This window comes from Biomphalaria glabrata, chromosome 6 (genome assembly GCF_947242115.1).
Source record: "Biomphalaria glabrata chromosome 6, xgBioGlab47.1, whole genome shotgun sequence".
Lineage (NCBI taxonomy): Eukaryota > Metazoa > Mollusca > Gastropoda > Planorbidae > Biomphalaria > Biomphalaria glabrata.
Window position 1 is genome coordinate 2,093,044 of NC_074716.1, and position 240,621 is coordinate 2,333,664.

Here is a 240,621-nt window from a genome sequence, read left to right on the forward strand (position 1 = left end):
AAAAATCGAAAAAATCTTGGAAGACAACGGCCACCCTCTCCATCAGAACTACGCCAGGTCGTCGCGAAGTGGGCGACTGCTGTCAATCAAAAGAAGAACGGAGCGGTACAAAAACTCGTTCGTACCTCACTCGGTCAGACTCTATCACCGCCACTCATTGATCAGGGAACATGAAATGCACCAAGATACCTGTGTGTAGTCGCTGAATGAACTCTTCATGTTGTCTGTTGTATTTATGTGTATGTTTCTGTTGTGTTATCTTTATATGAGAAACGAGTCCTTGTAATCACAACAAATTTCCGTAAGGATCAATAAAGCAGTCTTAGTCTTAGTCTTAGTCTACTAGCCTACCTCTAAGTCTCTACTATGATTTAAGATGCCATACGAAACGCTTCGGGAATCGCGCTATATGAATGTCTTGTTACGATCTTCTCTATCAGGACTTCTGTAAACACTGCTAAACAAAACGCAGCACATCTAATACAAAAACTTGACAACAAGAGCTTCAAGTAACAAAGCGGCGGTTTAATTACAATTACATCGACAGCCAATTCAACGCAATTGGATACAGTAACTTCAAATGCTTTGCTACACAGCAGAACTGCCTAATTAATCACTACAAGGATGGCTGCCTGGTCGTGCGGTTTGCGCGCTGGACTGTCGTTCAGATTTATCGATGGTCCAGGGTTCAAACCCTGCCCGCTCCCATCCCCCGTCGTCCTGCGGGAGGTTTGGACTAGGAAGTAATTATCTTCAACTCTGAAGGAACATCCGAAACATGTAAAACATTTTACAACAGTCTCTCTAGCTAGTACAGCTACATTTTCGAGGACTCACTTTGTGGCACACAGTCCTTACTGCTTGCTGTCCTGGAGTCTACTGTCCTTTTTTTTACACATTGTCTCTCGACCGTAAGGGCTTTTGGTCACATGACCACAGCACGGGTCATACCTGCGTGCACTAGCAGTACTGTTTCTAGTCTATCGACAGCCGTTTACCGGTTGACCTGTGTGATTGGCCTGAGTCGTGTGTATCAATAGGCCGCACACACATTAACCCTTTCAGTCCGCCACTGGAGTTACTACAGTATTTTATTTATTTAGATATAGATGCAAGATGGTTTAAATTCATTGCGTAATTTAATTTTTCGTTCTTTTTTATTTATCTAATTTCATTTGGGGGCTCCTAATTCATTTCACATAGGGCCTCCAATTACCTAAGGCCGGCCCTGGAAATAAACTACCTCTACATCATCTGCACCAAAGATCGCAAGGTCTGTCTGTTCTAAAAATGGTGCTTTACTTTTTACATATTTTAGGTTCTGCACAACTTTTCCAAGTTAGCTCCCTTCAACAACGTTACTGAATGGCGACCGTGCTCAACATATGGCACTGTGTACAGTCCCAGACTATAATTATAGAAAATAAGACTGGATGTGTGTGTGGTGGGGGGGGGGGGGAGGTAGGTTATTATAGAACATTGAAGTTTTTAAGCGTAGAAATGATTTCAGGCTTAAGCTTCTCTTATTTCAGCTGGGTTGTTGCTGGGTTGTCGCTTTACAATGTTGTTGTGTTTTTTGTCAGAGCTTTGATGTAGGCCTATTGTACTAGCGTAAAGAGAATGTAGACTCGGCCACAAAAAAAAAAAAAAGGGTGTGCATTGTCTGATTCTGTTTGTACAACAAATCCCAGTTCACAGATGTTGAAAACAAAAAATGTACAATACTCAAGATGAAATGCCGCAAGATCTTGTGTGTGTGTGCGTGCGTTGCGTGCGTGCGCGCGTGTGTGTGTTCTTCTCAAGTATCAACATCATAAATTGCGAGTTTGTTTTGTGTTCACCATTGCTCTAGAAATTCTGTCTGAAAGCTTGCCAGAACGGCAACAAGAACATAATTAGGGCAATGCTGTTCTATCACCCTCACTCACTCCCTCTCCACACTGCACAGCTTCAACACTATTCCAATTATTTGTTTATATCTTATCAAAACAAATCTTAGTTTTGATAAAGTTTAAATGCTTATAGTAAGTATGAAATTTAAAAAAATCCTTTTTTCGGAACCGGTGTACAAAAAAAAATCCTGTTTTTATTTTGCTATGTATCCTACTAATCTAACTCTATTAAATTCACTAAAATAAATTTTTACAGCATCTTACAACAAGTCAGTGATATATGCATAAATATAAATTAAGCTTTTTTTTTAACTTTTGTGTTAGATGTTGGTCGTTATTCCTTGCAGGCCTTGGAGAAACTGGACAATGGTCAGAGGTGACTGAAGCTCTTCCCCAGGTCATCATCAGACTACATCATCTGCGAAGAGCATGTCTCGAATAAGGATGGTTCTGATTTTGACAAAGCTCACTCTGTCTGTCTGTCTGGTACAAATCTTGTACACGTCAGTTCTCCCACTTCCTATTCATGGATCAAGTTGAAACTTTGCACATTTATTCATTACCGATGACAACACACGAATCAATCAAACAATCAACCAATTTAGTTAATAATTAATTAAATAATTAGTTCGTGTGTGAATGTTGTTCGAATTTTTAATCCATATTGTTTTTGTACAGTAGTTTCGCTGAGCTTGTCAATTGTAGTCAAACTGAATTTCCATTAGATTGGATCAAAAAAAATTATCTTATCTTATCTTATCTTATCTTACCTTACCTTATCTTAATAAGTTAGTTGTAATTAATTAATTTTGTTTTATATATAAAAAGGGAGGGGAATCTTGCAGTGTTGAGAGATTTGGCAATAATTGTGTGGTTCTTTCCTTATATAAGCTTTGTTTTCTAAAATATATATATATATATATAGGCTATATGTTTTAAAAATATTTCGCTTATTAATTGTAATGCAAATAAAGAATAGAAAGTAAAACAACAACAACAAAATATCTTATGAAAATTGGTTCCAGACCATGTTTTTTTTTATTTATCTCTATCTGTGGGGCTCAACCCCTTTCGGCCTTGGGGCCATATAAATTTCTGACACGCCTGTCACGGACTGCTTCATCGTAAAGTATCATGGAGTCCAATGGGACCCTATAGTCTCATTATACACTTTGGGCCAAAATTTCGCGGGGTCTGACAACGCATGCACAAGGGGCCAGATATGGCTTGCGGGCCGTAGTTAAGACATCACTGATCTTTACCACTGATTTTAATATTAGTATGTACGCGAAATAGAGAAAGGGAGATGATTAAAAAAAAACGAAAAAGGATTCGCCACTATGATAGAAAACAAAATGAAGGACACGACAAGCGCTACAATCACACTCGTAAAAAGCATAGTGCAATAAACCCAGAAAAACTCAAAACTTGATTGCCCACAGTTATAATCGTTGGTGCGGGAAAAAGCGATTTCCCCGACCGACAACCGCAGTCTCCGAGGAAGCGGGAAAACATTAAAGGGAGGAAATAAAGATGGCGGTATAAACAGAAATAAAGGAATAATGTTTCCACTTTTTTTTAACGACCATCCGGGTACCGACATCGCCCCCGCGTGCGGCGATATAAAAAATTTCTGGGCGAGAGAAACGGTAGATGTGAATGCTCAGCAGTTCAACTTGATGTCAGGGAGAGGAGGATGATTTGTGTCCCTTTGACTTGGAGTTAACTCCGCCTTTATTCAACCTGTTAAGCAGAAGTGGTCAATACCCAACGCTTAGTAGTTAGATCTAGCCCCAGCATTTACACATTAAGGCCCTTGGGGGTGAGGCAGTACTCGGCTCTCACAGTTTAAAACCGGTTGTTGTTGATGTCGAAAGAGGGGAGGGGGTCATCACACTTCAAGCCCTGTTTGGGGAGTGGGGGGGGGGGGGGGCTAGGATCAGTTTTTCAGTTTGAGGTTGTTCTTTTTTTAACTATGAGATGTGTAGAAATTGCTTTGATTGCACTCCAGTGCGCTAGGGTTGAATATATATATATTTATATATTTATATATATTGCCCGAAACATTTTTTCAGCCTACAATAAATGGAGCTGCATTACAATAAAGTATGCTTTCATCCAGCCCCCCCCCCCCCAAAATCCATTAAAAAAAAACCCCAGCTTTTTCTTTATTTCATCAGGCAGTTGCATCACGGGAATCCTGGGCTTATGCCTCTTTTAATTGCCTCTTTTGTGGGCTTTCTTTGCCTCATTTTTTTTTTCGGTTTCTCCCTCTTTTGGGTTACTCTCTTTTATTCGTGTATGCCTCTTTTCGATTTGGATATTACCTACTGTGTCGGCGGGTATCTTATATAGTATTTGTACATGTGGGGGGCGGGGGGCGATGCTAGTCATTTCACTGTTTTGAATAAGGTAGACTATTTAACCCGTTCCTTTAGTGTTGAACCAACATAAAACCTTTTTAATTGGTTAATAAAATGGACAATACGATATTTTTAAGCATTTCATACAGGAGACAATTTTTTTTAGTCAAACGTAGATCTATATTTGGGTCAGTGTGTACAAGTTGAATCAACTCTTTAACCTAAGGGAAAGTATGTAATTATTTCCCTTGCAATGTTGGACTAGTCATTATGCTAAGATATCATCAGTTGTTTCCCTTTGTTCTTTCCTCTCTACCCTGTGTGTTACGGAGATTAGACAAGCGACAAGTTGGGTGTGGACTGGAAAATGGACGGATCTGCCAAGGGTAAAGGGAGGTAATGCGTAAAAAAAAAAATTAATAAATTCGCTAGCAACTAAAAAAAGATTCTGTATTGAAGATTATCTACTCTATAGTCCAAAGCTCCCGCATGACGATGATGGATGGCAGCGGACAGGGTATAAACCCATGTCCATCAAATCAACCAAACGTCAGACCAGCACGCATCCCGCACGACCAGGCAGCCATCCCAAATGTAAACATGTTAAATGGCGAAATAAGGTTAAAAACTCCCATCAGTTACCGTCCAAAGTTTAAATTTAGTTATGTCTCCTAGTGAGCGCAGTAGGCTGGGGTTCGAATCCACATAGAGTGACATCTTGTCAAGTGATTTTTGTTGTTTGTTGTTGCTGTTGTTTGTTTGTTTGCTGTTGTTTGTTGTTATTGTTGTTGATGTTGTTGCTGTTTGTTTGTTTGCTGCTGTTGTTGTTGTTTGTTTTTGTTTGTTGTTGTTGTTTGTTTTTGTTGTTGATGTTTGTTTGTTTGTTGTTATTGTTGTTATTGATGTTGTTGCTGTTGTTTTTTTTTTTTGTTGTTGTTGATGTTGCTGTTATTGTTTGTTTTTGCTTGCTTGTTGTTATTGTTACTGTTGTTACTGTTGTTGTTGTTACTGTTGTTGTTGTTACGGTTGTTGTTACTGTTGTTGTTACTGTTGTTGTTACTGTTGTTGTTGTTACTGTTGTTGTTACTGTTGTTGTTACTGTTGTTGTTGTTACTGTTGTTGTTGTTACTGTTGTTGTTGTTAGAGTCTAGCGTTGCACACCGCCACTCAGGGTTAGTGCAGAAGGTGCACTCTTAGTTGTGGAACTAGAGATGAATGTTGATAGGACAGAAACAACGGAGTTTGGCCAAAGTCCAGAGACTTACAAAGAAGTTGTGCTCAAGGCAGACATTGTTATGTGTTTGGGAGGACTTGTATCTTATCTTATAAAATACAGACGTTCCTTTAAAAAAGAAGATGATTACTTCCTACGCGTGTTCAATCTAGTCATGCATGTTAAACAATGACTTAAAAATTCGGCCAAGTCATTGGTTTTCCTGGCTGACTCAGGCAACCCATTCCATGCTCTAATGGCACTAGCGATAAAGGTGCATTTGTACAACTTTGTCCTAGCATATGGAACGAGGAATGTGCCTTAGTGAGTTGAGTTGCCTGAGTTGAAAAGTAAGCTCCCATCTCGTAATGTGCCTACGTTATTTGCGGCGCATAGGGCAGCAAGCTCTCTCCACAGAGATCGTGACTTCCTCTTCGAAGCTTGCTGCCTAGCCATTTGAGGTCTTCTAAGAAGGCGTGACGTCATGTTAGGCGTGGATGGGCCTTGTTTTTGATTGCCTCTTTTCGGCTTCCATGTCATAGCTGACTTTGCTAAACGTTTTTCGTCTAAGGATATGCCCCGCGAGTCTCATATGACGTTCAGTCACCATTTCCCTTACGGAGCAGGGCCGGCCATACAGATTGCGGGGCCCTATGCGAAACAGATTGCGCCTAGTATGGGTAGGGATAAGGATAATAAGTGAAAATTAAGATTTTTTGTTAGAAAATAAGTTCGTCTTTGCATTTTATTCATACTTTACTAAGTGCAAAATCACGATCAATTAACTTTACGAGCCATCTACAAAAGGAGGTTGTTTTCTAACAAAAGGCCGATAAACATTCAGATCTGGCTTTTAGATTTACTATCGACTAGCAAAATATCGCTTTTGATTTTTTTTTAAAGAGGTCAAGATCTATATTTATATGTCAGTGACTATTAAAGTAAATAAAGTACTGGAACTTCCTGTTTTGGTCAAAATTCGCGCTATTATTTTTATTAAATGAAAGCTGACTATGTTGTTTTTTTTTTGTTGCTTTTTTTTTTAATCGCAAGTAGGATTGGCGTTTTCCATATTGAATGACACCCCCAAAATGACAAGTTTTCAGGACATTTTTATGAGTCTCAGGATATTTTAATAATGTCAGGAGATTTTCATGACTTTTTTCGTATAGTTTGCAATTTCAGGAGATTTATAGGAGCTCCTGTTAAATTGACAGGAGGCCGCGGGAACCCTGTTATAAGTTAAAATGGTTAAACTTAATAATTTACAACTAGAGTTAGCGCGGGCCCTATGAAAGTGCGGGCCCCACTGCGGCCGCAAAGGTTGCAGTGCCCTAAGGCCGGCCCTGTTAGGGAGGCTACTGCTCGTGAAATGATGATTCTAGAATCCTTCTCAGCCATTGCTGCTGAGCCACGTATATTTTCAACCTTGTGGATGACCTTCACGTCTCGCAAGGGTAGGTGGACGTTGTGGGTGGAGGTGGTAGTATTGTGGAGGCGGACCTTGGTCTGCAGGCTGATTAGTTTGCCCTGTTAGCCCGTAGTTTAAAAAAAAAAAGGCTTCAGCTACGTTTTTCGTTGGATGGCTGCCTGGTCGTGCGGTTTGCGCGCTGGACTGTCGTTCAGATTTATCGATGGTCCCGGGTTCAAACCCTGCCAGCTCCCATCCCCCGTCGTCCTGCGGGAGGTTTGGACTAGGAAGTAAATTATCTTCAACTCTGAAGGAACATCCGAAACATGTAAAACATTTTACAAACAAAACATTCGTCATTAAAACTAAAATAACTACATTAAAATTTCGCGCTTTTCTGTCTAAATATAGATGCAAACTTTAGCTTGACATTGGTTTCCACTCTATGTGTTGGTGGAAAGAAATAGAGAGTTGGGGCCGGGGGGGGGGGGCAGGAGGCCCGAATCTGTGTCATAAAACTCTGTGCAACAAATCCTGCTAGACAAAAGTCTACGCTGCAGAATAATTGGCGCTCGGCAATCGGAACAGACGTTGACCTTTGACCCGGCTGAAAAAAAATGGTTTAGTTCATAATCTTTTGTATCACATTAAAAAGAAATAAAACGTACTTAAAAACAGACAGCAAACATAAAAAAAAAAACAAGTTTTCTTAAATGCTATGCGTCTAGAGCCAAACAGCGCAATTATAGCCAGGACTTAAATTACAAAAGCCTAACCCTAAAAAAAAAAAGGAGTTAGTTTCCATGGAAACATACGCATTCTTAAGTAGTGAAAATAAAAAAAAATAAAAAACTTAAGGTCTGAACCCAATTCTGAACGAAACAATAATTTTTTATTTTTTTTTTTGCTTGCTCAATGTGGCGAGAACTCTGGCGAGTCTAAGCCATATTTATCGTCATTCTCTCCCCCTTCAAGTCGCGAGCGTTAAACGAGGGCGTCTCGGCGATTTACGGCACCCGAGTGAAGCGTCTATGTTAACCCTTTCTCATCCAGCTGCTGATTTATGGCGTCGATAGGGGATGTGCATGTCGTGTTACCGATTTGCGAAATGACGTCGTAAAAATCGTTTTATCGGACTATGAATCTACAATGCATTTTCGTGGAGAGGGGGGGGGGGCGGGATGGGGTAAAAAAAAAAAAAGGGGGGGGGGTATTTTTTTGTTCCTGTGTTGCCGATATATCAGAATTTAGGCAACAGTGGCGTAGCTAAGAATTAGCCATCATTTGGGGGCTTGACCTCTTTGGAGGCCCCTGCATTTTGTGTGATATTTAGTACCTAATGAAAAAAAATTTAGAACACTCATTTGATAGGCCCACCCTCAAGTGGGGGGCCCGGGGGCATTTTCTAATTCTCCCCCCCCCCGCTCCTCCCCTCATCCTAGCTACGCCACTGATGGGCAAATGTAAATAAGTATTTCTTACAAGCAATGCTTTATGGTTTCATTTCTCATGAAATAGGCACTACATGCACATTATATGAAATGTTCAAGTCAGCGGTGCACAGTTCTGGAGATGCTCAAGTCACCATTGCACAGTTCTGGAAATGTTCAAGTCACCGGTGCACAGTTCTGGAAATGTTCAAGTCATCAGTGCACAGTTCTGGAAATGTTCAAGTCGCCAGTGCACAGTTCTGGAAATGTTCAAGTCGCCAGTGCACAGTTCTGGAAATGTTCAAGTCATCAGTGCACAGTTCTGGAAATGTTCAAGTCGCCAGTGCACAGTTCTGGAAATGTTCAAGTCATCAGTGCACAGTTCTGGAAATGTTCAAGTCGCCAGTGCACAGTTCTGGAAATGTTCAAGTCGCCAGTGCACAGTTCTGGAAATGTTCAAGTCGCCAGTGCACAGTTCTGGAAATGTTCAAGTCATCAGTACACAGTTCTGGAAATGTTCAAGTCGCCAGTGCACAGTTCTGGAATTGTTCAAGTCATCAGTGCACAGTTCTGGAAATGTTCAAGTCGCCAGTGCACAGTTCTGGAAATGTTCAAGTCATCAGTGCACAGTTCTGGAAATGTTCAAGTCATCAGTGCACAGTTCTGGAAATGTTCAAGTCGCCAGTGCACAGTTCTGGAAATGGTCTATTTTGTATATGTTCCAGTTTCTTAATGGTTTTCATTGATTAACATGCATGACTAGATTGAAACAAGAAAAAGGACGCAATTATCTTCTTTTTTGACGTAACGTCTGTAATATATAAGATAAGATGTGCACATATTCCGAAATTTTGTCAACCATGTAGGTACTTGAGCTATTCCAAACTTCTACAGCTTGCAACTGATTTTTTGTGCACAGTTCTGGAAACGTTAACCAATGATAAACATGAAGAAACAGGAACAGACACAAAATAGAGCAGCGAGATTCATAACAAACGAATATTCACATTGTCTGCTAAGTCGTTGGTTTTCCTGTCTGATTCAGGAAATCCATTCCAATCTCTAATCTCACTTGGGAAGAAGGAGCACTTGTATTAGTTCTAGCGTATGGAATAAGAAATGTGCATTTATCTTTGCGTCTTTCCGAGTATTTCTTTAGGTTTCGTTTTTCTATTTGTAAATTATGATTTAGTGTTATATGTATTATAGTTACTTTACTTTTGAGTCTTCTGTCCTGAAGTGTCTCTAAGTTTATTGATTTTATTAATGGTGTTACTCTAATCAAATTAGAATATTCGTTTGTTATAAATCTAATATTGGCCTAACTAAAGTTAAATAGCATTTTAGTTTTATGTTTTTGTTTGATTTGTAAATATTTCTTTTAATAAACCCTTATTCCTTTAAACCTTCATGCACACCTCACAGTTGGCAGCTTATCAGCACAGAGCCTTATTCCTTTATTCCTTTAAACCTTCATGCACACCTCACAGTTGGCAACTTATCAGCACAGAGCCTTATTCCTTTATTCCTTTAAACCTTCATGCACACCTCACAGTTGGCAACTTATCAGCACAGAGCCGTATTCCTTTAAACCTTCTTGCACACCTCACAGTTGGCAGCTTATCAGCACAGAGCCTTATTCCTTTCTTCTTTTAAACCTTCATGCACACCTCACAGTTGGCAACTTATCAGCACAGAGCCGTATTCCTTTCTTCCTTTAAACCTTCATGCACACCTCACAGTTGGCAACTTATCAGCACAGAGCCTTATTCCTTTATACTTTCATGCAAACCTCACAGTTGGCAGCTTATCAGCACAGAGCCTTATTCCTTTATTCCTTTAAACCTTCATGCACACCTCACAGTTGGCAACTTATCAGCACAGAGCCTTATTCCTTTATTCCTTTAAACCTTCATGCACACCTCACAGTTGGCAACTTATCAGCACAGAGCCGTATTCCTTTAAACCTTCTTGCACACCTCACAGTTGGCAGCTTATCAGCACAGAGCCTTATTCCTTTCTTCTTTTAAACCTTCATGCACACCTCACAGTTGGCAACTTATCAGCACAGAGCCGTATTCCTTTCTTCCTTTAAACCTTCATGCACACCTCACAGTTGGCAACTTATCAGCACAGAGCCGTATTCCTTTAAACCTTCTTGCACACCTCACAGTTGGCAACTTAGCAGCACAGAGCCTTATTCCTTTCTTCCTTTATACCTTCATTCACACCTCACAGTTGGCAACTTAGCAGCACAGAGCCGTATTCCTTTATTCCTTTAAACCTTCATGCACACCTCACAGTTGGCAACTTATCAGCACAGAGCCGTATTCCTTTATACCTTCTTGCACACCTCACAGTTGGCAACTTATCAGCACAGAGCCTTATTCCTTTATACTTTCATGCAAACCTCACAGTTGGCAGCTTATCAGCACAGAGCCTTATTCCTTTCTTCTTTTAAACCTTCATGCACACCTCACAGTTGGCAACTTAGCAGCACAGAGCCGTATTCCTTTATTCCTTTAAACCTTCATGCACACCTCACAGTTGGCAACTTATCAGCACAGAGCCTTATTCCTTTATTCCTTTAAACCTACATGCACACCTTACAGTTGGCAGCTTATCAGCACAGAGCCTTATTCCTTTATACTTTCATGCAAACCTCACAGTTGGCAGCTTATCAGCACAGAGCCTTATTCCTTTATACCTTCTTGCACACCTCACAGTTGGCAGCTTATCAGCACAGAGCCTTATTCCTTTCTTCCTTTAAACCTTCATGCACACCTCACAGTTGGCAACTTATCAGCACAGAGCCGTATTCCTTTATACCTTCTTGCACACCTCACAGTTGGCAACTTATCAGCACAGAGCCTTATTCCTTTATACTTTCATGCAAACCTCACAGTTGGCAGCTTATCAGCACAGAGCCTTATTCCTTTCTTCCTTTATACCTTCATTCACACCTCACAGTTGGCAGCTTATCAGCACAGAGCCGTATTCCTTTCTTCCTTTATACCTTCATTCATACCTCACAGTTGGCAGCTTATCAGCACAGAGCCTTATTCCTTTAAACCTACATGCACACCTCACAGTTGGCAACTTATCAGCACAGAGCCTTATTCCTTTATACTTTCATGCAAACCTCACAGTTGGCAGCTTATCAGCACAGAGCCTCTATTCCTTTATTCCTTTAAACCTTCATGCACACCTCACAGTTGGCAGCTTATCAGCACAGAGCCTTATTCCTTTATTCCTTTAAACCTTCATGCACACCTCACAATTGGCAGCTTATCAGCACAGAGCCGTATTCCTTTATACCTTCTTGCACACCTCACAGTTGGCAGCTTATCAGCACAGAGCCTTATTCCTTTATTCCTTTAAACCTACATGCACACCTCACAGTTGGCAGCTTATCAGCACAGAGCATGTCACGTAAACTGACTAGTTGCCATGTTTGCTGAGAATGTCCAAGTGATTTATGGAATTGGGCTAGATCTGTACATTTCTATGAGACAATGACACACATTAAACTTTCTTTTTGACTTTCTAAGCTATCACTTTGTTTAAAACTGGCATTCACCCATGATTCCTTTCAATAAGTTATTTCAGCCAATCACGATCCGTCTCGCACCATTATCGTCTGCTCGGCTAATGGGGCCACGCTCTGATTCTTTTACACACACCGTTGAGAATGGAAGAAGGCAATGACCATTTTTAATGGACATAGAGAAAAACAACTGCTGAAGAGAGTCAGTAAGAGTCTACTTGGAGCAGAACACGTTGGTAAATATAAAACTACAAATAAGAGTTTGTGTATTCACACAAACTCAGAAACACGTTAGTAAATATAACAAAATAAACAAAATTAAAAAACTTTGTAAAAAAAACAAAGCTAATATTGACGGAATAGCCGCTACATACTGCCATATATATAAATACTGTAGGATTAAGCTCTTTTTTCCAGATAAAACAAAGTTAATATCATTAATAGATTAACTAATTTTTTTTATTGATTCGTGTATTGTCATCGACTATGAATATTTTTGCAAAACTTCAACTTGATCCGAGATTTGGAAGTGGGAGAAAAACGTCTTCAAAACGTAATAAGGGAAATAACTCCACATATTCAGCCACATATCTTAATACGTAACATTTTTTCTCTTTTTTTTTTTTTAAACCAAACAAAATATTAATTACCGAAAACTAATTAACTTCTTCTATATTTATTTGATTGATTCATGTTTTGTTAGGTACAAGTTATTGTGTAAAGTTTCATCTTGATCCGAGAATTGGTGTGGGAAAAATAAAATGTAAAAAAAAAATTGTACCAGACAGATAGTCAGAGTGAGTTGATATAAGCTTTGTAAAACCATAAAGTCACATAGAAGCCTAATTCATAAAGCGCTGGTAGTGTGTGTGTGTGTGAGTGAGAGTGAGTGAGTGAGTGTGTGTGAGTGAGTGAGTGAGTATGTCTTTTGTTAGTGAATATTCGTATTTGCATCAATATTGTTATTGTTACAGTAGTTACGCTGAGGTGGACAATTGTAGTCAAACTGAATTATCGTTTTGTTTGGACCAATAAAATTATCTTATCTTCTAAGGTTCATTATTACAACTCTCCATTAGGAAAAAAATAAGATTGGATTAGCTGTTTATTGAGAAAAAACAGTCTAACACAGTTGAAGTATCTTATCTTATATAATACAGACGTTACTTCAAAAAAGAAGATGATTACGTCCTGCACAAAGCCAACACGTAGCCAGAAAAGGAAAGAAATAGATTTTAACAAAACAAAGGATAACTCTCATTCCAGTGGCGTAGCTGGGGTGGGGGAGGGGTGGGGAGAATTTTTAAATCCCCCCAGGCACTCACTTGAAGGGGGGGGGGAATCCCAAATGAGTGGGGTTTTTTTTTACATTTAATAATAAACATTAAGCAAAATGCAAGCCCCCATAGAAGTCAATCCCCCGGGCCCCCAAATGATTGAAAATTCCTAGCTGCGCCCTTGTCTCACTCAGCCCGAAGCCCCTAAACACTCGAGTTAATAACAATGCAGACGTTTTGTTGTTATGGGATGTGAATTAAATAATACTAATGATAAGGCTTGTTTTCAAGTCCGAAGATTAATGAAGAGATGCAGTATTTTACGTGGCTACGCAGGCCAAACTGCGACTTATATATTTAGCCACATCCAGCGCAGACATGGCCGATTTTTGGTTCTCTTTTAGCCATCTATCGTCCACAGTGGATTTTCGTTTGAATAAAATAAATGCGTATCACTCTGTGGCATTTTATGTTTTTTTTGTGTGAATAGCTTCCCCTTGCAGCTTCTATTGTGATCAGTAGCCTATAGTTCCATGGTGTGATTCAAGAGGCCAATAAATGATACACAACTGCAGTCATAGGTTGGACACATAGACATATATATATAGACTGGACGATAAAGAACAAATTATTATCGGAAATATTTGGGAAAAGATAAGTTTGTAGATCCACATCACAAACCTATATATATTTGCCTATGTCTATGATTATAAAACAAAGACAAAATATTGGGAATATGGCAGTTTTGCACTTTTCAAAACTAAAGATCAAAGGTATATATTGGCTGAAATGTTAGTCCTAAAATTTATAGCTCAATCGCCGCCATTTTTTTTTTCACATAGATATAGTACATAAAACATATTGACTCCCCCCAAATAAAAATAACTTCCTACTTCCAGTCTATATTTATTTATGTCTATGGTTGGACATCTGCAATTACCGGATGCTGTAGTTTTCTTCTACTTCCGGTGTGTACGCCATTTGCAATCCAAAACCCTTTCTTTCTGTTTGCTCTCCATCTGGAACCATCCAGTGCCTCAATTTCCCAATTACTAAATAAGCAAATAAATAAATAAAATGAAAGACAGACACTGATTGACAGACAGACCTTGGTAAAACTATCATGAAGGACTTGGTAAAACACACACGCACGCACACACACACACATTCGCACAGATAGATTTATCTTCCATGTCAATACAAACATAAAACTCTTATTATCCCTTTTTCGTAATCCTTTAACCCTTAGATACGCTTGTGGTAGATTAGCCTCTAAACATCAGAATTGTAATTCCATTTTGTATGCACTCATTGTAAAACAGCTCAGCACTTTAAGGGTTAATAGAAATGCCGACGTGTTGATGTGTATTTTCTTTGTTTGAGTACTTTTTATAAACCAATGCAACCACTAACGTCAGAATAAATCTCAGAAAAATTATTTTTTAAAGGGACGTAATTCAATAATTAATTCTTCCTAACTTAAAGCCTAGTTATGTACCTTGGACTGCGCAACAACTTAAACAAATTACTTAACAAACGTCTCTCCTTTCTCCCCTCTGTAACGTTTTCCTTCATGACTTGTATTACAAAACAAACATTGACAAGATGACGTGAATGACATCTACTTTTTTATTCGTCTAATACGATATGTTAATGTATTGGTAAACATGTTATTGACGATCTGTTCCTAGAGTTATTAAGGTTTTCAAGTGGACAACTTGAAATTGAATAAGTTTGAGTTGTATAAATTCTTACTTGAAATTGAATAAGTTTGAGATATTTAGATTCTTGGCCCTATTGCTGGTGCTTCACATATTGAAACCAATAAATCATGGCCTAATTTTCGTGTATAATTCGTTCTTTGTATTACTGTAAGTACTTTAAAATATTGGTTATTTTTGACCCAGAGACCCCAGAGGGTTAGAGTAAACAATGTAATATCAAATGCACCATGCAAGTGTAGTAAAAATAGGGGCGCCCCAGGGGGCTATTTGCCATTGTGGTTCGTTTTGTACGCTAATAATTTTCAATCCAATAGTCCTTTTTGCTACTTTACAAAATTCGTTGATGGTGCGGCTTTTCTTGCCCTGCTCTCAGAGAGCTCAGACGTAAATGAGTATTTCAGAGAAATAGTGAACAAATAGATGCTATCTTACTAGATTTTTCCAAGGATTTTGACAAAGTCACCACCATAGTTTGCTTAAAAAATTAAAATATTTCGGCATTAATGGTCCATTGCATCAGTGGATTAAAGATTTTCTGATAGGGAGAGAACAAACTGTAATAATAAATGGCTCTAAATCAACACCGATAACAGTAAACTCAGGTGTACCTCAAGGAACAGTCTTAGGTCCACTACTATTTTTAATTTACATAAATGATTTACCAAATTGCATTACTTCAGAAACAAAAGTCAGATTATTTGCAGACGATTGCATAATATATAGAACAATAAAAACAACACAAGGCACAGATATTTTACAAAGAGAATTAGATGAATTACAGAAATGGGAATCAAATGTCTTTCCACCCAGAAAAATGTCAAATGTTAAGAGTAACAAAAAAACTAAAACAAATTAATTCCACTTATCTCATTCATGGCAAACCAGTAACACAGACTAAAAACGCAAAATACCTAGGTGTTATAATAAATGAAAAACTGTCATGGAATCCACATATTGATGAAACTATAAAAAAAAAATCAAAGCATTAGGGTTTATTAAAAGCAATTTCTATAAATCAAATAAGAACATAAAACTAAAATGTTATTTAACCTTGGTTAGGCCAATAATAGAATATGCATCCTCCATTTGGGACCCCTCAACTCAAGAAAACATTACGAAACTGGAACACACACGAAATAGAGCAGTGAGATTCATAACAAACCAATATTCACATTTGACTAGAATAACACCTTTAGTAAAATCACTAAATTTAGAAAGCCTTCAGGACAGAAGACTCAAAAGTAAAGTAGCAATTATACATAAAACACTGAACCATAATCTTCAAATACAAAAAAAAAAATAAAAAAAAATTAATAAATTACTCTGAAAGACACAAAGATAAAGGCACATTCCTCGTCCCATATGCTAGGACAAATTTGTACAAATACTCCTTCTTCCCTAGTGCTATTAGAGCATGGAATGGGTTGCTTGAACTAGCCAGGAAAACCAGCGACTTGGCAGAGTTTAAGTCATTGGTTAATATGTATGACTAAATGCATGACGCGTAGGACGTAATCATCTCTTTTTTTTTTTTTTTGAAGTAACGTCTGTATTATATAAGATAAGAAGATAATAGAACACATTGAAAAAATACTGTAAAGATAATTTTTAAATATGAAACTAAAAAAAAACCCACCAAAGAAATGATAATCGATTCAACTCTCAAACATAGCAAAGCTCTATATTTCTCTATGTCTGCATGGCTTTCTCTTACGTTTTAACCATGGATTCAAGGTTTAGACTACCAATGTTAGAAGACCTTTTCATGATAAAGTCGAGACGTTATTTCGAGCCTGGTGCATCACGAAAAGGTAGAGAGGGGTCGGCATATTGGCTTCGATTGGAAAGGCTTATGGTCATTTTCAATTAGAAATAAAGAAAAAAACATATTGATTGATTTAGATTTTAGATAAAGATATACATATAGGCCTATGTTTTTAATAAATTGCGTGATTTTATTTTTTCGTTGTTTATAGTTTTAATTATCATTTGGAGGGGGGGGGCAAACAAATTCACTTGGCCTAGGGCCTCCAATTACCTAAGGCCGGCCATGGTGTAGGTGTCTGATAACCTTAGTCATGAATATAAAAAAAAAAAACCCATCTCAGAAAAGTATGTAAACCGAATAAGTCAATTTTACCCCGGCCAATACAATGTCTAGTGAGCTGGTTTGATTTTTACAGTGCGATTATACAATATATATAGGTCTGTGTGCAACAATTTTTGTGTGATGCTGCCAAATTATATGTTTCTTATTGATCTCAATTTATTTAAAACTTTTTATTAAAGGCTTATTTTGATTATGGTTAGATTTGGAGGTTTCTGTAGGGATTTGAATTGCATGTAACATTTTGACTTAATTGAAATGGATCTAAATTGATCAAGATTGTCATTAATAACAATGTTAAGGTGTCATTCAAAAGAAACAGTTGGCAAAATCGAACAAGGGAATTAATCTTGTAATTTGGTTTTTAAATGGAAAAAAATAAATCTAATAACTTAGATCTACGATATGAACTTTTACTAAAACTAATATAGATCTAGATCTAGATAGTCTATTCTAGATCTACAATTTGTGAGTGTCAGACTTCATTCAGGAATAAAAGGTAAAAATTCGGTATTAGTATACGACACTAGAAACGCTAAATTAGGTTTCTCTTATATTTTCAGAATATGCAGAAAAAAATGCAGATTACAAATATGTAATTTGATTTCCTCGGAGATAAATAGTTTTTAAAATATATATTTTTAAGTTTTATTTCTTATTACCATATATTGTCATTGGAAATACGCCATTTTGGTTTTAAGGCTTAGTACTAGACTATCTCCCTTGAATTACTTGCCAACTTTTTTCTGTTGCTGCTTTGTCTTTCTTTCTAGCAGCTATTAGATCTAATATTAAAATTCATTTAAAATGCAAACAATCTTTTGTACTTTGAAAAATAACTAAAAATCGAAATTAAAATCATGTAGTTAAAGTAATAACAACAGACAAAAAAATTAATAGAAAAATAAAAAAATAACTCTAAGCCTAACAAAATATCTTTTATTGGCAAAATAAAAGTAATTAAATAAATAGATACCGGTACCCTGACTTTAAATACATGAAAATAATAGACATTAAATGTTATTTTAGATATTAAAAGCATGCAAGAAAAAATCAAATAGCCAAATAGATCTAATCTGAATAGATTGTAAGATGAAATATTAATCAACACTTTAAAATTTAGGCTAAAGCATCATACTCCGAGCAGTCGATTTGGCAAAAAAACAGTTACATGTGGCCTCTTGTGGTACAACCACATCAAAGTGATTACCATTTGTATGCAATAGTGTTATGTTGCAGCATATATGGTTGTCTGTGAGAGATAGTATGTATGTGTTTGCATCATGAAATAAAGGTTTTAATAATAGCCATGAGTATTTTGTTTTGTTGTGGTTTGGTGAGAATGTATAGGTGTCTCTTTGCAGTAGTGTAGCAGCTGCAAGCATTTCTGCAGTTGTGGCCCATGTTGTATCTTTTTTCATCAGCTCCATATGCTGCTGTTAAAAAAAAATATGGTAGCTATAAGTACAAGTTCTTTATCCTTCTCTTATTATGTACGGTAACTTATAATCATATTGAATGAAAAACAATGCACAATATAAGAACAAGCAATATCTACAACAAGGTAGAGAAAGTAATGATAGGACTGAAGAGTGGAAGGGAACTCCTTTTATAACAGATTCGGGAAATGTTACAATGGCATCACAGTTAGTAACCTTGTGATGGCTCCAAATAGGGATGGGGCGATGAAAATCAAAGGCTTTATCAAATCTCTTTAATGAGATGAAAGAGCTTCAAGATAACAATACTATGTCACTACTTCTGTGGACCAAATAGGGGAGGGGGACTAGAATCTATGACAATCAGAGTGTATTTGTCATACGTAACTACTTCTTGATGTAACTACTTATAGACTGTCGGCCAACACGATATGATCCAACCACGGGAGTTTTTGTCGCCATAACTATCTGTAGAAGCTGGCCGACATTATAGGATACAACCAATAGAGTTTTGATTATGACATCGTTATGTTGCGTCACGTTTCAGTCTTAGTCTCATCCGACTAGACCTCAGTTGAACTGCATGTCGGTGAAACGAACCGACAAAGAAAGCGAAGAAGGATAAATTTTGACCAAGTAAAACACCGTACCTTGCCCTTCTCCCTTTATGAGCATACCAGCGATCCTAGCAGTAGATGACCTAATATGACCACGGCGCCGGCGAAGCTCCGAGCAGGGGAAGGTGATGTTACATCACACCTAGTTCTGCCATAAAGACAAAGATCGCGTGTGACGGCCGGCGCAGCGAGGGTTTAAAGGTACGTAAGAATTAACGGATAAAGAATAAAAATCGCCACCTGTACGGTACGGCGGGAGAGAAAAACTTGCTTTGGACTCCGTAACGGAATGTAATACATGGGCGCTAGTGAATCCATGTGAAGAGAAGGGTTGGTAGGTGGAGTCGCTAACCCCCCCCCCACAACTACACATCTTAAACAAATTTAGTGTAATAGGTGAGGAGTTGTTTTTTTTTTAATGAACTCCGAAAGTAAAGATGCATAAATTATCTAAATAGTAGTGTATATTCTTCTTATCTGTTTCTTTATACATTGGCTTTTGTTCCCCACTCTACGCAAAGTAAATTTCAGATTGTGAAACATGATAGTTTAACAGGTGCTACGTAACGTTTAACAAAGACGTTCGTGATCTAGTTACACTCGACCTATCCTCCCTCCAAGAGAGGTGGAGCCAGAGGTAGTGGTAAGAGTTATAAACACAGACATTAGTCCTATCTGATCATAAAACACACGCCAAACAATTTCTGGTAGACAGTAGACTCCACTCAGAAGACCTCACGGCGAAAGAGAAAGGGACACTGATCTGTGTCAGCTTCGTAAAATTCTTTTTTTACGAAAATAGAGAGCGCTCAAAATTCGTTAGAAATGTATAGATCTAACTGTAGTCTTAATCATCAACAGATAAACATAAAAGTATCATTTCTTATAGTAATAAGTTTCCCGTACTAGATCTATATCATTTATTGTCATTGCTCTAAAAAGATCACTAAGTCATAATGCATAATTTTGTTCAAAAAATAATAATAATTAAACATAACATGTATATCTCGATGCGTGTTTCATTTCATTTAATTCATGCATATTTGTTTTTTATTTTATCATTGTTTCGCTTTGCTGGGTGAGTTAATATATTAATTATAGATCTAATTGTTAACATATATTTTTTAATTAATAATTTCATAAGTAGAAAAATAGAAGAAACAACAAGTTCATCAATTTATTAATAACATTTTATTTAGACCTTCATTTTAGTAAATACACTTAAAAAATCATAAGTTGACAGCATAAGAACAAAAACTCTCTTTAAAAAAAGTTATTGAAAGTTCAATATAGGTAAGGGAGATAAATATGCTTAACAAACAACATGGTGGTCGGCAAAGGTATCTGCGTATCTAAACTATTACCAAAAAATTACATCCTGAATCTAGGAAATTACCCATTCTAGTAAATTCTACATTCTACATGATCTAGAATCCTAGGTCTAGACTCAGATCTAGACTAGACTACATCTGTCTAGAGTCTAGCGCAGTAGTCTGACTGGAGTCTAGCCTCAGACATGTCACACTCACATTTACTTTACTGTCTTTACTGATTTATATTAGTTACACTTACACAGCTAAGTAAAACTAAAACTAGTAAAACCAACCTGGAAATCTCCTCACATCTCAAACAAGACAAAAATAAGAATCTTTAACTCTGACTCTATCACTCTATACTAATGTCAAGGCAGTTCTACTGTATGATTCTGAAACATGGAGTCTCAAAATAAATTGGAGAAGGAGAACAGCTGAAGCAACAACAAAAAAAGCACAGACCTTCATCAACAGTATCTTAAAAATATACTGGTACAAGAAAGTAGAAAACACCAAACTGTGGGAGATGAGTGGGCAGAAAAATATAGAAGTGCAGATCCTAGAGAGGTAGTGGAGATATGTTTTGGTCACACCCTTAGAAAAGATACCAACAACAGAGCTAGGCAGGCCTTAGAGTGGAACCCCCTGGGAACAAGACGTCTACAGAGGAAGACCAAAAAGAACATGGCAACGTACTAGATGAAGCCGAGAGGACAGGAAAGAGCTGGAAAGCCATTAAAAAACTAGCAAGAGACTGTGAAGTGGCATGTTTTTACTGAGGCCCTATGTTCCATGAGGACATTAGAGTTAAAGATTCTTATTTTAGTCTTGTTTGAGATGTGAGGAGAGGAAAGAGACCCTATGTTCCATGAGGACATTAGAGTTAAAGATTCTTATTTTAGTCTTGTTTGAGATGTGAGGAGAGGAAAGATGAGGATGATGATGATATATACTAGATTATATATAAATACTAAACTGGGTACTAGATCTATATCTAGACCTAGATTTAGATCATTCTCTTATATTAGACTTAATCTAGCCCAACCCAAACCTCCTGCAGAATAGCAGGGGATGACATACTGAATAAACAGGGGGCAGGTTTGAACTTAAGACCAATACCAACAAGCAACAATCCAGAATGTATATACACACAACCGGGCTGCCATCATGGATCCTGTTGAATGTGTTTGAGCGAGACCAGTCATCATATTAGGCCTGAACTCAGATCTGTGACTTTGACAACCTGTGGTCAGTGGAGACAATAGTGACATCTTTGCCACTTCAAAAGTCTTCAGGCCTACTATGATGCTTGATCTTGGTTTGAGTTTGAGTGTGTCTTAGTGTACTTGTGGGATAATACTTTAGTCCTTTTCTTTATCAGATTTAATATAACACTGTTAGAGGTTATAGATCTAATAGAAGGTTGTTTTTTTTATTTACTAGTCTTCGTGTAGTTTTAAAGACATGACGAGTAGGGCATAATCATCTTCTTTTTTGAAGTAACTTCTGTATTATATAAGATAAGACAAAATAGATTTCTATATTTAAATCAAGAATTTAATAATCCAAATTTAATGATTTAATAATCCAAATTTAATGATTTAATAATCCAAATTTAATGATTTAATAATCCAATAATAATCTATGGTTTATATTTAAATATAATCATCTCTCTCTCTCTCTCTCTATTATATATATTTTGTATAAATCTAGGTTTATAAGATATACAGATCTATGTTCAATAATGGTAAGATGATTTTATTGGTCCAAACTAAAGGAAATTCTGTTTGATTACTATTGTCCATCTAAGCATTAGTACCATAATACTATGACAATAACAATATATATTTATTATTTATACACAGGTAAATGCAAACGTGAAGAACATTCACACACAAAATATGATGATCAAGATGACATTCTACTAGTCTGGTTTAATCTGCCCCTACCTTGGATTGATTGATCAGAAGAACAACATAAACAATGCCTCTTGTTGAGAAAATTGGGGAAGACAAAGATGTTATTCCTGACCACTTGACATCACTGACTATCAAAGAACTGAAACCTTCCACAAAGCTTTTAGATAGATATTTAAAGGTTAGTGGCAATGCACTATGGGCTGAATTTAGATAAATATTTAAAGGTTAGTGGCAATGCAATATGGGCTGAATTTCACTTTATTTAGTTTAGCTAAAGATAATGTTTCTATCAAACTAAATAAATGTATATTGAACTAGAATGGTTGAAGTAGCCTAGAAAGTTTTAAAATCAATATATAGCTTCTCCTTCCTTCATGATCAAAGATGAGCTTTTTTCCTATCCTATGAAGTTGAAGATGACTGTTAAGTCCAATCATCGCTTTTAAAAGCCGGCCGCATACATGGCATGGATAGATTTGGTCAGTTGCAGATAGGCCCGCTTCTTCTCTCAGCTGGTTCAGCTTTCTTTCAGGTTGGCAACTCTCTAAATCAATGACTGTAGTGTTGAACAGTTCTGTTCATTCTGGATTTTTTTTCTTTTTTAAACTTTTCGGAAGTTTCTTTGCACAGTTCTGTCCTGTATATATATAAGGCTTGTTTTAGATTAAGCATTTAGGAGTAGTGCAGTATTTTATGTGGCTACACCTCTTAGCCTCATATTGTAATGGAGACAAAAAATATCTGCGCGTGGTCAATTCAAGTTTTGTCCTCCAAAGTAGTATAAAAACATAATACGATTAGAACTATTTCTTATTCCATATGCTAGAACAAAGTCATACAAATGCATCCCTAGTGCTATTTGAGAGTGGAATGGGTTGCCTGAATCAGCCATCTATTTCAAAGACCATTTGCTGCCAGATGTTCTTCTCTATGACAGTTAGGCCAGCTGGCACCTGAGCTGCTCTTTAAAATGTTTCCTGGAGGGGGGGGGGGGTTGCACCTCTGCTATGCTGTGCTTCTATGTAGTGTGGGACTTTGAGTAGTATATATGTGCATGATGCAGCCTGAATTGTGCCGATGTGCCGAAAAAACAAACAAACCAATACTATGTGTGTGTAAGAGATATTAGCATTGTACAATATTCAGATAATTCAATATGTAGGTCTTGTAGAGTATATTTTGGTTGTTACTTTCTCATTTTTTTACTTCATACCATTATATGTTTCATGTACTTCAAAATTAGTGAAAAAAATTATTTAGTTAGTAGCTCATCTTATTTTCTTATCCTATAGATTACAGACTTTTATCTGCTTATCTTATAGATTAAAGACTCTTTATCTTCTTATCTTATAGATTACATAGATTACAGACGTTACTTCAAGAAAGCAGATAATTATGTCCTACGCATTTCATGTGTTAATCTTGTCATGCATGTCAATCAGTGACTTAAACTCTGCTAAGTCATTGGTTTTCCTGGCTGATTCAGGCAACCCATTACATTCTCAAATAGCACTTGTACGATTTTGTCATAGCATATGGAATAACATATAGTTCATCTGTTCTTAGCATGCATTTTATAGAAATATTGAGGACAAAACTTTTCAAAATTGTATTCACACTGCGACGATAGTTGTAGTTTGAAAATTAATGCAACAAATTGATATGTTGACTGTAAATAAAATGTATATTTTTTAATAACTTCAGGTTAAAGTCCAACAGAAATGGCAACTTTCTACTAGAGGTCCTGGCTCAATTAAATTAACTCTTGTTGATGGTAAATTTTTAAAAATTGAAATAAATTATTATTAAATTTTAAAAAATGCCTTCTTAATTAATCTTGTGTAGTAGTAAAAAGGCCACTGGTTCATTATATATGTTAATATTATTTTGTTAATAATAATAGTGTCACAATTTCTTGTTCAGGGGATGGCACTGTCATAGATTTTCTCGGAGTGGGGAAAATAGCACACGACTTAGATTCTGTTACCTGTGGGGTAAGTTTTTTTTTTTTAGTTTAATCTCTTGTTGACATGAAATAAAAAAAAAAATATTTTGAAGAGTTTTTATTTCTATTAAATGTTTCAATGACTTGAACTTGACCTGTCAAGGATGAGATGAGATCTACAACACTTATCTCCCTTGCACACACAAAAAAAATGTTTGACCTAATGCTTTCAGCGCCACCTTTCAGTGATGACTGACTAGACCTCTCTCTTCACACAAACTTCTTTGTTGCAACTTGGATCCATTCCTGAAAGACCCTCCCTTCACCTGTCACTTAGTCTGTTAAACTGTTAGGGGCTTCACACAAGATCTGTTGATCGTCTTTCTCCATTTCACTCTGTCTTTTGCCTTGGATAGAATTTCTTGCAATGACAGGCCTGTCCATTTTTCTTGTCTTTTTGTCTTCCCACCACTTTCTCTGACTACCTCTTCTTCTTTTTCCCGGTACTGTTCACTGTAAGAATGTTTTTGCTAGCCCTAAGGATCTTGTTATACGGCCATAGAGCTCAAGTTTTCATTTTGGACATCAGTTAGCAGGTCATCGTGGGATCGGATTGCTGCATTAATCCTGTTCCTAATCTCTTAATTTGTGATTTGGTCTTTGAAACTGATACCTAGTATCTTTCTTTAGCATCTCAGTTCCATTGCTAGGATCCTCCTCTCTAGATTTACAGTCAGCATCCAAGATTCACAAACATATAAGAATGTGGCCTTGACCAGGGGGTGAATCAGTCTGATGTTAGTGTTGAGGGCTATGCCTTTGTCTTTCCAGATTAATTTGAGTTTTGCAAGTGCTGCAGTGGGCTGTGCAATTCGGGACAGTAGTTCAGATTTGGTCCTTAACCAGGTTTAATACATTTCTACCTAGATCCTTCATAGTGGTTCACAGACTTGTTTCTACTTCTTGATTCATTTTATGGTCTGCTTAAGAGTCTTCTGTGCTTCTATTGATTGAGATTGTTAAAAAAATAAGTACTTTTAGATATATTTAGATAATTCAGTATAGTTGGCAGCATGTCTTTGTATGTTTTAAGTTGAAACAAATTTTTAAAAACTTTCTTCCCAAAGGAAACTTTAATTTTAATAAGATTTGTGTGTCAAAGGGCAACATCGGATTACAAAAAGCCATATTTGATCATTGCTGATGACACGAAACTTGAAAAGTCCCTGGTTTGGGTAAGTTTTTATAATTCTAAAATTGTATTTTATTATTGACAGACCTGTTTTTTATTTTGAAAACTTTTTTTTTTCAAATAGTTAATTTCAATAATTAATGGAAACCATAGACAGAAAAAAATGCCTTTAAAAATAAACCCATTTTAATTAATTTATCTTGTACTCAGACTGGAGTGAATTTTTTAAATTTAATTTTTAATATTTAATTAATTTTTTTTGGAAGCTAAGAAATTCTGTGGTTTATTATTGTTTGTTTGGTGAATTTGATAAAGTTGACTAACGAGACTGTTTATTAGATTTTTATCATTTTCTCTACCTTCATAGATTCTAAAGATTAAGGATGAGTGCTGTATTTCACATAACCACACAAATCCAGTTGTGACATTAATATTTTCCCACATTGAATGCATACAAAGTATTGTTCGCCGGAGGTCTATCTAAATTATTCTTTCTTGTTATTATTGTAGAGTTTTATAAGAGTTGACCCGAGCTGTTTGAGTTTTTGTAGAGGTCTATATGAGCTGATTTTAGTTTTTTGATAGAGGACAACAAAGATTTTTTTTTATGGTTTGAAGGATTGATGTTATGTAAAATTGTGGTATAAATATTGCAAAAGTTTTTGTTACTGCATGAAAGTAATTCGGTTTGATGTGAACAACATTTCATTACAGATCTTACTAGACAAATGTGAATCAAGTTATGCGTACACGTTTCAACCATATTAAAGTTTGACATATATTTCATCTTATGTTGATGGCTTAAATTTTCACTTCGTGTTCATCACTATAGTTGATTGGATTCCAATAAAATTAGTATTAATGATAAGTTGGTTGATAAGTATTGATAATGATGGGTTTAAATATAAGTATCTCATAACTGTTTAAAAATTGTAGATTGGTACAACTCAAAGCATTGTCTCATTCCCTGTAATTATGTAAATGGAACAAAACTATCAACATTTTTTTGTGTGCTTATGATGAGAACTGAAACTTTTCTGTTATGAGTTCATTGGGTCATGAATGAGATATCCTAAATAATAGTGAATAGTGAAAAATCATTATAAATTGGATCTCAATTATAGTTCTTTACTTTCCCTTACTGGAATGGGAGCATCTGTCTAAAAAAAAAAAAAAGAGATCTATCAATGCCATGAAGGGATGTTTGCTTAGGCTTAAAATAGCTTTTAGCATCCATTGCATTTTGTCGTTTTTTGTTTTTTTTTGTTGGTTTCATGAATCCCATTTGATTTGATTAAAGTTGTGCCTAATTTGATCACTTTTTTTTTTTTTTTTACATATTTTTTTTTTTTTTTCTACAGATTTGTAAGAGTGGTCCAGCTGTTGTATATAAACAAGGAGATAAACCAGCAGACAGCAAAGTGGCTTTTAAGAATCACTTAGAGGAACCATCTAGTGGTCCGAGGGCAAAAGTGGTTCAAACAAACGGTTCAGTAGCTGGAAAAAAAGAAGTGGATAAACGAACTAGCCGAGCAACTAGAAACAAAGAAGTGGTTCAAAACAATGGCTCACCAGCTAGAAACAAAGAAGTGGTTCAAACAAATGGCTCACCAGCTAGAAACAAAGAAGTGGTTCAAACAAATGGCTCACCAGCTAGAAACAAAGAAGTGGTTCAAACAAATGGCTCACCAGCTAGAAACAAAGAAGTGGTTCAAACAAATGGCTCAGCATCTAGAAAAAAAGAAGTGGATATACAAACTAGCTCAGCAGCTACAAACAAAGAAGTGGTTCAAACAAATGGCTCACCAGCTACAAACAAAGAAGTGGTTGAAACAAGTGGCTCAGCAGCTACAAACAAAGAAGTGGTTGAAACAAGTGGCTCAGCAGCTACAAACAAAGAAGTGGTTGAAACAAGTGGCTCAGCAGCTACAAACAAAGAAGTGGTTGAAACAAGTGGCTCAGTAGTTGGAAACAAAGAAGTGGATAAACCAACTAGCCCAGCATCTAGAAACAAACAGGTGGATAGAATTGAGTATTTGTAGTTCATAGCTTTCAATGCTGACTTTAGGCGAATAATATCTAATATTAGTAACACTAGGACAGAAGCACTTTAATGTTGACCTCTTTCCTCAGCTTCCAAAGAAGTCTCCGCAGTACACGTACAAACTTCTGTCTGACCTGGAAGTCAACACTGTTGTTGATGTCTATGGAGTCGTCAAATTCTCCAGACCTGCCATGAAAACAAGAGGCCAAGGTAGGTAGAGCTCTTAAATCTTTTACATTGTTCTCCTGGATGCTGTATCATTAACACTTCAGTACTAATGGGAAGCTATGTGCTGAAACAATGAATGATGCAGACAAATTGAAAGGCAGGTATCACAATTTTAATGAGAGAAAAATGTGAATTAAATAAAGTATAAAAAAAAAAAATGGGAAGTCCTGGCCAGGGCAAACCATGGACACAGAGACCGCTACATAGCACATAGTCAGTAGTGATAATTGTTTTGCTATAATTGATTTACCATCTTTTGTGTGAAGCTTGGGTGGGGGTAGGGAATTTAGAAATCCCCCCAGGCCCCCATGGGGGGGGGGGGGGCTAATTTAAAAAAAAAAAATTATTTTTTTTTTACATTAAATGTTACGCGAAATGCAGGGGACCCAAAGAGGTCAAGCCACCTGGGCCCCCAAATGATGGCAAATTCCTAGCTGCGCCCCTGTTTCTAATCTTTGTTTGTTTTTTTTTATTTCTAGTTGCTAGTACCCCCCCCCCCCCCTCCCCATCTATCTTGCTTCAGTTTATTCTTTTCTTTACTCTGGTGTGTCAAGGACAAGTATCATTTCTAAGTTCTGTTTCCCTTTGAAAAGTTGATCTCTCTCTCTTTCAGACTATCTCTGTGTCGTTGGATTAGTTGATCCCTCGTTGACAGACCCAGAGAGTAAGCTCCCTTGTAACCTGTTCTGTCGAGATGCTGACAAGTTGCCTGCTCCTGAAACTGGAGATGTTATCAGATTCCACAGGCTCAGGGTGAGATAATTAGATACAAGCAAGGTGGTGTCGTGAAATAATAAAAATTAACTCATTGTCAACGGAATTACTTTTCACGTTCTGACCTAGTTATTTACTTAGCTCATTTGAAGCGTTGGGCCACAGTATGAGGGAACTAGTTATTATCTGATATCATTTTAAGGAAACGCATGCCCTTTTTATATAAAAGAAACCATTTTTTTGCTGTTGCAACATTGTCGCTAAGTCAAAACTCTCCCTTTCTATGAAACAAATAAGTAGTTCCTAATCGTGCCGTAACAACTATAAAATAATAAAAACATGACGAGGATTTTAGGACGAATAGCGAAATGTAAACAGACTACTTTAGACGGCTTTAGAGAGAGGCATTTATATGAACGTAGAGATTTAGCTTGACGACATGCGACAGTTCCCTTCGTTATTATTAAACTTCCAATATTCGCTACCAGCGTCGGCTTGCTTATATTGCTGGCCTTTTGCCTGTGTTATTTGATTTCGTTATTTGAGTGTTACGTCCGTTTCACTTACCTGCATAATACACAACGGAGAAACGTCTAACAGAATAGAGCTTATTTTCTTATCTCATTATCCTAAAAAAAAAAGTATTTTAAAAAATTGCCTCTAACCATTTAATACTCATTAAAAAAAAGAAACAGATCTTGATGTATAACAAAGACAAAGTATTCATCATTAAGTTTAAAGCAGTTTAAGCATTTAGGAAAGACAGAAAATGAAGACAGAAAAATGAAACCAAAAAGTTTTCCAATGGAAAAGAAATGATCAAAGTGTCTACGAGAATATCATTTTGGAGATACTAGGTTATTTAATGATTACTTATATACTATTTATAGGCTGGATACTATGAACAATTTATTATGTATTAAAAATTTAAGTAATGTACCACTTTCAGACCTTGTGTTTTATAGGGCGGATCATCTGTTTTGGGGGCTGATAGCTAATAAGGTAGTCATGTGGCCAGCACCATGACCAACCTCCTTTATTTAAAAAAAATAATTTTGTCTTGCTTTGTATAGCACATTGTACATGCTTATAACATTTGCAAATAATGTCAGGCACCCATTAGAGTTGGGAGAATTCAGAGGCACCCTAAAAAGTCCAAATTAAAAAATCACACAATCTTCACCAAGATTCAAGCCAAGCGTGTTTTGGCTTTGCCACCTTGTCTCCATCATATTGTATTACAGAATAGAAATGCTTTAAATTATAGACGTTATATAAATGTTTAGGTGAGTATAAAAATGCATAATTTGAAGAAATTAAAACTGCTGTTGCCTGAGGGTCATTTCAATTCCTTATTTCCTTATTTGTGCTTTCCTTGACCATAGATTTTCTAATGACCTTTAAGATATGTGCTGTACTTTTAATAAGTATTCTCCACTTTTTTTTTTATTTGGTGCCTGCCTCTATTCATGTGGAAATAAACAAGGCCTGGTCTGGTCTGTGAAGTATTTTGGGAGGGGGTAACTATACTGTTCTCATTTAAATTAAAAAAAAAAATGGTATGCCACCATAATTGATAAAAGCCAACCCTGCACAGCAGTCATACATAATTGTTACAGCTATACATTCCATCAAGATATATATATATATATATGTATGTATAATAGGGGCTACTTCATACAACCATTCTCTTATGATATAAATTATGTGATACCTAATGTTTCATAGATTCAAACCTTCAATGGACGTCTCCAAGGCTCCAACGCACCTGGTTTTCAGTGGCTGTTGTTCCAAGGGTCATGTGACAGGAGAACATCTTCAAGCCCTAATTACACTTTTGAAGAACATGATCAGCAGAAAGTGAGTTTGAAATCTTTGTTTCCCCTTTGGACTGGGTTAAAAAATAAGACTAGACTGGTGCAAGTCTCTAGCTAACTGGTAGCTAAGCTATCTTCCCATTTTCTTTCTCTTTAAGAGAGGTGCTTGGGACCAGTGCTAGACTAAGCTTGTGCAGGTGCAGCTTTAGAGGGAATGATTGTGATGCTATTTCATCAGAATATGTAGTGGGGTATGCAGGAAAGGAAAACTCTGAATCAGATGTCTTAAGGATTAAGTTAAAGCTTTTCATGTAAAGAATTAAAATTAGGGCTGGAAGGAGGGTGCCAAGATCAAATTGATTGAAATTATTTGGGAATGGAATGAACCTCAAATTCCTTAAACCAAGTGAACATTTTGTTCAGTGTCATGACTTGAATGTTTTTTCAGGTGTCGCAACTGATGGACTGGTGGAATGAACTAAATAAACTGACCCTGACACCTCTAGCGGACATGCAGCCAAAGCTGTATTATAACCTTGTGTGTCAGGTGAGACCTATTCTTGGTTTATTTCTAACTCCTACATTCTAGTAGGAAGTAATATTCCTTACCATAAGAAGAACTGGTATTTATAAGATGAAAGAAAAACTTAATGCAAAATTATGTTTAAGGGCCATCTCCAACAAGCTATTGTCAAATGTTTCACATGTTTTGGATGTTCCTTGAGAGTTAAAGATAATCTACTTCCCCTGGGATGGCAGCAGGCAGGGTGTGAACCTGGGACCATTTAGACGACTGATTGACAGTCCAGCATGCATACTGAATGACCAGGCAGCCATTCCAATATCATATTCTTTTAGATTCCATCAAACTGTGTAATATCTTAAGGTCTTTAAGATTCCATCAAACTGTGTAACATCTTAAGGTCTTTAAGATTCTTCAAACTGTGTAACATCTTAAGGTCTTTAAGATTCCATCAAACTGTGTAACATCTTAAGGTCTTTAAGATTCCATCAAACTGTGTAACATCTTAAGGTCTTTAAGATTCCATCAAACTGTGTAACATCTTAAGGTCTTTAAGATTCCATCAAACTGTGTAACATCTTAAGGTCTTTAAAATTCCATCAAACTGTGTAACATCTTAAGGTCTTTAAGATTCCATCAAACTGTGTAACATCTTAAGGTCTTTAAGATTCCATCAAACTGTGTAACATTTTAAGGTCTTTAAGATTCCATCAAACTATGTAACATCTTAAGGTCTTTAAGATTCCATCAAACTGTGTAACATCTTATAGTCTTTAAGATTCCATCAAACTCTTAGTCTTAACATCTTTTAGCCATTTCTTTTTTGTATGGAATAAAAGTACCTGGCATTAGAAAATGAACTATAAAGATATAAATAGTGTGTCTTAATTACCTGCTAAAAATGTTTCTAAAATTTGTTTTTTTTTTTTTTAAATTAATATGATGTTTTCTCTATGTATCAGGTGATCAGAGTTTGTGAGTTGGAGTCTAACTGTGTGCTGCTTCGTGTCTGGGATGGAACACATTTTAATTGGTACTTAACCTTCTCTCTACTTAACATGATTTGGACTTATCACCTACATTTATTCAGTCTTCTTTGTAATCCTTTGTACTCCCAGGGGAGCATAGGGCCGCAACCACACCTCTCCCCCGAACTCAGTTCTGAGCAGCTTTCTTCGTCTGCTCGCATGTCATTCCAGTACCCTCAGCTTCACTGATGACTGACCTCTTCCAGGTTTGCTTGGGTCTGCCCACTTTCCTCTTTCCTTGTGGGTTCCAGTCAAGTGCCTGCCTTGCAACATTGGTAGCTGGTTTTCACAGGGTGCGTCCTATCCAGCTCCATTTTCATTTTGTGATGTCTTGGGCTATGGGCTTTTTGCCTAGTTCTCTCCCACAAATCTATAGTAGTTAACCTACCCCCACAAAAACACACAATCAGTACGTATTGAATCTAATATGATGACTTGTACAAATGTTCCTATCCAATATAATCAATAAATCAAGTAGTTAAGTCAGGAACTCACTTTGTACAACACTAAGATATGTGGCAAAGAAAAAACAACTCATTATGTCTAGTTCTCCGGATTGTAGAATGTGACATTTACTTCTGCCAATGTTTCTCCTCCTGACGCAGGCCTGTGAAAACAACCAAAGAAGAAGAACTGAATGGCTCACTTAAAGAGGACGCTCGTCTTGTCAAAGCTTCTGAAGGATTAGCGTGCGACATTTATGTGTTTGACTGTCATTGTCAAAGTGCAGCCGTTGTTGAGGTAAATCTCCCTGAGTTCAATCTGACATGTCATTATACTGTATAATCTCTCTTTCATCCATCCCAGTGGCACTACAGCCCATGGAAGTCCCTGGCCTGCTTTAGTACATATCTCCATTCTGATCTATCCTGGGCTTTATGACGCTTTCCTAGCTTACTAAAACTTTGTTTAAATTCTAAATTGAAATTGAATTATCTGAACTCTTAAGATGGAACCTCTTCAGATTTTAAAAAAAAAGAAATGTCTCCAATTTGGTAATCTTAATGTAAAGTTCCACTTTCAGACCTTGCTATCCATTTCTTTGGCCAAAGGTTAACTAGCAGGGTGTCATGTGGCCAGCACAATGACCAACCACCTTCACTTTACCAACTGAATCAGGTACTCGTTAGAGTTGGGTGGACTCAGGTGCACCCTAAAAAATCCCAAAATTCTAAATCCCATTCTCCGAGATTCAAAACTAGGATTCCAGGTTCAGAAGTCAAGCACTTAATCACTCAGAAAAGTAGTTTTAATTCTTTAATTACAATAGCCAGTGTTTGCCTACAACTTGACACATTGTTTAAGTGGCTTTTTTCTGTTCTATATTTACTCATACATAAAGTTATTGTAAATTTTTAAATTTATTTTTGTTGTTCTTTTTTAACTTAAAGTAATTAACTTAGATAATGTGATTTTTGTGTTAATACTTGGTCAAGCTGTAAGTAAATTGTGTGTTTATTGAATGATTTTCAGCCTGGTGATTTTGTCCAGTTTGTTAACCTACATGCTGCTGTGTACACAGAACCAGTTGAATTAACTCTTCATGGAAATGTTTCCTTTGGTCGTAAAGTCGCAGTGCTGCCCCCAGATAACTGTGACGTTGTGAAACTAAAAGCTGTTCTTGATCCCTTGGTCGAGCAGAGTGACAGGCCTGTACAAGAAGAAAACGACCCAAATGGAAGGTCCGGAAGAAAAAGGCATCACTCACTCTCCACGCTAAAAGAGGAGATCTCTTCACCCAATAAGAAACAGGCCCGTGACACAAACAGCAATGCCTGCGAGAGTTCTCAGACTTTGTCCAAGTCTCTGCCTGGAACCTCTCCACATTCTTTAACCGAGCCTCGAAATTCTTCCACTGCCTTTGAGAAACAATGTACCATAAAACAAACAACTTCACGCGCAACTACTTCTGAAGAAAGAACTTTGATTTCTTCAGATTCAAATGCCGCCAAGACGAAGACCAATCCAACTAGTCATGTGAGTAAAGAGCATGTCATTGAGGTTTGTTGTGAAGAGATTTTCAAAAACATGCCTGCTAAACAAAGGAAGTGTTTACCTCCCTTCACTGCATCTCAGTTGTCTCCTTCAACTGCGTCTCATCGTGATTTAAGTCAAACAGTGGTTCATCCCAACAACATAGGTCAGTGCTGTCCTAAGCACCAAGAAAAAGATCTAATTAAACTCTCTGCCTCTCCTGTAATGCATCACGAAATAATTCATTCACTAAATCCTGTTGGGAGTGAAAGCGGTACTATTTGTAAAACTTCAAACACCAGGGAAGGATTAACTTTCAGTGACAATTCTGTCAGTGACAGCTTGGACTCACCTTCAAGCTATCATACTGCTCCGAGCCCAGGCGGCTGTGGCATGGAAACAGGCAGCTGTGACATGGAACCAGGCAGCTGTGACATGGAAGCTAGTTCTGATCAAAACTTGCCCAGCCATGACCAGACATCATCCAGACATGACCAAACATCGTCCAGACATGACCAGACATCACCCAACTATAAAATAGTTAAAAAAAAACCTTTGGTTTTAAAAAAGAAGGGGCAAAATCAAGAGGAAAAAAAACCTTCCAGCCTGTTCCCGCGGTGTTTAGAAGGTGAAGGTCACATCATGTGTCATGACACTTACACCATATACTACGTTAGTTCCCAGGATTCTATGCCAGATAGTTCAGAGAAAAGTCAAGACTCTGACATCAGTGACAACTTGTTCAGTGGCTGTACCAAGACAACCGTTGTCAGGGGCCATAAGACTCGTAATTGTAGCCAACCAGCTGTCATTAAAAAGTCACTTAGTCACCTCACCGACCCAACAGTAAGTGACAAGCTAGTCAGCTGTTGTAGCCAGCAATCTGTCAACTGTGATACTTCGTCAGACCGTGGCGCCAAACTAACTGCCGCAGACGCTTCAGGTAGCCAATGCATGAGGCCAAATTCAACTAATGGCAGGATTGTCAGTGGTCAGAAAAAGCTTGTTGTTCACAAGAAGCTTCTGCTGAATCCAGCCGTCAAGAAACAACTCAGGTGTATGCTGAAAACTTCCACAGGTCAGTGTTTCTCTTATTCTAATGCTACATACAAAACTCATTTATAAAAGCTGTGATTCTGTTACAGAACAAATTTATATGGAAAATAGGGGATAAACATCTTGACTACCTATCAAGGGGGCTGGAATTCAAATCTCTTTTTGAGCTGAGTTGTGTAGGCATAATGCCTAAAAGAACTATAAAAACCTGTCAGATACCCCCTACGCCCACATGTCCATGAAAAAGATTGATCGTGGCAGACAGGATATAATACAAAAGTAATGCTGTTATTACAGAAATAACTTTCTATCTTACTGCTACGTATATAAAGTTTGAAGCTTTAATACTGATACCAATGATGACTAAACATGCTAAGAAAATGAACAGCACCAGAGTACAATAGTTTTTGAGAGAAAGAAAAGAAAATATGGAAAAATAAAGATAATCTATGACAAGAACTTGTAAGCTTATCTATATTTCACCATATTTTCTTCACCTTTTTTTTATCAATAATTAGTAGACTCATGTAAAGTAACGTTCCCTTTCAGACCCTGTGATCTTTGGGGCAGATGATGTAAAAGTCATCTGTTTCTGTGGCCCATGGTTAATGAGGGTGTCATGTGGCCAGAAAAACTATCAACCCTTTTATTTTTCCCCAACTAATGTCAGGTACTCAATAGAGCTGGGTGGACTTAGAGGCACCCTAAAGATCTCAAAAGTAAAAATCTCAGCCTTCACTAAGATTCAAATCCGGGATCCCTGGTTTTGAAGCCAAGCGCTTTACCACTCAGCCACCATCCCTCCTAGCATACTCAAATGTTACATGTCATATTTTGTTACTATAGAGAAGTGCCTCCAATGCTATGTGATGATGAGTTATGTAAATAATATCATTCAGTTTGATGTGGGTGACTGAAAAGTAAATTCATAAGTGTCTTGTTGTTTGAACTGTTATGTGTTTCCTTCATAAGTGTCTTGTCATTTGAACTGTGATGTGTTTCCTTCATAAGTGTCTTTGTCATTTGAATTGTGATGTGTTTCCTTCATAAGTGTCTTTGTCATTTGAACAGTGATGTGTTTCCTTCATAAGTGTCTTGTCATTTGAACTGTGATGTGTTTCCTTCATAAGTGTCATGTCATTTGAATTGTGATGTGTTTCCTTCATAAGTATCTTGTCATTTGAACTGTGATGTGTTTCCTTCATAAGTGTCTTGTCATTTGAACTGTGATGTGTTTCCTTCATAAGTGTCATGTCATTTGAATTGTGATGTGTTTCCTTCATAAGTATCTTGTCATTTGAACTGTGATGTGTTTCCTTCATTAGTGTCTTGTCATTTAACTGTGATGTGTTTCCTTCATAAGTGTCATGTCATTTGAATTGTGATGTGTTTCCTTCATAAGTATCTTGTCATTTGAACTGTGATGTGTTTCCTTCATAAGTGTCTTGTCATTTGAACTGTGATGTGTTTCCTTCATAAGTATCTTGTCATTTGAACTGTGATGTGTTTCCTTCATAAGTGTCTTGTCATTTGAACTGTGATGTGTTTCCTTCATAAGTGTCTTGTCATTTCTACAGTAACTGTAGGACATCACCTTGTTCCATTCACCACACTGTCTGAAGTCCTGCAGCACAATGAGCCGTCCAAGTTTAGACTGCAAGTGAGAGTCCAAGACTTTCTGCCCAAGCCTTCTTGCTGCCATGCTTTAGTATTTCTCAGCTGCCGTCATTGTCTCCACAGGTAAATACAGCGCAGTGTCTTCTTAGTAGAAGAGCTGAACTTTGTGTGCAAGTCTGAGAGACTGGTATAAGTTTATAAATAACTGCCTCTGAAATCAATCTTTAGAAGAATGTTTTATCACCACAGAAATATTACTTTGCAAGCATATCTTTGCAAGCACCACAAAACATTATGCTGGTAACAGCACGCAACAGTGACTATTTAAAAAAAAAGTCAACAGATTATTTCTATTGCTTAAACATGAATATGACTAAAACATTATCATTTTCTTCTAAAAAAAAGGTTTTAAAATTGGTTTCTTAGTTTCCTAAATGAATGATGATGTATTGATTGTGTATGTTATAGTCCAGTATTGAAGTGTATGTTATAGTCCATTATTGACGTGTGTATGTTATAGTCCAGTATTGACATGTGTATGTTATAGTCCAGTATTGATGTGTGTATGTTATAGTCCAGTATTGATGTGTATGTTATAGTCCAGTATTGACATGTGTATGTTATAGCCCAGTATTGATGTGTGTATGTTATAGTCCAGTATTGATGTGTATGTTATAGTCCAGTATTGATGTGTATGTTATAGTCCAGTATTGATGTGTATGTTATAGTCCAGTATTGATGTGTATGTTATAGTCCAGTATTGATGTGTGTATGTTATAGTCCAGTATTGATGTGTATGTTATAGTCCAGTATTGATGTGTATGTTATAGTCCAGTATTGATGTGTATGTTATAGTCCAGTATTGATGTGTATGTTATAGTCCAGTATTGATGTATATGTTATAGTCCAGTATTGATGTGTATGTTATAGTCCAGTATTGATGTGTATGTTATAGTCCAGTATTGACATGTGTATGTTATAGTCCAGTATTGATGTGTGTATGTTATAGTCCAGTATTGATGTGTATGTTATAGTCCAGTATTGACATGTGTATGTTATAGTCCAGTATTGACGTGTGTATGTTATAGTCCAGTATTGACGTGTGTATGTTATAGTCCAGTATTGACGTGTGTATGTTATAGTCCAGTATTGATGTGTATGTTATAGCCCAGTATTGATGTGTATGTTATAGCCCAGTATTGATGTGTATGTTATAGTCCAGTATTGATGTGTATGTTATAGTCCAGTATTGATGTGTATGTTATAGTCCAGTATTGATGTGTGTATGTTATAGCCCAGTATTGATGTGTATGGTATAGTCCAGTATTGATGTGTATGTTATAGTCCAGTATTGATGTGTATGTTATAGTCCAGTATTGACGTGTGTATGTTATAGTCCAGTATTGATGTGTATGTTATAGTCCAGTATTGATGTGTATGTTATAGTCCAGTATTGATGTGTATGTTATAGCCCAGTATTGATGTGTATGTTATAGTCCAGTATTGACGTGTGTATGTTATAGTCCAGTATTGATGTGTATGTTATAGTCCAGTATTGATGTGTATGTTATAGTCCAGTATTGATGTGTGTATGTTATAGCCCAGTATTGATGTGTATGTTATAGCCCAGTATTGATGTGTATGTTATAGTCCAGTATTGATGTGTATGTTATAGTCCAGTATTGATGTGTATGTTATAGCCCAGTATTGATGTGTATGTTATAGTCCAGTATTGATGTGTATGTTATAGTCCAGTATTGATGTGTATGTTATAGTCCAGTATTGATGTGTATGTTATAGTCCAGTATTGATGTGTATGTTATAGCCCAGTATTGATGCGTGTATGTTATAGCCCAGTATTGATGTGTGTATGTTATAGTCCAGTATTGATGTGTATGTTATAGTCCAGTATTGATGTGTATGTTATAGCCCAGTATTGATGTGTATGTTATAGCCCAGTATTGATGTGTATGTTATAGTCCAGTATTGATGTGTGTATGTTATAGTCCAGTATTGATGTGTATGTTATAGTCCAGTATTGATGTGTATGTTATAGTCCAGTATTGATGTGTATGTTATAGTCCAGTATTGATGTGTATGTTATAGTCCAGTATTGATGTGTATGTTATAGCCCAGTATTGATGTGTGTATGTTATAGCCCAGTATTGATGTGTGTATGTTATAGTCCAGTATTGATGTGTATGTTATAGCCCAGTATTGATGTGTGTATGTTATAGCCCAGTATTGATGTGTATGTTATAGTCCAGTATTGATGTGTATGTTATAGCCCAGTATTGATGTGTGTATGTTATAGTCCAGTATTGATGTGTGTATGTTATAGCCCAGTATTGATGTGTATGTTATAGTCCAGTATTGATGTGTATGTTATAGTCCAGTATTGATGTGTATGTTATAGTCCAGTATTGATGTGTGTATGTTATAGTCCAGTATTGATGTGTATGTTATAGTCCAGTATTGATGTGTATGTTATAGTCCAGTATTGATGTGTATGTTATAGTCCAGTATTGATGTGTATGTTATAGTCCAGTATTGATGTGTATGTTATAGCCCAGTATTGATGTGTGTATGTTATAGCCCAGTATTGATGTGTGTATGTTATAGTCCAGTATTGATGTGTATGTTATAGTCCAGTATTGATGTGTATGTTATAGGTTTTAAAATTGGTTTCTTAGTTTCCTAAATGAATGATGATGTATTGATTGTGTATGTTATAGTCCAGTATTGAAGTGTATGTTATAGTCCAGTATTGATGTGTATGTTATAGTCCAGTATTGACGTGTGTATGTTATAGTCCAGTATTGATGTGTATGTTATAGTCCAGTATTGATGTGTATGTTATAGTCCATTATTGACGTGTGTATGTTATAGTCCAGTATTGACATGTGTATGTTATAGTCCAGTATTGATGTGTGTATGTTATAGTCCAGTATTGATGTGTATGTTATAGTCCAGTATTGACATGTGTATGTTATAGCCCAGTATTGATGTGTGTATGTTATAGTCCAGTATTGATGTGTATGTTATAGTCCAGTATTGATGTGTATATTATAGTCCAGTATTGATGTTGCTTGTTCTCTGTACTTATACCATGTTTTTTTTTTTTTTTTTATTTCTCTTTTTTTTTCCTACTGCTGTGCCAAGTCAAAGTCATTTCCATCCTATTTCAGTGAAAATTGTCAAGACTTGACTCACACAGAGAACCAGATCTGCTGCCAGTGTAACAACAAAAGCACCTTGTCGCCAACTGTGATGATGACGTTTACTTTGTTTGATAACACAGGCACCATTGTAGCTCATCTAGTGGATAAATATTCTGTAAGTTGGTAACACTTTGCTAATCTTGAAAGGCGTAGTTATAACTTTTCATTTGAGATGGAGGGGGAGCTATAAAATCAGAATACTTTGATTAGCTACAAGTCGATCGTTGATTGTATTAAAAAGCATTAGTCGTTGGGATTAGAACTGAGAGACCTGGACACTGATACAAATAACAGAGAATCTGCTAAATACTTGTAAAGAAAAATTCTGGAGCTATACAAGATGAAACTGGATGGAGAGCACACACTAATCATGTGACGATTCTTCAATAGTGAGAGATTTTTAAACAGAATTATATTGGACAGAATACCTTGTAAGAATGTCAAAGAGCTAAGAAGAAAAAATTTAGTTTTTTTACTAAAGTCAGGTGATCCAAAGGCAGAGCATGGATAAGAGGGCTTGATGATGTAGAGCAGGAATTCTCAACCTGTGGGTCGCGACCCCCTTGGGGGTCGATTGACGATTTGCCATGGGTCGCCTAAGACCATCGAAAATATGGATTGTTATTGTCTATTCTTCTATTGCTGTGTGTGTGTGGGGGGGGGGGAGGGTCGCGGCAGAATGGGGGATTGTAAAAAGGGGTCGCCGATCTTAAAAGGTTGAGAACCGCTGATGTAGAGGCTTCAGGAACGGAGACAAAGAGCTCAGGAGAGATCTAAATAGAAACATTATTGAAGCTGGCCAGGATCCTCCATGTCAAAGTGATTGGTTTGGATAGATATTAGAATTTGAGGCAAGGTCTACTAGCATCATGGGGTCAGGAGTAAGGTTTATGATTCAACATTTTTTTTAGACAGACATTGTGAAATGTTACTAGTGTTAGGGGTTTAGAGCTAGTTGTAAGATTCTCATAACATTTAGGATTTAAAACAGAGCTTGCAATCAGGAAACAATTGAAAAATTAAAATATCAGAAATTGATTTAAAAATAAATAAATTTAACAAACAATTTTCTAATAAAAGCTATTTTTGTATAGCTCCATTTCCTTGGTAATTTCCCTTTTCTTTTCTTATTCTTTGTGTCACATGAGATTATGTTCATGTATTGCTAAGTAATGACCAGTATGTAGCATATTCCACTAATCAAAAGTGTGTAGATTCCAGTTGAGCCAACAGTGCAACACTATGGCTTGTATAGAACATATATTGTAAGTAATAATGGTTGCTGACCCAAAGAAAATTTGACTTGCCTAAATTGTGCTGATGTTCCAAATACCTAAAAATATCCTAGAAACTCTATTGCCTAAGAAGGATTTCCACCAATCAGACTCTTCACTTCTGCTTCTTCTGAAGTTTCTAGATTGGTTGAGATCATGTTGGGGGACACCATACAGCAAGGTTTCTCTGTCACATTTTCTCCTGGGTATATGAGGCTAACTGGGGCAGTGTTGCAGAGTGGTAAAGCACTTGGCTTCTGAAATGAGGAGTCTAGGGTTTGAATCCCAGAGAATTTCAGGATTTTTATGGCTCCTTTGAATCCACCCAACTTTAATGGGTACCTTTCATTAGTTGGGGGGAACTATAAAGTCGGTAGGTGTTGGGCTGGCCGCATGACACCCTCATTAACTATGGGCCACAGAAACAGACGACCTTTACATCGTCTGCCCCATAGATCGTAATGATTGAAATAAGAATTTTACTAATTGCTAAGGCACCAAGCAGTCTAAAATCATTTCTGTGTTGCTTAGACCACAAAACATTTTCTCTTTTCAGCTTCAGTTTTTCCAGTTGAACTCTCCCCTGGAGTTAACTGACAAGCCAACATTTACCAGGGTGGTGCAGTCGCTGAACACGTTGTGCCCTGATGGTTTGTCTCCAGAAGTGTTCCCCCTTATGGAGTGCTGCATTATGGCTTTCAAAGACAATGGCTCTATGAGATATCATATCTTTGATACAATTTTGGTCTAACAGGTCTCTAATCTCTTTCCCTCCAAATGATCTCTGGATAAGAACTGTAGATAGGATGCAATAGAATTCTCAATATGTTATGGATATGTTATGTTATAATTCACTCCACTCTATATTTATTAAGTTCACTATATGAAGAAATCACTATATTATAACCCCACTTGTTACACTGGGGTGAAGTCTCCCTTGCCCGTGTTAATGTGCACAAGTATGAACACATTTCTATTACCATAAAAAAAAAATCTAACTTTTCCTAATTTCATTGACTTGCTTCTAAGCACTACATGGAATGATTAAAAAAAATGTGTATATTTTATCAAATTTTGTTTAGTAGAATTGTGTTCAATCTACATGTCTTCTCAAAACTATGCATTTTTTGTTATTAAAATTTTTTAAAAAACTTACTGTTGAGTAGAATAAGAAAGTTCTAGACTATAAAGGCCTAGACCAGAAAGTTCTAGACTATAAAGGCCTAGACCAGAAAGTTCTAGACTATAAAGGCCTAGACCAGAAAAGTTCTAGACTATAAAGGCCTAGATCAGAAAGTTCTAGACGATAAAGGCCTAGACCAGAAAGTTCTAGACGATAAAGGCCTAGACCAGAATGTTCTAATATATCTTTATTATCCTCAATGATTGTGCATAATACATAACAAAACATTAGAACAAAAGCAAAGGAAGTATATGTTCCTCTCAGTTTCACCCAGACCTCACATCTGCAGGTTGAATTGTAGTCAATGATTTTATTATCAATGGAACAAAAGAGTTCTTGTGCTATGTGTCATTGAAGAGTTTGTTTGATTCTGTTGGTTTGACTTGACACCACTCAATCATTTCAGATTGACCAAATGTTGTGCCTTATTAAAGTAAGTCTCATCATTGGCTATATACTTATATATATATATATATCAGATCATCTATTCAATGTTGATAAACAGAATCTCTTCAAAGTCAATAGATCGTAAAAAGTTTATCAGAGTTACATCTTGTTATAAAGCTTGGTTGTTGTCTTCAAGACAGTTACAATGATTTGACATTAGAATCATTTTGTCTTGATAGTATCTCGAAATAAAAAGTTCACTGACCGCTGACTTCATTTTTAAGTCTCTAGCTGTCCCGGCAATTTTTTTTTGTTTCGCTATTTTGTGAGTTAAATTTTGTTTATGTTGTTGACAATTTATTATTCAAGATAAATGTACTTAGTACAATGTGACTACATAGCTCATTAGCAGAGCAAAAATTATTTCAGTATTTGTTTGTGATAGTGATGACAAAATCACTTAGAAAGCCTCTAATGCAGGCACCAGTGAAGAAGGATTAGTGATTCCTCTTGTTGTTGTATCAGATTGTTTTAAACCACAGCCGTCTATTAGTGACTAGAAGAGGAAGCAGGAAACGGATGTTCAGCCAACACTTCTCTAGACAGCTCTGGAAACATGAAAATTTGAATTTGTTTTACAATTGACTTTTCATTTATAATCTTGAAATAAAAAGTTCACTGACTGCTGACTTCATTTTTAAGTCTCTAGCTGTCCCAGCAATTTTTTTTGTTTCGCTATTTTTGTTAGTTAAATTTTGTTTATGTTGTTGACAATTTATTATTCAAGATAAATGTACTTAGTACAATGTGACTACATAGCTCATTAGCAGAGCAAAAATTATTTCAGTATTTGTTTGTGATAGTGATGACGAAATCACTTAGAAAGCCTCTAATGCAGGCACCAGTGAAGAAGGATTAGTGATTCCTCTTGTTATAGTATGAGATTGTTTTAAACCGTCTATTAGCGACTAGAAGAGGAAGCAGGAGACGGATGTTCAGCCAACACTTCTCTAGACAGCTCTGGAAACATGCAAATTTGAATTTGTTTTACAGTTTACTTTTCATTTTAAAGCATTTTGTTTTTAATTTGTTTGTTATCTCTCAGTCTATCAGAGCAGCAGCTTGTGTTTCTGTTAGAGACACTTACCAGTAAATACTCTGGACTAAATCTGTTGTTTATGTAAGGAAAGAAAGTGACTTTAAGCAACTCTTAAGATTTTTGTAAAATAGTTTACATGTTTCGGATGTTTCTTCAGTTTCTGAAGATAATTACATCCTAGCCCAAACCTTCCGCAGGACAGCAGTAGTGGGCATTGTTCGAATCCAGTATCTTCGAGACCACAGAACAACTGTCCAGAGCACATACCACATGACCAGACAGTCATAAAAATTTATCACATGTCAAATTATTTCCAAAGACGTCACAAGAAGTGACAATTCAGTTATGTTACATTTTGTTGATATTATGTTCATGTATTATTTTTTTTTATCTCTAAATAAAAGTTGAAGTCAAATTTCAGATTTTTAAAATCCTTTATTACTTGTAGTTGGATTGCTTTTTGTTTTTGTTTCTCAGAACAGATGGCTAGGATTTAAGAACTCTTTCTTTACAAGAGTCGTTTAAACATGGAACAGTTGCCTGAATCAGACGAAAACAGGGAGATTGCATAGGACACATTTTTAAAAATAATACCGGGTACCTGAAATATTATCATTCCTTGATAGTTTAGTATTTCATTTAATTGTCAATAATAATACTGGGTACCTGAAATATTATCATTCCTTGATAGTTTAGTATTTCATTTAATTGTCAATAATAATACTGGGTACCTGAAATATTATCATTCCTTGATAGTTTAGTATTTCATTTAATTGTCAATAATAATACTGGGTACCTGTAATATTATCATTCCTTGATAGTTTAGTATTTCATTTAATTGTCAATAATAATACTGGGTACCTGTAATATTATCATTCCTTGATAGTTTAGTATTTCATTTAATTGTCAATAATAACTCCTCAGTAAAATAATCATAACCATCGTAATCATCTTCTTGTTGAGAATGTCTGTATTTTATAAGAAAAAAAAGAGCACATTGACGGAGACGATGAATTGACATGTTCAGATGGAAGGGTAAAGTTCTAGAATGTAAGTCATGATAGAAATAATGAACAAACAATCTAAACAATAACAGTGGATCATAGATGACTGAGTTTATTATTTCTTTTTAGAATCTAACAAGAAATGTTTACCTTTTTATTCCTCTTGGTAAACTGAAAACTAAAAAATAAAGATAACATAAACAGATAGCTTTGCCTCCCCTGATTATTTGACATTTACACGATTGCCTCCCCCGATTCATTCAGAAGCACATAATTTCCTCGACTAGCCACTCCTTTCTCTAGTACCAGTTTAAATATCTAATTAACATGCACCTCTAGATTTACACATGGGAACACCTAGGACGTAATTATCTTCTGCTTTGAAGGGACGTCTGCAATTTATAAGATAAAATAAGAACTTCTAGCGATAATTATTTCCATGTCTTTGATTTTTTTGTAAAACATTGCTTAGAAATTCAAACTTTTTCATTGTTCGTAATGAGCTAGAGGATGGGGGATTTAATCATTGTAGCTTAGTTTTGCTGGGTTTTATTTTGAATTACATTTGTTGGTATGTCGAGTGCCGTCCATTCAACTCTGATTCTATATATAACTGTAGTTCCCCAGGTCAAACACCTGCCAACAAAGCCAGAATTCGTAACGTTGTATTTATCAAGATCAAATCTGAAATTCTCGCCACTGAAAACATCATAGCGCGTCACGTGGAGCAGAATGATTGGCTGATTTGCGAAGGGGGTCGGGAAAGTGATTTGGAAGTCTTCCGCTCGTTCATTTCGGGTCAAGGCTATCGGGAAGTTACGGACATATTGGCCGCACATAAAGTTTCCGGACTGGATTTTGAGCGAGGCCATTGTCAACTGTTGAGAGGCAAGTGTCTTGGCATGTAGTTTCAAATCTAAGTTGGCCATAGCTTGCTGCTTTTCAAACGCCTCTAGCTTGCCTGTCAGAGTTTGTAGGGTTGACTGAAAATTGGTCTGGAAAAAACTCATTTCTTTTAACTTTGTTTCGCATTTCGAGGTAGCAAATTTGACCTCATTTTGAAGCAGGTAAAATAAATTTGTGAAATTCTTAGCTTCTTGGGCTGACGTATCTTGAAATGCTACAACGCTCTTATTTAACTGTGTAAAAGATGTCTGAAGACGCAGTATATCGCTGTTAGCTGCGCTGATATTAGCGCTGACGCCAATCTTTGACTCTAACGATTGTATTGTTTCGTAATACAAATGTGTGAAGTTTTCGATTTTTTCAAAAACTGCGTCCATATCGGTGTTTGACGAACGGACCTGCGCATAGTTGGAAGTGACAACGGGTTTTCCCGATGCATCGATGCCGCTGATCTCACACTGGTAAAATCCGGTTCTTTTGAATGTAGGTCGTGCCACCGTTAGCCTGACGTATGATTTCCCCGTGTTATTTATGGCTCCGGTGACGTTAACTGAGTTGTCAGAAATGGTTTTCAAGGATCCGTCCACGTTTGCCACAGTGGCTATGTAAGTGTAGTTGGCAGCATCTGTGCCTAGGGAATGTAACAGTGACACAGAGAAGAGAGAAGAATTGATCAATCTCGTTTGACAAAGCACTTCTAGACTTTGGGTTCTGCCGATGGTGATCTCCTTTGGTAAAACTTGCAAGTCGATAGAAATATCTGGAACTGTACAATACAATAAGTTATTAATAATAATTTTATTTATAAAGCGCTATTAACAAACAAAATGTAGGCTCCAGGCGCTGTAATAACATTACAAACACAGGCACTACAGCTAAAATGCCAATTAATCTAAAAAAAAAGTTTTAAACAGATAGGTCTTAATGTTCTTAAAAGTGGTGTAGCATGTTGTCTGTCTGAGATCAATGGGGAGTGAGTTTCAAGCCTTTTTTATTACTAGTTCACTTGACAACACGAACACACAGACACACTGTTTATAATACATTGATATATACTTTGTGTAATCAGTAGAGTTGACCAGTTTGCTGATCACTTTATAATCAGTTATGCTGAGCAGTGTTTCTATAATCATTTGTGCTGACCAGTGTGTCTGCAATTAGTTGTGCTGACCAGTGTGTCTGCAACTAGTTGTACTGACCAATGTGTCTGTAATCAGTTGTGCTGACCAGTGTGTCTGCAACTAGTTGTACTGACCAGTGTGTCTGTAATCAGTTGTGCTGACCAATGTGTCTGTAATCAGTTGTGCTGACCAGTGTGTCTGCAACTAGTTGTACTGACCAATGTGTCTGTAATCAGTTGTGCTGACCAGTGTGTCTGCAACTAGTTGTACTGACCAATGTGTCTGTAATCAGTTGTGCTGACCAGTGTGTCTGCAACTAGTTGTACTGACCAGTGTGTCTGCAACTAGTTGTACTGACCAGTGTGTCTGCAACCAGTTGTACTGACCAGTGTGTCTGCAACCAGTTGTACTGACCAGTGTGTCTGCAACTAGTTGTACTGACCAGTGTGTCTGCAACTAGTTGTGCTGACCAGTGTGTCTGCAACTAGTTGTACTGACCAGTGTGTCCGTAATCAGTTGTGCTGTTCAGTGTGTCTGTAATGCATATGATCTGAACACGTCAACTAAAAGCTACGATGCATGAGTTTTTTCAAATAAATTTTTTTTTCACTTCAAAATTTTTTTTTAAAGTAAACAAAATCAATAGCTAAACGATGACTGAAAAAAAAACCCAAAACAAAACAACTAACTAAAATAGAAAAAATAAACCCAGGACAGATTTTTGATTTCGATTTGGTGGGATAAAGGAAGGAAGAGAGACAGGATGTGTTCATCTATCGGACCCCACGATGACCTGCTAACTACTGTCAAAAAAACTCAAACTAAAACTCTATGGCCTTATTACAAGGTTCTCAGGGCTCGCAAATACCTTCCTACAGGGAACAGCACCAGGAAAAAGATGAGACAGACACACAAAAAAAAAGCGATGGGAAGACAACATACAAAAAATGGACGGGACAGACTTTTAAAGAAATTCTATCAAAGACAAAAGAGGAATGGAGAAAGACGGTCAACAGATCGTGTGTGGTGCCTCAACTTTCCAACAGACCAAGGCAGATATGAAGGACAATATCTCATAAATCTTCTTATCTTATATAATACAGACGTTACTTCAAAAAGAAGATGATTACGTCCTACGCGTCATGCATTTATTCTTTTCATATTAACCAATGACTTAAATTCTGCCAAGTCACTGGCATCCCTGGCTAGCTCAGGCAACCCATTTCTTGCTCTAATAGCACTAGGGAAGAAGGAGTATTTGTACAAATTTGTCCTAGCATATGGGACGAGGAATGTGCCTTTATCTTTGTGTCTTTCAGAGTATTTTATCTTATTTAGTAATCTACAGAAGTCCCGTCAAAGTAGAGCCAGTTGATAATGGCGAGAGCTAACGGGATCTGTCAGGTGAAGGCCAGTTACTTAGAAGAGTTGATGAATACATTTTTGATTTGATAAGCTTTTTTTTTTTTAAAGAACCTAAGAAACTTGAAAAACAAACTTGCGTAAGATTGAAACTTTTTTTTTAACTTCTAAACGACAAAATGACTGCAAGTGTAACTTATTGATTGGACTAGACATAATGTAAGTAAGACTTATACTATTGACAGAGTAGGCCTAATAATTGTTTTGTTTTACATGTTTCGGATGTTCCTTCAGAGTTGAAGATAGTTTACTTCCTAGTTCAAACCTTCCTCAGGACGAAGGGGGGATGGGAGCGGGCACGACCAGGCAAAGCGTGAAGGAAACACCAAAGCTCTTAACATTCATTGTAGGGGGTAGGTCTTGAAAGTATGACTGTTCTTAGTGTAATGATTAAAATATTGAGTAAAAAGTGAAAGATGTTTTACTTACCAGTTGAAGCTACAGCCAGAAAATAATACAGACAACAGAATAGAAGTGATGACGCCATTGCTGTGTCTTTGCTGATGTTAGTACACAGTGAGTACACATCTTAGTGTACAGGACAACTACGTACAACAAGACAAGACATTTCTTAGTCAGGGGCGTTACTGAACTCTCATTAGATGTTCAAGAAACAAAGAGAACGGCACATTTCTTAGTCAGGGGCGTTACTGAACTCTCTTCATTAGATGTTCAAGAAACAAAGAGAACGGCACATTTCTTAGTCAGGGGCGTTACTGAACTCTCTTCATTAGATGTTCAAGAAACAAAGAGAACGGCACATTTCTTAGTCAGGGGCGTTACTGAACTCTCTTCATTAGATATTCAAGAAACAAAGAGAAAGGCACATTTCTTAGTCCATAGGCTAGGACAAAGGCGTACAAATGTTCGGTGAGATGTATAACTAATGAATATTCACATTCAGGGCCGGCCTTAGGCCGATTTTACCTATTGCCCCAAACTTGGCTTCGCACTTGACAGGGGCCCCGCAATTTACATTTAGCTGACTGGTCGTGCGCTTTGCGCGCTGGACTGTCGTTCGGATTTATCGACGGTCTAGGGTTCAAACCCTGCCCGCTATCATCCCCCGTCGTCCTGCGGGAGGTTAGGACTAGGAAGTAATTATCTTCAACTCTGAAGGAACATCCGAAACATGTAAAACAAAACAAACATTGTCATGTATATTATGGCTCTTGACACAGGCTTTTAAAGGTGTAGGACTTAAAGGGTTAACATATCTAGTGTATCGTAGTGTGACGAGATGTTAATTAGTTAATATTTGGCTTGTTTATTTATGTCTAGGGGAAATTTTATTAATTTTATCCCGCTCACATATAAGATTTTGTACAGGCACACCGCAACTAACAGTAAGAACAGACCAATATTATACGTTTAAAAATAAAATAATTTAATAAATGAAAGTTTACAGGAGATAAATGATTAAATAAAATTATAATTAAGAAAATAAAAGAAGTAAAGATGCTAATATCTAAAATAACTGTTCATCATGGATTGCTAATTATTGAGTGATTGGAGGAGAAGAATGTTCCTATGTCTGCTACTTATTTTTCTTAGCTGCTAGCCCGTGGGTCGTCTTCTGGCGGTCGAAGGACTGGCACTCAGAAGGATGAGTCATCCGGCTCTGTCTTAGGACGTCGGCTCGGGATGTTCTCTATGCTATAGGCAAGCTGGCTCTAGGGTGAGGCCGCTGCCTGTTTAGCAATAGAGATGGTTGGTGCTGCAGACTAAGTTGTAGTGGGACGATCTCTCAGCTGTGATCTCTAGCTCGTAGAGAGCCGTGCTAACTCAACACCAATTTGTCTTCTGCTGCGAAGGTTGCTCTAATCTGTCGGCATTAGGCAATAACTATTGGGCAGTGGACAGTTTGGGCCGGGTACTGGGCAGATGATACTGGGCAGTATAGGGCACTGTGGACACTGGGCAATATGTTAAGGCCAAGGACAGTAGGCGATGCCTTCTTGCTAACAGGTATGTAATGGGGGGGGTGTATCTGGTGTGGTCTGCCTCGGTTACAGCTTTCTATGGAGATCTGGTAGTTGTAGCAATCGTGCGTAGTAACCAGGGGTAGCAATCAGGGGTAGCAATCAGGGGTAGCAACCAGGGGTAGCAACCAGGCTGGGGATAAGAAAGACAATTAGGAACCTCCTAAAGGTATTGAGCAGGGATTCCCATATGCCTTGCAATCATTCAGATGTAGGCATTGGTATCAATCCCAATAAGGCATTTAAGACAATCATGTATAAAATCTTAAAGCATGCGTATAACTCAATAGCAAACAAAATACAGGTAAGATAACTACAGTAAATGTGTCATCATATAATGTAGGATGATACTAGCTAAGATTCATCCATTAAATGAGATTACGGCAATAAGTAATCAGTTACAGTAAAATGGGGAATGAGCATATTATATACTAAAGGATAAGATGAAAATAAAATATTAGGGATATGGCTACAGTAATAAGTGTTTGATATAGTTAATCAAAATTACATTCATCCAAGGAACTATAAGTTCACAAGGGTGGGAGACATAATAACATGTTTGAGGGATATACAACAGAAATGTGAAATGACTAATTTCACATGGGCTCTGTAAGTTTAGAGCACTGTGATCTAAGTTCTTAGACAGTACTTAGATTCACGAAAGGTTATTGTTTACATCCATCACTAAAATACAGGAATGGAGAAACATAACAAAATCATATATAATAACTATGGTTTCAAATGTAGACAACCATAGCGGCATTAGTATTACTATATGAAGATATAGTATCGACATAAAATAGTACAATGTACATACATAGTAAAGTCATAATGTAATGACGGGGAACGTGGTTGTGTACTAGTGTGTACTCACACATTCCTATGAGATAAAATGAGTATAGTAAAATGTTTACACTTACCCGTTTGTCCCTAATGAAATCTCACAACTAAACTTCCTAACAGAGGAGACTGTAAGAATCCTAGCGGGCCTAACTTGGAATGCTTTGGTCTCTCTATATATAGTTGGGGCATTTTGTTTAACGGGTGGGGAAGATAGCTAGCTGATTTTCTCACATGTATCTATGTACTGGGCATGTCAGGCGTCATGTCCGATTTATGGCCTGTACCGTGAGAGTAGGGACTAAGGTGAATATGCATTTGTCCAGCCCGATTGCAACGCTATTCTTAGAGCGATGCGTATTCTGCGGGGGGGGGGGGGGGAGGGGGGAGAAATAGGTGTGAAAAGTTATTAGTCCGCAGCGCGTAGCGCAGGTGAAGCGAATATTGTGTGTGTGGGTCACCTGTCCAGCGGTCAAAAACTAAAAGTTAGCCCTGGAGAAGCTAGTTAATGTTTTATGTCGAGATTCGTCCCGTGAGAAACGTGCGAGGGGGGATAAATCCTACAAGAAATTAGTTATGGGTGGACAAGAAAATAATTGTTTAAGTTAAAAATTAAGTTTCTCACGGTTTGCTGGGAAAAACTAAAATGAACTTATGTATGCAAGTTTCGTATCGTCACATACCCACCCACTTAAAAAGTATTCGCAGAATACTATTAGTACTTGCATATAAGTTTCATTTGAGCTTTGTCGTTGTCCAGTCTAATTGTCCTAAGGGGAAAAAAAAATGAATCTGAATTCGAGGACCGGTTCGTAAGGGAGATTGGGCGTCCAGGTATCCGTTTTAAGTCTAATTTCGATCCCACCGTGGACTGTTGTGTTTGGGTGGAGAATAACGTGACCTGTGGTTGAGGTCAGGTTTGTTTGGGTACCTGTGCGTCCTACCTGAAGCAGTGGGGGGTGATGGGGAGGAGTTGCAACATGATGGACTGGGCGGGAATCGGTGGTGACTACCACCTTTGTGATTCCATGCAGGTATCATATTTATACGTGGGGGCCAAGATTGTTGACCATACCAACGCCGTCTGACACTGTCAATGCCAGGAATTAGGGGTTTAATTTCCTTAGTTCGGTTGAACTGAGGTGTTGAGTGATGGCGCCCAGTGTTTGACTGATTTGGGCCATCCTTCTGTCTAGTCGTTCTACCGACTGGCAGGGAAAAATATGGCTTCTTGACATTTCCTAATGGTACGTATTGGGAGCCAAGAATAAAGTCGTACACGGGTGACTCCATAACAGCGGCGTTTATGGTCTCGTGCACGTATCGACATTCTACATGAACCCTCGCTATGGGCAAGACCATTGGAGGTGTAGTTTTGTCGACGGTTTGGATCTCTACCGTTTCACCGGTGAGATCTGCCGAATCAATCAGCGCTTCCCTTATTATGGAAGTAAAAGAGCAGGCTGTATCAAACATGATATAAGTTTGAACGCCGTTTATTAGGGCCTGCTCTACACCTGGGGGTGATGTAGAGGGGTGTGGCGGTACACATGGGATTTGAGGGTCTACAGGGTTACCAGTCTTGAGCCGTCGAACGGTCGTCAGGGCCGATACGACGTGTGGGGCATGTTGTTGTTGAGTCCTCCTGTCGTCACGCGTGTTATGTGAGTCACGGTGAGGGGGGTGGTAGGAATTATTCTGGCGTGATTGATGGGGAGGGCGGTTCGACTGGTTGGATGGGTGTTGTGAAGGGACACGTGCCTGGTTGTTTTGATTTTGGTTGTGAGGTGTGGGCTGGGCAGGGGAGGTTTCGCTAGATTGTGGTTCTGTTACGGGTGTCTTAGCTTTCTGGTCTCGTCTGGCAGCTATGTATCGGTCTGCAGCAATTGCAATGTCAGAAGGGTCAGTCGCCTGTTGCTCATTGACATATATTCGAGTTTCCTGCGTTAGGCAGTCTCGAAGCTGCTCAGCCAGAATAAGGTTTCTAAGACCTTCAAATGTTTCGGGCATTTTGCTGAGGGCTAGCCATTTTCCGAGGTATTTGTCCAGCCTGTCGCAAAGATTGACATAAGTTTCTTTGCGCTCAAGGCGGGACCCTCGAAACTTCTTATGGTATGAATCAGAGGTTAGCTCAAATTGAACCAATAGTGCCTCTTTTAGGGCTTCAAAGTCCTCCCGTTGGTATGAGGGGAGCTTTGTGTAAGCCTCGTAAGCTTTGCCTCGAAGGCATTGCGCTAGTCTAAAACACCACCTATCCTTGGGCAAGCTATAATAGCGTGCCACCTCTTCGAATCGTGTTAAGTAAACCTCAACACTTTCGCTCTTCTCATCGAAGGGCTCGAAGGGGATGTTTGGTGAGCTACTTGAGGACCCTTGGCTGGAAGCTGGGCTAGCAGGCTGAGAATCGGCTACTGTGCGAGCCGTCTCATTCTCTTGAGCTATTCTAGCTCTTTCGGTTGCCTGTCTCTCCCGCTCCATGGCTAACTCGTGCTCATGTTTTTCTTTATCTTTGGCTAGCTCGTGCTCATTTTTCTCCCTCTCTATTGCTAACTCGAATTCTCGTCTCTCCCACTCATCCAACTTTTGTCGGATGTAGTCAGAGCGACTTGGACCCTCTAACTCTAACAATGCCGCTGTCTCTGTCAGTTCCTGTATTTTAAGCTTTCTGTCAGAGTCAGTCTTGGATCTAGTATTGCTGGCCATTATTTATGAGAGAAATGAATGGGGGACTAATAAGACTGAAAGGATGGATAGTACTTGAGAAAAAGAAATAGATGATGCCCGTATGAAACAACCACGTTGCCCGTAATAATAATATAATATTAAGCACAGTAATGCTACTTAAAATAACCACAAATAATAATATTATACAAAGTTGATATGTGATAACATCTAAAGTAAGATAGATATAATATAAAGACTCTAGTAACACTCTTCACTCCGTTTGCAATCCGTTACTTTAAGATAATGAAAGTATGTTAAATTTAGGAAAGTTCTACTGCTGTATGCCTGTGCCTGTCTAATATAGGATTCTAGTTTCAGATCCCGGACGGGCCCCCATTTATATGTGACGAGATGTTAATTAGTTAATATTTGGCTTGTTTATTTATGTCTAGGGGAAATTTTATTAATTTTATCCCGCTCACATATAAGATTTTGTACAGGCACACCGCAACTAACAGTAAGAACAGACCAATATTATACGTTTAAAAATAAAATAATTTAATAAATGAAAGTTTACAGGAGATAAATGATTAAATAAAATTATAATTAAGAAAATAAAAGAAGTAAAGATGCTAATATCTAAAATAACTGTTCATCATGGATTGCTAATTATTGAGTGATTGGAGGAGAAGAATGTTCCTATGTCTGCTACTTATTTTTCTTAGCTGCTAGCCCGTGGGTCGTCTTCTGGCGGTCGAAGGACTGGCACTCAGAAGGATGAGTCATCCGGCTCTGTCTTAGGACGTCGGCTCGGGATGTTCTCTATGCTATAGGCAAGCTGGCTCTAGGGTGAGGCCGCTGCCTGTTTAGCAATAGAGATGGTTGGTGCTGCAGACTAAGTTGTAGTGGGACGATCTCTCAGCTGTGATCTCTAGCTCGTAGAGAGCCGTGCTAACTCAACACCAATTTGTCTTCTGCTGCGAAGGTTGCTCTAATCTGTCGGCATTAGGCAATAACTATTGGGCAGTGGACAGTTTGGGCCGGGTACTGGGCAGATGATACTGGGCAGTATAGGGCACTGTGGACACTGGGCAATATGTTAAGGCCAAGGACAGTAGGCGATGCCTTCTTGCTAACAGGTATGTAATGGGGGGGGGGGTGTATCTGGTGTGGTCTGCCTCGGTTACAGCTTTCTATGGAGATCTGGTAGTTGTAGCAATCGTGCGTAGTAACCAGGGGTAGCAATCAGGGGTAGCAATCAGGGGTAGCAACCAGGGGTAGCAACCAGGCTGGGGATAAGAAAGACAATTAGGAACCTCCTAAAGGTATTGAGCAGGGATTCCCATATGCCTTGCAATCATTCAGATGTAGGCATTGGTATCAATCCCAATAAGGCATTTAAGACAATCATGTATAAAATCTTAAAGCATGCGTATAACTCAATAGCAAACAAAATACAGGTAAGATAACTACAGTAAATGTGTCATCATATAATGTAGGATGATACTAGCTAAGATTCATCCATTAAATGAGATTACGGCAATAAGTAATCAGTTACAGTAAAATGGGGAATGAGCATATTATATACTAAAGGATAAGATGAAAATAAAATATTAGGGATATGGCTACAGTAATAAGTGTTTGATATAGTTAATCAAAATTACATTCATCCAAGGAACTATAAGTTCACAAGGGTGGGAGACATAATAACATGTTTGAGGGATATACAACAGAAATGTGAAATGACTAATTTCACATGGGCTCTGTAAGTTTAGAGCACTGTGATCTAAGTTCTTAGACAGTACTTAGATTCACGAAAGGTTATTGTTTACATCCATCACTAAAATACAGGAATGGAGAAACATAACAAAATCATATATAATAACTATGGTTTCAAATGTAGACAACCATAGCGGCATTAGTATTACTATATGAAGATATAGTATCGACATAAAATAGTACAATGTACATACATAGTAAAGTCATAATGTAATGACGGGGAACGTGGTTGTGTACTAGTGTGTACTCACACATTCCTATGAGATAAAATGAGTATAGTAAAATGTTTACACTTACCCGTTTGTCCCTAATGAAATCTCACAACTAAACTTCCTAACAGAGGAGACTGTAAGAATCCTAGCGGGCCTAACTTGGAATGCTTTGGTCTCTCTATATATAGTTGGGGCATTTTGTTTAACGGGTGGGGAAGATAGCTAGCTGATTTTCTCACATGTATCTATGTACTGGGCATGTCAGGCGTCATGTCCGATTTATGGCCTGTACCGTGAGAGTAGGGACTAAGGTGAATATGCATTTGTCCAGCCCGATTGCAACGCTATTCTTAGAGCGATGCGTATTCTGCGGGGGGGGGGGGGGGGGGAAGGGGGGAGAAATAGGTGTGAAAAGTTATTAGTCCGCAGCGCGTAGCGCAGGTGAAGCGAATATTGTGTGTGTGGGTCACCTGTCCAGCGGTCAAAAACTAAAAGTTAGCCCTGGAGAAGCTAGTTAATGTTTTATGTCGAGATTCGTCCCGTGAGAAACGTGCGAGGGGGGATAAATCCTACAAGAAATTAGTTATGGGTGGACAAGAAAATAATTGTTTAAGTTAAAAATTAAGTTTCTCACGGTTTGCTGGGAAAAACTAAAATGAACTTATGTATGCAAGTTTCGTATCGTCACACGTAGGCCTACGATTAATGTAACTTTAACCCACTGCCACTGGCGCCTATTGCGTTTGAGTTGCTTCCTATGCATATTGTATAGTAATTGTTGATAGAATGATCTAATTAAATTGTTGATAGAATGATCTAATTAAAATGTTGATAGAATGATCTAATTAAATTGTTGATAGAATGATCTAATTAAATTGTTGATAGAATGATCTAATTAAAATGTTGATAGAATGATCTAATTAAAATGTTGATAGAATGATCTAATTAAAGTGTTGATAGAATGATCTAATTACAATGTTGATAGAATGATCTAATTACAATGTTGATAGAATGATCTAATTACAATGTTGATAGAATGATCTAATTAAAATGTTGATAGAATGATCTAATTAAAATGTTGATAGAATGATCTAATTAAAATGTTGATAGAATGATCTAATTAAAATGTTGATAGAATGATCTAATTAAAATGTTGATGTAATGATCTAATTAAAATGTTGATAGAATGATCTAATTAAAATGTTGATGTAATGATCTAATTAAAATGTTGATAGAATGATCTAATTAAAATGTTGATAGAATGATCTAATTAAAATGTTGATAGAATGATCTAATTAAAATGTTGATAGAATGATCCAATTAAAATGTTGATCGAATAATCTAATTAATAGTAGGCCTAACAGTTGTTGTTGCACAAATAATGTAGAAGAGGGGCCTCGCAAGCATCCGTTACATTTGTAAAGCCGGCCCTGTTCACATTCAACTACAATTACACAAATAGTAAAAATCACTAAATTTAGAAATACTTCAGTAAAGTAGCGACAATACATAGGGGCGTACAGCACTGAACCATAACTTACAAATACCATAATACAAATATAATAAAATACTCCGAGAAATGACAGGCGGATATTCCAGCGCATATTTTTTTAAATATATTGTTTTTTGTAAAAATGATTGTAGGCTTAAGATGTTTAACATGTTTCGGATGTCCCTTCTTCATCGTTCTCATTGTTATGTTGGAGTGTTCAGATGACTAGACCAATACATGAGATGAACTGCGCAGTGGTTTCCAAATCAGGGAGCTCTCCATATAGTTTTCTTTCTATTGGGGTGATTTGGGGCCAATGTCTTGTACGGGCCTCTTGGTAAAGAGAGCAGTTTTGGAGGACGTGGTCGTCATTCTCTGGTGATACTCCACATGGGCAGATTTCACTGGTTCCAATTTTGAGCTTCTGGTACATATGCTGTCGCATTCTGTTGTGTCCGGTCCTGAGTCGAAAGATTAGAGGTTGGTCTTGTCGGGATAGCTTATAGTAAGCGTCATCTTTCTTGTGGATGTCCCTTCAAAGTTGAAGATAATCTACTTAATTCCTAGTCTAACTCTCCCGCAGGGCGACGGGGGGATGGTAGTGAACAGGGAAAAGTGGGGGGATTTGGTTACTTGAACTGTCACAGCACCCCTCCAACGAAAGTCGAGGGACAGATGAGGCCAGGCGTGACCTCCGTGAATGTCGAAGGCGCCGGGCCAGGAGGAGTGAACGATTTCTTGGTAAACCAAAGGATACAAGTAAATTCGATTTACAGTTTGCTTTCAATGAAGATTTCATCAAAGAACCATCGCGCGGTTGTAACCACGCACTTCTTTAACTCTTTCTTTCCGTTATTATTTTTCCAAAAATTTGAAGGATTTCTTCATTTTGCTGATTACTATTTCACTCCCCTGTTATGATTAAGCTTCAATAACATTTTCGCTTGTTATCAGAAAATGTTGTGTTCGGTATGGAATTAAAGGGGAAAGCATGCTCTTTTTATATAACACAAACATCAATTGTCTAAAATTAAACATGAATTTAATTTAATGAGGTCAAATCAACAATTGTATCGTCGATTAGGAGAGAAAGAGTTAATGGACCTCATTCACCAATCGTAAACAAACAACATTTAGTCACGTGATCTTATTCATAAAACAATGGGAAAAAAAACTGTCACGTGACAACCATCGTGAATTAAACATGAGATCGTAAATTATATAGAAGAGATAGAGCACCACGTGGCTAAATGTTGTTTGTTTACGATCGGTGAATGAGGTCCATTATTTGGTAGAATAATTTGAGCAGTCTTCGTTCACATTTTCCAACTGATACGCCGCCTATGAATCTCACCCAACAAACCAGTGACCTCTGACCTAGTTCCAGTCCAAGTTTGTAACAGTAGCCTATTCGTATTATTCCTATTTGTTAAATTTAGTTTCTTTGGTGACCCTGGCGTCGTTCAAATGTATTTGAGAAACAAAAATCCCACCCCTTTTTTTTTTCCGAAAAAAGTTCAGCAACATTCGAGTCAAGAAAGAACAAATAAATGCAAGAAAGCGCTCTACAGATGTTGTCTGTACACAAGTGAATCTGACTATTATATAAACACTCATCTTTTCAGACTTTTGAGTTGGGCCCATTTACTTTATAAGCCAAGGTCAAGCAATGAAAGAAATGCGTTGTTATGAAACACTTTTGTAGATAAGCACCAAGTCCAGTAACTCAAGTGTTATCAGCGTCAATGGCAGACGACATCAGTGTATGAGTGGAGTAGGTGTTTGTCTCGTCTGACAGCGTGAAGATACGAGACTGTACCATTCACGACAAACACAAGTATACGAAGATTTGTTTCTGAAAAATACGTACCTCTTACTGTGAAATAGACAATAATCGTCTGGGGAACCAAAGTGTTATATCATCACCGATCACGTTTTTAGAATAAATTCAGTTTTCCGAAATCGGTTCTTGGGCCTACCATGGTAAAGTTTCCTTACAGACAGGAATAAGGAATGATCTCGGAGCAATAGATGTTAGGATCTTGTAAGACCTACTGAGGTTATGGGAGGCAATAAATGTACAAAATTAAAGACCAACTGAGGTTCTTCTTGGGGGCAATAGCTGTGTAAAGCTGATCCTTATCTTCTTCTTCTAGCCAGCTTTATTGCTGCTGAGCTGTCAGCTCTTTTGCAGACTGTGCCAAGGAAAAAAAGTGTGCATGTTTTCTTCAGCTGTTCAGCACTGCCGTACAGGGTGTTGGTTATGTTGGGCTGTAGTGGAAGTAGGGTCTGCCTAAGGTGGATTAGGGAGGGGCATTCCTTATCAGCAGGTCACTCAGGAAAGTCAGTGCTAAAAAATGTTTTCATTTTTCATGCATTAACAAGCCCACTGTGGACTTAATGTTCATTAATGCCTATACAAACATACATGCACACTTTGACAGGAGAACAAAAAAAGGTCAAACAAACGAATTCATTGTTCCTAATTAAAAACAATCTGATTTTAATTTCTGGGTGAAATCCAATTTGTGCAAAGAAACATTAAAAAGTTTGGAACGTTATATCATAAAACAAATCTTATAATATCTGACAGCAACATTTTGATTTGACGCTAGAAACAATAACACTGAACATTTATACACATGCTTTGCAATACTATGAGTTCATAAGTAAACATCAAGGAGCAAATCAGGAGTGGAGCCCCCCAGTGCTTTTATAGTTTTATTTCCTCTGGTTGACTTTGTAACGTCTGGAAGTTTTATGGATGATGCCGAAGATTAAGAGAGGGACCATAATGCATCAGCAACTTTTGACCAGCCCACGGACGTGCATCATAGAGTAAACTAGCATTCCTTTTTTTTTTAAAGATAATACAAGCAAATAAATTTAAAAAAAAAACACAAATCATGGTCATATATCTTAATACTGAAGGAACAAGCTCTTTTTCTATATAAAACATAATTAATTAATTACCACTAATTGCTTAACTAAATTATAAACTTTTAAAAATGTATTCATGGGTTGTCATTGACTATAAATAATTATGCAAAATTTCAACTAGATCCGAGAATGGGAAGTGGGAGAAAAACCTTGTACAAAATATTATAAGGGGAAAGAAGTAGCAGTTATCAGTTATTCCCCCTTTTTAATACCTAACAAAATAATTAATTACCATAACTAATGGGTAAGGTGCAACAAAGAAAATTTACCAGACAGACACTTGATATGAGCTTTGTAAAAATAATAAAGGATAAAGAATGAATTTTAAAACATTAGTTTTTAATACAGTAAACTATGTGAGTTTGACAGCAGGTACTATTTCAGTTGGAAGCTGAAGAATTAATTGCTATGCCAAAAATTGCCTTGTTAACAAGTGTAGACATTTCTGCTTTCAGAGAATAGAATTGTTTTTCAACAAAACTGTCTCAGTCTCTCATTTTGTGTCAGAAGTTTCTGCATTTATTATGATCTCATTAGATACACAGACATTCAAAACTTGTTTGACATGTTTCTGATGTTTCTTCAGAGTCTGTTTCCTAGTTCGACACGGGATGGCAGCTGGCAAAGTATGAAACCCGGGATCATCTAGACGACCGAAGGACAGTTCAGCGTTTTCCCAACAAGAAGTCTGAAAGTAGCTTGACTAGCTAGGGACTATGTTTATGTTGACCAGCTATGCTGACAAAGATATTTGTGAACAGAGGACATTGCTGGATGTTCAATGCTATGTACATCAGCTAATAAACCAACTGGTTATTTTGCTTTCACAATAAATGATAGAACAAAAATTCTTATATAACTTTAGTAAAAAATATTTCAATATAAACATTTTTCTTTCAGACACAGCTGATTAGCCAAAATGTAATAAAAAAAAAAAAAGATGGAGTGGGGGTTGTAATAAAATGGGTCTGTGAAATAGCTATTGGGGCATATTTAGTTTTTCTTGTATTTTTAATAGAAAGAAATATGAATACTAGGATACCCTAATTTCCAGTTACTGTGGTATATTTTAATAACCTGTATAATATGTCAACTGAACTATTTTTTGTTTTTCTTTTAAAATGCAGATGTTAAGAACACTGCTTTTTTTTTGTTGTGACGGTATGGCGTGCTGGCAACTTTTTTCAATTATTACTTTTCTTGTGTTTTAACGTTTATTATTAATTTATTAGTAGTTCATAGTTAGACAATCCATCACTGAGTATCGGCACCTATTTCTTTACAAAAAAAAGCACTGGGTATGAATGAACCAAAACTAAAACATAAGCTAGGACTTCTAGTTAGCAGCTCATCTGTTGTAAATAAAAGTCTTAGCCGAATGTACTGTGCCTGACCAAAAAGTACTCTATATTAAATAAAGCCATTACAGATGGTTGAAACTAAAAGTATACCATACAACATTATTCCAAATAAAAAGATGACAGCAGTTACTGACATGTTAACACTAAGCCTGCCACTTTTACAAGTAGGGGAGAGCAATCAATACAAAATTTAGTTCGGTAATATTAGCTCACTTTAAAAAAACAACTTGCAATATGAAACACTAAGCATAATGAAATATTAATTTTAAAAAAATCTAATAATCTGATCACAATGAATTAAAAATTGGAACATGTTTGGATGTAAATATAATATAAACATTTTTTGTCAACCAATTATAAAGACAATTTATACAATTTATAAACATTAAAACAAAATCTTTTTAATTTTTTGAAATATAAAAACAATGAGCTTTAATCTAGAGACAGGAGACAACTGAGATCTGTTTAGTCATTTGACATGTGTACTTCCTATTCAAATAGATCCTTGGTTCAAATGTAACAAACATAGAATATCAGATTTGATAAATGTACGCACACAAATGTTTGTAGTTCACATTGTCTGTTTAACTAAGTCTGACTCATCTGTCCCTTGATTTTCATCATAGGGGTACCTGACAGTTCATGTAGCCAAATACTTTCTTTTTTCCTGGTAAGCAGCTATTCTTAGTAAGACATCAAAAAAGAGAGGCCGGTCCTTTCTTGTACTTTGTTTAGCCAGCCAACATTAAGTCTGATTTGTACACTGTAACTCCAGCGGACTTTAGATTGGTCTCCAATGTACACTAGACTCACTTTGTCTACATAGAGCAAAACTTTGTTCCATTCACAGACAGCTCTCCAGAAACTGTATCAGTATAGTTGTATGCAACTGTATTAGGTATCAGTACAAACAGTTCTAAGTCATACAAAGTTTGTCATATGATATAGTGAGCCATTGTCTTTTGAGCTCAGCCGTCAATCTGATCCTTAGAGATGAATCACAACTTCATTTCAAACAAAGTAAAGCTTAACTTGACCATAGATACATTGTAAAAGAAAAGGTTTCTACTACAGTTCTTTGAATCTTTGAATCACAGCTGTATACCATAGCCTTCTGAACAGATATCACTCTTGGCATATACAAATGTGTATAAATATATATATATTCATAGAACATGTGTGAACTGTTGTAATATAACAATATAAGATAAAATTATACATCATTTGTGGACATCTCTCAATATACAAGTGAACAAATATTCTAATACTTTTTTTTCAAGGCACTTTGTATGTAAAAAATTGAATGGTAGATTGAAATGAATGTCACTAGGAATTCTGGGAAGAAGGCCAGTTGCGGTACAACATTATAAAGGATGCTATCATTCCTAAAATGCCGTTTGTAGAAGATTTGAGTTTCTGAGCCCATAGAACTCCAGGCGGCATCCAAGAAATGGCATTGATAAAGTCACAACTGTATTGCAAAAATAGGAGAATGCAGTCCATTTTCTCAGCCGCCAGCTTTTTGAGATTTTCCTGGATCTGGATATTTTGTGGTGATGTCTCGTGGGAACTGTAACAGTAATAATAATAAAATAAAATAATAAAAATAATAATTAAAATAGTAATATATTATCTTATTAATTACAGACGTTATTTCAAAAGAGAAGATAATTACATCCTACATGCATCCATGTTTAGTTGTTTAGTAAAACTATATATATATATATATATATATATATATATATATATATATATATATATATATATATATATATATATATATATATATATATATATATATATATATATACATATACATATATATATATATATATATATACAGGCCAATAATAGAATATGCATCCTATGTTTGGGACCCCTCAACTCAATGCTCCTTCTTCCCGACTGCAATTACAGCATGGAATTGATTGCCTGAGGCAGCCAGGAAAACCAATGACATGGCAGAATTTAAGTCATTGGTTAACATGCATTGACTAGGTTGACCTAGGAACATGCTTAGGATGTAATCATCATTGTTTTTGAAGTAACGTCAGTATTTTATAAGATATCACAGTTGCAAATATTAAAAGAAATCTAGAAAATCTCACCTATCTCTATCCAACTTCCTCTGTTTCTGTAAACTTTTAGCTTGAGCATTTAATCTCATCAGTCTGACCAAACATCTGTCAATGCACAAGAGTGTCATCATTGGTGCAGGTAATTTAGATGATAACTTTGAAGTATTTATATCACTAATAAACTTAAAACAACAATTCATAATACACATACAATACATATCACTTTTTGTACACATGGATATAAAGGAGTCCTAGCCCAAGTTCTTGTTGCTGCAGAGTCGACACTAAGAATGGGTTAGGAGATGGAACTTAAGTTTTTCTTTTCTATTCTAAGTTGTGGTGTAAAGCTTTACGCATACAACTGTACAACTTTGAGTGGTTTAATATTCTATTAAAGACTTTTTTTAAGTTGGTGAATCTAGCAATGTTAATGATTGTGCTGAGATTGTCAAACACACATTTTGTTTGACAATCAAAATTGGTCTTTACAGTGCATCATATCAGGATAAAAGCTGGATAGAAATTGTGACAGAGTGGATAAACTATGTGGATAGATTGTAACAAACTTAGAGCAAAACGAAATTCAATATTCTATTGGAATACTGTTGAAGGCTGATCTGTTTTATATTAGATTATAGCCAGTCTGTTACTCATCCAGTCTGTTACTAGTCCAGTCTGTTACTCATCCAGTCTGTTACTAGTCCAGTCTGTTACTAGTCCAGTCTGTTACTAGTCCAGTCTGTTACTAGTCCAGTCTGTTATACTAGGAAAATTTCAGTTGTTCAAGAATCTTAAAAAATGGTTTTAAATGTAGACCACAAAAAGAAAAACAATAAATCACTTTCAAAATACAACACAAGGTCTCTGAGAGGCTTTACATCACCTGCATTTAGAGACCGCTGTGTTCTAAAGGGAACTTTACACCTGCATCATAGGCCGCTGTGTTCTAAAGGGAACTGTCACCACCTCAAAGTTGGTGCCATAGAGTAGAAACCCTAATTCTGTATTGTGTATGTTAATTCCATATTGTGAATCTTATTCACAACCCATGTTGCACTAAGGTGAACACTTTTGACCTTAGGTGAACCAGAGAGTTAAAGGCAGTCAGTCCACATAGAGATCTTGTAGCAAGCACTTGTATTGAGTCACTTAATATATAAGCAGTAGAGTTAGATGTTTAAAGTAGTTGGTTATAGAATAAGTACTAAGTTGTGATATTCGTATATTACTGTTGGATTAATACTGACCATTCCTGGGTCGAATTGTATGGTGTATTCACTATGGGGTGTTATATTAAACTTATTGTGTCTGCTACACCCAGCGTCATTTCATTATTCAGTGATTTGTAACAAGAACCCAATGTCACCACCACGCCTACATTGATAACCACAGCCACATTCATAACATATAAAACAACACGGTGACATTTATGGTGTCAGAAGCGGCCGAAAACGACATTTATGACAGCATTGTTCAAAGTCACTTTAACATGATATGCTGAGACAACCTGCGTGGACGAAACTAGACAACCCTGATCTTACAACATGTGTGGACGAAACTAGACAACCCTGATCTTACAACCTGTGTGGGTGAAACTAGACAACCTGATCTTACAGCCTGTGTGGGTGAAACTAGACAACCGTGATACTACAACCGGTGTGGGTGAAAATCTATTACTACAAGTCATTCAAGTCATCGTTTGAAGACAGCTGATATATGGTCAGTCGAAGTAGCTGACATATTCAAGAATCATCTACATCGAGTGCTCGTCATAATTCTAATGACACACTCATATTGTCGCTGTCTAACAGCACATTTAATAAGAGAGCGCTCTCACTCTTAGACCTCTCTTGTTGTCACTACCTTAAGGGTCATTTTTAGTTATTTATATTTGTTTCAGCAACTGTATGAAAATGGATTACCTGTCAAACATCTGAAGTATTTATTGGATTACTTATGAACTGTACCATTGTGCTGTGGATTTAACAAGTGGATTACTTATGAACTGTACTATTGTACTGTGGATTTAACAAGTGGATTACTTATGAACTGTACCATTGTGCTGTGGATTTAACAAGTGGATTACTTATGAACTGTACCATTGTGCTGTGGATTTAGCAAGTGAATTACTTATGAACTGTACCATTGTGCTGTGGATTTAGCAAGTGAATTACTTATGAACTGTACCGTTGTGCTGCGGATTTAGCAAGTGGATTACGTATGAACTGTACTGTGGACATATTTTATGTGGAGCATCACCGGAACTTTATGTACAAGTCAAGCATCAAGTGAATATTTAAGGGAAGTAACTTTAATTACCCTTTAGTATTAATGAATATTGATTAGTTCTCTTTGAACTACACCACAATTTTTTTTCATTGTTTACATTTGTATTTATATATACATTTGACTTTAGGGACTAAATTTAATTATCTATTGAGTCTGAGCATTTATATTTTTTTCAAGTAAGCATCCAGGTATTGGTAGGGACTCTTTAGATAAAGTAAATACTTGATCGTATAGCTGTACTAGTCAAGTTTGTATTTCGTTAAGTATCTATCATATTGTTAAACTCTTGTATTGATATTGTCTTGTTTACATCTGTTGAATTTTCTTTTTGCGTCATTTTTATTTCTCATTCTAATTCTTTTGTCTACTATTTCTACTATCTTGTAATGTCTCTTTAAAGCAGACTGTTTAGTATCTATAGTGTATTTATGTTTGTCTAATTACTTATTAATATAGATATTTATTTTACTTCTTATTTCAACCTATTTTTTATTATTATCAACACTACACTACACACTTGATACACTATGGGATATATTTTGATTTGAGATTGACAAGATTTATATTGTATATTCTCTTCAAACACATTCAACTATTTTGATACTATTGATACATTGATCACTATTAATCAGACTAATAAGGCTCACATAATTGTGAATTACTTGTTGCAATAAACTTTTACATTGCAAGTGGAGATACTAAAAATACATAATCACATAATTGATCAGTAAAGTATTACATTACGAACTAGACAAAGTACCAAGAATAACTTAAGATACCTCATAACCTCAATTGTTTCGCACAAAATATATATCTACTATTACCTGCAATTACTATTTGAGCTATAATAATTATTTATCGTACAATATTCATTTACAACTACCTAGTGCACACATATCTATTAATTAACTATATTACTAATTTGAATCTTTGAAAATGGCTGAGTATGAAAAACTAATAGAGATAGTGGATAAACTAAAGTTAAAAGAAGATGATAGAGCTGCATTCATTAAAATTGAAATAGATAGAATTAGAGTAGAAAAAGACAAGCAACGGGAAGAAAGGCTACATGAAAGAAGACTGAGAGAGAAAGAACAAGAAAACTTAGAGAAAGAAAAAGAACGCCAGCATGAAATAAAATTAAAAGAACATGAAGAAAAAATGGCCAAGCTAACAAAGGAAAATAAAGACAATTCAGCAAGTCAAACTTCATCTCATCATCAGTATCATAGCAAATTTAGGAACTTTGACCCAAAAGAAGACACATTGGAAAATTTCATTATTCAATTTGAATACATCTGTCAAACAGCAAATATGAATAGTGCACAAATGGCTCAACAACTTCTAGCTAACCTAAGAGGTGAACCACTAAACATCATCGACACACTAACTATGGAGCAAAGAAAAGACTACAACACAGTAAAACAAAGACTAATTGAACATTTTGGCAAAACGGAGGAGCACTATCGAAAACTTTTTAGGGAAATAAAACTAGCAAAGAATACAGATTTAAAAAGAACAATACATGACATGCGCCAGAACATGACAAAGTGGCTACAACTCGCAAACTGTAACTTAGATGACCCCAAACAGATCTTAGATTTCTTTCTCATTGAGAATGTGCTAATTAATGTTACAGATACAGCATTCTCATTCCTGAAGGAGAGAAAAATAAAAAATGAAGCTGAATTGATATCAAACTTAACAACATACAAGGACTCCCACCCAAACATCACCATTGACAAAAGGGAATTGTACAATGTAGCTGCAACAGTGACAGAAAACCATCCAAGAACTACAAATAAATTTAAATATGCCAAGAGCATACAATGTTTTTTCTGTGGCATATTGGGTCACACCAAAGCAGAGTGCAGAAAGAGAATGGCATCAGAAAAACAACAACATGTAAATAGAAACCATAGATATGGAAGAGATAACAGAACTTTCCAGAGCTTCAGTCCTAACTATAATAGATCCTATCAACAACAATATAACAGAAGAACATGGCAAAGCTACAGTCCAACTAACAGTAGATCACATCAAACAAACAGAAGATGGCAAAACAACAGAATGTCTAGAAGAGACCAATTTCAAGATAGACAACATACTTACCACAATAACAATCATACCAGACAAAACATAGCAGCTGTAGCAACTGAAAGACCAATAGAATATGAAACAGTAGCATATATACAGACAAAGGTAGCCAAATTAAAAGTGTATCCTGCCTATGTGGATGGCATTAAGGTATATGCATTACGTGACAGCGGCTGCACCTCAATCATTGTAAAGAAATCACTAGTAAAACCTGAACAGATCCTAAAAGACAAGGTCACACTGACATATGCGAATAAAGACTTATGGGAAGTATGTGAAACAGCATTAGTTTTCATTGAATCGCCATGGTTCACGGGTCAATACAAAGCCATAATAATGAACAACCCAGCTGAAGAACTAATTATAGGGAACATAGAGAATATAGTTGAACTGTCAGAAGAAGCCTTAGTAAAATGGGCTAATAGTGTGAATCAAGAAAATATTGAGTTAGCATCAACTACTAATTCACATGATTACAACAATGTCAGTATACATGAAGCAACTAAACAGTCAATTACAAATACAAATAAAATAGATGTAGAATGTCAAACTCATTTGCTAACAGAAGCATCTAAACTAAATAAAGATTGCCAAACAATTAACACACAAACAAATGATAGTGAAATACAAACAGATGAAATACAAATAGATGATAAAGATAAAGCTGAAAAACAAGAAATACAAAATGACATTAACACTAGCTCACCTAAAGTAATAATAACAGAGGAAATATTAGCCTTGACATTTAAAAATAGCAAACAGATAGAAGTATATGATCTAGAAGTCAATTATCAGGATGTTGTATGCATAGTTGATGAAGAATCCACAATCACTTTTGTAGAGCCCAATTTAGTAGAAAAAGAAGATTATTTGAATGATATAGCCATTGTAACCTTACCAAACTCTAGAAAGATAGAATGTAAAACTGCCATAGCTGAAATCAAATCACCATTTATAAAAGGGAAAATAAAAGTAGTAGTACTTGAAAATACTATCAGTCCAGTAATTATTGGATCTTATCCAAAAGTTAAAGTGCATCAAAAGCCAGTAATACATAAAACAATATGGTTTTATGACCTGTCTGATTGTGATTTCCAGAAAGAAATTTTTCAAATAGTACAAGATATAACTTGTGATTTTGGATATAAAAAAGTTTGGAAACATCCAGAACTTGGAGAGTCAATGTGGGTACAAATAAAAAACTTTGGCCATTACAAAGAGTTATTACATAAAATATATGGAACACCAATTAAAGGACTCACAATTAACATCAGTGTTGTTGACTTAATACATCGCATCTGGTAAACATTGAGCATTATTCTGTAAACATTGAGCATTATTCTGTAAACATTGAGCATTATTTTGTAAACATTGAGTACTATTTGTAAACATTGAACTAGAACTAAGACTTCATTTTTTAAAAAAAAACTCTATTTGTAAACAAACTTTGGAATTTGATTACTACATTGTAACCAACAATTTTTTTTTTCACATTCTTTTGTCAACAAGAATAACATTTTTGTACTCAACAATGTAAACAAACATTGAATTTTTTCCCAACTTATTCAGTACCTAGCTTAATTTTTTCCATGCAATGTAAACATTATTTTTTCTCATTGTATTGAGAACAACTTGGACAAAAATTTTTTCTACAGCTATTGTAAACAAGATTGCCATTTTTTTTACTATGTCATTTATCACAATTATATAACTTAGTCACATTTTTCAATACTATTGAAAAAGGAGATTGATTCATAATGTAACTTATTTATTCAATGTCAATTAGTGTAATGAAATATTGACATACACTTGTATTTTTTGAAAACATTTTTGTCAAACTATTCTTATGGACTATATTTTTTGTAACAATCATTGATGTAAACAAGAAGATTGTTGTACAAACTTTTTGATATTTCAAGTGCTGAAAGAGACACTTGATATTATTCTTTTAAATTGGACTTACACATTTTTTCACAACAGATTAAAATGAATACAACTAAACTAGTAGGATGCTATGCTTGTATATATATGCTTGAACAAATTAATGTAAACTCAAAGATTGTATCACAACTGACACATTTTCTCAGTTGAATCTTTTTTGGACAAAAGATTTTTTTGAACTTTGTACACAATAATTATTTGATAAACAATGTAACATTAAACTTTTGCCATTACTAGCTACAAATTATTTGAACTGTCATATGGAGAAATACTTAATTGAAACATAAGGTGCATGCAACAAGCACTATGAAAGATATTTATTTTGATTTGATGTTCATACTTTTGAGCAAATATTTTGATACTTGAATTATACATATTTACTTGTGTAATATTAATGCACAACAATTTTTTATGGAGATATCAAACCTCATATTGAAGTAAACAGATACATTGAATTTGTAACAATGATCATTAAACAATTTGATGTTGAATTTTGACACATATATTTTGAATTTTTCTATACTTATCACTTACATATTGAGTCTTACTTGTAACATTTTCTACATGATTTGTACATATTGTACTGTTGGTGTTAAAAAAAAAAAAAACAGACTTCTAACATTTCTATAGTGTCAAAGATTTTTTTATAAATAGATATTGTGAATAAAAACTTGTATTAATTTTTCACATTGTGACATAGGAGATTGTCATTGAAATTTTTGTCACACTTTGCAAAACACATTTGAACATTGATGTACATATTAGAACTACATGTAAAGAATTATTTGAGAGGTTAAGTATTTGACTCAGAGAATTATTTGAATTGCCTTACAAGAATATGATGAATGAGAGAATTTTGCCCTTGTATGAATTTTTTTGATTCAGCAAATATTTTGTGTAACACTGTCATATTATATATTTTATTGCAAGTTTGTAGTTCTATTTGAACTCTGCAATTGTACATTTCATAGACCCCAAGAATTCCAATTGATCCTACTTAGGATAATTATGTCGTCAAGCTGAAAAAAAAATTTCTTCAAAATTTTTTTTCAAAAGGGGGGTGATAGGTAATGTCACCACCTCAAAGTTGGTGCCATAGAGTAGAAACCCTAATTCTGTATTGTGTATGTTAATTCCATATTGTGAATCTTATTCACAACCCATGTTGCACTAAGGTGAACACTTTTGACCTTAGGTGAACCAGAGAGTTAAAGGCAGTCAGTCCACATAGAGATCTTGTAGCAAGCACTTGTATTGAGTCACTTAATATATAAGCAGTAGAGTTAGATGTTTAAAGTAGTTGGTTATAGAATAAGTACTAAGTTGTGATATTCGTATATTACTGTTGGATTAATACTGACCATTCCTGGGTCGAATTGTATGGTGTATTCACTATGGGGTGTTATATTAAACTTATTGTGTCTGCTACACCCAGCGTCATTTCATTATTCAGTGATTTGTAACAAGAACCCAATGTCACCACCACGCCTACATTGATAACCACAGCCACATTCATAACATATAAAATCAAACGGTGACAGGAACTTTACAACTGTATAATAGACCACTGTTCTAAAGGAAACTTTGCACCTGCATCATAGACCAATGTGCTCTAAAGGGAACTTAACACCTGCATCATAGACCAATGTGCTCTAAAGGGAACTTAACACCTGCATCATAGACCAATGTGCTCTAAAGGGAACTTAACACCTGCATCATAGACCAATGTGCTCTAAAGGGAACTTAACACCTGCATCATAGACCAATGTGCTCTAAAGGGAACTTAACACCTGCATCATAGACCAATGTGCTCTAAAGGGAACTTAACACCTGCATCATAGACCAATGTGCTCTAAAGGGAACTTAACACCTGCATCATAGACCAATGTGCTCTAAAGGGAACTTAACACCTGCATCATAGACCAATGTGCTCTAAAGGGAACTTAACACCTGCATCATAGATCACACCATTTCAAAGGAAAGAATATATCTCCTGCATCATAGTTTCCTAATTCTAATTGGACACTTTCTACTACTAAAAAGATCAATAAAAAAAAAAAAGTTCCCAAATCGGTCATAATTTCATGTGGTGGGCTAATACTTGCATGGCAACACCCCATCTCTCTCCATGCCTGACCACAGCATGTGGTCGTTGTAGTCCATCTTGGGACTTTTCTGTCTGGCTAGTAAACTTAGTCGAGAAGACTGGCTGCCTGGTCGTGCGGTTTGCACGCTGGACTGTCGTTCAGATTTATCGATGGTCCAGGGTTCAAACCCTGCCAGCTCCCATCCCCCGTCGTCCTGCGGGAGGTTTGGACTAGGAAGTAATTATCTTCGACTCTGAAGGAACATCCGAAACATGTAAAACATTTTACAAAGACATTTTGCCCAGTGATGCCATGTTACCCTCACATGGTTTAGTCTGCCAGCTGAAGAAGAGGTTTTCAGGGCATGGCGCTAGGAGCCACAGGCCCCATGTGTGAGATATTAATACTTACAAAAAACTTACTTGGCAATCTCTCCTAAAAGAGATTATGTCCAAAACTTATTTGGCAATCTCTCCTAATAGAGATTATGTCCAAAACTTACTTGGCAATCTCTCCTAATAGACCTAAAGTCCAAAACTTACTTGGCAATCTCTTCTAGTAGAGCTAAAGTCCAAAACTTACTTGGCAATCTCTCCTAATAGAGCTTAAGTCCAAAACTTACTTGGCAATCTCTCCTAATAGAGTTAAAGCCCAAAACTTACTTGGCAATTTCTCCTAATAGACCTAAAGTCCAAAACTTACTTGGCAATCTCTTCTAATAGAGCTAAAGTCCAAAACTTACTTGGCAATCTCTCCTAATAGACCTAAAGTCCAAAACTTACTTGGCAATCTCTCCTAATAGAGCTAAAGCCCAAAACTTACTTGGCAATCTCTCCTAATAGAGTTAAAGCCCAAAACTTACTTGGCAATCTCTCCTAATAGAGCTAAAGCCCAAAACAGAAGTCCAAGTAATGAGAAGGGAGCAGAGTTTCCACTTAAAATCTTTTTCTGTCTGAACCATGCAATATGTTCTGATGGGTAATACAACTGGTTGAACAAGGCAGTACAAATCTCTAATGGCTTCAGTAGACCTTTCTCCTAATAGAAAGACAAAACAACGGAGACTGTCACCAAATATATCAATACTTGTACTGTATTCAAAACTTTCTAGACAGTCACCAAATAGCAATGAATACAAGACGTAATCATCTTCTTGTTTGAAGTAACGTCTATATTGTATAAGATAAGAAGATGCACAACTTTCCAAGCATCTATCATTACTTATTAAAGACTGGAAGTAAGATACCGGTATTCCGAAATAAAACTTATAAAGATGTAATTAGAAAAATACTTCTCTTTAAAATGCTAATATTTAGTAAAGACTAATATAAAGTGATGTAACAATGGTTGGATAAATATGCAAAGACATTATATCTGTACATGCATAAATCAAGTTAATGATTCTCTATAAGTTTAGAAACATAACTTTGCCTGTATATACATAAAGGGACATTTATACATTCTTCTTCTAGTCAGCTTTTTGCTGCGGAGCTGTAAGCTCTTTTGCAAACTGTGCCAAGGAAAAATAGTGTACTGTTTTCTTCAGTTGTTCAGCACTGCCGTACAGTGTATTGGTATGTAGGGTTATAGTGGTAGTTAAGGTTTGCCTAAGGTGGATTAGGAAGAACATAATGCTACCTGAGTATATAGTGGTGTTGGCAAGGTAAGTAAACATTGAAAAGTTGCACTACACAACAAAAAACAAACCTTTCGACCGAAGCTAATAGACATGTTGTAGAGCAGCATGGAAAGGTCATCAAAAAGTCGGAGTATGACCCTGCAGCCGCTCAGCTCAGAAGACAGAATTTTCCACTTGATCTGCAATGGGGTCCTGCCGTCTCCTCCCAGGAACATGGCAGCATACGTGAGAAATCTCATTACTCTGTCTCGACCTCTGTATGTCTCGAGGACATTGACAACGGACGTTAAGCCTTTCACAACCGTGGCCATCTTGGAATGTGAACTAATGAACACTCTAGAGCGTTGTTGTACTAATGAGGCAGAGAATTTCTTTGCTTCATTGAACTTTCTTTCAAAACTTTAACCTGAAATAATAGCGGAATTAAAATAATTCAAAGTTAACTGAAACAAACAAATACAAAACAAAAAGTGAAGTACCCCTTTAAGACTTTGTGATCTAAAGGGAAGATAATGTCAAGGAAAATGGGTACCTGGTATTTGTTTGGGAAAAGTAAAGGTGGTTGGTTATTGTGCTGCCTACATGACACCTTCTGAGGCAACAGAGATGACCTTAACATCATTTGCCTCATATAGATTGCAAGGCCTGAAAGGGATATTTTACTGCTTCAAAATATTAATGCCAGCATTTTGTGTGCGGTAAAAGGTACTTTCCCAAGACTCCACATTGACTCTTTTTCAAAGATGGCAAACAATATAAATGATAAAAACAGAAACAGGGACAAAAAATTGCACTTAACTGGAACCTAAGGCAGGGGGTTCTCAACCTGTCGGTCGCGACCCCTTTGGGGGGTCGAATGACCATTTGCCACAAATCGCTTAAGTCTATCAGAAATTTGGGTTTTTCATCTATTTTTCTTAAAATTTTATTTAGTCAAATGATTTCTTAGTGTTATGACAAGCACACTTGTACCATAAATGATATACATTAAAGATAAACTTTTTTTTTTTAATTTAATTGCAATTTTATTTTACATTTAATAAAATTACATTTATATAAAGCTTTTGCTATGTAAATACATCATGGATGTCATATAGATACAAGACACCGATAGCAAAGACAAACAGACACAAACACTCTTTTGTTCCCCTGGCAATCAAATCATTAAATAAGAACAATCTGGTATAAACTTTGTCACATGTAAATTATGAGTGAGTCTGGTGTGAATGTACACTTTGGGTTCTTATAGTTATAATGTTTTTTGTTTGATGTAATGCACAAATTGTAAGACAAATTTCCTTACGGATAATAAAGATTATTATTATTATTATTATATATATATATATGAACAAAATAAATTGTATGGTTGGGGTCGCCACCTAGTAGAGAATCGTATTAGGGCTCGCCAAGCTAAAAAGGTTGAGGACCGCTTGGTAAGGATACGTTATGTTATAAATTACAGATGTTCTTTCCCTGAATGGCTGCCTGGTCATGTGATATGCGCTCTGGACTGTCGTTTCGGTGGTCCTAGGTTTGAGCAGCTGCATGCCGCTATCCCTCTATATCCTGAAACAGGTTTAGGCTAGGAAGTAATAATAAACAAAGAAACAACTCAAATGAAGCAAACAAGCTTCCAAGAAGAAGACAGAAGATAATTTGATCTAGATCTACATCATCTAGATCGAGATTTCCTATGGCAGCCTATGCCATGCTAGCCTATATATCTATAAATAGTCTAAATGTAGACTTAGATTGAGATATCTGGACGGCTGTCTGGTCCTGCAGTGTGCATTGGACTTGCGTTCGGACCCATCGCTGGTCTTAAGTTTATACCCTGCCCACTCTGATCCCCCATCGTCCTGTGAGTGTTTTGGACTAGGAAGAAAATTATCTTCAACTCTGAAGGAACATCCAAAACATATAAACAAAAACTATTTTCTTTTACTTTGTGATATAGATCCAGAATAAAGTCTGTACTATATCTAACATTCTTCAAAAGGGTCCTTTGATGGGAAGTTTTACTGAATTATCTAGATCTGATGATCTATCTTTAATATAAGTATATTATAGGCCTAATTAATATTATAATATACTGTGGCATTTTACTTCTTGACCTTTTCCCTTTGCAACTTCTCATGTGGAACAGACACAAAATAGAGCAGTGAGATTCATAACAAACGAATATTCACATTTGACTAGAGTAACACCTTTAGTAAAATCACTAAATTTAGAAAGCCTTCAGGACAGAAGGCTCAAAAGTAAAGTAGCAATCATACATAAAACACTGAACCATAATCTTCAAATACAAAAACAAAATTTAATAAAATACTCTGAAAGACACAAAGATAAAGGCACATTCCTCGTCCCATATGCTAGGACAAATTTGTACAAATACTCCTTCTTCCCTAGTGCTATTAGAGCATGGAATGGGTTGCCTGAGCTAGCCAGGAAAACCAGTGACTTGGCAGAATTTAAGTCATTGGTTAATATGCATGACTAAATGCATGACGCGTAGGACGTAATCATCTTCTTTTTTGAAGTAACGTCTGTATTATATAAGATAAGATAAGATAAAATTACTAAAAATAGATACTAAGAGAGTAAAGAGGCTAATTCATGAATGGCTTAATATACTTTAAAATGATTAAAAATGATACTGATATATATATATATATCTAGTAGTAAGTAATGAAGTGTAGTAGTTGATACACAACTCAACTGCGGTGGGGATCATACTTATCAGATTGGGCATCTGTAATCATCAGACGGTGTATCATCATAGCATGCAAATCTATGATGTATTAAATTGTATGTAGCACTTTCACCCTTCTCTTCTCTTATATATTACAGATGTTACTTAAAAAAAAAAAAAAGAAGAAGATAATTACGTCTTACGCATTTCATGTGTCATTTAGTCATACAAATTATTATTAGTCAATGACTTAAACTTCGCTACGTCATTGGTTTTCCTGGCTGATTCAGGCAACCCATTCCATTCTCTAATGACTAGTGGCACTAGGAAAGAAGGAGCACTTGTACGAATATGTTCTAGGGTATGAAAAAAAAATATGTGCCTCTATCTCTGTCTTTCTGAGTACTTTATTAGGTTTTGTTTTTCTATTTGTAAGTTTAAAATTATGGTCATGGTTTAGTGTTTTTATGTACTATAGATATCTAGCTACTTTACCTTTTATTCTTCAGTGTCTCTAACTAGGCTACTCTAGTCTAAATAAGTTAAATGATTGAGGCACTGATTTTACTATCTATTATCTAGATCTAGATTAATTATCTATTTCTTTATCATCTCAATCTTCATTTTTTGAAGTAACGCTGTATAGTATAAAGTATAAAACGTGTTATTTAAAAATAATAATTTTTATACTATTAGATCTATATAGACTTGATAGACATTATAGATAATTTATAAGTATAAGTACTAGATCTAGACTCTATATTTTATTAGATCTAAAGATAAGATATTATATTAATTATAGATTAATTATATTTTAATTAAGATCAAAGATGGTCACAGGTGCTAATCTCAGCCGACTCAGCTCTGCACTTTGTAACATTTTTCTTTTACTTTTTACTTCTTGTGTGTTTAAAGTTAATTTATATGGTAATTTCCGCATTTAGATCTCTAGTCTAGATCTATAAAATAGATATTTAATATATCTAGATTCTAGATTAGATCTATAGATCTAGAACAAGACTGACAAAAGATGCGAACTTTACCTTCGAAATCGTCTGTTGATTATTTATGGTATCATTGGTGTATTTTCGAGTTCAAAGGTTAAAGTTTAAGAACTGTCGTAAATTTTTTAAATGAAGTTAGAGCTAAAATCACAAATCTATATAGCCGCTGCTAGTGTATCATATTTTACGACAATCAAAATTAATGGCGTTTGTTTATATCACAAAGGAAGTCTTCGTGGCGATACACTATTTGTCTTATTTTGAGCTCAGTCTCAGATCTAATCTAGAATTAACAATAGATCTCTAATTCAGTCTCAGATACATCAGTCCGCCTATTACCCATCAGTCAATCAATGGTCTCAGAATGCTTTATTCTAAATCTATTATGTAGATTCAGATAGTATATTATTTTTATATATAAATCTACACTAAGATTAGTAAGATTCTATCTTAGTAATTCTAAGTAATCTAAGTATTCTAAGATTAAGACAAAAGTTCAAAAGTCTTGAAAAGTTGATTAAGTAAGACATTCATTCAATTAAAAAATTAAGACTTTGACTGTCTTTGTCACTTTACTTACTTTAAGTTAAGTTTAATTATTAAGTTAAAAAAATTAAATACTTTAAATTAAAGTTTAATTATTTATTAAAATTTTAAACTTAAAGTTAAGTTAAAGTAGTTAAAGTAAAGTTAAACTTAAGTTAAAGTATTAAAGACTAAAGTTTAAAGTTTTAAAGTCAATTAAGTATTAATTAAGTTATTAAATTTAAATTATCTTATTAGTATTAGTTTTAATTTATTGTTAAGCTCTACTAGACTAGAATACACAATTACAATACTAGATTAGCTAGACATGGTTACTAAGAAAGTTACAGTTAGTAGTTACACAGTAGTCTTTTAAGTCTTACTTAATAGTTAATAGAGACTACAAGAGACACAGAGTCTTCAAGAGTGACAGTCTTTAAAAAAAGAAAGGTAACCTCATAATCTGGTAATGAGAATGATAAGATAATTGATATGATTTCTCATTGTCATTATCATATTTATAGGAGCTCTAGACCTAGGAATCTAGTCATTGCCAATCATTTAATTGCCATTGCAATATGCAGCGCTGCTGATCCTAAACCTTTATCAATCAAATTCATTGTTTTTGTTATTTCTTGTTATTAATGAAAAGTTATCATGGAATCCCCATGTTGATGAAATTATTAAAAAATCAAGCAAAACATTAGGATTTATTAAAAGAAATTTTTACAAATCAAACAAGAATATAAAAATACTTTAGTTTGGCCAATATTAGAATATAATATGCATCTTCGGTTTGGGATCCCTCAACTCAAGAAAAGGTAAAGAAACTACAACAAATACAAAATAGAGCTGTAAGATTTATAAGTTACGAATATTCCAGTTTGATAGAGTAACACCATTAGTAAAATCACTAAATTTTGAGACACTGCAAGACAGAAGAATAAAAGATATAGTTATAATACATAAAGTAACAAAAAAACATAATTTACAGGTGAATTCTAGTAGCCCTTTCACCTTGTTCCTTCCATGAAACAGACAGGCGGGGACACCTCTGTCCACAATGTTCTTCCTAGATCTTGCACATTTTTTGTAGGACACTTGTAGGACACTTCTTTTTTAGTGCGCTGAAAGATGATGGTCAGCGTAACAGAGGTTCCCCCCCATTAATGCTTTAAAGCTCAGCTTAGATGCTTGTTTTAACTGATAGAGAAGAGACCACCTGACAGCTTTTTATTTTGCTCCATTGTTGACATCACGTCAGAGGATATGCCTGCGTTCTCAATAGGTCATTTTCTTGTATGCTCTGATACCTCAGAATCTGTTGGACTGATAAATATAAATATTACAACACTATTTCAGCCATGCCGTTTCCAGATGTAGGTCAAAGAGGGGGACTACTCTACATTGTGTTGGTTTTAGCCATTCCTTTACAGTATTACATTTCAAATACACTGTATGTACCATCAGGTCAGAGAGAAGCCGTCTTTAAAAGGTAACGGTCATCTTTGATTTCATTTAAAGATGTCATCAATTTGTTAGTTGTAGACAATACCTGTCTTTGATAATCTGTTTACTAAGCATAACTTGTGATAGGATGACTAATTTCTTTATTTAAATCCCAGCATGCTCTATCAGTTTCCTTAAATTTAGTAAACACTTAAGATTTAATTGCTTACATAAAAACATTCTAAAAAAAGTATATAAATAATGACAATAGTATAAATAAATAGTATATATAAATATGGTAATTAAACTTAAAAAAATAAATTTCCATCGTCCTAACAGTTTTTCTTTGTGTCAATACAAAGTAAGTAAAGTTCCCCTTTAGATCTTGCGATACATAGGGTAGATGATGTTAAGGTCATCTGTTTCTTTGGCCAACAGTTTGGATGGCTACCTAGTCATGCGGTTTGTGCGCTGGACTGTTATTCGGACTTATCGAAGGTCCCTGGCTAAAACCCTGCCCACTCCCATCTCCCATCATCCTGCAGGAGGTTTGGACTAGGAAGTAAATTATCTTCAAATCTGAAGGAACATCTGAAACATGTAAAACATTTTACAAACAGTTAACAAGCAGGGTGTCCTGATGACAGCACAATGACCAACCGCCTTTATTTTCTCCAACTAAGTTCAGTTACCCTTTAGAGTTGGGTGGTCTCAAGGGCACCCTTATAATCCCGAGATTTGAACCCAGGATTTCAAGCGCTTAACCACTCAGCCACTGCAACCCCAATACAAATTAATGCCACAGTTGAGTTTCATTGCTAATCATTGTGTAACAAACGACTCAAATGTTGTTTTTTTTTCTTTCTTTTCTCCAGGCTCATGAAATCCTTGACCAATATTCACTACAACTATCTGTCGTTCTCTTCATGGCATCGCTGGTGTTCCAATGTTTGGCAGAAAGTTGGCAGCTGGAGCAGTAAGCTTCTTCTTTAACATTACTTAGCAATGGCTGCCTGTTCATGCGGTTTGAGCCCAGAATTTTGTTTGGTTATCTCGATATTCCCAGCTACATACCCTGATACAAATGCCTCACTGTATTGTCATACAGGAGGCTTAGGGTATTTTATATGATGCAAAGAATGATCAGGAAATAAAAAAATACTATACAAGGAAGATGATGATAGATTCACAGTTTGTTTGTTGGTAATGATTTTATGGGTTTAATAGATCTAAAGAAATTCAGATGTAACTGTGCATGTTGAGTTTATTTAAAGTATTCAGGTTTCCATTTAAGGATTGTCTTTTTTTTGCTTTATTCTTTATGGATTTGTATTACACTGGAGTCAAAACAAAGAATGTACATGCACTAGATCCAAGCATCCCAATGTGAAATTCACAGAATTCCAGCAGAATAACTCAGAATTCCAGCAGAACAACTCAGAATTCCAGCAGAAGTCAGAATTCCAGCAGAACAAGTCAGCATTCCAGCAGAACAACACAGAATTCCAGCAGAGCAACTCAGAATTCCAGCAGAACAACACAGAATTCCAGCAGAACAACTCAGAAATTCCATCATTACAAGTCATACCATTGGCAGATCTCATAACACTTGTCTATATGTTCATTATCATACAACATCTAAAGGAAAGTCTCGGAGGCTATAAAATTAATCTTCAGTTGGTGAAGGATTGAGTGTTCCATAACATGAAACATTTATTCCTTAACTTTGTCTTAGTCACTGGGTACATTTTCAAACTATAGATATAAGACATAGTTGCTAACATAATTTACTAATCTATTCGTTTATGATTAAAAATATATATTTAAAATAAATTGCTTTTATATACAGCATGTTTCATGCTTATAGCATGCTCATTGTGCTATGTTCCAATCTTGTTTGTGGACCAGTGGGGGCACTGGGCATTTGGGAAAACAAGTTTCTGTGCTGCCTATAGGTGCTCAACAAACACAACTCTGTTCATGTCAGGATATGAACTCCAAATCTTGTTAAGAGCCACACATCCCACATTGTTATTAGGAAAATATATTTGACACTGTTAACAGTTATTGCGCAGGCATCAGTAAACATACATATTGCCATCTCACTATTTAAAACAAAACTATTCATAGAAACAAACTGGATTATGCTCAGAGATATGCATTCCTGATGATAAAAAACTTGTGTCTTGACCACAAATTACTGACATTTATGTAAATTGTTTTTAATGTTTTACATATTACTGACATACAATTTATACAATTTAAGGCAAATCAAACCTTAAATAACACTAAGACACAATAACACAAAGACAATTAAACCTAGAAAATGTAGCCCCCAAAAATTAAACTTAGATAATTCGGTCAAAAATATGTAAATTTAAAGAAATGTCTTTATAATTTCTTTTCATATTGCATAGACTTTTTTATATAGTGGGTGAAATAGAATTTATTTCTATTTTGGTTTTCATGATTTAAATATAATGCAATTGGTTTAAATCTATGAAATCTAAATCTAAACCTTTCTAAGAAAAAACTTTTTTTTTTTTGTTGGTTATCATGTATTTTTACTAATTTTTGTTTGGTTTATAGTTATATAGGTGAGTGATGTATTGGAGTAACAAACTATCACCAAACAAAATGGATAAAGTTCCACAATGTTTTAAACTTGCTTTTATTTTCAGCGAGCCACAAAACATTTTTCACTTTTGATACCGATGAGATGGGAGAGAGTCCGGCTTTTGATGTCATCCAGTTCAAACATCCACAAGGTCATTTTGGAAGTAGGTGGTGTGAATATAAATGTCTGCTTTCTAATACTCCAGATTGTGGATTTTGGCTTTAGAGCAAAATATATATTATTGTTAATCTAGCTCAGTATTTCCAAACCTTCCTTGGAACACTAGTGTTCCACAAGGCTTGAATAGGAGTACCACAAACTACTTGAATAATTCAGCTAGAAAACCACCAGTGAATAAATCTCACTAAAAATCTCCTAAATATTCAGAATGTGCAAAGTGTTCCATTAAGGAAAAAGTTTGGGAACCACTGATCTAGTGGCCATCATGGCTGCAAATTTTCTTCCATTAAAAACTGAAGCTACAATTTTGCAGGACAAAATAAAAATAAAAATTCTTTGTCATGAAATGCTTTGTTTGTGTTCAACCTCCTTCCCAAGCTTATTCTGAATTTAAAACATATTTAAGGTTCCCTTTCCATCCTGCCAACAGTAAATAGCACATGACTAGACAGCTATGTTGTGTAGGCAATATGTAGCAGAATATGTAGTCTCACTGTCTATGCTGCTCTTGTAAATGTAAAGTTGTAGTTAGTTTATTGTATTCAAGTCACAACACATTGCTGTTATTTGATTTTAGCATCTACCAATATAAGATCACCAAGGCCATCAGAGGTGAAGTACAAGGTGGGACAGGTTGTGAAACATAAAATTTGGGGCTACAGAGGTGTCATAATTGGCTGGGACCCTATAGCAAAGGTAGTGTAACTTTTTTTTTTTTACATTATCAAGTAATCTGATGAGCAGCTCGTTAATTATTCTATTGTTCACTGTGTCAGTTGGTTATGTAGCAACTCAATTTAGATACACACGAAATGATTATTTTCTTGAATTGGTTTTCTTTCAGGCTCCTGAGGATTGGTTAAATCAAATGCACCCTGCAGATAAAAGAGTGAGTCACTGGCGATAGCTCAAGAAAAAAACAAAAAAATTTTGTGGTTACATTTGTCTATTTAATTTTTTTTTCTTTTTTAAAAATAATTTTATTGTAGTTTTTTTTTTTTAAATATAGTTGTGACTTTTTTGTCACTAGTTCCTCCACCTCCCCCCCCCCTCCCCCCATAAATTGTCAGAAATAAAATAGCGTAGGACCTTATTTTGCCCACTATCATATTGTGATTAAAAATTTTCTAGACATTTTTCTGTCTTTATTTTCTTGTTTCAAAAAGATTACAATAAATTATTTTTCTCTCAAATGAAAACATTGAAGATTATATCTGTGTTAAAAATGTTGGCATTAGATTTTTAACAGTTTATAAATTATTTTTTTCAGCACTGGAGAAAAATACCAAATTATTCATTGTTAGTTGATGTAAGAGATCGTCCTGAGCCGCAGATGACCTATGTCCCCCAGGAGAATATCGAACTTCTCACAGATACTGAAGTAAATAATTTTTATATTAGTATTATTAGTGTTAGGGGGCCTTGTGGCTGAGCGGTAAAGCACTTGGCTTCTGAACCGGGTGTTTCTGGGTTCGAATCCTGGTGAAGACTGGGATTTTATAATTTCAGGATCTTTGGGCACCTCTGAGTCCACCCAGCTCTAATGGGTACCTGAAATTAGTCGGGGAAAAGTAAAGGCATTTGGTCAATGTACTGGCCACATGACACCCTCGTTAATTGTTGGCCACAGTAAACAGATGACCTTTACATCATCTGCCCTATAGATCGCAAGGTCTGGAATTTGGAACTGGGAACTATTATTAGTGGTCAGCCTTATGTCGAGCTTTTGATGCCAGGTAGAAACTATGCAATATAGTGCGGCTTTAAAACACCCATTGCTTCTCTCAATCTTTTCTCTCTAATACTGACGTACTTTTTAAAACGTATATTTCCACAATTTTAATTTGTTCTTTTTTTTTTTTTGTCTTAGATCCAGCACCCAAACTTACAAAACTATTTTGATTCTTTTGATGGAGTCAAGTATATCATGAGGCACGCATTGAAATATTTCTATCCAAGAGACTGAAGTATCTGGAATTAGGGGCACATAATTTAGTATTTTTATTTTTAATGTATATTTTCATTTCATTGGTACGATTTGTATCCAGAATGAGAATGTAAAAGTTGCTGGCCCTGGAAGTAAGATTCAGGTCATGGAAGCATGATATTGACTTCTAAAGAGAGTTACTTTTTTTTTTTTTTTTTTTTTTTTTTTTTTTTTTTTGCATTTCGGGTCATAGATAGAATAAACTGAATAGATTAAAAAAGGATGCACCCACTTATGGTTCTGTTTATAACTATAAGTAAAGATATTCCATATTATAAGAATGATAAAATTCCCAGCACAACTGGGTTTGATTTTCATGCCTTGGCTGAAAACAGTATTGCAGAGGTCTGTATTATTTTAAAGACAATCATTTTTTGAAGTAACGTTTGTATCATTTAAGATAAGAATGATTTAGACAATATTTCGAGTTGCTACAATTATTTTGTTCAGACGTCAAAGCGGTATCTCTAAATTGTTGAAGAAATATTATTTCACTTTCGATAATGATAAGATATTATTGAGTTATGCAACTTCATTGGCTCAAAACAATTATATTAGAATTGATATGGATTTAACAGTGTCCTTGTTATAGCGATGGTAAACATGTTTCATTATTTGACTCTATCTTTATTCATTTCATTTACTTTTAATGGGGATGTGCTGGCCAAAATGTTAACTGCTTGGCTTCTATTCTAAGAGGTCTTTAGTTCAAATTTTCTGAATATTTCGATTTAAAGTATGATATTTTAAGGACATCTCTAAGGACACTCGGGTAAAAAAAAACTCTAAAAATTTGTTGAAAAAAAAAAGAGGGCTCAGCAGGTGTCATCAGTGGTTCCCCAAATGACCGCCCTCCATTTTATGGCGTTATGGGTTAACTATTTAACCCGATGTTATATTCATTTCAAACACTGTCGTTGTCAATGGTGACACCATGATCACAACACTGATGGCTGTTTGGGCATGAGGCATGCACTGTACAGTGTTGTCTTGATGGTCCCAGGTTCGAACCCTGCCTGCTGCCATGCCACGCCATCCTGCAGGGGGTTTGCGCTAGGACGTAATAATCTTTATTTCTGAAGAGTGTCCTAAACATGTAAAACAATCAGCAGTGCAGTGTTTGAACTTGACCTTATTCTATCATCATAAAGAACCCTCGCATTATGTAAATCATTCATATAGTAGCTATAACATTCTAGATGGCAGTGCTGAACAAATGAAGACAACAGCACACTATTTTTCTTTGACACAGTCTGCAAAAGAGCTCACAGCTCAGCAGCCAAAAGGCTGGCTAGGAGAGGAAGAATGTAGCTACCTTAAACACTGCCTTAATAATGTGTAATTATGTTCTCTATGAATGGTTATGTTGTATTGGTTTAGTTTTCATTGACTTAGTTCATGTTTTGAAAGAACTGATATCATTATCTCATTTTCTTGTTCACTTGCTGCCAAAAGTCATGACTACTCTCTTGGTTAATGTCATTGTTCTCCGGATGTCCAGTGTTCATGTCTGAAGTGCCAAGTGCTTTGACCAACATGGTGCAGATTAAGTCTTTCATATTGAGTTGACTGCTGATGTTTCATCTCCTCTCTGCCGGTGGTCCCTTCTGGGGCATAGGCCACCAACCAGCTTCCTCCAGGCGTCTCGGTTCTGGGCAAATCTCTCCAACTGTCCCCACGTTTTGCCCATCTGCTTCCAGATTGCGATGCCATGTATTCCTGGGCCGTCCCCTCTTCCTCTTTCCTTGGGGGTTCCAGGTTAGTGCTTGACTTGTTAAGTTGGATGCAGGCTTGCGAAGGGTGTGACCTATCCATCTCCAGCATGGTTTTTATGATTCACAGAAAAACCCAAAAAAAACCCAGCTGTTTGACCTTGGTATTTTTAGTTTGAGAGTAAGATTTTTTTTTCAATAGACAATTTACTAACCACATTGAATTGTTTAAAGGAGCCTGACTAAACGTCTGCCACTTAGATCTGACATGTGACATTTTTCTTTACTTAATCTGTTCTATGTATGTTTTACTTATTGAATAGCTTTATCATTAGTCTCGTGTGAAATATATAAGTTAATAATAATAATAATAATCTTTATTGTCCGTATGGAAATTTGTCTTACAATTTGTGCATTACACCAAACAAAAAACATTATAACTTTAAGAAACCAAAGTGTACATTCACACCAGACTCACTCATAATTTACATGTGACAAAGTTTATACCAGATTGTTCTTATTTAATGATTTGATTGCCAGGGGAACAAAAAGAGTGTTTGTGTCTGTTTGTCTTTGCCATCGGTGTCTTGTATCTCTTTTGTGATGGTAAAAGAATTGTTGTTTTTTTTTTTGGTTGTGGTAATTTAAATATTTTGTTTTATTAAAGATGTTCATATTACTAAATAGAACCATGGGGTCACATGAGGCTGAGAACGAACGGGGGGAAAGTCTTATTAATTATGTTTAATTATTTAATTAAAATGAAATATTTATCTATGTTTATTGTAAATCATTCAAAAAGTTGAATTGAAATGGTTCTCAAATTTTGCCTTGAATTAACAAAATATTTATTTCACCTATACACTTACATACAGCTGTATTGGACCATATTTTATTTTAAAATTTCTGACATTTTTAGTCTTGTATTTCCTGTATTCTAAATGAGTGGGGTCGGTTACCTTAATTCTCAATGCCGCTTTAGTTGCGCCATTAGAACATGGAATGGGTTGCCTGAATCAGCCAGGAAAAGCCACGACTTGGCAGAGTTCATGTCTGTCGTAATGATTTGTTTTTTAGTAACCTCTGTAATTTATAAGGTCAATGCTTCCACTGTGTTGAGTAATTTGTTTGTTTTTCAACTGCTGTGCAATACTTGTAGGTATTTGTTTATTAGTCTTGTAATCATAATTCAACAGACAACAGCCTCATGGCATAAGATTCTGTGTTTTAATTTTCAACTGCCATCATAGAATTTTGTCTGACATGGCCAAACAAAGAACATTCTCATTTCATGGTAGCGTGATTATTTATTTTGTGAAGGAAAAGCTACAACCTACTCAGCATTGTGAATGTTTGTTGGTTTTCATCCTAATGCATTGAAACTTTGATATTGCTTTTTTGTTCTGGTCTGTGAGACAAGATCAGTGACAAATTTTTCTAGGTTTTATAAATGATTATCTTTTGGATATTTAAGTTGTTGAAATGGGTGAGAATGATTCTAGAAATACCATAGTACTTCTATTTTGTAGTCAAGTTGAAGTCTCGGTAAAAATGTGTATTTCTTTCTTCCTTCCCAGACTCCTCTGATAACAATTGTAATTTCATGCATGAAAAAGTGAACAGGTGTACTACAGTTCATATTTTAAAAAAGTATGATGGGTTATTGTAATATTGATTATCTTTAAAATAACCTTTTACTGATTATATTTTGCCTATTGTCATTATTAAATGAGGTAGAAACTGACATTTCAATAGCTCAAGAATTTTGTTGTAACTTGTATGACTCTTACTTTATACATTATGTAAATATGCTTTAAGTTAATTTGACTGCTGCCTGATTTCAAAGGTTGTAAACCCCCCCCCCCCCCCCCCATCCCCTTTCAGCTGACTACTATTTTTTCTGAACAAAATTGTCAGTGCTTATTTGCATTTGAAAATGACCTTTGATCTTTTCATAGTTTTCGACTTAGCGATCTTGACATTGACAAACACATTTAGTTGTGTGTACACACGATTTCTGTCTTGGAACAAAAATGTATCACTATTTATTTTGTCTGACTGCATTGTTATTGTCATGCCAGTTATGAATTGAATTAAAGGAAAAATCTATATCTATACAGTAGTTGTGATCTTTTACCATTGTGTTCACCATTTGATCAGCTGCATGGACATGTAGAGACTCTGATAGTGTGTGCTAGTTATTGGGGCCCTTCAGAATGATTGAGGCCATTTTGTGGCAGAGTTTTAAATGGACATTTACTGACATAAAGCTTCTCCTTTGCAAGCAAACTTAGCACAATCATTTTGACTGAACCCTGAAATAATTCATTACTATATGACAATGGGAATCATGAACATTTTTTTACAGAGGAATGAAAGGTTGTAATCTATTAATACTAAACAGCAAACATTTGTTGTCTCCCTTTTTACTGTAAACAGAAAATTACCTTCCTTAGACCAGCTTCATAGCAGCTGTGTACTTCAGAATTGAAGATTGTGACAGCAGTCCTAAGTGCATAGCACAATATCAAACAGCCAATCAATCACAACTGTAACACATTGCCTACAGCAAACAATTTGTTACCCAGAACAACACACAAGGACAATAAGACAGGAAAATATTTTTTTATTTCTGTCAACAAATAAAAAGACAAAAAGAAATGGTAAGACACATGTCTCAACGCTTTGACACACAATGTAATGGCTCAATGGTTTGACACACAATGTAATGGACAATGGTTTGACACACAATGTAATGGCTCAATGGTTTGACACACAATGTATTGGCCCAAAGGTTTAACACACATTGTAATAGCCTAATGGTTTTACACACAATATAATGGCCTAATGGTTTAACACACAATGTATTGGTCCAATAGTTGAACACAGAATGTATTGGCCCAATGGTTTGACACACAATTTACAATTTATAGATTACAACAATGCCCTGAAAGCCAGCAGGGAGATAATTCATGTTTGACAAATGCCAAGAGAGTTCTTTGATATGTAATTGTTGATTTCATACATTTGATGATTATTACTAATACAAAATTATAAATTATAAAAAATATATGCATAATTTAAAAACCAAAACAAATACAACAAAAAGCATATATTAGATGACGAAACAATGGAACTTTCCACTGCTGAAGTCACCAAAGTTGGAATAGGAGAGGGAGAGAAGAAATGGAGTGCTGTTACTTCATCAAGTACAACGAATCAGTTCGGAATGACAAGTCACATGCTTTAGGAATGTTTGCAGTAATTTGTAACATTTCCACAACAAAACACTTAAAACAACAAAACAAGTTGGAGATATTTTCAATTAGGATCTGCACTTAATAGTGATATATCCTTTGGCATAGATCAAGTATTTAATAGTTTGAACTTTGACCAAACTGCATTCGAAAGGTCATCGTTCACATTGAATATTTAAATCGGTTCCAAAAATGGTCGTCTGCTATTTTCAACAATATCATTTGCTGCCCTTTGTGAGGTTTTGCACGGCAGGTGAAAGGTCGTTGATGAAGAAGAGAGCACCTGGCGGCTTTCGAAAGTGACAGCTGGACATTTATTACAAAGGCCCGGAAATACACATTTGAGACCAAAAGGAAATTGATAGCCAAGGATAGATGTAGACGTCGGAAAGAGAACCTAAACCGACTGTCGGCAGTCAACGGTTGTCTGCGCTGGATGTGTCAAAATAGGCAGATCTAGATCTCAGCTAGGACTGTTTAACCACATGAAATACTGCACTCCTCCTTAATCTTCAAACTTGAAGACAAGATTTATTATTTGTTTGTCCTGAATTTCTGAGAAATTTTAATTTCAAACAAACAAGCAATATGTTACTAAGCATAAACCACTTGACTAGCTATCAAGGGGCCTTGAGTTCGAATGCTGACTCAAGATGAGTTGTGCTCAGCATCTAAAGACAGAATGGAAACCTTCTCCCACGTACCCGTTCCTCCCACTGATCCACAAAAGTGCTTTGACCATAGCACACTGAGCAGTGCTATAACCATGAAAAAGGCTCTATACAAAAGCTGATTTGTCTAGAATGTAAAAAAAAAAAAGGTCTTTGACGTCCTCTCATGGCACTCACAAAATAAAACTGCAAGAAAAATGTCAAATGATTTTTTGTACAATTAAAATGTAAAAAGACAGACTATTGGCACAACTAAAATGGAAAAAGACAAATCGACAACTTTTTTGTCTGTGGTTATTCTTGACGTAGAGATACCTTAGAACAGCGGTTCTCAACCTTTTATGCTCGGCGACCCCTTTTTACAATCCACCACTCTGCTGCGACCCCCCCCCCTCCAAACACACACATACAGCAAAAGAAGAGTAGACAATTTTCGATGGTCTTAGGCGACCCCTGGCAAATTGTCATTCGACCCTCAAGGGGGTCGCGACCCACAGGTTGAGAACCCCTGCTTTAGAAAGTGATTTTATGCTCTACTCTGGACACTATAATTTTTTTCAAAGATGTCAATCAAGCAGTAAGGACAGCATTTCAAACTTAGCAATATAAATTAAAAAAAAAAAATCTTAAGAAATTTTTTTTTTTTAATTTGACACAAATAAAAGAAGTTTTTAAAAAAAATTCACAAAAATGGACAGTGTGGTTGAGTAGTATAAGCAACGTGGCCACCTATCAAGGGGGGCTAAAAATTAAATCCTAAACTAAGCTGTGTTTGTGGAGCACCTAAATCTAAAGGCAGCATGGGAAACTTCTCCCATCTTTCACCATAGGTCCACACTAGAGATTGGAACAGAATGCACTGACTTTGGTTAGGTCCACACTAGAGATTGGACCAGAATGCACTGAGTATGGTTAGGTCCACACAAGAGATTGGACCAGAATGCACTGAGTTTGGTTAGGTCCACACAAGAGATTGGACCAGAATGCACTGAGTTTGGTTAGGTCCACACAAGAGATTGGACCAGAATGCACTGAGTTTGGTTAGGTCCACACTAGAGATTGGACCAGAGTTTGGCGTAGCAATTTAAATCAAATCAAATAAAATAGAAATACATCCTATAACAAGGCTACATAATGAGCCCATCCTATAACAAGGCTACATAATGAGCCCATGCTATAACAAGGCTACATAATGAGCCCATCCTATAACAAGGCTACATAATGAGCCCATCCTATAACAAGGCTACATAATGAGCCCATCCTATAACAAGGCTACATAATGAGCCCATCCTATAAAAAGGCTACATAATGGTCCCATGCTATAACAATGCTACATAATGAGCCCATCCTATAACAAGGCTACATAATGATCCCATGCTATAACAAGGCTACATAATGATCCCATGCTATAACAAGGACATATAATGATCCCATGCTATAACAAGGCTACATAATGAGCCCATGCTATAACAAGGACATATAATGATCTGAGCACATTTTTTTTCTCAATAAGATTATCACATTTTCGCACATATACCCCGCACTAATTATAAAATCAGTAAAAACAAAATCGTATGACCCCCCACCCTTATGTATTCCGCATATGCAAATCGTGATTGGCAGTAATCTACCGGTACATAATGCACTATCATCAGTGCTATTTCTTTTCTTAAGGTTTGGAATGAGATGTTTTTAAAGCTTTCCAATGTACAGTTCACAACCACAGGAGGTATAAAGACCCACCCCCTATGTCCATAGTCTCATTTATGCTATTTATATGAGTAAAATCAATTTTGTATACCTACACAGCTGTTGACTGTTTGTAAAACCAGCGGGTTCTATGTGTAAAAATATGAGAATTCCAAGTAAAGGCACAGAGTAAAGCATTTGGCCAAAGCCTCTGAAATGTATCTCTTGTTTCTAACTTCACAGAAGAACACAGCTATTGATATGTATACATGAACATGGAATATATTTAATTGATTGTCTTTTAGCAGTGGTTCCCAAACTGTGTTCTGTGGAACTCTACAAAAGTTTCACAAACTACTGGATTAATGAAAAAGTAGGTCACCACGTGAATTAAAATCTCTCTAAAAAAAAGAAGAAAAGTGTTCCGTTAAATAGCCTACTCAGAATGTGCGAAGTGTTCCGTAAAGGAAAAAGGTTTGGGAACCACTGTCTTACAGGAAGAGAGCAATGTTAAGAATAAATACATTTTGGAAGCTAGCATTATAAGCACTCTTCAGTTTATGAAGGCAGAAAGCAGTTTATGTAAAGATCAAAGAAATACGGTACAAATAAAGATCATTGAATCATATTGGAACATAAGTCATCAATGAAAACTTGAAAACATGGATATGAGGATTATTACATTTTCTGGTTAGGAATTCTAGTCATAAGTTATAAATAAATATATCACACTATTTCTATCCTTATCCTACAGTATTGACTTGTTGAGTTTCAGAAATGGCGATTATTGCTTCAGAGCCAACATCAGCTTCAGGAGGTCAGGAAGTGACAGTATGTATGGTTTGAATTTAGAACCATCTAGAAAACAGACCAAAGGGTTGACCACAAGGCCAGGCAGCCATCAGCTTGCAACCCTAAGCCTTATCTGTTTCACAAAGTTTAGGTAATATTCATTTCACAATAATGAAATTAACTGCTACATCTTATAAGTTACTGATGTAACCGGTACTTAAAAAAAAAAAAGATAATTACGTCCTACGCATGCCCCTGTGTCAATTTAGTCATGCATGCTAATCAGTGACTTAAACTCTACCAAGTCGTTGATTTTCCTGGCTAGCTCAGGCAACCCACTCCATGCTCTAATAACACTAGGGAAGAAGGAGTATTTGTACAAATTTGGTCTAGAATATGGAATAAGAAATGTGCCTGTATCTTTGTGTCAATCTAAGTATTATATAATTTCAATTATAAACTAATCTAATCCAGCTTTAATTAGTATGGTTAAAAAATAATATAAGCTTGTGTATACAACAACTATGCTTTAGTCATGGGTGGTAATGATTGAAGGCTCATTTGAACTATCTGCTGATCATGTGGTATTCATTTCGGACTGTCATCACAATAATTGTGAGTTTGGAACACTGCCAGCTTCCATCACCAACCATTCTGAAGGAACATCTAAAACTTATACTCAAAACGATATACTCATGAAACTTAAAAAAACCCAAACAACATTGAAATCTATGTTTGATATGTACCATAAAGTAGCTAACAGGATTATTATTAGCAAAAACAATTTTTTAATCTCTGCAGAGACCAAATTTAAAGTTTACAAAAAAATTTAAAGTAGAATAACTTAAGCACTTTATGCAAGGGAATGTATAGAAACACATTGCAAGAGAGAAACTTCACAAAGCAAAACCCATTTTAAATCTAAAAAAAAAAGCATAATTATAATCTTGAATTTTATGAGAGAAAGATTGAATACATATAAAATTAAAAAACATTCACTTATCATATCTGAGTAGCCTACTACAAAACAAAGTTGGTATACTCAACAATAGTTTAAATAAGAAACAATTTTACAAAAAATATCAATAATATTATTTGAAAACTATACTAGTAATATAATAAAAACAAACTATTTCATTGAACAAAACTGATAAAAATTTTCAATAAAAGAATACATTTGTAAGTAACAAAAACATTATTCCAGAACAAAATGATATAAATGTCATATATTTGTATTGTGTTTGCAGTATAGTCTAGACCAGTGCTTCCCAAACTATGTTCATGGAACCCTAGTGTTCTGCAAGGCCTGACTAGGTGTTCCACAAACTACTGGAACAATTAACTAGTAGGCCACCACGTGAATTAATTTCTCAGAAAAATAACCAAAGTGTTGCACTAAATACCCAGAATGTGCAAAGTGTTCCGCTAAGAAAAGTTTGGGAACCACTGGTCTAAACCTTTAGGTCATCTGTTCATAATTGTTGAACTTGGAATTCTCATATTCTACTTCCTCTGGAATGATGTCGAGAGACTCGTAGGGCTGAGTATTGAGGCTCTCGGCTCCAGTGTTGGAGTACATGATTCCACCGTCGTCCACGATGCTTTTGGTACTGCTTGGAGTTACCACAATGCCAGGATTGTCTTCCCCTGGGCTTTCGTAGAAATGTATCAGAGGTGTGGCGGCTGAAGGGATTTCAATGGGCTCTGGGAATCAGAAAGAAACATGGATTAGGAACAAAGCTCAAATAAATATTCTTGGCGTCAAAGATTTCTTCATGCTACTGTGAACTCCTCAAAACTTATGACAGTCAAAGCAACTGTTCCTTCTCAGACCTTGCTATCTATAGCGCAGATGATGTTAAGGTTAAAGGCAGCCTTAGCAGAGTATGGGGCCCTGAACATATATACTGAAATATTGAGTAACAAATTATAATTAATGAGAACTAATCTGGATTGCAAAGCTGGACAGTGACAAGGAAATCTACGATTGTGGGGCCCCCTCAGGCACAGGTCCTGGGCCGGTTGCCCCACTTGCCACCCCATAGGGCTGCTACTGGTTAAGGTCATCTGTTTCTTTGGCCAACGGTTAGAGAGCAGGGTGTCATGTGCCACCCCATAGGGCTGCTACTGGTTAAGGTCATCTGTTTCTTTGGCCAATGGTTAATGAGAAGGGTGTCATGTGGCCAGCACAATGACCAACCGCATTTGCTTTCCCCTCTTAAGTCAGGTACTCATCAGAGTTGGGCGGACTCAGGGGCGTCCTAAAAACCCGGTAATTCACAAATCCCAGTCTTCACCAAGACAGTCAATAAAACTGATAAAAGATAAACTACCTTGAGTTTTCTGGGTTGGCTTTTTTACAAGCCTCTCAAGTTTTTTGTGGTTCTTGACGCCAGCCTGGTCTCCTCCCATAGGAATGCTGCTTTCGTATGTGGAGTCGTCATTTCGGTTAACATCCAACCGAGTGTCTGGTAAATCATAATCTTTTGGTGGAACAGGCTCCTCATAGATATTCTGAAATCTGTGACGTAAATAATAATAATAATAATAATTCCTCAGTGGAAACTGTTAAAGGGACTACGATGAATTTTGTTTCTCTTTAGCGAAACTCGACCCTGGCAGCGCCAGAGAAAGACTACTCGTTCATTTCTAACATAATAATAATAATAATAATAATCTTTATTATCCGTAATTTGTGCATTACACCAAACAAAAAACATTATATCTATAAGAAACCAAAATGTACATTCACACCAGACTCACTCATAGTTTACATGTGACAAAGTTTATACCAGATTGTTCTTATTTAATGATTTGATTGCCAGGAGAACAAAAGAGTGTTTGTGTCTGTTTGTCTTTGCTATCGGTGTCTTGTATCTCTTTTGTGATGGTAAAATCACAAAATCCTGACACAAAGGGTGATTCTTTATTTCGAGGATCTTGTTTTTTTATAGATGTTTGTCTCAAACAACTGCCCAAATGGGGTTTGTTTTTTGCCAATGATTTTGCCAGCAGCATTTAGGATTCTATAAAGTTTATTCCTATTTTTAATGCTCAGATTGCCATACATAGATAATGTATACATAGTGTGAATTTATATTCTGTGACCTAATCTGACCTACAAGGGTACCGATAATCAAAATTTGAAGCTGTACTATATAGCTAGATTTAGGGTTGACTGTGATACATAGCTAGACTTGATTGTGATACATAGCTAGATGTAGTGTTGATTGTATAGATTGAACTTACTTCTTTAAGTAGAAATACATAAGTCCAGCACCAAGCAAAAACCCACACAGTAAGGCTGGAGAAAAATAATATCAATTAGTTATAAGCAACATTTTGTTTGTTTAAAGAAATATATTTTCTCAAATTATTAACTGGATCCAGTTTCACATATGTTAAGACTAATTTGTAGTGTTTCTAATTAGTAGCATTACTAATTTTTAATGTTTCTAAATTTGTAGTGCTTCTAATTTGTAGGATTTCTTAATTTGTAGTGCTTCTAATTTGTAGGATTTCTTAATTTGTAGTGCTTCTAATTTGTAGTGCTTCTAATTTGTAGTATTTCTTAATTTGTAGTGCTTCTAATTTGTAGGATTTCTTAATTTGTAGTGCTTCTAATTTGTAGGATTTCTTAATTTGTAGTGCTTCTAATTTGTAGTATTTCTTAATTTGTAGTGCTTCTAATTTGTAGTATTTCTAATTTGTAGTGCTTCTAATTTGTAGTATTTCTTAATTTGTAGTGCTTCTAATTTGTAGTATTTCTTAATTTGTAGTGTTTCTATTTGTAGTATTTCTTAATTTGTAGTGCTTCTAATTTGTAGTATTTCTTAATTTGTAGTGCTTCTAATTTGTAGTATTTCTAATTTGTAGTGCTTCTAATTTGTAGTATTTCTTAATTTGTAGTGCTTCTAATTTGTAGTATTTCTAAATTTGTAGTGTTTCTATTTGTAGTATTTCTTAATTTGTAGTGCTTCTAATTTGTAGTATTTCTTAATTTGTAGTGTTTCTAATTTGTGTTATTTCTAATTTGTAGTGTTTCTAATTTGTAGTGTTTCTAATTTGTAGTGCTTCTAATTTATAGTATTTCTAAATTTGTAGTGTTTCTAATTTGTGTTATTTCTAATTTGTAGTGTTTCTAATTTGTAGTGCATCTAACTTGTAGTGTTTCATGTGTTTACAAAGTGATCCAATCAATTGGTTCTTTTTGTAGAAATGTTGAAAAGTCAAATCTATTTTGAGGAGGTAACACAAATAATTCCATAGAGCTGAGGGACCATCCAATGTTCAAACAACAACAACAAAAACACTCTAAGATTCACCGATTGTATGATGTTACAGATTGTATGATGTTACAGATTGTATGATGTTACAAATTGTATGATGTTACAAATTGTATGATGTTACAGATTGTATGATGTTACAGATTGTATGATGTTACAGATTGTATGATATTACAGATTGTATGATGTTACGGCACGATTAGGAATTTGTTATTTGTTTCATAGAAAGGGAAAATCAAATGCTCCTTCTTCCCTAGTGCTATTAGAGCATGGAATGGGTTGCCTGAGCCAGCCAGGAAAACCAGTGACTTGGCAGAATTTAGGTCATTGGTTAATATTCATGACTAAATGCATGACGCGTAGGACGTAATCATCTTCTTTTTTGAAGTAACGTCTGTATTATATAAGATAAGAATATGTTTGGACAATGACGCAACTAGTCAAAACAAAGACTAGCATTTTAGCAAGAATAGCAAAATGTAAACAGACTACATTTGTAGACTTATATTGAACAACAGAAGACGATCACTGGACATCTGTGGTCAAATGTTTCCTTACAAAGGACACCCATGAAGGGTTTCTATAATTTGATCAGTACTTTCGTTATGTAGTAGTTTAAAATAACGATGCCTTTAAAATTGAAATATCTATTTGTTTTCTAATTTTGCGTGTTCCTTCGGAAATGACGATATGACTTCTTAGCCCAGGCCTCCAGTAGTACGGCATTGGATAGGTCAGGTGTAGATAGGGTTTGAACTCAGAACTATTACTGCGACAAATCGCACATCACATGACCAAGCAACCATTCTTAACAAAGGTTTTCTTAACAATACCATGGACAAAAATTAAGTGGACATCCCAAGAATGTATGATTCGATTCCAAAACAAATAATCGTGGATATCAATTACCTAACCTGCAGCATGTGCAAATCATAATAAGCCATACCAGCCTTGAATCACAGCTCTAAGAATACAGTATCAATATTACTTATTTTCGATACCAGCTTTCAATCAAAAGCATTAAAATATAGTATCGATATTACTGCTGATACTAGCTTTGAATCATAGCTCTAATAATACAGTATCGATATTACTTACAGCCGATACCAGCATTGAAGCATAGCTCTAAGAAAACAGTATAGATATTACTTACACCCGATACTAGTTTTTAATCATAGCTATAAGAATACAGTATCGATATTACTTACAACCGATAACTGCTCCAGCGATACGCCCTCCAATGTCACAACTTGGACAGTCAGCTTCATCTGCAAATATGAAATCAATATGACTCATATCATCACATGTTGACCTTTATCTTTATCTGTTGGTCAGTTTAATATTGAAATAATTAGATCTATGTTCTCCTATAGTTACGGCCCAATGCGCCGAACGCGCGGGAGGGTGGTCTAAGTCTCCTCTAGTTAGCAAACAATTGTATAAGAACCATTTCAACCAAAACCTGATAACATAGTGATGCATCTAGGGAAGCCCAGGGGCATGAAGAGAAGGGGACTGCAGGGGTCAAGGACACATATGTGCTTACAATCTGAACTTGGGTGTGTAAGGGTGGGGGATGGTGCCCCTCAGACGTAAGCACATATTGTGTATTTCTGTTATGGAATGTGCAAATGAGGTTATAAATAGAGCAAAAATAGTTGAAGAGGGGAGACAAACTGGAATCTGAGACGAGACACAAAAAGAAGTGCAGTTTAAATTTAGTTGATATTGGATTTAAATTAATATTATTTCTACACTTGCGTTTCTACAAGCATCCACGTTCTAAGTTGAAAGATGTACAATATACACTGCTAATAACAAACAATGTTCAAGTTTGATTTAAAAGATGCTGGTATAAGTTTTATTCAAGTTTGACATTCATAAATCAATACGCCAACTACGATTTGGTTACGTGTGTATATATTGTACAATGTAGGGAGCCACAACCCAACGTCCTTACGGACATCTTGCAGGTATAAATGGATAAGTTGACCATTGGCTATGATTGAGACGTTGTCACCCACAGAAAACAGTTCCCCCTCTCCACCCAGCGGATGTATCCAAAGGAACAACAGGTGCCGATACAATTTGCTATCAGGTTCTGCCAGGGTGTAGCACCGTACCCTGCAGGCTGACTAAGGGTCACAGGCTCTTGATCTTTTCCGAAGCCCCTTCCATGTCTGGGTATAGCTGCAGGGGAGCAGAGCTTTGGATTTAGACCCCCCTCTTTCCTAGTCATGCGAACGAGACCCAAGCGTACTGGCAGTGGTGGATTCTCCCATAGGCGGCACATACCATAGCTTAGGGTAGGGTTCCAGGAATATTTTCAATCATTTTGAAGAAAGAGCAAAGCTAAAATTGCCTCATGTTGATTAAATCTTAAGTAGCTTAAGGACTTCTCCGATCCTGCATTCAGGTTTACACCCTGCATTTCTTTGAACTTTCTGTTAAAACTCTGATGTTCAGTATCTAGCACTATGATCAATTTAGGTCTAAATCCATGATGCAGATTGCAGCTAATACTAAATTTAATTCATAAAAAAAACAAAAACTCTGTGAAATAATGTCTTTCATGTTGCTAAGAAATTCGCCCACAGCAACTTGACCTCTATAGCTACAGCTAGAGTGTTGAACTTTTCCTGAGTGATGTCTGTCAAACCGGGCGCCCTATCCTGGCGAACAATGTTGGGCGCCCATTCCCGCAAGCTATCTTCATTTCGATGCACTGTTTTTGACTACACCATTTATATTACTTTAAATCCTTTTCCATCATATTCTTAGTATCCAACACATTCTAATATACATACATACATATATATGATGTGTATAATTATACACACTGTTCACTATTTCAATAACAACTTTATATATATATATTCATTAAGTGATTTAAAAGTGGTGTGTGCACAGTTACTTAGTTGATTGAGCTAATAGAAAGTGTGTAGGTCTACATACCATCGTACTGTACTGACGTGTTCGATGTTGAATCTGAAACAAATCGAAAGTAGAAGTTAGTCTCATTTCAAACTGCTGGGTGCTGTGACATCTATCTATCTGTCTGTCGGTCTGTCTGTCTGTCTATCTATATAGATATATCTATATATAGGTAAAAAGTAAAGCTCTCCTTCCAACCAACTAATGTCAGGTACCCATTAGAGCTGGGTGGACTCGGAGACGCTCAAGGATCCAAATTTTAAAAAATCTAAATTTCAAAATCCTAATCTTCACCAGGATTCGAACCCGTGACCTTGACATCATCAGCCCTATAGATCGCAAAGTCTGAAAGGAGAACTTTCACTTTTTTTACTTTTGAGTCCATTCCATGCGAGGTACCGCTGACGTCCCGTGCGTGACAAGAAAATAATGGGACTTATCTTATCTTATAATTACAGACGTTACTTCTAACAAGAAGATAATTAAGTGCTGCGAATTTCGTGTGTCAGTCTAGACATGCGTGTTAATCAATGAGTTAAACTCTGCCAAGTCGTTGGTTTTCCTAGCTGATTCAGGCAACCCATTCCATTCTCTAATGGCGCTAGGGAAAAAAAGGAACCCTTGTATGAATTTTTTCTAGCATAAGGAATAAGAAATGCGCCTCTATCTTTGAGTCTTCTTATCTTATCTTATAAAATACAGACGTTACTTCCAAAAAAAAATAAATAAAAGGAGATGGCTACGTCCTACGCGAGTCCCTAGGTTATCTGCTCTTTGACTTTGAAGATCTGGGTGACGTTCTTTCCGCACCACAATGCAGAAGGAGAGAAAAAGAAAAGAAAGCAATATAAAGAAATGTGGCGTCCATAAGGAAACACGTTAGAAAATGAACAGACGACATCAACAATGTCAAGGTCGCCGTATGAAAAGATCACTGTTGCCAACTAAACAGCGAAAATTCTACGGTGCTGAAAGGTGCACCAAAATGTATACATTGTAACTCTGGGGTTCTCAACCTGTGGATCGCGATCCCCCTTGGGGGGTCGATTGACAATTCGCCAGGGGTCGCCTAAGACCATCGAAAATACGGATTGCATTTTGTCTATTCTTCTATTGCTGTGTGTGTGTGTGTGTTAGGAGGTCGCGGCAGAGTGTGGGGGGGGGGGGGTTCTAAAGGGGTCGCCGTCCTTAAAAAGGTTGAGAACCGCTGTTGTAACTGGTTATTAAAGTATTTCGCTTTCGTGGTTTATCAATGCGTCTTTATTCAGTACACCGGATGGGCCAGGAAGATTGACTTGTATAGTTTTTATCTTTAATAAAAGTCGGAAGTGATAATCATTAGATTAAATCCCAGAAATGAATCAGATTTATTTTGGTTTCCCTTAAATGAATACAACGAATACGGAAAATGAATCAATTTTTTTTTTTAATTCTCGAATGCTGGTTAAAAAAAGAAATAGAGAGAAAGATTTTTTTAATACCCTCGCGGGCACATTTTGGACTTGGGCTCGGGTTCATTGAACCCCTTCGCGCTATGGTTGCTACGCCACTGCCCGTCGTGATGCTTTGGACTAGGATGTAGTTATCTTGAAATCGAAAGGAACACCCGAAATGTGCACACCAAAACAAATCAACAGAACTATCGTAAACATACGTAGTCCTATTCCTTGAATCCATTCTAGTTGGAGACAGTTTTATTCAAAGTAAGAAACCCCCCCCCCCCCAAAAAAAAAACAAAAAAAAACAACACTTCAATTTAACGATATTAGCAGGCACGTCCAATTCACCGGAGCGTGCGTGGCTTATACACACAGATATATCGACAGGGGCGGAGCCTTCTTAGAGGCTTTTCACTTTTTAGCCCGTCTTTCACCATCAAACTCCACATTTTGTGAAATTAAAATTCCCCATATGGCAAAGCTTATATCAACTCATTCTGTCAGTCTGTCTGTCCCGGTACAAATCTTGTGTGTTATTTCTCCCCCTTCCCATTCTCGTATCAAGCTTGAAACTTTGCACCGTTATTCACTGTCGAAGACAATACATAAATCAATAAAAAAAAAATTAACCAGTTACTTAAATAGTGGTAATTAATTTATATATATATATATTTTTTAATATGCGTAGCCACGGGAAGTAACTGCATTTCTCATTAATCTTCAGACTCGACGACAGGCCTTAATATTATTATATTGAAAATGAAGATAAATCTTGCAGTATTGAGGTATATGGCAGTGATTGTGCAGTTCTTACCATTATAAAAGCTTTTTTTTTAAGGAATTTTTTAAAATTTTTCTTAATAGAATCTTCCAGACGAAAGACACGCCACTGCTAGAGAAAAAAAAATCTTTCCATCTATCTCGGGCCAGATGTTGATAGTGAAGATACGGAATCACCAAGTGCCCAAACGTTTGTCACACTTCTGATCAGATTAGAGAGGGACTGGGTGACCCGGGGAGGGGGGGGGGGGCTGTGCCGAGGGTTCTATGCGCTATAAACCATTAACAATTGTTACTTCTTATCGAGAAATCTATTTTTAGAACTGCCGTTCACACAGGCAGACATTTCTTTTTTTGGACTTTTGCCCCGCCGGCAACATACTAGGTAGAACTGTGACAGAAAGTCATTTGGGCAAGTCAAACAATACTTCAGACCTGTGATATTCGTCCACAAACTGTCCTAGCACTTAGTCTTTCACGCCCCAGGTCCACAATGTCAACACACGGCCGCCAGATGGCGTCTCGGTAAGTTACTTAACATATTGCAAGGCTGCGCTGTATAAGGGCCAGTGCTCTCTGAGCTATTACCGGTATGTAAAGAGAGCACAGGTTGCTTAGATCTAACTCTTTCTCTCCGTAATTGTTTACCACATTCTGGTGGAATCAACGCTGGTATCGTCAGTTAGGAGAGAAAGAGTTGAGCAATGTTCTAGATTTGTAACTTTTTGGTTCACAGTTACCATACCGTAATGAATTGAGAACATTTTAATTAGTAGGCTACGTAAAAAAAGTACACCTTTTGTCATGGGCCGCTTCCTAATTGTTTTTAGCAACAAAGGCTCAAAATATTTATGGAAACAAAAAAGTTATAGATTGTAATATAGAGTAGAGTTTAAACATAGACATTAATAAATATAGACTGGCCGATTAAAGAGTTTTATAAAACGAAAATTTGTGACTTGCAATTTTGTGTATACAGTATTTATGAGCAGTAAAAAAGTTAAGTATTCATGTCTATTTCAGCCATAACCTATATAAGTATTACATTATTTTTATTTTCACTAGTGTTTTGTTTTAAATCTTTAAGACTGAAGATCATGCAATTTTTCATAATTCGGAAATCCGAATACAATAGATAGACATGTTTTCAAGTTACATGAAGTGACTTCCTTCGGCCAGTCTATATTTATTGATGTCTATGAGTTTAAACAAGCCTGTATATTTTTACAGTGCTGGACTGTGCTGCCAGATGTCATTATTTTATTCACAAACTAATGACATTTTCAACTTTTGTTTTGTTTGTAAACATCTGGTAAATATTGACAATGCCCTGTTTAATTCGAGCATTCTTTTTCTATTCAATACAATACGTTCGCTAAATTATATTTGACATCAACACCCATAGACATAAATAAATATAGACTGGAAGTAGGAAGTTATTTTTATTTGGGGGAAGTCAAATATGTTTTATGTACTATATCTATGTGAAAAAAAATGGCGGCGATTGAGCTATAAATTCTAGGACTAACATTTCAGCCAATATATACCTTTGATCTTTATTTTTGAAAAGTACAAAACTGCCATATTCCCAATATTTTGTCTTTGTTTTACAATCATAGACATTGGCAAATACATATAGGTATGTGATGTGGATCTACAAACTTATCTTTTCCCAAATATTTCCGATAATAATTTGTTCTTTATCGTCCAGTCTATATATATATGTCTATGTCAACACCGCAATACATGTGACTTTGTTTCATCTTATCTTATATGATACAGACGTTATTTAAAAAAAGAAGATGATTATGTCCTTCGCGTCATGCATTCAGTCATGCATATTAACCAATGACCTAAACTCCGCCAAGTCACTGGTTTTTCCTGGCTAGCTCAGACAACCCATTCCATGCTCTAATAGCACTAGGGAAGAAGGAGTATTTGTACAAATTTGTCCTAGCATATGGGACGAGGGATGTGCCTTTATCTTTGTGTCTTTCAGAGTATTTTATTAAATTTTGTTTTTGTATTTGAAGATTATGGTTCAGTGTTTTATGCATAATTGCTACTTTACTTTTGAGTCTTCTCTCCTAAAGGCTTTCTAAATTTAGTGATTTACTAAAGGTGTTTAACTCAAGTCAAATGTGAATATTCGTTTGTTATGAATCTCGCCCCATGTTATGTTTCTGAACACGTAGTCTAGATAATCTTTTTGAAATTATTAGAAACTGGACAGTTCAACAAATAGTCTGGTTGCAATATACAAAATGCCGGCTAGAGTTCTTGTGAAGAGAAAGCGCCTAGAATATGTTTCCTGAGTCACTTATACAAAACTTCAATCTACCGCAAGGAAGCAATTTGCTTGTACGGATTAAAATGAGGTTAGATCAGCGTTTCTTAAAATATGGGGAAGGACCCCCCCTGAGTGAGAGATCCTACTTCCTACTAGTCAACGGGACAACTTCCTACTAGTCAACGCGACAACTTCCTACTAGTCAACGCGACAACTTCCTACTAGTCAACGCAACAACTTCGTACTAGTCAACGCGACATTATCCACCATCTACGACCAAGATCTTTCATTCTGCTAGGCGTCTGCAACTGGATAGATTCAATCGGTTCTGTGGAAGACATTCCAACACATCTTCGCCATTGCAATTCTGCGGTCTACGCACATATCTTACGACAGAAAGGTCTTATCCCGAGTGTTGATAATAGAGATCATTTCTTGATGACGTCATAATAACGGATGAACGCGGCCCCAGTAAAATAACATTGTTCTCAGCACAATGACGTCAGAAACTTTCCGGCACATGTTGTCGACGCTCAACCCTTGACATGGTGGAATTATGGGATAGGATTCAAAACATTGAGACCACAAATCAAGTGCCAATGGTCTTGTGTACTGACACGAGCAGGCAACACACTGTTCACTTCTGCTGGTCCGACCAAACAAAAACAGACCCCACAAACAGCTATCAAACTTTCATTGCGCGCCCTTATCTCTCCATAACTGTGTTAGAGCTTTAGGCCCCAGCGGTTCTCAACAATCTTAGAGTCAAGGGGGCCCTGTATGCTCATCAAGACCACCACGTGTCGACTTAAAAAAAAATCTTCACTTAACCCTTAAGTCTGCTGAAGCGTTGGGGCACCATATGTGATCTGTCTACCATTTATACCCATTCTTCTGTCTTTTGCCTTGACTGGAATCTTTCAATGACAGGCCCCCGTCCATTTTTACAAAGCTTATGTCAACTTACTCTGTCTCCAACACCAAAAAAAAAAACAACCAACAATTAGTTATCAATTACTGGTAATTAATTATTTTGTCTGATAAAAAACAGGGAAATCAATCCTTCAGTATTAAGAGATAGGTCTAAATATTGATATAGTTGTAAGTGTGGAGTTCTTTACCTTAGAGACGCTTTTTTTTTAAAATATTTTATATTGCTGTCTTCCCATTACTTTCTCTGTCTGCCTCTTCATCTTTTTCCTGGTACTGTTCCCTGCAGGATGGTCTTTGCCATCCCCCGAGGACCTCGACAAATTGGCCATACAGTTTAAGTTAGCGAGCACTAAAGTATTCTATACGTCAACTGAGCAAGGTGGGTCACGGATGGTGTAAGAATGAAATCTTAAGGGGCGTCACCCGACACGTTAGAAATAGGGTGTTTTCGGTGTGTGTGTGTGTGGTGTTATGGAGTGTATGTGTTTCCATGGTTAAGAAAGGAAGCGTCAGTTTTTTGGTGGTGGGGAATGATGAAACCAAGAGTTGGTTTGTCATAAGTTCATGTTAAGTAGTCACGCGGGTGTCAATTGGACGGGAGACGACTCAAAGACGCCAGAGAGTAAAGACGTGTTTTTTTTTTGTAGCGAGATAGTGTTTGAAATATCCATTATTATTGCTAGATTTCTATCTCATTTCAAGTTGAATCCACGAATATCGTAATAAGTTATAATACTGAAATATAATAGACCTATATTAGCTTAGTTGTACTAGCTGTTTGGAGCTACTAACCAACGACCGACCAACAACAGGAGGGGGGGGGCATGATGAGCTGGTCTAATGTTACTTATAAAAAGTGGTATATGGTCCAATGTTATTTATAAAAAGTGGTATAGGGTCTAATGTTACTTATAAAAGTGGTATAGGGTCTTATGTTACTTATAAAAGTGGTATAGAGTCTAATGTTATTTATAAAAAGTGGTATAGAGTCTAATGTTACTTATAAAAGTGGTATAGTCTAATGTCACTTATAAAAGTGGTATAGAGTCTAATGTTATTTATAAAAAGTGGTATAGAGTCTAATGTTACTTATAAAAGTGGTATAGAGTCTAATGTTACTTTTAAAAGTGGTATAGAGTCTAATGTTATTTATAAAAGTGGTATAGGGTCTAATGTTACTTATAAAAGTGGTATAGGGTCTAATGTTACTTATAAAAGTGGTATAGGGTCTTATGTTACTTATAAAAGTGGTATAGAGTCTAATGTTATTTATAAAAAGTGGTATAGAGTCTAATGTTACTTATAAAAGTGGTATAGTCTAATGTCACTTATAAAAGTGGTATAGAGTCTAATGTTATTTATAAAAAGTGGTATAGAGTCTAATGTTACTTATAAAAGTGGTATAGAGTCTAATGTTACTTATAAAAGTGGTATAGAGTCTAATGTTACTTATAAAAGTGGCATAGGGTCTAATGTTATTTATAACAAGTGGTATAGTCTAATGTTACTTGTAAAAATGGTATAGAGTCTAATGTTACTTATAAAAGTGGTATAGAGTCTAATGTTACTTATAAAAGTGGTATAGAGTCTGTTATTTATAAAAAGTGGTATAGAGTCTAATGTTACTTATAAAAGAATATTAAGAAGGGAAGTGCATTCGCCCATGTGACCCACGTGACACACGTGACCTAAATCTAGATGTGTCACTTGAATGACAGTCACAGCCTATCAAGAGGTGTATGAGTGTGTGGTTACATTCGGGGGGGGGGGAGTATGGAGGAAAGCATTGTTTTATGTAAGTTTAGCTTCAGTACGCCAAGTAACCTACCCTCTCCTCCTGTTTATTTTATGATCTTTTTTTTTATGCGGCGTAGCATGTTAGAGAGACAAATGTACCTACACACTGGCAAATTACTGAACAATGACACAGTCACATACACACACCATGTTATAACACACACACACACACACAGCCATACCCCCTTCACCCATGCCAACCTCGATCCGAAATCTAGACGCTAGATAACTGACATGAGACCACTTCAATCTCATGTACCTGGTTGTGACACACTTCACATTTTCCAGGATGTTGTCGCTCTTGGAAATTTTTTTTTTTTCCAAATATAAAGGTTCTCAAAGTCTGATTATCAGATTTTTTTTAAATGAATTGTTTAGCAACCTAAGTCTCCCACTCTGACATGTCTCTAAACTTGTTTATAGCACACAATTAATAGTTTTTTGTTGTTTTTTTTTGGTCGTAAAATATTTTGAGTAGTCTGTTCTTCATTTCTTAATTGTACTATAGACTTAAGTACCATAGTGATGAGTTGAACTCTTAGACTAATTTAGTTGAAATCTTCGACGCAGCGTAAACAAGCCAGACTTAGTATCATCATTGTATTTGTTTCTCATTAGAAGTTTGTAAGTAACTCGCGATTTAAAAAAGAAAATAGCATTGAAATATGGCTTGGGTTAACTGGTTGTTGTTTTTACAAAGCTATCTTCTTATATCTATTAAAATACAGACGTTACTTCAAAAAAGATGATTACGTCATACGCGTCATGCATTTAGTCATGTATGTTAACCAATGACTTAAATTCTGCCAAGTCACTGGTTTTCCTGGCTAGCTCAGGCAACCCATTCCATGCTCTGATAGCTTTAGGGAAGAAGGAGCATTTGTACAAATTTGTCCTAGCATATGGGACGAGGAATGTGCCTTTATCTTTGTGTCTTTCTTAACTTTTAAATCTTCTATCCTAAAGCTTAAATCGGCTCACTCTGCCTGTCTTTCTGGTAAAAAGTGTGTACACGTTATTTCTCCCACGACCGATCTCGGATCAAGCTGATATTTTGCACAATTATTTCTTTTACCTGACAATACAAGAATCAATTTAAAAAAAAAATTAACCAATTAGTTAATTAACTATTGGTAATTTTTTTTTATTTTGGTATCTTGAACAAGGGAAAGCAATCGTGCTTGAAAATTGTGGAATAAGTTTAATTAGTCACCTTAAGAACTCTTGAACCCAGAATAAACATTTCTTTATGCATTAAAATAAAACGATCATATAAACATTCACCAAGATACCTCCCGTCTTCCCCCCCCCTTTCCCAACTGGTCCAGACAGGTGATAGGACCATAGCGTAATGAGAAAGCTAAACATAAAACAAATGGTAAAAATATTTTTAATAGCACAGAATTTATTATGTGTAGGCCAATTGTAGATATAATGACCTGACGGATCCAAACTAATTGATACAATTTCACTTAATATAAGCTTTGTTTTTCTTGTTGTTTTTTTTTACTGAACGCCCAAAATTAGGAGAAAAACTAGGTCAACTGTAAGATCTTTAAAAAAAACAATGAGAACCCCCGGAAACTCGAGAGCAGACGATACAAGATGAACGTGTGAAATCAGATATCCAGGATGTAACTTGTGGGTGGAGACAAACAAAAAAAAAGTCCAATCCTTCAATCTTGTACTGCGCAATGATTTCTAAGCATTTTCTTTTTACTCCAGTGTTTCTCAAACTGTGCTCCGCGGAACACTCATCATCATCTTTCCTTTGCGTTCCTCGTGGAACATAGGGCCTCAGTAAAAACACGCCACTCTCCACGGTCTCTTTGCTAGTTTTTTAATGGCTTCCCAGCTCTTTCCGGTCCTCTCGACTTCACCTAGATAAACGGCGTCGCCATGTTCTTTTTGGTCTTCCTCTACGTCTTGTTCCCTGGGGGGTTCCACTCTAAGGCCTGCCTAGCTCTGTTGTTGTTATCTTTTCTAAGTGTATGACCAATCCATCTCCACTTCCTCTCTAAGATCCGCACCTCTATATTTTTCTGTCCACTCATCTCCCACAGTTTGGTGTTTTCTACTTTGTCATACCAGTGTATTTTTAGGATATTTCTCAGACATCTGTTGATGAAGGTCTGTACTCTTTTGTTGTGGCTTCAGTTGTTCTCCATGTTTCAGAACCATACAGTAGGACCGCCTTGACATTAGCGGAACACTAGGTCAATCAGATAGCTAAAGTGGTAACGCGCTTGGCATCCAAAACAATTCTGGTTAGAATCCCTGTAAAGACTTTGTTTTTTAAATCAAGATTTTTAGGACGCCTCTGGATCCAGTCAATGGGTGCCTGAGTTTAGTTGGGGAAAATTAAGGCAGTATATCCTGTATCACGATTATTTAAATTTATAAAAAGACGAAATTGCTGAAATAATGTCAACACGTGTTATATTCTTCCGGTATGCCAGCAACAGGAAGTTGATCTAGTTATCAGCCATCTTTTATTTAACTTATTTTTTTTTGTCCTTCAGTGATTCCCAAAACTACGACCCGTGACGAAACGTCTACTGACAGTAGGCCTACATTAGGAAGCAGCAGAGGCCCTGCTCCACTGGGCCATGACATCCATAACCCCGAGAGATCGAGTAGGTGTGGGCTGGCCTAGGTACGCTACTCCGCCTCGACGCGGCAATCGGGAGGAAACGATCGCTAGAGGAAGCGAATAGGCCAAATGGGTAGTAAAACAAGACTCCCGTGGAGTGCCCAAGGGAGTGCGAGAGTATTCCCAATGCACAGTGCGGAGTTGTAAAAGAGCTTCCTTGACCTTGTCGATAATCCAGGCGCCGTTCCTCTAGCTACCGCTTCATCAATGGTGAGTCCAACACGGTCAGTTAACGTTTCTCCTATCAGACCTTGTGGTCTATAGGGCAGATGATGTAGGTCATCTGTTTCTGTGGCCTACGGTTAACGAGGGTGTCATGTGGCCAGCACAACGACCAACCGCCTTTACTTTTCCCCAACTTATGTCAGGTACCCATTAGAGCTAGATCTAGGTGGACTCAGAGACGCCCAAAAATCTAAATCCCTAAATTAAAAATCTCAGTGTTCACCAGGATTCGAACCCCCGGACCCCGGTTCGGAAGCAAAGCGCTTTACCGCGGTGCCACCGCTAGCCTGGTATACTACAGAAAATTGGCGGGGGTACCCGGTGTGCTCGGCCTTCGACCACGTGCGTCTGAAGTGTCCGACTCATTGGAAATAGCCAATTTCAACATGGAAATTAGCCTGGACCCCTTTCAGACAGAGCGCTTTGTATAATCAGGCTTACAAGCCTAGAGCTCAAAAAGCATTTACCTCAACTCTTTTGACTGTACAACGGTGTGGACTGGACATGTTTTTTTTTGTCCCGGCCAGTGAAACGCGTGACGGAAATGTGTCTGGGCCCCGAGACCATAAAAAGGCTGGGGCACCGCTGATTGACTCTATTATTTCTACACTTGTATTTATGCCATTTCTTACCGGCAATGAGCTCGTGCCACGTTAAGCGTACTTACTTCTCGTGCCAAGTTCTGTTTGCTGAAACTAATGCACAACCTTGACCTTGTAAAAGTGCGACCGAATTACCGCTAGTACGTGAGTCCGCTAAATAACTTTAAAAAAAAAAAAGTCCACGAACTCATTGGAATGTCGAGGCTCGTTCTTTCCCTGAATCAACTCTTTTAAAAATGTAGAATTAATTCTTGCCTTCAGAACACCGATGTTGTATACGTTTAATGATTAGTCATCATGCATTTTTTTTTCTTTGTTACTTCACACTAAGAGAACGGAACACGTGTCAACATGCGCAGACGAGGCCATATGAGCAGACGACTCGTCAGGCAGATGTCAAAAATGTGCACGTGCCACGACACTAATTAAACGATTAGACTACAAAAAAAAAATCCAGCTATAGTTTAGTCTATTGCTCTTATACGGGAGTTCTATACGCTAAAAAAAAAAAAAACCTAGTCTATGTTTCTGTGTGTCTCTGCTTTGTTTTGGTTGGGTTGTTGTTTTATCTAAGCTATCTTTAGCCCAAACCGGATATGACAAAGTGAGGGAACTGACATATGTAAGCTAATCTTCCATTCCCTTGGACTAACCATTGCCAAAATGTGGCCCAAATCAGGGCGGATGTAGATCTGGATCTAGCCGGTAGTATTGTGTTCATTCTCTCATTCGGAAAAAAAAAACACACACACACATACACAAGTATTCTGTGCTGTCTGTGTTTTTTTTTCTCTCTCCTCGATACGACAGCAAGACCAATCGCTGTGGCGATTTTTTTTGTACACATCTGTACTCTTCAAGTAAGTAGTTGATTCTAGACAGATCTAATGTAATTTGAACTTCTATATATCTTCTCCCAGGCAGACGGACAGAGTGAGTTTTTAGAAACATTGTAAAAAAAAAACAAAAAAAAACAACCCCAAAAAACTGCCAAAATTTTAGTGATTTGCGCATAACAAAAAGAAAAATAATTAAATAAACAAAAACAAAGAAAGTGACAATTGGTACGGAAACTGAGCTACAGGGTACGTCACTAATAATGTGGCATTGTATAACTTTTAAAGAGGGCATATTGTTTATGCATATGACTAGGAAACTAGGAGCTAATGACTAATGGAAAGACAGAATTATCGTCAACTAAACGAGTTACAGATTATTATTTTTGGGTAAACTTAGTAGTTAGTAGGACAGAACATAACATAACGTAACCAATGTAAAAAAGATAATTTTGTAACAAAAAGTCTAAAACCATTTGCATACATATATTAAAAATATAGTAAATGATAATCTCCCCTATTAAAGAGCCTCACATATTTGTTACTATTAATAGTGAGTAGTTTTAAAAGTGGTGTATTTTTATGAAAAAAATGCTTAACTGATTTTAAAAAATTAGATTTTTCGCTTTCAGAAAAGAAAAAAAGTAGCGTTGCATCAGAACTTTGAAAAATCTAAAATATGATGTCCGATTTTCATTTTCTCTTCTAGTTTCTGAGATTTAAACAGGACAGACGGACTGACATTCCACACAAAACTAATAGCGTCTTTTCCCCTTTCGGGGGCCGCTAAAAAGGAACAAAAATAAAACAAAACAAAAAAAAAAAAAACTAAAATAGTCACACACAAAAAAAAATAATAATAAACAGATCACATTTTTGTATTCCCTATTGGGGGGGGGGGGACAAAAGAAGGGATTAGAGACATGATTTGTTCAGCGATCAGACCCCACGACTAAATTGACTAAAATATTATGACGTCAGATTTTCATTATCTTTTCTAGTTTACGAGATCTAAACGGGACGGACGGACAGACTTTCACACAAAACAAATAGCGTCTTTTCCCCTTTCGGGGCCCGCTAAAAATGCTTTTTGTTAAAAACAAAGCCTATAGCGAGTGAAGGGAGATAACCGTTCGTTTGCTGCCTCGTATATCCCACTATTGAAAGGTTTTATTTCCCCTTTTTCTAAATAAAACAATTAATGACGACGAATTGATTTACCAACTGGTAATGTTTTTTTATTGATTAATGTGTTGTCACAAGAGAAGTCTAATTCCTCTTGCTATATATAATAATAATAATGAGGCTTCGAGTCCTAAGATTAACGAGGAATGCAGTATTTCCAGTGGCTACGCAGCCCAAGCTGCGACCTACAAATTTTGCCACACCCAGCGCAGCCATAACCATCGTCCGCATCTATAAAACTGGGTTTGGACTTGAATGCACACATTTCAGCTTGCTATCACTTCAAGTTGCATCTAACCGTACACGTTGTCAACTCTTTTTTCTTCTTCTTCTTCACAGGTGAGCCATCAAGATGTCGCCAAGACTTGCATTCCAAATGTGGCTCATATTCGTTTACGTCCTGGCTCTGGCCTTGACCGACCAGCATTCGGGCCGCATCAACTTCCAGAACAACAACAACGTTATGTACGAGTGGGTGTACCTGGACTACGACTGGCCCAGCGAGCAGATGAAGGCCAGGTACATAGCCGAGAGGCGATACATCATAGCCCACAATTTCTTGTCCGCGGTCAAAACGTACAAGTAAGTGGGGATTTCAACTTAAGAGTTGGTTTTTTTTTTTGTTTTCTAGACGGGTCTTTTCTGATAATCCAAACACAAATCTAGTTCTTTAAAGAAATTTATTTCACCAGAACAAAATCATATAAATATGATTAAATGTTATGTTCATGAAAAGTTCTAGTGTTTATGGATTGCGTTTGATAAAATAAACAACTATTTCTAGATTAAATTGAAAGCATGATTTGATGAAGGTTCTCCAATTTAGCAACGTGTGCATTATCCCTCCTTTTGTCTCTATATTTACTACTCTTTTTCACTTATAACTTCACACGAGGTACTCCAAAGAGCATAGCATGAATCTTAGGAGACTTTCTCCTAAGACCGACTGTGTGATGTGTGGCTGAATGGTAATAACCGCTTGGTAACCTATCGAGGTTCCCGACTGGAGCACAGTTGAATTGGGCAGCAAGGAAACCTTTTATCCTATACGAATTTGTCCTAGCACGTGGAATGAAAAATATGCTTTTTATCTTTCTAGCTAATGCGTATTACTTTTGAGAAATTGGAGGCCAGTCTTATATAAAGCATTCATAAAAATTCTTGCGGAAACAAACCTGCGATGATAATTGCTATATGCAGAGTCGAAAAAAATAAATAACTGGAAATATTTTTTTTCTAATTGACTTGGAATTGGTTTTCATCTGTTTGAATTTTTACCAGGTCTCAAGTGTATGTGACTGTACCTAGGCTGGGCTACACAACCGGAGTGCCCTCCACACTCAACGTCCTCGTCAACAGAGGAGACTCAACCGTGCTCAGACCTTTCCCTAATTGGGCGGCGCAGGAATTGGGCAACTGTAATGCCCTTCAGGTCAGTTGAATGCTTTTATGTCATCCCCATAGTGTATTAAAGCGTTACATAGTGTACATGTATAGTCAATAGGCCCCCATATAGCATTGTTATAACTCTTGATGGTGACGCGGATGGGGGTAGTGGTGTTTGTGTAGCCAGCCAGGGCTAGACGAGCGGTCCACCGTGACGGAGGACGGTGAGGCGTCGCTTCAAGAAAGATCTGTTGTGAACACTACTCAGGCCAGTCACATAAGATACGGTCGTGTGGTCATCCAGAGAAGACGAGTGACGTTTCATCTGGTTCTAGAAGGCTTCAGGGACCCCTATATAAACAGCGAAGGTATTACGGTCAGGACGGATCGGATTTAGAGTCAAGGCACTTCGAGGCGAAATCACGATTCAAGATCGAGTCCAGTGTGAGGTCAGTCCGGAACAGTTGAACCCAGTGCAAGTCCAGGACGAGGCGTAGAGGCCAGTAGAGTTTGATACGGCGGTACAAGATTTTGATACGGCGGTACAAGAGTTTGATACGGCGGTACAAGAGTTTGATACGGCGGTACAAGAGTTTGATACGGCGGTACAAGATTTTGATACGGCGGTACAAGAGTTTGATACGGCGGTACAAGAGTTTGATACGGCGGTACAAGAGTTTGATACGGCGGTACAAGAGTTTGATACGGCGGTACTAGAGTTTGATACGGCGGTACAAGAGTTGATACGGCGGTACAGGAGTTGATACGGCGGTACAAGAGTTGGTACGGCGGTACATGATTTGATACGGCGGTACAAGAGTTGATACGGCGGTAAATGAGTTGATACGGTGGTACAAGAGTTGGTACGGCGGTACATGATTTGATACGGTGGTACAAGAGTTGATACGGCGGTACAAGAGTTGATACGGCGGTAAATGAGTTGATACGGCGGTACATGAGTTGATACGGCGGTACTAGAGTTGATACGGCGGTACATGAGTTGATACGGCGGCACGGTTGTCAACTGGTGAAGCATTTGTACAGTCAGTGTTACGTGTTGCCTATTGTACAGTATTGGCTGTGATTTATTGGACATTTAACTGTTACGTTCTTTTGGCGCCCAGAGTTGTCAAGTTTATAATTTGGTTGAGTCGTGCGGTGCTATTTGCAAAGAGCCTGGATAGAGAGAGCCATTACAATATTAATGCAGTTACATAGTATAGATGTATAGTCATAAGGCCTCAGATAGTATTAATTGTGTTATAATACAGATATATAGTCATAAGGCCTAAGATAGTATTAATTCTTTTATAGTACAGATATTTAGTCATAAGGACTCATATAGTATTAATGTGTTATATAGTATAGATGTATAGTCACCAGGCCTCAAATAGTATAGGCAACCTCGTAAGACAGGGGAGATAATCTAGACGGCTACTAACCATGTATTGAACTTGTCTATCCTAGTGTGCCATGAGTATCGAAGTGGACCCTTTAAACGGCCACATCTACGTCATCGACCCTGGCAGGGCCGGCATCCTGGGGCCCAACACGACACTGCCCCGCCCAGTAGTGTGTCCAGCCAAGCTAGTGGTCTACGACCTGCACGGTAATGGACTTTTGACTTAATAGTGTGTGCGTGTGCGCAAATGTGTGTATATAGATATGTGTGTCGTATACGACTCACTTTTTAAGTATTGTAACTTGACTCGCTAAAAAGGTTTATATATGTCTGAGTCTCATCAAAGCTAATGATTCATATGTCCTGCTGGGGGTGTTTGAATAACAGTGGCTTTCTGTAGTACGCTTAAGTTTTGAGAGTCCTTGTTCTGGCCACATGATACAATTTAGCTGTCTTTAAAAAGTCAACAGCCCAACTAGTGTGACATGCTTTAACAATCTTTTTTTTTTTTCGGTTCTTTTTGAATGATGTTTGATTGGCTATTTGATTGAATATTGAATTTTTTTTTTTCAGATGGGAAGATGATTCGAAGCCACGTTTTGCCAGAAAATTTGGTTGCCAAGGAGACCAACTATCTGAATGACATCGTGCTGGACAGAGGGGATAGGTCATCGCGAGCGGTCAAGTGGGTCTACATCACGGACGCTGCGGATTCCAAACTGATCGCCTTCGACATGGTCAGAAATGTCACCACCATTTTCCAGCACCCATCCATGAATGCGGACCCCGGGGCCGGCTCAGATATTACCGTCAACGGACGCGTGTACACGCTGAGGATCCCGATCGACGGACTGGCCATCTCTCCGGACTTCAACTTTGTCTACTACTGCGCCCTCGGCAGCAAGGACTTGTACCAGGTCCCCACCAGTGTCCTGAGGGACCCCAGGCTCGACTTCGGCGCCCACGTCAGGTTCGTCGGCGCCAAGGTGTCCCAGACCGGGGGCATGACCTACGCCACCAACAACCTGTACTACGGCGCGCTGGGCGGCAACGCCGTGTACAAGTGGGAGATCTTAAACGACAGGCTGAGACAGTCGGCCAACGAAAGCGCCGTCGTGATGAATACTCAAACCCTGGTGGCCAGGGACGATCTCAAACTTCAGTGGCCAGACTCCTTCACGGTGGACGACAATGGCCACTTATGGTTCACAGCCTGCAAGGCCCAGCTTTTCCTCAGGGGCGGCATGGACTACTCCGGAAACAGTGGGCCCAACTACAGGATCTGGAGGGTGCGCATCAACGAAGGGGGGTACCTGAACCCATCCAATCACGGCGACCCCCTGGTGGGCTGAATAAATCTGATTTCTAAATGTAGAGTTTGGGTTCAGCGTGCAAGTGTTTTCTTAATTTCTTGTCTCGAAGAGTGTTTTGCATATTGTGAACTCTTCTTTATTGAAAATGACAAAAAAAAAAAAAAGCATAATTAACGCTTATCCATTTAGGCTAGAAAGTTATAGTGCCATCACTCTGCATTTATTGTATGTGGTATAACCACTTGCTAAATCTATTATCTACGGTCGATGTTGAGCAATAATGTGGCGCTTTTTTAAAATTGGATATATTTTATACATTTAATATGAAGGACCCTTTTAATGTCATAATTTGACGACATTATTTTATTTTATGTCTATATGACTTAGACAGACTAATTGAAACAAATGCATACATTTTTATAGACTTGTACTATAGTAGAATATAAAAAAAAAAAAAAAAAAAAAAACATAAGTTAATATTTGCACATTTTTTTCGGTCACGATAATTATACATATTATTAAATATTCATACGCATTTATCTTTAAAAATGCCAATAAAAAAAAAAAGAATATTATTATAGAAATGTTACCCAGTAAATGCTGCGACGGAAATATTTCAAAGAGTACACAACTCTTAACAGTTTGGTTTAGGTCAAAACTATGAGCTGAGTTTTTGAAATTTCCTGGGTTGTTTCTACCCAGTCTTGGTTCTTCCAATCTTTAATACTTAGACATAAAGAACGCAAAAGATTGTGTAAATCTTAAAACGTTGTAGGTTTAGCTAGATATACTATGTCTCCGGTATTTATTCTGGGGGGAAAAAATGCACAAACTGGGGTTAGATAAAGGATCGCTTATTGAATGTCCCTTTGGTCAATACACATCGCAATACTTTAGATAGTGTTATTCAGTAGTTTCAAACTGACTAGCTGACCACTACCGCCCGGCTTTGTTATCGCACAATGGTTTGTTGTTATTTGATCTTGTTGCTTTTATTAAACATGTTTTTAAAGTTGCAGTGTTTTGTTTACTTTATTGTATGTGTCAGCAGTACACAAAAGTAGAACATGACAAATACAAAGTGATCAAACTCTGACATTAATACTGTGACATACCGAACCATCCACTGGTCAAACGTCATAGCTATTTATTCTTCCGTATTATTTTTATTATTATAGCTTTTATATAGCGCTACTTTCATGCTTATAGCATGGCTCAGAGCGCTTTTGGTCCAATCTCATTTGTGGGGGGGGGGGGGGGGGAGGGGGTATCTAGGAGTTGGTTTTCCGTGCTGCATTTAGGCGCTCAGTAAACGCAACTCTGACCGAGTCGGGTGTCGAACCTCGAGCCCCCTTCTAGGTAGCCAAGCCAAGCCAAGTTCAAGCGCACTTGACCTCACGCTTGCCCGTGTGCCAGTTAGTCATCCATCAAGGGTGAAATAAGGTGATAAGTAGCTGGGCAGCGATGGCTGAGAAGGCTCCAAGGAAAAACATACCAAGAGTCCGCTGAGTGAAATGGTGACCGAAAGTCGTATGAGATTCGTGGGGCATGTCCTGAGGCAAGAAGAGAGACACGTTGACCACAAGACAGCCGAAAAGAGGAAAGCAAAAACAAGGCTGTCCGCGTAAAACACAGCGACGCACCTTCTTTGAATGCTAAAATTCATGGCTTTAGATGGGAAGAGGCTGCGGAAGTCGCCTTTGACTGAGTGCTGGGAAGAGGTTGTGGAAGTCGCCTTTGACTGAGTGCTGGGAAGAGGCTGTGGAATCCGCATTTGACTGAGTGCTGGAAAGAGGCCGTGGAAGTCGCCTTTGACTGAGTGCTGGGAAGAGGCTGTGGAAGTCGCCTTTGACTAAGTTCTGGGAAGAGGCTGCGGAAGTCGCCTTTGACTGAGTGCTGGGAAAAGGCTGTGGAAGTCGCCTTTGACTGAGTGCTGGGAAGAGGCTGTGGAAGTCGCCTTTGACTGAGTGCTGGGAAAAGGCTGTGGAATCCGCCTTTGACTGAGTGCTGGGAAGAGGCTGCGGAAGTCGCCTTTGACTGAGTGCTGGGAAGAGGCTGTGGAAGTCGCCTTTGACTGAGTGCTGGGAAGAGGCTGTGGAAGTCGCCTTTGACTGAGTGCTGGGAAGAGGCTGTGGAAGTCGCCTTTGACTGAGTGCTGGGAAGAGGCTGTGGAAGTCGCCTTTGACTGAGTTCTGTGGAGAGAGCTTGCCGCTCTGAGTCAGTCGAGACCTACTGTGTCTTGATGTTTTATTGATGCAAATGTTTCAGGGACGGGCTAAAAACATTGACCCTGCCACCTGGGAAATGGAAGCACATGATAGAGCATTGTGGGGCCGCGAACTGAAAACTGATGTCAATATTTATATCGAGCAAGAAGAAAAGCGTCAAAGAAAAAAAAACCTAGACCAAAGACACCAGCTCCAGCTGGAATAACTTGCCCAGTGCGCAGTCAAACACTCCGGGCTCACATAGGTCTCACCAGCCACATGAGGAGGCACAAAACCCCAGTGCAAAGCCCCCAGCAACCTGGATGAACAAGTGGCCACCACGGAACCACGATGGACGAACTACATACATATAAAAAGAGAGAGACCAAGTCTGGATAATGCTAATGTATGTATCCCTTTCTCCAGTGGTTCAGTCCATATTTACTATATCTAATCTACTATACAAGCCCTCAGCCCCCCTGGATGACAAAATAATCATCATCGAACCACGATGGACGAACTATATATATACACTACAATTATATATATCATCGAAGTGCATAGCGTTGATGACTGTATAATCAAATATGAGACGCAATGTTGAGCCTTCTGCTGATGGTGTGCTGTTCCCTGTGTCACATCTGTGACCTTAATGATGTGAGTAATGCTCATGCTGGATTAAAAACAGCGAGATCTAGGTTTTCAATTAGATCTAAATCTAGATATAAATCTTATCTCAGAAGTGTACTGACTCAACTTCTGCTCTAGTCTGGAGAAAAAAAAAAGCGCATTTCCTTTATGTAACGACCAAATATGTGGCTCGAGTAGTGAAGATTGACTGGGAACTAACACATGGATGACTTCCCTTTGGGCCTTAGTCTAACACGTGGATTACTTCCCTTGGACATCTATTACGAGTTGATAAAAGCATGTAGTATGCATAGATTTCGTTTTGCGTGTGTGTGTGCGTTTGTGTGTGTGTGTGTGAACAAAACAGGCCCGACCCGTCCCACCCCTTCTTAATTTAGCATTATTTGACCTTAGCTCTTTTAACTCGGAAAAATGTTTGCGGCAGACGGAAGAAAAAAAAATTTATAAGCTTAGAATGCAATACAAAATATTGGCACCCATTGAATCTTACAAAATAGTCTGTAAAGACTTAAGCATAGCCCTTGAGACTAAAATCAGACTGATGCACCCTCTGGTCACGGCCACATTTTTATATCTTTGCGAATCTTGGACACTGCAGAACTACAGAGAGAGAGGTGCTGCAGACTGACCTTAGGTATCACTAAGACGGCATCACAAACAAAAAGATTGGAGAAAAGGATAAATACAGCAGCCATGATGACCAGAAAACTACTGTCAAATAACGCAAACTAAAACTCTATGACCATTACACAATGGCTCGAGAAGACCTTCCTTCAAGGAACAGTACCACGAGAGAAAAAAAAAGAAGAGGCAGCGATGAGAAGACAACATGAAAGAACGGACATGCCTCTCATCGAAAGAGGTTCCATCCAGGTCAAAAGACAGAGAGGAATGGGGAAAGACCATAAACAGATCTTGTGTGGTGCCCCAACGATCCAACAAAGTGTGAAGCTGACAGCGATTCCCCAAACCTAGCTGGTTAAAGAGGGAGGGGGTGGGTAAACTTATTTTTTGTTGCTCTACGGGGGTTTGACAAGTAAAAGTTTGGAGAAACCCTGGTTTACAAAACACCAGAGACCCCCCCCCCAAAAAAAAAAAAATAAAAAAAATAAAAGCTATTAACAGAAGTAAGGCGCAAGCAACGGCTACTTCAGCATCTTTTGTGCCAAAATATGTAGGTCAAAGCTGGGTCTGCGTAGTCATGTAATATCGCGTGTATTAGCTTGACTGTTACCCTTTGTCGAGCTGTCATTGATAAGTTAGATAAAGACAGAAACTGACCGATGGCTGCTGACGACACAAAACTAATGTACTAAGTACCTGCACACCTCTATTGCTATTCCTCAATTACACCGTGACCTGCGTGACCCCTTCATATCGAAGGCGCCGGTCACACGGAGCGGACGCGGTGGCCCGTAAGTTAGACCAAGACGAAAACTAAGAGTCTGAAATTCGAATCCGCGAAATCGCTGCGCGTCTTCATCTAAAATGTCAAGGCGACCCCCATTAAAAAAAAAAAAAAAAAGGGAGATAACTATGAAAAGAAGATGTAGGGTTAATGAAGATTTCTGATGAAGTCAGGCCTTCAAAACACACACACACACACGCACGCACACACACAAAAAGTTTCAGTTTTTTTTTTACCCAATAGTCAGGTCAATCACTATATATCTAACAAAAATAACAAATGGGGAAATAAACGAGTATACCGAGTAGTCTTCATTGTGTAATATGAATTATCGACCTTAATAATCCTTATTTTTGAGGCCATGTAAAAACTTTGTGGCTTTCCTAGCGCCAATCTACGACCTGCGGGTTAGATCCAGACCGAGACAAACTCTGCTTTCCGGTTACTCATAACTTATATCCGTATTTAAATTTTAAAAAAGTCGCAGAGGCTTGTTTTCATTGAACTAGACGCTTTTCTGTTGTGTGCGGTCTTTGGCACATGGGCCGGAAATTATTTTGGCCCACTGAATTAGGCCGAAGCAGGACGTTTTGGCGCCGCCGTTTTGGCGACGCCGTTTTGGCCCCGCCGTTTTGGCGCGAAGGTCGTTTTGGCGCGAGCCGTTTTGGCGACGGGACGTTTTGGCGCGAAATACATTATGTACGTTTATTGTATTAATTCTTTTAAAAGAATTACTCATATCTATGTTTTGCATGAGTGTTTGTGTTAAGACATATTTTTCACGTACTAAATGTAAATGTGTGTTTGTTTTTCACATCATTTTCTTTAATAAACATTTTGGCTTGTGTATGTGTGTTTATTAAGAGGCACACTTTTATTTTCAAAAAAGTTTTTTAAGATATTACTTTAAAAATTAAAAACAATATGAAACGATGAAAGACTAAAAATTGATGCAATTATTTGTTTACGTTAACATTGGTTTATTTAATAACTGTATGGTATCTCCAGCTATACATACCAAACACTTGCTAATATAAGTAAAAATATAATACATGTACCATGTTTCTCAAAATACATTAAGTATACATAGACACCAGGGTTATTTGCCTAAGTCGCTGGAATTCAAGGGTTCATTAAAAAAAAGCTACGTGCTTATTAAATTATCGTCAAATGATATCTCGCGCCAAAACGTCCCGTCGCCAAAACGGCTCGCGCCAAAACGTCCCGTCGCCAAAACGGCGGGGCCAAAACTGCGTCGCCAAAACGGCGGCGCCAAAACGTCACGTACCGGAATTAGGCATAGCAGGTTTTCATTGTTTATTTTTGTTGTTTTTTTTTGTTACAACCAAAAAAACTATAAGAAATTTAATTTAGCTGGTGGTGGAGGTGAAAAATGGTAGAGATTTTATATGAAGGAATGGGCTTTGCAGTGTTAGTAAACCAGATCTCTTTATTCGATTCCTCTTATAAGCTTGCAAACTCTTCATGGGTGGAAACTGCCTGGACACTTGACGGGTATTTCAAAAACTTCTCTAACAATTTCCCTAAAAATTTGACATTTTTTCTACATCTTTGGGGGGGGGGGGGGAATAACAACAACCTGATTGGCCACACAGTGAAAACTCTGGTTTGACCATCAGAACTACGCCAGGTCGTCGCGAAGTGGGCGACTGCTGTCAATCAAAACAAGAACGGAGCGGTACAAAAACTCGTTCGTACCTCACTCGGTCAGACTCTATCACCGCCACTCATTGATCAGGGAACATGAAATGCACCAAGATACCTGTGTGTTGTCGCTGAATGAACTCTTCATGTTGTCTGTTGTATTTATGTGTATGTTTCTGTTGTGTTGTCTTTATATGAGAAACGAGTCCTTGTAATCACAACAAATTTCCGTAAGGATCAATAAAGCAGTCTTAGTCTTAGAATTTTTCAAAATATTATCATATTAAAATTAAATGTCTCTACTTTGAACACGTTTTCAGCGGGAATTCCCGCACTTGACTCAAATGTTTCTTTGCATTCATTAAACAGCGTCAATATCTGGTGTCATTAAAATAGTTGCTATTTAGCGGTTGCATTCACCGCAACGCGCTGGAGTGTAAAACTATCGCAGCTGCTACCTCACAAACTGTTCTTATTCTCCCCGGATATCACTGACTCTTATCAGATTCGAATTCGCCTTTTACCTTTACGCGCAGACGATTCCCTGTTAGGTTAGCCTTTGCCATGACAATTAATAAAGCACAAGGCCAAACGTTCAAAAAGCTATGCCTGTATCTTCCAAAACCTGTTTTCAGTCCTGGACAATTGTATGTTGATCTCTCCAGAGTTCCTTCTTTTCATTCGCTCACAGTCGTTTGCCTAAACACACCCCATTCGGACACTTTTGTCTTTCTGGAAGTGTTCCCCCGTCACTAAATAGCGGCGTATGCTACGCCGCGGGTCGACTAGTGTAGAAATAAAAGAATCAGCTGTCATAGAATAACTTGATTGTGGAAAGCTCCTTGGAAAGACTCCTAGCAATGTTGAAGAATCACAAAAGAAATAAATAGAAGGACAAATTATAAACCCCCATCAGCCTCTAGAAAGAGAAATTATAAGCTCCCATCAGCCCCCAGAAGGAGAAATTATAAACCCCCATCAGCCTCTAGAAGGAGAAATTATAAACTCCCATCAGCCCCCAGAAGGAGAAATTGAATTAAAAAAAATACATTTACATTTTTGTTTAAAACAGTTTTGGGGTTATTTTTACAAAAAGTCTCGGTATGAAAAAATCTCGAGTTAGTCCCAGTCTCTACATACAAGCACGTAGCATCTCTCACCCCATTTTCACTGCATTGAAACACATCATTATAGGATAACTTAACGATATACTATCAAGGGAAATAAGTTATAAAAAGCGACAGAAGTATATTTGAAAGACTTGCTTCCCTTGAGCGTTAAATTCGAATAGTTTTGATGTCACTATAGTTGCGGATCAAGTTTTCTAACAAAGTGTAAACCTAGAATAAAAAAAAAAGTATTAAATCTATGTCCTAATAAATGGTTGTATAAAATGATTATTAGTTTGTTTGCCAGTATGACAATTTAGTAATGCGTAGGAACATCTACTGTGTCTTTTAGAACTTCCATAATGAACGAAATGTAAGGAAGAAGGAAAAAGAAATAACAACAATAACAATAATAATAATAAACAAAACGGTAGATTTCAATCGCCCGGATCTTCTGTTCGTTGATAAAAAAAGAGAAAAAAAACGCTACCATTAATGACATCGCCGTACCACTGTCTCATAATTTAAGAAAAACTGAGATAGAAAAACAAAGAAAATATGGGAACCTAGGCTTGGAGATTAAGCGTTTATGGAAGTTGTCCAAAATAACAATATACCCCATTGTTATATCAACCGAGGGGATAATAATAACTGACCTAACAGATACCTTCAAGGCCCTTAACATTCCTAGGAACATCTTCGTTGCCTGTCAGAGGGCGGTACTGCTGCAGACCTGCCACATCACCAGAAAATTCCTCAGTGGAAACTGTTAAAGGGACTACGATGAATTTTGTTTCTCTTTAGCGAAACCCGACCTTGGCAGCGCCAGAGAATGACTACTCGTTCATTTCTTGCAAAATAATAATAATAGATCTTAATCGCCCTGATCTGCTGCTCATCGATAAAAAAGAAAAAGCCGCTACCGTTATTGTCATCGCCGTACCACTGTCTCATAACTTAAGAAAAACTGAAATAGAAAAACAATGAAAATATGGGAACCTAGGCTTGGAGATTAAGCGTCTATGGAAGTTAACTAAAACAACAATATACCCCATTGTCATATCAACCGAGGGGATAATAACAATTGAACTCACAGATACCATAAGGTTTTTTGCATTCCTAGGAACATTCTCGTTGCCTGTTAGAGGGCGGTACTTCTGCAGACTTGCCACATCACCGGAAAATTCCTCGGTAGAAACTGATAAAGGGACTACGTTGAATTTTGTTTCCCTTTAACGAAACTCGACCCTGGCAGCGCCAGAGAATGAATACTAGATCTAGATCTTTTCTAACATAATAATAATACTCTGCTGTTTATTTGTAAAAAAGAAAAAAAAAAGGCTACCATTATTGACAACGTGTACCACTGTCTCATAAGAAAAACTGAAATAGAAAAACAACGAAAATATGGGAACCTTGGCTTGGAGATTAAGCGTTTATGGACCTTATCTAAAATAACAATGTAACCTATTGTTATATCAACCGAGCCCTGGATGTGGCAAATATGTAGGTCACAGCCTAGGGAAATACTGCATTCCTCATTAATCTTCGGACTCGAAGACAAGCCTTATTTTATATCAACTGAGGGGATAATGACAACCTATCTGAAAGATACTTTCAAGGCCCTTAACATTCCTAACAAAATTCTCGTTGCTTGTCAGAGGGCGGCACTGCTGAATATTTTTTCCTTTCTAACATAACGATATTAATATATACTAATAATACCGAAGCAGGACGTTTTGGCGCCGCTGTTTTGGTGCCGCCTTTTTAGCGACGTCGTTTTGGCGCCGCCGTTTTGGCGCGAAGGACTTTTTGGCGCGAAATACATTATGTACGTTTATTGTATTATTTCTTTTAAAAGAATTATTCATATCTATGTTTTACACGAGTTTTTGTGTTAAGACATATTTTTCACGTACACAAGAAGAAATATTTGTGTCCGCTATTTTTGGTATTTAAGTTTGTTATTTAATTATTGTTATATCTCTAACATTACACAACACCAGGCTGCCATCCATACTTCCCAGTATGCATGCATGAAATAGTCAAAATTATTAAGCTATTAAGACTTTTTTCCGTGGGAGCAGGGGTTGGGGGTAGAATATATATTATGTTTGACTCGGTATAAAATAGTGAAAAAATCTGTTTGCTATACATTTGTTAACACATTTTTAAGCGAAAATCATTAGTAGCTTTCGTACATTATATGTTATTTAAGTAATTATTTTTATATCTGCTCCTAAAACCTATTTTTTTATGTGAGTTATAACAAGTCCATTAATCAATGTGACTTATCGTTTACTACATGTAAATGTGTGTTTATTTGTACAATTTTGTACAAAAGCTTCTTCTTCCCTAGTGCTATTAGAGCATGGAATGGGGTTGCCTGAGCTAGCCAGGAAAACCAGTGACTTGGCAGAATTTAAGTCATTGGTTAATATGCATGACTAAATGCATGACGCGTAGGACGTAATCATCTTTTTTTTTTGTATTTTTTGTTTTTTTTGTCTGTATTATATAAGATAAGAAGATAATATTATGTTTCACATCATTTTCTTGTGCGCAGAAGAGAGGGGGTGGAATAGGTAATGACCAGTCCCAAGGAGATGATCGCCAGACGCATGACGCCAACGACCTGTGCTCGGTGCTGGTCTTGTCTTCATTTGTTTAACGTCAATGCGAGATGTGTCACCCAAAATCACCCCTACCCAATTTCTCAAAATATATCTTTTCAAAGTATCTTAGTGTCGTGAATTTGTTTCTATCTACTGTCGCCCCTAGTGTTTGTTTTTGTTTACATTTGTGGATTCACGTTAGAGTTTGTACTGACCACATTCCGTGTCTTTATCTTTACTATGTGTGGAGTTATTGTCGTCATTCAGTGTAATAAAGATTTAGATGTTAACATGGTTTTTTGTTATATGACTGTTATATGAAAGTATTACACTAATTATTATCATAGCTTTTATATAGCGCTACTTTCATGCTTATAGCATGCTCAGAGCGCTTTGGTCCAATCTCATTTGTGGCCCGGTGGGGGGGGGGGGGGAGGGGGTATCTAGGAGTTGGTTTTCCGTGCTGCCTTTAGGCGCTCAGTAAACACAACTCTGCCCGAACCTCGAGCCCCTTTTCTAGGTAGCCAAGCCAAGCCAAGTTCAAGCGCACTTGGCCTCTCGACCACGCTTCCCACTAATGTCAAATAAAAATAATTAATGCAGCCCTAACATCAACCCACCCCGTCTGTCTGTTTGGTACACATTTGGTACACATTATTTCTCCCACTTCCCATCGAGCAGACATTGTGCACAATTATTCATTGTCCCTAACAAAACATGAATAAATCAAACAATTAACCAATGAAATAACGGTAATCATTTTTTTTTTTTTTTCATATAGAAAGGGGAAATAAATCTCACAGTACTGAGATATATGGCTGTAAATATGCAGTTATTCCCCTTATATATTTTTTTTAAATTATTTTTTACATATTGCTTTCTACTTTATAGTCAATGCTCCCCCCCCCCCCCACATAGCCAGAATTAGAAACACCATTATGTTAAGTTTTATTTACTGAAGTGTGTGTCTGAGTCCAAGTTTTCTGGCCACTGGCCCTGACAAGGATGTACGGCATCCGGTAAGATATGACGTCACGCAAAGGTATTGAACGGTCAGCAGTAGATAAGCTTCCCCTCCTTCATTCGTTTCACTTCAGTCACTGTCTCCGCCCCTGGGAGCACCTGGCCCAATCGATTTGCTACGACTAGTTTATGAGCTGAACATGGCATGTCTGTATTGATTATGGATCTTTCTGGTCAGTGGGAGATAACAAACTAGCGTGGGCGTAGGGCAACAACAGAACATGGCACAGGACAACAGAACATGGCATAGGACAACAGAACATGGAATAGGACAACAGAACCTGGAATAGGACAACAGAACATGGCATAGGACAACAGAACATGGAATAGGACAACAGAACCTGGAATAGGACAACAGAACATGGCATAGGACAACAGAACATGGAATAGGACAACAGAACCTGGAATAGGACAACAGAACATGGCATAGGACAACAGAACATGGCATAGGGCAACAACAGAACATGGCATAGGGCAACAGAACATGGAATAGGACAACAGAACATGGCATAGGACAACAGAACATGGCATAGGACAACAGAACATGGAATAGGACAACAGAACATGGCATAGGACAACAGAACATGGCATAGGGCAACAATAGAACATGGCATAGGGCAACAGAACATGGAATAGGACAACAGAACATGGCATAGGACAACAGAACATGGCATAGGACAACAGAACATGGAATAGGACAACAGAACATGGCATAGGACAACAGAACATGGCATAGGGCAACAATAGAACATGGCATAGGGCAACAGAACATGGAATAGGACAACAGAACATGGCATAGGACAACAGAACATGGCATAGGGCAACAACAGAACATGGCATAGGACAACAGAACATGGCATAGGACAACAGAACATGGCATAGGGCAACAATAGAACATGGCATAGGGCAACAGAACATGGCATATGGCAACAACAGAACATGGCATTGGGCAACAATAGAACATGGCATATGGCAACAACAGAACATGGCATTGGGCAACAACAGAACATGGCATTGGGCAACAACATAACATGGCATTGGGCAACACAACAGCAGAACATGAAACAAGACAATAACAGAACATGAGAGAGGACAACAGCAGAACATGGAATAGTACACAACAAAACAAGGAATAGGACACAACAGAACATGGCACAGGACAATAACAGAACATGGCATAGGACAATAACAGAACATGGCATAGGACACAACAGAACATAGAATAGGACAACAGAACATAGAAGAGGACACAACAGAACATGGCATAGGACACAACAGAACATGGCATAGGACACAACAGAACATGAGATTGCCCTAACCCATAGGGCAACAACAGAACACAGCATAGGGCAACAAAAGAACATAGCATAGGGCAACAACAGAACATGGGAGAGGACAACACAGAAAATAACACAGGGCAATACAGAACATGGCATAGGGCAACAACAGAACATAGCATAGGGCAACAGCATAACATGGGAGAGGACAACACAGAACATAGCATAGGGCAACAGCAAAACATGGGAGAGGACAACACAGAACATAGCATAAGGCAACAGCAAAACATGGGAGAGGACAACACAGAACATAGCATAAGGCAACAGCAAAACATGGGAGAGGACAACACAGAACATAGCATAGGGCAACACACAACATGGCATAAGACTACAACAGAACATGGCATTAGGACAGCAACAAAACATAGCATAGGGCAACAACAGAACATGGCATTAGGGCAACAACAGAACATGGCATTAGGGCAAGAACAGAACACGGCATTAGGGCAACACAGAACATGGCATAGGGCAACAACAGAACATGGCATTAGGGCAACAACAGAACATGGCATTAGGGCAACACAGAACATAGCATTAGGACATCAACGGAACATAGCATAGGACCTCAACAGAGCATAGATATGTTTACCAATGTTAAAAGTCTATAGTCGATCGTATACACCAAAAGCCCACTGCCCAAATAAAAGCCGTACTAGCCCCTGCTCTCAGGGAGACACCCCTGAAAAGTGTTTCTGTTTACACAGAGTATGTCTCTTCACTTACTGCGATTGCTCCACACCGGGACCACTTCCTCGTCTGATTCACGTAGTACATCAAAGAATAATGTGGGGGCGGGGCGGTACGGAAAGGGCGGGGGGGGGGGAACCACTGACTATTAGCAATCTGTTGTCACACATGTCAAGAGTGGGGGCAACTAACGAGTGTGGGGTGGAAGGTTTTCTGCCTTTTTCTTTTTTTTTTTTCAGACTTCTACTTTGAACTACCAGAAATCGGCGTTTAACGGTTGGTAGATTCACTCACTTAAATATATAGTTTCACAAGACCGTCAGATGATCACAGTTATTACCCTAATTTCTTTCGCTACAAATATGTATGGCACGAGAACAGATTTGCCCCAACCTTTATATAATAACAAAAAAAACAAATTTTGGCAATAGTTCAAAGTATTGAGAGAAGGGAAAGAACTGCGCATTCAAAATCTGAAATGGACGTGTGTAATTTTTGTTAATGAAGATATAGTTTCTAAGGATATGTTTTACATGTAAACCTTCCTTGCCCCCAAACAAAGCACAAATTATGCATCTACTTTTAAACCATTTTATAAACAAAACAAAAAAGTATTTAAAAAGATTCATTCGAGACGTATATATGCGCAAAGGCGGTTTCTTCGCTCAAGAGTTTGGGCAAGAAGAAGTAAAGGAAAGATCACTCTCTTATTTCAGCGGATAGAGTTATCCCACGAACTTTACGAGCCTTGCGTGTATCGAAGTCATACAGTATATCATGAAAATTGTATTTCCTACATGGATCACGCTCAATAGCAACAACTAACAAAAGTTTTAATCCATCTACGAGAATTGTTGAACTAAAGTAACTCTTCATTAGTTTGAGGCGCGAGAATTTTAGGAGATTTCCAGGAGCTCCTGCTAAATCGACAGGAGGCCGCGGGAAATCTGCTATAAGTTATACACTGGTTTAATTTAATAATGTATACACCTAGAATTAGCGCGGGTCCTATGAAAGTGCGGGGCCCACTGCGGACGCATAAATGCGGAGCCCACTGCGGTCACCCAAGGCCGGCCCCGCGAAATAGCGGCGTATGCTACGCCGCCGGTCGACTAGTGACGAATAATAGCGCACCCATGAGAGTGATCGTCAAGTTTGGACCGTTTATGAACAATTTGGGAAGCGTGGTCGAGAGGCTAAGAGCGCTTGAACTTGGCTTGTCTTGGCTACCTAGAAGGGGCCTCGAGGTTCGACACCCGACTCGGGCAGAGTTGTGTTTACTGAGCGCCTAAAGGCAGCACGGAAAACCAAACACTAGATACCCCCTCCCCCCCCCCACTGGTCCACAAATGAGATTAGACCAAAGCGCTCTGAGCATGCTATAAGCATGAAAGTAGCGCTATATAAAAGCTATAAATATATATATGTATATAATTTTATCCTGAACTGTTGTGTAAACCGTAAACTTGCTTTAGTGCCGTATGTGTTGTTGGCAATGTCATCTCTTCAGGACTGAATTTAAAAAAAAAGAACCTCTGTTTGTAAATTGAAACACAGTGTGTATGTTTATGCTGGGTTATATCCCCTTTCATTGGTATTATCATGAAATACTGCATTCCTCATCAATCTTCAGACTCGAAACAAGCCTTATTATTATTATTGATATTATCACGATGTTAATACACCTGCTAGATATCGTAAATGAAACACAAGCTTAAAATCTAAGGCCATATTACAAGATCTTCGGGGCTCGCAAAGACCTTCCTTCAGGAAACAGTAACAGGAAAAGACGAAGAGGCAGACAGAGAAAGCGAGGCATCTATCCAGAAGAAATGAAGAAACTAAGAGTGAATAGAATAAATGAGAAATGGATAAGCTCTCATCCGAATCAGAAGGAAGATGACGCCTATTATAAGCTATTCCGACAAGATCAACGTCAAATCTTTCCACTCAGAACCGGACACAACATACGTACCGGAAGCTCCAAATTGGAACCAGTGAAATTAGCCCATGTGGGGTGTCACCAGAGAATGCTGACCATGTCCTTCAAAATTGTGTTATTTACCAAGAGGCCCGAAGAATACACTCGCCCCAAAAACACCCCAATGGAAAGAAAAAAACTATAAGGAGAGCTCCCTGTTTTGGAAACCACTGCGCAATTTATCTCATATACAGGTCCGGTCAACTGAACGCTAAAACATAAAAAATGAGAACGAGGCAGAAGAAGCGAAAGCAAATATTACAAATAATGGGGTAGTTCCGGATCTCTTTTCAGTCACGTGGGTGTGTTGTTTACATTAATGACCTCATCGATTTCATTGTAATTTAAACATGAAAGTAGTCTAGATCTAGACATCTTTAAGTAATAAAAAGTATATTACAATAATTCATTAATTTTTATGATTATTGAGTAGGTCTACTAGATCTAGGCTAGCACTAAATGTATATCTACATCTTATCATAGGAAGATATTGTCATGTATAAGACCACAGTCACGTGACTTTTTATAACTACCTCATTAGTCGACCTAGTGCTTCAAACAGTTGCTTTGAGTTGAGCATTAGTTAGCCTAACTTCTAGATCTAACTGCTGACAACGCGCTCTGTCCTTCTTCTTCCCCAACCTTGTTTATGTTTTTTTTTTATTTCCCATCATGCCCAGCAGCAGACGATAGGATGACACAGGCGATATCCAGGAGGGGGAGGCTACCCCGGAAACCTGATCTCAATCCCGCCTTACACGCCAGTCCGGCGACAGTCCGGTAGCAGTTATTGATTGTGCTCATTAAGATTCAGTCAACTGAGTCTACTTCTGGAGCGAGGATCTATTTTTAGCATCTTCACGTCCCGGGAAAGGGGTGGGGGGGTGGGGCGGGGGCGACGAAGAAACTCGTTAGTCGCCGGAGGAAAAAAAAAAAGCCACAAACAGAAAATATTTTTCTGCTGACCTCAGATCCCCACAATCTCAACTGGGTTGTATAGGTGTGTACTGAATGGTACGATAGATTTAGGAGACGCGAACAATCATTATATTATCTAATTACTAATATTTTATTCTTCTAAATGGACTCAACGCTTTAAGTGGGGCCACGTTTCTCCCTCAAAAGCTAGCTACGGTCAGCGGGCTTTTTCAGTGCACGGACCAAAGGTTTGGAACTCACTCCCCATAGATCTCAGACAGACAACATGCTACACTACATTCAAGAAGAACATTAAGACCTATCTGTTTTAAACTTTTTTAGATTAGTTTGTCATTTTAGCTCTCGTGTTTTTGTTTGTAATGTTACTACAGCGCCTTGAGCCTACATTTTGTTTGTTAACAGCGCTTTATAAATAAAAAAAAAAAATAATTATTATTATTATATGTATAAATTATATAGTCCTACAAGGCTTTCAATAAAAAGAGACGCGGTTTTTCCCCTCTGTTTGTTACCAAAAAAAAAAAACCCAACATAAATAAATATAACTATAGCACTTAAAAGAATGTTTTCCTAGGTAATAGTGTATACATGTGTACTGATATACGAACTCAATGTCAAGGCTATGATTTAACCTCTTGAAATATTTATTTGTTTTGTGCTTGTTTTTTTTTTTTTTTAATTCTGTTGCAAGACGGAGAGGTTTGTGGAATGTGAGTGTGTGTGTTTCTATGGTGACGGTGGGAAGAGGTCAGCGATTGGTATTTTCAAATACAAAACAAAATTTTATAAAATACTCAGAAAGACACAAAGATAAAGGCACATTCCTCGTCCCATATGCTAGGACAAATTTGTACAAATACTCCTTCTTCCCTAGTGCTATTAGAGCATGGAATGGGCTGCCTGAGCTAGCCAGGAAAACCAGTGACTTGGCAGAATTTAAGTCATTGGTTAATATGCATGACTAAATGCATGACGCGTAGGACGTAATCATCTTTTTTTTTTTGAAGTAACGTCTGTATTATATAAGATAAGATAAGAATGATGCAACATAGAAAGCATTTTCGTCACTTGGTCTTAGGAGACGACTACAGAACGTGAGAATGAAAGGTTGTGTTATTGTTGTGATTTTTTGTTAAAAAATGTTATTACTAAAATCTATAACATTTATTTGGTCTCATATCAACTTAAATAAAGTTGCACGTCGAATGTCAAATTCAGGGGCCCCCGAAGAGGTCAAGCCTCCTTCGGGCCCCGCCCCCTCAAAAATGGCAAATTCCTAGCTACGTCACTTAACCAAAGTCAAAGTTCTACAATCGACTAATTGATCATTGACTTACCGGGATAATCCGCTGTTTCGTCGTCTGGTGTCGTTTGGGCACTCACGGCAAACGGGAAAATCCACAAAGTCAGGTAAATCCAGGATAAAACGTGAGTATACCTACACACGAACTGTGGTAAAAATAGAAATCGGGAATTCATGTTGCCCGAGGGTCTGTGCCCGAGCGTGAGACACTGGTCTTGAATTTCAAAAACACTTTCTGTGCGGTGTCTCGGGCGGTGCCATCTGGCGCTGTCCGCCACAGTGGGGTGAATCATAGGTCTAGCACTTTCGTCATCGATGTGAATATGATGACCAGCTCTTAGAAGGGGTCAAAGGTCATTCAAGACAGCATAAGAAGGCTGACATTGATCTGCTATCCACAACGGTTCTAGCACAGTCTGGGGGGAAAAAATGCAACATTTTCATTTTTTTTTCAGTTTAAATTTGATACTATTTCCCCCCCACACACACACCCTTTCTCTCTCTCTCTCTTTCTCTCCCTCTCTCTCTCATATAAAATACAGGGCTTCCTTCAAAAGAGAAGATAGTTACGACCAACGCGTATTATTGTGTTAATCTAGTCATTATTATTATTATTATAGCTTTTATATAGCGCTACTTTCATGCTTATAGCATGCTCAGAGCGCTTTTGGTCCAATCTCATTTGTCATGCATGTTAATTAGAGACCCTGGCTGATTCAGACAACCCCTTCCATGCTCTAATGGCACTAGGGAAGAAGGAGCTCTTGTCCAAATGGTCCTAAAATATGGAATAAGAAATGTGCCTTTAACTTTGTCTTTCTGAGTGTTTTAGTATTTTATTAGGTTTTGAGTTTTTCGTATTTCTTAGTTATATATGGTTCAGTGTTTTATGTACTATGGCTATTTAGTGTTCTGTCCTGAAGTGTCTCTAAATTTAGTGATTTTACTAATGGCGTTACTCTAGTCAAATGTGACTATGACGTGCTATCTCTGGGAGAATGGCTTTATACGTTTAAGCACGAAAATAGGGATTAAAGCTGTTTCAGAAGCGTTTCGATACTTTTCTGAAATCGATTACACCAATATCGTTTTTTTTAAGAATATTTTTTTTGTTACATTTACTTTTTGAGAAGCGGTACCCCGCTCCCGCTCCGCCCATCACCTGTTTAAAGAGTATTAGATCTGATATGACATCATCAAATAATGTGTAGCATAGTAGTCTCGAACCCCTTGCTCCATTAATGATGACAAAATTTAGATCGCCAGGAAAAAAAGTATGAGAACACCCAAGATACACAATTTTTTTTTTTACTTATAATAACATAATTTGCGCAATTGATCTATCTATCTATCTATCTATCTATCTATCTATCTATCTATCTATCTATCTATCTATCTATCTATCTATCTATCTATCTCTCTCTATCTATCTATCTATCTATCTATCTATCTATCTATCTATCTATCTATCTATCTATCTATCTGTCTGTCTGTCTGTCTGTCTGTCTGTCTGCCTATCTATCTATAAAAAAGTGCAATAGCACTTGTTCACACGATATCATCACAAGGTCCAGACTGAACACCCTGCCACATACATTTTGTTGGGGAATAATTCAATGAAGCCACAGAGGCCCGGTTCTATTGGACTCGACAACTGTTCTTAAAACTCCTGCTGCCAACCTTACTTATGGCCCCATCAATAGTCCCTCCCAGTCATTTCTCCAAAGGAAGAATACGACCCTCTGTGATGGTGGAAACGTTGGTTGTCAGGACTTGGCCAGTCGGTGGTCCCATGAATAACCGCTGTTTGTAACGCGAAAACAAAAATACAAACATTTTGAGCGGTATCTGATATGTCAGTAAACTCGTCAGCGGGAAACAAAAATCGAAACCTAGTTTGTCTGTTAGTTTTGAATAGAGATTTTTACCCCTATCTTTCACACGCCTTATAGCAGCGGTTCTCAACCTTTTATGCTCGGCGACCCTTTTTTACAATCCACCAGTCTGCCGCGACCCCCCCCCCCCACACACACATACAGCAATAGAAGAGTAGACAATTTTCGATGGTCTTAGGCGACCCCTGGCAAATCGTCATTCGACCCCCCAAGGGGGGTTGCGACCCACAGGTTGAGATCCCCTGCCTTCACGAGGAAGGTTGACAAATTCAACAGCATTCCTCTTTTCAGGACTCCTTTCTTCCATCATTGCTAGCAAGCACTTCTATGTATTCGCGGTCGGGAAAAGTCGGGAAATGGTTTCATGTCTCCAATGTAAGCGACTCAGTACCTAGCCTTACAGCCCACTCATTTTCTTGTCTCTTTTCCGTCAATATTCTCCTCAATCCTCCACTCTGGGTGTTCTCTAATAATCGCGTCACCATCCAATAATGTCGTCTTATTTAGTTACGTGTTTTGGTTTCATAAAGCTGTTTACATGCTGTATTCTATTCAAAGAGCCACTCTTTTTTTAAAAAACAAATATGTTATTTTGTTGGCTTATCAGTACCGTATGTTATTTTGTTGGCTTATCAGTACCGTATGTTATTTGTTGGATTATCAGTACCGTATGTTATTTGTTGGATTATCAGTACCGTATGTTATTTTGTTGGCTTATCAGTACCGTATGTTATTTGTTGGCTTATCAGTACCGTATGTTATTTTGTTGGCTTATCAGTACCGTATGTTATTTTGTTGGCTTATCAGTACCGTATGTTATTTTGTTGGCTTATCAGTACCGTATGTTATTTTGTTGGCTTATCAGTACCGTATGTTATTTGTTGGCTTATCAGTACCGTATGTTATTTGTTGGCTTATCAGTACCGTATGTTATTTGTTGGCTTATCAGTACCGTATGTTATTTGTTGAATTATCAGTAACGCATGTTATTTGTTGGCTTATCGGTACCGTATGTTAATTGTTGGCTTATCAGTACCGTATGTTATTTGTTGGCTTATCAGTACCGTATGTTATTTGTTGGATTATCAGTAAAGTATTTTATTTGTTGGCTTATCAGTACCGTATGTTAATTGTTGGCTTATCAGTACCGTATGTTATTTGTTGGCTTATCAGTACCGTATGTTACTTTGTTGGCTTATCAGTACCGTATGTTATTTTGTTGGCTTATCAGTACCGTATGTTATTTTGTTGGCTTATCAGTACCGTATGTTATTTTGTTGGCTTATCAGTACCGTATGTTATTTGTTGGCTTATCAGTACTGTATGTTATTTTGTTGGCTTATCAGTACCGTATGTTATTTGTTGGCTTATCAGTACCGTATGTTATTTTATTGGCTTATCAGTACCGTATGTTATTTGTTGGCTTATCAGTACCGTATGTTAATTGTTGGCTTATCAGTACCCTATGTTAATTGTTGGCTTATCAGTACCCTATGTTAATTGTTGGCTTATCAGTACCGTATGTTATTTGTTGGCTTATTAGTACCGTATGTTAATTGTTGGCTTATCAGTACCGTATGTTATTTGTTGGCTTATCAGTACCGTATGTTATTTTTTTGGCTTATCAGTACCGTATGTTATTTTGTTGGCTTATCAGTACCGTATGTTATTTGTTGGCTTATCAGTACCCTATGTTAATTGTTGGCTTATCAGTACCGTATGTTATTTGTTGGCTTATTAGTACCGTATGTTAATTGTTGGCTTATCAGTACCGTATGTTATTTTGTTGGCTTATCAGTACCGTATGTTATTTGTTGGCTTATCAGTACCGTATGTTATTTTGTTGGCTTATCAGTACCGTATGTTATTTTATTGGCTTATCAGTACCGTATGTTATTTGTTGGCTTATCAGTACCGTATGTTATTTGTTGGCTTATCAGTACCGTATGTTATTTTGTTGGCTTATCAGTACCGTATGTTATTTGTTGGCTTATCAGTACCGTATGTTATTTTGTTGGCTTATCAGTACCGTATGTTATTTTGTTGGCTTATCAGTACCGTATGTTATTTGTTGGCTTATCAGTACCGTATGTTATTTGTTGGCTTATCAGTACCGTATGTTATTTGTTGGATTATCAGTAACGTATGTTATTTGTTGGCTTATCAGTACCGTATGTTAATTGTTGGCTTATCAGTACCGTATGTTATTTGTTGGCTTATCAGTACCGTATGTTATTTTGTTGGCTTATCAGTACCGTATGTTATTTTGTTGGCTTATCAGTACCGTATGTTATTTTGTTGGCTTATCAGTACCGTATGTTATTTTGTTGGCTTATCAGTACCGTATGTTATTTGTTGGCTTATCAGTACCGTATGTTATTTTGTTGGCTTATCAGTACCGTATGTTATTTGTTGGCTTATCAGTACCGTATGTTATTTTATTGGCTTATCAGTACCGTATGTTATTTGTTGGCTTATCAGTACCGTATGTTAATTGTTGGCTTATCAGTACCCTATGTTAATTGTTGGCTTATCAGTACCCTATGTTAATTGTTGGCTTATCAGTACTGTATGTTATTTGTTGGCTTATTAGTACCGTATGTTAATTGTTGGCTTATCAGTACCGTATGTTATTTGTTGGATTATCAGTACCGTATGTTATTTTTTTGGCTTATCAGTACCGTATGTTATTTTGTTGGCTTATCAGTACCGTTTGTTATTTTGTTGGCTTATCAGTACCGTATGTTATTTTGTTGGCTTATCAGTACCGTATGTTATTTGTTGGCTTATCAGTACCCTATGTTAATTGTTGGCTTATCAGTACCGTATGTTATTTGTTGGCTTATTAGTACCGTATGTTAATTGTTGGCTTATCAGTACCGTATGTTATTTTGTTGGCTTATCAGTACCGTATGTTATTTGTTGGCTTATCAGTACCGTATGTTATTTTGTTGGCTTATCAGTACCGTATGTTATTTTGTTGGCTTATCAGTACCGTATGTTATTTGTTGGCTTATCAGTACCGTATGTTATTTGTTGGCTTATCAGTACCGTATGTTATTTTGTTGGCTTATCAGTACCGTATGTTATTTGTTGGCTTATCAGTACCGTATGTTATTTTGTTGGCTTATCAGTACCGTATGTTATTTTGTTGGCTTATCAGTACCGTATGTTATTTGTTGGCTTATCAGTACCGTATGTTATTTTATGGCTTATCAGTACCGTATGTTATTTGTTGGCTTATCAGTACCGTATGTTATTTGTTGGCTTATCAGTACCATATGTTATTGGTTGGCTTATCAGTACCGTATGCTATTTGTTGGCTTACAGTACCGTATGTTATTTGTTGGCGTATCAGTACCGTATGTTATTTTGTTGGCTTATCAGTACCGTATGTTATTTTATTGGCTTATCAGTACCGTATGTTATTTTGTTGGCTTATCAGTACCGTATGTTATTTGTTGGCTTATCATTACCGTATGTTATTTGTTGGCTTATCAGTACCGTATGTTATTTTGTTGGCTTATCAGTACCGTATGTTATTGGTTGGCTTATCAGTACCGTATGTTATTTGTTGGCTTTTCAGTACCATATGTTATTGGTTGGCTTATCAGTACCGTATGCTATTTGTTGGCTTACAGTACCGTATGTTATTTGTTTGCGTATCAGTACCGTATGTTATTTTGTTGGCTTATCAGTACCGTATGTTATTTTATTGGCTTATCAGTACCATATGTTATTTTGTTGGCTTATCAGTACCGTATGTTATTTGTTGGCTTATCAGTACCGTATGTTATTTCTTGGCTTATCAGTACCGTATGTTATTTGTTGGCGTATCAGTACCGTATGTTATTTTGTTGGCTTATCAGTACCGTATGTTATTTGTTGGCTTATCAGTACCATATGTTATTTTGTTGGCTTATCAGTATCGTATGCTATTTGTTGGCTTACAGTACCATATGTTATTTGTTGGCTTATCAGTACCATATGTTATTTTGTTGGCTTATCAGAACCATATGTTATTTTGTTGGCTTATCAGTACCGTATGCTATTTGTTGGCTTACAGTACCATATGTTATTTGTTGGCTTATTAGTACCGTATGTTATTTGTTGGCTTATCAGTACCGTATGTTATTTTGTTGGCTTATCAGTACCGTATGTTATTTGTTGGCTTATCAGTACCGTATGTTATTTTGTTGGCTTATCAGTACCGTATGTTATTTATTGGCTTATCAGTACCGATCCATTTACTCTTAACGTAGGAAACTTTATTTTTGAGGAGAGGAGATTTTCTACACTTTGCGTCGACGTTTCGGGCCGAATGTGGCCCGCGGTCCGTATTTTGGGCATCACTGGACTGGACAATAAAACTAAAGCCAAGAAATAACTAGGGGACTTTCTGGCTGAGGCAAAGAGCTTGACCTCCGAACCGAGGGGTTTCGGAGTATCGGGTTCGAATCCTCTGCCTTCTAGATCACAAGGTCTGAAAAGGGGGAATTAAGCGATAATTACATTACATCCCATCAACATTTGGGGGAGACACTTCAACCCACATTTAGATGCATGTGGATCAAATCAGGTTCTGTTCCCGATAACAAAGTTTTGAATACAACAATGTTCTATAAGGATTACATGGAATTAACAATCTCCTGAACAAAACTGTGTGCAGTAGTGACATGTGTTCCGATAATAATTGTTTGTTAGGATATCTCAGGGAACGCACAAAAAAAAAAAAAAAAAAGCAGAACACGTGTGTAATCAGCTTAAAGTCAATTCTAAGAGGCGGCCTTAGGAGCTGGCGAGTCCCTCGCCCCCGAGAAAAAGAGAATTTTGTGGTCACTGTCTGCCCATCGTTCTGGTGTACAAATATATATGGCCCGATATGACACTCGCCCAGGGCCCCGCTAGGGCGTTTGGAGGCCCGTGTAACAACACGAGACATTCAGGGAACACGGAACATTCTGGAAACATGGGACATTAAGGGAACATGTGTTACTGTACAAATGTACAAATATATATGGCCCGGTATGACACTCGCCCAGGGCCCCGCTAGGGCGTTTGGAGGCCCGTGTAACAACACGAGACATTCAGGGAACACGGAACATTCTGGAAACATGGGACATTAAGGGAACATGTGTTACTGTACAAATATATATGGCCCGATATGACACTCGCCCAGGGCCCCGCTATGACGTTTGGAGGCCTTTCTAACAACGCAAAACATTCAGGGAACATGGAACATTCTGGAAACATGGGACATTAAGGGAACATGTGTTACTGTACAAATATATATGGCCCGATATGACACTCGCCCAGGGCCCCGCTAGGGCGTTTGGAGGCCCTTCTAACAACGCGAGACATTCAGGGAACATGCGACATTCCGGAAAATGGGACATTAAGGGAACATGAGACATGCTGGTAAAATGAGATTCCCTGGGAACAAGAGAATTCTGGGAACATGGATGTGCTTATGTAGAAGTGAAAGAGAGTACCTAGCTTTCAAGATTGAGATTATCCTTTTGTTGATATCAGTTTATACACACTAAGAACATTGTTTCCTAACTGTTAATGGGCCTCATTCACCAATCGTAAATAAACACATTTAGCCACGTCATAATATTGATAAAACAATGAAAAATACGTATCACGTGGCAGCCACTATGGATTACATAATTTGTATAGAAGATATATAGAATCGCGTGACTAAATGTTGTTTGTTTACGATTGGTGAATGAGGTCCATTAAGTTTAACAAGGCTTATATCTAACCCACTCTGTCTTTAAGGTAAAAATAGGAAGTCGCCGCTTTAAAGTTTGTAGCTAACAATGGAGAACTACAAGAATTGCATGACTGATCCAAACAGATTGATACAACTACGCTTAGTACAAGCTTAATTTTTGTATAAAATATTTTATTTCTTATTATTCTTGTCATAGACCGTGAATGGGTATGTCATTCAAACAGCTTATATTCGCTGCATATTTGATAACAGGTGTCGGTACCTAGGCTGTGGTCAACGTGACCTGTAAAATGCGTCGGCGTCATATGGACCTCATTCACCAATCGTAAACAAACAACATAAGTCACGTGATCTTATTGATAAAACAACGAAAAAAAAAACTGTCACGTGACAACCATCATGAATTAAACATGAGATCGTAAATTATATAGAAGAGATAGAGCACCACGTGCTAAATGTTGTTTGTTTACGATTGGTGAATGAGGTCCATTCCCTGTGTCTGCAATGGGAGCTATTTGTTTGCTTCGCTGTCCAGGCTTTGGTGCCTTGTTTGTTGACATGATGATAGAAGGTTCGCTATAAGCAAGGCTAATCACTGTATAATACAATGATGGCGAGATTGGAGATGAGTAATTCGATATCATCTAAGCATAACATTTGATGGCAATGCCTCCGATTCTGGAAGGATGAGTGTGGCGATTCGCATGACTAGGTAAACCCAGTTGTGACCTGCATATTTTCCACATGCCTGACTTTTTGGACTTTTATGACATAAAAAGCGAGTCGACTGAGGTCTTATTGGAGCTGCAAACATCTCAGAACAGGTGAATCTGTGTTTCAATATCCTAACAGGGAAAGTAACCCATCAAAAATGGGCCTTAACACCACGACTGATAAATGAAATGTCAGTTCTTTAGTACTTACCACGCGGAAGTACTCACCACGCGGAAGTACTAACCACGCGGAAGTACTCACGTCTCCACAGTACATCCTCTCATGGGAAGGGTTGATATTAAAAGAGAAGATAGTCGATATTTAAGACAGAAGATTGTCGATATTGAAAGAGAAGATAAGTCGATATTAAAAGAGAAGATAAGTCGATATTAAAAGAGAAGATAAGTCGATATTACAAGAGAAGATAAAGTCGATATTACAAGAGAAGATAAGTCGATATTACAAGAGAAGATAAGTCGATATTAAAAGAGAAGATAAGTCGATATTACAAGAGAAGATAAGTCGATATTAAAAGAGAAGATAAGTCGATATTACAAGAGAAGATAAAGTCGATATTAAAAGAGAAGATAAAGTCGATATTACAAGAGAAGATAAAGTCGATATTACAAGAGAAGATAAAGTCGATATTAAAAGAGAAGATAAGGCGATATTAAAAGAGAAGATAGTCGACATCAAAAGAGAAGATATTTGATATTAAAAGAGAAGATAAGTCGATATTAAAAGAGAAGATAGTCGACATTAAAAGAGAAGATAAAGTCGACATTAAAAGAGAAGATAGTCGATATTAAAAGAGAAGATAAAAAAGTCGATATTGAAAGAGAAGATAAAGTAGATATTAAAAGATAAGTCGATCAAGCCAGATGTATTTGTTTACATACAAACAACTTTACCCCCCCCCCACTCCGAAAAAAAAAATGGCCTCCATGCTGAAAATCAAAACGACCGCTGCTTTACTCTAACAGCTTCCAAAAGCTCTTTAGACACTATTTATAGACTGCATCTATTTGTTACCTCCCTTCAGCCCACATCACTCCCTGCCAGCGTCCCCCACCCACACATCCACGAAAAGAACTAATCACATTCGATTGGACTACACTGCCCTATAGAATCCTTTACTTTAGAGAACAGGCAAAACAATCTTATCTTTTTTTATTATTATTATTTTTTTAAGAGTGAAGCGTAAGGGGGTCAAGAGAGGTCAAGGTCAGGATTCCATTGTTTACATGCTACGTAACTTTATCTCCAGAGGGAATTCCCGATCGTGTGCCCGTGTAAGATTAACAACTGCGTGCCCTACTTTTATGGGCTGTGTTCACTGATCTAAACTTACTCAGCTGGAGAGTGTCGTAGTGATTCCAGGAGGGGCGTAGGTAGAAAAAATGAATACTATGAAAGTCCATACTACCGAACACTAACTTAATTGCACCTAGTACTCACTAAAAGCGTGAATCTTATAAGATAAGATAAGAATGGTCTATTTCAATGAAAACGAAATGAAAATATGTTTGAAGGGGTCCTAGATTGTTAACGCTATATGCCTTCCTTTTTATTCCCCCTGCGTTGATCCATCCATGGATATGAAACACGAGACAGGCGCAAAAATGAACCAAGAACAATCTCTGTTGTTATTACCTCCCCTTGACATGCACTCAATTATATTTAGCATCCAGGCTGCCATTCTCAAGTCAGTGTTTCAATTGTGTCTCGTACTCAATCAATGAATGTATTTACCATGACTTACGATGCAGACAGACAGACAACTGATTCAAAGACAGACTATTGGTTCACAGACAGACAACTGATTCAAAGACGTATTATTGGTTCACAGACAGACAACTGATTCAAAGACAGACTGTTGGTTCACAGACAGACAACTGATTCAAAGACAGAATATTGGTTCACAGACAGACCAACTGATTCAAAGACAGACTATTGGTTCACAGACAGACCAACTGATTCAAAGACAGACTATTGGTTCACAGACAGACAACTGATTCTCATACAGACTGTTGGTTCACAGACAGACAACTGATTCACATACAGACTGTTGGTTCACAGACAGACTACTGGTTCACAGACAGACTACTGATTCACAGACAGACAACTGATTCAAAGACAATTCCGTCCCTACAAACGGTTAACCAATCACAAAGCCAGGAGAAAAAGTAATTGGATGATAAACACATTTAAAAAAAAAAGTTGTAACATCTAATGCTAGTCCCTGGTACATTCAATGCAAATTAAACAAGCGATCAGATTATTAACCATATCTGCTACTATCCTGTGAACCGATAATTGGTTAGACAGATGTTGTGGGAGACTATTCATGGTGAAACAGTTGTCTGTGAACCCACTGGCTGGTGAACCATCTGTCGTGGAACCAATTTGTTAAAGCCTCGTAGAGTGATTAAATTGATGACACTGCTCGGAGTGTCACATGCCTTACAGGTAGAAACATTAATGATATCTGTGGTAGTGATACACTTTTGTTACAAAGCGTATACAAACGTACTCTGTCTGTCTGGTAAAAAGTTTGTACAAATTATTTTTCCCACACCCAATCTCAAGTTAAATTTTCCACAATTATTTATTGCACCTGAAAAAAAACAACAAAAAAACAACGATAATTAATAAAAAAAAAAGAAATTACTTAATTAACTATTGGTATCGAACAAGAGAAAGAAATTGTACTTGACAGATGTGGTGGTGTAAGTTGAATTAGTCCCCTTGAGGAGGCTTGACCTCTCGAGCTCGAATTCAGGTCGCACATTTTTATTTTACAACGCATCTAAAACCCAATCACGGTAACATTGGAGGATGCTCCTACCTCCCCCCCCCCACAATTTTTTTTTCTCTACTGGTCGAAACAAGTGACAGGATCAAAGCGCATTGAGAAAACCTTAAAAGCATGGAATTTTGCGCCAGACAAAAGCAATTGGTACAAAATATTTCTAAACGCACAGATTTGTTGTTGTTGGTCTAGATCAGTGGTTCTCAAACTTTTTTTTTTACTCGGCGACCCCCCCCTAACACGATTCCCCACTAATTACCAATGGAAAAATAAGTCTACCTTCGTACATTAATGTTACACTCGCTAAAGGTGCTCTCTGCATCCTCTGGCAATATGTCAGTGTGCTTAATTGATATGTGTCCCCCACTTTTTTTTTGTTTTAACTCTTTCTCGCCGAACTGACGATACCAGCGTTGATTCCACCAGAATGTGGTAAAAATATTTCTAAACGCACAGATTTGTTGTTGTTGGTCTAGATCAGTGGTTCTCAACCTTTTTTTTTTTACTCGGCGACCCCCCTAACACGATTCCCCACTAATTACCAATGGAAAAATAAGTCTACCTTCATACATTAATGTTACACTCGCTAAAGGTGCTCTCTGTATCCTCTGGCAATATGTCAGTGTGCTTAATTGATATGTGTCCCCCACTTTTTTTTTGTTTTAACTCTTTCTCTCCGAACTGACGATACCAGCGTTGATTCCACCAGAATGTGGTAAAAATATTTCTAAAGCACAGATTTGTTGTTGTTGGTCTAGATCAGTGGTTCTCAAACTTTTTTTTTTACTCGGCGACCCCCCTAACACGATTCCCCACTAATTAGCAATGGAAAAATAAGTCTACCTTGGTACATTAATGTTACACTCGCTAAAGGTGCTCTCTGTATCCTCTGGCAATATGTCAGTGTGCTTAATTGATATGTGTCCCCCACTTTTGTTTTTTGTTTTATTAATTTGACACTTCAGATCATTTCAATGATTGTGATTGTAATTACGCAAGACTGCTTAATGTCCCTTTATTTTATTTATTTAAATGTCAATGTAAACCATCTATTGTACAAACGTGTTTGTTACGTTTCACCTTAAAAACGAAAAAAAAACACACAAAAAAAAACTTCCAATGAAAAATTCCGAAAACCCAAAATTTCCAAGTAAGTATTTAAAAAAAAATGTTTTCCTTGTTTTAACTCTTTCTCTCCGAACTGACGATACCAGCGTTGATTCCACCAGAATGTGGTAAATAATTACGGAGAGAAAGAGTTAAATTACCACTAGAGCTGAGGTTAGGTGTCTCGAAGTCTAGTGATGGGAAAACGTTTTTGAGTAGGCCTACACCAAAACTAATAGAAAACAAGGTTACAAAGTCAATTTGTGTGGAAACACAAACTCCAAATCGGCCCCCCGAAGTGGTCCACCCATGCAGGTAAAAAGGCATGTTTCAATATTTTCAGAAAGAATATCAGAATGAGATTCTGTCAAAGGCAAATGACAGAGAAGAATGGAGAAAGAATGTTGACAGATCATGTGTGGTGCCCCAACGGTCCAGCAGACCATGGGATAGGTGAATATGAATGTGAAGTTAGATGAGAACATGACCTAATTGATGTGTTAAAATGATTATCTAGTTCAGGGGTTCTCAACATGTGGGTCGCGACCCCCTTGGGGGTCGATTGACGATTTGCCAGGGGTCGCCTAAGACCATCGAAAATATGGATTGTTACTGTCTACTCTTCTATTTCTGTATGTGTGTTTGGGGGGTGGGGGTGGGGGCGGTTGCGCCAGAGTAGGGGATTGTAAAAAGGGGTCGCCGAGCTTAAAAGGTTGAGAACCGCTGATCTAGTTGGTGTAATTGTTTTGTAAAGGGCCAATCTCTTATTCAAAGCCTCAAAGGAAAAAAAAAACATTTCTGTAAAAAATAAATAGTCAAGTGTTCCATAGCCGCAGTACAGCCCTGCAGTTCACGCGATGATATGAAAAACTACTTATTAATTGTTGTTTTAAATTATGTTTCACTTATATGCATACTAAATAGATTTTTTTGTCTTTAAAAATTTTCCCCTTTTGGGGGCCTCTAACCCCCCCCCCTCAGAAACCTGGTCCTGTGTTGGATCAAAATGAAATGAATGTGATGTTTAAAGATTCGAGTGTTGTTATGGCTTGTTTGTGTGCGTTTCTATGACAACGGTGAGTGAAGCTAGCTATTGGTTGGTAGCTTGCGAACGCCGGTATGGACAGTATCATATGGCTTGTTTTCGAGTCCAAAGATTAATGAGGAAAGCAGTATTTCCCGTGGCTACGCAGCCCCAGCTGTGACCTACATATTTTGCCACAACTAGCGCATAACCATTGTCCGCCGGTGGTCGATTTAGATTTTCTTTTCGCCGTCTACCTCTGTCCGCGGGCATTTTTTTTTAAACCAAAAAAAAAATGGGCAGTATAGAGGGACAGTATAGGCGGTTACGCTGGGCAGGGCACGTATCCCGTATGGGGGACGAACGTATGCCAAAGGCAGTCTTTTTTTTTGGTGAACTGAAATGTGGTCGAAGTTACAGAATTCCCCCCCCCCCCTCCCCGGAAACGCTATAACTGACATAGAAGAGAGCACCTGGTTTCTAGCGGTTTCAGAGCGAGACAACTGGAGGTCACTTACCAAGGAAACACTGCCTTCCTCATTAACCTCAGGACTCGAAGACAAGTCTTTTTATTATGCAGTGTGAATGATGCAAGATAAGCGGGACTCTCGTAAGCTATCTCGGGTATGCCAGACAAGTCCAGAACGCCAGAGTAAAAAGACGCGATTTTGTAGTGAGCTAGATTTTGTTCTAAATACCATTTTTTTTATTATTGCTAAAGTCTACCACATTTATTTCATTTAATCTGAAGTTAAATTGGTTTATATTGTAATAAACGCTATACTCTACAGTTCAAAGGAAGAAGTTAATTTAAGTTTTACTAGTTAAAATATAACACGCATTCAGCGTTTTAGTTGCCTACCAGCGGTTTGGTGCTACTAGTCAAAGACCGTCAACAAGTGTTCTGAAAGTAGTTCGTCATAATTTGGTGAAAATTGGAACCTATTTATTGTTAGGAGTGAAGTGAACTGAAATATTCATTGTTAGGAGTGAAGTGAACTGAAATATTCATCCGCCAATCTATTTCTGGCAAAGATTTTTCTTAACTCTCATTGTTGAAAAACATAAGCTGCTCAAAAATGATACCCGGATGCACACAACTGCACACATTTTATTAGAATGGGATATTACATTTGGGAAATCTGGCATTCTGACAGGACCCTATTGAGCTCTTCATTTTGGAAGATTAAGAAATAATTTATTGAGCGCAAGTTAAGTTTGAAGTTTGTCTAGTTTCATTGTTAGTGTCCATATTGATAGACATAGTAGACTTCCACGTCCATTCATCTTTGAAAACAAGACATTCTGAATCAGCTCGATGACATTCTGAATCAACTCGACGACATTCTGAATCAACTCGACGACATTCTGAATCAACTCGGCGACATTCTGAATCAACTCGACCACATTCTGAATCAACTCGACCACATTCTGAATCAACTCGGCGACATTCTGAATCAACTCGACATTCTGAATCAACTCGACATTCTGAATCAACTCGACGACATTCTGAATCAACTCGACGACATTCTGAATCAACTCGACGACATTCTGAATCAACTCGACATTCTGAATCAACTCGACATTCTGAATCAACTCGACGACATTCTGAATCAACTCGACATTCTGAATCAACTCGACGACATTCTGAATCAACTCGACATTCTGAATCAACTCGACATTCTGAATCAACTCGACATTCTGAATCAACTCGACGACATTCTGAATCAACTCGACGACATTCTAAATCAACTCGACGACATTCTGAATCAACTTGATGGCATTCTGAATCAACTCGACGACATTCTGAATCAACTCGACGACATTCTGAATCAATTCGACGACATTCTGAATCAACTCGACGACATTCTGAATCAACTCGACGACATTCTGAATCAACTCAACATTTACCAGTTGAAAATATTTTGCAAACATAGTTAAGTTCCCTTTTCAGACTTAGCGGTCTATGGGGCAGATGATGAAAAGGTCATCTGTTTCTGCGGACCATGGTTAACGAGGGTATCATGTGGCCAGCACAACGACCAACCGAGTTTACTTTTCCCAAAACTATTGTCAGGTACCCATTAACTCTTTCTCTCCGCAATTATTTACCATATTCTGGTGGAATCAACGCGGGTATCGTCAGTTAGGAGAGAAGGAGTTAAAGCTGGGCGGACTCAGAGGTGCCCAAAAAAAAAAAACAAATTTAAAAGCCCAGTCTTCACCAGGATTCAAACCCGGGACCTCCGGCTCGAAAGCAAAGTGCTCTACTGCTCAGCCACCTCGCCTCCATTATGCAAAGGCTCGCAGTGACATAAAGAAAGAAATAATAAAAAAAAACACTGTCACTAATTAGCTTAAAACTTTCGCGTAAGCAATGAATCATATAAAAACTAAAAGCCGGGTTTTTAAACTCGTATTACACAAGGTAGAACTAGTACCTTGTGTGTGAAATTTATTTAGTTTGTATTATTCTAACGATACATAAGGCGGGGGATGGATTAGACATTTCAAAGGGTCGGAATTGGACTATCACTTGCTTTAGGCCAAAAGAATCTTCATCGGCCTGAATGAAAAAAAAAAAAAAAAAAAAGAATCTTTCAGTCCGAAAGAGATCCAAGCAGATGCACATCTATTTTTTTTTTCTTCTGCCGTTTTCTCTATGACATTCGGTATTAGAGGCGAGGTCGAAGGTCGAGCACTCAGAGGAGAAACTCTCATTTTCCTTCTATGTTCTGCGACTCAAAAGATTTCGTTGCAATACAATAGTATTCGTGATATTTCGTTCCGAAGCAATTCGCGTTTTCTGTTAAGATTCTTACTTTATATTACAGGGTACTTTGAATTTAGCACATATTCGATCAATATCGCTACTAGCTATTGACTTTACGATCAACTTCGATCTAATCATTTTTAAGAAAACTTTCAATATGTGTGCAAGCCACACCCCGCCCTCAGTGACTCCATCTATAGATTGGGGGGGGGGGTTGACAGCACACACACACACACCACCTAGTCATACTCTACAAAGTAACGTCACGATTTAGCGTCAAACTCTTTACACAGCCGTGACCTGTTGACCTTTCATTCACCCGCATGTCTATGTACTGTGAACTACCCCACCTTTCCCACACACAAAGAACCGAATAAAAACGTGTAGAGAGATGTGTTTGAAAAGCTATCTCCAGGTTCAGATTGAATTCGGAAATTTTGTCAGTCTGGCCAATAGTTTATATACACTTTATTTCTCCTACACCCAATCTCGGATCAAGCTGAAATTGTGCACAATTATTTCTTTTACCTGACAATACAAGAATCAATAATAATAATAATAATAACAAAACAACAACTAACCAATTAGTCAATTAACTATTGGTAATAAATTACTTTGTTTGTACAGGACTGAAGTGGTGTTATAAGCCGAATTAGTCCCCTTAAAAAGAGAAAAAAACACTACTTGACTGAAGTGGTTGCTGAATTAGTCTCCTCAGATTGTCGTGTGAGGCTCATTACAAACGGACCCCATTCACCAATCGTAAACAAACGACATTTAGCCACGTGATTCTATATATCTTCTATACAAATTACACAATACACACAGGCTATCACGTGACCGTTTTTTTTCCCGTTGTTTTATCAATATTATCACATAAATGTAACATTATTTTTTAATAGAGACGCACTAGGCACGAACTCTCTGTTGGCACAACAACAAGGCAACCTGGATCTGCATCTTTATACAGTTAAAACAACACCAAGGACTGCAACAGGCCTGTCAATCATCATCATCATCATCCAACTCCATTTGAGTGAGGGCTTGAGAGGCTCAAATCCTCTCTCGCAAAAGCCCTGGACAGAAACCCTGCTGTCTTGCGTTAGTTAGACCCGCATTCTGACAAAAGACAGAGATGAATGGAGAGAGACCGTCGACAGTTCATGTGTGGTGCCCCCCCCCCCAAGTGGTCCAAAAAAATACAACGCATATATATTGTGTACAGTAAGCGAGGGTGGTGGTGGTGGTGGCGGTATAGAGCAAGGCCAACGATCCACGGGTCTTGAGTTCAAATAGCAATAAATGCTAATAGTGCTTTAGTTCGAGATCTCAGCCCCCCCCCCTCAAATGCCTCAACAGGGTAAGCTACAAAACACATGACGTGAGTCACACCATGAGTCAGCCTTTTCTAATGGGTACTTGACATAAGTTGGGGGTCATCTCTTTCCATGCTTACTATTAACAATGAATATTAAAAAAAAAAAAACTAACTATCTAGCTGTAATTGAAAGGTTATGGAATCCCAATATGAATGAAATCGTTTTTTAAACAACAAAGCATTAGGGTTTATTAAAAGATTACGTTTTTCGAATCAAACAAGAGCGTGAAACTAAAACACTATTTAACCAAGCAACATTAGAATACGCAACCTCGGTTTGGGACCCCCTTAACTTTAAAAAAAAAAAAAAAAAAGCAATATTAAGAGAATACATAAAAACAGTGTGCGGGCCATGCTTCTCGGGCTCGACGTGGCCCACGAGTGGAAAGGGTCATTAGGGGAGACGATTGAAGCACCAAGTCCATTGCACGGGCGGGGATGGAAGAAAGGCCCCCAACAAACATGTCATCACCCACAAGGGTCCGATTTCATGTCTGACACTTGCACGGCCGAGAATGAATATTTTCCCAGGTGTGCTCGGCCTTCGGTCTCGCTTCTAACGCGAGCGTCTACGAGCCATCGGTATTAGGTATGTAAAAATGTACATCTACATGGATCTTTCCCAGACAGAAGTTTGTCCAGACTAGCAAAGTGAAGCGAGCTCCCGTTGGCCTAGAATTTCTATAATCTTAGACTCAACTCTTAAGGACAATTACGAAGAAGTCACAGCAGATTCTACTAAGCTTAATTCAGGAGAAGCTATCTATACCAGTTATTCATGATTCATCTAGGGCGCTAGGCCAGGGGTGGGCAACCTTTTTCAATCGAGGGCCGCATGAAAAAAAGTTTGAGAATATGCCTACTTAGAATATGGTCCTTCCGCGCCGTTCGGCGCATTGGGCGGCAAGCTGTCTCCACAAAGATCTGTCACTGGCAATGTCTGGAGCCTCCTCCCACCCGATGTCCAATTTTCTGAGGTCCTTTATGAAGGTGTGGCGCCAAGTTATACGAGAACGTCCCTGTTTGCGCTTTCCTTGTATTGGCCTCCACCACATGGCAATGTTTCTTTAACCTCCCCACATAAGGGATAAGGAACAGAACTTTCATTAATTTATGTAGATATTTAAAAATATTTTTTAAAATATCTTTTTATTTTTATATATGTATAATCTGTGAGCACATGTAATTTCTATAGGTGTCCGAGGGCCGGATAAAACACTTCGGCGGGCCGATGTGTCCCGCGGTCAGTAATTTGCCCACCCCTGCGCTAGGCGCATCTCTTGATGTTTTTTTTTTAGACAGAATTGGGCCAATAGCCTTTAGATTGATCTAGATAAGACTATTGAGATCTAGATTTGTATTCAACATTCAGTTACAAGCATGATTTCCTACTTTAGAATTTGACCATTGTACCCAATACAACCACACAAAGCTAGATCTAGAACATTCGAGATTATTGTAGATCTATAATTTATAGATATCTTGATTTAATATGTATATTAGTAGTACAAACCTAACTCTGCAACTCAAGAAAACACAGAAAGAAACTAGAACAGATACAATAAATAGCAGTGAGATTTATAATAGCGAATGATCCTAATTTGATTAGAGTAACACCATTAGTAAAATCACTAAACTTAGAGACACTTCAGGGCAGAATAATAAAAAGTCAAGTAGCTATAATAAATAAAGCACCAAAACATAATTAACAAATAGAAAAACAAAACCAATTTATGAAATACTCAGAAAGACACAAAGATAGAGGCACATTTCTTATTCCATACGCTAGAACAAGTGCTCCTTCTTCCCTAGTGACATTGGAGAATAGAATGGGTTGCCTGAATCAGACAGGAAAACCAAAGACTTAGCAGAGTTTAAGTCTTTGATTAACAAGCAAGACTAGATTTACACAATGTAACACATGAAAGGCGTAGGACGTAATTATCTTCTTTTTTTTTTTTGAAGTAACGTCTGTAATCTTATATATAATATATAGATCTAGATCTATAAGATAAGATTATTTATTTTGTGTAATATTATATAGATCTATAAGATAAGATTATTTATTTAGTATGTGTGCTTCTTGCTAGTAGATCTAGATCAAGATCTACTTGTTTTAAAATCTAGATCTAGGTCTTAGCTTGAAACGAATGTGAATAGTATTTCTTTTACCTGGTTTTGTCCTTGTTTGATCTATTGTAATCCAATATCCAATGAGCACTGATGCATTTAAGATCAAGTCTAGTTCAAATAATGAAAACACATGATCACAGTCTCGTCTAGTTTAATACAATCTAGACTCTAGATCTAGATATATTAGAATTATTAGATATAATCTTAAGTTAAGGATGTTAATCTAGATCTAGATTATGTAAATATAGACGCTAGACTTGTCGTGTTTAAATCTCGATCCACGATATACACTAATACAGATCTATCTATACACTACTAATACTAAATGATAAATGCTATGCCTATCTATCCCTCGTGTCGTTTGTTTATCACTTAATATGCACAAAGAAAAAGACAGATGCCCTGTAACAACACACTTGCCTTGATCTGAAATACGCGAGTACTGCACACTGGATAAACAACACACACACACGCAGACACGCCAACACTTGGTAGCGCGGTGACACACGACACACAACCAGCGAGAGCCGGGATGAAAAGTACACCTGTTGAGAGAGGAGGGGAAGATAAAGGAGGAAGGGGAGTTTTTCTTTTTTTTTTTTTTTTACTGCTACCCAGACAAACGCACATACACGATTGCGTATATTGACACGCACACACACACGCTTGAGGCGAGACATAAACACGCTTCTCGCGCCGTTTCTTCTGCAGCAGACGGTAGTTCTCCCTACCCCCTCCCCCAATTCATCGCCCCGTCTACCTGAGAGATGTAAAGAGATAGTGCCATACCATTCCAATGCTTGTCAAAATGAAGTAAGAACATTTAGAAGGACTAGATTCTAGGACATTTCACCTTCACCTATCAAGTGGTCGCAAACTGCGGCTCTCGATCCGCATGTTTGGCTTCGGCTCTTCCACACACACACACACAAAGAAAAGTTTGGTGCAGGCACAGTGGCGTAGCAAGGTACCCGTGGGGGCCCGGCTTCAAGAACATTTTGGTGGGCCCCCCTCCAGCCAATAAGACAAATTTAGTGTGAGACAAAGGATGAGTAATCTAAATGTAAAGACATTCCAATGTAAAGATCTTGCCTTTTAAAAAAAAAAAGTAATTATGTCGTAGCGTTTGATTCAGTTAGGACTGCATATAAGTAATAGTGTCTTCAAAGTCAATGTTTTTACAACAGAGTTAAACGACTTAAAAGTGTTTCAAGTAATCTACTCTGTATTCACCCGTCACTAAATAGCAGGGCCGGATTCAACCGTTGTGGGGCCCTATGCGAAACGGATTTCGCGGCGCCAAGTTTGGGTAGGGATACGGATAATAAGTGAAATTTAAAAGGTTGTTTTAGAAAATATATTCGTCTTTGCATTTTATTCATTCTTTACTATGTACAGAACTACACCACGAGCCTTGCGTGTAGCGAAGTCATACAGTATATCATAACAATTCTGTTTCCTGCATAGATCACGCAAGAATTACCAAATGTTTCAATCTATCTACGAGAATTGTTGACCTCAAGTAATTCTTCATTAGTTTGAGGCCCGAGAAGCTTCTTTCACTAGATTCCAAAATTACGGGTATTGCATAATGCCGTTTTTTTTTTATCGCGCGTAGGATTGGTGTTTCCCTTATTGAATGACACGCCAAAACGACGTTTTTTTGTCTATATATTTCAGGAGATATATTTGTTTTCAAAAGATTTGAATAAATATACGGATATTTCCAGGACTTTTTCGTATATTTTACAATTTCAGGAGATTTCCAGGAGTTCCTGTTAAATCGACAGGAGGCTGCGGGAATTCAGTTATATAAGTTATAAAATGGTTTAATTTAATAATTTATGCACCTAGAATTAGCGCGGGTCCTATGAAAGTGCGGGGCCCACTGCGGTCGTATAGCTTGCAGTGGCATAAGGCCGGTCGACTAGTTTTAGCTAAAACTCTTTGCAATCGCCATTTTAAAAAAAATCTAAATTAGGCAATGAAAGAGAGGTCATATCTTCTGCTGCAGTAAATAGTTATATGCGAAAAATCATTTTCAAACATGAGCTTTATTAAGTACAGAATACTAATTCGGCTTTAGATTTTTGAATAAAATAATAATTACATAATTATAAGTTATCCATGCGAGGCCATTGTTTTAAGTCGTACAGTATTTATAGTTGTATTTGTTGTTTTTTTTTTGGTCAGATTTACTTTCACATTATTTAACACTTTAGAGATGTTAAAATAAATAGTATCTGTATATAAGTATGGTACTAAATTTGATGTATCGCTACTTAAAATAAGTATGCCATATAAAGAAAATGTTCAGCTCGATATTGTACATTTAACCCTTAAAGTACTGAGCTGTTTTACAATGAGTGCATACCAAATGGAATTACAATTCTGATGTCTAGAGGCTATTATACCACACGCATTTTAAGGGTTAATTCTAATTATTGACATAAAAATATCTCAACTAATGAAGCACCTAGATTTGAAAAAGAAATCGGATCTTCGAATCAAGTTTGATTCTGTAATGTTTACATTTGAGCTCTTTGGATGACCAATTTCGTATCCACTTTTGTAATTCTTTTCGATAATCTCGGATGGGTAAATTACATACCAAAAACTTCAAACTAAATCAAGATTATATTAAAAGTAAAATTGGTCATTACCATAAATGGTGAATGTTTAAAAAAATATCACTTGATTTTTTAGTAAATAAAAAAATTGAATTTGTTAATGTAAATTTTTTATAATATAGAATAACATAAATAATATATGTATGGTATGCCATTTTTACTATTTATTTCAAAAATAAAATTCTTTATTACAAAAACTGCAAAATTTTGTTATTCAAAATTTTTAATAGAGTTCTCCATATAATTCTATTACGAAAGTAATCTTATCTTATCTTATATAATACAGACGTTACTTCAAAAAAGAAGATGATTACGTCCTACGCGTCATGCATTTAGTCATGCATATTAACCAATGACTTAAATTCTGCCAAGTCACTGGTTTCCTGGCTAGTTCAGGCAACCCATTCCATGCTCTAATAGCACTAGGGAAGAAGGAGTATTTGTAAAAATTTGTCCTAGCATATGGGACGAGGAATGTGCCTTTATCTTTGTGTCTTTCAGAGTATTTTATTAAATTTTGTTTTTGTATTTGAAGATTATGGTTCAGTGTTTTATGTATGATTGCTACTTTACTACCGAAAGGTCATTTTTCAAAGGTATATCACTTTTGGTTAAATACGATATCTATTTTTAATTAATGTAAGTATACTAAAATGACAATTTTAAAGGTCAACCACAAAAAACATTAGTTTTTATTTTATTAATACCGTTTTCAAATCATACATTATGATTAATTCATTTAAAATCCAACATTTTAAAGAAATATTTGTAACTTCGTTAAGAAAAGTTTAAATTTATATTTTGAAACAAAAATGGAATTCAAAGTGTGTTCATATAGCCTCGTTTTGATTTGCCTCATTTTGATTTGCCTCATTTTGATTTGATTTGCCTCATTTTGATTTGATAAACATCTCCCGTGTGGCAGTTACGTTTAAAGGTGGCATTCGAAGCCAATCGTACTGGGTTCAGAACCCAGAATGTGCACATGTTTTATTCTTTTCAATTTTAATTTTTGTTATATAATAAAGTGTAATCTATAATAAGGTAATCTAAAAAAAAAAAAAAACAACCAATGAATATATACTTATTTTTTTTTTTGCAGATGAATAAGTGATATGGTAATCGATGGCATTACCTTGTTTATTGTTTATCTAGCTTTATTTGTAATTTTATTTCTTCTGTATCTTGAAGGATGATTTTGTCATTGAGCCGTGTCTAAAAATATGACCAAACTAGCTCAGCTTTTGTCCCTATTAAGTACTGAAGTGTTCCTTTTTTTTTTTGACAAAACAACATGATTTATCGCTATCAATTTAACTCTTTCTCTCCGTAATTCTTCTCCACCTTCCGATGGAAATATTCATTTTGATCACTTGCGTTTCACTACCCTGCCATGATTTAACTTCAATTACCTTTTTTGTATGTTATCAGGAAATGTTCTATTAGGTATATAACTATAGAAGAACACATGATCTTTTTATATAACTTAATATAACACAAATTTAAGTTTATAAAACCAAAAATTAATTAATTTAATGGGGTCAAATCAACGTTGGTATCGTCAGTCAGGAGAGAAAGAGTTCATATTTTTATTTGTAATTAGTTCTTCTATTAAACTGTATTGTTTTTGAGTACATGTTATCGTAGCTTCTTGAAACTACATTACGTTTGTTAGTAAAGTTAATTTTATTTTTGTAAGAATACCTTTTACACTATTAACATTTTTATATTTATATTTGAAAAGAAAGGTATATGAAATTATATGTATATAAGTATGGTACTATATTCTAGGTTTGTGATACCAAGTCTTTAAGTGCCTAGTCCGCTTGCCCCCCCCCCCCCTTTTTTTTTAAAGGGACGTCACTCTAGATTAAGTGTTATTATTCTAAAACCATCTCTATACAGACAAGGCTTATGCAACTTGGCAAGTCACTGTAGGAAACTTGTACTGGCTGGCAGCTCAGGCAACTTAGCCAACTCCTGCTAACCATGTTCAGAAATAAATTCACAAACACATATGAGACACGTGTAGCTACTTGAACTAAAAAAACATATATAAGATACATGTAGCTACATCAATTCACATACACATGTAAAACACGTATGACACATAAATTCACAATTACGACTTTGACACATGTAGCCATACAAATTCACAAAGACACATAAGTCACATGTAGCCACAAAAATTAATTAACAAATACATATAAGACACTTGTAGCACACAAATTCATCATTACATATAAGACACATGTAGCACATAAATTCACAAACACGTATAGGACATGTGACATATAAATTCACAAATAAACTTAAGACACATGTAGCACATAAATTCACAAACACATATAAGACACATGTAGCACACAGATTCATAAATACATACAATACACATGTAGCACACACATTCATAAACACATATAAGACACATATAGCACACAGATTCACAAATACACATAAGACACACGTAGCACATAAATTCATAAATACACATAAGACACATGTAACACACACATTCATAAATACACATAAGACACATGTAACACACACATTCATAAATACATATAAGACACATGTAACACACACATTCATAAATACACATAAGACACATGTAACACACACATTCATAAATACATATAAGACACATGTAGCACACACATTCATAAATACATATAAGACACATGTAACACACACATTCATAAATACATATAAGACACATGTAGCACATAAATTCATAAATACACATAAGACACATGTAACACACACATTCATAAATACACATAAGACACATGTAACACACACATTCATAAATACACATAAGACACATGTAACACACACATTCATAAATACATATAAGACACATGTAGCACACACATTCATAAATACATATAAGACGCATGTAGCACACAAATTCATAAATACATATAAGACGCATGTAGCACACACATTCATAAATACATACAATACACATGTAGCACACACATTCATAAATACATATAAGACACATGTAACACACACATTCATAAATACATATAAGACACATGTAGCACACAAATTCATAAATACATACAATACACATGTAGCACACACATTCATAAATACATATAAGACACATGTAGCACACACATTCATAAATACATATAAGACACATGTAACACACACATTCATAAATACATATAAGACACATGTAGCACACACATTCATAAATACATATAAGACACATGTAGCACACAAATTCATAAATACATATAAGACGCATGTAGCACACAAATTCATAAATACATATAAGACGCATGTAAGACACACATTCATAAATACATATAAGACACATGTAGCACACAAATTCATAAATACATTTAAGACACATGTAGCACACAAATTCATAAATACATATAAGATGCATGTAGCACCTAGATTTACATTAAAACCCACTGAAGACAAGATGAAGTAAAGAAAGCTGGAGTAAATCAGAGACAGCTTCGTTGAATATGGACATGTAGTCGATACCCTGAATAGCCAAGCCACCATCTTATATAGAGATGGGCCATTACGACTACTCCGCACACGGATCGATACTATATTTATAAACCTGCCATTGTTCGGTCTTAATGGTTTGTCTTTCAATTCTGATGGAGACGTCCTTCACCTTTTAGTCCTCTCATCATGGCGGCTAAAATACACTGAGCTAAAAGTTTTGCAAAGTTTATATATCAACTCACTCTGTCTGTCTGTCTGTCTGTCCGTCTCGAAACAATTTTTGAACATGTTATTTCTCCCACACTTATTCTCGGATCAAGTTGAAACTTTGCACTTTCATTCATTGGCGAAGACAAGACACGAATCATTTAAAAAAAAACGCCAATTAGTTAATTTACTATCGGTAATTAATAATTTTGTTTGATATCAACAAAATAAATAAATCCTTCAATATTTAGAGATATGTCTAAATATGTGGGGTCTAGATAATTGTACACATATTTCTCACACCCCCATTCTAAGTTCAAATTGAAACTTTAAACAATTATTTATTGTAGCTAACGAAATATGAATCCATTATAATTTTATGCTTTATGTCACGTTGGGATAGACTGCCACCAGGGCCGGCCCTAGCAATTGCGGGACCCTATGCGAAACGGATTACTAAGACTAAGACTGCTTTATTGATCCTTACGGAAATTTGTTGTGATTACAAGGACTCTTCTCTACGCGGGGCCCAGTCAGCGTAGGGATAAGCATCATGTCAAAATTAAGATTTTGTATCAAACAAACCACTGCGCGGTTCGTCTAAGATATAGGATTACTGATCTGAACCATCCGACATGAAAAATGAGAACGAAGAAGAAGAATAAGAATCAGACGAATTTTGGTAAAGAAATCACACAATTTGTATTCGAATTTATTCGTCCCCCCCCCTTTTTTTCGTGGGTAAAGGGGGGGGGGGTTCAAGTGGACGGGGCGATCGCCCCTACCCCCCCCCCCATTCTGGATCCGCCAGTGGTGGAGAGAGAGAGGGTTAAGGGTTACTAGTAACTACTTTAAAAAAAAAAAATTCAGTTCGAGATTAACCTTGTCTTCAGCCTCCCACCCAAAGTCACACTGACCGTGCTGACGTAACAGCGTCCAGTGTTGACCAACGAACACAACTCACTTCCAAGAACGTGAGGCTGTGTCCACCTTGTTGTGTGCTACACACTCGGAATCTGGAAGTCCAGTCACAGTGTCTGTTGTGTACTGTGCTCTTTCCATTGTCCACTCAGAAAGTGACCATTTCATATATTTCACCATTTCGGACAAACTTTTTAAAAAGATTTACAACGAAATATTTTTGTTGAAGTTATCATGGTATGTATTGTTATGCTGCCAATTTGTAATATTTACTCCGTGTTTTGTTTCACCATGTGTATTTTAAAAGCTATAACTGATCTCATTTCCGGATCGGCCACACCTACACCACCCACTCCTTTGTGATAGAGAGGAGCCCCTACTGTGTGAGTACAGTGACTCTCGTCTCACCATGGAACATATCCTCAGTGATTGCCCCAGATACCAGGATATTAAAGGGAAATATTTTGGAGCAGACAACTTAAAAAGCAGAGAAGACCGGGAAGAGCTGGGACACCATCAAAAAGCTAGCAAGAGACCGTGGAGAGTGGCGTGTTTTTGTCGAGGCCCTATGTTCCATGAGGAACTCAAAGGAGTGATGATGATGATGATGAGACAACTTAAAAACATTGTTTGGTAATGTCGACCCTGGGAAAATACCTTGCTTTATCCGGGAGGTGGGATTTACTACAAAAAATTTATTTGTGATAGGGCAAAGGAATTGTGAGTATATAATATTTACAACAGATTATTATAGAATTATATACATTTTTACTATTTAAGCTATGAATGGACCTTATTTTAAAAAACCTTTCCTTTGAAATATAACATTTAGGAGCTATAAAGGGGAGAATAATCCTTGAGGGATTATAGGCACGACATGGCCTAAATTGTGCCGATGTGCCAACAACCCTAAAATATCAAATATCAAAATACCGATTTCATTTCCAGCTAAGTTTTAATGTATACACAGTAGTCCAAGTAGAGCACCACTCAAAGACCTACTTCTGTGTTAATGCCATCGGAATTACGACGGAGTGGCTGAGACATAAACCGCTTGTCTACGTATTAAGAAGGCTGTAGTTCGAAGCCCGACTCTAGCAGAGTTGTGTTTACTGAGCGAATAAAGGCAGAAAGGGAAAACCTCAACTGGTCCACAAATAAGATTGGACCACTTGCGCTCTATAAAAGTAATTTTAAAATTGTGCAATGTCAGAGTTACTTTGATTAAACTTATTTTGGCTTAAGTATATGGTATTGAGATACCAATAGCTTTGCCCACAATTCCGGTCCTTAATGATTTTGTTTTTGTTTTGGTAGGCCCCTTTGTTAATATTTTTCACAGTACGTCTATATTAATGAAATAATGTCTGTACTTGAGACTTGAGGCGCGGTGGCTGAGCGGTAAAACGCTTGGCTTCTGAACCGGGGTCTCGGGTTCGAATCCTGGTGAAGACTGGGATTTTAAATTTCGGGATCTTTAATGGGTACCTGACATTAGTTGGGGAAAAGTAAAGGGGCGGTTGGTCGTTGTGCTGGCCACATGACACCCTCATTAACCGTAGGCCAAGAAACAGATGACCTTTACATCATCTGCCCTATAGACCACAAGGTCTTGAAAGGGGTACTTTACTTTACTTGGGACCTGACTTTGAATGAACGCCTTAGCAAGTGCAGAATCAAACGTCAAAATTTCTCCGCTGAAGTCACATTTAAACTATTTTGTGACAACAGTGATCTTCCAAGACTAAGATTTCTTCATTGATTCAATACAAATTCTTTCAGATTTGTCTATTTTAATTCTCTCCCAAATCTTCATCTTTAAAAAAAAACAAAAACATTTGAGTTTTAAAGGGTTTATTGTATTACCCACCACCACATTTCTCTAGATCGCTTCTTTTTGTTTACATTTCTTGCAGCACTATCCACCCGAAGGTCCATCTTATATAACACCAACCTACCACCAAACTCTGCAGCCCGTGGCCGCGCCTGTAGTGACCAATCAGAACACCCTCAGCAACACGGTGGTCATTGGTCAGACTGGCGACACCGGCAATGATTTCCTGGTCATCCCAATGGACAAGATGCAGTCTAGAGACTGGACGTCTGGGATCTGTTCCTGTTTGAACGACTTCGCTGGCTGTGAGTAAAACTGAATGGAAATTACGATATTGTAGACTCTTAGAGAATAGTTCGTTAAATACTATAATAATAATTATTTCAAAACCAGTAGTATTTGTTTATTTTTATCTTTTATTCAGTATACATTGCCATAAATATGGGTTCATCCTGTTTTGTTAGGTGTAGTATACACAATAAGGATAATATATTGATTACAAATATGGTTTATGGTCATTTGAATATTTCAAGCATTATTTGCGGTTTCGTCCGGGAAAAAACTAACATCTTTTTTCCCTTCTGCATGAATTGAATATTAGACATCAGGACTAATGCGTGCACTACTATCTAAAAATAATGGCCCCAAATGTTTCATGACAAAAAAGAACTTGGTAATGAATCCAAGTGATCTGTATTGAGGTCCGCGAATCAGTTATATATGTATCATTGTAGATGTCCGAAACAGGTGTTCCGTTACATTGACTTGGTAGTCATTTCAACTGAGACCATTTGTTACAAACTGACCTGGAAGTTGCGGTCCGGAAATGGGTAGTGGAGAGCAATGGCTGCCACGCCGAACAGACCTGTGACGTGGCAACAAGCTATTGGTCTTCACTGCCCACAGGTTGTGACGTTGCAGGTCTTTCTTCAGGCCTTCTATGGCGATTGGTCTCGCTCAAACTCCAACTGTACAATGACTCTTGATTTAGGTTTAGTGCAGTGGTGTCTAAAATCCGGCCCGCTACATGGTTTCATCCGGCTCGCCGAAACGTCCTCATAAAAAAGTAGAAAATCCTCGAAAAACAAAAAAAAATTTAAAAAAATGTATCTACTTTTCTCTAATGGATTGGTACCTGGACGTTTAACATTTGTGCGTTTAACATTTGTGCGTTTAACATTTGTGCGTTTAACATTTGTGCGTTTAACATTTGTGAGTTTAACATTTGTGCGTTTAACATTTGTGCGTTTAACACTTGTGCGTTTAACATTTGTGCGTTTAACATTTGTGCGTTTAACATTTGTCAGTTTAACATTTGTGCGTTTAACATTTGTGCGTTTAACATTTGTGCGTTTAACATTTGTGCATTTAACATTTGTGCGTTTAACATTTGTGAGTTTAACATTTGTGCGTTTAACATTTGTTCGTTTAACATTTGTTCGTTTAACATTTGTTCGTTTAACATTTGTTCGTTTAACATTTGTTCGTTTAACATTTGTTCGTTTAACATTTGTTCGTTTAACATTTGTGCGTTTATGTAATGAGACTATACCGATCAGCCAGGAAAACCAACGACTTGGCGAAATTTAAGGCATTGATTAACATGCATGACTAGATTGACACATGAATGGCAGAGGACGTCATTATCTTTTTTTTTTTTTTTTGAAGAAACGTCTGTAATATATAAGATAAGATGGTTATTATTATGATGTGTGTGTGTTTCTATGGTGACTGTGGGAATAGGTTTGCGATTGGTTGTGAATGATGCAAGATGGCATTGTGGTCATTGGTCTTAGTTAGGGGAGACGACTCCAGAACGTGAGACTGAAAGGTTGTGCTATTGTAGTGAGTTAAATTTTGTTATATGACTAAAGTCTAGTACATTTATGTTGTCTAATACCAACTTGATTTTGTCTGTATTTATAAGTTTTTTTTGTTATAATGTATTACGCCTTCAGGGGTTTAGTTGTCTACCAGCTGTTTGGTGCTACAAGTCAATGACCGTCAACATAGGTCCACACAATTTTTGCATCCATTTTTACAGTGGCGTACGAATCGGGGAGTAGGCAGTAAGGGGCAGGCTGCAGCCAGGGCCGGTCTTAGGCCACTGCAACCTATGCGGTGGCAGTGGGCCCCGCACTTTCATAGGCCCCGCACGATGGGAATTCTAGGTGTAAATTATTAAACTAAACCATTTTAACTTCTTATTAAAGGGTTCCTGGAATTCTCCTGAAAGTATAAAATATAAGAAAAAGACATAAAAATGTCCTGAGATTATGAAAATCTTCTGAAAACCGATGCAAATCTTAAAACAGACAAAATTGTCATTTTGATGTGTCATTCAAAAATTCAATATGGAAAAGGCAAATACTACTCGCGATAAAAAAAAATGGCATTGTCAGCTTCCATTTAATAGAAATGTAACAATAAGACAATTTTAATCAAAACAAGAACTTCAAATACTTAATTTACTTCAATTAGTCAAGTCACTGGCACATAAATATAGATCTAAATCTATCTCGACCTCTTAAAAAAAAAGCGATATTTTGCGAGTCGATAGTAAATGTAAAAGGCAGATCTTAATGTTTATCGGCTTTTTGTTGAAAAACTAACTACCATGGCTCGTAAAGTTAATTTGACAGTGATTTTGTACTTAGTAAAGTATGAATAAAATGTAAAGACGAATTTATTTTCTAATACAAAATCTTAATTTTCACTTATTATCCTTATCACAACCCATATAAGGCCCCGCGAAATCCGTTTCGCATAGGGCCCCGCAACCTGTAGGACCGGCCCTGGCTGCAGCTGCTCTGGGAACCGGAGAGTAGGGGGCGCCAACATGGGTATCAAAATACAAACTAGCAGACGTCTCTAGATTGTTTCGTTTATTTACGCTTCGTTTACTTTAAAAGTAAGTTTTGTATTGGTTACTGCTGACTGTTAGGCAAGTACGTAATCATCTTCTTTTTTGAAGTAAGGTCTGTATTGTTATATAACCCTAGTGGCGGACTGAAAGGGTTAATGTGTGTGCGGCCCTACTAACACACATGATTCAGGCCAATCACACAGGTCAAGGGCTGTTGAACAAGGGATATTACTGCTAATGCACGCAATATGACCAATGTTTTGGTCATGTGACCAAAAAGCCGTTACAGACGAGAGACAGTGTGTAAAATAAAGGACAGTAGAGTCCAGGACAGCAAGCAGTAAGGACAGTGTGCTACGAAGTGAGTCCTCGAAAATGTAGCTGTACGAGCTAGAGAGACTTGTAGTGATCAGTTAGGCAGTTCTGTTGTGTAGCAAAACATTTGAAGTTAGTGTAGCCAATTGTGTTTATTGGCTGTTGTTGATGTAATTGTAAATAAACCGCCACACTTGAGACTTTGTTGTCAAGTTGATGTTTTACATGTTATGTTTAGCAGTGTTTTGCAGAAGGCCTGATAGAGGAGAGACGTAACAGTATTATATAAGATAAGATATGGATTACGAACACTATGGGAAGGTGGCGGGAAATTCGGGAGCGCCCCCGGGCGAATGTCACCCTCGTTACGCCACTGCGTGTTCACGTCTGCAATGACATGTACTGCTTGCATTGTTTTCTCTCCTAGGTATCCTTACCTTCGTGTGTCCGGCGATTATGATGTGTCGTCTGGCCAACAGGCTCGATGAGTGCGCCTTCTTGATGTACTGTACGCCAGGTGGCGCCATGGCTCTCAGGACAAAGCTCAGAACAATGGGAGGGATAAAGGTAGGTTACTGAGTGTTTAGATTCAAGTGGGAAAAAAAAACTTTTTGGGGAAAAGATGCTTAATACAAGCAACGAAGAATTTCTTTTCGCCGCCTGCGTCTGTCCTGGGCAGCGGATTTTCTTTTGGTCTCAAATGTGTACCCCGCGGCCCTTTGTGAGTGACCTCCTGCTGTCTCGTTCTGAGGTCGCAAGCAACTGGAGCTGCATAGCCACGGGAAATAATTTATTCCTCATTAATCTTCGGACTCGAAGAAAAGCCTTAATGTTTAAATAGTAAACTGAATTTTTTAAAAATTATACTTATATAAAGACAAATTAAAAATAACAAAATAGATGTTTGTAAAATGTCTGACATGTTTCAGGTGTTTTTAGAGTTGAATATTAACTACTTCTTAGTCCAAACGACGAGGGGTGACAGCGGGCAGAGTACGATGGACCAGGCAGCTATCTTGCTATGCTTAGTAACCCGCATTAACTGATTAACAATACTCAGGTCTCTGGTCTCCTTAGTTAGGGGAGGTATCCCTGAAAATCTTATTTTTGTTATTTCTAAAGCTAGGCCTTTGAGATTTGTTATGGTAACATATAATGATATTCTAAAATAAATAATGCTAAAAAAAAAAGTTTTTTTGAATGATGGTTGCCATGGTAACGGCGGCCATATTGTTTATTGTATACAAATTAAAACTCTGAATTTTGTAAAAACTATTGATCAGAAATACATGAAATTGAATTAAAAGATAAAACCTCTAAATTGGTACAACGTCAGAATTAAAGATTTAAGTATGTTAAATTTTTTACACATTTTTGAATTTTTATTATTTTTTAGACCTAAAAAAACAGGATAAATATTAATTAAAAATACTTAAAAAAAAAAGTAAATAAAATATTGAAAAAAATTCATTGTACGAGTAAAGTTAATGATGTCCTTAAGAAGTGTTTCAAATTTCATCAAAATCTATCCAGTAGTTTAGGAGAAATTCCTAGTAAGGCACAATGACATGTTCAAAAACTAACATTTTGAGAAAAATGAGTTTAAAGTATTAATTTTATTAAGATTTTGTCTCATAGCCCTTACATAAACATTAAAAAAACATGTTTTAGACACAGATTTAAGCAATAAAAATGATTGGAATGTAAAGAAAAATGATTGATCTACTTAATTATGTTATTAGTTAAAAATCGATATTCTAGACCTAAAACTCAATTTTCTCTAGGGATACCTCCCCTAACCAGATCAGACTGAACTCGACTCTGTACTGTGCATTTCAATTATATAAGGGACACAAACCTTGAAGGCATTTTGAAAACAAAAATTTCTTAGTTTTCTCCCTTTACTTATGACTTATTTTTCTTTTAGGGTTCAATCTGTGGCGATTGCGTCATGACTTGTTGCTGTTGTATTTGTTGCACCATGTGCCAGATGTCACGTGAGCTGGACAAGATGAGCTTGTAGCATGACGTGTACACACAAACACACACACACACACACAACTTCCACTAGGAATGTTCTACATTGAAAGATTTGCCGAAGAAAGATTATACGACCTTCCAAGATCGGATGTCAAATATATTTTTATTAACTTTAATCACATTTTTGTATAAACAGTTGACTTACATACATCCATGTAATTGACTTGTTCATTAAAGCGTCACTAAATCCTGGCCAATTCTGGAGATTTTTTTTTGTTTTGTTTTGTATTCGTGTTTGTGTCCTTGTGAATGCATAATTTCTGTGCTAGTGTATCAGACTGCTTTAACATCAAAATCATTCTAGTTGATTTCAGCTGGATTTAAGTTTTTTTTTTTTTTTGTTTTGTATTCGTGTTTGTGTCCTAGTGAATGCATAATTTCTGTGCTAGTGTATCAGACTGCTTTAACATCAAAATGATTCTAGTTGATTTCAGCTAGATTTTAAGTTTTTTTTTCATCCTAGTGGAAAATGAATGAATATAGTTGAAGTACACACATTTGGATTTAGGAGATGGCAAGCGGGGGGAGGGGGGGGGACTACTGTCCATATAAATCAATAAAAGGAAGCCCCCAACAATAAAAAATAAAAAAAAATGATAAAAACAGGGCCTGATTCTTTATTGAAATTTTATTTTTTGAGGGGAAAAAACTTTAGAAAGAATTGACAATAAAAAAAAATCTTTTATTCTGAAAATGTTTAGGGCCCTCGATACCAGTCAGACTGATGCAATCTCTGGCCAAGGCCACATTTTTATATGCCTGCGAGTCTTGGACACTGACTGCAGAGCTAGAGAGGAGGATCCTAGCAATAGAATTGAGATGCTACAGAAGGATCCTAGGTATCACATTCAAAGACCGCATCACAAACCAAGAGATTAGAGACAGGGTTACTGCAGCGATTTGACCCCATGTTGACCAGCTAACTATTGTAAAAAATGCGTAGGACGTAATTATCATTTTTAAAGTAACGTCTGTAATATATTAGATAAAATAATATATCACTCACTATATTATTCATATTGTACAAATTAATTAAAAAATTAACTTATGGTTTTTGTATAGCGCTACGTTCAATGCCTACGGCATGCTCAGGGCGCTTTAGTCCAATCTCATTTGAGGACCAGTGATGGGGAGGGAGTATCTAGGGGAGGGTTTTTCCGTGCTGCCTTTGGGCGCTCAGTAAACACAACCCTGCCAGAGTCGGGTGTCGAACCTCGAGCCCCCTTCACAGGTAGCCAGGCCAAGATATATTCAAGAGAAATTGGCCTCTCGACCACGCTTTCCCATCATAGATAATATGTAGTGAGCAATGCATAATTATATAAAGTTTCAACTTGATCTTAGAATGGGTGTGGGAGAAATAACATATTTAAAATGTATACCAGACATACGGAGAGAGTTTATATCGACTTTGTGAAAAGCCTGTGGTCTGCTAGACGGTCAGTGCTGGTTTCACACATCGAAGTTATAGCTTGGAACCCCCACTTTCTTGGACCCCTTGCAGCCGACATAATTTTTAAGAATCTCGAATTTGTGAGTCATTTCCCTTTATTAGTTTCACAAAGGATGGTAAAGGTTTTCTTCTCCTCGAACTTTTTTGTGTGTGCCTGATTGTGTACGGGAGATAATTCCTTATTGAAGAGTAGCATTGTAAAGTTGTACAACACGAGTGGTTGTTCTTTAGCTCCATTACGTGACGAAGGGTAATATATTTGCTGTATATATTTCATTCATGGCGCTTAACAGCTTTTAATGATAAACAAAAAATACTTTAAAAAGTATATTGAACACAAAAGTTTGGTGGCGAATCCATGTTTAATTTCAAAATTTCAAAGCAAAAAAAATTGTTTATGATTTAATACTTGTGAATTGTAACTTACAATTAAAAACATATTATAAAAAAAAAAGCCCACAAAAGAGGCAAGATGGCCCATAAAAGAGGCACATAAAGCCCAAAAAAGAGGCCTAAGGCCCAAGGATTCCTATGATGATAAAGCTAAAACTGAATAGCGCAAATTCTGAGGTTTCCTTTTTAAAAAAAAAAAAAAAATTATGATAGTATATATATATACAGCTAGATCAGGAAGAGTTTGTTAAGTATTTGTTCTATCGAATATTTATTTATTGTTAAATTCATCTACCATAACAATGTAAGTATTATAATCTATGTAAGTGTGTTACCATGGAGGGCATACTGTTAATCTCCAATAAGCGACTGTAGGCCTACAACTGTCATTAATGTACAGAACTTTATTTTCTTAAATTTACGAATTAAACAAAAATTAAGATATTAAAACCTGTTTTATTTCCTTAAAAAAAAAAGAATAGAAAGGTAAAATTGTACATTATTATTACATTATGCACACAATACCATTATATCAACCTGTACCGTTGGGGCACTACACAAGATCTGTCAACCGTCTTTCTCCATTCCTCCCTTGAAGAGCCCTAAACCTCCTCAGGATATTATCTTATAAAATACAGACGTTGCTTCAAAAAGAAGATGTTTGTCTTATCTTATCTTATAAAATACAGACGTCACTTCAAAAAAAGAAGATGATTACGTCCTACGATCATCGAAGTGACGACAGTTCAATCCCGCAAGTCCAATTCAATTAGTTCTGTTAATTCTTTGGACTCTGGAGTGGAGCATAGAGCCGCAGCATTTCTTCGCCATCGGACTCGGTGTTCTTTAGGTAGCTTCCTCAGTAGTGTCCATCCTGTCATGGTCTACCAATCTTCTCCATCTTTGCTTTGAGCTGCCAGCCATTTCTCTGCCCCTGTGAACCAGACGGCCACTTATTTGTTGTTTTCTTAATTGAAGATTTTTTCTTCATAATTGTTGCTTCGATTTTTCTTCTGTTAATAGCCTACTCCCAATTGGAGAAATGATTGACATTTATTCTGTGTCGTTTTTTTAAAGTTTTATTTGGTGTTTGTCATCTAGATGTAGAAGTAATTAAATTGTCTTTTAATTGGCTGTTACGAAGGTTAGTAACGTTGGTAAATTATAAACCTAAGGGAGGCCACTCATAGCAATGAATACGCACATCTTATCAATATTTGTATAGGTCGGTGGGGAAAGATTTCCAAATCTGTTTTCTTGAGTTAGAGAATGTAAAAGAGAAGATAACTCTACGTGTACTGTGGATTATTGCGCGGTGTAGGACGGGAACACTGACCTATTTGGGCATATGTTGCCTGGTTTTGTCCGAACTACTACTCCCGATGCTGTCGCTACGGACAGAGCGTGGAGAGAGTGCCGCATAGCGTATATCGAGTGTCGCCCAACTCCGAGACGAGCGTTAGGGAGGGAGGGGGAGTGTCTGGGCGGTCACTCGATACGTATGGGGGCTACGATTCATTTCGCTGGACGGCCCAGTATCTTAAGCACTACAGGAGTAGTCCTTTCTATGCCCTCAGTGTGTACTTCTGATTCGTGTTAACTGAAAGCTTAAATGCATTGGACTTCAATGTTTTTATTAGGTTTAACATTTTTGCATATTATGCTTTATGCTAATATTAAAATAAATAATTTCAATTGTAGCTGGAGGACTATCAGGTGATTGGTTGGTAGTTTCTAAAATAGACTATTTTCAATTGCAAATATTCATATGGACTATCAGGTGATTGGTTGGTAGTTTCTAAAATAGACTATTTTCAATTGCACATATTCATATTTGGCGCATTACCACAGACTTCAAGAAATGTTGATTTGTATTTTAAAAGAGTCATGGCAACTTTTGTGAACTTTTTGCCGCTGTAAAATCAAATTTGTAAATTCTTTCGTATACAGGATTCTTATTTTTGTGTGTGTTTAGTTGACATCATCGTTATTTTTAAAATAGCGTCCTTGACATTGGTCGACACATCGTGCGGTGCCCCAACGATTCAAGATACTAACGGAGGGGTTCTCAACCTGTGGGTCGCGACCTCCTTGGGGGTCGATTGACGATTTGCCAGGGGTCGCCTACGACCATCGAAAATAAGGATTGTTTTGTCTATTCTTCTATTGCTGTGCTGTATGTGTGTGTGGGGAGGGTGGGGGTCGCGGCAGAGTGGGGAATTGTAAAAAGGGGTCGCCGAGCATAAAAGGTTGAGAACCGCTGTGTAACTAACGGATATGTGAAGATGACATTTGCTAGAAGCGAAAATTTATATTGAAAATTCCAAATAGTGCTTACGAGGGTCCAGGTTGCAAAGATGAAGCGCTGTACTTGCCCTGCGATTTTTCCTCACTCCAATGTCAAGGTCACTTCAGATATGTCGTCTGCAGACAATGAACACTGCACAGGTCGAAGTGTCTTAACGCCATTGCGGCCTTTGATTCATCCCATGAAGCTCTCGGTGAAGATAGTTCGATGGAAACACAGGTCACACAGACTGACTGACTCAAGCTACACAAAAGCTACACAGCAGTTGAGCACTGACCTAGATATCTCGACCAAATCGCGTGCTCACGGGACTCTCTCTATCTTGGTAAGTGCTTTGTATAACTACCATTATCATCTTATCTTATAAATTACTGACGTTCCTTAAAAAAAAAACAAGATAGTTGCGTTATGTGCCTATCTAGGTTTCAATCTGGTCGTATATGTTAACTAGAGACTTGATTTTATCGGCTGATTTAGGCAGCCCTTTTCGTGCTGCAAGGTACCAGGGAAGAGGTTGCTTGTACCAAATAGTTCTTGCATAGGGAATTTTTTTTTTTTAAATGTGCTTTTATCTTTGTGCCTTTGGGAGTATTTTATTAGATTTTGTTTTCACATTTAAAGATTATGGTTCAGTCATAGACATAAATAAATATAGACTGGCCGATTAAAGAGTTTTACGAAACGAAAATTTGTGAATTGCAATTTTGTGTACTTTATTCATGACTTTATTATACAGCATTTATGTATAAAAGTTAAATAAAGTACACAGAAATGCAAGTCACAAATTTTCGTTTCATAAAACTCTATTATCGGCCAGTCTATATTTATTTATGTCCATAGACATATATATATATATAGACTGGACGATAAAGTAAAAATTATTATGGGAAACATTTGGGAAAAGATAAGTTTGTATAAGTTATACAGCAGTTATGAGCAGTGTAAAATTAAAAGTATTTATAGTTGTTGTTTTTTTCAGTCATAACCTATATAATTGATATAACCCCTTCTGTATTATTATATCTCAAATCGTGCCTAATTATAACTAGTTTTAAATACTAGATTTAGATCTAGTCTATATAAATACTATAGTAAAAAAAATACTACTTTTACTAGTACTATACTATACTATAAACTATAATTGTAATCTGTATAGTCTAGTCTATAGTTAGTATATAAATAGTCTAGCTAGGACTAGATTCAAGATTGTCACTAGATCATATCTATAATTAGTATAATCTATACTTATACTAGATCTAGTCTATAGTCTGCATGCATAGAATTCATAGATGATCGACTGACTAGTTTAATAGTTTGTAGTAAAAAGTATGAAAAGTATTAGAATTAGACCTAGTTATTATAAATATTAGTCATATTTATTAGATTTAGATCTATCAATATTGACAATATTAAATTAGTCACAGTCACAGTGATACTGAATTATTCTGACTTACTGAAACTAAAAGTTAATGTGTATAATATTCAATTTTTTTTCAACCTTTAGAATTTATCCTTGGCCTATCGAACTACGAACATTAGAGCACGTTCTGCTGATTTTCTTTGACTTTTTTGACTAAAAACTAATTCTAACAATTTGAATCGATAAGACGACCGCCATACATTAATAAAGAAGCCATGTCAACAAACATAGATCCACATCACAAACCTATATATATTTGCCTATGTCTATGATTATGAAACAAAGGCAAAATATTGGGAATATGGCAGTTTTGTACTTTTCAAAACTAAAGATCATAATTATATATTGGCTGAAATGTTAGTCCTAGAATTTATAGCTCAATTGCCGCCATTTTTTTTTTCACATAGATAGAGTACATAAAACATATTTGACTTCCCCCAAATAAAAATAACTTCCTACTTCCAGTCTATATTTATATATGTCTATGTTTATGTCTATGAGTTTTGTTTAATCTCTAAGAATGAAGATCATGCAACTTTTCATAATTCGGAATTTTTCAAGTTTTCAAGTTACATGAAGTTACTTCCTTCGGCCTCTCTATATTTATCTATGTCTATATTACTATGCCTCTAGTTTTTTAGTCTTCTGTCCTGAAATGTCTCTTAATTAAAAGATTTTAGGCCTACTAATGGTATTACTAATGTGAATATCATTGTATTAATCGAGTCATGCATGTTAACAAGCGACTATTGGCACTAGAGAAAACTAAGCCTCTATATCTAAATGAACTATTTAGGTCTTTATTATTTGCACAGACTAAATTACCTGGCTGGGTTGAAAACGAGTTTAGTATCTTTATTACCTTGACTTCTGCTATTTCATCAAGGTTTATCGGTAAATTTGTGACAGACACGCGCTTTGTTAATACATTAATATTTTGTTACAACTTAACTTTATTGGCCTCCTTCAGTCGTATAATGTCTGTAGTTCATCTCCTAGAACACTTTTTTTTCATTTGACCGTGGAGCCCTATTCTCCAGAGACATTCTCGTCTGCTTTACGACGCAGGTTAAGGAGACAGTATTCCTCAATCATAAGGCAAACAATGTACTGGATTAGACAAGCAATTCTTCAGACCATCAGAGTCAAGCCTAAAGGGAAAAAAAAATTGCATTCACCAAAGACCTCCATAGAATGTCCCCCCCCCCACCACCACCACCTACTACATTTATTTTGGCAATTTGTTTAAAAAACAACAACGAATATTTCAAACAAAATTTAAAAAAAAGTGCTCAAAGAAAAATAATTGACATTTTTTAAAGAAAAGGGAATCGGATCTTCATATTGGAATCACGTTACATGTTATTGACTAGAATTCTGTTTGTATGTGAATTTTTTTTTCTTCACATGCACTCCGCTTATTCGCAAAGCTCGGTTAATATCATGAACAGGTTTCACTCATTTATTTAAACGTGTGTGTGTGTGCGCGAGTAGGGCGCCAACAGGGAGCTGTCCTTTCAGGGGAGATAATTGTGACACTGACAAAGAAAGCTGTGAGTGCACAGTGCTGTCCCCGGCGCCGTAGCCTGGGAGTCAAGGGGGGATAATCGTCTCCTGGCATCCGTCTGTTGCTGGGACTTCTTAACGGAGGCAATCAATCGATCATGGACAATGCAATCATTTCCATCGATCTTTCCTGAGACAGATCATCAATTCTGGTGTTTATTAATGACACGTGACGTTAGTGGCGCCATCTATTTAACGGAGGAGGACATCAGACGATAAGAGGCGGCCATTTTTTTTTTATGGAACATAACCTACAATTGTCCGCATGGGTTGAATTTTCATACGTACAAACTTAGCTGATACCAAATGTAGCTGGCACTAAACTTAGCTGACACCAGTGCCGATTTCTAGTATATAGAACCCCCTAGGGCTGGGGTTCTCAACCTGTGGGTCGCGACCCCCTTGGGGGTCGATTGACGATTTGTAAGGGGTCGCCTAAGACAATTGCAAATATGGTCTGTTATTGTCTATTCTTCTATTGCTGTATGTGTGTGTGTGTGTGGGGGGGGGTCCGCGGCAGAGTGGGGGGGGGGGGGTCCGTGGCAGAGTGGGGGGGGGGATGTATAAAGGGGTCGCGAGCTTAAAAGGTTGAGAACCTCTGCCCTACGGATTGGACTTTACTTGGTTAGGCCAATAATAGAATATGCATCCTCCGTTTGGGACCCCTCAACTCAAGAAAACATTAAGGAACTGGAACAGACACAAAATAGCGCAGTGAGATTCATAACAAACGAATATTCGCATTTGACTAGAGTAACACCTTTAGTAAAATCACCAAATTTAGAAAGCCTTCAGGACAGAAGACTCAAAAGTAAAGTAGTAATGATACATAAAACACTGAACCATAATCTTCAAATACAAAAACAAAATTTAATAAAATACTCTGAAAGACACAAAGATAAAGGCACATTCCTCGTCCCATATGCTAGGACAAATTTGTACAAATACTCCTTCTTCCTTAGTGCTATTAGAGCATGGAATGGGTTGCTCGAGCTAGCCAGGAAAACCAGTGACTTGGCAGAAGGCAGAATTTAAGTCATTGGTTAATATGCATAACTAAATGCATGACGCGTAGGACGTAATCATCTTCTTTTTTGAAGTAACGTCTGTATTATATAAGATAAGATAAGATAAGTACCCGGTATTCCCCTACCCCGAAGAAAACATAAGAGTGTTGAATGTTTCATTTATCATTAAATTCCAGAGCGCCATTCTTGCATGCTTTCAAATCTTGGACGCTAAAGGCATCATTAGAAAGTAGGATTCCAGCCATGCCATCGAGATCCTAGAGAAGAAAATCTAGATATGACCTATAACGACCGCGCCACAAATGAAGAAATTCTAAAAGGATTACAACTGCCATTGAATCCCACAAAGAACCGCTTACCACTGTGAACAAAATAAACAACCACGCAAACTAAATAATGTCCATATATCATATGACACGCAAAGACCTTCCTTCAGGGAACAGTACCAGGGAAAAGAAAGAGAAGCCTACCAGAGAAAGCAATAGGAACAACACCAAAGAAGAACGGACGGGCTTGTGTCATTGAATGAGAGTCTAGTCTGGGCAAGAGACTGAGAGGAATGGAGAGTGATGGTCGACAGATCATGTGTGGTGCCCCAACGGTCAAACAGAATAAGGGATAGTTGATTATGAAACGCCTCCAAGGAATCTATCGATTAAAAGAGCTACTAAATCGTGCTTTACAAATATAGGGCCGTACACGTTGTAGGCTTTGAACAACCCCCCCCCCCCCCCCAAAAAAAAAAAAAAACTCCAGCAGGCTCCCGTTGGTAGTTGGGGGCCCTAGGCGGTTGCTTGGCTAGTTGCCTAGACACAGAACACAACTGTTGACACATTGAAAACGTCGTAGTTTCCCCCCCCCCCACACACACTTTTTCCCCCTATCGTACGTACACCCGCCTCAAGTGACATCTAGAAAGTTTTAACAAAGTTTTGAACCTTTTTCTCTCTTGGTAACTCTCCCCCCCCCCCACGGGGCACACACACACAAACACACACACACATACAACCAGCGCCACATTCAATCAGCACGAGTCGTGTGTGTTGTAGTTGAGTGTCTGTCTGTAGTGCGTCACGGACAGAGGTTCTCAACTCGTTCCCACCTAATGTATTTCACGTGCCCCACAAAATAAGAAGAAAATTGTGCATTGAGAAAATATTTGTTTCAAGTCAGATTTGGCATCACTCTGTTCATATTCACGTTAGTTATTGGTTCATGTGCCTTGACCAAAATGAACAAAGATAGAACTTAAACTTTATTGATTTTAATTGGAAGTAGGTTAGAAAACAAAAAAACAAACAAAAAAACGCGATTGTTTAGTCTGAGAATAGTCTGTGAGCAGGTCCGGATTTAAGCTTTCATAAAACTCCATTTAATAATAGTAATACTTCTATCTAAAAGCATGCCTTATTTTAAACGAAAAAAAAATAGAGTAAACGTAACCTCATTTCCCATTCTTAAAAAAAAATAAAAATTAATAAGTAAATTTTCGTCTAAAAATTTATATTTTTGGGGGTTTACGCACTGTCGTAAATCCGGAGCTGCTTTTTGTATATTACGATTTTCGATCCCGCTACCAGTGGACTCTTTTTTATTAACCAAGAGAGTGTTACCAACTGTATGACTTAAATGTAAAAACTCCGTAATATGGGCTTACTGTGGTTGCTGTGGGGGGCCCCAATTATGCGGATTCCCCCTGAGCAGTATCCCCACCCGCCCTGTAAGACTTAAATGTAAAAACTCCGTAATATGGGCTGCCTGGTCGTGCGGTTTGCGCGCTGGACTGTCGTTCGGATTTATCGACGGTCGAGGGTTCAAACCCTGCCCGCTCCCATCCCCCGTCGTCCTGCGGGAGGTTTGGACTAGGAAGTAAACTATCTTCAACTCTGAAGGAACATCCGAATTATGTAAAACATGGGCTTACTGTATTTACTGTGGGGGGGGCCCCTTTTTGCGGATTCCCCCTGAGCAGTATCCCCACCTGCCCTGCAAGACTTAAATGTAAAAACTCCGTGATATGGGCTTACTGTATTTACTGTGGGGGGCCCCCTTTTTGCGGATTCCCCCTGAGCAGTATCCCCACCTGCCCTGTAAGACTTAAATGTAAAAACTCCGTAAAATGGGCTTACTGTATTTACTGGGGGGGGGGGGGCTTTTTGCGGATTTCCCCTGAGCAGTATCCCCACCTGCCCTGTAAGACTTAAATGTAAAAACTCCGTAATATGGGCTTACTATATTTACTGTGGGGGCCCTCTTTTTGCGGATTCCCCCTGGGCAGTATCCCCACCTACCCTGCCCCAAATCCAGCCCTGAGTACGAGTAAAATTCACAGCCAACGCTTTGATTTTTTTCCCAATTTTATTTTCTAACCTTTAGTGCATTTTAATCAAAGCGGTTTTTTTTTTTAATTACTATTTATTTATTTTTTCTAAATTTAAAACCATCATGAAAAGTATTCGAAACAGCAATTTGTGTCTTACAATGTACCTTTTAGAAATCTTAAGTTTGGCATCCGTTGTCTGTGGAAAATCTGGAAGAGTAACATCAGCTTCCAAGTAAAATAAAAACTGTAGTCTTCGCTAGTGGTCTCCGAACTGCTATATGATTGTGAAAGTTGGACACTGAACACTGAGGCTGAAAGAAGAATCCAAGTAAATGCTACAGAAATATGCAGGGTATCAGATACCAAGAAAAGAAAACAAATGTGTCTGTACTTCTACAAACCATAACTGTGGCTAGCAAAAGGGTACTACCATCTCTCAATATTGTGGAGCGATGAAAGCTGAGCTGGTTCAGTCATATTATCTTATCTTATATGATACAGACGTTACTTCAAAAAAAGAAGATGATTGCGTCCTACGAGAAGAGGATTACGTTACTGTAAGACAAGACTCACTATCAAAAGTCTTTCCTCAAGGTACAGTTGAGGGAGTATGAAGAAAGAGTCGTCCATAGAAAAGCTGGTTGAACAATGTAAAAGAATGGACCGGCCTCTCTCTTGATAACCAGCTAATAACAGCTGCTGACCGGGAAAAAAAAGAAACGCTGGCTGGACAATGTAAAAGAATGGACCGGCCTCTCTCTTGATATCCAGCTAATTACAGCTGCTGACCGGGAAAAAAAGAAACGCTGGCTGGACAACGTAAAATAATGGACCGGCCTCTCTCTTGATATCCAGATAATAACAGCTGCTGACCGGGAAATCTGGAGGGATTTTGTTACTCGAACTGTCACAGCGCCCCCTACGACAAAAGTCAAGGGAAAGATGATGATAATGATTCGAAATGAAGATGTGTTATCCAAGCATTTGACTTATGCGTGTCACTTTTAGACCTTACCATTTGCCTAGACAATTAGGGGTGTAGGGTTATTGTTTGACTTATGCGTGTCACTTTTAGACCTTACCATTTGCCTAGACAATTAGGGGTGTAGGGTTATTGTTTGACTTCTGCGTGTCACTTTTAGACCTTACCATTTGCCTAGACAATTAGGGGTGTAGGGTTATTGTTTGACTTCTGCGTGTCACTTTTAGACCTTACCATTTGCCTAGACAATTAGGGGTGTAGGGTTATTGGTTACATATCACCAACGACTTATCTCCCCTTAGCTTAGTACATCTCTAACAACTAAAGACCTTTTTCGGTCTTCCATAGAATTCTCATGTCCTCACTAAGGGAGCCAGCCTCCCAGTTTGAGAACTCGGGGTCTAGGCTGAGTTTCCAAGTGTGTAGTAAAGTCTCTTAATCAAGTCTCAAGTTCAGAAACAATTGTGGGACTAAAACACTGGAGGTGGTCTTGTGTACACACGTCATTGTCGTCTGTTTGAAAGGATTCTGAGATGTAGCGCGTAGACAGGGCTTGTCGATATATTCTCAATATACATGCATTGAAACAATGCTCATTATCAAGTCATACAAATGCTCCCCATCAAGCAAACATCACAACTTGGGGATTCCACTCATTGCTTATTGGATGAGGGTATCGATCCTTGAGAATAAAAAATCTCCAGAAGTATCGAGTTGTGTTTCTAATTTCTTTCTTGAGGGTTTAGTCCCCAAAACAATGCGATGAAGAAAATACATGGATTGACGTCATCAGTCATTGCGTTCATTAATAGTGTAACAATGACTATTACAAGACCTTAATATCAATGCCATCGATTAGTTAAATTTTTTCAAAAGCGTTATTTGAAAGCCGGAAGCTAGACAAACGCCATTGTTGGGATGCTTATCGGATTGAAAGCGTACTCTCGAAACAAAATTTTCTTGCCTGGAAGTGCCAGCGACTTTAAGTTGGAGGCTTTGTTGAAGAATCGCGTTCTCAAAATGATGCAATAGGTGTGGCTGATTGCAAGACTTTGGGGTTGGTAGGATTCACATTTGAGGGAGCGGGGGGGGGGGGGGGAGTAAACAGTCTCTAACATTCATGACTAGGTTAACAAGAAAATGCTCTAAGACGTAATTATCTTATCTTTTGAGGGGACGTCTGTGATTTAAAATATTTTAATATTAATTAGATAGGCCCTTAGTACACTGCAAATAAAACGATTTACCCGCACCCATCCCCATTGAGAATAGTTGACTTAAATAGTTGGCTTAAATAGTTGACTTAATTGGTTGGCTTAAACAGTTGACTTAAACAGTTGGCTTAAATAGTTGACTTAAATAGTTGGCTTAAATAGTTGGCTTAAATAGTTGGCTTAAATAGTTGGCTTAAATAGTTGACTTAAATAGTTGACTTAAATAGTTGACTTAAATAGTTGACTTAAATAGTTGACTTAGAGACTCTTAAGCTCATGATGCATTTTATTGGAAAATATTTCACATTCTCATTAATATTGTTATAGTTATAATCATAATAATAATATAATCAATTATTGTTGTTTATCTTGGATTAATGTAGTTCTAATTTTACATCTTATTTTAATATTGGTTGTAAAAATGTAAAACTAAATTATACTTAAATATTTTTTTTTTACAAAAGTTACGTTACTCATTACGTCTGTCTGTCTGTCTGTCCGTCTGGTACAAATTGTATACACTTTTTTTCTCCCACTTCACAATCTCGGATCAAGTTTAAACTTTGCACATTTATTCCCTAACAAAACATGCATCAATAAAAAATAATTAATTAGTTAATTAACGGTAATTAATTAATCATGTCTGATATATATAAAAAGGGAAATAGAAATTCCATTAGTAATATCTATGACTCTAAATGTGCAGCTCTTTTCCTTATTTATATTTTTTAAAAAGTATTTTGCTTTTTATAGTTTGCATGTACATTTAACAAAACACTTCAATACAATAAGACATTGAAAGGTTTTATTTTTTTAATAGCCACAAGTGGACAGCAGAAGCAGACTGTCTATACTGAATTTCCCTCTTCAAGATGAATGCATCGCGAGCGACCTTATGTCACGTGACAGGAATATATGCAAATCATCCAAGTCGTCTGCTGGTGTCCACAAACTGACGAGAATGAAATGGATTGATGCCCTTGGCTGCTGGGTAACAGAAGATCAGGTACAAAAGATTTGATTTTGATGCTGATTTTTGGCACATGTCACATCGGCACGTCGTGACCTAGAGGTGGGAACTATTGCAAGCAGATGTACAGTCCCACATTAACATCAGGGGCGTAGCTAGGGTGGGGGAGGGTCCAAATTTGAAAATCCCCCCCAGGGCATCCACTTGAGGTCCACTCCACCCCACAATTACACACCCCTCTCTTATGATAAAGCATTATTTTACTGTCGTAGTTCTTGTAGTCAATTAAAATAACTTTTTTTTTTAAAGGGGCATAGAACAATTTACATTGAAATCAAACAGAAAGACAAATAAGCAAACTATTTTTAGAACAATCCTTTTAAAAAAGAAAACAAAGCTTATCTAAGGAAAAGAACTCCGCAATAACAACTACATCTCTCAATAATGTAGACGTTATTTCCCTTATTCGATATCAAACAAGAGAAAACAAAGCTTATCTAAGGAAAAGAACTCCGCAATTACAACTACATCTCTCAATAATGTAGACGTTATTTCCCTTATTCGATATCAAACAAGAGAAAACAAAGCTTATCTAAGGAAAAGAACTCCGCAATTACAACTACATCTCTTAATAATGTAGACGTTATTTCCCTTATTCGATATCAAACAAGAGAAAACAAAGCTTATCTAAGGAAAAAAACTCCGCAATAACAACCACATCTCTCAATAATGTAGACGTGATTTCCCTTATTCGATATCAAACAAGAGAAAACAAAGCTTATCTAAGGAAAAGAACTCCGCAATTACAACTACATCTCTCAATAATGTAGACGTGATTTCCCTTATTCGATATCAAACAAGAGAAAACAAAGCTTATCTAAGGAAAAGAACTCCGCAATAACAACCACATCTCTCAATAATGTAGACGTGATTTCCCTTATTCGATATCAAACAAGAGAAAACAAAGCTTATCTAAGGAAAAGAACTCCGCAATTACAACTACATCTCTCAATAATGTAGACGTGATTTCCCTTATTCGATATCAAACAAGAGAAAACAAAGCTTATCTAAGGAAAAGAACTCCGCAATAACAACCACATCTCTCAATAATGTAGACGTGATTTCCCTTATTCGATATCAAACAAGAGAAAACAAAGCTTATCTAAGGAAAAGAACTCCGCAATTACAACTACATCTCTCAATAATGTAGACGTGATTTCCCTTATTCGATATCAAACAAAACGATCAATTGACTAATTGCTAATTTTCCAATTGATTCTTGCTTAGTTAGACGCACTAAATAATTATTTAAAGTTTTTAACTTGACTCGAGAATGGGTGTGAAAGAAATAATGTGTACACTTATTTAAGGGGACGAAACCTACATATTTAGCCGTATCTGTGAAATTATTTCCCTTGTTGGTATCTAACAAAATAATTAATTACCATTAATTAATTGACTGTTTGGTAAATTTCTTTATGGATTCATGTCTTGTCTACGCCAATGAATAATTGTGCAAAGTTTCAACTTGATCCGAGAAGGTATGTGAGAGAAATAACGTTTACAAATTTTTTACCACACAGACAGACGGACAGACAGAGTGAGTTGATATAAGCTTTGTAAAAAAATGTAGGCCTACTCCTGGCCTACCACAAATAAAATCTATCTTAGTCTTAGTTCTAAATCCCATTAGGCCTGCACCAAATCAAATTGTCGCTCATTTAGACAAAAGACTTACACTGTAATCCAGTCAAAAAAATTGCCAGAAACAAATGTTTAACTTCCAGAGTGTCTCGGATTTAGAAACAAATTTCATTGTTGACTTTCAGAGACCTCCCGTGCCACTGACGTCACTGACCTCAAACACACAATGCTCTTACAAGAATGTCATGACGTCATCGGAAAAATCGGGAAAACCTGGTAAGACAATTTGGTCTAGTTTTCTTATCACAACGAGGCCAATCTATTAATTTAAAAAAAAATATGTAATAGTTTTTCGTCTATGACGGCAAACTAGACATATCTAGCTATTTGGTATATCCGGCGTACAGAAAATAGGTCGAGAGGCGAAGTACGTTAGCGTGGCTACCTATGAAGGAGGCTCGAGGTTCGACACCCGACTCGGGCAGAGTTGTGTTTACTGAGCGCCTAAAGGCAGCACGGAAAACCTTCTCCCAGATACCCCCTTCCCCCACTGGTCCACAAATAAGATTGGACAAAGCGATCTGAGCATGCTATAAGCATGAAAGTAGCGCTTTATAAAACTATAATAGAGGCGCTCTAAAAATCCCAAAATTAAAAATACCTTTCTTCACCAGGATTCGAGCCCGGAAACCTCGTTTCTAATGAGTACCTGACATTATTTGGGGAAACGTAAAGGCTTAGGGTCGTTGTGCTGGCCACATGACACCCTCGTTAACCGTGGGCCACAGAAACAGATGACCTTTACACCATCTGCACCGTAGATCGCTATAGAATAGAGAAGCTTTGCGATAAATTTTGAGCACTGTAAAATCAAATTCTCAATGTGGCGCCCGGGTGGAAATAGTCGTCAGAGGGAAACATTACAATGTGGCGCCCGGGTGGAAATAGTCGTCAGAGGGAAACATTAGGACAATAGAGAAGCAAATCAAAACCTTTGGGGTGCCTATGGACCGAATCCATTGCACCTGCGGGAATGAAAGAGAATCCCAACAAAAATGGATGGCTGCCTGGTCGTGCGGTTTGCGCGCTGGACTGTCGTTCGGATTAATCGACGGTCGAGGGTTCAAACCCTGCCCGCTCCCATGCCCCGTCGTCCTGCGGGAGGTTTGGACTAGGAAGTAAACTATCTTCAACTCTGAAGGAACATCCGAAACATGTAAAACAAACAAATGTCATTACTCTGACACCGTTTCTCAAGGGGACGTTTTATGGCGGACGTCCGCACTGATGGTGTGGCACAGAGGAGGAATATAGGACAGTCCGGTGTCGACAATTATTACTACTATGGATAACTTGCAGTCATTTCTTTTTTTTTTAATTCCACAAATTTTTTATTTTGTAGTTACATCAATATCTTATACACAAGACAAGCGAAACAAAGTAACGAAGTCTTCTAATGGTACAGTCGTCATAATTGAATGTCCCACAATAATTGATTCACCGGAGACAAAAGTTTTGATTTATATTGTAGAGCGGATATTGTCCACATTTTCCCCCCAGAAAAATTGTTTATATTAACATTGTTATACTCAACAGCGAGGACTATAAACAGTGAGGTAAGGACCTCTTAGGTCGCTGTTGTTCTAATTGTATGTCCATCAACAATGTTAATCAACAACCACAAAGAGGAGTGGCTCAACCAATGGGCATCAGGAAACACAAGCAGAGCCATGTACAAAGAAATGAACACGCCTAACAAACTGGACAGTATTAACTTTCTCCCCCGCAAAGAGAAATCTACAATCTTCCAACTAAAGACAGGACACACACCTCTGTTAAAATGCCATCTCAATAAAATAAATCCCACACAACTCCCCCTTTGTAGACACTGCGCCCACCTTTATGAAACCGTAAACCACATCCTCTTTGAATGCCCCTCCCAAATCCACCTTAGGTAGACTTTACTACCATTCCAGCCCAACATAACCAACACCCTGTACGGCAGTGCTGAACAACTGAAGAAAACAGCACACTATTTTTCCTTGGCACAGTCTGCAAAAGAGCTGACAGCTTAGCAGCAATAAAGCTGGCTGGAAGAAGAAGAAGAACTGTATGTCCATAATTCCCACTTCAACGGGGTCGGGGAAAGAATTACTTAGTGACAATTGTCGACAGTTCGTTGCCTAATGTTTTTTAGTTCATGATCATTTACATCAGCGGTTCTCAACCTTTTAGGCTCGGCGACCCCTTTTTACAACCCCCACTCTGCCGCGACCCCCCCCCCCCCCCAATCCTTCCGCATACACACACAGCAATGGAAGAATCGACAAAAACAATTCATTTTTTCGATGGTCTTAGGCGACCCCTGGCAAATCGTCATTCGACCCCCCAAAGGGGTCGCGACCCACAGGTTGAGAACCCCTGATTTACAGTGTTCATTGTAATACACCCGCCGCAGCTCATCAGTTATAAATTCATCGTCGTAAATACAAGGAGCATAAGCGAGCGGTCAGAACGAGATCAGTTTTTAATTTTTATCATAAAGAACCAATATCCCAGATTTCTAAACACATGCAAATCCGGCGTTGCTCATAGTTCATGGTTTACTGTTGTACTTGAAATTATTTGGGGGTACTGTCAAGGTCAAGGGTTCCTCACCACTCTGAAGAGTTCGACAAGACGAAATTATTTTTAAAGTTCATGTCACGTCTGCCAGATGAGTTTCGCTTCAAGCGAATTCCAGGTATTAGTTATTAATTGTTTCCTGAAATGTCACCTGTTGTTGTCTGGCCATGTAACTGAGGCTCGGGTTCAAATCTTCCAAGCAGAGGTGTTTGTTGATACTTTAGTTTTTGTTTCCAGTTTAAAACCCGAGATTAGTGATACCATGAGTGGATATTATGAAATGGAATTTTGCTATTCACTTAATAACATTAATTCATGAATCTCAACGGATGAATAGACACTGTAATATTCAACAAACAAACAAACAAAAAATCAAACAAACAAGCAGAAAAAAAAATCCTTTTTAAAAATACGAAGCTTATATTTAGTGTAGCTGCATCAACTAGAAAATGTATAATAAGCAGGGGCGGACTGGCTATATGTGCATTTGGGCAAATGCCCGGTGGGCCGGTACCCGAATGGGCCGGTAGGGCCACCTTAATGGCCTGATCGAAGCCATTATGGCACATTTCAAATTGTTAAAGGTTTTATAATATTCGAATTATATTCTTATTATTATTTGTATAAAAAGGCCCTCTGAGCGTCGTGTTTAAACAAAAAGTCTTTCACAGACATTACAGTGTAATACTCTTTTAATCGAACACATTTTCCGAAAATAAAATGTAGACAGTGCTACTAGTAGGCTTCATCTTTTTAGGGCCTGCATAATTGCTGATTTAAAATGACGCTATATTATCTATAGAGATATAGAGTTCACTGTATGCATGCATATTGATACATTATTAAACTTAACAATGGTTTTTAAGGACCGATACACCTAGACATGGATGCCCATCACATGATAGAGAATTAGTGGGCCGAATTTTATAGAAATGCCCGGGCCGATTTTGACACCCAGTCCGCCCCTGATAATAAGGTTTACATCAATATGTTATTTCGCTTTTATATAATGTCGTTTATAATAAAATATGGTAATAATAAATACATATACAATGGTTTTAAGTATAATCAAGTAAGAATTTGACAACTATGGCGCCATCGTTAGGGCCTATATTGATAGTGGTTCCAATGAACCCCCTAGGTGACACAGTTTGGGCCTATATGTGTCGTGGGCCCGGACGCAATGAGCCCCTTTGCACCACTGTTGCTATGACAACTTTAGTAAAATCACTAAATTAGGAAACCTTCAGGAGAAAAGGCTCAAAGGTCAAGTAGAAATTATACATTAAACACTGAACCATAATCTTCAAATACAAAAACAAAATCTGATAAAATAATCAGAAAGACACAAAGATAAAGGCACGTTCCTCGTCCCATACGCTAGGACAAATTTGTACAAATACTCCTTCTTCCCTAGCGCTTTTAGAGCATGGAATGGGTTGCCTGAGCTAGCCAGGAAAACCAGTGACTTGGCAGAATTTAAGTCATTGGTTAACATTCAAGACTAAATGCATGACGCGTAGGACGTAATCATCTTTTTTTTTGAAGTAACATCTATAAGATAAGATTACGTAAGGGCCGTTTCGGCCGATATTCGTTTTCTATATTTTAGTTTTTTTTTTTTTTTTTTTTTTTTTTTTAAAGGAAACCTCAGAATTTGCGCTATTCAGTTTTAGCTTTATCATCATAGGAATCCTTGGGCTTTATGCCTCTTTTCTTTGCCTCTTTTTTGGGCTTTATATGCCTCTTTTATGGGCCATCTTGCCTCTTTTGTGGGCTTTTTTTTTTTTTTTTTTTTTTTTTAATATGTTTTTATTTGTAAGTTACCATAATTCACAAGTATTAAATCATAAACAATTGAAAAGTGATTAACCTAAAAATATAATAACAGTAATAGAAATATTATTTAATATCAAAGACATACTACCTAACCAATGAACCCCCTGTGACGAGATGTTAATTAGTTAATATTTGGCTTGTTTATTTATGTCTAGGGGAAATTTTATTAATTTTATCCCGCTCACATATAAGATTTTGTACAGGCACACCGCAACTAACAGTAAGAACAGACCAATATTATACGTTTAAAAATAAAATAATTTAATAAATGAAAGTTTACAGGAGATAAATGATTAAATAAAATTATAATTAAGAAAATAAAAGAAGTAAAGATGCTAATATCTAAAATAACTGTTCATCATGGATTGCTAATTATTGAGTGATTGGAGGAGAAGAATGTTCCTATGTCTGCTACTTATTTTTCTTAGCTGCTAGCCCGTGGGTCGTCTTCTGGCGGTCGAAGGACTGGCACTCAGAAGGATGAGTCATCCGGCTCTGTCTTAGGACGTCGGCTCGGGATGTTCTCTATGCTATAGGCAAGCTGGCTCTAGGGTGAGGCCGCTGCCTGTTTAGCAATAGAGATGGTTGGTGCTGCAGACTAAGTTGTAGTGGGACGATCTCTCAGCTGTGATCTCTAGCTCGTAGAGAGCCGTGCTAACTCAACACCAGTTTGTCTTCTGCTGCGAAGGTTGCTCTAATCTGTCGGCATTAGGCAATAACTATTGGGCAGTGGACAGTTTGGGCCGGGTACTGGGCAGATGATACTGGGCAGTATAGGGCACTGTGGACACTGGGCAATATGTTAAGGCCAAGGACAGTAGGCGATGCCTTCTTGCTAACAGGTATGTAATGGGGGGGGGTGTATCTGGTGTGGTCTGCCTCGGTTACAGCTTTCTATGGAGATCTGGTAGTTGTAGCAATCGTGCGTAGTAACCAGGGGTAGCAATCAGGGGTAGCAATCAGGGGTAGCAACCAGGGGTAGCAACCAGGCTGGGGATAAGAAAGACAATTAGGAACCTCCTAAAGGTATTGAGCAGGGATTCCCATATGCCTTGCAATCATTCAGATGTAGGCATTGGTATCAATCCCAATAAGGCATTTAAGACAATCATGTATAAAATCTTAAAGCATGCGTATAACTCAATAGCAAACAAAATACAGGTAAGATAACTACAGTAAATGTGTCATCATATAATGTAGGATGATACTAGCTAAGATTCATCCATTAAATGAGATTACGGCAATAAGTAATCAGTTACAGTAAAATGGGGAATGAGCATATTATATACTAAAGGATAAGATGAAAATAAAATATTAGGGATATGGCTACAGTAATAAGTGTTTGATATAGTTAATCAAAATTACATTCATCCAAGGAACTATAAGTTCACAAGGGTGGGAGACATAATAACATGTTTGAGGGATATACAACAGAAATGTGAAATGACTAATTTCACATGGGCTCTGTAAGTTTAGAGCACTGTGATCTAAGTTCTTAGACAGTACTTAGATTCACGAAAGGTTATTGTTTACATCCATCACTAAAATACAGGAATGGAGAAACATAACAAAATCATATATAATAACTATGGTTTCAAATGTAGACCACCATAGCGGCATTAGTAATACTATATGAAGATATAGTATCGACATAAAATAGTACAATGTATATACATAATAAAGTCATAATGTAATGACGGGGAACGTGGCTGTGTACTAATGTGTACTCACACATTCCTATAATATAAAATAAGCATAATAAAATGTTTACACTTACCCGTTTGTCCCTAATGAAACCTCACAACTAAACTTCCTAACAGAGGAGACTGTATGAATCCTAGCGGGCCTAACTTAGAATGTTTGGGTCTCTCTATATATATATAGATGGGACTTTTCGTTTACCGGGTGGGGAAGAAAGCTAACTGATTTTCTCACATGTATCGATGTACCGGAGATGTCAGGCGTCAGGTCAGATTTATGGTCAATATTCGTTGCCTACCGTGGGAGTAAAGTCTTAAGCGAATATGTATCTGTCCAGCCCGATTGCAACGCTATTCTTAGAGCGATGCGTATTCTGCGGGGGGGGGGGGGGGAGGGGGGGAGAAATAGGTGTGAAAAGTTATTAGTCCGCAGCGCGTAGCGCAGGTGAAGCGAATATTGTGTGTGTGGGTCACCTGTCCAGCGGTCAAAATTAAAAGTTAGCCCTAGAGAAGCTAGTTAATGTTTTACGTCGAGATTCGTCCCGTGAGAAACGTGCGAGGGGGGATAAATCCTACAAGAAATTAGTTATGGGTGGACAAGAAAATAATTGTTTAAGTTAAAAATTAAAGTTTCTCACGGTTTGCTGGGAAAAACTAAAATGAACTTATGTATGCAAGTTTCGTATCGTCACATACCCACCCACTTAAAAAGTATTCGCAGAATACTATTAGTACTTGCATATAAGTTTCATTTGAGCTTTGTCGTTGTCCAGTCTAATTGTCCTAAGGGAAAAAAAAAATGAATCTGAATTCGAGGACCGGTTCGTAAGGGAGATTGGGCCTCTAGGTATCCGTTTTAAGTCTAATTTCGATCCCACCGTGGACTGTTGGGTTTGGGTGGAGAATAACGTGACCTGTGGTTGAGGTCAGGTTTGTTTTGGTACCTGTGCGTCCTACCTGAAGCAGTGAGGGGTGATGGGGTATAGTTGCAACATGATGGACTGGGCGGGAATCGGTGGCGACTACCACCCTTGTGATTCCATGCAGGTATCATATTTATACGTGGGGGCCAAGATTGTTGACCATACCAACGCCGTCTGACACTGTCAATGTCAGGAATTAGGGGTTTAATTTCCTTAGTTCGGTTGAACTGAGGTGTTGAGTGATGGCGCCCAGTGTTTGACTGATTTGGGCCATCCTTCTGTCTAGTCGTTCTACCGACTGGCAGGGAAAAATATGGCTTCTTGACATTTCCTAATGGTACGTATTGGGAGCCAAGAATAAAGTCGTACACGGGTGACTCCATAACAGCGGCGTTTATGGTCCCGTGCACGTATCGACATTCTACATGAACCCTCGCTATGGGCAAGACCATTGGAGGTGTAGTTTTGTCGACGGTTTGGATCTCTACCGTTTCACCGGTGAGATCTGCCGAATCAATCAGCGCTTCCTTTATTATGGAAGTAAAAGTGCAGGCTGTATCAAACATGATATAAGTTTGAACGCCGTTTATTAGGGCCTGCTCTACACCTGGGGGTGATGTAGAGGGGTGAGGAGGTATATAAGGGATTTCTGGGCCTACCGGGTTACCAGTCTTGGGCCGTGGAACGGCCGTCAGGGCCGATACGACGTGTGGGGCATGTTGTTGTCGAGTCCTCCTGTCGTCACGCGTGTTATGTGAGTCACGGTGAGAGGGGTGGTAGGAATTATTCTGGCGTGATTGATGGGGAGGGCGGTTCGACTGGTTGGATGGGTGTTGTGAAGGGACACGTGCCTGGCTGTTTTGATTTTGGTTGTGAGGTGTGGGCTGGGCAGGGGAGGTTTCGCTAGATTGTGGTTCTGTTACGGGTGTCTTAGCTTTCTGGTCTCGTCTGGCAGCTATGTATCGGTCTGCATCAATTGCAATGTCAGAAGGGTCACTCGCCTGTTGCTCATTGACATATATTCGAGTTTCCTGCGTTAAGCAGTCTCGAAGCTGCTCAGCCAGAATAAGGTTTCTAAGACCTTCAAATGTTTCGGGCATTTTGCTTAGGGCTAGCCATTTCCCGAGGTATTTGTCCAGCCTGTCGCAAAGATTGACATAAGTTTCTTTGCGCTCAAGGCGGGACCCTCGAAACTTCTTGTGGTATGAATCAGAGGTTAGCTCAAATTGAACCAATAGTGCCTCTTTCAGGGCTTCAAAGTCCTCCCGTTGGTATGAGGGGAGCTTTGTGTAAGCCTCGTAAGCCTTGCCCCTAAGGCATTGAGCTAGCCTGAAACACCACCTATCCTTGGGCAAGCTATAATAGCGTGCCACCTCTTCGAATCGTGTTAAATAAACTTCAACACTTTCGCTCTTCTCATCGAAGGGCTCGAAGGGGATGTTGGGTGAGCTATTTGAGGACCCTTGGCTGGAAGCTGGGCTAGCAGGCTGAGAATCAGCGACTGTGCGAGCCGTCTCATTCTCTTGAGCTATTCTAGCTCTCTCAGTTGCCTGTCTCTCCCGCTCCATGGCTAACTCGTGCTCATGTTTTTCTTTATCTCTTGCTAACTCAAATTCCCGTTCCCGGGCTACCCTCTCCTCTAATTCCCACTCATCCAACTTTTGTCGGATGTAGTCAGAGCGATCTTTCCCTTCTAATTCTAACAATGCCGCCGTCTCTGTCAACTCTTGTATTTTGAGTTTTCTGTCAGAGTCAGTCTTGGATCTTGTATTGCTGGCCATTATTTATGTATGAGAGAAATAAAATGGGAAACTAATAAGACTAAAAGGAGGGATATTACTGAAGTAAGAGCGTTCTATGAAGCCCGTATGAAACAACCACGTTGCCCGTGATAATAATACAATATTAAGTACAGTGATGCAACTTAAAATAACCACAAATAATAATATTATACTAAGTTAATACGTGATAACATCTAAAGTAAAATAGATATAAAATAAAGACTCTAGCAACACTCATCACTCCGTTTGCAATCCGTTACTTTAAGATAATGAAAGTATATTAGATATAGGAAAGTTCTACTGCTGTATGCCTGTGCCTGTCTAATAAAGGATTCTAGTTTCAGATCCCCGGACGGGACCACATTTATATGTGACGAGATGTTAATTAGTTAATATTTGGCTTGTTTATTTATGTCTAGGGGAAATTTTATTAATTTTATCCCGCTCACATATAAGATTTTGTACAGGCACACCGCAACTAACAGTAAGAACAGACCAATATTATACGTTTAAAAATAAAATAATTTAATAAATGAAAGTTTACAGGAGATAAATGATTAAATAAAATTATAATTAAGAAAATAAAAGAAGTAAAGATGCTAATATCTAAAATAACTGTTCATCATGGATTGCTAATTATTGAGTGATTGGAGGAGAAGAATGTTCCTATGTCTGCTACTTATTTTTCTTAGCTGCTAGCCCGTGGGTCGTCTTCTGGCGGTCGAAGGACTGGCACTCAGAAGGATGAGTCATCCGGCTCTGTCTTAGGACGTCGGCTCGGGATGTTCTCTATGCTATAGGCAAGCTGGCTCTAGGGTGAGGCCGCTGCCTGTTTAGCAATAGAGATGGTTGGTGCTGCAGACTAAGTTGTAGTGGGACGATCTCTCAGCTGTGATCTCTAGCTCGTAGAGAGCCGTGCTAACTCAACACCAGTTTGTCTTCTGCTGCGAAGGTTGCTCTAATCTGTCGGCATTAGGCAATAACTATTGGGCAGTGGACAGTTTGGGCCGGGTACTGGGCAGATGATACTGGGCAGTATAGGGCACTGTGGACACTGGGCAATATGTTAAGGCCAAGGACAGTAGGCGATGCCTTCTTGCTAACAGGTATGTAATGGGGGGGGGTGTATCTGGTGTGGTCTGCCTCGGTTACAGCTTTCTATGGAGATCTGGTAGTTGTAGCAATCGTGCGTAGTAACCAGGGGTAGCAATCAGGGGTAGCAATCAGGGGTAGCAACCAGGGGTAGCAACCAGGCTGGGGATAAGAAAGACAATTAGGAACCTCCTAAAGGTATTGAGCAGGGATTCCCATATGCCTTGCAATCATTCAGATGTAGGCATTGGTATCAATCCCAATAAGGCATTTAAGACAATCATGTATAAAATCTTAAAGCATGCGTATAACTCAATAGCAAACAAAATACAGGTAAGATAACTACAGTAAATGTGTCATCATATAATGTAGGATGATACTAGCTAAGATTCATCCATTAAATGAGATTACGGCAATAAGTAATCAGTTACAGTAAAATGGGGAATGAGCATATTATATACTAAAGGATAAGATGAAAATAAAATATTAGGGATATGGCTACAGTAATAAGTGTTTGATATAGTTAATCAAAATTACATTCATCCAAGGAACTATAAGTTCACAAGGGTGGGAGACATAATAACATGTTTGAGGGATATACAACAGAAATGTGAAATGACTAATTTCACATGGGCTCTGTAAGTTTAGAGCACTGTGATCTAAGTTCTTAGACAGTACTTAGATTCACGAAAGGTTATTGTTTACATCCATCACTAAAATACAGGAATGGAGAAACATAACAAAATCATATATAATAACTATGGTTTCAAATGTAGACCACCATAGCGGCATTAGTAATACTATATGAAGATATAGTATCGACATAAAATAGTACAATGTATATACATAATAAAGTCATAATGTAATGACGGGGAACGTGGCTGTGTACTAATGTGTACTCACACATTCCTATAATATAAAATAAGCATAATAAAATGTTTACACTTACCCGTTTGTCCCTAATGAAACCTCACAACTAAACTTCCTAACAGAGGAGACTGTATGAATCCTAGCGGGCCTAACTTAGAATGTTTGGGTCTCTCTATATATATATAGATGGGACTTTTCGTTTACCGGGTGGGGAAGAAAGCTAACTGATTTTCTCACATGTATCGATGTACCGGAGATGTCAGGCGTCAGGTCAGATTTATGGTCAATATTCGTTGCCTACCGTGGGAGTAAAGTCTTAAGCGAATATGTATCTGTCCAGCCCGATTGCAACGCTATTCTTAGAGCGATGCGTATTCTGCGGGGGGGGGGGGGGGGAGGGGGGGAGAAATAGGTGTGAAAAGTTATTAGTCCGCAGCGCGTAGCGCAGGTGAAGCGAATATTGTGTGTGTGGGTCACCTGTCCAGCGGTCAAAATTAAAAGTTAGCCCTAGAGAAGCTAGTTAATGTTTTACGTCGAGATTCGTCCCGTGAGAAACGTGCGAGGGGGGATAAATCCTACAAGAAATTAGTTATGGGTGGACAAGAAAATAATTGTTTAAGTTAAAAATTAAAGTTTCTCACGGTTTGCTGGGAAAAACTAAAATGAACTTATGTATGCAAGTTTCGTATCGTCACACCCCCTAAAGACAGAAAAATGATACAAGTATACTCTACTCCAGAACAATCAACACAATATCAGATATCCCTGACCCCCAACACCCTATTTCTGAAAAACTACATGAGCATTATACAGGTATATGAAAATCAAACTAGATAATTCTCTACCCTAAAATCCATTATTTTTCTAAATGTTAATTCCAAGTGATTAGGATCAAGCACCTTATTATTATGTAGACATTTGAGCCAGCTAGCCCAAACAAGATTCCTGTATTCGGAAACAATAATCAAGTTAAAGTTATGTATCATTTTATTTTTTAGTTTTGGCAGCTTGTTTAAAATAATAGACAAGTTAACATTTACATAATTGCCACAGTTTGCTTCCAATAGGTCCATTACAGTACTTCTAACTTGAAGGAATAATGGACATTCCAAATACATGTGTTTTTCGTTATCAGCATTTTCAAGGTGGCATAATATAGGTGGGTTTTAGTGGACGCTGTTGTCTTATTTTAATTTCTTAAATTTTTTTTTTTTTTTTTTTTTTTTAAAGGAAACCTCAGAATTTGCGCTATTCAGTTTTAGCTTTATCATCATAGGAATCCTTGGGCTTTATGCCTCTTTTCTTTGCCTCTTTTTTGGGCTTTATATGCCTCTTTTATGGGCCATCTTGCCTCTTTTGTGGGCTTTTTTTTTTTTTTTTTTTTTTTTTAATATGTTTTTATTTGTAAGTTACCATAATTCACAAGTATTAAATCATAAACAATTGAAAAGTGATTAACCTAAAAATATAATAACAGTAATAGAAATATTATTTAATATCAAAGACATACTAACTAACCAATGAACCCCCTAAAGACAGAAAAATGATACAAGTATACTCTACTCCAGAACAATCAACACAATATCAGATATCCCTGACCCCCAACACCCTATTTCTGAAAAACTACATGAGCATTATACAGGTATATGAAAATCAAACTAGATAATTCTCTACCCTAAAATCCATTATTTTTCTAAATGTTAATTCCAAGTGATTAGGATCAAGCACCTTATTATTATGTAGACATTTGAGCCAGCTAGCCCAAACAAGATTCCTGTATTCGGAAACAATAATCAAGTTAAAGTTATGTATCATTTTATTTTTTAGTTTTGGCAGCTTGTTTAAAATAATAGACAAGTTAACATTTACATAATTGCCACAGTTTGCTTCCAATAGGTCCATTACAGTACTTCTAACTTGAAGGAATAATGGACATTCCAAATACATGTGTTTTTCGTTATCAGCATTTTCAAGGTGGCATAATATAGGTGGGTTTTAGTGGACGCTGTTGTCTTATTTTAATTTCTTAAATTTTTTTTTTTTTTTTTTTTTTTTTTAAAGGAAACCTCAGAATTTGCGCTATTCAGTTTTAGCTTTATCATCATAGGAATCCTTGGGCTTTATGCCTCTTTTCTTTGCCTCTTTTTTGGGCTTTATATGCCTCTTTTATGGGCCATCTTGCCTCTTTTGTGGGCTTTTTTTTTTTTTTTTTTTTTTTTTAATATGTTTTTATTTGTAAGTTACCATAATTCACAAGTATTAAATCATAAACAATTGAAAAGTGATTAACCTAAAAATATAATAACAGTAATAGAAATATTATTTAATATCAAAGACATACTAACTAACCAATGAACCCCCTAAAGACAGAAAAATGATACAAGTATACTCTACTCCAGAACAATCAACACAATATCAGATATCCCTGACCCCCAACACCCTATTTCTGAAAAACTACATGAGCATTATACAGGTATATGAAAATCAAACTAGATAATTCTCTACCCTAAAATCCATTATTTTTCTAAATGTTAATTCCAAGTGATTAGGATCAAGCACCTTATTATTATGTAGACATTTGAGCCAGCTAGCCCAAACAAGATTCCTGTATTCGGAAACAATAATCAAGTTAAAGTTATGTATCATTTTATTTTTTAGTTTTGGCAGCTTGTTTAAAATAATAGACAAGTTAACATTTACATAATTGCCACAGTTTGCTTCCAATAGGTCCATTACAGTACTTCTAACTTGAAGGAATAATGGACATTCCAAATACATGTGTTTTTCGTTATCAGCATTTTCAAGGTGGCATAATATAGGTGGGTTTTAGTGGACGCTGTTGTCTTATTTTAATTTCTTAAATTGTGATCATTTTTTTTTAATATAGGTCACTACAATTATACAGTACATTACGCTATTGAGTTTTTACTATCGACTTATGAAATTAATTCATGAATCTTAACGAGTGAATACATACCGTAATATTCAACAAAAAGCACAATTAAACAAACAAGCGAACAAGAAAGTGCTTAATAAAAAACAAAGCTTGTATTTAGTGTAGTTGTATCAACTAGAACATTTATAAATAAGGTTTACATCGATTTGTTACTTCGCTTTTATATAAAATTGTTTATAATAAAATAATAAGGCTTGTCTTCGAGTCCAAATATTAATGAGGAGTGCAGTATTTTTGGTTTCGCCGTCTGCGTCTGTACTTGGCAGCGGATTTTCTTCTGGTCTCAAATGTACATCTAGCGGCCCTTGTGAGTGACCTCCAGCTGTCTCGTTCTGAGGCTGCATGCAACCAGGTGCTCTCTTCTATATCATCTAAGGCAAGTTGACGCCTAAGCTGATTTCTTGCTAGCGTATATCTTACACTGGTGTGGTATTAGAATCAAAGATGTTTTAGGCAATTAAAAGTAAGAGAAATATAGATCTAAATCCCATTGATTCACATGTACATAATATTTCAATACATTTGATTGATAGATTTTGTGCTGGTATCTATCGCTATTGGTAGTCATAAAAAGTGCAATAACTTTCCATTTTTGGCTGACTAGAAAGCCAGGTAAAAATGATAATATAATCAGCGATTCATCATCTTTTATTTACTGTTTTATGACTATTCTTTTTGATAAAACTGTAAGTATTCTAATACGCTGTTTCAACAGTAATGCAAAAATGAAAATCTAGATTTAAGTACTAAGGCTGGCATCCATTTTTTTGTTACAATGTCATATTATTTAGATTATAATTTGTATCTTATATTTAAATGAAAGTTGTTAACATTTTCAAACTCTCTAAACTCTCTACTATAGCATCATTGGTACTTAAATTACAAATTTTTTGTTTTAGTCATATTAGGAAGAAAAAAAGTTTTTCTAAAAAAGTAGCATTTTTTTGACAAAATAACACCGCACTCAATGAGTTAAAGCAATTCCGTGGGGCATCTCTGTTACGTCGACCACCTTTCAGCTCACCAAAAAAAGACTGCTTTTGGCATGCGTTCGTCCTCCGTACAGAGACGTGCCCTGCCCGGCGTAACTGTCGGACCATAAGTATAATAAAATATAAAATAAATAAATACATATACAATTGTTTTAAGTATAAATTATGTAAAAATTTGACTAATTGGTTGCCATCGTTCGGGCCTATATTGGTAGTGGTTCCAGGCCCAATGCACCCCTAGGCGCCACGGTTTGGGACTTAATTTGTCGTGGGCCCAGGCTCAATGAACCCCTTTGCTCCACAGTTGCTATGACACTAGTACAAATGCATTTGTCCTATGCAATTCATGTGTCAAATGTAGTAATGTATGTCAATCAATGGCTAAACCTTTGCTAAGTCGTTGGTGTTCCTGGCTGATTCAGGCAACCCGTTCCATTCTGTAAAGGCACTAGGGAAGAAGGAGCACTTGTACGAATTAGTTCTAGCGTTAATAAATCTTTGTGTGTTGTAGACCAACTGATGAAGTTTTTTTTTTTTTTTATCAACGAAGAAATAGTTGCAGTTCTATTTTAAGTTTATTACTTGGCAGGTTTAGTATTGAAAAAGAAAAAAAAAACACCAAGGATTTACTTTAGATAAACTGAGATAAACTGAGATAAACTTAGTTTAGTTGACTTAAAAACTGTACTCAACTACTCAGGTCAATCAAAGGCGAACACATTACAGAAGTACTCACTTACTGAAACTGAATGTATCTCTGCATGCAAGGAAGAGGTCACAGCGGAAGGTATAGATATATATAGATGCATTTAAAGAGACATAACTATGTTTATTTGTAAATTATTCCCCTTATCTGTAACATCTAAAATCATAGACATATATAGATTAAACGATTTCTGATGACGTCAATTCTCTTTAAATGATTTAAACTTATCCTTAAACCCAGAAGCTCGTTGGGTACAGCAGATACGATCAACATCGACCTATATATGAAGATATCCTTTTACATTTTAATTCTCGATCAATATGCAATCATTTTTAGCGGCCCCCGGAAGGGGAAAAGACGCTATTAGTTTTGTTTGGTATGTCTGTCCGTCTGTCCCGTTTAGATCTCGTAAACTAGAAAAGATAGTGAAAATCCGACATCATAATATTTTAGACCATTCAAAGTTCTGATGCAACGGCTACTTTTTTCTTTTCTGAAAGCGAAAAATCTAATTTTTAAATCACTTATGCAAACAATTTTTTCATAAAAATACACCACTTTACAGCTATTCAGTCAGGCCAGGTTCACATACAACTTCACATTCTTTTTCACCTATCCCGTGGTCTGCTGGGGCACCACACAAGATCTGCCAACCTTCATTTTCCATTCTTTTATGTCATTTGTCTTTCATAGAATTTCATTCTGGTGTTCAATCTGAAAATATTGAAATCTGTCTTTTTACCTGCCTGGGTGGACAACTTCGGGGGGTCCGATTTCGAGTTTGTGTTTCCACACAAACTGTCTTTGTAACCTTGCTTTTATATTTTATTTAATGAAATTTGATCATTACAAAATATTTTATAGTGGGAAGTAATTCATAGTGTGGTAGACTAAATAAGTGAGAGGGGTCGAGTTCGAGTCCTGACTGAGATTATCTATTGGAGATTCAACTCGAGCAGAGCTGTGTTAACAGCTAAAGGCAGCACGGAAACCTTCACCCAGATACTCCCTCCCCCCCATACATGTATCTAAAGAAATCAGACCAAAACCTCACTGAGTATTCTATAGAGTATAGAAGCTTAGAAGAGAGGCTACAGAAGAGCAATGAAAACATGTGATTGTTTTTTTTAAAAGTTCATCACTGTTCTTCTCCTTTGTGGGACATTATAATTTTATTATTTATCATTTATTATTATTATTTATTATTATTATTTATTATTATTATTTATTATTATTATTTATTATTAATATTTATTATTATTTATTATTAATATTTATTATTATTTATTATTAATATTTATTATTATTTATATATATATATATATGTTAGGCTCCTTCTATCTCGTAAGACAATGGATGCGCCCAGATGAGTCACTGGCTTTGGTTACGTCTTGAGACGTGGCAGAATCTGGAGTGACTGATGACGCCAATTCTGGATCGGCAGAGTTTGCCACAGTTCGAGCATTTATATTCATCTGTCCTAGGGCTCACTGACAGGGCAGCTTTCTTTCTCTTGACCGATGCAGCTTCATTTCTTTTGCATTCAGCAAAGTTCGTACCAGCACGTACACTCTGTCTCCATGCTGTCCGATCTTGGGCTATCTCCTCCCACATACTTTGGTCGATGCCCATGGCTCTCATGTCTCGCTTGCAGACATCTCTGTAAGTTAGTCTTGGGCGGCCCTTGGGTCTGGCTCCCTCTGCTAGCTCAGCGTACAGGATGTCTTTAGGGATTCTTCCATCTGGCATGCGAGTGACATGACCGAGCCAGCGTAGTCTTCTCTGTTGAAGGAGAGCATAGATGCTGTGTATGTTGGCCCGTATCAAAACTTCCTGGTTGGTGATTTATTATTATTGTTATTTATTACTATTATTATTATTACTATTATTATTATTACTATTATTATTATTACTATTATTATTATTACTATTATTATTATTACTATTATTATTATTACTATTATTATTATTACTATTATTATTATTACTATTATCATTATTATTATTACTATTATTACTATTATTATTATTATTTATTATTATTATTATTATTCTGTACAGAGGAAGCCCCAACAGAAATTCAAGTAGACAAGACAGACACTTTGGTCATAAAACTCAAGTTCAAAATGAAGAAGTCAAAACATTCAGTATCTCCGAATGCAGACAAAAACCCACTTGAGGTAGATTTAGTTAAAAATGCTAATAAAAGTCCGCCGGAAACCAACACTCACCCAGGTCAGCAGACGATAGCTAATGGCGCAGGCGTCAGCTTGAGAGACATCACCTCTAACACAACAAACAAGTATTCCTCCGCCAAAGAAAATTCAGTGACAAGGCAAAAGCAGACGACCGATGCTTCTAAGAAAAAGAAAATACGAATGAGGTTATCAAACGAAACGAAACAACAGAAACTCAAACAAAATCGTAGGTCCTACTTTTAATATTGTCTTACAAATTGTAGACTTAAAAAAAAAAAATATAAGGTCCTACCTTCTTGTATCAATTTTATATTAGACATTCATGCTAATTGTAGTAACACTATAAAGGCATTCTATTTCCTGGCTGATTTATACAGTCCCTTTCATTTCCACTATGAAAGAAAGATTTCATTACCTAAATGATATGTATATGAAATATGAAATATGCTCTTCTGCTTTAAAAAAAAATCGGTTTAGTTTTGTGTTTCGTAGTTTCGTAGTTTCAATTATGAATTATAGTTAGATACTAGTGTTACTTGACAGTATATATATCTTCTTGTTGGTCTTAGATGTTTAAGATGTGCGTTCGGAATTGAATATTATTACAAATTAGCTCATACGCCTTAGCTCATACGCCTTAGCTCATACGCCTTAGCTCATACACCTTAGCTCATACGCCTTAGCTCATACACCTTAGCTCATACGCCTTAGCTCATACACCTTAGCTCATACACCTTAGCTCATACACCTTAGCTCAAACACCTTAGCTCATACACCTTAGCTCATACTCATTAGCTTATACTCCTTATCTCATACACCTTAGCTCATACACCTTAGCTCATACACCTTAGCTCAAATGCCTTAGCTCAAACACCTTAGCTCAAACACATTAGCTCAAACACCTTAGCTCATACACCTTAGCTCAAACACCTTAGCTCATACACCTTAACTCATACGCCTCAGCTCATACACCTTAGCTCGTACTCCTCGCAGGACGGTGGGGGGGGGGGAAAGGCGGCAGGCAGGTTTGAACCCGGGACCATCAAAACGACAGACCAGAGCGCATACCACATGCCCAGGTAGCTACCCTGTTTATTTATATTATAAACCTTCTGGTATGCGTTCTGGGAAGAAAGTTATGTCAGTCCTAAAGAAATATAGGATAGCTCTTATTTTAATAAGAGGATGTAACCCCCTAACGCTTTAAGCGTGCGCTCTCTAATAAACATGAACTGATTGGGTCACTTTAATTGTTTCTAACAGAGAGGATATTCAAATTAAGGTCACCTACCAACAGTTTGACTTGGACTAAATATAGTCTAAACAAAAAAAAAGGATGGGGGAAGGGGGGCTCCGATCGTAACCCCAAATGTGTGTAGGGACTAAAATATCATTTCTATTTCTCTGATCAGCGACCAGTCCGATGGACTACACTGACCAGGTCCATACGAGTGTGTCACGAAACGAGGCTACACATGGTGAGCTATCGAAATGATTACAAATCTCTTTATCACTGCCACTTATGACTTCTTGATTTAATTCCTACATAAGTTTGACAGCCATGAGCATTCTTACCGTGACCAATTGGTATAGGAGGCCTGAGCACTGACCTGTGTAATTAGAGATCAAGTTTGTACAGAATGACAATAAAAGTTGGGAGTTGCTAGACCGTTATAATGGCGACGAGCTGTTGGTCTACTCTAAACTGTCCACAGGTTGCAATTTAACAATTTTAACAATTTTATTTATTTTGCCACAAAGTGCAAAGTCTACAAAGGCAGTCAAAGTGACAAATAATAACAATAATGAAGATGAAACTAAATGAAAAGTATTAATAATGTGGATGGTAATATAAATCATGATTAAAGCAATAATAATGAATAACAATACCGCAACTAGCAGGTCACACTATTCACCAACAGTGAATTGGTTTTCTAGAACCTAATTATAATCCAAGCCATCAGCATAGCAACACACAATATGAGAATAATGATGTCAATAATGTAGTAAAGTTCTAGATTAAAATAACAATATAAACTTCAATAGCGAAATCTAACTTCTGAAAAAAGGCAGTGAGTTAACTTTATAAATACTCTTGAGATTTTTTAAATAGTATTTTTACAGATCTAGAATTTAACAGTTCAGCGAATTTTTCAACATTGGGCCTGGAATAATTTTTTTTTTTAAATTTATCTTATTCTGTATAATTTAAAATGCTCACACAACAGCAGAAAATAAAAGTAATCACCTATTTTATGTGTACAAAATGGACATATTTTATCTTCATAATTTGTCCTGTTGCTACTGGAAAGTTAGTATTTCTACTTCTAATCTTTAAAATCAGTAAAGCGTCTTTAAATTATAGTTTTACTTCCCAACCAAGTTTACTTTTAATACACGAGTATAGCTTCCCTTTCTCACTGTGTTGCATTAGTGCTGAAATGTGTTGTATATTTATTTTGATCTATTATTCTAAGCCGACAATTACCAGTGAAATTTTGCTGTCAAAGCTTTCTGGGTATAACCCTTTGTGTCCCATACCTAACTACTCTAATTGTAATTTGACATGTAATGGACATTTACAAATTGAGAACTGATTATCTTTATTGACAAAAACGATACATTATTTTAGATATTCTGTTACATTTGCCAGTAGCTAGTCGCAGTCAGTGTTCAAAAACGGATTTCACGGGGCCAAGTTTGGGTAGGGAGACGGATAATAAGTGAAAATTAAGAGTTTGTATGAGAAAATACATTCGTCTTTGCATTTTATTCATTCTTTACTACGTACAGAATTACTTTACGAGTCTTGCGTGTAGCGAAGTCATACAGTATAACATAAAAATTCTATTTCCTACATAGATCACGCTCAATAGCAAGAATTATCAAAAGTTTCAATCTATCTACGAGAATTGTTGACCTCAAGTAACTCTTCTTGAGGCGCGAGAAGCTTCTTTCACTAGATTCCACAATTACGGGTATTGCATAATGCCGTTTTTTTTTTTTTATCGCGCGTAGGATTGGCGTTTTCCATATTGAATGACACCCCAAAATGACAATTTATGTCTATATATTTCAGGAGATTTGTATGAGTTTTTAAATTTCACTTATTGTCCGCTTCCCTACCCAAACTTGGCCCCGCGAAATCCGTTTCGCATAGGGCCCCACAATGCTTAAATCTGGCCCTTCTATTTTGTAGATTACTTGTTCTGTTTCCATCACTTCTTGGTCACAATGGTTAAGTCCGGCGCTGCTATTTAGTGTTTGTAAAATGTTTTACATGTTTCGGATGTTCCTTCAGAGTTGAAGATAGTTTACTTCTTAGTCCAAACCCCTCGCAGGACGAAGGGAGATGAAAGCGGACAGGGTTTGACAGTCCAGCGCGCAGCCATCCGTAACGACCCCTCTTTTTTTTTCGTGTGGTTACTATCCGCAGAAATAAGAGAGTGATCTTTCCTTTACTTCTTGCTCGTCCAAACTGTTGAGCGAAGAAGAAAATTATATATATAGATACTTCTAGGTCTTGAAGTATTAAAATCTCACGAGAATTAGAACCCGAGACTTACAGGTCTTCTTTTATATCAAAGGTATATGTCTATGCATTTCTAATCTGTATGTAGATCTGTCTGTTGAACAAGATAGTCATCTCAAAGAAGAGACGACCTATGTCAGTTTGATGGTAAGTCTGGCATTTCAAGAAGTTACATTTTTACTTCTTTTTTATTGTAATGATTTCTTGAAAAAAAAAAAAAAAAAAAAAAAAAAAAAAAAAAGTAATAATTGCCCAGATGTTTATTGGCCAAAACAAAAAGTCTGCAACCATCTTTGACATGTCTGTACCACAATATCATAATGTAAGAAAAACAAAGGGGGGAAAAAAGAATAAAACATGAAAACCTTGGTTTTGATTTTAGGCACATCGGCACAATTTAGGCCATGTCGTGCCTGCAGTCCCTCAAGGGCCACTCTCCCTCCACACAACAAGGGCCAAATTCCATACAGTCCAATCATTAAAATCCAGGTCTATTCACAGTTAAAATAGTAGAGGTAGTAAAAATTTAATATTTAAAACCTTGGAGATTAAAAGTGATTTGTTTGAAGCTAACTAAAATAACAATATATGCCGAAAGGGTCGTGACCTCTGACCCCGCTGTCACATTCGAGACCCAAGACATTCGAAGATCTCGTTACTCTCAGAGGGCAACATTGCTGCAGAGCTGGACATCCCCTGAGAGATGAACTCCAATTGGTGGCAAGGCTGGAAGGATTTAGTCCTCCCGTAGAGCCTTGGCGAGAAACTCTGCTGATAGGCGTTGTGCCTTGAATAAGGCTCTCATACTGGTCAAGTGACTCTGCAGACAAACTATCCCGCAGCTCTCGGAGCGCTGCGGGCACTCTTGCAAGATATGCGCCACTGTTTCCACCGACTCTCCACAGTGTCGGCAACGGGCATCAAAATTTGAACGGAACATGGCAAAGTAAGCACCAACAGGGCAGTGCCCCGTTCTACACTGCGCAATGATTGATTGTTCCGAACTTTTTAGCCTCCACCATGGATCGTCGCGGTCCGGGCGACGCAAATGGTCGAGAGGCCAAGTGCGCTTGAACTTGGCTTGGCTTGGCTACCTAGAAGGAGGCTCGAGGTTCGGCACCCGACTCGGGCAGAGTTGTGTTTACTGAGCGCCTAAAGGCAGCAAGGAAAACAAACTCCTAGATACCCCCTCCCCCCACCGGTCCACAAATGAGATTGGACCAAAAGCGCTCTGAGCATAAGCATGAAAGTAGCGCTATATAAAAGCTATAATAATTGTGAAGAAACAAGTCCTTTTACATTTACAGTGTCTTTTAATTATGGAACATTTTAACAAAACATATATACACGGCAACGTTAGATACAGATCTCATCCTTCACTCGCTGACTTCTTCTCTCTCTCTTGTTAACACACTCGTCACTTCCCCCAAGTCCCCTAACTCTCCGATACCCAACACTTGACCGTGTGTCACGGTTGACCACACAGTAACCGTGTCACAACAATAATAATAATAAAAAAAAAAAGGAATGTTACCAGACTCCACGGGCTTTGTTGGAGCCATCCCAGGATCTCAACCACTTTTCATGTACCCACTCTCGGATTAATGTCGTAGCTTGGTTAAACGTACTTGAGGGCCTCGAAAGTGGGCACGGCCAGCGCTCCTTCTCGTGCTAGAGCCTCAGCCGCCTCGTTGCCTCATCACCAGAGGATTCCTCAGTGGACACTTTTTCTTTGTTGTTTCCCTTTAACGAAGCTCGATCCTTGCAGTGCCAGAGAATCAATTTTAGTTCATTTCTACAATTACACTAGTGGCCTCCTTCAGTCGTAGAACGACTATGGTCTATCTCGAACAAGCGAGATGAGGCCTGGGTGTTGTTTACGGTCGGAACGATGTCGCCAACACAGCATTCCCCCCCTCTCCACGCAGCTGATGTATTATTAGCAGTAATTATACAAATAATAATCAATGGTACTTGAGCAATAAAATATGGTTCCGTTTTCTTACAATACTAAAAATAAAATAAAAACAAACGCGAAAACCTAAGCTCAGAGATTAGATAACTATGGAAACTGAATTAAATTACAATAATTTAGCGTATTTAGTGCAATGGTTTAGGCACTATGGTACTAGGCCTATAACCACGGTCAGGGGTCCACAGAAAGATGAAAATTTGTATACAATTAATATAAACTTTTTCACTAAAAGCTCGTTAAATCTGATAATATGAATAGTAATCAACTGGCCGCCCCCTCATTTCTGTTTACTATGTCTATTACGAGCTATTCTATGACTATTGTTGGCGCAGCGTGGTACAATAACATTGATTAATAACAGTCCTGGGGTAGAATTACATTTTGCGCATGAGTATTAGATTATTTTACAAACGAATCAATCGTTGTATCAGTATCTCTGCTATATGTCACTATTCAAAGAAGTCGACTCCGCGACAGACATCAGTCTGATTATTAATCGTGCAAATTAAATGATTAATTATTACGTAATACAGTGGCGATTCGTGTTTGTAAAATTGTTTTTTTGCTCTCCATAGAACCGTTAGATTCCATCCATCCCAGTGGCGCTACAACCCATGGAGGGACCTGGCCTGCTTTAGCACAACTCCCCATTCTGATCTATCTTGTGCTTAGCGCCTCCATGGAGAGTCCTGGCCTGCTTTAGCACAACTCGCCATTCTGATCTATCCTGGGCTTTATTTCTCCATGCCCGGACTTTGAGCTGTTGTAGACCTGCCTCTACGTCATCAAGCCACCGTGCTCGTGATCTGCCCTTTGGGGCGCCTGCCTTTTTTTTCTTTTTTTGCCGATAGACAATCTTTGCTCCTCTGTTCTCTGGCATTCATTCGAGGTAACCTGCCCATTTATTATAGATACATATTTGGAAAGTAAGCCGACATTTGAAGAAGAGAAAGAGTGTAATGGAAATAGTGACAATGAACTGAGACACGAGGCCGTAAGAGAGGCTGTAAGAGAGGCTGTAAGAGAGGCCGTAAGAGAGGCTGTAAGAGAGGCTGTAAGAGAGGCTGTAAGAGAGGCCGTAAGAGAGGCTGTAAGAGAGGCTGTAAGAGAGGCTTTAAGAGAGGCTGTAAGAGAGGCCGTAAGAGAGGCTGTAAGAGAGGCTGTAAGAGAGGCTGTAAGAGAGGCTTTAAGAGAGGCTTTAAGAGAGGCCGTAAGAGAGGCTGTAAGAGAGGCTGTAAGAGAGGCCGTAAGAGAGGCTTTAAGAGAGGCCGTAAGAGAGGCTGTAAGAGAGGCCGTAAGAGAGGCTGTAAGAGAGGCTGTAAGAGAGGCTGTAAGAGAGGCTGTAAGAGAGACTGTAAGAGAGGCTTTAAGAGAGGCCGTAAGAGAGGCCGTAAGAGAGGCTGTAAGAGAGGCTGTAAGAGAGGCTTTAAGAGAGGCCGTAAGAGAGGCCGTAAGAGAGGCCGTAAGAGAGGCTGTAAGTGAGGCCGTAAGAGAGGCTGTAAGAGAGGCCGTAAGAGAGGTCGTAAGAGAGGCCGTAAGAGAGGCCGTAAGAGAGGCTTTAAGAGAGGCTGTAAGAGAGGCCGTAAGAGAGGCTGTAAGAGAGGCCGTAAGAGAGGCTGTAAGAGAGGCTGTAAGAGAGGCCGTAAGAGAGGCTGTAAGAGAGGCTGTAAGAGAGGCCGTAAGAGAGGCCGTAAGAGAGGCTGTAAGAGAGGCTGTAAGAGAGGCTGTAAGAGAGGCCGTAAGAGAGGCCGTAAGAGAGGCTGCACAGTGTAAGACAAAATTACGTAAATATACTCCTGAATATTTACAATTTGGATTTCTACCGTACATAGGCAACAGCCTTAATGTGTCATATGTCTCGATGCGTTATGGAACGAAAGTTTGATAAGTCAGCAGATTTAGAAATATACTATCTGGGCATGTAGGGGGTCCGCTAACATCCTATGACTTGTAAAGGGATCCCTGGACAGAAAATGATTGAGAACCTCTGACCTAGCGGACATTTATGCCACCTGAGTGCAGTACTGTTGTAGGCCAGACACAAAACAAAAAGTACATATTATTATTATTATAGCTTTTATATAGCGCTACTTTCATGCTTATAGCATGCTCAGAGCGCTTTTGGTCCAATCTCATTTGTGAACCAGTGGGCGGTTCTCTTATTGAAGGGACTACAGTGAGCTTTGTTTCCCTTTTAACAAATCTCTACTAGTTTGGTTCCTCTGTTCTCTGACATCCTTTCTAAAGATTTAAATTGATCTTCATATAAATTGATGTCCCACTTTGGTGAGACGAGTGGCTAACGGATAAACTGCTAGGCTACCTCTCAGGGGAGCTCGGGTTCAACTCGAGTGGAGATATATATTTGCTGGGCACCTAAAGGCAGCAAGGGGAACCTACTCCCACTGGTTCACAAAAGAGAATGGACCATAGCTATCGCAGGGGTTCTCAACCTGTGCGTCGCGGCCCCCCCCCCCCGGGGGTCGATTGACGATTTGCAAGGGGTCGCCTAAGACCATCGAAAATATGGATTGTTATTGTCTATTCTTCTATTGCTGTGTGTGTGTGGGGGGGGGTGGAGGGTCGGACAGAGTGGGGGATTGTAAAAGTGGGTCGCCGAGTGGGTCGCCGAGCCTAAAATGTTTGAGAACCGCTGAACTATCGTCTGCTTATTGTATGTCCTCCATCCAGTTTCATTTCTTTTAACTATAAATAGATTTTATACTAAACATTATTTATTTGTTGTTTGTAAATAACAAACAATGTGTAATATTTTTTCGGAAACATCCCCCCACCCCAAATTTTGCTAATTGCGGAGTGTGTTATTGAATAAAAAAGAACTGTTTCTTTTTTTAGATTTAGATTTAGATTTAGTAAGTAAAGTTCCCCTTTCAGACCTTGTGGTTTACTAATGTCAGGTACCCATTAGAGTTGGGTGGACTCAGAAGCACCCAAAGATCCCAAAATTAAAAATCCCAGTCTTCACCAGGATTCGAACCGGGACCCCCTGTTAGGAAGCCAAGCGCTTTACCGCTCAGCCACCTCACATCTAGACTTGATAAGGCCCTAAGCTATTTGACATTTGTGGCACCATTAGGGCCCTAGACGGACTATAGCTTCTGTTGCGTATATATAAATCTAGCAAAGATTTTTTCCACTGATTCTTCTCCAGAATGACCATCACACAAAACGTAAAAAAGTTAAACCCAGGCGAGTCAAGTTTGACAAGACTTTTGATAACGAAACAAATAAGACTGAAACTCTTAATGACACAAATCTCAAGGAACAGAAAGAAAGCGATCTAGACTTAGCTAACATTACAACTGAGGAAAGTGACGCGAACAGATCTGAATCTGCTCTCTGGTCAGTGCCGGAGTTACCAGAGTTTGACTTGGGCTCACAAGAAACTAAGAAGTTGGGCATGAAAAAAGTTGTGTCCCTTGTGGCTCCTAACACGGCAAAACTTTCACGGCGCCCTAAGCAGGTAAGAAGATTGATTACCATTAGCTAATCTCCACAATTCTAGAGCTGAAAAAAAAAACTTTCACAGCGCCCTAAGCAGGTAAGACAATTGATCATCATTAGGTAATCTCCACAATTCTAGAACTTAAAAACTATCTCGGCGTCATAGGCAAGTAAATACAAGTAAATAGATGACCAGAATTAGGCTATTGTACGGCTAGTAGGGTGTATTAGGCACACTGTGAATATTGCATGTCATTAATCATTTGCTGCGGATTGGCGCCTCGGGATTTTATTGCTTCTTTTACTGGTCTACATCTTCCTGAATATCTCTGTAAATATAGGAAAGGAAATGCATTTGCGTGTTTACATTTTTTCTTCGTCTGTCATATATAGAATAAGTTGACTCCGCCCTGTCCCCCCCCCCCTCACACACTTCTATCTCTTGTTAGATTGATCCCGACTTCTTGAAAGCCATGTTCCTACAACAACTGGCGGAAGAGAGACGGAGGAAACTTTATTTTGGTTTCACCAAACGGAGGTCAAAGTTCAATGTGCACAGTGCAGACAAACAGATGGATAAGAGCAGAAGTCTGGAGCATCAGGTTGAGGGTAAGAGGTTTGCATTTAGTTGTTTTATGCAGAGTGCTGTAGACCAATATAAGATCATAGTTTGTTATTAAGCCTATATTTTATTAGATCAGACTATATCAACATACAGTGCATATAGAGAGAAGCATGAAAAGGACCAAGATGCCTGTATGTTGTGTCTGTTCTATTTATATGAGTGTTTCTGTTGTGTTATGTTCACATTGCTCATTGTCCTAATCATCACAACAAATTTCCGTAAGGATCAATAAAGCAATCTTAGTTTTAGTCTTGGTCTTAAATGATATGAATGTCAGATTTGAAAAGCACTGAAACAGACGAATTGTATATATTCACAGGAGCCAAGGCTTATTTTTTTATAAATATATAGTCGGAGTTTAAGATTGAGTTTATCATCATTCCAAGAAACTGAACATGTATTTTACATTGTTTTGCTTATTGTTATGATTAATAAAGTCAAACTTTTTATAGTAGTTTTATGCATTATTCGCAGATGACCATCTCCATCAGTACTGTATATACCAGGAGGAGAGTCTCCACAGATACCGCCAAGTCTTTGACGCGGTAAGTTGTGCACTGAATCTGTTGTTTGATATTAACTTCTAAACAACCAATATGGTGCTACTTTAGACTGATTAAAGCTGTGTAGGATGAACCACTGTCTAAGCTTAGTGATTATCGTGCTAATAATTTAAAATAATGCTTCCAATTATTTCAGTTTGACGACAAGAGACGCGGTTGGTTGAATCACAAAGAAACTATGAGGGCTTTACAGGTTGTCAACTCGGACATGAAAGGGACAGAACTCCAGTATTTGAATAGAGTGAGTTACCGGTATTGAAGTAGATGATCAAACCATCATTGTGCAAGCTATGCTTCCGTCATAACCCAAGACCAATGGTTATCGTTGGCCTGAACTCTGACCTGTGACGTCATAACCTGTTGGGAGGGGAGACCATTAGCCCGTTGCCAAGTCACAGGTCTGTACCGCCTGGCAACGATCTTTTGGTCTTCACTGTCTACAGGTTGCGACGTTGCTGGCAGTATGCAGGCCTTCTGAGACAATGGGTCTCGCTTAATCTCTCTTCGTTTTTTTACAATATTCAAACCTTTATTCAACACCATAAATGATGCTCGTATTTGCAACAAACAAGGTCTCTTGGCCTTCAGTTCGAATAGAAAATCCTGAAAAAAAAAAAGATCGAAAGATTTTAAACATTAATAAAGAGTCTTCGTAAATCGATGTTATCCTTTTTATCTCTATGTTCACTTTGAATTGATCCGCGAAAACGCTCTTTCAATGTTGGCATGACCATTCCATATTCTATGACAAACTCATACAAGTGCTCCTTCTTCCCTAGTATTATTAGAACATGAAATGGGTTGCCTGAATCAGCCACGAAAACCACCTTTTGCAGATTTTTTAAAGTCACTGATTAACATTCATAATTACTTGACACAGGGGTAAGCAGGGGACGTAATTATCTCTTTTGAATTAACGTGCTTAGTTTATTGCTTGTTTGTTTTTACATGTTTCGGATGTTCCTTCAGAGTTGAAGATAATTACTTCCTAGTCCAAACCTCCCGCAGGACGAGCGGGGGATGGGAGCGGGCAGGGTTTGAGCCCTGGACCATCGATAAATCTGAACGACAGTCCAGCGCGCAAGCCGCACGACCAGGCAGCCATCAGCTAAGAGGATATTGCAAAAGAAAAGTTTTAGATTTTGAGGAGCAACAGATTTTTTTTTTTTTTGGAAAAGATTTGAATATACGAGCCCCTGTTCATAAGAGAGGCTCTCAAAAATCTGAAGATTTGAAAGATTAAATTAGATTGATTTATACAAGTGCAATAGCTATCACATTTTAGGACAATGGCTGTCGGACTGAGGACACGACACCAAAAAGGAGAACATGTCTTCCTTTTGCCGGATGTCTGGTAAGACTAATAAGGAGGACATATCTTCCTTTTGCCGGATGTCTGGTAAGACTAATAAGGAGGACATGTCTTCCTTTTGCCGGATGTCTGGTAAGACCAATAAGGAGGACATGTCTTCCTTTTGCCGGATGTCTGGTAAGACCAATCAGGAGGACATGTCTTCCTTTTGCCGGATGTCTGGTAACACCAATAAGGAGGACATGTCTTCCTTTTGCCGGATGTCTGGTAAGACTAACAGCGTAATAGCTAGAGTTAAAAAAAAAAATTCATTTTTTGTTTTTTTTTTGTTCTCCCGAATGTGTGAATCAGATTCTTGAACTTATGGATTGTGACGTCAGTCAAGGGACAGACTTCCAGGTGTTCTCAATTCTGTGTGCCCTGTCTCACAAAATCGTGTCATTAGAGTGAGTATTTTACCCTAGTATTAAGACTTGAGATTCATCAATACAGGTATAGAGAGCTTATCAAGTGGAAATGTATTCAATCTTTCTGTACAATATCGTGGAACTAGGCCGTATCATAGAGCGTATATGTTTCAGGCCCAGTCTTAATTAGTCTTATAAATATCACCTGATTAACAAATATCTATATAGTAAAAAAAAAAATTAATGTAGACTGCAATTTAAATTTTCACTGCATTACTTTAATATTAATAATATGCATCAAACTGATATCTTTTTTTTTTATTATTAAAGTTCTTGGATAAAGTTAAAGACTTGTGACGTCAGTTATAGTCTGCTAGACATGAAGGCATTTCTCTGCAAGGTAAGCAGACGTGACCAATCAATGTTTTTTGAATTGTAGATCTACAAGAGCGAGTCACTATCTGCACATCTTACGTCTTAATATTGACAAAGTTTTACAAAATTTTGCTATTTGCACGCCAGGTTGTAAAACTGCTTGTCCGGCGAACTGAACAATGAAAACATTTAAAAACAATGAAAGCTTTTGAGGAGGCCCATATTTACGTTTATGCAAACACATATTATAGTCATGGTGAAAATATTGATTGTCAAAAGCGAAAACAAAAGTAAAGTAACTATAATACATAACACACTAAACCATAATTTACAAATAAAAAAAAAACTAATGAAATACTCAGAAAGACACAAAGATAAACGCACGTCTTATTAGAACAAATTTGTACAAGTGCTCATTCTTACCTAGTGCCATTAGAGAATGGAATGGGTTGCCTGAATCAGCCAAGAAAACCAACGACTTAACTGAGTCATCGATTAACATGCATGACTAGATTAACACATGAAATGCGTAGGAAGAAATTATGTTCTTTTTTGAAGTAACGTCTGTAATATATTAAATAAGATAAAAATATCTATTTTCGTTTGAAAACAAGATTAACCCTTTAAACGCGTGTGGTAGTTTAGCCTTTAAACATCATAATTGTAATTCCATTTTGTATGCAATCATTGTAAAACAGCTCAGTACTTTAAGGGTTAAGATGCCTATCTATTAAATGTTGATAGAATGTTGTTTATAGTTTTAATGTTGCCTTTAAGAATGTTGTTTATAGTTTTAATGTTGCCTTTAAGAATGTTGTTTATAGTTTTAATGTTGCCTTTAACAATGTTGTTTATAGTTTTAATGTTGCCTTTAAGAATGTTGTTTATAGTTTTAATGTTGCCTTTAAGAATGTTGTTTATAGTTTTAATGTTGCCTTTAAGAATGTTGTTTATAGTTTTAAAGTTGCCTTTAAGAATGTTGTTTATAGTTTTAATGTTGCCTTTAAGAACCATGTAAAGTTTACTTTTACCATTATTTCCTCAGACATTGTGGGAGATTTGTGTGGACCAGGAGAAGAGAGCTATCACCACTGACCAGTTGGTAGTGCTGCTGCGGTCGGGTGGTCTAAGTGACCGCCAAGAGAATATAGTCAAGGAAATGTTCAGTCAAAGATCACATATTGATTACTTGACCTTTCTGACTTACTCGCCATTGTTTGTTATGCTTCACCAGTCCGTAGTTGAACGTCCATTGTTTGACTATTAGGAGATTAGATTGTACTTTGGAAATATACTAACCCACGGCATGCAGGCATTACTGATCTAGTAAATTGGATTTAGATCTAGATCTATGTCAAACATGGCGAATGTTTCCTTCACTTTTTTTTTTGCCAAGAAAATATAATTGTGAAAATGGGTTTACCCGTTTAGCTGACATAATCATCAGATATAAGTACTGTAAAAACGGGTTTATCCGATTTATAAAATAAAGTTTCGTTCTTTAATAGAGATACATTTATGTATTTTCTTTCGTTTTTAGGGCCCCCCTGATTCCAACTCATTGTGAGCCATGTGGGGGTACATTAAACATACACTACGGTCTTATCGTCATGATGTAAGGAACATTTATGCCAAGTTTTATCAACATTGGTCAAACATTTTTTATTTCTATGCAGCACATACATACATGCATACACCTTAAATCCATCCACAAAAGAGATTGGACCACAAAGAGATTGACCACAAAAGAGATTGGACCACAAAAGAGATTGGACCACAAAAAAGATAGGACCACAGCACACTAAACATGCCATAAGCATGAAAACAATATCAATTTCAAAAACTTGATTAAAAATATACAGCCGACAACACGGAATAACATCCACATAGAAATAGATTAAATCTGATGTACTTCCTAGAAATAGGTGAAATCTGATGTACTTCCTAGAAATAGGTGAAATCTGATGTACTTCCTAGAAATAGGTGAAATCTGATGTACTTCCTAGAAATAGGTGAAATCTGATGTACTTCCTAGAAATAGGTGAAATCTGATGTACTTCCTAGAAATAGGTGAAATCTGATGTACTTCCTAGAAATAGGTGATATCTGATGTACTTCCTAGAAATAGGTGAAATCTGATGTACTTCCTAGAAATAGGTGAAATCTGATGTACTTCCTAGAAATAGATGAAATCTGATGTACTTCCTAGAAATAGGTGAAATCTGATGTACTTCCTAGAAATAGGTAAAATCTGATGTACTTCCTAGAAATAGGTGAAATCTGATGTACTTCCTAGAAATAGGTGAAATCTGATGTACTTCCTAGAAATAGGTGAAATCTGATGTACTTCCTAGAAATAGATGAAATCTGATGTACTTCCTAGAAATAGATGAAATCTGATGTACTTCCTAGAAATAGGTGAAATCTGATGTACTTCCTAGAAATAGATGAAATCTGATGTAGTTTCTTACAAGGAAAGCGATGAGAAGACATCAAAGAATGGACAGGCCTGTCGGCGAATGAAAGTATATCCGAGAACAGAGAGAAATGGAGAAAGACGGTTGACAGTTCTTGTGAGGTGCCCCAACGGTCCAACAGATTAAGGGATAGGTAAAGTTCCTAGCCTAATAGCTGATAAAAGCCTTCCCCAAATTACTAGCCAATAGCAGAGTGACACGTCATCGAAAAATCGTTTTATGAGTGAAGCCAGTGGTAATAAATCTAAAAGCAAATCTAGTCTTTACATTTTACTTTGAATTCTACTTGTGTAGATTAAAATCTCGGCTTAATCTTTGTTGATTTAAAGAAATAAACATTGTTATTTTCATCTAATTCTTATCTTTGTTAATTTTTTTTGTACAATTCCTCTTATACGCTTGCTAACTCTTCAAATGTGTGAGAACGGAAACTGGATGGACACGGATTTCGATATCGACTTATTTTTGTTCACTCAAAGAAGCAGACATTGTTATTTCCATCTAATTTTTTTTTATATTTTGTATCTACAAACCTTCTGAGATGTCATCTAGAAAGTCGTATGTCAAACCTGTTGGCTTTCTCAGCGGACACTCTGTTGCTTTCCCTATTTCCTCTGTAGACCTGGTCTCCACTTCTGATATTATCCAATGCCAGTTATACGAATGTTTCAAAAATTCAGTTCCTGTTTTCCACTTAAACCAAGGCCTCCACATATTTAAATCCGGCCTTGACTGAAACTAAGTTGCAATCTGATTGCCATTCCGTCATTTCGTGGATAATGATTCTTTCATACCATTTCCCCTTTTACACTTGAACAGAAGATTCTCTTCAACTCTAAAGGAACATCCCAAACACGTACAAGAGTTTACAAACTGTTTGTGTTTGTATGGGTATTTGTTCCTGGCTAGCTATTCTTTTTTTTATGCCGAAGATAAGATAAAATAATTCTATTGGTCCAAACAAATGGAAATTCAGCTGATTACTATTGTCAGAAATAATAATAATTATTATTATAGCTTTTATAAAGCGCTATTTTCATGCTTATAGCATGCTCAGAGCGCTATGGTCCAATCTCATTTCTGGACTAGTGGGGGGAGGGGGTATCTGGTAGAAGGTTTTTCCGTGCTTCAATTATGCGCCCAGTAAACACAACTCTGCTCTAGTCGGGTGTCGAACCTCGAGTCCCTTTCATTGGTAGTCAAGCCAAGTTCAAGTGCTTAGCCTCTCGACCACGCTTCCCACTCACAGAAACAAAGATAGAGGTACATTTCTTATCCCAAACACTAGAACATATTCATACAAGTGCTCCTTCCTCCCTAGTGCCGTTAGAGAATGAAATGGATTGCCTGAATCAGCCAGGAAAACAAACCACTTTGCAGAGTTTAAGTCATTGATTAACATGCTTGACTAGATTGACACATGAAACGCTTAGGGCGTAATTATCTTTTGAAGTAACGTCTGTAATATATAAGGTAAGATAATAATAAGATAACAATATAGATAAAAACATAAACAACATAAGACACACAAGCACGTCTGGAGATTGATAAGTTGGGCTTTTAATGTAGGCCCACATCTAGGTGAGCGAGTGACACTGAAACACCCAGACATAAAGGGAGGGGAGAGGGAGGGGGGAATAAATGAGTTTTCAAATCTTTTAGTCCAAGCCTTAAGAGCAGACGACCACTTCGTCCAGATCTGATGTGCGTGTGGTTTGATGGGGGCAGACTGTCCTTAAGGATTTTATAAGCTTTGTAAAGGGAAATTTAAAAAAACAACAACTCTTTAAGAGATAGTAGCTGTGAAGCCTGTGATAGAGCTATAGAAGAGATATTTCAGTTCGTTTATTAAGTTCAAATGTCTTTGTGCCATTTAAAAAAAAAAGTTATTTAATTATTGTTTTCTCAATTTCTTAAGTTGTATGCTCATGATCTAATGATCTATGATGTCTGACAATTGTGGCCATTAACTGTCGGGTCATATTGTTTTAGGTCAATATGGCATATATATGTGAGTTGTAAATGTGTAGGCCTATACTATTTAATAATATTCATCATATTCATCATATTGTCGCTAGTAATGCAGATAAAAGTTAACGGTATTTAACAGTTAGAGATTATTTTTATAATATTGCTAGGTGCCTAGAGTATTCTTTTAGGTCAAATAACAAACGAATATGCACATTTGATTAGAGTACCACCTTTAGTAAAATCAAAACCTAGTAATAATCTCTTTCACTGATAGTCCCATTTTAATCGTTATATATATATATATGGTTTTTCACACACACCCCCTTTTATTTTTGCTTTGCATAGAATGTCTTTCAATGACTGGCCCGTCCATTCTTTTATGTTGCTTTTTTTTAACCATCGCTTTCTCTGTCTGCCTCTTTTTCTTTTTCCTGGTACCTGTTCCCTGAAGGAAGGTCTTTGCAAGTTTCGAAGACCTTGTGTTATGGCCATAAAGCTTTTGTTTGAGTTTTTTTTTTTTTTGACAGTGATTAGCAGGGCGTCATGGAGTCCAATTACTGACAGATAATTTTTTTTTTGGTCTTTTGAGTCTGTGGTGATTCTAACAGACCTCCAGGATCTCTCAGTCTCAACTGGCGGGTAATGGTTGTTCCCGAGTGTCATCTAGTGGGTACTGGTTGTCCCGTGACCTCCGTGACCCCATATGGAAGGTGCCGTTTGTCCTCGAGTGTCAACTGAAGAGTAATGGTTGTCCCCGAGTGTCCTCTAGTGGGTATTTGTTGTTCTCAAGTTTCACGGAAAAATTACTAAATAATAAATACAACTATGATTTCTGAAGGGAAGATTATAGCAGATCCTATCGGAATCTCCCAGGCTTTGTGTAGGCCTATGAGCCTACATAACTAAGAAGATTTGTGTTTTTTAATCAGTCAAGTTTAAATGACTAAATACCCAATCTTATATAATCAGTGGTTGAATAAAGTGCACCCCACTTGTCTGGGTGGGGGGGGGTCCCAAAAAAACAACAACAACAATTGCCTTAAATTATGCTCATTCCAAGGGGCTCCATTTCTCAAATACCTTAGTGTCTTGTCTTATCAGGCCCTGGTAGTGTGCAAAAACCTCTCAATGGACCTCATTCACCAATCGTAAACCAACAACATTTAACCACGTGATTCTCTATCTCTTCTATACAAAATACGTAATCCATAAAGGCTGTCACATGATACTTTTTTTTTCATTGTTTTATCAATATTACCACGTGGCTAAATGTTGTTTGTTTACGATTGGTGAATGAGGTCCATTATTTACAACGCAATAACATAAAGGGCTCCCAATATACATTTTCTTGTCCATATGTTGGCTGTAGCCTACAGCTGCAGACTTTCCTTATCTTATAAATTACAGACGTTCCTTCATAAGCAAAATGCTCATTGAATACTGTTTAAGAACGTAGGCCTATAATGATTCCTTTAACGAATCTCGGCGCTGGCCAGATTATGAATGTTTGTAAAATGTTTTGGGTGTCTTACATGTTTCTGGTGTTTTACTCGTTTCGGGTGTTCCTTCAGAGTTGAAAATAAAAGTAAGGACCCAGGACCATCGAGACGACAGCCCAGAGCGCATACCGCACGACCATATATATATATAGTCATGACAAATAAATGCCTCTCATAACAATAGCATCACTAAGGTACCGAGGTTATAGAGAGAAGAAGGGGAAGAAACTATGGCGAAACAGAGATAAGCCCCGCCCCGAGCAGGTCATATTTATTCATTTACGACAAAGTTAGAAAATGACTATTAAGCACATCTATATATAAAGAGGTACATATGTTTCTTTATTTCAGAGGAACACTCACAATACATTTTTTTTATTTCATTAGCGAAGACAAAGTCATGTAGGCCTAATCTATCTTTCTAAGTGCATTATTTAGCATGAAACGGGTTTCTAGGAAAACCAATGCAGTGCAGGTCACGTCTCTATATGCAAAACTAGATTGGACAGATTGACACATGTGACGTAGTCATAGTGTTGTCTTCTTCTTTGAAGGAACGTCTGTAATTTAAAACAAGATAAATTTTATTGATCCAATCAAATGGAAATTCAGTTTGACTACAATTGACAACCTCAGCGTAACTACTGTACAATAACAATATAGATGCAAATACGAACAACATTCACACACGAAACACATACACATTCACAACCAGCGCATTATGAATTTGACTTCTATGTAGGCCTACTTCTCGATGACAACAGATGATCTTGTAACACTCTGACCGACAGTGGGATAAACGAGTTTTTAAATATTTCTGTTTTAGTTCTAATGGAAAGGAGACGACTACTTCGTTCAGATCTGATGTAACTTAAAGGGTGTATGTTGTCTTTGAGAATCTTGTGCGTTTTGGAAAGGCATATTTCATGAAAAAGTTCTTCTAGAGATGGTAGCTGTGTTCGTCTGTTCGAGTGATATACGATGCTTTTTTAATTATTCTATGTCTTTGTGCCAATGAATTTATAAATTTATAAAATATGTAGAATCCATCTGAAAAAAAAAACTCTTACAGATGACGCAGGATACAAATTTAAGTATAGTAGGCCTAATAGCAGGCCTAATGTATACAAGAAGTATAAAGTAGAATCATTGTGTCAGGATTTTGTGATTTTACCATCACAAAAGAGATACAAGACACCGATAGCAAAGACAAACAGACACAAACACTCTTTTGTTCCCCTGGCAATCAAATCATTAAATAAGAACAATCTGGTATAAACTTTGTCACATGTAAATTATGAGTGCGTCTGGTGTGAATGTACACTTTGGTTTCTTATAGTTATAATGTTTTTTGTTTTGTGTAATGCACAAATTGTAAGACAAATTTCCTTACGGATAATAAAGATTATTATTATTATTATTTGAGTAGAATATATAGACAATGGATAGTACTAAGGGGAACTACTCTGGGAAAAGCAAAGTCTTTACATGTTTTCAAAGTCTGAAGAATCAAAACAAATTTGCGACTGTAATGATTTTCTTAGATCTACAACTTAAAGTAGTTAAAGTAACGAGACATTAACATTAATAACAAAAATAAACTTATAACAGACTGTTGGTGATGCCTGATCTTAAATATGTTGTTGTTGGTGGTGGTATAGCGGGAGTAACCTGTGCAGAAACGGTATGATTTGATCTATTTCTATTCAAAGTCAAAGTTATTGTTATGACTATGTAACATGTTACGTATGTTACAGTTACATACTCATGTCTCATGTTATTAGTATTACTATTAGTATTACTATTAGATCTAGTTAGTTAAAAATCAGTGTCTGAGTCAGTGAGTGTCGCTTCAAATTTCAAAAAAAGAAGATAATTACTAAATTAGATATACGTACTACACATTTCAATTTCATATGTCAATCTTAGTCTAAGTCTAGTCATGCTTGTTAATTTATTAATTAATTAATGACTTATCTGGCTGCTTCATCAACCCATTACAATCATTACATTTTATTCTCTGATTAAAAAGTAATTAGTAATTTTTTTGTATTAGTTAGATTATTACTAGATCTAGATATTCTAGATACTTAGATTAGTTAGATACAATAATTGGCAACTTGACTTGAGACTTGGCAATACTTAGATCTAAATTCTAATACTTATCAGTTATCTTTATAAACTCTTAGAATCTATGGCCCTTTATTATGCTTTTACTTACTATACTAATAGTATAATAGACTATACTACTATACCAGTACACTTGTGTCTTATCCTAATAATATTATATAGTTATAATATCTTATTTATCTTATACTACTTATAGATTACAAACGTCACTTCAAAAAAGAAGATAATTACATCCTACCCATTCCATGTGTCAATTTTGGTCTTGTCATGCTTAATTGTTAATCAATGACTTTTAAAAACTCTGTCATTGATTTTCCAGGTGGTTCAGTCAACCCATTACATTCTCTGATGGTATGTCACTAGGCCTAGGGAAGAAGGAGCATTTGTACAGATTTGCTAGTACACTTCTAGCATATGGAATAAGAAATGTGCCTCTATCTTTGTATCTTTCTGAGTATTTCATAAATTGGTTTTGTTTTTCTATTTGTTAATTATGTTTCTTTTTTTCTTGTATTATAGCTACTTTAATTTGTATTCTTCTGTCCTGAAGTGTCCTAAAATTAGTGATTTTAATAGTGATGTTACTCTTTTGTTATAAAATCTCACAACTTCTCTATTTTGTATTCTAGTTTCTTTTCTAGTCTTTTCTTGAGTTGAGGGGTCTAGATCTAGATCTGTTCATCTTTTTTTTTTTAAAGTAATGTCTGTATTTTATAAGATAAGATCTAATAAACCTATATATAGCTCCTCCTTCGTGACTGAAGATGAGCACATTTCTCATTTCCTATTGACTTGAACATGACTGTAAAAAGCTGGCTGCATACATGGCATGAGTAGATTTGATCAGTAGCAGATAGACCTCCTTCTTCTCTCAGCTTTTTGTTGGTTCAGCGCTCTTTCATCCATATTTTAATATACCAGTACTGGTCATTTGGTATGCACACTGGACTGTTCCATCCATCCATTCCAGTGGCACTACAGTCCATGGTGGGCTCTGATCTGCTTCAACACATCCCTCCATTCAGATCTCTCCTGGGCCTTTTGTCTCCACGCCCTAACCCCAAGCTGTTGTTGATCTGTCTCCACATCATCAATCCATCGCATTCGGAGTCTGTCTTTTGGTTTTTACCTGTATATGATTTTTGCTCCTCTGTTGTCTGACATTCTTTCAAGGTGACCTGCCCAACGTAGTCTGTTCTTTTTTATTTCTGTCACTATCTGTGGGTCTTCATACAATTGATATATGTCTTGGTTTGTGCGTGTCCTCCACCCTGTTTCATCTTGTATAACACCATAGATTTTCCTTACAATTTTTCATTCCCAAGTATTTTGTAGATTACTTTGGACTGTTATCTCCACCAAATCATGATGGTCTCAGGTTCAAACTCTGCCACTGCACCCCCCCCCCCCCAACACACACACTATCCTGCTGAGGGCTGAGATTTGGGCTAGGGTGTAATAATCTTCAATTCTGAAGGAACGTCCAAGACATGTAAAACTTACTTTTCTAAATAAACACAGATCTAGATCAAATTTTAATACACTTAATACGACTATATTTAGAAATTAGTTGAATCTAGAATCTATAGATCTTTAGAATTATTCCAATCATTTATAAATTATTAGCTGACTAAAACTTGTGATTTACACACTGTTCACTTGTGAGTCCTAGTGCCACTAAACTATTCACAATTACTTAGGTAGACTACTTTATTTTCACTATTAATACAGGTTATTTAACCTTGGTTAGGCCAATAATAGAATATGCATCCTGTGTTTGGACCCCTCAACTCAAGAAAACATTAAGAAACTGGAACAGACACAAAATAGAGCAGTGAGATTCATAACAAATGAATATTCACATTTGACTAGAGTAACACCTTTAGTAAAATCACTAAATTTAGAAAGCCTTCAGGATAGAAGTAAAGTAGCAATTATACATAAAACACTGAACCATAATCTTCAAATCCAAAAACAAAATTTAATAAAATATATACAGAAAGACACAAAGATAAAGGCACATTCCTCATCCCATATGCTAGGACAAATTTGTACAAATGCTCCTTCTTCCCTAGTGCTATTAGAGCATGGAATGGGTTGTCTGAGCTAGCCAGGAAAACCAATGACTTTTGATTGACAACATCTGTATATTTTGTTTCAGCTTTCTCTATTTGCAGAGAACGCCACTATTACATTACTGTCAGCGTCACCACTCATCAAAACTGTGACTAATCTGATACAGGTGACTTTAATCGTTTGTTTTGTTTGAGATATTTTATGTAGCTTAGCTGTGAAGCAGTGTAGGCTATTCATACAAAAGTTCTAGACACGAATCTAGCAGATGATTACTAAAAATAGTTTTTTCTTGTCAAATAACACTTTAAGCCATTATTATTATAGCTTTTATATAGCGCTACTTTCATGCTTATAACATGCTCAGAGCGTTTTGGTCCAATCTCATTTGTGGATCTGTGGGGGGGAGGGGGTATCTAGGAGTTGGTTTTCTGTGCTGCCTTTAGGCGCTCAGTAAACACAACTCTGCCCGAGTCAGGTGTCGAACCTCGAGCCCCCTTCTAGGTAGCCAAGCCAAGTTCAAGCGCACTTGGCCTCTCGACCACGCTTCCCACCATTATCCAGAGAAAATTAATGTCTGCTTCATCTTGCCATAGACATGTGGGTGTTCATGTTAAATAATGTCTGCTTCATCTTCCCTATGGATGTGGGTGTTAGGGTTAAAACATATTTGCTAATTTAATCAAGCAACTGCTACTTTACTTATGTTTTTATTATTTTATTTATATGCAAAATTGGTGATGACTGCAAACACAGCATTAATAAAGTCATGCAAAATAAAAATTTTGTTGCAAAGAATCATTAATGATTTAATGTTTAATATTTAATTTCAAAGCATTTCAGTCCACGACACCGAAGCTCTTGTTTCAATTCTTTTAGATCAAGTTCAGCAAGCAGTTTTACAGAAGCCATAAGAGATCCCACTTCTGACACCAGTGTTACGATCTTCTCAATCAGGCCTTCTGCAAACACTGCTAACAACACAACAGCACATCTAACACAAGAACTTGACAACAAGAGCTTCAAGTAACAAAGTGGCGGTTTAATTACAAATACATCGACAGCCAATTCAACACAATTGGCTACATCAATTCAAATGCTTTCTTGTACTTAACACAACTGCCTAACTAAACGTTACTAGTCTCTCTAGCTCGTACAGCTACATTCTCGAGGACTCAAATGTACCACAAGTCCTTACTGCTTTGCTGTCCTGGACTCAACTGTCCTTTTAAACACACGGTCTCTCCCAGTGAAGGCTCTTGATCACATGACCACAACACAGGTCATACTTGCGGTTATTAGCAGTACTGTCCCTTGTCTATCGACAGCCGTTGACCCGTGTGATTGGCCTGAGTCGTGTGTATCAGTAGGCCGCACACACATTAACCCTTTCAGTCCGCCACTGGAGTTACAACAGTATATAATAAAAAACAACAGACAGGGCTACCTGGTTGTATGTAAGGTAATCTCTGTGAACTGTTGTTTTGATGGTCCTGGGTTTGTACATGCCTGCCACCATCCCCTGATGTCCTGCTAGAGGCTTGGTATCGGATGTAGTAATATTTGAATTTGAATGAACATCTGAAACATGTCAAACAAACAATTGCAAGAAAGTAAACCAGCTATCTGCTCTACTTTTTATTATCAAACTTTAAACTCTCCGTAATTATTTACCGCATTCTGGTGGAATCAACATTGGTATCTTTAGTTAGGAGAGAAAGAGTTAAGTTTGAAGTGCCGGTGTATATTTTAATGTGTATATGTCTACTGATATTTCAGATAACTCCCAACATTGAAAGTTTTGATGTAGAAGAACAGCCGTACAAACATGTGAAGGAAGGTCACTGTAAAGTTCAAGTCATCCACACAACGGTCAACTCTCTCTGTGCTCAAGAAAAGGTAGTCTGTAACTTGACATGAGGCATTTCTTCTTCTTCATTCTGATTGTTCATATCAGTAACCCTATATCTGAGATGAACTGCGCAATGGTTTCCAGATCAGGCAGTCTTCCATACAGTTTTTCTTCTATAGGAGGGTTTGGGAGCAAGTGTAATGTTTGGGCCTTTCCGTATACAGCTTTGTAGGGCATGATCAGCATTCTCTGGTGAGGCTCCACAAGGGCAAGTTTCATTGTCCAGACTTTTAGCTACTGGAACATTTGTTGTCTTATTGTGTTGTGTTCTCATTCTGAGGTGAAACTGCTGGAGTTGTTGGATTACTTGATATCAATCAACTAAATGTATTTTCTTTGTCAAGAAAAGAGACTTAGTCAATGATAAAAATCATTCTGATGCTTTAATCAGAGATATTTTAATAATACTTTGTTGTGTTTTTTTTAAACCAATTTTTAGCAAATATATTTTTTAAAATAATGTTCTGTGCTTTTTAAAATAATGTTTTGTATATATTGTTTTTCATTAATTCTAAGATATTCTGGTTCATACATTTTTAAATTTACACTCTGTGTGTCTGTCCAGTGAAAAGTTTTTGCACATTTTTTCTCCCACGCCCTTTATTGGATTAAGTTCAAACTTAAAACAAGTATTTATTGTACCTAACAAGACATGAATCAGTAAAAAAAAAAATTAACCAATTAGTCAATTAATTATTTTGTTTGATATTAAATAAGAGAAATAAATTCTACATTATTGAAAGAATTATTGATAGATATAGTTGTAAGTGCAGAACTCTTTCCCTGAGATAATGCATGATTTGTTATTTTTCACTTTTCTTTGTGTACAGAGACTACATCTGTCAGACGGTAAAACTTTGGACTATGATCAATTATGTATCTGTACTGGGGGCAAGCCAAAGGTGAAAATTGTTTTTGTTGCTCAGTGAAACAAAATGCAAGCCAAAATTAAATATTGCAATTTATTTTAGAGCTTTGTTCATTAGAGATTTTGAGTTGACCTAATTGAATGTGTCTGTCCCGCAGCTCATTGCAGTCGATAATCCGTATGTACTTGGGATACGTGACACAGAAAGTGTGAAGGTAAAATAGATTTACTTTAAGTACACTCAATTATTTCATGGACAGTATTTTATGTATTGAGTGACAGCTATTTCTACATTATATTTTAAAGCAAAAAACTACTTTATTTCTACCTTATTTACAGCAGTGAGTACATTTTCTTTATTTGATTTGACTTACTTGACTCTGTCTTTTTGGCTCCCAGTTTAGCGGTGGGCCATGACAGTACTATGCCATCAGACTGTGTTCTGGGCAATTCCCCTCATACTGCCATCTTTGTCTCTTGGTCTACTGCTTTTCATGTTTGCTTTGGTCTCTCAGCCTTTCTCTTCCCGCTGTGTTTCTAGTCTTGCAATATTGTCTGCTACTCTTCTCATTGTATGCCCAGTCGAGCCCCATTGAAATCATTTAATTTCTCTATTTGTGTTAGCTGAATTGTTTCTCTGTAGTTTTGAGAATTTGTTCTACCATCTAACATCAACTATATAATGCAAGTATTGGTCGGTAAAAGCCTGGAGCTTGTCTGCATTGTTAGTTGTTGCTCCCAAGTCTCTGCACCATAGAAAAGAACTGCTTTCACATTTGTGCTGAAGATGTGGATTGTGTTGTGTAGGGGCAGTGCTTTTGTTGCCACATTGGTCGTAGATGATTAAAAGATTACCTAGTCCTTTTGATCTGATTTTCGACATTTGCATCTACTCCAGCTTCTTTGTTTATGATGCTTCCAAAATAGACTAAGTTGTCAGTTTCTGTTAGGCTCTCTACTTGAAGCTGTAGTCATGTTTATTGGGTGTTATTCATTCTCATCACCTCAGCTATCCATTTTTTCTTTATTTGTATAAAATTTATATTTATATAAAATGTCAATTCAAAGATTTTTTTGTTATTTAATGGAATTATTTCTTCTTACAAAAGTTTTCTTCAAACTATGTGAATCGAAATTCTTAGAAACATTGTTAATATAACAATGATGCCTATTTGAAAGAGTTTGCTATAAATAGTTCTAGTAAATCGGCACTTAATTTGAAGAATAGTAATCATAATATTTAGGGAAATAACTAAAGATTAAAAGACACAGAATAGGCGTCAGAAATGTGGTGGGCATGAAAACATAAGAGTTGGCATCTTCAAAACAGTTTTAGATTGAATGAAGTAGATTAAAAGTATTTTATTGGTGCTAGATTAAGACAGTTTTAGATTGAATGAAGTAGATTAAAAGTATTTTATTGGTGCTAGATTAAGACAGTTTTAGATTGAATGAAGTAGATTAAAAGTATTTTATTGGTGCTAGATTAAGACAGTTTTAGATTGAATGAAGTAGATTAAAAGTATTTTATTGGTGCTAGATTAAGACAGTTTTAGATTGAATGAAGTAGATTAAAAGTATTTTATTGGTGCTAGATTAAGACAGTTTTAGATTGAATGAAGTAGATTAAAAGTATTTTATTGGTGCTAGATTAAGACAGTTTTAGATTGAATGAAGTAGATTAAAAGTATTTTATTGGTGCTAGATTAAGACAGTTTTAGATTGAATGAAGTAGATTAAAAGTATTTTATTGGTGCTAGATTAAGACAGTTTTAGATTGAATGAAGTAGATTAAAAGTATTTTATTGGTGCTAGATTAAGACAGTTTTAGATTGAATGAAGTAGATTAAAAGTATTTTATTGGTGCTAGATTAAGACAGTTTTAGATTGAATGAAGTAGATTAAAAGTATTTTATTGGTGCTAGATTAAGACAGTTTTAGATTGAATGAAGTAGATTAAAAGTATTTTATTGGTGCTAGATTAAGACAGTTTTAGATTGAATGAAGTAGATTAAAAGTATTTTATTGGTGCTAGATTAAGACAGTTTTAGATTGAATGAAGTAGATTAAAAGTATTTTATTGGTGCTAGATTAAGACAGTTTTAGATTGAATGAAGTAGATTAAAAGTATTTTATTGGTGCTAGATTAAGACAGTTTTAGATTGAATGAAGTAGATTAAAAGTATTTTATTGGTGCTAGATTAAGACAGTTTTAGATTGAATGAAGTAGATTAAAAGTATTTTATTGGTGCTAGATTAAGACAGTTTTAGATTGAATGAAGTAGATTAAAAGTATTTTATTGGTGCTAGATTAAGACAGTTTTAGATTGAATGAAGTAGATTAAAAGTATTTTATTGGTGCTAGATTAAGACAGTTTTAGATTGAATGAAGTAGATTAAAAGTATTTTATTGGTGCTAGATTAAGACAGTTTTAGATTGAATGAAGTAGATTAAAAGTATTTTATTGGTGCTAGATTAAGACAGTTTTAGATTGAATGAAGTAGATTAAAAGTATTTTATTGGTGCTAGATTAAGACAGTTTTAGATTGAATGAAGTAGATTAAAAGTATTTTATTGGTGCTAGATTAAGACAGTTTTAGATTGAATGAAGTAGATTAAAAGTATTTTATTGGTGCTAGATTAAGACAGTTTTAGATTGAATGAAGTAGATTAAAAGTATTTTATTGGTGCTAGATTAAGACAGTTTTAGATTGAATGAAGTAGATTAAAAGTATTTTATTGGTGCTAGATTAAGACAGTTTTAGATTGAATGAAGTAGATTAAAAGTATTTTATTGGTGCTAGATTAAGACAGTTTTAGATTGAATGAAGTAGATTAAAAGTATTTTATTGGTGCTAGATTAAGACAGTTTTAGATTGAATGAAGTAGATTAAAAGTATTTTATTGGTGCTAGATTAAGACAGTTTTAGATTGAATGAAGTAGATTAAAAGTATTTTATTGGTGCTAGATTAAGACAGTTTTAGATTGAATGAAGTAGATTAAAAGTATTTTATTGGTGCTAGATTAAGACAGTTTTAGATTGAATGAAGTAGATTAAAAGTATTTTATTGGTGCTAGATTAAGACAGTTTTAGATTGAATGAAGTAGATTAAAAGTATTTTATTGGTGCTAGATTAAGACAGTTTTAGATTGAATGAAGTAGATTAAAAGTATTTTATTGGTGCTAGATTAAGACAGTTTTAGATTGAATGAAGTAGATTAAAAGTATTTTATTGGTGCTAGATTAAGACAGTTTTAGATTGAATGAAGTAGATTAAAAGTATTTTATTGGTGCTAGATTAAGACAGTTTTAGATTGAATGAAGTAGATTAAAAGTATTTTATTGGTGCTAGATTAAGACAGTTTTAGATTGAATGAAGTAGATTAAAAGTATTTTATTGGTGCTAGATTAAGACAGTTTTAGATTGAATGAAGTAGATTAAAAGTATTTTATTGGTGCTAGATTAAGACAGTTTTAGATTGAATGAAGTAGATTAAAAGTATTTTATTGGTGCTAGATTAAGACAGTTTTAGATTGAATGAAGTAGATTAAAAGTATTTTATTGGTGCTAGATTAAGACAGTTTTAGATTGAATGAAGTAGATTAAAAGTATTTTATTGGTGCTAGATTAAGACAGTTTTAGATTGAATGAAGTAGATTAAAAGTATTTTATTGGTGCTAGATTAAGACAGTTTTAGATTGAATGAAGTAGATTAAAAGTATTTTATTGGTGCTAGATTAAGACAGTTTTAGATTGAATGAAGTAGATTAAAAGTATTTTATTGGTGCTAGATTAAGACAGTTTTAGATTGAATGAAGTAGATTAAAAGTATTTTATTGGTGCTAGATTAAGACAGTTTTAGATTGAATGAAGTAGATTAAAAGTATTTTATTGGTGCTAGATTAAGACAGTTTTAGATTGAATGAAGTAGATTAAAAGTATTTTATTGGTGCTAGATTAAGACAGTTTTAGATTGAATGAAGTAGATTAAAAGTATTTTATTGGTGCTAGATTAAGACAGTTTTAGATTGAATGAAGTAGATTAAAAGTATTTTATTGGTGCTAGATTAAGACAGTTTTAGATTGAATGAAGTAGATTAAAAGTATTTTATTGGTGCTAGATTAAGACAGTTTTAGATTGAATGAAGTAGATTAAAAGTATTTTATTGGTGCTAGATTAAGACAGTTTTAGATTGAATGAAGTAGATTAAAAGTATTTTATTGGTGCTAGATTAAGACAGTTTTAGATTGAATGAAGTAGATTAAAAGTATTTTATTGGTGCTAGATTAAGACAGTTTTAGATTGAATGAAGTAGATTAAAAGTATTTTATTGGTGCTAGATTAAGACAGTTTTAGATTGAATGAAGTAGATTAAAAGTATTTTATTGGTTCTAGATTAACTTGTATACACATCGTTTTCTTGTTGAATTCTAAAATTATTTTGTCTGATTGTGACTTAGGAATTTCAAAAGAAATTAAAAACAGCCCAAAGGATTGTGATAGTTGGCAATGGTGGAATCGCAACTGAACTTGTGTGAGTGTCTAAGACATATTATTATCAGTTGGTTTTATGCAAAACAAAAATTTTTTTTTTTACAAAAGCATTTTAGGATTGCTTTTAAACTTTCTTGATTCTTTGGTTTTATATTATATTTCAAAAAAAAAAAAGTCTGTAGTACTGCTAATTTATTTCAATATATCTGAATTGTAAATTTTTTTTTTTACAAATCCTCTATTTAGCAAATTCATGGGTGGTACCTGGAACCTAGGTGGCTCTAATATGTTTCCTAGCAATTTGACAGTTGATGTATATTTTTGGGAAAACAATTACTAGCTAATTGTCCAATAGGGAAAACTCTACTTTGACTGTTATAATTTTTGGAAATGTTGTCTTCTAAAATTAAATTTGGTCTTGAAATTCTTTATCTTGAATAGATACGGCAGCAGATGTTTCTGCATTTAGACCCTATTCATTAAAGAGTTTAATAAAATAAACATTCAAGAACATCTTCTAAGTATGAATCTATAGGCCTATCATTACAATTTTATAATCTCTGAGTAGATATGTACCTTCACTTTTAAGCAGATTGATTTCATGGAAGGGGAGGTAATAATGTTCCAATTCTTAAATTATCATTCCTTTGGCTATCTATTTGACATTTGGCCATCCATTTGATAGAATCTTATTGATTTAACAATGTTCTTGTGCAGGTACGAGCTTGAAGGCTGTGAAGTTATTTGGGCCATCAAAGACAAGTCTATCTCCCACACGTTTGTTGACGCAGGCGCTGCCGAGTTCTTCATGGCTCACCTGAACAAGGCCAAGGACAATTCTCCCGAGGGGCTTTCTAAACGCTTGAAATATACAACCAATGGTTAGTGTGGCTTTTAGCTGTTTAATGAGCCAACAAGGATATCTCCTGTAGTAAAGTTTGAGACTTAGGATAGAAATTTATAAAGCAAAATAGCAATAACACTTATGGAACCTTTATTAAGAAATAGACAATTGTAATGGATGAAGAGAAATAAATTAAATAATTGCAATAGATTAAGAAAATAAATAATAGCAGCCTGGTCGTGCTGTTGTCCTGTGGGAGGTTGGATTAGAAAGTATCTCAACTCTGAAGGAACATCCAAAACATGTCAAACATTTTACAAAGAAACATGAAGAAAAGAAATAGACAATAGTAATAGAAAAGAAAGGGGTAATAGTAATAGATGAAGAAAAGAAGCAGACAATGGTAATAGATGGAGAAATGAAATAGCTTTAGCATCTGAATGTAATTTTTGTCTGCAAAGTGTCATGTGACTTAGGCACCCCGCTGCACTTCATCCAAATGCCTAAAATTGATTAATTAGTTTAAGCTTTTTAGTAATTAAAACAGTCTGGGGCATGGTGACTGAGTGGTTAAGCACTTGAAGGGATTTTGAATTTCTGTATTTTAAGAACCCCCACCCCCCTCCCCAAGCCAACTGTGATTGGTACCTAAGATTGGTTGGAAAAAGTAAAGGCTGTTTTTCATTACACTGGTGACATAATACCTTTGTTAAGCGTAAGCACTAGAAATAGATGTCCATTACATTATTGGTTTGATGTAGTATTGCTAGGCCTTATGGGATATTTTACTTAACCTGCTTAATTTATTGCAAGGTCTGATGGGATACTTTGCTTTACTTGTTTGATGTATTGCAAGTTCTTATGGGATACTTTACATATTCTATTTGATGTAGTGAGATATTTGATGCATGAGATACTTGAATTGTTTGATGTATTGCAAGGTCTGATGGGATACTTTACTTATTTAACTTTTACTAGTAAATGAAAAAAAAAAAATTTTTTTATTTTAAATTATTTTTCCTAGAAGAATGTGAGGTCATGATGTCTGACAAGAAACCGGTTATGGGTAGTGCCCTAGGTCCAGACTGGGCAGCTCAGTTGGACATCCGAGGTGCTCAGCAGGTACAGAGTTTCATTACTTTAAGTCATACTTTTAGATCTTATCTATGTACCATAAATTTCATTTTTCCTTGATATACTGTTACCTGGCAGCCTGGTCAGGATGCCTGGTCATGTGATATACACTCAGGACTGTCACTCCGTGGTCTCAATGCTCACTGTCTTATTGGTAACATCAATAACTGGTTAGTGGTCACATGTTGCTGTGCTTTGTTACATGTTTTTTCTTCAGTAATATGTTTCAGGCCGGGGGGGGGGGGGGAGGCTCATTAACCTTCGTTGGCTACCCACAATCCTCTGCTGAATTTCAGCTAAACCCAAGCATGGGAAATACAAGGGGGGGTCAACTCTGAGAAAAAGTCCTGAGCCGCTGACCCTTAGGTAGCTTGCAGCACACAGTTATGCCCTGGTAGAACCTGCAGTGCCCCTGATCCCAAACGTATCAGTTATTTGTTGCCCCTGATCCCAAACGTATCAGTTATTTGTTGCCCCTGATCCCAAACGTATCAGTTATTTGTTGCCGCTGATCCCAAACGTATCAGTTATTTGTTGCCCCTGATCCCAAACATATCAGTTATTTGTTGCCCCTGATCCCAAACATATCAGTTATTTGTTGCCCCTGATCCCAAACGTATCAGTTATTTGTTGCCCCTGATCCCAAACGTATCAGTTATTTGTTGCCCCTGATCCCAAAAGTATCAGTTATTTGTTGTTTCAACCAATTGCTTGATGGGGGGAGGGTGGGAACTTCTGTGTGGATGACAAGAGTTTCATCTCATCTTATTTGATGAACCATAGTCGTCATAAGGCTGTAGTCAGCCTACAACAGGATCTAAATTGGACATGTGTCAGTCTTGTTTTTTGTTTTCTATCAGAAGTATTTGAACAAGATTTGGTTTCTTTTTTTTTTTTTTTGTTTCTTTTTTTTTGTGTGTTTCTACACATTTGTAGATGTCTCACAGAGTCCATGTCGAACATGAAGTGGAAGTGGAGAGAGTCCTGTCCCCTGATGACCTCACTCTGTTGGGGTTAAAAGCTTGCAGTGTGGATCAAGGTCAAGGTAATTGTTTTTGTGCTGACCTCATTGTCTGCCACTTATTATCTTGCACATTTTTTTTTTCTTTTCTGAATCTTTTGGCTCTTGCTGGTCTCTCTGTTTTTCATTATTGAAGAGATGAGGTCTGTCAGAACTGAAGGGATGTTTAAATATTGATTACATCTTGCAACACAAAATGTGTACCGATTTCTTATGTCTGCACTTGCACATTCAAATATTAACCAGAGTGTAAGAATGAATATTTCACTGTGAACATGATTCATTCATGAACAAGTAACTTCCCCTTTCAGACCATGCTATCTATAGGGAAGATGATGTTATGGTAATCTGTTTATGTGGCCCACGGTTACCAAGCAGGGTATCATGTGGCCAGCACAACGATCAACTGCCTTACTTTCCTCAACTAAAGTCAGGTACCCATTAGAGTTAGTTAGACTCAGGGGCACCCTAAAAGTCCCGAAATTCAAAATCCCAGTCTTCATCTGGATTTGAACCCGGGACCCCAGGTTTGGAAGCCAAGTGCCTAACCACTCAGCCACCGCGTCCCCTTCATGAACAAATAAATAAAAAAATTAATTTCAAAGAACCTAACGTTGTATGATCTGGGTTTCTGTTCTGATATTAGGCACTCAGTGGAAAACTTAAGGCAGGATTCAAATTCAAGCCCCCTGGATTGGTGGCTTATCACTTAAATAGCATGTTTATGGAACAAATGATAAATAATATTTAACATTCAATGTGTTTAGCCTTTACCTCCATAAACAACTGTTTTAACCCCAAGTATTTTATTTAGTTATTTATGACCCACAGATTTCACCAACTGGCCAGTGTATGTACAACTGACCAATTCCAAAATCTATGGCTGTGACATCATAGTCAGTGCTACAGGTGTGGAGCCATTCACAGAAGTCTTTCTGCCGGGTAACAATATTGACCTTGCTCCAGATGGTGGGATGAAGGTTAATTCCAAAATGGAGACGAGTGAGCCACATGTTTATGCCGCAGGAGATGTGTGCACTGCATGCTGGGACCCCTCACCATATTGGCAGCAAGTATGAATTCTTCTTTCCTTAAAAATAGTTTTGCGATAAATTAATATAAATGCATGATGATAAAGTGGGGGCGCAGTGGCTGAGTGATTACGTGCCATACTAGGGTTCGAATCTCAGTGAAGACAGGGATTTTGAATTTCTGGATTTTAGGGGCCCTTTAAGTCCACCCAACTTTAATGGGTACCTGACTTTAGTTGGGGAAAGTAAAGGCGGTTGGTCCATATAGTAAAAGCTATAAATTTATAATCTTTGACACTTGTAAGCGTCCAGTTAGATGAGGAAAAGTAAATAGACTTTATGTTGACTATAATTTACTTTGAACCATGTTCAAATACTTTTTTTTCTGGTTGCATCTGATTATTCTCTTGTAAAATGACCATATTAAATGTAACACATCTCGAATATGTTAAAATTAAATCTTGAGTTTATTTTCATTCATTTTCATAATGGGCATTTAAAATCTAGAAGCTTTTTTACTTTTTCGACAGATGAGGCTGTGGTCACAGGCCAGGCAGATGGGTTGCTATGCAGCTAAATGCATGGTTGCAGCTACCAAGGGAGAGAACATCACTTTAGACTTTTGTTTTGAGTTGTTTGCCCATGTCACAACATTCTTTAATTTTAAAGTGAGTCTGTTTAGTTACTTGTAATTAAAGTAAAACTTCCGAGTGAGACTATTTATCTATTGTGACATTTGCTTTATATAAAAAGCGCAAAGTCTTTTTTTTTTTTTCTTTGTCAAAAGTTTACGGAATCAATAGTTCAGTAGAGCTTGAAAAATATGAAGTTTACTTAGCTGTTCATTTTTTTTTTATATGTTGTAAAAGAAACTGTAAATTTAACCAAACATGAATGGTGATAGGCTGACATTTGTGACTTATTCAGGATGACAATGGCTGTGTGACATTAACTTGGTTAATTATAGTTATGAGTCTTAAACACTATTTCTTGTTGCCTATTACCACCCTTTATGAGATTTTGGCCAAATGACAATAAGATGGTGTGCTAAATGTTTAATTAGGCAAAGAATTTAATTTGCAAAGAAATGTTTTAGCGTACTGCTGTAAGCCGATAGACATAAGTGCTGACATTTTTGTCTTGCTATAAGCCAAGTGGCATAGGCTGTGTCAAGTATGTTTGCTTTGATCGTTCAAAGCACTTTCATTCATAAGAAGATGTGCAGCCAAAATGAATTTTACCATAATGAAACATGTTTAAACCAATATAAAGGTCGACCTCGAATTCTCCTAATGTGGCCAATGAGCTTAGACTTTCTTATTTAAATATATCAATTTCGAAATTTTAAAGAAAATCATTGGAGCCGTTTTGGAAAAACAATTTTCTATATTTTAAAAAGGTATACACATACATGCATAAGTACATACTTCCAAGAATTATTTATTTCAGGGTATAGGATAGGTAGGTGAGATAATGCTACAATATACATATTCAGTCTTCTTTAATTTATTATTTCCTAAAAGCTCCAAAAGACAAAATGTAATTAAATATCTTATTCTTTAAAAATTACATTTTATATTCACTGTATTAGAAGTTCAGTTGCTACAGTAAAAATTATTTAATTAAATCAAAGATATTTCTCTCGCCTAACTTAATTATTTCCCCCTGATTGTTCTTTCTGTGTAGGTTATTCTCCTTGGAAAATTTAATGCCCAGAATCTGTCCAACGACTATGAAGTTTTGTTGAGGGTCACAAAAGGTAGAGTTCATTGTTCTTGTTTGACCTTTGACCCCCGTGGTCTTGTAATAATGTTTTTTTTAACACAGAAACAAAACTCATGGGCAACAAAGACTTACTGAAGGAAAAAAGACCAGTTAATACATTTTAATTATTACTTCTGCCTGTTGACATTGGGTTTGTACGTTGTTTGCATCTAGGATTATTTCCCTTGGCAAGGTTGTTAATATTATATTGTTGTATGATTTGTATCTAATGTGTGTTGTTAGTCAGTGTGCAGATAAAATAGGCTTATAAATCTATTGTTATAGCATTGGCATTGTTCAGTGTTACCTAATGTATCATAAGTTACCAGTGCCAATATGTTTATAGAAAACTAATGACGTTTTTAAACATAGAAATATTTTTAATTCTTTAGATAGTTATTTGGAGCTTAGGAAAATTATACGGTTAATTACTGTAACTGGAGAACAACAGGATATAGTGAATACACGTTTTGGAATTTCATTAAGAGTGTGAAAATATAAGCAAGTAAGTAAGTTATTCATTGTCACTTGCACCACATGTTCTGCAGATCGTGGAGGGATCTTGTTTCCAACCAGGAGGTTTTGAAACTGGCCAATAGGTACAGCATCGATGCTCTTCTGATACAGAGAAGACTACACTGGCTTGGACATGTAACCCGCATGCCAGATGGAAGAATCTCTAAAGGCATCTTATATGCTGAGCTTGCGGAGGGAGTCAGACCCAAGGGCCACCCAAGACTAAAAGATATCAATGAAAGTATGTGGGAGAAAATAGGCAAAGGTCAGAGTGCATGGGGACAGACTGTGCGGCATGCTGAGAGAAAAGAGAGAAAGAAATGAAGCGGCCTTAGTCAAGAGAAATGAAAAGGAAGCTGCCCTATCATCTAGCCCTAAAACAGTTGCATATACATGCATAAACTGTGGCAAACTCTGATGCTCCATAATTGGCTTGATTACTCACAACTTTCTGCCCTCTATCAAGACGAAACCAAAACCAGTGACTCATCTGGGCTCATCCATTGTCTTCTGACATCTCTCTGTGGCATTTTACGTCTCAAGAGATGATCTTTTCCCTTTGCAACTTCTTGTGTGACTAAAGAGGCCAATCCTTGATACACAGCTGCGATCGCAGGTTGGGCATATATAATCACCAGGTGCCGTTGCATTTTCACCCTTCTTTCTGCTTCTGTTGTGTATGACATCTGCAATCCGTGACCCTTCCTTTATGCTCTCTCTCCATGTGTATCTGTCCAGTGCCACCTCTTCCCAGTTGCTAGTGTCGATTTTGAAGAGCTTCATGTCGCGTTTGCTCCATAATTGGCTTGATTACAAACAACTTTCTGCCTCCTATCAAGATGAAACCAAAATCAGTGACTCATCTGGGCTCATCCGTTGTCTTAACCGGCATAGAAGGAGCCATATGCACCACGTCAATAGGACTTGAAAACATATGGCTGCCTGGTAAGTGCTCTGGAATGCTGTTCCATGATTTTGATGGTCCTGGGTTTGTACCATGCCTGTGGCCATCCCCTGCCATCCTGTGGAATGTTTGGAATAGGATGTAATAATTTTTCAATTTGACGCAACATTCAAAACATGTAAAAGAAAAACTTTTGAGTGGATTTCCAAGGCTGCTAATGTTTTCACTTACAAGTTACTGTATGTTTCATCTTGTAAGTGCTGAAGTGTCACTTGCCTATATATCCATCCCCCAAGGCTACAAACTGAAATAGACACAAATATCTCTGAAAAGCCTCACTGGTTTTGTTTGCTTCACAAGTGATCAGCCATGCATGAAACTGCTGGTCAGATGTTGACCTTTGAACCCACTTCTCAGGCTAGTGATGAGATCAGTTTTCTTCACTTGTTTTGAGAATTTTTAAAATTTTGTTTTTCAAATTTTACACACCATAGCAATGGACCTCATTCACCAACCGTAAACAAACATTTAGCACGTGGTGCTCTATCTCTTCTATATAATTTACGATCTAATGTTTAATTCATGATGGTTGTCACGTGACAGTTTTTTTTTATTGTTTTATCAAAAAGATCACGTGACTAAATGTTGTTTGTTTACGATTGGTGAATGAGGTCCATTCTTCCCTATGAATCAGATTTTAGTCTTAAGAAGTAAATAATCTTATGCTTATGTAATAGAATTTGTGTCAGCCTGGGGTTGTACTGATAAAGAGAATATCCTATTAAGTAGCATTATGTGGGTTGAACCATATTTAATTTGTTCAAGTTTGATTTTTGTAAAAAAAAAATAATTATATGACTTTTGTTTGTTAGGAAAGGGACATTAGGATTATGAAAGCACATTGCTGTCAAGATCTGCTCCTTGAGATGTTTAAATATTATAATAATAATAATACAAAAAAAATAAATATTCTTTTTTAATTGGAATTTTGCAATAGTTTTCTCTCCAATTTGACTTAGGTTAAATTCATCTTGAACTGAGTATGAGATTTTAAATTTTAATGCAAGCTTACAGTTAATTCATGGTCATCGCTCAAATACATTACACTACCTGACACTTTGCTGTTTTGCTATATTGAGGTTTCTGTAGCAGCTTACATTGCCTAGTGGTCTCTTTCTTTCTCAACTTCCATGTGACTCAAAAGGCCAATCTTTAATACACATCCATAGTCCTAGAATAGGTATTTGTAAGCCCTAGACACAGCAGCTTTTACACCCTTTTTCACATATTGGCTTTTATGTTATAATGTATTCAATTACCCTTTAACCTTACAAGAGATATTCAATAAAAAGTTTGTTTCTCTTGCCATTTAATTTTTCTTAGTGACCAATGGTATAATAGGATCAAAGAATAATTGTATTTGTTTGATATTCCTAGCAAAGAGACTATAAGCTAAAACTTTTATCTCCATGCATATAATATTTTGTAAAACTCAAACCAGATACAACTAAATAGAACACTATAGAAAAAATGTTCAGTAAGAGATCTACCTTACAACTTTCTAAATGGAATTTTAAAATTAAATGAGCTTTTGAAAAGTTGCAGTTAAAATGTGACCAAAAAAGTTCTATCACAAAGACATGATTTTACAAAACAAAAAGTATTATTGTTTCAATTTTAGTCAAACTGAATTTCCATTTGATTGGACCTTCTTATCTTATATCTTATATAATACAGACGTTACTTCAAAAAAGAAGATGATTACGTGATGATTACGTCCTACGCGTCATGCATTTAGTCATGCATGTTAACCAATGACTTAAATTCTGCCAAGTCATTGGTTTTCCTGGCTGGCTCAGGCAACCCATTCCATGCTCTAATAGCGCTAGGGAAGGAGTATTTGTACGAATTTGTCCTAACATATGGAACGAGGACCAATAAAATTATCTTATCTTATCTTATATTTGTCATTTGTTCAACAACTTAATTTTGATAGAAGATGAAAATTTCATTGAAATGAAATATAGAGACAACTAGCAGCCAACTATTTGACTCTGAAGTACTACCTTCAACATATCACTAATGAGCTTTAGAATACAAATATTTTAATTCCCTTTGACAAATGAATTAAAAACTAGATATTTCTAGATCTGTGTTTTACTTTCCTAACCCTTAACCTTGTGGATATAACTTTTTTTTATTACTTTATTTTCTATCATAGGGCACAGAGACTCAATCTATTAATATTATTCTTTTAATGTTATATTGAAATGCCATAATTTCGGTATTCTTAATTAGCATATTGTAATAATTTACGTCTAATAATTTTTTTAGCAACTACTCTTTTTCTTTCTCTTGGAGTTGATTGGTTTACATCACATTATTTTGTATAGTCTAGTGCTATTATAGAACCATTGTGTTCGGTAATCTGATCATTTATGGATTGTAGAGGCAAGCAGCAGGTGTTATTTGTAACATTATTTTGTCTTTTGACTTCCAGGTCAAGAATATGTCAAGGCCATTTTACACAACAACCGACTTGTGGGAGCTATTCTCATAGGGGAAACTGACCTTGAAGAGACTTTTGAAAATCTAATTCTGAATGGCCTTGACCTGACTGCATTCAAAGACAACTTGCTGGAACCTGGTATAGATGTAGATGACTTTTTTGATTGATGGACTATTTTGACTTGACACCACGGTGATATAATCTTTGCGTATAAAAAATAAAGCTTACTGCCAGAAAAGCAATGAAGTGTAACATACAGATAAATAAAAGTTGAGAATATATCTTGCTCTCTTATTTTTTTTTGAATTTAAAGGAAATTTATGATTATTGAAAAATCATGTATTTGGCCCAGAACAGGGCCCCCAAATCCATCCTCTTGCTTGCCCCACTTTTTTTTTCTGGGCCCCCTGACCAGGGGCGAACTGGCTATATGGGCATTTGGGCAAATGCTTGGTAGGCCGGTACTCAAATGGGCCTAAAGGGCCTCATGAATGCCATTATGGCAAGCATTAAATTGTTAAAGGTCTTATAATATTCTCATATATAAGGGGCTATGTGAGCGTCATGCTAAAAACATCTTTTACAGACTACAGTGTAATACTAATTAAATCTAGCACATTAAAAAAAAAATAATGTAATTAATAGCCTAAATCCTGAGACCTGACAGTGCTATTAGTAGGCTTCATCATTTTAGGGCCTAAAAACATAGCGAATAAAAAGCAACATTTGAGAATAGATAGGCATATAATTGGAGGCCCATCTTATGATATACAATTTATGGGCTGTACTGTATAGAAATGCTTGGGCCGATTTTGACATTCAGTCCGCCCCTGCCCATGACTTAGCCCAAGCTCAGCCTTAAGAGTCCCGGTTTGGGCCCCATGTGATTAGTATGATATGGGTTGGCCCAGTTGGGACCCTTATGGATCCCAAAATCTTTGCCATCCGGGGCATTCCCCTGTCGTCTTGCAGGAGGGTTGGGCTAGGACATAATAATCTTCATTTCTAAAGAAACTTCTAAAACTTATAAGACAATACAACAAAAACATTAAGATAAGATATAATTGGTCCCAACAAATCAAATTCAGCACCTTGGCAGACGTCAGAAGCTTATAAGACAATACAGCAAAACATTAAAATAAGATATAGGCCTATATAACTATATATAACTTTTTAAAAATGATTTCCACAAACTTTAAGCCAAGGTTTCCCTTCAACATATTTTGGGGTAAATCCTTTTCTGTTGATTGGTTTCAACCAAGAGAGAAATCTTTTTGGAAGTAATCTCTTCAACGCTAGTCTAGACTAGACTAGACTGACTAGACTTAAGACTAGCGTTGAAGAGATTACTTTGCCATGAAGTTATCACTCTTCTAGTTCTAGTATTTGAGCACCCT

At 37.0% G+C, this 240,621-nt stretch overlaps 10 protein-coding genes and 1 long non-coding RNA gene across 23 annotated transcripts; 6 read left to right on the forward strand and 5 right to left on the reverse strand.

Annotated features, from left to right (window-relative positions):
* The first annotated feature begins 17,307 nt into the window (after nucleotides 1-17,307).
* Nucleotides 17,308-43,971, forward strand: LOC106080187 (uncharacterized). 3 transcript variants are annotated; one of them, XM_056033150.1, is made up of 16 exons: nucleotides 17,308-17,463; nucleotides 22,199-22,430; nucleotides 23,957-24,026; nucleotides 24,176-24,246; nucleotides 25,325-25,432; nucleotides 26,751-27,407; nucleotides 27,523-27,643; nucleotides 28,275-28,414; nucleotides 30,104-30,235; nucleotides 30,641-30,739; nucleotides 31,678-31,748; nucleotides 32,349-32,484; nucleotides 33,217-34,795; nucleotides 36,351-36,513; nucleotides 39,579-39,726; nucleotides 41,442-43,971. In XM_056033150.1, exons 2-16 carry the CDS (start codon nucleotides 22,317-22,319, stop codon nucleotides 41,634-41,636), a joined length of 3,804 nt encoding a protein of 1,267 aa, XP_055889125.1. In that variant the 5' UTR covers nucleotides 17,308-17,463; nucleotides 22,199-22,316; the 3' UTR covers nucleotides 41,637-43,971. The 3 variants fall into 3 exon arrangements, with proteins under 3 accessions (XP_055889125.1, XP_055889126.1, XP_055889127.1); XM_056033151.1 differs by lacking the exon at nucleotides 17,308-17,463 and adding an exon at nucleotides 20,256-20,360; XM_056033152.1 differs by lacking the exon at nucleotides 17,308-17,463 and adding an exon at nucleotides 20,350-20,424.
* A 683-nt stretch (nucleotides 43,972-44,654) lies between these two features.
* Nucleotides 44,655-48,562, reverse strand: LOC106080195 (uncharacterized). Its single transcript, XM_056034187.1, has 2 exons — nucleotides 48,437-48,562; nucleotides 44,655-46,230 (listed from the first exon to the last, which is right to left on the reverse strand). The coding sequence occupies exons 1-2, from the start codon at nucleotides 48,492-48,494 to the stop codon at nucleotides 45,092-45,094; spliced, it is 1,197 nt and encodes a 398-aa protein (XP_055890162.1). The 5' UTR covers nucleotides 48,495-48,562; the 3' UTR covers nucleotides 44,655-45,091.
* Nucleotides 48,563-49,242: 680 nt separating this feature from the next.
* LOC129926998 (uncharacterized) lies at nucleotides 49,243-55,860 on the reverse strand. 2 transcript variants are annotated; one of them, XR_008778706.1, is made up of 2 exons: nucleotides 50,910-55,860; nucleotides 49,243-50,122 (listed from the first exon to the last, which is right to left on the reverse strand). XR_008778706.1 is itself a non-coding variant. In XM_056034060.1 (2 exons), the coding sequence occupies exon 2, from the start codon at nucleotides 53,530-53,532 to the stop codon at nucleotides 51,679-51,681; it is 1,854 nt and encodes a 617-aa protein (XP_055890035.1). In that variant the 5' UTR covers nucleotides 53,533-54,782; nucleotides 55,570-55,860; the 3' UTR covers nucleotides 49,243-51,678. The 2 variants fall into 2 exon arrangements, 1 of the variants encoding a protein (XP_055890035.1); XM_056034060.1 differs by having other exon boundaries at nucleotides 49,243-54,782; nucleotides 55,570-55,860.
* A 3,588-nt stretch (nucleotides 55,861-59,448) lies between these two features.
* LOC106080188 (peroxisomal membrane protein 11C-like) lies at nucleotides 59,449-77,280 on the reverse strand. Of its 4 annotated transcripts, none has more exons than XM_056032349.1 (5): nucleotides 77,144-77,280; nucleotides 73,477-73,814; nucleotides 72,632-72,807; nucleotides 63,386-63,460; nucleotides 59,449-62,847 (listed from the first exon to the last, which is right to left on the reverse strand). In XM_056032349.1, the coding sequence occupies exons 2-5, from the start codon at nucleotides 73,717-73,719 to the stop codon at nucleotides 62,604-62,606; spliced, it is 738 nt and encodes a 245-aa protein (XP_055888324.1). In that variant the 5' UTR covers nucleotides 73,720-73,814; nucleotides 77,144-77,280; the 3' UTR covers nucleotides 59,449-62,603. The 4 variants fall into 4 exon arrangements, with proteins under 4 accessions (XP_055888324.1, XP_055888327.1, XP_055888325.1 ...); XM_056032352.1 differs by lacking the exon at nucleotides 77,144-77,280 and adding an exon at nucleotides 76,999-77,096; XM_056032350.1 differs by lacking the exon at nucleotides 77,144-77,280 and adding an exon at nucleotides 76,939-77,096.
* Nucleotides 77,281-77,321: 41 nt separating this feature from the next.
* Nucleotides 77,322-87,685, forward strand: LOC106080046 (F-box only protein 21-like). 4 transcript variants are annotated; one of them, XM_056032355.1, is made up of 9 exons: nucleotides 77,322-77,460; nucleotides 78,027-78,079; nucleotides 78,992-79,124; nucleotides 79,954-80,054; nucleotides 81,760-81,858; nucleotides 82,453-82,571; nucleotides 82,720-82,764; nucleotides 83,146-83,256; nucleotides 83,746-87,685. In XM_056032355.1, exons 3-9 carry the CDS (start codon nucleotides 78,994-78,996, stop codon nucleotides 83,839-83,841), a joined length of 702 nt encoding a protein of 233 aa, XP_055888330.1. In that variant the 5' UTR covers nucleotides 77,322-77,460; nucleotides 78,027-78,079; nucleotides 78,992-78,993; the 3' UTR covers nucleotides 83,842-87,685. The 4 variants fall into 4 exon arrangements, with proteins under 4 accessions (XP_055888330.1, XP_055888328.1, XP_055888329.1 ...); XM_056032353.1 differs by having other exon boundaries at nucleotides 77,325-77,460; nucleotides 78,020-78,079; XM_056032354.1 differs by lacking the exon at nucleotides 77,322-77,460 and adding an exon at nucleotides 77,481-77,625 and having other exon boundaries at nucleotides 78,020-78,079.
* A 498-nt stretch (nucleotides 87,686-88,183) lies between these two features.
* Nucleotides 88,184-153,048, reverse strand: LOC106073873 (uncharacterized). Its single transcript, XM_056031893.1, has 7 exons — nucleotides 152,585-153,048; nucleotides 133,004-133,385; nucleotides 99,225-99,257; nucleotides 97,478-97,537; nucleotides 95,233-95,287; nucleotides 94,317-94,504; nucleotides 88,184-93,687 (listed from the first exon to the last, which is right to left on the reverse strand). Exons 2-7 carry the CDS (start codon nucleotides 133,260-133,262, stop codon nucleotides 93,443-93,445), a joined length of 840 nt encoding a protein of 279 aa, XP_055887868.1. The 5' UTR covers nucleotides 133,263-133,385; nucleotides 152,585-153,048; the 3' UTR covers nucleotides 88,184-93,442.
* Nucleotides 101,713-117,056, forward strand: LOC106073874 (major royal jelly protein 2-like). 2 transcript variants are annotated; one of them, XM_056031891.1, is made up of 5 exons: nucleotides 101,713-101,947; nucleotides 112,283-112,525; nucleotides 113,225-113,375; nucleotides 114,797-114,938; nucleotides 115,305-117,056. In XM_056031891.1, the coding sequence occupies exons 2-5, from the start codon at nucleotides 112,296-112,298 to the stop codon at nucleotides 116,081-116,083; spliced, it is 1,302 nt and encodes a 433-aa protein (XP_055887866.1). In that variant the 5' UTR covers nucleotides 101,713-101,947; nucleotides 112,283-112,295; the 3' UTR covers nucleotides 116,084-117,056. The 2 variants fall into 2 exon arrangements, with proteins under 2 accessions (XP_055887866.1, XP_055887867.1); XM_056031892.1 differs by lacking the exon at nucleotides 101,713-101,947 and adding an exon at nucleotides 110,491-110,782.
* A 6,805-nt stretch (nucleotides 153,049-159,853) lies between the features above and the next one.
* On the forward strand, nucleotides 159,854-167,027 carry LOC106080190 (placenta-specific gene 8 protein-like). The gene is made up of 4 exons (XM_013241516.2): nucleotides 159,854-160,017; nucleotides 161,697-161,919; nucleotides 165,223-165,362; nucleotides 166,723-167,027. The coding sequence occupies exons 1-4, from the start codon at nucleotides 160,015-160,017 to the stop codon at nucleotides 166,816-166,818; spliced, it is 462 nt and encodes a 153-aa protein (XP_013096970.2). The 5' UTR covers nucleotides 159,854-160,014; the 3' UTR covers nucleotides 166,819-167,027.
* Nucleotides 167,028-170,107: 3,080 nt separating this feature from the next.
* Nucleotides 170,108-213,339, forward strand: LOC106064131 (uncharacterized). Of its 2 annotated transcripts, XM_056033544.1 has the most exons (14): nucleotides 170,108-171,314; nucleotides 180,343-180,528; nucleotides 182,322-182,412; nucleotides 197,615-197,701; nucleotides 199,682-200,044; nucleotides 201,231-201,296; nucleotides 203,439-203,497; nucleotides 208,498-208,809; nucleotides 209,240-209,399; nucleotides 209,890-209,960; nucleotides 210,115-210,219; nucleotides 211,642-211,736; nucleotides 212,028-212,097; nucleotides 213,118-213,339. In XM_056033544.1, exons 1-14 carry the CDS (start codon nucleotides 171,039-171,041, stop codon nucleotides 213,337-213,339), a joined length of 2,163 nt encoding a protein of 720 aa, XP_055889519.1. In that variant the 5' UTR covers nucleotides 170,108-171,038. The 2 variants fall into 2 exon arrangements, with proteins under 2 accessions (XP_055889519.1, XP_055889520.1); XM_056033545.1 differs by lacking the exon at nucleotides 197,615-197,701.
* Nucleotides 194,296-213,400, reverse strand: LOC129926917 (uncharacterized). Its single transcript, XR_008778613.1, has 4 exons — nucleotides 213,280-213,400; nucleotides 210,506-210,581; nucleotides 199,852-199,978; nucleotides 194,296-196,343 (listed from the first exon to the last, which is right to left on the reverse strand). It is a non-coding gene; the product is annotated as an uncharacterized LOC129926917 (long non-coding RNA).
* Nucleotides 213,401-219,485: 6,085 nt separating this feature from the next.
* On the forward strand, nucleotides 219,486-239,505 carry LOC106080194 (pyridine nucleotide-disulfide oxidoreductase domain-containing protein 1-like). 2 transcript variants are annotated; one of them, XM_056033745.1, is made up of 13 exons: nucleotides 219,486-219,703; nucleotides 222,311-222,391; nucleotides 224,002-224,121; nucleotides 224,965-225,036; nucleotides 225,161-225,217; nucleotides 229,468-229,541; nucleotides 230,219-230,382; nucleotides 231,373-231,467; nucleotides 232,416-232,524; nucleotides 233,332-233,573; nucleotides 234,062-234,199; nucleotides 235,218-235,290; nucleotides 239,216-239,505. In XM_056033745.1, exons 1-13 carry the CDS (start codon nucleotides 219,641-219,643, stop codon nucleotides 239,389-239,391), a joined length of 1,464 nt encoding a protein of 487 aa, XP_055889720.1. In that variant the 5' UTR covers nucleotides 219,486-219,640; the 3' UTR covers nucleotides 239,392-239,505. The 2 variants fall into 2 exon arrangements, with proteins under 2 accessions (XP_055889720.1, XP_055889719.1); XM_056033744.1 differs by having other exon boundaries at nucleotides 219,488-219,703; nucleotides 231,370-231,467.
* The last annotated feature ends 1,116 nt before the right edge of the window (nucleotides 239,506-240,621 follow it).

Coding starts and splice junctions, on each gene's coding strand:
- LOC106080195 (XM_056034187.1), bottom strand. CDS start 48,494: ATGGCGTCATCACTTCTATTCTGTTGTCTGTATTATTTTCTGGCTGTA. Junction 46,231..48,436: donor TCTGGCTGTAGCTTCAACTG/GTAAGTAAAACA, acceptor TGTATTGTACAG/TTCCAGATATTTCTATCGAC.
- LOC106073874 (XM_056031891.1), top strand. CDS start 112,296: ATGTCGCCAAGACTTGCATTCCAAATGTGGCTCATATTCGTTTACGTC. Junction 112,526..113,224: donor TCCGCGGTCAAAACGTACAA/GTAAGTGGGGAT, acceptor AATTTTTACCAG/GTCTCAAGTGTATGTGACTG. Junction 113,376..114,796: donor GCAACTGTAATGCCCTTCAG/GTCAGTTGAATG, acceptor TGTCTATCCTAG/TGTGCCATGAGTATCGAAGT.
- LOC129926998 (XM_056034060.1), bottom strand. CDS start 53,532: ATGGCCAGCAATACTAGATCCAAGACTGACTCTGACAGAAAGCTTAAA.
- LOC106080188 (XM_056032349.1), bottom strand. CDS start 73,719: ATGGCCACGGTTGTGAAAGGCTTAACGTCCGTTGTCAATGTCCTCGAG. Junction 63,461..72,631: donor CTATTAGGAGAGATTGCCAA/GTAAGTTTTGGG, acceptor GTGCATTGACAG/ATGTTTGGTCAGACTGATGA. Junction 62,848..63,385: donor AGGAAGTTGGATAGAGATAG/GTGAGATTTTCT, acceptor TTACTGTTACAG/TTCCCACGAGACATCACCAC.
- LOC106080190 (XM_013241516.2), top strand. Junction 161,920..165,222: donor TTTGAACGACTTCGCTGGCT/GTGAGTAAAACT, acceptor TTTCTCTCCTAG/GTATCCTTACCTTCGTGTGT. Junction 165,363..166,722: donor GAACAATGGGAGGGATAAAG/GTAGGTTACTGA, acceptor TTTTTCTTTTAG/GGTTCAATCTGTGGCGATTG.
- LOC106080194 (XM_056033744.1), top strand. CDS start 219,641: ATGCCTGATCTTAAATATGTTGTTGTTGGTGGTGGTATAGCGGGAGTA. Junction 232,525..233,331: donor CAGTGTGGATCAAGGTCAAG/GTAATTGTTTTT, acceptor TATGACCCACAG/ATTTCACCAACTGGCCAGTG. Junction 235,291..239,215: donor TTTGTTGAGGGTCACAAAAG/GTAGAGTTCATT, acceptor TTTGACTTCCAG/GTCAAGAATATGTCAAGGCC.
- LOC106080187 (XM_056033150.1), top strand. CDS start 22,317: ATGCCTCTTGTTGAGAAAATTGGGGAAGACAAAGATGTTATTCCTGAC. Junction 22,431..23,956: donor TTTTAGATAGATATTTAAAG/GTTAGTGGCAAT, acceptor TAATAACTTCAG/GTTAAAGTCCAACAGAAATG. Junction 31,749..32,348: donor GATGGAACACATTTTAATTG/GTACTTAACCTT, acceptor CTCCTGACGCAG/GCCTGTGAAAACAACCAAAG.
- LOC106064131 (XM_056033544.1), top strand. CDS start 171,039: ATGAAGCGCTGTACTTGCCCTGCGATTTTTCCTCACTCCAATGTCAAG. Junction 180,529..182,321: donor GCTGGGTAACAGAAGATCAG/GTACAAAAGATT, acceptor GTTGACTTTCAG/AGACCTCCCGTGCCACTGAC. Junction 200,045..201,230: donor ACAGAAACTCAAACAAAATC/GTAGGTCCTACT, acceptor TTCTCTGATCAG/CGACCAGTCCGATGGACTAC.
- LOC106073873 (XM_056031893.1), bottom strand. CDS start 133,262: ATGATTCACCCCACTGTGGCGGACAGCGCCAGATGGCACCGCCCGAGA. Junction 95,288..97,477: donor CGCTGGAGCAGTTATCGGTT/GTAAGTAATATC, acceptor ATTTTTCTCCAG/CCTTACTGTGTGGGTTTTTG. Junction 93,688..94,316: donor GCCAACCCAGAAAACTCAAG/GTAGTTTATCTT, acceptor TCTGATTCCCAG/AGCCCATTGAAATCCCTTCA.
- LOC106080046 (XM_056032355.1), top strand. CDS start 78,994: ATGCCGTTTCCAGATGTAGGTCAAAGAGGGGGACTACTCTACATTGTG. Junction 82,572..82,719: donor GCTGGGACCCTATAGCAAAG/GTAGTGTAACTT, acceptor GTTTTCTTTCAG/GCTCCTGAGGATTGGTTAAA. Junction 82,765..83,145: donor TGCACCCTGCAGATAAAAGA/GTGAGTCACTGG, acceptor TATTTTTTTCAG/CACTGGAGAAAAATACCAAA.